General features: G+C 45.8%; 9 protein-coding genes and 4 long non-coding RNA genes across 28 annotated transcripts; 6 read left to right on the plus strand and 7 right to left on the minus strand.

Moving 5' to 3' along the window:
* Nucleotides 1-576: 576 nt before the first annotated feature.
* Nucleotides 577-3,148, minus strand: LOC136992624 (transcription cofactor HES-6-like). Of its 4 annotated transcripts, none has more exons than XM_067301955.1 (4): nucleotides 2,997-3,147; nucleotides 2,839-2,925; nucleotides 2,659-2,734; nucleotides 577-2,541 (listed from the first exon to the last, which is right to left on the minus strand). In XM_067301955.1, the coding sequence occupies exons 1-4, from the start codon at nucleotides 3,075-3,077 to the stop codon at nucleotides 2,096-2,098; spliced, it is 690 nt and encodes a 229-aa protein (XP_067158056.1). In that variant the 5' UTR covers nucleotides 3,078-3,147; the 3' UTR covers nucleotides 577-2,095. The 4 variants fall into 4 exon arrangements, with proteins under 4 accessions (XP_067158056.1, XP_067158057.1, XP_067158055.1 ...); XM_067301956.1 differs by having other exon boundaries at nucleotides 577-2,453; nucleotides 2,659-2,740; XM_067301954.1 differs by having other exon boundaries at nucleotides 2,659-2,740.
* Nucleotides 3,149-3,766: 618 nt separating this feature from the next.
* LOC106496182 (uncharacterized) lies at nucleotides 3,767-52,628 on the plus strand. Of its 7 annotated transcripts, none has more exons than XR_010885043.1 (19): nucleotides 3,767-4,787; nucleotides 5,276-5,486; nucleotides 6,301-6,426; nucleotides 7,102-7,209; nucleotides 14,088-14,250; nucleotides 15,549-15,664; nucleotides 16,187-16,336; nucleotides 17,083-17,304; nucleotides 17,472-17,630; nucleotides 22,220-22,264; nucleotides 22,911-23,217; nucleotides 34,471-34,639; nucleotides 37,580-37,706; nucleotides 38,323-38,403; nucleotides 39,675-39,850; nucleotides 44,111-44,376; nucleotides 49,990-50,118; nucleotides 50,852-51,083; nucleotides 51,961-52,628. It is a non-coding gene; the product is annotated as an uncharacterized lncRNA (long non-coding RNA). The 7 variants fall into 7 exon arrangements; XR_010885041.1 differs by having other exon boundaries at nucleotides 17,083-17,214; XR_010885042.1 differs by having other exon boundaries at nucleotides 17,083-17,214; nucleotides 50,852-51,009.
* LOC106496179 (transcription cofactor HES-6-like) lies at nucleotides 38,018-40,233 on the minus strand. Of its 2 annotated transcripts, none has more exons than XM_067301958.1 (4): nucleotides 40,171-40,233; nucleotides 39,495-39,590; nucleotides 39,289-39,367; nucleotides 38,018-38,491 (listed from the first exon to the last, which is right to left on the minus strand). In XM_067301958.1, exons 1-4 carry the CDS (start codon nucleotides 40,231-40,233, stop codon nucleotides 38,046-38,048), a joined length of 684 nt encoding a protein of 227 aa, XP_067158059.1. In that variant the 3' UTR covers nucleotides 38,018-38,045. The 2 variants fall into 2 exon arrangements, with proteins under 2 accessions (XP_067158059.1, XP_013812231.1); XM_013956777.2 differs by lacking the exon at nucleotides 40,171-40,233 and adding an exon at nucleotides 39,982-40,075.
* Nucleotides 52,629-60,473: 7,845 nt separating the features above from the next.
* On the plus strand, nucleotides 60,474-102,821 carry CAB39 (calcium binding protein 39). Of its 2 annotated transcripts, none has more exons than XM_067301959.1 (9): nucleotides 60,474-60,551; nucleotides 81,372-81,525; nucleotides 89,985-90,149; nucleotides 94,050-94,168; nucleotides 96,463-96,631; nucleotides 97,386-97,445; nucleotides 98,173-98,238; nucleotides 99,222-99,365; nucleotides 100,233-102,821. In XM_067301959.1, exons 2-9 carry the CDS (start codon nucleotides 81,412-81,414, stop codon nucleotides 100,419-100,421), a joined length of 1,026 nt encoding a protein of 341 aa, XP_067158060.1. In that variant the 5' UTR covers nucleotides 60,474-60,551; nucleotides 81,372-81,411; the 3' UTR covers nucleotides 100,422-102,821. The 2 variants fall into 2 exon arrangements, with proteins under 2 accessions (XP_067158060.1, XP_067158061.1); XM_067301960.1 differs by lacking the exon at nucleotides 60,474-60,551 and adding an exon at nucleotides 73,741-73,758.
* A 3,499-nt stretch (nucleotides 102,822-106,320) lies between these two features.
* On the plus strand, nucleotides 106,321-124,810 carry LOC106496153 (uncharacterized). Of its 2 annotated transcripts, none has more exons than XR_010884974.1 (3): nucleotides 106,321-106,614; nucleotides 113,984-114,086; nucleotides 124,388-124,810. It is a non-coding gene; the product is annotated as an uncharacterized lncRNA (long non-coding RNA). The 2 variants fall into 2 exon arrangements; XR_010884975.1 differs by lacking the exon at nucleotides 106,321-106,614 and adding an exon at nucleotides 112,694-112,755.
* Nucleotides 124,811-126,877: 2,067 nt separating this feature from the next.
* Nucleotides 126,878-154,181, plus strand: ITM2C (integral membrane protein 2C). 2 transcript variants are annotated; one of them, XM_013956783.2, is made up of 6 exons: nucleotides 126,878-126,910; nucleotides 143,891-144,028; nucleotides 145,953-146,141; nucleotides 147,225-147,335; nucleotides 149,955-150,105; nucleotides 151,680-154,181. In XM_013956783.2, the coding sequence occupies exons 2-6, from the start codon at nucleotides 143,954-143,956 to the stop codon at nucleotides 151,769-151,771; spliced, it is 618 nt and encodes a 205-aa protein (XP_013812237.1). In that variant the 5' UTR covers nucleotides 126,878-126,910; nucleotides 143,891-143,953; the 3' UTR covers nucleotides 151,772-154,181. The 2 variants fall into 2 exon arrangements, with proteins under 2 accessions (XP_013812237.1, XP_067158062.1); XM_067301961.1 differs by lacking the exon at nucleotides 126,878-126,910 and adding an exon at nucleotides 128,645-128,803.
* A 14,785-nt stretch (nucleotides 154,182-168,966) lies between these two features.
* Nucleotides 168,967-170,277, minus strand: LOC106496173 (G-protein coupled receptor 55-like). Its single transcript, XM_013956772.1, has one exon. The coding sequence runs from the start codon at nucleotides 170,244-170,246 to the stop codon at nucleotides 169,296-169,298; it is 951 nt and encodes a 316-aa protein (XP_013812226.1). The 5' UTR covers nucleotides 170,247-170,277; the 3' UTR covers nucleotides 168,967-169,295.
* A 25,402-nt stretch (nucleotides 170,278-195,679) lies between these two features.
* LOC106496168 (G-protein coupled receptor 55-like) lies at nucleotides 195,680-196,669 on the minus strand. Its single transcript, XM_013956769.1, has one exon. It carries the CDS (start codon nucleotides 196,667-196,669, stop codon nucleotides 195,680-195,682), a length of 990 nt encoding a protein of 329 aa, XP_013812223.1.
* A 7,461-nt stretch (nucleotides 196,670-204,130) lies between these two features.
* LOC106496174 (uncharacterized) lies at nucleotides 204,131-210,033 on the plus strand. Its single transcript, XR_001294548.1, has 3 exons — nucleotides 204,131-204,302; nucleotides 209,375-209,398; nucleotides 210,017-210,033. It is a non-coding gene; the product is annotated as an uncharacterized lncRNA (long non-coding RNA).
* Nucleotides 210,034-226,265: 16,232 nt separating this feature from the next.
* Nucleotides 226,266-246,315, plus strand: LOC106496190 (uncharacterized). Of its 2 annotated transcripts, XR_001294557.2 has the most exons (7): nucleotides 226,266-226,548; nucleotides 234,499-234,730; nucleotides 237,743-237,838; nucleotides 237,961-238,142; nucleotides 240,983-241,055; nucleotides 242,862-243,007; nucleotides 246,146-246,315. It is a non-coding gene; the product is annotated as an uncharacterized lncRNA (long non-coding RNA). The 2 variants fall into 2 exon arrangements; XR_001294558.2 differs by lacking the exons at nucleotides 242,862-243,007; nucleotides 246,146-246,315 and adding an exon at nucleotides 241,592-242,008.
* On the minus strand, nucleotides 231,024-232,983 carry LOC106496172 (G-protein coupled receptor 35-like). The gene has a single exon (XM_013956771.2). It carries the CDS (start codon nucleotides 232,675-232,677, stop codon nucleotides 231,742-231,744), a length of 936 nt encoding a protein of 311 aa, XP_013812225.1. The 5' UTR covers nucleotides 232,678-232,983; the 3' UTR covers nucleotides 231,024-231,741.
* Nucleotides 246,316-246,383: 68 nt separating the features above from the next.
* LOC106496164 (G-protein coupled receptor 35-like) lies at nucleotides 246,384-250,339 on the minus strand. 2 transcript variants are annotated; one of them, XM_013956765.2, is made up of 2 exons: nucleotides 250,193-250,339; nucleotides 246,384-248,038 (listed from the first exon to the last, which is right to left on the minus strand). In XM_013956765.2, exon 2 carries the CDS (start codon nucleotides 248,024-248,026, stop codon nucleotides 247,079-247,081), a length of 948 nt encoding a protein of 315 aa, XP_013812219.1. In that variant the 5' UTR covers nucleotides 248,027-248,038; nucleotides 250,193-250,339; the 3' UTR covers nucleotides 246,384-247,078. The 2 variants fall into 2 exon arrangements, with proteins under 2 accessions (XP_013812219.1, XP_013812220.1); XM_013956766.2 differs by lacking the exon at nucleotides 250,193-250,339 and adding an exon at nucleotides 248,586-248,612.
* Nucleotides 250,340-254,354: 4,015 nt separating this feature from the next.
* Nucleotides 254,355-256,153, minus strand: LOC106496165 (G-protein coupled receptor 35-like). Its single transcript, XM_013956767.2, has one exon. It carries the CDS (start codon nucleotides 256,151-256,153, stop codon nucleotides 255,221-255,223), a length of 933 nt encoding a protein of 310 aa, XP_013812221.2. The 3' UTR covers nucleotides 254,355-255,220.
* Between the last annotated feature and the right edge of the window lie 26,265 nt (nucleotides 256,154-282,418).

Here is a 282,418-nt window from a genome sequence, read left to right on the forward strand (position 1 = left end):
TCCTTGGATGTATTAAGGAAACAGGCTGTGGCTTTACCTCCCTTTCGAGACCACCTTAGAGAGCAAGGGGTGTTTGCTAGACATGAAAGGCCAGGGGCTGTCTTAGTGGTGTCAGCAGGGTAATGCATTGCAATGCATAACGTATGAACTGCCCTTGATTATTGTGGGGTACTGTCATCTGGACTAATGGAGCAAAGAGAGTGAAATATTAAACACTACATGCTACTTGGGGGAAGAGGCTTTATAAAAATAAACCTGGCCTTGCACTAGGACTAGAGACAGACTCACTCAAAAAGGTCATCTTGTGTGTAGGGTGTTACTTTTAGTGCAAGTGTCCCAGGCTGCTCCTTCATTTACACTTCAAAACACTAAACTCCCTCCCTAAAGCAGAAAGGTCATTACAGCAGCTCTCACCTCCCTTTGCTGAGCTGGTTTTTACCCTTCGCCCTAGTTCAAAGAGAATTTAGCACAAAAAGCGGGGAGAGAAGCTACACAAATCTTATGGCCATGTTTGAATAGGAACACCCGCTTCAGGTAGCTTAAATAAAATTATAAAGAAATAGTCTACCACTAACATTAGTTTCCATTTTTATTATTCCATAGGGTTGTTAACAAAGGAAAGTTACATGTCTAGTCCCCTGGTAGTTAAGTTGCTTCCTTCCTTGCTTGTTCTATGTTTGGGAACTTCCATGTATTTAGCAACTTCACAATCCTTTTTTTCTTTCTACAATCACAGCTCTGTGGAAGGTTAATATCACAGTATAAATAGCCTGTATCTTCCAAAAGTAGGAAGGGGGAGGTGTCAAACCTCCTGTAGAGGAATGCTGAAGCCCCACAGGCCCCCAGCAGTATTTTCTTTTGAAGAATACTTTCCAAAGCCATTGCACACCCTAGTCAACTTTGCATTCAGCAGCAGGAAAAAAAAACAGAATTCAAGTGAAGTCATGCCCCAGGAGAGTATTTGCCTAGCACTTCTGAAGTAGGGCTGCAGCTGTATGAACACCACCTTCAGGAGGGAGATGGAGTAGGTTTGAAGCTGGCATCCAGATAAACTACCCAAGAAAGCTGCATCCTGAGCCCAACCCCACCACAGTACTAGGTTGCTCACTGCAATAACCTAAGCATCTTCCAGTACTACACAAAGGCAACATTTGAATTCCAATACTTGAGCTAACAATGCTTAGTACAAGAATTAAGTGCTTAATTACCAGCATTGTTTCCACAACACCTACATACTTTTGTTATTAGCTAACAATAGGGACATGTAAATTTTAAACTGAGAAGTGTATCACACTCCAAAATACATGCAATCATTTGTGAATTCAGTATTTTTTATTAAAGATTAGAAATAAAAACATTTGACACCCAAATATACATAAAGTCACAATAAACTCAGATGTGCTAAAAGCAAAATGTGCATAAAGACACTCATTTCTAAAAGGCACCCTGCCACCAATATTTTAAATGTTCATCTAATTTCAACAGGTTTCTAGTTTTCTCTTCCTTCACTGAAGGTGAGACTCTGGACCACTACTGAATAAAGATGCTAAACACACCAACCCCTTTCAGGGATCTTTGCTATCACTAGAACACTTAAAACTGTGCATGCAGACTTAACTCATATCTCTCATGGAGTTAACTGTCAGGATTTAAAATGCACAAGGGCTTTTTCTTCAGAGAAAAAGGTAGTGATATTTGGGCCATTTATAAGGGCCAAGAGAAAGCGATAGGGTTATGAAATAACTGCTGTGCATCCACCAAAAGAGCTTTGCTACTAAAAAACAACCCTCTCCTCCCCCCACCCCATCCCCAAACTCTCATAAAAATAACGCCCAAAGTTACAAAATGCTGCATACACACACACGCGCGCGCACACACACACACGCAGATGAAATGTTAACACATTTAGCTATTAGCCTGTCAGGGTGTGACAGCGTAGGAGTGCCACTGCTGCAGTCCTGAAGCACAGCGATGCCCGATGCGCGCTCATGCGCCGCCCGCGGTCCCCCGCGCCGCTCGATGGCCACAGGAGAGCGCGGTGCCTGGGCCCTCTCTTGGCTAGGTAGGTCTGTGTCGATCCCCCTCTGCTTCGCCGTTACCAGGGCCTCCACATGGATTTGGAAAAGCTAGAGGAAGGCACGCTGCGCGTCCGGGAAGCGTCCAGCCCATCTGCTGCGGTCTGGCTGGGCTCAGCCTCCGTCTCCTCCGAGTCAGAGCAGGTCTCCTCGCCAGAGGAGGGCGAGAGCACCGAGGCGGGCAGCGCCAGGCCCAGGGTGGCCTCGGCCAGCGGGACCAGCGCCTCGCCGCCGGGCCAGGGCCCCGGCCCCAGCCCCGGCGAGGGCTCGGCCAAAGCGTCCGCGATGAGGTCCTGGAAGGCGCCCTCGTTGAGGGGCATGGACTCCAGCAGGTGGTTGAGCAGCTCGGCGGCCGTGGTGGCGTCGATGCCGGGGCAGCTGGAGACGAAGGTGTGCACCTCGTGCATGCACTGGATGTAGCCGGCGGCGAAGCGCTCGCTGGCCTCACGGTGCAGCCGCCCGCCCTCTGCGGCGCCCGCAGCCCCGGGGGAGACACAGAGGGGAGCGCCGTGAGGGGCGGGCGGCCGCGCCAGCCCCCGCGCCGCCCCGGCCCGGCCCGGCCCGCCCCGCCGCCAGCACTCACCCCGCGAGCGGCTCTCCAGCACGGCCTGCACCCGCCGCACCGTCAGCTCCAGCACCTCCGCGTTCTCCAGCTTGGCCTGGAACTGCCGCCGCGCGGCACCGCCGTCAGCGCGCGCTGCGTCGGGCCGGCTCGAACCGGCCCGAACCGGCGCGGCCCCGCCGCCCACCCGCCCGCGCTCACCTCGCTGTCCGCCAGCAGCAGCCGCAGCTCCTGCAGGCTCTCGTTAATCCGCGCCCGCCGCTTCTTCTCCACCAGCGGCTTCCTGGTCTGAGGGAACCAACAGCCGCGTCAGGGCACCAGCCGCGCCCGCCCGCCCGGCGCGGCGCCGCCCCGCTCACCTTCCTGTCCCCCTTGGCCTCGAAGAAGTCCTCGTCCTCCCGCGGCGAGCGGCCCTTGCCGGGCCGGAAGGACGGAGCCATGGCGCCGAGCCGAGCCGAGCCGAGCCGAGCCGAGCCGAGCCGAGCCGAGCCGAGCCGAGCCGAGCCGAGCCGAGCCGAGGGCTGCGCGGCGCTGCTTGCCCGCCAGCGCCGCTTCCCCGCCCCCGCCCTGCGCGCCCGCCCTACATATAGCTTCTGATTTGCATGTCAATGAGCCCATTGGCCGCGCCGCGCGGGGCGAAGCCGGAGCGTCGGGCGAACGGGCCAATGGGCGGCGGGCGCTTTGTCTGTGCGCGCGGCGGGGGCGGGGCGCAGCGGGCACGGCGAGGCGGCGGTGCCGCCGGCCGCCCGCGGGCATTGTTCGCCCGCGCGGCGACATGGCGGCGGCGGGGCCGGGCCGGGCTGCGCCGCGCCGCTCCGGGGACTGCCGCCCTCGGTCCGTTAGGCGCCGCGGGAGGGGGGTCGAGCGCCGGTTTGGGGCCTGGCTCTGGGCCCGCGCGGGCAGCGCCGGTGGAAGTGCGCCCGAAACGGGTGGCGCGCCCGGGCGGATAAAACAAAAAAATAGGTTTTTTTTTGATTGTTTGAAAATTACTTCGGATGCTTTATTTATGAAAGCAGGAGTGTTTAAGTGCAGCTCGCTTAGAAGTGCCGCAGTGTGACCTACCCGTAAGGGCAGGTGAGCTTTACGGTGGAGCTGCCGTGGGCGATTGGCCCGTTTTCAGGTTTTTTTTGCCGGTTTTGGCAGCAGCGCGGGGAAGGGGGAAGGCAGGTGCCTCGGGGGAGAGGTGTGCCCCGGCTCCCCGGCGGCGCCTGCCCTGTCCGCGGAAGCACTCGCGCAAATCGGTCACCTTCCAAAAAACAAAAAAATTAAATGTTCAGAGCCCTGAAAAATGCGCGTGGGTGTTTCCTGGTCTCTTAGTAGCGTGCAGACATTCCCGCTGGTTTTGTTGGAGAGCGCGGCGCGTCCGAGGTGTCCCTCGCAGCTGTTTAACAGTGTGCCTGCTGCTAAAGGTGCAGGAAGTGGAAGCAGCTATTATAAGCAGCAATCTGGGTGTGAAAAAGGCAATTCGTATGTAAGCAAGAAGCTACTGGCATCGAAGCATTTGAAGCAAAAGATAAGTCCAGTCCTTTGGTCTTTGCTTAATCAAAATTGCTCGAGTTTTTCAAATTGGGCCCTCTCGTGACTAGATGGGGTTTGAGTGTCTGCTTAAGAAGACATGCTAATTTTAGATTTTGTAGCAGCAGTACTTTGAATACCAGAGCAATTCTTTTGTGATCGGCTAAAATAAGCTAATTAACCATGCCCCTGTCCGGGGGAATGTTTCGGAGCTGGACGGGGATTGTGCCCGTTGGAGATGGCGACGGTGCAGGAGCGCCGGGCGCCGAGTGGAAATTTCCCCGGTCGCTCGGTGCTGGGCGGCCCTCCCCGTCCCTCTCCCTCTCCCTCCCGAGCGGAGCGGAGCGGAGGAGAGGCAAGGCGAGGCAGCCTGGCTTTGTGCGTAACTTGATGCTGATGACAGTTGGCAGCTGCAGTTCCCCCAACAGACTGAATCAAATAAAAGCATTAGGGCTCGTCCCCAAAGAGAGCGACAGGTGTTCGCTCTTGCTCCTTTGTTTCCCTCTTTTTATTCTCCTCGGTAATGTATGTCATATTTTCGCTGCCCGAGGAAACGAGAGACTCATCCGCTGCCTGAATCGGCGTCGCAGACAGGCGCGGAGCCGCACAGGCCCTCTGCACACGCTTGTCTCCTCGTACGTGTTCGGCATAACTTTCCTCCCTCCCGCTCGCTTGGGGCTGCTGGTGCTTGCTTCGCCTTGAGCAACCAACGTTTTGTTGGGGGGGTGTTTCCTCCCTCCTCGCCGAGAGGTCCGGCACGAGCTGTGCACGCTGTCCACGCGAGCGTGGCGAGGAAAGCGCCCGGTGCCCGGGCAGCGGCCGGACCCGTAGGGAAAGGCGCCGTTGCAAGCGGAGCTGTTGGGATCCGCCGGCACGTTTCCGAGCTGCGTGCCTGGGTGCTGCTTGCTGCTCTTGGTGGCTGGCGCAAGCTTTCCCCTTTCCCTGGCGTGGTGGTGCGCGTTCCCCATTACAGATGCGTGGTGTATCACCTCTTATTGATCTGCATCTGTGGGTTGGTGTCTGGCTTGTCCCACGTGGTTTGCTGGGTAATTCGCTCTGAGAAAGACCCCGAAAGCTCCTAGTCAGCTCCACCATGACTTAATGCTGCTTTTCATCTTCAAAGTGCTGCATAAACATCCAGGCTCGCAATATGCTGATATTTGTTTGATCCGTGAGGAAACTGGGGTAGAGGTGTTCAGTGCTGCGCTCGCCTGCCCGCGGCGGAGGAGAGCATCAGAGAGAGACCTGGAGCTGGGACGTCCTGGCTGCAGGCCTGAGCTCGGACCAGGCGGCTTTTTGTATTACAGCTGACAACAGATTTGATTTTCAGAAAGGTACTTTTACTTTTTTTTTTTCTTGTATCTTAAAGCAATGATGTTTGGATTTTGGCAAAGAGTTTGCTCTATAGGTGATGCATCTCATTGCATTAGATGATAGAAACAAAATTGGATGGTGCCCGTGAATGCATGATTAAATCTGTCCTTCCAGTTCTGATGAACTCAATGCGCCTTGTAACACGTAGCTGAAACTAGCTGATCTTTTCACTGATATGATTAATGCAGACTAAGCACAAATGTTGTTCGGGTCAGGTACATAACATTTTTATATTTAGACAAGTAGAGACACCTGCGACTGCATTTTGTGCCTTGTCTATTCATAGTTGACCTAATAGGAGAAAAAAAGACAATTGTAGGGATGCAAACTACAGCCAAGCAATAGATGTTACAATTTGGAGGGAGCCATCTTTGTTCTGAGCCAAAATTACCTGTGTAATGTCCGTAGACATCTTTTTATAATATATATATATACACACACACACACATATGTATATACACATATACAAATACATATGCACAACTACACTTTTAAAAAACATATAGTAATATATCAAATGTACATAATCATGTGGTAAACAATGAACCCCAAAAGAGTCTGTAAGCAGGTTTTCCTTCTAAGAAAAAATAGTTTTTCCTAATGTATGTAATCAGAGACACTCAAACACTGTGTTTAATCTAGTGTAAATTCTGCTGATTTACACCAGACGCACTGTACCCTTGTGAGGGCATAAATTCAGTCTGGAAAGAAGGCAGGAGAAATAAAGGAATGTAATACCTGAGAGAGATTTGTCTCACATTTTCTTCATTTTAGGGCCTAATCCACAGTCCATTGAAGCTGGTGGTTCACGAGCAAAGCTTGGCTGAGGATGGCTGGAGAGAGTCGGACATGGCTGGAAAGTTCTGTTTCTTTTCTGACTCGGTTGGAAGTGGTGGCAAGGTAATTTTACACATTGGTAGCTCTTGTGCTGGAGCGTGTCTTTCTGTATTTTCTTTGAAAAGCTGCACGTCAAATGAGTTAACAAATGCTGGAGACATTTGTGCTGTACGTTAAAAATGTACGGGCCATAAATATCAGGGCACTACTTGACCTGAGGAAGAAGTCACTGCAGGCTATCGGCTCTAGCCCACAGCTGTAATGTGACATTTTTGTGCCACTTTAAACAAGTTCTGTCACATCAGGTGGAGCAATTTGTGATAACCTCATGCATTTTAATGTAAATGTCAACTGCGATCTGGTAAAAAATTGTTCCTTGCATACCTTTTCTAATACCTTATTGCTTGCCTGTGCATGGTGGTTCCTGAAGGAGATTTTGGTAAACCCTGTCTACCTATCCATATAGTTCTTTACAGGCTTAAACCTATACTGCTGTCTACTGATGGTGAGGTGTATGTGCACTGCTCTCTCCCCTGTGGAGTGTTAAACCTTCCCTAAGGCAGGGAACTCTGCCCTGCTGGAGACTGCAGCTCCCATACATGATATATTTGTAGTTTAGCGGGGGAGAAGCATAGTTTTAGCTGAGATAATGAGATCAGGGCTTTGCTGCATGTGTTTTCCTGCGAGTCTGCACGTACAGCAATATAATGCAACATAACTGTTCCTGGTTCTCTGTAGATCATATATTGTCACTAATGGTCCTGTGCCAGCCCCAGGGGCTAAGACATCTACTGTGGAAGACAACCCTGCAGCCTCAGCTGCCTGCCACGTATTTTAGAAGCGCAGGTAAGTTGTAACTCCTCATGAGGTGGGGGATTCTGCCACATAACTCCATGTCTCACTTTGCAGTATTGGTTCATTTAAAAGGTCTCTAGCTCCTAGAGGAATATCCACAGAGAAATAATGCACCTCTGAAGTGTTTTAGGACTCCTTGTAATATCGGCAAGTGTGTTCCCATTCATGTTCTTGGGCTTGAGCCTGGCACTATCCAAACTTTCAGCAGGTAATCCGGACTCTCCGTGAATAATACAATTACAGCATGGTGTAAAGACATGGTGTGCGTGGACAGGATCCACTGGGAATGCTTGAGTGGTTTCTTTCATGGATACTATAACATCCTGTTGTCTTTGGAGGCAAAAGTTCCTGTCAGAGATGCATGTCATCCTTATAAATATTAATGGTGCATATAAATGGTGGTGGGTGTAAACTGTTAGGTTAATGGGTGAATTGCTCCTTAGGCATCAGTTTACTATCATCCAGTTTATGTTTACACTAACAAATACAAACTGCTTAGGTGGCAGATCAAGCAAAGAGCTCTCTTCTCCCCCCTCCTCTCCCCGTGGTCCCTTCACAAATGAAAAAGCGTGTTCTAATTAGCCTCCTGCCTTGTCTCCCATGAAAATTAGTCCAGCTCACAGAACCAAGGTACAGAGGAACCAGCCTGGAGCTAGAATAGCTGAGAGCTGCAGGCAATAGGTGAAGTGAATGAGGAAGGCTGTACAGGAAAGTTTGCAGCATTCCTCATCACACTCATCGTGGTTTCCTTTGGTGCTATCGATTTCTCTGCTGTTGCAAGCACAGGTGTTTAACCCTAAGAGGAAAATCTGGTTAAATATCACTCTTCCCCGAGCTGCTCTTGGACTTGCGTCTGTTACTGCAAAGTGCATTTGCTGCCTTGAGCCCTGAGATTCTGTTGCCCCTTTCAAAAGCCATAAGGCTTTTCCTAACTGTTTGTTTATCTGCAGACTGTTGGCAACCACACTTGTGATCATCAGCTGGGGCACGGAAGGACAGTTCATGACAACAACAACATTAACATTCAAAGGGGTCTCGTACACTCACAGAAAATCCCAAAGCTGCATTCACCCCCTATGAGGGCTTGGGTTCCCCTTTGACAGTGAGGATGCGCCCTGGTTTCTGCCATTTCAAAGGTACCTGTGGCAGTACTCAAATACAGCAAGTGTTTGGGGGCTGTGCTCAGCAAGTACTGAGGGCAAGAGAGCCTCTCTCACTCATCTGGTGAGTGCTGGGTGGGAACTGGGCACCGTGAGCCTCTGCTGGGCACAGCCATGTGTGCCAGTGGGCTCTGGTGGGACTGGGAGAAAGAACACCTATTCCCTGGAGTCTGCCTCCTCTGGGGTAGTGGCTTCCCATGCCTACGAGCTATTTTTTGTGGTAGTGCTGTCCTTGGCCCTTTCCTGCCCACAAATAGGCACAACTTTGTTTTCATCAAATAGTAACCATTCCCAAGACCCAAAGTTAATCACTATTTTGCCTTGGCTCTATCCTGATTGTATCTGGAAGTCCACTGGGACTGTAGTCTGTTTCTAAGAAGGAACTTTTCATTTCACTGTTCTCCTTCAGTATTCATCACTAGTGTGCTGGTGGCAGCTCACTTTTATTGGCTCTCTTCAGATATTTGATAGTCTAAATACAGATCAAAGTCTGGCTTTGAAATATTTTAGCAGACACTTATTATATTGACATTCTTTCCCACCAATTTGTTGGGCCTCCATAGAGATATGTCTAAGCTCATACATCATTCAGCTGTACCATTTAGACTGCAACCTATTGTCAGTGACTATGGCAGGGTCCCATAACTTGTGAGGTTAGAGAGACCATTTGTTTGGTCATATTGTATTTGTGAAAGTTATTTCAGGGAAGTGTCTAAAGTAAGTAAAGAGATTTTTCAGTCTGAGTTAAAAAAAAACAAAACAAAACTCTGCTGGTGATATTCCAGGAAGCAGTGTTGTAGTATTGCCAGGGAAGACTCTTGCATTTGATTTATCTAATATTTTGGGGGTTTGAAAGTTATCTTAGTTATGGGGTTCATCTGATCATAGGATTTATCCTATCCTTGTAAACAGTGATGTTTACGTCACTGGTCCTCCTCTTTAAAATTTTTTTATTGGTTCCTAAATGACTTCCAGGTATCTTTATTAATACATGTTTTCTTCAGAGATGGTGTTGAAGCTGTTAAACACAATCCTAACTAAGGCTGAAAGCTTTTTTTAAGTGTGTGCCCTTCAGAACACATTTTTTCTGACATGCAGTGCATGGCCAGGATTACTCCCAGTCTGTACTTCTGGCAGTGACACTACATGTTTGTTGACAGGACACAGGTTTTATTTTTATCAGGTTAACATGTACATAATCAGGCTCTGAACTTTGCTCTGGTGTGTTTTGTGAAATGCTCTAGAAAATGCCTTTATTCGTAGTCCCTTGGAGGTTTGTACTCACTTTGCAAATTACGTATCTGTAAGTGGGAAAAAAATGTACTCTCAAGGGCGTGTTTATTAGGTCCTTTTTAGCAATGACAACATACATTTTACTGTCAGTTTTGGTAAACACTGGCCTTATTTTACAGACTGAGACCAGTACCCTTCACTTGAGAGTATTGACACCAGTTTTGATAATTCATGGGTTGTATAAATACTGGTTTTGATCCTATTGTAAGCGATACCTCATTGTGCCAATATGTTCTTTGCAGGTATCAATGGACAGCCTGGGCAGCCATACATGACCACAGTACTAGGTATTTGTGGGCTTTGGCTTGTAGGGAGCAAATCTGAAACAGAAGAAATACCCTCTCTCATCCTCTGTATCTTGCCTTAAAAGTGCCATGCTCCCACTCTGTGTTGATTGTTTCTCTTAGGAGATACTAGATTATAGTCCAGACTTCCCTGTAAAGATATGACAAAAAACCCTTCCAGGGACTTGGTCTATCATGCATTATGGAACAGGATGTCTTTTTAACTACTCCAAGGCTAGTATGGATTTTAGCCTTGTTGTTTGCAGAGCTCATTTACTTGGCATACTGTTTAGCTGATTTAGCTTGGTGGTTGAGTCCCTGAATCCACTGCAGAAGCTCCTCCTGTCAGTTTTCGGTAAGCAGCCATAACTTAGAGAGATGCTGGAAGGCATTGGAATGAGGTAGCATGAAGGAAGCTTAGAAAACTGATTTGAAAGAGGTGATGAGTGCTGTCATTTCTGTCCTGTCCGTATGTGTTTGCCCTTGTTTCTGAAGAAGCTAGTGTAGTGTAGGAGGAACATAACATTTCTGCGTGCTTGGAAAGAGAATACCTCTGGAACTTCAGCACAGAGAAGCATAAGCTATGTGAGGGCTTGTTCACAGCTTTCTGATAGGGACAATGCACAGCTGAACCCCATCAGCTACAGAGAAAGGAGCTGTTGCTAGCTGGAAGCTGGCTGCCTCTGTTTCAACTGACAAACCAATCTGGAGTTGGCAAGTCGGTCCTTGGACCTGTGGCTGTGCTGTTTGTAATTCTGCATTAAATGTTATTTGGCCTGCTTGTGGGTGTGAGAAATGGGGTGGAAGTACGAGCTTTCAAAGATATTGCAAGCTATGGGTATACATGTTCTCTCCTGAAAGAGCCAGTGAATGTTACCTGTCTGGCTCTACTGTCCTGGAAGGACTGATGGGTTCCTGTGCTACACAGGGTGACTTAAAGTGGAAATCAGTTGCCAATTCGTTTGCTACTATCTTATTTTTCTAACAAATTAAAAAGGCCTTATTTTGGTTTGGGTTTCTTTTTAAGCTCTGAAGTAAGGGCAGCGCTCTCCTTTGCAACATGCCTTGTTTTACGGAGCATGTTAGGAAAGGGTTCATTTACTTGATGAATTCAGGATCCAGCTTAATTGGATTCTGAAATGGCTAGTTTGGGGGGAAGCCTTTTTACTGGCTTGTAGGGATTACTTGATGTTCTCTAAACTCCAGCAGAAACTTCTTAACACAGCCATGGCTTCTGTGTCCTTGCAATTAATGGACTAAGCAAGTGCCAAATTTGCATATACATACAAGCAGGGACTTCAGAATAGAGCAGTAGGACTAGATCCACTAGAGGCAAGTGCATGTTGCTGTGTCAAATAAAAATCCCAATGATATACAACCTAAAGCTGTAATTACAGGGCAGCTCTGAAAATTGAAGCACAGACTGAAAATGCAGCAGCTTGGTACACTGATTTGCTCTTCTCAGTTTCCTTCCCTCCCTCCCGTTTCGGAGGTGTGGTGTGTCTATGAGTGCTGAATGAGAGCAGGGGTGGCTTGTCCCCAGAGCTGCTGAGCTGTCTGGATCCCAGCAAGCTCCTGTGACTACTGTACCACCTAAACTGTTTGCGAATTAAAATAGTGCAATGGATGGTAGAAGATTAGGCACTTGAAGAGCTGCTTGTACCTGGTTAAGTATTTGGTGAGTAACAAGAACTTCAAAAAGCAAGAAGCTGGGAAGTGAGAATTCTGGGATTGCAGCTGATGATTTCCTATGCTCATTTTTGTCACAAGAGGTGCGTGCTGGAGAAGATGCAGAAGCTAGCACTTGCTGCAGGGGGTCTATAAAATGCCACTGGCTTCTAGGAGATGGAGGAGGTGTATACAGAAGGTCTGAAAGGTGGAAACAGGGAATTATGGGAGTATCAGTGATGGGTTTCCTCTCTTTGAAGCAAACAACTTGTGATTGCCAACTATGTAGTCAGGCGAATAGAAGCTGACACAGGTATATACCACAAAGCTTGTCAGGGATATGGGCTCAGGCCATAGCTGGGAAATCACTAAAGCTTGACCTTAGAGACACCTCCAACTCTATTTATGCTGGCCATCTACTCTGATGCCTCCCTTACCTTTGCTCTTGGAGACTTTCTGGCCCAGCTTTGCTAGACTTCAAGATCTGAGAAGAAATCAACTTGTCTGTCCCACACCTTGTTGTGTGCCTGGGATCAGACCATTCACTGCAAGATACAAGCTCAAGCAGTTGTCCAACACCAAACCCACAATTGCCTGGTCTTGACTTACGGTTGCTGTGGAACCCACTTCCTGTCTCTAACACCCGTAATTAGAGACAAGCCCAGGAGAAACAAGACTGATTCCTTCAAGAGCTCATCTGGAGAATCAGGAAGGACGGAGTGGATGGCTTTGGTGCAAGTTCTGAGGTAGGCTTAAGCTGGGTGGAGTCAACCCTCAGGCTTGACCCTAGATGTCAATGTAAACAGTTCCTCTAGGGACTTTCATCATGGAAAGCATGGGCAAAACTGCAAGTCCATACCTGTCAGTGCTTAGAATTCAAACAGCACAGATTGGGCAGGTAGGGCTAAGCTTGCTTTCTGCAGGTGCCTGGAAAGAGCCTTTGGCTTAACCTCCACAAGAAAGGGAGAATTCACTCAGCCCTGGGCACCGCAGGGACCTGCAGCATGGTGGGTGGAGTGCAGGACTCCTGCAGGGCAAAGGCAGCAGTGACTGCAGGTGGCAAACCGGCCAGATCGAACCAAGGCAGCTCAGAGTTGAATGTGCTTCTGCTGGGCAGAGGATCAACAGCTTCAGGATGCAATAGGTCACAGCATCCTGCTGGAGGGAGTCCTCCAAGATGCTGGTCCTTTCCTTATAGAGCGAGAAGGCAGGCCCTTTGGGCTGGCACAGACTCCACAAGATGAGGGCCCTTCTGTCTGAGTGGGAAGTAGGCTTGCTGCTCCACCTGCCTCTCCTGCAGTTTCTCACACTTCTTTCTCCCATCTCTCCTGGACAGCTTGGCACTCTCTGGGGCTGGGTCAGACAGAAGCATGGAGGTGCTGGTCGTGTTCTTCTGCTGCTTGTCATCAGTCATCTTGTTACTTACATATTCCTTAATATTCTCCATACTGCCAGAAGCATGTGGTATTTTTCAGTGAACCTCTTCTGGTGGTAAATATAATCCAATGGACAGGCAGAAGAAACTGTCGTGAATTCCTTTCAGCTGCCATGTGGGTTGTGTTTAGCAGATACTGAGAGAGCCAGAGCAGGCTTTTGCCTTCAGTGTCTCTCCTGCAGCTGTGCTGACACACAGTCACTCTTCAGAAACCCCTCCTGTTTTCTAGGGTTTTGTCTTCTAGGAAAAGTCCCTTTATTATTATGACTATTTTGGTTTTACACATTCCTTTATTTCTTATGGGTTTGTATAGAAGAGACAAGTTGAGGGATAGCTCCAAGAAGACACTTAAACATCTACCTTCTAAATATAGTATCTGAAAGAGAGTTAAATCTCTTGGAAGGCAGATCTAAGAAATCCACATGCTTAGCAAGGAGCTGTCTGGAAGTTGTCACTAGGAGACCTTGTATGGGTGTATCTGAAACCCTCCTATTCCTGGAGCTGATGTAAGGTTTCACCTGGGTCCCTCATCCTGAGTCCAGACTCGTCTCATAAAGGTGGGTGTTTACAGCACTCGTGAGCAGGACTGCTTCTGTCAGGATAGGTGCTGCCTTTGCTATCATAGTCTCCTAGTGAGTGCAGTCCTGTGTCAAGTGGGACGCTTGCTTTCAATTTTCCTTTCAGGCCAAGGAAATCTGCCTCTCCCATCCCTGGAGGAGAGCCAGCTTGCATGTTGCTCTCCAAGCTCCTCCTTTCCTATTCAAACTGCCTCCTGGAGTGGAAAGAAATGGAAGATCCATGGGGCCAGAGGAAAAGCAAGCAAGGGAAAATGGCCTGTTGGCTAGTGTTTAAGAGAGGGGAATAGTGGGCTCAGGTCTCAGCTCCAAGGTCTGCCTATTCATTTTGTGTTGTGCAGTCAAGCATTTTCCCAGGAAAAGGCTTTATGATGTTTGTATTTAGGTCTGAATGGGGAGGGCACTTGATTGATTTACTCTAGTGACGTTTTTCTCTTTGTTGTTATTTGCACAGAATTCATGTGAAGGAGGAAGTGATCTGGAAAAATACTGGATTGAATTAGAGTTACCTGTTCCTTTTCCAAACTGGCCCACTACCTGAGGCTCCCCAAGGCCAGAGGGGCCCCGTCATGATGTGTCACGAGTAGCTGGGGAGAGCAGGAGAAACATCAGTTCCGGTACTTGTAGCAGATTGCTGTCCTGATGTAGCAGTGTGAGCAGGGCTGAAGCCTGGGATCTGACAAGGCTGCATTTGAGCAGCTCATCACTAGTTGGTGGGGCAATTCTCAATTATCATATTATTCATTCTACAAATTATTACAAATTATCTTCTCCATTTAGACTATCCAGTATTTCACTTCAACGCCTTTTCCATATCCTGCCGGACAAAAGTCACCTGCGTAAGCAGCATCAGGCTGCCCCTGAGCTTTGGAAATGCTGAGTGCCAGCTAATGGGCAGGAATCTGGACTTGTGTCAACTGCAAGTGCAATAGTGTCAAGTCTGGAGACCCTGAGTCAAGACAGATCATGAGAACATGGAGGCGGTCTGGTTAGGAGCTACCAGTGGTCAGGACCTGGAGCTATGAGAAGAGGCTGAGGGAGGTGGGCTTGTTTAGTTTGGTCAAGAAGAGGCTGAGGGGGATCTAGTAGCATCCTACAACTGCTAGAAAAACAGTCACAAAGTCAGTGGAGCCAGACTATTCTCATTAGTGGCAGATGATAAAACAAGGGGCAGGGGCCACACATTGCTGCTTGGAAAATTCGGATCAGATATTTTCACTGAGAGTGAAGAGAGTGGTGCAGGCCTGGAACAGGTCGCCCAGAGAGGTGAAGGAATCTCCATCCTTGGTGGATTTTGAGTCTCAGTTTGGCAAAACTGCAGTCAACCTGATATACTCTTGGAAAAGGCCCTACTTCGAGGAGGATTGAACTAGAGAACTCTACATGTTCCTTATGGACAACATTTTGGTGACCCTATTCATTCTGGCAAGGTTGCCACTGTGCTGTCAGAGTTTTCAAGAAGAGGTTCTAGCCCTAAATATATGGAGATTTGTGTTTGATGCAGTAACCCAGGACTGGATGGAAGCTGTTTGTTCCAGCTTACTAGGGCAGTGTGATCTCAATATGAAGAAAATGGGTTTGGGGAGTGGGGAGGAATAGAGGGGTAGATGTGGAAAGAAGTCACTTTTGCCCCCTGACCAGGAGACAGGAGTGAGGGGAGGGAGCTGTTCTTACAGCCAGAGGTGGCTGGAATTTCATTTGAACCTACTCCTGATTTTGCAGCAGAAGCAAAGCAAAGTGAATTGTGGAAGCAGAATGCCTTTCGTTCTGTGTGTGCATCACTGTGCACGGGGTGGGTGGGAGCAGTAATGAGCTGCTTCTTTAGCACTTGTGCAATACAAGTAATCAGTAAAAGAGAAGAGGGGTCATTTGTAGCTGTCTTTAATGTCTGTTGTGATGTACTATATGCTTCCAGGAAAAAGTCTCCTTCCAGACCTGCCATCTGGCAAGCTTTTCAGGGAGCAATGAAGCTTGACTGCTGATCCTCTCTCCTTTACACCCATACACTCTTCCTCTGATGCCCAGGAAAAGGTGAATTCCTGTTGCAGGATCTCTCACCTCAGTCCAGATGTCCATATTCACAAAATTTAGAGGAACTTAATTTCCTTGTTATTTTTTTCTTCCCTAGTCTTTTGTTCAATTTAGCTAGGGATTGGCCAATGGTTCCAAAAGTTACTGGAGGAGGAACAAGAGGCTGAGGAAGAGACTGAGGGTTGCAGTGGGAATATTTCCTTAGGGGAGGAGATGAAAAAAGAGCCCAGGGAAGCTAGCGTTTTGGTCTTAGCTTTGGCCTCTTATCTGGTCCGTAAACACAAGCAGGTCTTAAAGCTAACATCACAAATATGTCACCATTGCTCAGGTCATAACTAAGTTCAGCATTTTCCTGTCAGCTTATTTGCTTTAACCATCTTCCTTTAAATGCCTTGAAATATAGTCTTTGTTTTATAAACTCTTTGCCAAGTTATTCAATTTTAATGTGGTTGGAACTGACCTTTTAAAATGAACCTCGAATACAGTAAATATACTTAGTTCCCAGGCCTGCCTTGTTTTCAGATATGAATGAGATCAACTGAACAAGTCAAGCGTGAAGATTTTGTGCATCTGAGCTATACTGAACAGATGTGTACTCAGCAGCGCAGAGCTGGTGAAATGTCCTCTGGCTCTACTGCAAACGGCTGGTGACACTCCAACTTTTCCAGGAAGGCCTGTAAAATTTTCTCATTTCTCTTAAAATCCAGGTCGCTAGAAGAGGCTCATCTTCTAGTGAATTGTATTCCTCGAGCCTAAATGAGTTTTCATGGTGTAGCCCTATCTTCTGGGAGTAAAAAGAAATGGCATCTCTGCCTGCAGGACTCTGCTGAGGTTGTCCTGGGGAGGCAGTATAATGGGTAACCCCAAGAGAGCCCTCCTGCCCCTCAGCTGCTGATGAACTGTTCTGGGACATGATTCATCTGGACAGACAGACAACTCCCTTTGCCAGGATAAGCAATATCTCAGTAGGGGTTTTTTTCTGGCAAATGCTGTACAGCTCTAATTAGTCTTTGGTTGGCCTCCAGGGTTTGTTTGTTTGTTTGTTTGTTTTACTTGCACTGAGTCATCTCGCTTGTAAGATACCAGAAACATGTTCAGCCAGAGTCCTGAGCTGCCCATTTCCAATATTACCAAAGCCGTTGCCAGCTGAACCTTCCCGCAAAGAGAGGTGGGGTAGTTCTCCTCCTCTCCCATTAATGTCTGTTCAAAATCCTAAAGGAAGAAAGCTGGGTTTGTAATATGACTCTCTTTGCTCCCCCGCTTTACCAAAGTGTGGTGTACAGACAGTTAAATTGGTGTATGAAGCATACTGAGGAGCTGAGGTGTAGGAGAGAGTATGAACTGGTTTATTTTAGTCTTCCCTCCCTGCTTGCTGGGCATGTGAAGAGTAGGCATGTGCTTCTCTCATTTGTTTGCAGGACCTGAGACACCTGAGAAATGATGGTGGCAGAAGAGCCTAAGGAAGTGAGGGTGTCTGGAAGGGAGTCATGCATGCTGCCAAGTCCATGAGGTGCTGGGGAGACAATGAGGAGAGGAGTGATCTCTTCCAGGTTACATGCTCTAGAGTCACTAAGCCCTGTGCATGGTATTTTCAAAAGGACTGCTAGTCTAAACCTGTGCTTGCTGCAGTATGCGGAGAGGTGAGACTTAGAGCAGCGTGCGGTGCTGGCCTGCTGCTGGATGGCCTTGTTTGCTGTAGTCAGTGCTCCAGAATGCTGGCTGGCTTTGTGTGCCCCAAAGGGCCCAGAAATGGGTGGATTTGCATTCTCTGCCCACAAGCTCTCAAAAATTTTATCTGTTGTTGCAGGAGATGACAAGAGGAAAAGAAAAAGATTGCTTGCTTCTTGCAGAGATACAGAACATATTGTAAGGCCAGACTACATCCAGGATGAGAGATGTTAGGCCAGTTTTTGCTTCTAGTAGCCACATCCTGCCTCTTACGGGACCTCTCTGGAGATCACACCAAGTAGGTGAACTGATGCGAATGCCTTGCTACTCTTACGATATGATTGTGTGATCCTTTGCTTGCAAGTGTTCCAATGATGCTTGTGAAACCATATCCTCTCCTGGGCTTCCTTACTGCTGGATTGTTTTGTTAGAGCACTAAAACTGGATGTCTCGTCTTCTGTCTCGGAAAAGCTGTCTCTTTTGTTGGATGATTTGTCAGCTGCTGTCTGACGTCCATCCTGCCATTCCTTTCCTTGTTCCAAGAGAGCCATTGCATTACAATGGCAGTCACACCTCTGTGTATACGATGTCACTGATAAATTCCAGTCTGGCTCAAGCAGGATGCATGGTCATGAGACAGTCCTTCTGAAGATCTGCAGTGATCTCTCCTTGCTGGCTGGCTCGGGGGTATGTTCTGTATTAACGCTCCTTGATCTGTCTGCTGGTTTTGACACTGTCGACCGTGATGTCCTTGTGGAATGCTCTGAGCAGATGGTGCATCCGTCTGGGGCTGCTTCAGGTTGATTCAGATCGTATCTTACAGAGAGCTGCAAAGTTGCCTGTTACACATTCCAGTCCTTCCAGCAGTTTTCTGTCTGCTGCATGGCTCTGTGAGGGGACCTTCCCATTTTACTGCCTATTGATTTATTTTGACTAAGCTGATGAAACATACGCTCACTTCTGTCTGCCTTCAGGCATTCCCCATGTTCCCTGCTCCTTTCCTCAGCCTGTCACTCCTGCAAAACAGGAGGCTATTTGCAGCTGTTCTGAGGATATGTCAGTGCCAGTAGTGTTGGTCTTGGTGGATAGTGTCCTAAGAGATCCAGGGAATTCCTAGCTCCTGCCCCTCCCTCAAGAAGGGAAGGATCTGAGTGTCCTCCCTCTGCACATTGCTCCAGATGTGCACAGCTGGTTATTAACATCTCTGCCACTGGTTATTCAAGCTGCTGACTCTGTGTGCTGTATGTGGAATGACTGATCTGGCTCCGCACAATTACAATAGTAACGTCAAAGATCGCTGAACACAGATCACCATAACAGATATAATAATAATGAAAAGGTTTGAAATATTGCGAGAATTACCAAAATGTGACACAGAGACAGGAAGTGGGCACATGCTGTTGGAAAAATGGCGCTGATAGACTTGCTCGACACAGGGTTGCCACAAACCTTCAATTTGTAAAAAATGCAATATCTGCGAAGCGCAATAAAGTGAAGCGCAATAAATGAGGTATGCCTGTACATTGCTGCTGTACCCCTCCAAGAGAACTCTGTCTTTTCTTCCTAAGACATGGCCCATGCTATTTCTTTATGTATCCTCTTCCCTTGTCCTTTCTTCCTTCCAGCCTGTGGGAAAGAGATGGAGTAGCAGTGTCTTGGGACAGACTGGGTTGGCGGGCTTGATCCAGAAGACAAGGCTCCACAAATCACCGTACTCAGAAACAGCACTCTGGTCAAAGATTTCAATCAACCAGCCAGCCTTTTACAGGAATAAGCATGTTTGTTATGATTCTTACCATCTCTGGTACTAAAACTGGTGCTAAAAATCCACCTTCTCCCCAAGGATGGCAAATGCTGCTGACCCTCATGCTTTGAATCTGTGTTGTGCAAATTCTTGTGACTCAGAGCAGCTGCTTCAGGTTGAAACTCAAGAGATTTGTTCTTATATTGACAACATATTGTACCTGAACTTTATCATTAGCAAGGCAATCCTAGCCTGTCTATCATTACATTCCCTGTCTGGAATTCACCACGCAAGCAATAGCAGTGTAATAAAAGCCAACAGACAATCTGGTTGCTTTACTGAGCTTTGAAGTGGAGCGTTTGGCACTTTGCCACACTCCTGTTGGGGCTCAGCCATTCCAACGTCTAGAATGTAGAGTGAGCAGATGGGTTTGGGTGCTATTCAGTCTCTACTTTCCCTTCTTCAGTCTGGTTGCCTGAGGAAATGAGACCAGTGCAATCACACGCAGCATGTATGTGTGTACGCACCCCCTCTCCAACTCTCTGCTCCCTCCACTCCCAAATAGTTGGAACCTGTTGGAGCACTTTCAGCCACATTTGACAGAAAGGCAGAGGTCTTTAATACATTAAACTCTTAGAGGTTTGTGAAAATAGAGAGCTGGGTGGAAGAAAGAGGTCCTACTTGTGTCCCCATTGCAGGATACACTGCAGTGGCAGCTCAATCTATCTTAGATATCAGAGGATCTACATACCCTCACGGTGCATATTCATAGAGGTTTGCTGGTTTCAGTGGTCATAGACCTACTTTGTTGACTTTTTTTCTCCTCTTTAGTCTATCCCATTGTTTCTTCATGAAATCTGTCTTCTGAAACCACACTTAGGTACACGCTGAAATCAGCTGATCCTCTTGAGATCTTCATGCATCAGCTCCAGGCTGAAATTTGCTGATCCCATGGAAAGCTAGGAGGCATTTGTCACTCCTTCCAGTGGGCCATATTTTGGTAGTTGTACTCATGGATATTCTTTTACCTCATGTTTCACTGAGTTTAGCTTCACTAAATTTAACAGGACTTCATCTTAGGACTAAGTGCTGTGCATTGTAATTTAACCTTCATGGCAGAATCTGGCCTACTCACAGCAGACCTGGTCCCTTTCTTTCTATTTTCATGGCTCCTCATTTTCTTAAGTATAACTGTGCCATGTAAAAGCAAATGTCATGATCGTTTGAAGCCTGGGCAGGGTCTGGAGTTTGGAGCAATTACCTTTTACACTTCAGAGCGTGAAGGAGGAGGAAGAAAGAAACTGACCATTCAGACATGAATTATAAATACTCAGGGGAAAGTCTGTGATCTTTTGTTTGGTGTTGTATGAGATAATCTCTTGCCTGCACTTTCGGGGAGAAAGGGGCAAAGTACTTCCCACCTGATGCGTGTCAGTGTAGGAGTAAGGCTGAGGTGCCATGCCAGCCAGGCTGGGCTGCTGCCCTGAGCTGGACTGCAGTGCTGGAGCGAGCTGAGAGTGCAGCGGGGAGGGAGGTGGGGACGAGAGCTGCCCTTCCTCACCCCTTGTCCCCGTCCTGGCTCGTGGGCTGTACCGTCACATGCAACTCTCCCTTTTTCCTGTTCTGACTGGCTGTGTCTGCTGCTGCTGATTTCCAGCCTAAATCAGACAGATGTAGGAGACAGGCAAAGGGAAAAGGAGTGGCCCAAGCAGTGTCGCAGAGGAAACCAGTGCCAGAGTTGAGGACAGCGCCCAGCTGTCCAGCATGGTGCAGCAGGACTGCACGTTCTCCCTAAAGGCAGTGAGGAGCTGCTCTCTTTTTTGTGAATTACTGTGTTTCTCCTTTCTTTGGATCGTAAAACACAGAATGGCATCTGCACCCAAGTCTTCCCACCCAGCCTATGCCATCGAACTCCTGCTCTTTAAAGAAATACCACCCAGAACCATGCAAGCCTACACTACCCCACAACAGTTCACTTGGGCTAAAATTTGGCTTTGCTCAGCTTTTAGAGGCATGAGTTGCTCTTGCAGTCAGTGTTTCCAGCTAGACTAGCCTTTGGCTTGGAGATTGTTCCTTAGAGTTCATTCAAGTGTGATTTCAGGGTTTCACTAGGCTTTTGCAAGTAACGTACCAACTTGAAGGGAAAAAGGAAGAGAGGCAGCTTTCTGAGAGGAAGGTACATACGAGCATTGATGCTTTGGTAACTCCCTCCCAGGGGATCTTATCAGCACTGGGTACTGGTTAATATCTCTGCTTGTGTGCCCTTCCTTTTCAGAGCATAGCAATTGCATCAAGTGTTTGCCCCAGCTGCCTAGCAATTTCAGATTATCCTATACTTAGTATATTTACCGTCCTAGCTGTCTCTGATGCATGGCATACAGCAGCTGCTGTACTATGGTATACTATAAACAAAAGGCAGGTGTTAACTGGCATCCCATCCCTCGAATGTCACGTATAATTGCAGTAGATTGCCAGAGTTGTGCCAGCTGGGTGAGTGCCTTGTGTATTTTGGGGAATATTGTGTTCCTGTAAATCTAGATTGTCATGCCACACAGAGACGCTTTCTCCCCAGGTTATTTCCCACCAGTTACCACTACAGATAAGCCCCTCACTGCACACTGATTTCAAATGCCATCAGGGAGGAGTCAAAAACCCAGCCCAATGTATACCCCTGCCTGTGCTAAGGATTCCTGGTGGGCCATCAGTATAGGCACGTGGAACTGGCACACAGTAGTTGTACTGTATGGTTTCACAGACAGTTGACCTAACAGATCCCAGTTTGGCTGCCCTTGGTTAAGACCTTGGTGGGCTTTCACTGCATTAGAAATTTCTAAATGCCATATGCCTCTTTGGGATTTTCAGCATGGGGATTTGGGGATACTCGGAGCAGGTTGTTCATAAGTGGAGCACAACCTGTAGAGGGAAATCTGAGTTGATTGCAGACATTTCCATGTTTGTTTTTTCTCCCAGATGTGTTGTATCTACATTAATGAATCAGTCTCCCAAAGCAGATATGGTGGTCAGCTGTGCCAAATTTACATTCTAAAGGAGATTTTTTTTAAAGAGAACAGCATGAAGTTTCTTCTTCCCTAGTCTGCCTATGATACATCTCTCTCCAAGAAACACTTTACTTCTTTTTGCAGATCTGTGTTTGTGTAACACAAATGAAGAAGCTGCTCAGAAAGCAAGTAAGTGTTCCCTATGAGTTGAGTTGTAGGCACCTGGGGAAATCATGGATGTGGTGAAAGGGGTTGTGTAAACCATGGACCAGATCAGAGCACCAAATTCCCCTGGACTGGGGAAAGAGAAGGATAGATGAAGTGTCTAGACTTAATGCCGAAATCAGTCCTATGATCAGCCACTGCTGATTTGATCTGAGAAGATCTTGGAGTCCCCAAACAGACAAGATGAGATATGCTTCTATTTGGGGGCAGGTCTGTGAAGGAGGATAAAATGCTGGGGGCACAAGGTGTGGTGAAATTGCTGGAGAAAATGGTCCCTGGGAGTCAAAATGGGAGTTCCTGCAAGCTGCAGGCATCAAAGCAGAACCCCCAAGGGCAGGTGGGAGTATGAGCTGACTCCCACTCTGCAGCCAGACTCCACATGCCTCTGATTTTCTTACTCATTCCTTAATCTTTTCTCCCTTGGGGAAGCTCATAAAATTAATTGTGAAAACTTTGGCAAGGCAGCAGGAGGAGAAGGGAAGCACGGAGAAAGATTTATCCCCTGGTTGCTCTATCAATGCCAGCAGCTACCCTAGGCAGAGCTCCCCCCTTCCCAGGGGCATTTGGGTAGAGGCCTCATGTCTGTGCTCAACAATCTCCTCTCTCTTAGTTGACCTGATCAGGGAACCTCCCCAGAAAGAACGGTGAACATGGAAACAAAATGCGGGCCCTAACCACATCAGGTCTCCTCACTGATATGCTTCCAGAGGTGGAGGCACACCTCTGGAGGAATACTGCTGCAGAGACCAGCACTACAGCTGCATCGTTCTGAGATGGTTCTTCCCTAGAGGCAGACCTCTTCTGGAGAAGGTTTCCTTTGCTTTGAGGCTACCATTGTTCCTACAGCATTGAGAAACTGCTGAGGCCACCTGGAGATAGAGGCAGCAAGAGCAGAGCCAGTGGACTGCGTCAACATGGTAAGTTCATAAAAATGCTGGACTTCTTTGGGCCTTGCCTCAGATGCTGTGTGGTTTACAAGTCTCAGCTGATATAATCTGCCAGATCTCCAGCACTGGGTTCAGATCTGGGGTAGGCTGAGCTGAAGTTCTGCACTCCCCAGTGCTTTGGTGCCTGAATCCCCATTTCTGTGGGCACTAGTTTTGGTCCAGACCAGGTGTTGCACAGCACACTGGCAGAAGGGGAACAGCCATCCTTCCCTTAGAACCATAGTTCTCTTGCTGAGAGGAGACAGTGTTTTGAGGTGGTGGGCGCTATGGTCATGCTGTACGTTTACAACTGGCTTTTGGTTTGGAAGGAGATCTCAAACCTGGAAGAAGGCCCCAGTTTTCTGGTGACGAAGGAGGCAACGGGTTGGCTTTTCGAGTTGAGCATGCAGCATTCCTGGCTGTATGAGAGAGACAGCTCTGTCCTGTCACGTAGCCTCTCTGAGGGCCAAAATTAAAATAACACTGTCACTTTGAAAATGAGATAAGGGCAAATACTACTTTGTAGCTCCCACACAAGAGCACTGAGCTCCTAGGTATTTGATATATTGAAGTGATTGGGTCTCCCAGCTTCCTCCTCTCAACTCTCAACCAGCCATGGCCATGGGGAGTTAAGCCAGGATGCTTAGCATCAGGAAATTCTGACTAGCACAGTAGTCTTTGGAGGCAAATGTAATCCTTTGATTGACAGCCCTAAGTCTGACTGGATTTAAAGTAAGGACCTAAACATTAGCTCTCTGAAATTCAAGTCTTCATAATTTTAATTGTTTGGCCCTGCTTAATTCTGGTTTTAATATATAGGGATTGTAATTAGGCAGAAAAATCAGTATTGGGTACTCTGATTCTTGAATTCTGGTCATTGCTTGGTAGCAGAGAGGTCTAGATGTGTTGGGAGGGGACAATACAGATCTAGTCCCTTCCAAAAGAGAGCTTTGCCCTCAGAACAGAGTCAGGCAATTCCAGGCGGGCTGTGAGGAATGAATATGCTTGTGGGGCATTTCCTTCTTCCTCTCAGAGGGCTTTGCTGGGAGTGGGGGATTATGCTGTGGAAGGCCCCCCCATACTTCCTCTCTTTTCCTCTTTTCCAGGCCCATCAGAAATGGAATACTGTGTTAGGAGGGCTCTTGACCTCATCTAATTCGATTCTTATGCTCCTGCATCTTAACAGGTATTACAAGCAATGGGGCAAACAGAGGAAATTCCTATCTCTAGCTTGGCTGTTGGATGCATGCATACATCCAATAACTCAGAGTGTATCTGGGCCAGAGGCCAAATATATCGGATCCAGAATAGGGTGACCAAAACCTCATACAAAGAACTCTCCTCTATTCTTCTGTCTTCTTCCTACGTTTCCAGCTGCCTACAGTAGTCTTGATTTTCTTACCTCAGCCAGAGCACCATCTGTGTTAAATCGGTTCTGTATTTCGCTCCAGAGATGGGAGCTTTTCACTGTCAGTTGAAATACTCCTTTATCTGATTTGTAGAGGACACTGGATAAAACAGACTCACACTCTGAAGCTTGGTCAGCACTGATTGGTGGTGGCGAAGGTTTGTTTGTTTGTTCTAGTTTAATTATACAGCTTCACTGCAAAATCTGTACCAGTTGTACCAGCATAAAAGTGCTGTGTAAATGAAGCTGATTTTGCTTGTCTGGTTTGTTGATTCCACTCTTTGATTTTGCTATAGAGGGGAGTTTTGCCAGTACAGCTATACCAGCAAAGCTGGTAGGTGTAGGTGAGAGCCGCTGGATGCATATTATTTGATTGGCAGCCAATATACCATATCTCCCTGTTCAGTGGCTGCTGTCTCCAGTGGTATGAAGACTGAGGGTGTTCACTCTCTAGGCCAATATCCAATGTGTTACCGGGCCAAATTCAGGGAGAATTATGCGCATTTGTTGTAGTCAAACTAAATCCATTATTCCTAAGTGATGGTGATGTTTGGACCCCCATGACACTGTGGAGAGGAAGAAGGTCCCTGATTGAAACACAGTGGGTCCAGTTTGGGTCCTTCTCATGCTTTACCTGTAGCGTTTGGGGAGGTAAGGGATGGCCAATCCCTGTCCATATGTGGAATCAGGAACGAGTGGTGGGCTTTCTATCACTGGAAGAAGAGTATTCTTCAGGGAGCTGACTGTATATTAGTGTGTGGGTGCATGCATACACACACAAACCAGTTTGTACTTTGGGGCTCAGGATTTGTCTTGAGAGTGCCCTGGGGCAAGATTTTTCAGTACTGAAAGCTTGAGCTGAGCTCTTGGTAAAACCCTGCTCCTAAAGCTTGCAGGGAACCCTCGGACACTGCTGTGCCATGGCCCCTCTCCATGTCCTGGAGGCCTAAGCAGTCTGTCTACAGACAAGCATTTTGATCGATCATTTTTCCCACCTTGATTCACATTCAAACACTTTGTGAGAGTCATCTGCTGGGGAGCTGCCGGTTGCATGCTGACTCTGTTTGGGTTTAGGTCATGCACAGACATGCTGGGGAAAGCATTCCTCCCTGTGGCTTGTTATCTCTCCCTGGAGGAATGCAGCGTCTCCTTTATAATGTGTGCACACCATGCTTTTTCCAAGGAATGGCCAGTGCAAAACAACTGTGATTTGAATCAAAATTTTTTGAGCTGGAGATGTGTGGGGGGGGGGGGGAGGGGGGCGGTGGTGAGGGCACTAAATAGGAGCTGATGGTTGTGAGGAGCAGGAGGACAGCATGGAAACATTTTGCATTTTTAATCTTCTTCCTGAATATGGTGGTCCTCCTGCTCTCAGCAGTGTGAAGTGTTATTTAAAAAAAGGCATGCCCCTTTTTCCACAGCAAACATGCTACATATCTTGAAGCTAGTTCCTCCTGCCTTTGAGTCTAGTAAATCTTCAGAAGCCTGAAACAAAATCTGTCCTGTCTTCCCACCTACAGCAGGTTTGCTGTCTTTGTGCTGTGCTTGAGCAATGGTGAAAGAAATTGATATTTTTGATTTCTTCAGATTACCTGGGAAGTCAGGACACACCAAAAATGCCACATTAGGAGTCTGTTAACAGCCTGTTTGGTGTGATTGACTGTTTCCCTTATGCTCCATTTATTTCTCTGTTGGAGTGGTTGTTTCTTTCTGTTTTACTGCCACAGGTTTTACTATTTCTGTTAGTCTTATTCTTTTGGCCTTGCTATTGTTGATTTTGTTGTGGAAAAGCATAGGGAGGCACTTAGAGAAGCAATTATTTTGTGTACTGTTTTTAGTCTACTCATGTTTTGCTGTCAGCTGATTTTTCTATTTCCCGAGTAGTTTGACAAACAGATTTTTCACGTGTATGTATATAGGTAAGTGCAAACATGCATGCAGGCACATACACATCTATACCTATTTGTATATATAGAGAGAGAGGCAGACAGACACATGGATATATACAGTGGGCCAAAGAAGCTGTGTTAAATGTGGAGTTACTGCAACGTCCCTTAAAATGAGTGGGTATTGCCTTAACATTATTGAAAGAGGCTTTTCACATATATTTGAAGGAATTTTACTAGATGGCAGCAATGTACCAGTTGAGAGTGGATAGCCCTGGCATGGTTGACTGTCCCCAGCTAAGCCCTGCCCAAAGCAGCAGTTTGGGCTCCCAGGGGTTTGATGCAGCTGCAGAACAGCCCTGAGTGGAGCAGGTAGCCAGAGTCTGCTCCTCCTTCAGCCTTTGCCATTCTGTGAAGAGGGCACAAGGCTGAAAGTGTATTGCCAAAGCTACGAAAGCTGTGCTAGCAGCTGGGACGCAGACGTCTCCGTCGAGGAGGTAGGTGTTGTCCACCTCATTGTGGTTCACGTCACAGCTTCCAAAGGACTCAGGGCCTCTGGCTGGTGATGGTGGTGAGGCACATGGGTGCTGGAGTGAGCCCATTCCCTGTGTGACAGCAGCTGTAAAAGATTTTCCAGCGCTTGTTCTAAATGTTCAGCTTGTTCACATGGTGGCAAACTACAGTGACAGCTAAAAGGAGCCGGTCCACAGCAGTGAGGGCTTTCTGTCTGGTTGGCTTTCCTGTCAGAAGCAATTCCCTAGCTCTCCTGGTTGTTCATTTTTCTCTCTGTGATCCCCATTGATGAAAACCACTAGAAACTGAATTTTCCATTTCGGGTAAAATCTCACCTAGACAGATTCTGCCCTCTCAAGCCTTTTCCCCTTCTGCCTAGCAGGCACCCGGCTACAGAGACTGTCTTGTGGTTTGCTCCTCTGCCATGGATGCTCTTGTAAGGCTTGCCTTGAGCTCCTGCTGTCCTCTGTCAGCATCCACCCAGGCCATGTGAGTGGCTGCAGTGTGCACGCTACAGAGCAGAAACCTGCACATGGCCCACGCAGCACTTCGTGCAATGGGACCCTGTCCAGCTGAGGACCAGTAGATGCTACCCTAATGTAACTTAAGACTGCTGGCCTGGTGGACCTTCAGGCAGAGGAGTGTGTCCTTGGCAGGCAGATGCTTCCCGCTCAGACTTGCTTCTCGATACCCAGTAGTACTGTGGGCTGACTTTCTAAATGGACCTGTCAGCCAGCTGGAGAAATGCCTACCCCATATTTAGGGAAGGCTGGAGAACCATCTGTGTGCTGGGTGAGGCCTCTCTGATCTGTGTGCCAGGAGCAGGATATAGACACAGACAGCTGGATTGAAGGTGAAAGGTGTGTAAATTCTTCCCTGAGGAGCTGGGATTAAAGCTGTGAAACCAAAAGTTTATGGAAACACTTTAGGCTCAATCTGGAGTAGCCCTACTTCCCTCCAAAACCAATGAGAGATCATAGGCTCCATCTACACTGGTGTTTCATCTTGGAGCAGTTGTGTGGTTTTGAAGCAAATTTCCTAATTCTCCTCACTCTCTATGCACTGGGGGTTCAGTCCACAGCACAGCTTTTGTGCACACACTGGATTCCTTTTGGTAGAAACAAAATCAGAAGTCCTTCTCTGAGTTTGCACCAATGTACTCCGACTGTGGAGGAGGATATGGTGGTGAGAAGCAACAGCTGGTGCTCTGGACAGCTGTGAACCACATGCATGCTCAGGGACTTTGGTCCAGGTGACTAAATCTATCTGGAAGTAAAATCTTGAGCAGCATACACAATAGATGTAGGAGCCTCAAAGTCAACTGCTTTAGCCAACAGGTCTGCTCTATGACATATAATTATTGCTAATGGAGACACAGCCCTTAAGCTTATGTGACCTTGAGCCCTTGGTGTGTAGCGGCCTCAAGTGGGTGTTGAAGGTTAGCTCTTTGGGGGCAGTAGGTCACCGTGCTTCATGTCTCACATCTTGTACTACTGCAGTGTGGCCCTGCACTGAAATGTTTCGATGTTCCACTTTGCTGGTGGCTAACCATTCCCCCTTTGCTTTGGGGTCTGAACAGGCCATCAGGAAGAAGAAAGGCTGCTTTTTTTTAATATAGTAGTTTCAGTCTGCTGAGACCTCCAGCAGGACAGATGCTGGGGTTTCCTTAGGGTTGCTATGAGCTGGAAAGTAATTGCAGCCATCCTGGGATCCCTCCGGGAGGCCCCTGTCACTCTCTCCCATCGTAAAACTGCCTCCCCTTGAGAAGAACAAGGCGCGGGAGGCAATGAGGTTGTTCGTTTCAAGCATTTTGTTGGGAAGTGAGGGTGTACCTGCCTGCCTCGTGGCCTGTAGTACAGTTGGCTGATGTGCTTAGCAGTAAGGCACTGTGCTCTGGTTGTGCCAAAGGCGGGCTGAGCAACCTGGCCAGGATTCGCGGTGTGCCAGGGAATATGCCTGTGAGCACCTCCAGCTTACAGTGCTCGGGGGTCCGTCCTTCAGCCACCACCAACCTGGGGTATGGTACTCTAACCAGCTGGACGCAGGGCAGGAGAGCAGGTTAACACCTGCTGGGAGTTTGGAGGAGTTACTTTGGTAGCCTGGAGCAACCCGAAAGGTCACAGGAAAGGTGTGTGGTGTGTGGCTGATAGCAGGGACGGGCAGATGGGGGTGCTGCTGGCCCACTGCCCCCTGGCAGTGCACTGGGAGGCTGTGCTCAGTAATCATAGAGATGGGGGCTCTGCAGCTGTCAAGACAACAGCTGGAACAGAAAGCAGCTCTTTTGGGTTTTAGTGCCACACTGCAGCCTTCCTGCTTTCCTGCTCCTTCCTGCTCAGTTGCAGTTATCACCCCAAGTCACACACTTCCCTAATGAATCACTAGTGTCCAGAGTGACTGTGTGCCAGTGGGAGAGCAAGACATTGGGGCAGGCTTTCTGAAGGGGAAGAGATGATGATCAGGGCCCACTGCTCTGATACAGGGCATCTCATTTCAGCCTGTTGACACGGGGCCAGGGCTGGAAGGGATTCTTCATGAAAGAGATAGAGGGCCACTCTGCAAAAACAAAACATTTTCCAGCCTATAAACTTATCTTCCCAAACACTGAGCAAGGAGGACACACTTTTCAAAGGTGCTGGGAAATAAAGATTCCTTGGTCAGAGGTATTGGCATATTCCAGTTTGTGGAACTGTTCCTTGAATGCAAGAGCTTTCTAGAGAAGCAGAGCTGCAAGGGTGCCTGGCAGCACCCTTGGCACGCTTACAGTCTGGGTTACACAAAACCAGTCTGGAGCAGCCTCCGTCCTTCACTTGCTGAGTGCTGCGTGGTGGGAGAACTTCCAAGCCATCTCGGGAGAGGTCTCAGGTTTGCAGCTCTCCCAGTGCCCCTCAGGTAATGTGTTTGATCCGGTTTCATCATTTTTTTTCAGGTCAGACAATTCTGGTTATTTTGTGAGATTTGAGTGCCTAGCCTGTTGCTGCCTCAGTAAAAAAGAATTAGTCATCTGTCCGTGATCACTAATATAACGTGTCTGCAATACCAAATCGCCTAGCAGCACAAATCTGAGCTGAACCAGGCCTCAGCACACAGTTACTTCTCTATCAAATTACCTCAAAACAAGTGACATGGTATTCACGCCAGCTTCATGCTTTTATGTTGCCTTTATGTCAGATGCAGGAGGACAAACAATACCTGATCTGGCAGGAGAAATGCATTTCAGCCCGCAGAGTGAGTTCAGGTAGGATTGATGCTATGCATCATGGCACCCTGGCAGTTTTGATGGGTAATAAGACCCTCATAGCTGGATTAACCATACCATTGTCAACACAAGGACAGAAGAGTTGGGGGGGCAGTTGGATGGGGTGGGCATGGGGCTAAAGATGCAGGTCTGGTGGGGAGTGGAAATCAGGTAAGGTTGAGAGCAGTGGGAGGGCTGGGCCAGACGCTAACAGCGCTTCAGGGAAGACTCCGGTGGTAACGAGTACATTTGTATGGAGGGACACTGAAGAGGTGAGTGCTGGAGTTGGAAAGACAGTGGAGATGTGATTCATATGATAGTCAGCTGGAGAGGTGCTTTTTAAGTCCTGTCTCATCTCCTTAATCTGGGCAGTACTTGGCATCTTACTAGTGCTTTTCATCTAGAGATCTCAAAGATGAATAGAATCATCACAGCCAAATAAGAACTGGGAAAAAATCAGGTGCAGAGAAAGTGAAGGTCAGAGTTGGGCCTGGAACAAAATAGACTGTTGTGTGAGCCTGTGCTCTAGCTGCTACTCCTCACTACGCCACCATAACTGCCTCTGCTCTGAAGGCAGTTGGCAACTGACACCAATTCCAAGTCCGTGGATGAGAGAAGCTGTACTAACAGGCTCAGGGTTTCCCTCTCACATTTTGGATCTGTGTTGGAAAGCTCTCCGCTTATGGAACTTTCTGCCCCAAACGCATTCACATCCCTGAATTTTCACAGATAAGGGAGAACAAAGACTTGGACTGCAGCAGTGGTCTTCTAGTGGGTGAGTGTTCATGTGTGCAATGTAAAACTGTTGGGAGGGAAACATTGGGAGGTATTGTTCTCCTTTTCCCCAGAGAATTTTGACAGCAGCATGTCTGGTTTGGAGAACCTGTCTGTCTAGGCATTGCTTTAGTTGTGGTCAATGGTCAGGATGGTTCTTCTATCAGACCTATCAAAATAATATCTTGGCACTTTTCAGGAGTGCATGAGGTGTGTGGTTGTCCCTCCTGGATTGCTTGTTCTCACAGCCTCTGCAGTGGGAAGACTGCATAGCTTGAAGTGTTTGGCTTTGTACTTCAATACTCACGTACACTAAATGTTTATAGGGTAGGGCAGGGCAAGGGACAGAAAAGTTTGAAGTTGTGTGGTTGCTCCTGAGCTGTTACTCCCACAGCCGCAGACTTACCCAAGACGGCTCCTGCTGCCCTTCCTGTGGGAGTTCCTCTGTCCCCAGGGGCTCAGCTAGAGCTCTCCTGGATCACTTAACTGTCCTGTTAAACATCTGCAGTTCTGAATGGTGCGGAAGTGATTCTTCCTCTCTTTCCTCCTCAGTCCATAGGAGGTGGAAAGAAACAGCTTGAGCAGTGTGAGATGGTGTGATCCTGTGGAGAGGTTGCTGAGGGAAAGCGAAGCTCGGTTCTGTGCATGGCTTAGGTGGCAGGCATTCTGGGGAAGGTTACCCACTCCCTGGCATGATCCCTACTCCATCCACTGGCTTCCTGGGACAAAAAGGAGTGGTCTTCCAGAGCCAGTCTCAGGGTTTTCCTCACCTTGTGTTTTTGTGGTCACATAGGGCTTGCTTCTAGTTTTAGTTTTTCAGCTGAAAAACATTTTCATCGTAGCACCCTGGAGCAAGGAGTGAGGGAAGTACAGAGGCAGAAGGGTACTTCCAGCAGGCTTTGCTTCATTCCCCTCAGCAGCCATGAGAAATGATGCTCATGGTGCAAAATGATGTGAATTCCATCTTCCTAAGGGAACGCATCTCTCCTGGCATGCACTAGGATTAAACAGCCACTGGGAAAACAAAGCTAAGATCTTAGCTAAAGCTGGGGGGAGCTGGTAGTATGCTACCTCAGAGGGGTCAGTGATTCTGGGGCTGTGACAGATGGCCTCTTACCGGGTCCCCTGGTTAATCCTGTTAGGGGGTTGTGCAAAGCACATCTGCTGGTGGAGAGGCTGCAAGACAGAGGAGGGTCCCAACAAAGCCTGTAAAGGAGGCCAAAGTGGAAGCCAGGCAAGGACTTTGGAAATGCCTGCGTGGTTTATGTAAAGCCTTATTTCATAGAGCTGATTAAATCCTGTGCTTTTAAAGACAGAGTGTGCTGAGAGCCTGTGAGAGATGCCGTAAAAGTCCGTATTGATAAAGAATAAAAGTGAAAAGGCGAGCACTTTATTAGATTGCTATGAAAGGCAGTAAAACGGCTCTTTATAGCACGGGACAGCATTTATGAAGGGGTAACAAGATCAGCTACTCCATTTCTCCCCTCTGCAAACAATTTTACAACTGTATTCTTATGCCTGTGGAGAAAGTTTCTGGGCTGTAGGTAACGATGCAAGGTGGCATCATTATGACGGTTTGAGTGAGAAGTCGTCCTATGACACTTTTAAACAGCAAAGGCACCTTCTTGCCTGACTTTTGTTGCATGGGCAAACTCAGGGACAAGGGGTGCTGGGCAGGGGGGGAAGGAGGAAGGAATGGATTTTTAGGAAGATACTAGCAAAGGAAGGGATAACTTGGCAGTGGTTTCCCCTTCCTTCTTTTTTACCCCAGATTTTCTCTAGGAGGTGAGTCCCTCGGTGTCTTCCTGCTCCCTCCCTCCAGAAGGAGGGCCTTTGCACAAGGGCAGCTCCTGTGGAGGCATCTGCTCTGCGGGAGGCAGCAGGGCAGGCAGCAGAGCTGTTCCCTGGTGAGCTGCTTTGGCCAGCTGGGGGGCTCCTGCCCTGCCTGTGTTCCCCTGGCTGCCTCAGGGAAGGAGGCACCGTTCCCAGCTATCCCTGGGAGGCGTTTGCTCTTTGGCAATGGGGACAGTTCTCCAGCCCCAAAGATCACTTTGAGCCGTTGTAGGGGTCCAGATCTCTCCATTATAGTGAATGTGGAATGAGTGTAAAAGTCTACTTTTTTTGTTGTATTAGCTATAGAAATCTTGATGAAAACATTTGAATGTGATTTTTAACTCCAAATGTGCAGAAGGATTTGTGACACCTACTGCAAGGACCATAGGAGAGTCTCAGAAATGAACTGAGTTCCCAGGCTCTGGTAAGTCTGTGATCTAGTGCCTTATCAGCAAACCACACTCTTACCATGGCTACAATTTATAAATGAGACATCTTAGCAGTACGGATCCAGGCCTGGCTTCAGTTGCTACTGCGTTATTTGTGAGTGTGTGAAAGCTCTGAAAAACGTGGCAAACTTTGGGTTAGGTTCTCAACGCAACATTACTTCTCATGAGCTGAAATTTGAGCATGTCTCCGTTAAGATAGGAGTGTATACACTGGAAGCTGTGAGATAATGTTATATATAAAGGCAAACTGAAGTCTTTGGTGTTCTGTTGTTATTGGGTTTGTTTTTGCTTTCCTCCCAGCAGGAGCACTTTGCTAGCTAGCTGCAAGCACTCATAACCATGGCTGTATGGTTAAAATCAGGTTGAAAATGTTCTGCCCCAGAGTTGCTTTTGTGTGGGATGTTGCAAGGTCGCTTCCTTGTGAGTGCTGAGGATTAAAAGTCCCTTTGTGGGTCTGGAGAGGTCAGATCAGCAGTCTGGGGTTTAGTCTTTGCCAAAGTGAGTGCACAACGAAGAGGTCAGCTGCGAACTTGGCTCCTGTTCCTTTTTTATGCAGAGCTCTCAACCCCCTTGGGTAACGATCTGCAAGGTCTCAGCACTATGCTTGGTCTGTTAAAGTGGTTTGGCCTGGCTCTTCTGGGTAACTGTGGGACTGTGTGGGCCAGAAGGGGGGTGACTGCAGTGCCTTCAGCATGAGAGAAGTGAGGGAAAACAGGGACGCTCTGCAGCCCACGAGGGTTGTGTGGTTGGGGAGGAGAAGACAGCATGCCAGGAGTTGGACAGAGCCATAAATTCCGTGTTCCACTCATGAACCTCTGTACCTTTCTTAATTGGGAAAGGATTCGGTCCTGCTTCCTGAGAAATAAGTGGGAGTTTTGCTGCTGGTTTCCATGAGAGCTGGACTGGTGTTGCAGCTTATACACACAGAGTTGCTATGCACATGTGTATTTTGTCCACTTGGGCTCACATTGGTGTATAAGGCTGTAATTGTTTTGTGCCAAAGCTGTATGGGGGTCCTGAGCCTCAGTTCTAGCCTTCCTCATATCCCTGTATACATAGCAGCTGGCCTCTGTATTTAATGCTCAGTTCACAAAATACACATCTGGAACAGCACTTTGGCACTTGCTTGATTTTTTTGTCTTTCAGTGAAGCTCAACCTTTTGTGCGTGTCTGTGAGCTGAATCTGAAGCTTGGATGTGAAACCCTCTGGATCCAACCTTGCAGGCAAACCTTGTGGGTGGAACAGGGGCAGGGGACAAACAAAGCACAAGTCTGCAAGAGGCCGTCCCAACCCTGCATGCACTGCGTGTGCCAGGTGAGATTTTGAGACATCTTGTGACAACTAGCAAACAGGTCTGTCTGGCTCTACCCATGTTAAGGAACCTGGTCTGGGTGCTTGTCTTGGCCATTTCCAGTCTGTATAGTAGGTTAAGACCTGGGTGTGCAGCAGACCCGCTGTCTGCGCCTCCAGGTCCCTGCTGCCTTGGTCATGTTGTCCCAGATGGGGACTGTTGTGCAGTCGGGAAGGTGCCTAATCTGGGTGCTTGGGGACTGAGCCCCGGGCTGTGTTGCGGCACACCCAGCAGCAAAGAGATGCAACTCCAGGAGCTTGGTGCAGACGTGTTAACATAGCATCTGTGCAGAGGGCAGGCCCAGCTGCAGCCACCCACTGCTGCTGTATGCAGGCAGTGCGTGCAGCGGTGCAGCTCTGAACGCTCTCTTACTAGGGCAGGGCTATGCTTATTCTGAATTAGCCAGCCGGTTGGGAGGCAGTGATCTTGTTAAAGGATATGTCCAGATTAGAAAAATGAGCACCAGCTCTCTGCAGTTGCCACCAGCAGCGGGGACAGTGGAACTACTAGTGGAAGCAAGAGCCGGTGCTCCCTTCTCCAAGCAGGTTTCCTTGCATGCCGGTGACTAATACCCCAGGCCTGTCCACGCAGGCGGTTGTGCAGCAGCAGTGCCACACTCTCACTCGTGCTACGTTTGCTTGTAAAGTCACGTCCCCTAGCCACTTGCCTCCTCTGCACCTCCCTTCGTCCTGGGGGATAAGAGGGTAGGAGCTGACTGCATTTTGGGGTTGTCAGTGGGGAGATGCCTGTGCTGAAGAGTGAAGTATTATTGCTCTTGTACAGTCCTGGTTGGGTCTGAAGTAAATACAAAATTACTTTGTCAAGTGCAAGTGATAGCTGACTTTACATACATAAAGTGTTATAAATGATGTTCTGTCTTTTTGTAGAAGTGTTTTATTTACTGTAAACAAGTGACTTGTAAAGGATTCATTCAGAATTAGTTCCTGGAGGGATTCTGTCTATCTGAACTAGGTTTTATACTTAGATATGTGACAGAGAGATTATTTAAAAGGATGTCATCAATTTGAAATTAAGATAGTGAAAAGTTAGTGTCTTGCACTAAAACTGTGTCTGGAGATTCTTGGCCAAGTTTTGCAGTCTCACTCTCCTATTTTTAAATCTCTCACCAGCTGCTATGTGACCCATCCCTCCACCCCCCCAAAAGAAAGAGCTTACTGACTAGAAACAGGAAATAATAAAACTCACTAACCACAAAGTATTTTCAAATGCACAGAGTAAACAACCAGAGATGGTGAGAAATACATATTTTCCACTGATCTCTTTTCAACACAGTAACCATAGCTGATAATTATAGTCACTGGGGATTCACAGGTTTTAGGGGGAAAGTATGTTTTTAAGTTGATGCTGTCAAAACACAGTAAAATATTTTCATCACACTAGAACATTTCCTAGCCCCTCTCCCAGCCTCGCTATAAAGTCGCCACAGGGTGCGATTGGACCCATTACTGAAGCAAAATAGAAGTGAAAGGAAGCTGTTAAGCTTCAGACCCCATTTCGGGTAGGGATATGCTGCCCACATCTACCACGCTGGTGTGTACAGTGCCCAAGGCTGGGCGGTGGGGCTTTCTGCAGCCGGTGCAGTAACGGTGGGTGCTCATGTGGTGTCCGTAATCTAAACTCAGCAGTATGTGTGATAATAAGCTGCGAAGATCTGTAATGTCTTTTCAGTTGCAGGATTTTGATGCGCTTTCGTTCCCTTTGCCTGAGTGTTTTCACTGACTGCGAGTATTCTGTATTGCTGCTCTTTGCATGGGCTGTCTCCAGTCCCCCCTGTGATCTGTATTTTTGTGGTAGGAAGATTTGGATGTATTTTCCATATCATTAGTCATTCTGGAGATTCCCTTCAGTAAAACGTTAGCTTCAAGTTGGGGAAGTGATGACAAGTCCTGATTTTTCGGTCAGAGGATGGAGATTGGGATTGCTGTAAGATGTCTACAGTTCTGCGTCCGTAAAAGAGCTGCTTTGCTGCCCCGCAGGCCTGTTAGAGGCTGTGCGGTGCCTCTCTCGGCAGAGCCCCCTCTTTCATGTCAGCCAGCTGTTGCTCCCGCCACCCTTCTGCTACCCCTCTAATGGCTTTTCAAAAGTGCGGGATGAAAGGCAGAGCTTCACAGGAGAAGATGCCAAAACCAGAGGTGACGATTTTCACTCTCTCAGCACATCATCAAATAGATCGCGCTGCATAATTAGTCCCTCTGAACTGGGGGCCCGTTAATTAGTATGCAGAGTGTTTGTTTAAGGGAGCCTTGCTCTTTTCTTTTAACTGTGAAGAACTTTTAACTGCCTTTGAGTTGAAAAACTGTGACCAGATGTTGCCAACAAGTCGAGCAGATTTGTCCCGATCTTGTTGGTACAATTTGCAGGGAATTTTACCTTCTGGTCTTTAGATCTGTCTGCGCTTCCCTTACAACCTAAAGTATTTGGCCAGGTTAAGTCCAGCTCTGACTTCCTTCATAATTTGAAATGTTATCGTGATCCAGGTGATTCTTTATGTGTGTGTGTGTGTGTGTCACTGCTGCTTTTTCTGCAAAGCATCAGGAGCAAAAAATGAAAAATTTCTTTCAACTGCTAAGGAAGAACCATTTGTGAAAGAAGAAAACAAAAGCAGATCCCCAAGTATTGTTTATTCAGAGCAGACAGGACAAGGCTGGAAAAAAATCAATTGTAATCTTCCAAAAGATTATTTGGAATTTTTAGTTAAGTAAACAAATGTAACTATATATATTTACACCTAGCTCACTATTTTAACAGTAATGCCAACATGTTTGGGTGGTTAGGAACAGCATAGCTAGAGTGAGCAGTACAGAGAACACCAAATATATCTGAACAATCTAAAATGTCTAAACAGAGTCTCTCCCTTTCTCTCTTCCTTCTAATCATTGCAGCATTCTTACAGGAATTAGAACTGAAATCTCCTACACTTGAACAATAATAATAATAATAAAAAGAAGATTGGCCTTTTTCTCCTTTATCCAGCAAAGTAATCTCAGCTGCTTACATGAGATCTGAGAGGTAAGCTTGATGCAAGAGAGGGTTGTTTCTCATTGTCTTATATTTTTATTAATAAGAGGCTAATTACTTCAAGAACATAAGACAAGAAAGTTATATAATTAATATACGCTAAAGAGTATGAGAGGATTCTATACAATAATTTAGATGTATTAAATAAATACAAAATAATAGCAGCCTTCTACAATGCAGGCTACACATAGGTTTACTTCGGCATGAAGTACCCTGGTCTTTAATACACCTACAGGAACAGACTTGCTCCTCAAGTGTTTTAAAGAGACATATCTATAAGATACATACATAAGAGTGTCTAAGATTAGGAGAAACGTTTTAAAGCACATTTTACCATGGTCTCCACATATCTAATGACCCCATACTAGGGTTATTATGGGAAAAATTTGGCTGCAGGACCTGTCTGGGAGGCACAGCATCGACCTGGCTGAAAACAGACAGTGGTGGCAGCTGGAATGAATTTTTCAAAGCCTGTTTGTTCTCCACAAGGTAGAAGTGCTCCTGCGATGGGTTTCTGCCAGGAGTGTTCCCCTTAGGGCTCAGTGGGGATTTTGGTGTCAAGACAGGCTGCTGAGATGGGCTCGAAGACCTTAATGCTGTTTTGCAGGTGTCTTCACCAGACCTGGGTAAGGATTTCAGCAGGTGGTTTAATAATCGTGCGCCAAGAGTCTTGTCCATCCACTCGCAGGTGAGGAGAAGGTTGTGAACCTCGTGCATGCACTGAATATATCCAGTGCTGTATCTCTGCTGGGCTTCAAGGCCCACTTTGGAGTCAGCTGTATTGAACAGGAGACAACTGAAGTTGGTGAGTGGGTAAAAGCTGCACAGTGTGTTCTCTCTTAAAAGCATTTAACAGATTCCTGTGTGCATTGGCCCCTATGGTCCCGGGCGATTTAATGGAGAAAGCTACGCTGGCTTATTGTTGAAAGCATTCTGTGGGGTCTGCGGCAGGTCAGTGCCCTATTTCAGGGTGAGACAAAAACTCTACACAATTGATGCAAATGAGAACGGTCTTGGGGCCATGGCCGAAGCGGGGGACAGGGCTCAGATGCCCCAGTGGAGTTTCCCAGCAGAGCAGGAACATCACAGGATAACCGCTGAGCCCCTTTGTAAAATGCTTGGAGACTCTGAAAAAATCACTAGGTAAGGCCCAGTTGCTGGCTCCTGGAGAAGGTAGTTTGATTCCTCCACTGATTTCATCTTTATTTAGTTCAATTGGGCTTTATTATAATGTTAATCACTTGCAAGGTTCAGGAGGAAGGTCATGCTGGAAGGGAGTGAGCTGCCCGGCCAGGCAGCCGATAGGGCTGCTTATGAATGAGCAGTGCAAAACTAGAACAAAAGGAGAAAACGGCACTGGAAGAAAAACTTTTGTGGGTTGAAAAGTGTTCAACTCCATCTCCCCATCTAGTGGTGAAAACAAAGCCCAGGCCAGCAGGCCAGTTAACAGGTTTGAAAGACGCTTTTGCCAAACTGCCACTGGATTAAAAATGCAGCGCGCTCTGCTCTCCTGGCACCCTCCTGCCTTTACCCTGAACTGAACTGTAAGGGGCTGAAGGAAAGACGCACTCACCCATGAGCTTGCTGTTTTGGATGTTCTGAAGATGCTTTACTGTCATTTCGAGGATGTCTGCTTTCTCAAGTTTAGACTGCTAATAAAGGAAGAATTCAGTATTTGAGAGACAATGAAGTGTGTGGTACAGTGCAAAGTTTCTCAAAGGGGGGGGGGAATCCCCCACCAGCAAAAGGACCAAAAGATGTGTAAAAATGAACACTTACATCCAGGTGAAATGCGCCAACGACAGTCTCCTTCAGCTGATCTAAGCAGTTGTTAATCCTTTCCCTTCGCTTCCGCTCAATGAGAGGTTTCCTTAACTGGCAGGGAGATAGTGGATGGGGGGTGGGGGGGAAGGGAGGAAGAAGTGCAGAGATTATTATATTTTTCTTTCTCCACTACAGCACAGTGAGGGCAGAACTGAACTGTGCTAGCTTCACTGAAGCAGGATGAGGCCTTGGGTCTAGTTTGACCCTGAAAAGCCACATCCTCAAGTGAAGGTGGTGCGGGGTGACGGGATGGATACTCAGCAGCAACAAGCTCCTGCAGCAGGATGGAGAACGCCCCATCTCTGACTCCGGTAATACTCTGTTCTTTAGATCATATTAGGTCTTAATTCTTTCACTTCAACTCACGTTAATCAGAGTTTCCCCAACTCAAATCAAAAGAGACATTTCTAAGACAGAGAAAGGAAGCAGAAAAAACACTCACGTGGGTTACACTCGGAGGAAACATCTTTATAATGAAAGGAAAAAATTGCTCCGTTTCTCTTTCCTAGAAGCACTGCCTGTGGTCGTGGCACGGTATCAGTAAGAGTGCCTGGCACCAGCATCCGTGTTAGGGGATTCTGCTCCACGCGCGTGGCCGTGGCTGGGTGAACCCGCACGGAGCGGGACCTACCTTCCTTTCCTCTTTGGTGCTGGAGAGTTTCTGCACGCCGCTGGCCATGGCTGCAGCAGTCATTGTAATCCAGCCTGTCCGCTCCGAAATGCTGGGAGGCAGGGGACGGAGAGGAGGCCCTTGCTTCCTTCCTTCCGCGCGAGGTTGCTCCCTTTCCTGATGGGCACTTTGCTTCTCCTCTGCTCCTCTGCTGTATTTATAACCCCAAATTAGCATGTGAAAGGGGGCTTTCCTTGGCTGGACTCCTTTTCCCACACGAGGGGTCGAGCCCAGAGGTTTGTGGCCATCAATCAAAGCTGACAGGTCACTGCTTCTTTTCAATGACCGCATCAGCCCCCCCAAACGGCGACAGATGTCCAGCCTCCAAAGCTTTGCTTTGTAGGGATCTTTTGTTAAGGAAGAAGGGAAGCAAAATGGGCGCGCTCTGAGCAGCTTGCATGGCTCCTTGCTCAATTTGCACAGATTCCCAGGGAGGAAAACAATAGCCGGGAACCAGTTGAGTTACACCTGGGAAAGTGTCTTCTGTGCATCTTTTTTTTCCTTTATCTCCTTGAGCCAATGCCTCTTTTTACCTGCTAACCTGAGCCCCAGCCATTTTAAATCTTTGAAGCCAAGAGCAGCCTCTTAGTTTAATAGTAGAGTACTGGATCTACTAGTTCCTGCTCCCAGGAATTATTATTACAAGGTAATGATGATCAATTAAAAACTGTTGACAGCAGACACCTATAGAAACATTGTTTTCATCACAGAAATCCCCTAGGGAAAATGCTGTGGAACTTTATTTACCTCTTGAGAGTCTGAGTTCTGTTTTGCACGCCTCTAAATGTAGGAAATAAGTAACTCTTTTAGTTTTTAATTGCTGTGTAGGCTTTAATATTAAAATTACAGACAATTTCAGATGCAAACAAACCTAGAGGTGAACTCAGTCCTGTTAATTCTATTGGATTTTTACATGACTGTTTACTTTTTTTTCCCCCCCTCTGTCATGTTGCAAAGATTCTTGGGTGGTTTTCAGGGGAAAGGGTGTTTTTTATTTTTATTTTCTTGATTAGTTTGTTTTTCATCCTCTGAAATGCTAGTGCAGAAGCACATGAGCCTTTAAACGAGACTTGGCACAGGATGAGAACGTACTTTTATGCTTCCTCACTTCTATTTGGTTTTAAGGGGGAGTATGAAGGCATTTTTCATGACTGTGCTTTTGCTTTCTGACAGTTGCTTTGCTAATGAGCAGGATTTGGCAGTGTCCCGTAGAGTCACACAGGTGAAGCCCTTTACGCTGGTGTCGAATGCGTCACCTTATTTAAATGGACAGGAAGAGGTTGCAGTGGTTCAGAAGAACCGAAAGCTGCCCCAGTCCGCTGTTGGGATTTCCCATCACCCAGCGAAACTCCGCAGCTGCAGAACCCTTACTCCACCCCTTCAGCCGTGGGTGGTGATGTACCCCAGGAATAAAAGCTAGGACATTGCGTCCCTTGCTTAAACACTGTGTGGGTGTATGTTTGTATGTATGTAAATGCAAACATATTTACCGCATGTCTGTATGCACTGCTGCCTGTGCTTATAATGAAAACATGTCCCCAAACGTGATGTCTTACAGGCAGAGGTTGTTTGTCAGTCAAATGCAGAGACTGGGTGCGATTGCCCAGTGTTACGAGCACCCTGCCTGGCTAAGGCCCGTGAGGGAGAGCCTGAGATGGGCTGCTGTGTTTGTTGCTCTGTGAAAGGAGGATTTGAGAGGGGAAGATTAATACTTTGTTCTTAGTGTCCAGTAATGGTGATGCATCAAGGGGGCAGGGGTGGGCACGTCGTATCGGATGCGTCCCCTGAGTAGAAAATGGAAGGGTGTTCTGCTGTCCTGTGTGAGAGCCCTTCAGTACTGCCAACCCCAAGTGCTCAAAATTTAAGAGTCCTTTGTTCTCTCAAGCTTTTTCGAGCCCAATATGGGAATTAGAAGCTTGCCTATCTTTAGAAAATGTGTGGCTGAGGCATCCATATAACCACATGATTGCAGCAGCTGGGACTTGAAGTAGTCAAATGGGTTGAGATAGGGCTCTGACTTGTTAGTTGGTAGCACAGGGCTTGGGCACAGAGGGGAAAGTTCATTCCTAGGTCTGGGGAATTTTCTAGTGTGTTTAAGGCCCGGTGGCTCCTGTTTCTGCCTGTGACCTGACTGCACATCTTCTAGCCAGGTTTAGCTTGGCCAGTGGGGAAGAGGAGAAATGGCCTCCCACAACACCATCACCTTCTGTGGAGAGCAGCGCATTCCCAAGGTGGTCAGAGCAGCAAGGGGAAGCCCAAGGCCACCTGGGCTCCTGTCCCAGCTGAGCATTGCAGGGGTGTCAATGAATGCAGAATTGCCTAAGAGCTCTGAAAAACATATGAGATGGTATCAGAAGGGAGCAGGCACTCTCCCACATGCTCATCTGTCCTCCTTCAAGGGGATCTCTCAGTCTAGTGCTCTTTGGCTGGGCATGGGTCTGGGGTGCTCTGCATGTCCCCTCTATTTGTGGCCCAGGGGCTCACCAGCCCCAGGACCACTGGAAAGGTCTGTCTGGTGGTTGTGGTGGTGGCACCTGGTGCCTTGTCCTCCCTTTCTTCCTTGGCCTGGACTTGCTTCTGCTTTAACCTCCCCCCTAGATGTTGCTGAGCAGAAACACCAGCGTCTTGTACAGATGTTTTTGACCTCCCACTGGGGCTCCTGGGAGGAGAAAGGAGATGCTCTGCAAGAAGGTCACCCAGAGGTTTCCTCTGCAGAGCTGCCCTCCATGTACTGAGGGGAGTCGAGAGTGAAGGTGGCAGCGGAATAAGAAGCTGTAGGTTGTGTCCCCTCGCAGCCCCTTTCTCGACTCCCCCTCCCTCTCTGTGGTGCCTCCTGCCCTCAGCCTTGACCCTGTGTGACCTGCCTTCCTCTGAGGCCCTTGTGCAAAGGGATCCACTGGTTTCATAAAACAAGCACGTAGGGTGTTTTTGGCAGTGAGGAGTTGGGCTGGGCAGGCGGGGGCCGCGGGAGCAGCTCCTGCTGGCCCTTGCTGCCCAGCCGCTCTCCTGGCCCTGCTTGCCCGTGGCAGTGCAGCCCCAAACCTCGGAGGGGTGCGAGAGACTCCGAGGGGCCTGTTGCTTGTACTGGTCTCGCTTCTTCTCCGGCTTTTGCTCTCGGTGAGCACATTTCAAGGTTCATTTGTAAGACAGCATTTCAGTGAAAAAGAAGAGCAGCTTTTGCTGTAAACAGTTATTTTACACCTCTCATTCAGGGCAAACCCCTTTATTTTCAAAGCACAGGGTGGGGGGGGGTGCAGGCTGTAGAGTTGCCCTCCCTTTCAGGGGGAAACATGACATCTGTGCTCGGGATTGTGTGGACCAAACAGGCAAATGCAAATGACCACATAGCATTAAAGGAAGCATTTTGCAAATTCCTGCTTTACTTTCACATTGCACACTGCCAGGTTTTACTGAAAAGGGGATTCTCCTTAGTAAACAAAGCCTCCCTTTTTTTTTCCTGGGCTTTCCAAAAAAAGAAAGAGAAAGGGGTCAGTGCTGCTGGGAGTTTTCTTTTTTGCTATTTGTCTACATTTCACACCCTGTAGAAAGAAAACAACTTTTAACATCTGTTCCTGCACTTTTTAAGATGGAAAGAAAGGGTCTTGAAAATGGGAAAAGTGTGGCAGATGTTGGCAGATTCCTTCCAACGCAGATGTCTTGCTCTGAAAAAAGTTTCTTTAGGAATTTGTGGCCACAGCTCCTCTTTGACTTGGGACACGCGACTGCCTAGCGAATGAAGGGACGTGGGAAAACTCTATAGAACAAAAGAGCTTATTCAAACAAACCTGAGAGCCGTGAACAATCTAATAACCAGCAGAGAAATGGACAGCAACCCTACGAGCCATGCAAGGGAGGGGGCTTAACCCTTTCCCTTTTCCCTTCTTCTTTTTCTGTTTTTCAGAGGGGGCTCTGAGCGGTGGAAATCCACAGTAAGATGCCTCCTGTCTTAAAGGGTCTAATTGCAGAGCAAATTTCCATGCGTGGGACAAGGCGTGAAGCCGGGTGTCACCACTGGAGCGCAGCAGTGCTCAGCGCAGTGCCTGCGGGCCAGGACGTGCAGGTCGCCCGTGGACCCACCACAGATCATCCTGCGCAGTCACCACCCCGCGCTGACACCTCGCTCCCTGTGGAGCTGCTTCTGGAGGTGTTTTTGCAGGCTCCGTTCAGGTACAAGTAAGTTCTTACTGAGAGACAGACATGGTAACGTTAGGCTCAAGCCTCTGGTGCGCTGGAGGAACGGGAGAAAAAGCGAGAGTCTCTCTCTCGCGTCAGGTAGCTGCATATGTTAGAGTCTGGGTGGCTGAAGTTTGTGATAATCTCAGTAATCTCCCTGTTCTGGCTTGTTCTGACATGACCTCTAAGGCGTAGAGTTGAGCAGAGGCTGCAGAGCACCTGTATCCAGTACTTTGCTCTGACTTTTTCCATATCTAGTCCTGTTTTTTCACAGGTGCTGTGTGGGGCTGGTTTCCATTCGAATCCTGCATCTTCTCTCTCCTAAATTGCCCAAGCTGCACCGGGCAGAGGCCCAACAAGAATCAGCGCTGGTGTTATGGGACACCCCTGACACCTGAAAAGGGCCAGAAGCAAAAGATGTCAGTGAATGCTGAAGCCAGGAGCAGGCTCATGGAGTGCTGGTGGTACTTATGCAGCCCGGTTTGGGAACCAGTGGCTTAGGGGAGCATTCGCAGAGTGGAAGGAGCTGAGTTTCTCTGTGGCTGGGCAAGGATGTGTTCCCAGGCCACAGAACAGGCAGGACTGACGCCTAATCCCAGCCTCAGCTGTCTGTGCTGTTGGACACATCACTTCAGCTAAAGACCTTCTTTCTAGAGGTGCTAAGTGTCAACCATGTCTCAGTTGGTCTTCAGTTTAGGCTAATAGTGTAGGGGTCTGGCTTTAGATACCCTTGTTTGAAAGTGTTGTCCTCAACTTCTCTTCCTTGGTCCTCTCAGGTGTGAAACTTGTTAAGTGCTTAACATTACTATAATAACTCCAAAATTGAGTGATTTGGTTTTCTCTCATTTCTCAAACATATTTAGTCCCTAGGAGGTTAGAGAAAGACACAGTGATGCTTGCTGGGCTCCCGTTCTATCTTTTGGGGTCTGTATTTGTGCTGTGTATTTGCTACAGAGGAGGGAGATTGGCATAACCTGAATCTGTGGTGATATAGGTCCTTTATTTCTTGCCCTGCTGTCATGGATGTGAAAAAGATGCTTCTCTGCACCAGCCTCTTATATATTTGAAAATTGTTATCAAGTTTCCCCACTTCCTTTCCAGATTGAACACCCATATTTTCCCCATCTTTCCTTGCAGACCATGTGTTTTACAGACCTTTGATCATTCTTGTTAGTTCCTTCTGTCCTGTTCCCAGATGGCTGCTCTGGAATTCCCTGCCGGATTTACCTTTTAGGAAGGAGAGATCAAATCCAGGCTATTTTAGTAGGTGTTTCAGCCTCGCAGTGTAAATTCACTAATAGGCTAGAAACAGGGCTGCCTTGTGCAAAGCAGTGAAGAGTTAAACTGTGGCAGGCTGACGGGGAGGCGCAGGTGGTGAGTTACATCTGCACTGCACAAGGCTTATTCTGTTTTAGAGCATAAAATCTGCCAAGGCAGTAAACACACCCGTAAATCAGAATTGTTAGATGTGCCTGAGCGCAGCCCGCCAGCGTGGCTTCTTGGTCGTTGGGCTTACACAAGAGTGAAAGGGTTGCTTTGCAGCACCGGGCAGACTTCAGAGTGATTGAATGAGCTGCTGCTGTAGGCCACGAGGTCCGTGGTGGCTAGCAGCTGGGCATGTCCCTTCTTCAAAGGCATGACTGTGCTGTGGGACCCGGCATCCTTAGGATGTTACCTGACTCTGAAGAAAGAATTTTTGGCTTCTTCCTATGTTGCCCTTGGGTGCGTGTCTGTGCTAGGTAAAGTGCACTCTCCCCTCACAAATAAAGATGATAAAAGGATAGAAGAGAGCTCTCCATTGGCATGAGTGAGCGCGAGTTCCTGGCCCATGGGAAGTGCCGATGGGCAGGCTGTCGGGTGGGCTGATGGGGCGCTGGTGGGCAAGGTGTACTACTTCTGTTTGATTTTTACTGGATCTGCTTTCATTAAACTGCCTCTGTTCTTGGAGTATGCAATAATGCAGATCTTGTGAAGTGAGAAGCAAAGTGTGGGTTCAGCCCCAGGAAAGCAGCTTGAGCTGTGGGATTGGGCTGGCAGCTTGGAGGGCATGGCTGGGGTAGCTGCAGTTTGGGGCATGGAGCACAAGTTAGCCCTGACATGCAAGCTCGGAGCACCTTCTGGATCCTGCATTCCCTCCCTGGTGGACAGGCTCCAGTTTTGTGTTGCTGTAAGCAAATGATCATCAAGGAGAGGCTGTTTTTAAAGGGGTTGTCATAATGACTAAAAGGTTTTTAGTCCAAGGATTTTTCAGAAGTTTAGTTCTGGCTCAAACCTGAGGTTTAAAAATGAGGGTTAAATCTCTTTATTAAAAGGTTTAAGCCTGTAGATTTTCCAATGGCTGTGAATCACAAGCAGTCCATGCTGAAGTCCTGTGTTGCCTAAGGGGCGGTTTGCCTTCAAAATGTTGCAGTGAGAGAAGGATGTGAAGGAGAGTGGTAGATGCCAGCGAGATGACTGGACCTGCCGGCTCAGGAGGGGTGCAGTCAGTGTCTGGGCAGGTAGGATGACTCCCAGGGCAGAGGCATGTAAACTAGTGCTGCTTGGTGATGACTCACTGCTAGATTGTCCCAGAGGGGAACAGGGTTACATTTCCCGATTGACCTCTCTTCAGTAAGTTGTATCCACAGTATTCCCTCCCAGACTGGTGCAGCAGGGTCCTCCCGAGGATCATGTGTCCACTACCCCAGCCGGACCAGGGTAGTGTTGGAGATAGGCTGGGCAGAAAAGGATGATTTACCTGTGCTTGAGGTGTGGAGAAGAGCATTTGCAGCCATTTAATATTATAATGACAGCTGCCTGAGAGCACAGCCCGGGTGCAGGAGGCACCATCCAAGACTGGGCAAAGGAGTGCTGGGCAGGGGAACTGACAGCACCATCGGAGTCGCCTTGGGCGAATCCCTGAATGAGGTCAATGGCTGTCGCTGCTGGTTTTGTGGCCTGAGCCCTTTGGGTGGGACTGGGCTGGAGAGGGTTATCTAAATGGAGGGAGACCGACAGGAGAAGGCCTGAGGGGGGAAAGCGATCTGAGGTGCCTGGAGGTCTCTACCTCATGCAGAACAGCAGCTGGGCACTGTGAGGAGGATGTGGGGAAGCGCACAGGAAACCCTGCACCCAGTGGCTTGCATGGCTGGCAGACCTACCTGCACCATGCAAAGTGTGGCAGGGATTTTGTGGCTTCAGTGGCAGGCAGTTCTCCCAAAACAGGGGAAAGGTTCCTTCTCTAGCGAGAGTCTCGGGCCGGGAGCCAGGGCACTGTGTGCAGACCTGAGGCCTGCTGTTGGTCTCTTGCGACTGCCAAGGTGAGCTTGCAAATGCTGCCCACTGCTTACGTGTGCATCTAAGCAACCAGCGGATGAGCTGGGCCCCTGAGCCACCGCCAGGCCCCCAGCACGGCCCCCAAACACCGCAGGGTAGAAGGAGCAGGGCTGGTCCTGGCCGGCGAGGTGTCGGAGCCCCCGCGACGTGTGTGCTGGGGGGAGCAGGAGCCTCACTGCCTGCTGGGGAAAGGCGGGTGGCAGGGGCACCCCTCCGAGTGCTGGCCTTGCAGGGGGACGTGGCGTTGATGCACGCGACTGGATAGCAGAGATGGGCCTTGTTTAGGCAAGCGGAGGGGGGGCCATGCCACAAGAACAAGGGTGCCAGGCCAGCCAGAAGCTTCTCCATGAGATGTTGTGCCAGCAGACTTGTCTCTGCTGGGAAGCCCCATAAGGCCCCCTGCCTTCACCATGCAGTCAAGTGCTGTCTTTCCCTGAAGTGAGGCTTTATGTCCCCTGAAGATAGGCTTAAAGTCCGTTGTAAACTAAATAGATCATGACAGACTGGATCAGAACGTGAGGGGTTAATGGTGTCTGCTGGCTCGTGTCTTCCGGGTGCCTGGCTAGTTCTCTGCATTTTCATGCACATGCATGTTTACTCCAAAAAAAGTTCCTCCACAAGACTCCACCTCCTGCTAAAGTCCTGGGCTTTCTACCAGATGAAAAGACTTGAAATTCGTCTGTAGGCGTAACAGAACAAAAAGGTGTGCTCCAGCACTAGGAGATGCTGTACCTCTGTCACAACCTCTGCAACTAGTATCCTGAGGCTGGCTCTCCAGCCCTGAGGAGAGCTCATGTGGGGGCACGCATGTCTCACAGGACTCTGGAAACCCCTCTCCATTAGAAGGCTTCATTAGTTAAATTCTTGGAGCTGACCTGGACAGATGTGGGGTGACCCTATCTGTACCAGGTCACCGTTTTTGGCATGTGGGTGGGAGGTGACAGGGTTTTGTGAAGGTATGTGGCTAGGAGAGTTGTGTGGACAGAGGGAAAAGAGGAAGAAGGAATCTGGGAACTGAATGCTGCCCCCTCTGTTGTCACGAAACCACTATCTTGCCTTTTCTGGCTGTCCTTCCTTCTGTGCGGTCATATTTTTGGCTGGGGGGAAAGAATTTGGATGAGCTCATGTCTAGCTCAAACAGCAGTGGGCCTTGGGACGGACTGAACACCAGACCATGTGCTATGGGGCTGCTGACATAACAGTGAATTGAAGGAAAGACGGCTGGGAAATACACTGTGAAAAGTAGGGCTCCCAAGCACATTGTCCTTCTTGGTATCCTTGTCATCTTTCTGGCCTCTTTTGGAAGTGACCTTGCTTACACCAGAGAGTCCCTTCTCCTCAGCCTTGCTGTCACATCCAGTGAAGACTGAGAGTCCGTGTCCTCATTACCATCTTTGATGTCCATGCTCGAGGGGTGGGATCTTGGAGCAATGTCTTGCCTGGTTCTTCATGGTATAGATAAGGGCAGGAGCACAGCTGGAAGCTCAACTGCTCAAACAACATTTGTATGTGGAGAAAAAGGACATATGTAGCATAGGATGATGCTACATGTAGCACTTGCATTATAAGTGAAGTCTAGCACTAGATGTGGTATTACACATCTCCTGGAAATGCCATTCCCTGGAGGTAATGGACTAATGACATTTCTCAATCCAGCTCCTTTACCGAGTACTCCAAAACTAGCTAGTGCTTGCTTTAGTTCCTCGGTGTGAGTTGGTTGTCGCATCTTCAGGAGTGGACTCTTGGAGTAGGAAATGACTATGGTACCAGCTGAGTGATTCTCAACTCTTCTTTCACACGCACCCCTCTAGCCTTTGTGTTAAGGATCAGCTGATGTTCCTGCCATTGCTCAATGTGTCACCTGTCTAGCTAGTTAGCAGTGCTCCTGGGCCCTGGAGGAAGTCTTATCTACTACTTCTCAGCCAGAAAGCTGCTGGTTGCAACATGGGATCTTAGGCCAAGAGGGAGTTATAGGAAGAAAAAAATCTGATAAGCTGTGTGGGTGGTGACATGCTGGCAAGGCTTAGCCTCTTGCCTGTGCTGAAGTGATGGTGAAGGAGGAAGTGAGCAAAGCTTGATGAAGAAAATAAAGTGAGCTTTGAGGGAGTACTCTGAGCAGTCCGTGAGCAGTCCGGAGCTTTCCTTGTCGGGCGTCCCAGGATTTGTTTCTTTCAAGAGGGCAGCTCTGGACTTTCTCACACTCTGTGTGTGTAATGTTACCAGGTGTCACCTGATAACGTGCCTCATCCATAATGCAGCAAATAGTTTATTCAGTAAGCTTCACTTTCACAGCAACTTCTGCATCTGTGCCTGCCTCCCCAAACGTTGGTGAAACTGGAGAACAGCATCCCATACGCAGCCTTTGCACATCCCGTACAGCTTATTTCTTCTTGGCTTCTCCATTGCTCAGAAGGAGCTGGGGTAAGTTTCACCTTTGTGAGACAAATATCTCCTCTGTGACTATGAGTAAACTCTGCTTTCATCCTGGCTTGGCCACATGCCAACAGCAGCTTTCTTTTTATAGTACATGTGTATACATGCACTGACACCACATCCTGACCCCTTGACACAAAATACATTGTCAGCATGAATGAAGCAATGAGGCTGGTGGTCATTAACTCTTTGCAGGAAGAGCAACTTGCAACATTCATGCGTTGTCCTCGACCTTGTGCAGATAGGCTCCTCTTGCAGGATGCAAAAGAATGGTCAGGAAGGCAGTGTGCTTATTAACAGTGATTCTTATGTGCTGCTTGTTTTTGGTTCTGCAGAGGCTGAAGTTGCAGCACCCGGAAGAAGTGATGAAACACTTGGTTCTTTTTTTCCACACTTGTCAGTTTGCTCTTGGTGTAGCTCAGCTGGCTCTGGGGACAGCAGAATACACAGGAGATTAAGATGGGAGGGCACGAGCCTCAGAGTCTCTGGACTTTGCAAGCCACATCCAGTCTGGATTGTACATAAAATCATATCCTGCTCTTTAAAGTAATTTCTATATATCCATATTTTTATATCTAATTTTTTTTAGCCAATTAAAGCAAAAAGCAATGACAATTCTTATACTGTTGTTTTATAAACATCTTATTTTATAAACACTGTCTGGTTATAGCCTTATCTCTCCCCTCATTAATTTCTTTTTTTCTTTTCCAAATATATCTAGGAGACTGTCTTTTTATAGGGATGAGGATTTCTTATCACCCTGGAGAAACCAAAGGGTCCAGGGTGCCCTGCCAGCTCTTGCGACACTGTGGAAGAACGCAGACCCTCCTGGGGTGAGGAAGCAGTGAGGAGACAGAGCTGTCGGGCTGCTGTGGAAAGGTGTGTGATGCTTCAGGAGCCAGGCTGAAGGGGAAAAGCAGAGCTTGCACTAGTTTCAGGTTCTCCATAATGAGGTATTTAAAAATAATAATAATAATAATAAAGCCCGCTGTCACATCACTATTTTTCTTTCTTGTTTATTTTTAATGTTAGATGTTCTGCTCTTGGTTTGTTCCTTTAAGAAATGAGAGAAATGCGGGAACTATGCAAGGAGTTGTCCAGGGAAGTAGCTGTGATTGGATGGGTGTTTTTTGTGTTTTGAAGGTAGTGGCCTGTTTCTGTGTCTCCCCCTTTCCTGGTGTGTGTATATATACACATACAGGCAACTACTCTCTTGCGCGCCTGCGTATTTAAGATTTTCAAAGATATAAATTTAGCCTTAGAACTGAGTAAACCACCTACATACATGAACTCATTTTCAAAGGTGCCCAGCTGAATAGTGCTGAGCTGGGGGAACAGGGCTCAACACTCCTAAAAATCAGGCTGCCCGTTCAAGTGCCTGAATTTGAAGGTGGAAAAAGGTAGAAATCCAGTGTGCTCCCCTCCTTTGGCAGTCAGCATTCGTATCAGGAGAGAAAGGAGGAGGAGGAGGAGGAGTGCAGAAAAGCTTGCGAGAGACTCGGGGAAGTTCTCCGCACGCATTTGCTGGAGTGCCACAGCACAGATTTAGGTTTCAAACTGAACTGCAATGGCCTCTCTGTTAGCTCAGCCCCAAAGCAGACCAAATCCAGCTGAACAGCAAACACAACAGCCCTAATCTCGTGCCATTCATTGTAGCAGGCTTTTTGCTGTGAGAGCCAATTAATTAGTTTCTGTAAGTCCTTTGAAGGTGTAAAGTGCTAAGTAAGTTCATAGCAGCATTATCCAGAGGGTGTGGGCTTCAAAGCTTAATGGTATTATTTAAATGTGAACCTTAGTAAACTCCGTTCATATTTTCTTTAAAATGGAAAGGAACTTAAAGCGAGGGAATGAAAAGAACAAAGAAGACAAGAAAGGAGAAGGTTAATACCATCTCTGCCTTCAAATGAAAGCCTGAAGCAGCAGGAAACAAAAACACTGAGGTTGTTACAACTTCACCGGCTGCTGCTGGTCACATCCCCGGTGTTGGGCTTGGTCCCCATGGCTGCCACCGCCATGGCGTGAGCAGAGCCCGGCCTGCAAGGGAGGCCGTCCCGCTCCCGCTCCACTCCGCAGGAGCCGCGCGGGCAGCGGCGTTTGCTCCGAGGCCTGCGGGGAGCAAAGTCCAACGCTGTCTTTCAAAATCGGGCCTCTGTCACAGCAAGCCGAGAAAAGGAGCCAGCGGTGAACTGCAGCGAGCAGCCCGGCCCCTGCGGCGGCCCCAGTGTAATGGCTAAAACCCAGTATAATGAATATACTTTAATCATGTCACCAGTGTTTGCAGCCTTGTTTCTTTCCTGCATGGTTTCAGATGCACAGATATATTTGCTTGCAGTTTTATTGAATTAGTCATCTATTTGACTTTTTTTTTTTGCCTTTTATTACCCAGGAAATGCATTCCTCTAGGGTGCTGTTTTTCGGAGAAGGTTGTGTTATTTCCATTCATGTTTACCAAGCTGATGGAAATCTTTTTTGGTTTTAGTGTAGTAGATTCTCACTGGAAAGGATGCTGCGCTTTATAGATAATTTTCAATTGTTCCACAGTAATAAAATGTTTATTAAAATTACATGGTTCTAGCGAATGACACATTGCTCTTTTTGCTGTCCATGAAATTATTTTGCTCATTGTTTTTCTTTTATTGACAATCTTTATATGCCACCTTTAATTCTTGTGGTTTGCAATAATATTTTTTCAATATGCTTTAATTCTGAAATGACAGCTTGAATTGAGGATAAATCATAGCATCCCTGTGAGAAAATTTTGCCCAATATGGATGACATTAGATTTACTTGTGCTGTTCTACAGGGGTGAGTGTTTTTGAGGGATGAGTCTGGTCATTATGTATTAATTGAGTGAACTGAAAGTCACCAAAACGCTCCCTGACAGGTGTTTCTTTGAGAAAAGCTTCCAGAGTTTGGGCCGAACATGCAAAGCCCAGCAGAGGTGCAGTGCGGTTTCAGGCAAAGTCACAAGCACTCGTGAAACCTGGGTGATTAAATTTAGCCACTTGGGTTTGGCTTGGTCAAAAGCCCACGGAAAGGCTCAGAATTCTTTTTCTTCCGAACGTTAAGTAGAAGATATTTAGCACAGCTTAAGCAGTTCCTAGTGCTAATATTTTCTCCCCCTTCTTTCCTGAAGCTCTTGTCAGGGAGCACTAGCCTGGGTTTCAGTCTCTGAATCATATCAAGGCATGCCCATGCCCAAGCATTCTTGAATTAAAGCATAGCATTGGGGGTTGGTTTGTGTTATTCATCCTTCGTATATTTGTCAAGGCGAGCTGGAAGGAAGGCCTAATTTATTATTTTAAAAGGTTTGCGTCATGTCTGCTCAGCTGACTGTTGAGATGGCCGTGTAGTTAGCAGGAACACCTCCGTACCTGCTGTGTGGAGGATCACGGCATGCCACAGTAAGCACGTTATTTCTGTCTCTGTGCTTCCTTTCCTACCTTCCTGCTACGGTCTGGGCTCCTCGGTGTGAGCAGGGCTCGTGCTGGTGAGTGCTCGCTTACAGCAGCGCCAGTAAAACTCTGCGTGCGGCTTTCTGCGGGGGTGACATTTATCTTTCCTGGGGAGTTTCCAGCCTGCCGGCTTGGGCACACTCTAGCAATAACTTGCAGAGCGTGTGGCAGACTGCAAGGGCGCAGGGTGAAGCAATGGGGGCTGTGATGGGAGGCCACTGCCGCCTCCTCCTCTGCCTGGGTCCGAGTCTCTTGCTTTTTGTCTTTAATCAGAGACAGCCGAAGGAGGTTGGGTGCCATTACATCACTGTGCTAAAATGCACGTGAATAGCGTGTCAGGTCAGCTCCATGCTTGGTGGAAGGGAAATAAAAATACTGCGTGCCTGGCGGTGCTTGGCCCTGCAGGAAACCCCAGTGCAATTGGCGCTGGTGGTGTCACTGGCACCCGCTCTTCCTTTTTTTTTTTCTTTTTTTTTTCATAAATAGAGAAGACTTTGGCTTCTGCTTTATAGGTTGCCTTAGGCCACTTTTGCTGACTGTGTTACTCTAAAATCATATTTTAGAGGCAATTGTGCTGATCTCTTAAAGAAACCAACCCTAGCTGAATAACATCCTGCAAGCGTGATGCTCTTGCAAGGATGTATTGGCCCAATCGGGGTGTTGGCTGAGTCCTACCAGCCCGGGGTGCTTTCCGCAGGGCACGTGCCTTCGTTAGCTGGTGGGAGCAGCGAGCATTGAGGGAGGCTGGTCTGAGGAGTTCACTGGGGCTGCGCAGGGTCAGACACCCTGTGAAGAGCTCAGGGGCTCTACTTAAGGCACAGTCAGAGGAAGAAATGAGGTGAGCAAAGCAGAGGTGCTGGAAAGAGGATTAATTTGCACCATTTCACAAGATGGAGTAATTTCCCCCCCCATTTTTACCCTTTTTTGGTGCAGGATGATAGCCAGAGGAGCTGGAGCTGAATTGCAGGGCTCCCTGGGATCTCGAACCTGCAGCAAAAAGCCTTAAGATTGCATTCAGCTGTCTGTTCCTGCTGAGCAAAGCATCTGCGTGTTTGCCTTTATAATGGCTTTTTTCAGCAAAGTTCCTTAGGTTTTTTTTTAAATCATGTTTATTCACATCCTAATTTGTAAGAATTAAGTAATTCACAATGGATGTCTCAGTCGTGGCTGTGAATCAGTGAATTGCTGTTGTACTAAGAGGTCTCTCACATGTTGAATTTAATTTCTGCTTCTAAGAGCCTGGAAAAATTATGCTCTCTGCTGATGGATTTCCCTGAAGTATACTACATGCTCATGGTAATTATGCAGAACACATTACCTTCATGGTCTCTTGTCCAGTGGTCATTTGTAAAGCAGTTGTATGTGTTTTCCAAGATCTGATGTTGAATCACTGTACTGGTGCTTGTCTCTAATACTTCTCTCTGTTCAGCACCTTGAATATTATCTGTTTAAACTTGAATGCTTTTAGCATAATTACAGGTTAACGATTTGAACTCAGACATACACACCCTTTCGACGTTGGCTTTGAAAACAATGATTTCCAGCTCGCAAGCGGGCTATGCAAACTGCCGGCATTACCTGGCTGCGCACTGTGGCCCCAGACAAGCTTGGCAGATGGCACCCAAAGGCCGTGTCACCTTGCACGGGCAGTGCGTCCCCCCTCCTGCTGCATGTTCAGAACCACAGGGTCTGTCTGTGAGATGAACCATCACCTTAGATAGATTTTTTTTTTTTCTTTTTTCCTGTCCCACCTTTCCGTTTCATTTCCCTCCTTATCCCATCTGCGCCTGCTTGTCCCTGGTGTCCTGGTCGCGAGGCACTGAGCAGCTGCAGGACGCACTGGGGTAACCCTGTGGTGCAAGGCTGGGCCCTGAGTTTGCGATACCCGTGAGTGATGCAGGAGAGCATCCCCAGCGACGACGGCGCTTCAGCAGAGGCCTAACTATTCAGCTGAACGCAAAGCTCATATGCACTTAAATGCTGTCACAGGTAGGGATGGTCGCAAGCGTGGTCAGAAACATTGTTCTGAGTGTGAGCTGTAACGCGCGGCTCACAGGGCAGTGACGCTCGCGCAGGAGGCCTGTTTGCCAGCCGTTTCACAGGTCCCATAATATCTGTCCACATCAGAGACAGCACTGGGAATCTCGTTTTGTCTTCATCAGCCTGTTTGTCCAGAAACACCACGGCTGCTGCTCAGAGAGGGGGCACGGCGTTATCCGATTTCTTCCCCCCCAGTCCACATGAGTATTCTGCTTTTTGTGTGTGCAGTGACAGGCTTATGTGGTGAAGAGGGTTTATGGTTTCTCTCAGCACATAGCGGTAAAGCCCAGGGAGCTATTAGGGCTGAAAGTGGAGGAGAACAAGGAGAGTCTGGCCGGAGGGGAGAGCCGGGAGCTGCCGGCAGCGATGTCGAGGGGTCTGGGAAGGAAAATCTGTCCGACGGGGGCAAGGAGCCAGACTGTGAGATACTGGAGGTTGCGGTCAGGTGGCTGAAAGCTACAGGTAGCGCAGAATGGGCAGCAGGTAGAGCTGAAAATGCAACAGGCGGGCGAACGTGGCGGGTGAGGCACGGCGCTGGGATACGCTGGCCACACTCCGCTGAGCTGCCAGGCTTTGCCGGGCTCCTGGGAGCCCTGCGGCGAGACAGCCAGTGATCGTATTTGTTGTTTGGGTATGGAGAGTGCATTTTTGCTTATGCTTGTATATATTTTTTAATTTGGTAAACTTTCCAACTGGGGGAAGGGCAGGTCTGCCAGGCATCGGGGAAGAGCAGTTTTTGGAGGATGACTCTCCAGTCCTCAGGGGGAGCGTGTAGGCCCAGCAGCATGTGGAAATCCCATTGCACTCATTCAGGTGTCGCTAGGGAAATTCCCTTTTGCATTTCACCTGCCCAGTCATCTCATGGTGTCTAGAGTAAATCCCTACTCCATAGGCAAGAGTTTTCAATGGACCAAACCCTCCCATTTCACCCCTTTCACAAAAGAGCTTTTGGGTTGCCTTGCTCCAGCTGAATGAGGAGCAAAATCAGCCTTCAAACCTCCCTTTCTCCAGTGGGCCCTGCCTCTGCAGGGTGCCTGTGTGAGGTGGGGGGGAAAAAAACCCAAATGTCCCATTTCTTCATAGCTGCTACTTTCCCTTCTCGAGCTCCTGCGGCTCAGCTCTGGTTTAGTGGAGAGGACCTGGCCGGGGAGGAGGGCTGGGGGAATAGCTGCTCCTCCAGGCTGCAGGTCGCCTGGAGCAGCGCTGGTGCCTGCACGCCGCCCTGCTGCGGGCAGCTCAGATGCAGCATGAGCCCGAGCGCCGGTCCTGAGTCCCAGGTGAGCAAAGCACCCGTGGGCATCTGGCGAGCAAACCAGTTGATACTGTCCATTAGTACAGTACCAACGTGAGCTTTCTGCCTGGCAGGCTGAGCGTTAGCCTTTCCATCCACACCCAGCGACGAGCGGAGGGAAAGCACTGGCACGTCCGGCTCAGTGTCCACCTAAGGCACGTGTAGGACACCAAGAGGCAGCGCTGCCTTCCGAGCACGGCTGGCTTCCTTTGTGGCAGAAAAGGCAAACCACAACACGTGAAATCCAGAACAGGAACATCCTGATACTGAAAAAATAAGGGCACTAAGAACCACAACAAAACTTTTCCCTGTGGTGTGACAGGGAAAGCAGAGGGAAGTAATGTGGAGATACGTAACACAGCAGAGGTAATTAAAAAGAAACTGAAGATAGAAACTGTCAGCTGAAGATGTACAGTGCAGCAGAGCGTGAGGAGCTTAAGGACTTCTCTAAAAACCAGGCCAGTAAGTCCCAAATTGCTGTACAGCAGTAATATATCAGACACACAGGTGCAAGTTTTCCTCTCAGATCAAAGCTTGTAAGAAATTAATGACTTGTTCCATAAAAATATATCCTTCTGCTTTAAAATCATGTTGTGTATTATACTGTAGTAATGGACAGTATCAACTTGATATATATATATATTTTCAATTCAGGCTAATCTGCATTTGGCACAGTGAGAATAATATATTAGTTACCTGCCAGGGACATAGAAATAGCCTGAACCTGTTCCACATCATGATCAGAACTAGCAGAAAACCTTAGGGCTGTAATTCATCAGCAGTCCAATGAAGGAATCGTCTAAAGTCCAAGCACAATATACAATACTGCGTCAGAACCCAAAGTCTCAATACAGCCCAAGGTTAGAGGCGCAAAAAAAAAGTTTTCTGGCAGTGTAAAGGATATAAACTCCCTTCAGTGAATTAACTTAAAGAGGATAGCGACCAATAAGTAGTTGGACAGAGGTATTCTGGTAATAAAATCCCAGCCCAGGGGAGTGATACTGCAGAAGTTCTCTTAAAACAGTGCCCACGGGTTGCTCTGGTTGTGCTCCCCGGAGCTGCAGTGGCCAGGGCTTGCAGAGGTCTCTGGAAGGTGCGCGGGCCCTTGGACTGTGGGGTGCTAAGAGGCAGCCCGTGCGGTCCTGCCATCTCCTTTGCAGAGCCCCTCTGCTCCTCTGTGGAGCACCTCCACCATGGTCACCAGTGTGGGAGCACCTTCTCCGTGGGAGAGCCTCCATCGTGGCCTCCATCGCAGGAGCTCCTCCACCGTGGTGCCAAGGCCGTGCTGGAGCGACAGAGCAAGGCAGGTGGGAATGGCCCCAGCCTGAGTTATATCTGCAGGCAGGGTCCCTCATCCTGGACGAGCTTGCCTGCATGCCTCCTTTCTTGCCCACGTGGAGCGGTTGGCAACCTTGGCTCACAGCGTGCTAAAAATAGCTTGTTTTCCAGCAAAGTGGCAGCACCGCTGGAACATGGGCCGTCGTCTTCATGGCGTGGCCCTGTTCCTAATTTAGGCACCTCAGTCAGGTGAGAAAGGACTGCAATGGCTAATCCTGTGTTTTATGATTCAGCAGAGCAAATGAGAAAGGCAGGCTGGGATGGGGGTGTGCATTCAAAGAGCAACTGCAGTCCACGTGCGTACTTCTGCGAAGGTGGTAGGAGTTAGGTGCCTGTTGCTTTCCGAAGACAAGGAGTGTTATTTCTGATAACGTGAGGAGGCATCTCCGTTCGGTTTCCTAGTGTGCTAGGCCACCGGAGTAGAAGTGTCTCTGTCGTGCTCGTGCTCTTCTCCCTGTGCTACCCTGACTAACCAGCTAGCTGTGTTACTGCCCCAGTTACTACGTGTTTTGCCCAGTGGTTTATAGCTTGGCATTTTGAAGTTTTAACCTAATGTTTCCAGACTTTTTCATACCTGAGCCCCTTTCCCAAAACAAGACTGAGAGGGCTTTTCAACCCTTCCAGGAGGTATTACAGCCTCCCCGCCTTAGCATTTGCACTTTCAGCGGAAAAGAAGGTGCCCTCTGGGAAACAGTGCATTATAGTTGGGGCATCTTCAAGGTTAGGGTGGAGTTATTTGCCATGTGGGTCAGAAAGCTAGGGAGTGGTGGGTGATACAGAGGTGTGAATCATGCTTTCGTTTAGATTTAGTATTTGATCACGCAGTGCTTAGGAGCCCAGAGAGTACTTGTTGCTTTGGATGACACAACCTCAAGAAATTAATGGATTTTTTTCCTGCATGAAAAGGGGAGGAATTAGCTCGGCTCTGCTTCCCTGTGACTGCTGAAGGCTTACGATAGGCAGAGTATTTATTTGCCGAGTCGCAGATAAGGGAAATTCTTGGGGCTTTTGCCTCCCTTGATAAAACTGGCGTTTTCCATTGGGGTCACCAACAGCCTTCCTCTACGAGAGTGGAAGGCGTTATGCAGCTGTTGAACAGATTTCGCAGGCTTATCAGAAAGCTTGCGCTTGTGCAGCACATTAATTATGGCGTGAAAGGGAGCTTTTCCTTGTGGCACTCGTACAGCGTGTCCGCGGTCCCCGGGGCCAGGCGGGGGTAACCCGGGGCGGCCGGGCTGCAGCCCCTTACGGCGCTGAGCTGTTCTTCTGAGGCATCCCGCCTCGAGGCCGGCCTGCGCCCCTTGGGGGCTGCCACAGGGGTCCTTGGGGCCCCCTCAGGGACCCCTCGGGGGCACAGCCTCAGGGACCTTTGAGGGCCCCCTCAGGGTCCCCTGGGGCCGCCGCAGGGGTCCTTGGGCCCCCCTCAGGGACCCCTCGGGGGCACAGCCTCAGGGACCTTTGAGGGCCCCCTCAGGGTCCCCTGGGGCCGCCGCAGGGGTCCTTGGGCCCCCCTCAGGGACCCCTCGGGGGCACAGCCTCAGGGACCTTTGAGGGCCCCCTCAGGGTCCCCTGGGGCTGCCGCAGGGGTCCTTGGGCCCCCCTCAGGGACCCCTCGAGGGCACAGCCTCAGGGACCTTTGAGGGCCCCCTCAGGGTCCCCTGGGGCCGCTGCAGGGGTCCTTGGGGCCCCCTCAGGGACCCCTCGGGGGCACAGCCTCAGGGACCTTTGAGGGCCCCCTCAGGGTCCCCTGGGGCCGCCGCAGGGGTCCTTGGGCCCCCCTCGGGGGCACAGCCTCAGGGACCTTTGAGGGCCGCCTCAGGGTCGCTGGGTGCCTCGCTGGGCCGCGCGGCCCAAGCAGGGGCGGTGCCCAGAGCGGGGCGGGGCGCTTGTCCCGGGGGGCGGGGCCCGGGGCGGGGCGGTTGTCCCCGGGGCGGGGCCAGCGGGGGGTGGTGGTGGTGGCGGCGGCGGCGGCGCGCTGAGTCCGCCGCGCCGCCAGGGGGCGGCGTAGGGCGTCGCGGGGCGGAAGCGTGGCCGCGCTGCGCCGCCGCTGCCGGCTGGTCGCCGCGCTCCGCCGCCGGGCGAGGGAAGGGCCGCTGCGCAGCAGCAGCTCCGCGGGGCGGGGGGGGGGAGGGGGCGAGGGCGAGCCGGGCCGCGCCGCGCCGCTCCGCCGCGCCGCTCCCCGCCTGCAGCGCCGCGCCGCGCCGCCGGTCGGTGGGTCGGTGGGTCCGCGGGTGCGCCAGCGGCAGGCCCTGCCGGACGCGCCGCCGCGGAGGCGCCAGGCCGCGCTCCGCACCGAGGTACGAGGCGGCGCCCGCGCGGCGGGTGGGGGGACCCCGGGCGGTGCCCGAGTGGGGCGGGCGCTGGGGTGGGGGGGCCCCGCCGGGCCGCTCTCCCGGGCCGGGCCGTTAGTGAGTTCGCGGTGCCGGTTTGCGGGCGGCGGAGGGCGGCGGGGGCAGCGCGGTACCTGCGCGGGGCGGCGCGGCTCCCCTTTGTTCTCCGCGGTCCCCACGCGAGGCGCGGGGTGCCGCGAACTTTCCCGTCCGCCTAATCCCCGCTTCCAAGGCCTCTTCCTACAATTGTTGTTCACACGCGGAGTCCTCGCAGGCCTCAGCGCAGGAATAACTGTGTGTGCGAGCTGCTGATAACATCTTTTTTTTTTTTTTTCCTCTAATGAACTACCCTTCAGAAATCGGACCCAGCGTGATCTCTGTCTTCCATTAAAAAAAAAAAAAAAAAGCTTTTCCATTTTTTTTTCCCCCTACAGTTCTGGGGAATACTATTAGTACTGAAACTGGGAAGTGTTCCCTGCTCCATTTTCTGATGGGTAACTTTCCTTAAATACTAAAAGTTTTGGTGAGTGGTCACGTAGGTCCATATGATTTGTTTAAAACCTGTATGCTGTATTATGAGACTGGTGTGATCTAATTTGCATGATGAGTCAAAGATTAAATTATGTGACATAGGCTCCTTAGCTTCAGCAGTGCTCTGAAAAACAGTTTAAATGTAGATCAAAAATGAAATTCGATTAGCATAAAATATTTTAAAGTTTTTTTGTATGTGCTTTTTTGACTTACCTGTCAGAAATTCTAATGAGGCCTTGTGTTTTCCTATCAGCAGTTTAGTTTATCATCAGGAAATGTGTTTTCCTTTTTAATGCTAGGAGCTCATGAAATCATATACTGTCAGAGGAAATTTAACATCCTGAGCTGATATCTTGGCATCTAAACCTTCAAATAACAGACTTTTACTATTTACAATGCTGAGTACCTTTCATTAATACATATTGATGTAGCACATTCCTTTAAGTGGAGGGAAAAAAAAAGGCCAGGAGCTGGAGATGTATGGTACCTGTTTTGGTGTCAGAAGAACAGCCTGACATTTTGTTTAGCTGTCCTGTGCAAATTGATAGCTTACCTGACTTTTAGGAGTAGCATGATGCCCCATGGCACTCTGTGTTGGTAGGATTCTGTCTGTCATTGACTCCGTATTATAAGAATATTATGTTTTGCAATTAGCTTCATGGTTGTCTTGGGACACGAGAAACTCTTGAGTCAGCCAGCTAGTATACACTTGGCTTAAGTTTACTTGTATTTAAACTGTAATCTTAATGGTAGTGTGATGCGTGTCATTAAGGGTTTTCAGACAGTAAAGGCCTTAGTATAGGGGGAGGTTGCGTCTGGTGGTGTTGAGAGCAAGCAGAATAAAGGTCTTCGTAATACACATTCGTTTGTGTGGATTAACATGTTGATGTTCTTTTTTTTTTTTTAAATGCTAGTAGTGTTGATTTTTTAAAAATTAATTATATTCTCTTATTTATATTGACTCAGAGTTCTGAAACTTTGACACATTCTATAGGCATTTATCTCATGGTTACAGACAGAGATGCGTTGTAAAACAGAATTATAAAATAGAATTCATATTTATTTGGGATGTATGTATTTAGGTAAATTAAAGGAGACTAAATAAAAATGCTAGTTAAGTAATACTTCATGATACTATGTTTTTGAGAGATAATTGTGCTCTTTGGGTATTATCAAGCACAGACAAATGTGTATTCCCAGTGGGGTGTGATAATATTAAGAAAACGCCACCTCTTGGAATTCCTTGATTGCTTTTATGAAACATTTATTCAGGAGGGAATGGCATCTAGTTTGCATTCTATCATGGAAGCTAATGCTTAAGTTTCTTATTAGTTAACTGATGCTAGTCAAATGAGACTTTACTGCTGTGCTACATACTCTGCACTTTCTACCTTTTTTGGTGTTTTGTGAATGGTAGCATTACTAACCGATTTTTTAATGAGTTATTATTTACACCCTTAATTTTTGTGCAGGATCTTTCTTGAAGCTTTGGTAATCTCTGTGATGCACTTCTAGGCTTCAAGCATTTGGTAAAATGTAGTGTTTTTTTTCTACTGCATGTAGAGTGTATGAATGGCACACTAATAGTTGATGCTGCTTTGGGGCAGGGGGGCAGGAAGAAGCCAAGATGACTTTCTGACTTCCCTTCTAGCCCCGCTTTTCTCTAATTCTGAGACTTTATAATATGGTTTAATTACAAGACTGACTATTAAAGTATGATTACCTTTGTCTAATTGGATGGATCTTGGAGGACTTCTCTGCAGCTTTTCCTAGCAAAAATAAGATTTGACTCATCTGCTCCTCCAAAAATAGTAGTATCACAACAGCCTGCAGCAGCTAGCTTAAGTAGATAATGTACAAAGCAAAAATATAAATTTCCAATATCTTATTTTCTAGGATATACAGTTGAAATCTTGTAAATATAGCAATTTCTGGTAAGGAAATAGTGGGTTATGTGCATTTTTACCACTTGTTAGCTGCAAGTTGAAGCCAGATACTAATTATATTAGATAACTTCTTTAATTGTTTGGTGATCTTAAGTCATAGTGTTCATTGTAACTGTATATTTTTGTAACTACAGATAAATCTCAAGCAAGCTTGAAAAATTCCTGTTTCTATCAATCCTCAGGACTGTGCTATTTTAACAGGAGGAGAACTTTTAAAATGTTACTTCTCTAATTTGTTGTCTGATTCAGGTGTTTAATAGCCTGAAAGTTTTGGCAGTTCAGTTCTCAGTCCCTTCTCTCTGTGCTCTCTCTTCCCATAGTTTCTCTGTGTTATGCTTTTATTGTGCTTGTTGCACTGTGAGATGTAGAGGTGCATGGCTTCATGAAACTTCATGCCTTCAGTTAGAAGGTAAAACTTTAAGCTGATATACCTCCCCCCAACACAAACACAAAGGTTAAATTAGATGATGATGTTGTCTTGGATTATTTTAGCAGTCTTGATCTAGACTTTTCAATACATGCTTCAGTAGTACCTAAGGCTTAAACTGGTATCATGTGAATTTGGTTGGTCTTTAACCTGAACAAATTTGTATGCTTTCCTTATTCTACCTTATGATAAAATGACACATTCACTTGTCCCTACTTAAATACTCTGCATAAAGGATTGAATTCAGGATTGATCCAAACTGGTAACAGCTATAATACGCTGTGTTTACAAGAATAACTGTGGTCATTCCTCAGAAGCCATGATGGCCTGTTTTTTTGAGACAACATTAATTTAGAAAGTAATTTTCTTAGGTTTAAATAAACAGCTGCAATTTGCTTTCTAACTCCCTTGTTTTGAGTATTCTAGCTAATGTCCTGTGTAGTCAATGGGCACTATAAAAAGTTACTGACTGTGGGTTTTAAATATGCCAAAAGGAAGCAAATTTTAATTTCATCCACAAGGGCATAAAATTATGGGGTCAAATTGCTGAATGCTGTAGCTAATCTTTCTGTTTATTGGAAGTTCTGCTACTTCTAAGAAAATACCTGGTTCCTTTTTAAAGATACATTTGCTTTGTAATTCTTTTCTTCCTTCCCCCACGCCTTCAAACACTTAGAGAATTCATCACTGAAAAGTTAAATATATCTTTGTAAAGGCAGTTCAGAAATTGAAAAGTTATAATTAGTACAGAACTGTAGTGATACAGTAATATGTTTTTCTAAGTTGAGAAACATCTTTGGGTGAAGTTATTTAGGAGGGACTACTTTGAGTTATTCTAAAACATTCAGATATGCTTTTGAATGGTCCACATACAAATTGCTACATAAGTGAAAAATTGCTGTGTGCTGCTTTTGATCCTTACCCTATTGTGTACTTTTATCAATTTGAATTCATAACAAAGTCATTTTTGTTACTAAAAGAACGTAAGTAAAAGTTTAACTGACCCCCCCCCCAGATTTGAAACATGACACTTCAAAATAGCTAAGACAGGACTTGACTATTAATGAAATTGGATTAATATGTCACCTTTTTAGGGAGTTGAATCTGCATGATGTGGAGAGAAGTACTTATGTTTAGTCATTCATGTATGTGCAGTGTCTTACCTCCTTTGAAGTTATCTGTATTAAAACAAATGATCAAAAAAATTGAGAGAAGCATTCCTAGAAATGGAGAGCACATAATCTTTTCTGACTGCTAGTGGTGCCCAGGCAGATGTTAGCATCTGAAGAAATACCTTTCTGCAAAGTTTTAATTTTTTTATTTACTTTTAAGTAAAGCATTCTAGTTTATGGAAATATGAAGAAAGTGTATTGAAGAGAAAGTTGTAGAAGGTGATCTTCTCAGTCTGTATGTGGCCAGCTTTAATACTTTCCCAGGCAGAAGTAGACTATGGGATTGATGCCACTTCCACTGATGTTCTTCTCTTTACTCCCCTGGCCAGCAGCTCACCTGGGAAGGCTTACCATGCATGGATAGCTCTTCTCAAATATTGCTTCAGAGCTAATCCAACTTCCAAATGTATGCGCTGAGAAATTTGTTTTAGAAAAATCCGTAGACATTGAACAATTAGTAAAGTTTTTGTATTGTGATGTAGACATGTGTGCTGACAGTGCTTCAGAGCATCCTGCCCCAGTGGGATCTCTGAGCTCTTTCTCTGGGTAAGCAGTTTCAGGTGTTTTTGCTACTGTTGTGCGAGTGAGGTAAAAGTTATTGATATCATTATGTTTTACTTTGGTTATTATGTGTAAAACATGCACTTTTTTGCTTTGGCAGATCATACTTTTTTAAAAATATGTCAAGAAGAAGATTTTTTTTGTTGTTGTTGCCTATTATCTCGAGATGATTTATACAGTTAATCAGCATATAATGTCTTGACTTTATGGAACTTATTCTAGAGAAGAAGAAGTAGTAAAGGAAAAGTTTAAATCACAGAGAATTCAGATTTTAGAAAAGAAAATGTGGGGGGGTTTATTCTACCTAAATGAAACCTTAGTGGTACTGACACACACTGAATGGCACATAGGTGAGCACTGAGAAGTCTCTCCCACACAATTTATGAATGCTTCGTTCTTCTAACCTGTAACACCTGCTATTCAAGTCCTAAGTTTCTTCTGAGCAGAGATTGTCAGTGATGGAGAAACTTCATGGGTGAATTTAGATACCTTGTAGGGGGAAGAGTTGAGACAAACTTCTTGATGGAGGCTTTGTGTATGCTCAGTGTTACATTAGAAAAACGTTGAGAAAGCAAAATTAATCTTTCAGAAGTTAACATGTAGCAGAACTTCAGTTTGCTTTGGTTACACTGCTGTACAAAAGCTCTGATTACATGATTGTTTACGGTTTTGTTTCTGCAGGACCTTTTGTTCAGTCAGCGCACAAGAGGATGCTCAGTGAATGAGCATCCTTTAAATGAGTTTGTTCAATCATGATGTAATATTTGATGGTCTTTATTGCACCTCATTCAGATACTTTTCTGAAGAAAAAGGATTTAGTTCCTTGTGAACTTTAATTGGTTCACAAATGCTAACGGAAGTAATTTTCACAGTGATCTTCTGCAGTCTGGTGGTTCTCCTCCCCCTGTTTTTCAGGTAATGAGCTTAAGCCTAGAGACTTTTCTGTTACATTTGAATGCCTGACTTTATACATATTGTGTAATGGGACACTCAGGAGCTTACATTTTCAAAGCATTTTTTCCAGTAGCTTCCTTTTATGATGTGGGGTGCAGGTGCCTAAACATAGGTATCTAGTATGATTTTTAGATGCTCTTGAGCATCTGCCCAAGACAGGTAGGAGGCTTGTTGGAGGCCAGGTATGCTGTTCTAGGCACCTGAAGTGGCATCAGTCTTTTAGGCACCTGAATCACTGCTGTGGTGTTATTCATTAGTTTCGGAATCTCATTTTGGGCTCCCAGAAGAAGATAAATACTTAGATGGTGGCCACATGTTAGATACTTGGGCTATATCTTGCTTAATGAGAAAGGAAGAATCGGCATAGAGTTCTGCTTTCCTGGGCAGTACTCGAGGTTGTTGACTGAGAGCACTGTTTTTGCTGTCTTCTGCCTTGCTCATTGTATGCTTTCTAATTTCAAAAAAAATAAGGAAAAGTTCATATGGAAAATGCTTCTTTTTAGTAGCTTGGTGTAGATCGTCTGTGAAATGAATGAGGGCTTCTCTTAGAAGAATATGGCGAAGGAAAACTAAAATAGTCAGGATAATTAGAAAACCTTGAATCTGGAAATGCAGGGTGTTTGACTTGAGAGCCTTGCTACTTAAACATGGAAATTACAGCTTGTGTTCAAATATGGTCCAAAAGCAAACAAAAATTCTCTCCTGCAGGACCTTATTGACCCCTGAGAGGTAGGCAGGAAAGTTGGCACCTTTCTGTTCCAGCTCTCTGAGGGAGCGTTCCCCTGGGCTGCCGGCGCCTGCAAGCTGAGTGATGACATGTCATTGCGCTGGGCAGCTGAGTTACGCCAGCCACCAGGGGAAGCATGCTTTTTCCATGGATTTCGCGGATAGTGATTGACCACAAAGGAATCTTCTTGATCCTAAGTTTTCTAAACAAGTGCTTTTCTGGACATGATTATTTAGGTTTGTATCTCTAAGAAAAGCAGTCTATTGACTCATCGTCATCAGTATTGACTAATATATTTCCGTTTTACATCTATAATTGACATTGAGCAATATTTAAACTCTTAACTCTGTAATAGGGTGGAGCTGGAATAAACAGCTCTTTTGATAGAAACTGCATCTGTTCACAGAGCATTCTGTGTAGAGTCCTGGTGTAGCTGTGCAGTCTGACTGGTGTAGGTCTGACACTGTATGTTATGTGAAGGGGTTAATGTCCTTGGGTCCAAGAAAGCCTCTTTATTTCAGGATTATGGAAAAATTTCCCCCCCCAAATCCTCCAAACTTCAGTACATTTGTGCATGATCATGCTGTATCAGTAGAGTGGCAAGCTTAAGAATGTATTGAGGTTTTCAGTTCTGTGAACCAACTGCATGGCAGTTTTCTTCATTTTTTTAACTTAAAAAGCAAAAAAATCCCAACTCCTCTAACTTTCTGACTCGTGGTTGTATTTACTTCTTTTTGCATACATACTCATTTTTATCAAGCTTAAAGAGAAATGAACTCTGTTTAGTGAGCTTTCATTCTTGTTTGGGAACTTACAGGCACATATGTGTGTGTGTGCATATATGGCTACTAGATTTTTTTTTATTTATATATAAGCATGGATCTATAATGTAGCTCCAACAGAAGATGGATTATATTTTTCCTTTGAGACTGACCATGCAAGGCTTTTTGCTTCCCCTAGGAATTGCACTGAATAAGCTATCAGTGTTGTTAGAGTGGAGCTGGTGGAAGGGAGTCTGAGGGCTAGTTCTGCTCTCGCGCCGGCGCTGGCGGTCGCTCCTATGGTATTTATGCAGGTTGAGGACTTGACAGAAGCAAATCTAGGGAGTAACATCAAATCTATATTTCAGAGTTGGCCGTTCTTGAGCTTTTTAGTGAACAAGGGAAAGGATTGTTGGCCAGAAATATAGAATCTTGAATCACTAAGTGGGTTATTTTTAACTTTCTGAAACCCTTACAACCATGCAGAAGTCTTAGTAAGTATAGCAGAAGTTTCTACAGCTTGTTGCTTTTATTTATTATGGTACTTTATTATGGTTACTATGATACTGTGGATTCATGTCTCCAAGAGTTACACTAAAACTCAGAAAATCTGTCCTTTTATCAAGTCCCTAAAAATAGGTAATATAATTAACAATTTTAAAATGATTGTTTTGCGTATTAAATGAGAAAATTAAAAAATATATTTTTAGGAACTAAAAGGGGAATCTGTGTAATTTGAAATGCAATGAGGTATAATGCTTTTCAGATGAAGTTTATTTTAAATCTTGTTCAACTTAGTAGTGAAAAATTTTACTTTAATAAATGCCTGGGTTGTGTGAAGTCACCTCTTTTGCTTCTGTTTCTGTTGAATAGAGGGTCAGATTCTGAAATTGCCATTTCAGATGTTTTATTTTTGTTGCTTTCAGAAATTTTAAAGATACTGTTAGAGATTATCTTGCAGGATTTATAAACAATATTACCTTTTGATTGCAATATTTTAGGGTTATACTCTTACACCAGTGTCTTAAAAGCATAACCCACTCCTTAAATTAGCTAGAGAAAAGCTGTGTAGTTACTTGTTGGGTAAACTTCTAGAGGTAAGTTTTTATGATAGGGTTCAATTTTTTTTTAGTGGCATTATGCAGTAACTGCATTAGAGGACTGAAGTTGGGAGCTCTTATTTTAGTGTTGTGAAACAATTTGTTAGTTCCCTTTTCCAGTCTTAACTCATCTTAGCAAATCAGATAAAGGAACTCTGTCCCTCAAAGATGCTTTAACTTTTTCCACTGTGTTAGTTGGTCTAATATTAGTTACTTCTTGTTACAAGCCTTGCTTTTCACCTACTGCCTTGGACTGGTAGTTCCCAAACATTTTTGATTTGTAGACCTTTAGGTGTTTTTTCAGAAGAGCTGCCGACTCCTATATAGAAAATTTTGACTATTTCCAGTACTCAGCTTCTGTGAACCCTCTGGACTGTTCTGCCTTGGAGAATCACATCTCCAACAGTTATTTACTTGAAAACAGCTAGTAATCAGCTGTGAGGTTTTCCTTTTGCAGAGGTATCTTTCTGCTGAGGTATTTTCTACCCCTGTGCACACCAATTTTTAAATACAAAAATACTTTTTGAAACTAGTAGACAACTTGTCTTAGTTCTAGCAAGTGGGAACTGTAATATGTGTTGACTGGCATAAAGCTGGATTTTTAAACGTTTCTATGAGGGCCTTCTGCCTGCCTGTCTCAAGGCTTTTATTTTGTTTTATTTGTTGTTACTCTGACAGAGGCAGAGAAGTTCACTTCCAGTGATGGGGGGCTACCAAGAAGGATAACCTGGTGTCCTCAAAAGGGAAAGCAATTGTGATAGAGGAAATGTAGCACATAGGTTTGTATACCTTTTGGATCACCACAGACATCTGTAACTTTATTTCTTTTCTATTTCCGTTAATGTACAGTAACTTTTCAGTAACTGAAACATTCAGGCAGTGTCACCAGGGAAAGGGACTTTCAGGTGGTTTTTTGTGGAGTATCTGGCCCTTCAGTATGTGTGTGCTGACATACCCTGGTGTTTCTTAGATGTTTCTGTGGGCACCTTGCGAGTCATCAGAATGACTCTTACTGAGGCTGATATGGCAAGAGCCTGGATGCATTTTTTGGGGGACAGTCTACATCTTTCCACCTTCTTGATTCCTGTGCTGCATAACATTTCATAGCATGAAGTGGAGTCAGGGGTGAAGTTAGAGCTTCCTTCCCTCCACCCCAAAATATTTGCTACAAAAGAAAAATACAATGGCATGGTCTTTAGTTCTGTCTCTCAAGTAATCTCTCCTGAAGGTTTGTTCCATAGGCGGTTCTCCTAACCCCAGTATGCATCATCTCTGCCCTTAAATACATCTTTCTGGACTCTGTGATCTGCCTTGGCCCTAAGGGAACACACCTTTGTTGGCAATTTAGATGCAATGTGGTTTATGTACCAGAAATTGAATCCATTGATGACTTTTAAGATGTAGACCAAACACTTGAACTGGTGGTGGAGAAAAAGAGTATGGGAGATGGTTTGAGGGAACTGGCTAAAGGACACTTCTTACAGCAGTTTTGGATATAAATACTTTCAGGATGACAATATGTGGAATTTCTGTGTCACTGTGGCTAGATCCTTTCCTGGGAGAAAGGAGTGAACTGTCTTTAAAGTTTTTTGTGTATTTTTTTAAATCATGACATGAAGTTTGATCATCAGTTCAGTAATGAGTCTGTGATTTTGTCAAAAAAGGAAAATAATATTATCAATGTGTTTTCCTCTTCCTGAACCCATGACAGTTTTGTTCAGGCTAAATTTCAGCAGGGTACTTTTAAAAAGTTTATTTCTTCTAAACACAGTGACATTTTGGTAGCAATACTCACACCTTTGGAAAAATTAGATGTACATCTGAATATCATAGGTGTGTTTTCATCTTTAAGGTATTTTGATTTCTTGCTGTTGCAAGTGGTGTCACATTCTTGATTTTCAGTATTTAGGGGAAAACAGAGGTTTCTCCTGGCCAGCCTCTGGTTTTGCTGATCTCAGTACTGTTTCCCTATATGTCACATAGCCCTTGGAACCCCTTTTCTTTTGGAGTAGTACAGTGTACTGGGGAAGAAGTAGGGGTTTCCATCTGAGGATAAGCAGAATGAAAGCTCCATATTAAAAAAGGTATCTCCCATAACTAGATTGAGAAAATTAGACACTGGATTTATCATGGTAGCTATGTTGGTTAGAAGTGTGAAGAAAAGAGCATTCTTTATAAGTGTACTTACACCAGGAAGGTCCTAGTGTGGCTGCCGTTAGACTGGCCAGAGGTGTTTTTTACTAATATAAGCTCTATCTGCACTAGTAGGCTTTACCTGCATAGCTGTGTCAGTAAAGCCTTCGTGGTGTAATCAAAACCCTGTGTTTTAAGTGCCAGGAACAATGGCAAAAAATAAAGGTTTGACAGAAAGCAAGTCTGTCAAATGAATAATGATCTTATGGATCAGCTCAAATACTGCCTGTATGACTGCTCTTACTACTGGATGAGAGATAATTTAAGGAAAAAATTAAGTGAACAACTCGTTTTCCTTGACTGAATGAGGCTCTGATGATCTAGAAGGAAAGGATTCAGAATAATGGTGGGGTCATGATTCCTGACTGAGAACAAGAACTTGTTTATTGATCACCCTTTCCTGCTCTCTCCGTGACTCAGGACATAACTCCCATAGGTTTTTGGTCAGGAACTCCCTTTCACAGAGGAGATGTGTAATCACTGAATAACGTGCCAAGTTCTCTTGGGTTTATGTAGCAAGAATCAGCTTGGATTGATGAAAGTTGATCTCGGAATAATTTACATTTTAATCTTTGTGCCGTGTCCATGAGATTTCTCAACAGGGTTGAAAACAGCAGAACTGAGGAGTCGTCCATGGTCTCAGACTCTTTCTCAGGAGCTTGCACCAATTGACTCAACACCTTTTTGTGGCGCAGCCTGCTGTGCGCGTTGTGATTGGGTTTCTGCCCTAGTTTTGTCAAGCTAATGCACCAAAGTAAACCTAGAGACATCTAGCTATGCTAGATTGTGCGTCATCTCAGCTAGTTTCTAAATGGCTCCTAGGAGTCTTAATAGACTTAAAGCTTTAATAGACATAGTGTGTTGAAGCAGAGACACATATAGTTTATTATATTTTGCCTATGACAGTGGCCAGTAGTAATTGTTTAAGGAAAATGTATCTTCCTAGTTCTTAAGTCAGTGGTTTTAAGATGTTTCTGAGCTACATGTGGATTGTTGTTTAATAGCCCATCAGCTTCAGGCTTTGACTTTGTTGTTTCTTAACGTGATCTTGTTCCATTATAGGTTACGTTTATTAAAGATCCCTTTGTTCTTCAGATACATTATGTGAAGAGCTGTGATGTGGTGAGCTTAGATAAACTTAGGTTGAGTGTTAGAAGTTTATAGCAGGCCAAACAATTTGATCTCCAAAGGAAGTAAAGGAAGCATGGGAAAATTGCTGCTGTTTTTTTAATTATTATTAAAAGTAGTACTATCACAAAAGTACAGTTCTTATTTAAACTACATTTGGATAAATATTTTATCCATTTTGGATTTCTTTTTTTTATCTAACTTTGTGTTTTTAATTTGACTATGTCTAAAGAATGACTTTACTGAGTATAGTTTTTTCATTTATTGATGGCATGTTCTCTAAAGAAGATTGCACCTTAGAGGATTGCACCTGCAGCAAGCACAGGACCATTCTTGTAGTTTAATTGATGTCAACTTCAAAATAAAATCTCCAAAAAACGCATGTGCATTTACCTTCCTTATCTTATGATTCTTAACCTCCTTCCTAATGTAATTAATTCATGTTTTAAAAAGTCTACTTTTCTTGTGTCCTTTGCACTGGCTTTCTGTCTTAAAAAGTAAATGCTGATGTGGGGCTGGGGAAGTTTCCTGTGCTTCATCTGTGCAGTGTTGGATATTAAAACTTCATGCGATTGGAACATGTTAACTGTAGACCATATCACAGTTTGCTAAATGAACTCAGGAATTAAACTGCAGTGTACTTTCTGCTGCCCCTTTTGCCACTTCTTCCCTCACAAGATTAACCCTTAGACGTGTATCCTAAAATCTGATACAATGGAAGACCTCTGGAAAGAAATGAGAATAATATATACAATGGAACAGGAATAGTTAAAAAGGAGACTGTTTTGCTGTGTGTTTCTGCTTCCAGAGGTGAGTGGAATGGCATGTACATAGTTGCAGTGTTTTTTATCATGTAACAAATATTCTGGGTTTTGCAATGATGCGGTAAAGGCATCTGAGCCAACAGGGGTTTGCCAATAATGCCAGGTTATGGGAAAATTATTTGATCTTCAGCCTGGCCAGAAGCAGGCAAACTGCCTAATGACATTTCCTAAAGATTGAAGCAAGCTTTTTTTATGCAGTGTGTTAGAGATACTAGTAATTTTTTGTGGTGAAACTTGTGATTTTTTATTTTCTTATGTTTTTACCAAGGATTGGGTGAGGCATTTACATGTTTCTCTGTATACCATATTGCAATATAGCACTAAGATCTGTGAAAATGAAATGAATGGGTGGGGTAACTCTAAACTGCACACCAGGGAAAGAAGCTGAGTCATAGGATTTCCTTCAATATGCAGAAAGAACTAGGATTTCGGATACTAAGGATAAGCATTAAAAAGCTTTTTGTGCTTATGCTGCATCTGTGATGCCCCTTAAATGAAGCACTCTTACTTAAAAACAATTTTTACTTAAGTTTCTGCAAAAGCTCTGTGACTGTGTGTTGAATTGCAGTGAATAAAACAATGTACAAGTCACAAAGTATAATGTATGTACTTTTAGGAAGCTGTAGTGAGCTAGAAGAGCCTAATGACAGTCATTGCTGTCCTCTTCCCCCAGCATGATGCAGATATCTACTGGAAAAGTAGGCTCTCAAAGAGGAAGAAGGATCAGTAAAGTAATTGAATGGCAAGAGAGAAGTCTGGTTAATGGAAGGAATCAGCTGGCGTTTGGTGCTGAAGAAACGAGCAGGGCTGTGAACTGCTGGGGACTTAATTTGTTAGAGCGTTTCAGAAAGTGAGAAGCTATCTTGTATGATGTTATTTCATTTTACATAGAGACTTATTTTTGAATTTTCCATCCTTTCTGAATCCATTAAGTCCATCTTTTCTGTTCTCTTACTATGCTCTATCCATGTTATAATAGAGAAAATTTCCTGACGATTTGCATTTATCTCTGAAGTAACATACCATTCGTAGATGGAAAGGGGATTTTTTTTCCTTTTCCTCTTTAAATAGGTCACACTGCAAATAATTCTGTGACACAGAGCTGTGAAACAGTTTTTGAATCTGATTGAAGCTTCTGTGTGCTACAGACCTCATAGAATAAGTTAATAGTGCATTTTAAGGAAAATGCTAGTATTTAGTGATGGATATGATGTGTCAGGTATGAGGTGAAAGTGCCTGTCTAATAAAAACAACAAAAACCTATATGCATAAATTATATTTCTTACAAATTATTGCAGCAGATCCAGACGGATCTTGTAGTTAGTCAGTCATTGATTGTTTCATACGTTCAGTGTGTCTAAAGTTGTACTTGTCATATGTGCAACAGTGGATGGAGTACTGCATGTGGTTCTGCTTGTGTTGTAAATTCATCTTAAAAAAAGTGCTGAACGGAGATGCAAAAGTATTTTGGAGCTGGCAAAAATGCCTTAGAGCTGTAGTACACTCCTAAATTTTGCCAGCTGGTATTGACAGTAATTATTGTTGTTATTTACTACTGTAGCCATTCTGTTAATGGCATGCTTTTGCAGGTAAAGGCATGGCTATACTATATAGTTTATGCTGGAATAGATTGAGGTGTGGCTTATGCTCTTTGTCAGTCTCATTTCCTGTATGATAGGCAGGTTTTCCATGTGAGGTTATATTAATAAATTCTGCTATTTAGACATGTATTTTGGTGAGACACTTAGATGTTCCAGTCTGTTTAGCTTATCAAAAAGAAAACTGAAAAATTATTTTGTTACAATGTGCTGGTTCTAGCAAATGTTTTCATCTGGTGAAAAACTACATATCTGCAAGCAGGGGACTGGAAGCTGTAGTAGACAGCAGCACAAGAAAAATGTGGCTCAGGGTTTTCCTCACGAATGGGAGTGCCCACTTTAAACAAGCCAGCGAAGGACCTGATGGGGGCTGCCTTCGGTCAGCTCTGTCTGCCGCGAGAGGTGGTACGCCTTTCGAGAAGGCCTGCTCGAACCGGGGGTTTTTGATGATTAGTCAACAGCAGTATTTCTTCTGAATGGTACCTGGTGCTGCCTTGTACGTGCCAGCTGCCACGTGGCTTGTGCAGCAAAGGGCAGCCTCCGCTCTCCGCAGTAATGGTACTTAAAGAAAGCACATTTAGCAACTTCATTATGGCTAAATACTAAGATGACCAATCAAATTCTATAATCTTTTGTACAGGAGGGTGAAATAGCTAATTTGATGTCTGCTTCTGTCTTTGAAATACTATGTTGTGGTTTTTTTTCCAGCAAGTATGGTAGCTTGCATAAAAAATGGTTCTTGGATCAGAGGAATGGCTGTCCGTCTTCCTCCCCGTTATTGTGCATGTTTGAGAGGGAAGCAGTGCTTCTAAAAAAACGTGTAATTTCTTGATCTGTTTCTGTTTTTATCATCCTGACTAGCCCTCATGGTAGGGATTTCTGACTGAACTTAGTCACTTGTGACAGTAACAACTGATGAAAATTGATTTGTGGTGTTATTGTTTTTAATAACGTTTAATGATCCGTGTTAATGTAACATACAGAAACCAAAGGGGTCTGGTAAGTCAGCTTTGCAGGACAGGGATGGTCTTGCTACATTATACTGTCATGTTAATACAAATATATGTCTCTTTAGAAAGATGCAGCCTATTTGGCCAGTAATAGACTGGTAAATTCTCAATATAAAACTCACATACAGAGATGATCTGTCTATTGTGAATCTAGGTGTTTTGCCTTCATAGAATCATTAATTTATTTACCCGTATTTGTTTAAGCCAGCCTCCTGTGCGCTATTAGTGCTGTTGAACGTGGTTGCCTCAGGCCGTGGTTTCACATATGCGTCGGCAGCGTCCCCTGTGCCCCCCTGTGGCGGGGGGCTGTGGCGGTGCCCCCCCGTACCCCCCCAAGATGGGGGGCCGTGGCCGTGCCCCGGGGCGGGGGGCCGTTCCCCCGCTGCCTCCTCCCGCCCTGGCCGCCTTGCCCCCTCCCAAATTCCAGCCTTGTGCTAGCTTGGGCTCACGTCTGGCAGTGCCTTGAGTTGGTTTGTCTTAAGCACCTTTCCGAAACCGTTTTTCTTCCTCGTTGTTTTCACTGGGCTTGTCTTCTGCCATTTTAGTGAGCTGAATCGTCTCCGGGGGTGTCCAGACAGATCCGCCTGCTCACACACCCGGGGGAGAACGACCTTCCCGTGGCAGCCGGGCGGTTGCTTGGGCTCGGCCGGTGACCCTGTGCCCCAGGGTGAGGCCGCGAGGCCGGGGAGCTGCTCGCTGGTAAAAGGGACAGTTTCTCTACCTTCCCCAGCCGTCTGGTCGCTTGCTTTCCTCGTGCGCGAGTCCTCCGATAGCTCAGTGAGGCGCCTGGGCTCCGGGCCGGGGCGGCTGCGCTGCCGCAGAGGCACCTGCGGACGCCCGGCCGGCAGCCGAGGGGAACGGGCCTCCCCTCTCGGCAGCGGCAGCCTCTCAGATTGGCCCATTCGTCTCTGGCAACCTCACCGCTGATTGCTTGAACTTATTAAAATTATGTGGATTTTGTTTGATCTGTGGTAGTTTTCTTCTTAAGTACACTCCAACAGAATGCTTTCTGTGCATTTTTACTGGGCCTGAAGTCTTTTAACATGCGCAATTGTAGCCAGAAAGCGGCTAAAGGGTTTTTTGTCCCCTCTCTTTGCTCATTAGCAGCTTACTAAAAGTGTCCACCTTGAACTCTTCATGTGTAAACAAGTCGACAGGATCTAGCTGAAGACTTAATACAGTGCTGTTTCTTTCAAGTGAAGCCAAAGTAAGACTATCATGTTATATAGTGAGGCCTCCAATAGAGGAAGAAATAGAGTTTATAGTACCTGGTTGTTTCACACAATTGGGAACGTTGAATTTTTTTACAGTATTTAGGTAGCGTTTTGGAGGTGGAAAGAGCAAACATTTGCTCTCCTGAGCAGGAATGATGTGAATAGTCATTTGATGTTTTATTTGTGAATTCTGCCTGTATGGGATAAAATGAAGAGTGTTATCACTCTTTTACCTCACAATAGTTCGTGGTATCTGATAAGCAGAAAGGCTGAGTTTGCTTTGTTTCTTTGCTTGCAGCACTAGTGAGCCTTTCCCTTCCTTACAGCTTCAAAGTATTGCAGCGCTGAGGCTGCAGTGTCTGCAGTTCATTTGTCTGTGGATTACATTTTTACGTAAATGAGCATTACTGACTTATTTCTTGTACCAGTATTTTTCTTGTTAATAGTCATGCAGGAATCTTATTTACAATATGGTTTATTTAAAAAAAAAAAAACCTTCCACTGTTTAGTGATCAGGGTTTTCGCTGTAACACTTTGATTTGTACTATTGTAGAGGTAGCACATTTTCTCACCCTTCAAATAATAAAAAGATTACAATTAAAAGAGAACGTACTTTAGGCTAGTGAATTGATTCTTTAGAGAATTAAAATTGATTAAAAGAGAGGGAATTGTATATCATGCCCCTGCATTTGTTCTTGCAACAGGTTTTTTGGAAGAGGGTTGTCCTCAGAGAAATGCTTTTAAGCATTATCTGATTAGTTAAAAAAAAAGCAGCGTTATATATGAAACACATGTTAGTTTTAAATTGGATGTTAATTGATTTTGTGGTCAATGCAGTCAAAAATAAAAAGCCTTATAAATAAAGCAAACTGTGTGTGAATAAGTGCTGCACTGGCATGGTTGGAAACTATACGCTATCCGAAACAGTGGTACTACTATCTCTTTTTATCACAAAGTCCAAATGTCCCAATGTGACTGTGTGTGTGTCAGTTGTGCTTAAAACTCTGGATATCTGGCTGTGTGCCATGTTTTTGTTTCACAGTCCAATTGGATTTATAAAGCCATTTCAGATTCTAAATTTGGCTATGACACCAGTACTTTGTGGACCTTAAATTTTGTTAGGTTTGGCCTACTTGAGTCTTAGTAAAGTAAAATGCCTGCCTAGGTAAGCCTGAATTTTGGTATAATGTTGTTTATAGCCTCTCTTAACAAATAAATAAAAGTAATGAGATTTCTAGGAATGTAAGATAAAACAAAGCAGCCCAGCAGAGCACAGAGCCATCTGTGTGCTTGTTGTAGTTTAACTCTTGGAAAGTCCTGGGGTCACTTTTTAAAGCTACAGTCAAAATTTTATGCTGAATTTGTGAGGAAACCAGGTGCTGGTGATGTGAAACAACTGTCATTTGACACGATGTAAGGTCTGTTTTTTAATTATCTACAGAAAGTGTCATTTGATGTTGCCCCCCCCCCTTTTTTTTTTAATTTGCAGATGTGCGTTGTTGCCGTTCTTTCCGATTGCGCACAGATGTTGGCATTGTCGATTGTTTACGGCTTGCTTGTTGTAGTTTTAGGAGGCTAGGAAAGGAACAGCGTGTGTATGTTCTCATAGCTGCAGTAAGTACGGCTCCAAGAGACAAAGGATCGTCCCCCTGCTTTGTTCTGGTCTGATGTGACACGGGGTCTTCAGTAATACGATTTTGCTTCAGGGTTGCTAGGATCTTCAGACTTGAGGCCTCAAGTGAGGTTCCTGACAGTGCCACTGCATTCCCTCCAGCAATAAAGTTGAAATAGCGGAAATAATGCGTTTGTTCAGTTTTACATAATGAGTAAAACACCTTGAAGCAAAGTGCCGCCTTCAGTAATCAAGGGTGTGGATTTCCTTCTTTGCTGCAGTGGGCAGTTCTTACCTGATTTTGTAAACTGCTGTTGAGAAATTCATACAGAAGCTTACCTAATTGGTAAAGATGTTCAGTATAGATATACTTAATGAATTTTTATTAACTTATTATTTTCCAATAGATATGCTTAGTATGTGATTTGTGTATACATATGTGTATGTATATCTATGTGACTTAGGTAGAATCTGGAAAACTTCATGAATAAGTCAGAGGTAGGCTGTTTTTAATTTAGAAGAAGAAATTGAGCACTATCTAGAGGAAAACCTAGTTTTGCAAACTTTGACATTGGGCCCACTTTAAGAACAATTGTTTGCCATAGTTCTATATTTATGTACGTTATAGATGTTATCCATGTAGTCTTTTTGTTTAGAAGTATTATAGTTAAGATCCAAAAAATGCATGCAGAGAGATTTTCTTGTTGTTTTTGACATTCCTTTTGTATATTAAGTCCTTAATTCTGTGATTCCATATAATATTTTTACTAAGAACTGTTTTGATTCCAGAGCTGGATTTTATTCTGTTTTAGCGTGCAATCCAAGCAATTAAGACTAGCAGCTTTTTGAGCAAATCTGCTTTGTTACATGTGCTTAGCCATCTTTCAGAATGAATAGCTTGAGTAGTTGTTAAATACTATTATTATCAGTGATGATATGCAAGCCTGAAAGAATTCAGCTTGGTTTTCAGGGCTTATCTTAATTTGGTAGGGATGGTAATCAAAGTGAAAGATAAAGGGAACTCTTCAAATGTTGCTGTGATGCTAAAGGTATGCTCTCTATGTTGTGGGGAAATCGTACTTATTTTCCCTTCTGCCTCTTGCAAGTCAAAACTTCCTGTGTGAAAATACCGTAACTTTCATTAAACATTGTTTTAAATGGCATTAAATTTTCATTAAATAAGATGCCTTTCTTAAAGGCAGGTTTATGTTCCACTCACATGTGACAAAGTTGAGGCGTAAGATTCTTTTAATTGAGGAATGACTTGTGGTCAGTGCTTTTATCTCTTGGGTACCAGTCCTGTCTTTGTAATTTCATCTTAGTGCAGATTATGAAAGAGATACTACTCTAACTAGATAGTTATCATATTACAAAACAGAACCACAGAAGTACCAGTATGATCTGTTAAAGAACGGAACGGAAATAGCTGGTGAAGGGTCTTGTCACTTCCTTCAGGCTGATATTTTTCCTTTTAACTGAAAAGTAATCTGATTAAAAACTACCTGCCTTATGCTTTTCATCAGCTGTGGTAGGTCAGTTATAGGTATGAAAGAATAGCTATGATCTCTGTAATTGGTTACCTGAAATGCATATTTAGGAGAATTTTCTTGGCTAAAGATCTGGTTGCTTCTGCTCTTCATCTTCACGCTCTTGTCCTTGGACCAGCCTGACTTGTTTGTGTTAAAAATCAACACGAAAATCGCATTAAATTGATATTTCTAGTTCTTTTGTAATACGATTGAATAAGATCAGGTTTAACATTTTGAAGCTCACAGTGAATGAGCCAGTATTTTAATCATGGATCACAGTGCTTGGTATTAGATATGAAACTTTGACATATACTTTTTTTTTTTTTGATTGGCTACCAACCTTACTGACACTGCATGAAGGCGGCAAATAACTCACTTTCAGGGTAACATCCCTTCTTTGTAGTGACAGGGTGATCTCTGCTCTGTCAGCTTCAACTGTCTTTTGTGTCTAGCAGAATTAGTGCTGTCAGCATTTTCGATGCAGGATTTCCTGTTCTCTTCTATAGAGACTAGAGTTCTAGAAGTATGTTTTATGGTAGTCATTTATAAGAAGTTTGTGTTACTGTTTAAATGGGGATATATGTATTTAGTAGTGAAAGCTTTTGTATACTCATTCATATTAATAAAATACTTTTTCCTGCATCAAAATAAATGCACATATATATGTAAATGCAAATATATGTGAATATACAAAGGAATTTGTATTTGGTTTGAAGAGCCCGACACTTTAGAAAAGAAAAATTGCTCCCATAAGACTAGATTTATCTTTTTGAAAAAAGGTGTATCTGATGTGATTTTAGTGTTTCTAGATGCCTTATTTACATCCTTATTTTTTCATAACAAAATTTGTTCCCCCATAAAATGGGTGGGAGGACTTTCAGAGGAGATTGTATTTCAGTACTAAGCTACAGTAATACAGACACAAAAAAGCCAGGATGTAACAAGTGTTTTGAGATGGGAATAAGTTACTGTCTGCAGGCTCATCTGCGTCACGCTCTTAGCTCTTGCACTAAGGAGAAGGCTTTACTGTCTGCTTTACACTTGTTATGGAAAGAATATGGGTAAAAGCCTGTATCTGAACGGTCATGGCAGAGCAGCTGAGGTGTGCTGACTTGCATGTCAAAGACCTTGCATAAGAAAGTGTTTTGCTTGCTAGCATAAATTTGAATATTTCGTCCATGTTGGTCTTGCCCACGTGTGTTTGTACAGTACTATGGCTCTGGATATTATTAATATACTCTTTCATTGGTTGCTGTAAAACAAGATAAGGATCTTAATTTGAGTCCTTAAATTCTGTATTTTGTGTTTCATAAGAATCAGTAACACAGATAGCTTTTAAGTTTGTGATGATAATTTCTAGTTTAACTTTCAAGGGTGGCTATTCCTTTTATGAATGCCTTTACTACACTCACTTGGTCTTCATGTATGTTGTTATGCTGGCATTATGCTTCTATTTTTCATGTGCCTTTTTTTTTTTTTTTCCCTCTCCTCTTTTTCTAGGTGAAGCAGGAGCTGTAGAAGACCTGTGTTGCTCGCAATCATGCCATTCCCCTTTGGCAAGTCCCACAAGTCTCCTGCAGACATAGTGAAGAACCTGAAGGAAAGTATGGCAGTTCTAGAAAAGCAAGATATCTCTGACAAAAAGGCAGAAAAGGTACAACTGGGACTTTTCAGTGACTAAACAATAATGAAAATTAAAAAAACAATTTATGAAGTTTACAGCTGTTTAAATGGAACCAATTAGGAATTATTTGTGTTTTCTACACTCTATCATAAAGGATAAGTTGTATGTACCTTTGAACTGGTGTGTTTCACATTGGTTTGTTTTGTGTTTTTATACCATTGGCAGCTGATATGATACTTAAAACAATTTGTTTTGGAACTCCTTGACTTTGAACTCTTTAATGACCAGCTCATAGCCATACGACTTTCCGGTATTTGTGTCCGTTGTAATGATTTTACCATTGTACAGTAGTTCTGTCTTTACTAGTGCATGTGAATGTCACAGAACAAAGTGGCTCTGTTGTTATTGAACCTGAAGAACTTTGTGTCTTCCTGGGTATCAGTAGAGGATATACTCATACCCTCTCTTGCCTGTTGTTCAGCCCTCAGAAGGTGTGGTGAAAAGTTCCTGTGCTACTGCAGTTTCCTTTAGATAAGATGGCTTGCTACTTCAGGTCCTGTCTTTCAGGATCTGCATCTTGTGCCAGTCATTTACTTCTCATTTGATAGCTTCACTGAAAATTACCTTAAGGTTCAGCCTGTGTGCAGATGCATCCCACCTGCTGCCTAGTGTGGCAGAGATATTTACTGTTTAGATTACATCTTTCCTAAGAAACTCAGCACCGGGTGTAGACGGCAATACTGAAAAGAAAAAAAAAAAAAAAGACCCCCCCCAACAAATACCCAGAAAACCTTTCCCGAAAACCAAGAAAACCAGCTTTTGAAGTAGGCTATGATACCCTCCTCGGATCCTCTCCCAGCACTGTTTAACTGTTCTGTGCCATACTTGGCATCTGTATAGGGTCTGATAGTGAACAATGAAGGTGTAGGTGTAGATGCTTTCCAAGGAAGTTAGACATTATATCCTCTTCTTTCTTTAACTTCCTGCTTTGGTTTTACTGTCATGAAACCCCTCTGTCCTTTTCAGGCCATGGTCTTTGCTGCCTTAATACCAAACTCTTCATCTAGAGTTCTCTTTCACTCATCTGAGACAAAAGCCAAGTGTAGGAGTTAGTCATGGTCTTTTCTATGTTCGCTGGTGTTTCTAAGTAGAGTGTTACCAGCCCCTCTACATCCATTTTCATCCAGATTTGGCCCAATTGCTTTAAATGCAGGGAGAGCTGGGTCTTGACTGAATTGCCATCTTTATCTTGATACTCTTTAGGATCAGCATCTTCTACCTGTGTGCCAGGATGTGGTATATTCCAGGTCTCTCACAGCAAACCGTAGTATTTTTCCCTGATGCTTTTTCTGTCTTGCTGGAACAAATGTTGTTCAGGCTTGTACAGAGTGCACACTTTTATCCCATCCTGTTCTTTTTCCTGGTTCATCACAGAGCACTAGCACAAGCTAAGAGTATTTTCATTTGCTGCTGCTTTTCTTCTTTCTCTGTTAAAGGCATCTGTCAGGAGAGGAGGTGTAGTCTGAGATGAGACATGGCACTGTCTCCTTCGCCTCAACCTCATGGTTAATTGCTGGAGATGTGGCTCAGCCTTGGAACCTGTCCCCTTTTGTGCCATCTTCTTTTTTCTTACATCTCTGTACTAGGGAACAGGCCAGCTTCATTCCATTGTGCATAGCTGTGCACAGTATCACATGCCTGTGTCTTGAGGCTGTAGCTGAAAACTATTATGTACAATTTGCTTCTTGCTGGCCTTTAATCCCTTACCTCCATTTATGTGAGGCTGCTTTGATGACGGACTGTATGCATGAAGCATGTAGAGCTGTTTCTCCTGCGTCAGGTAGGAAGCAATACATTCTGCTTGGAAGAGAAAAGAAAGCAACCCATCTTCACCGTAGTAGGTTAAATGTGAGGAGAGTTAAATACTGACTTTCACAAGACTAAGTTGGGTATGGTAGTGCTGGCCACTGCCATCTTGGTTATTCACAAAGGAGCCCAGCTGATGAATCTGGATGCTCCAGACAACTGTCCCCATATCTCAGTAGAGACTTTCTGCAGGAAATACTTATTTCATTGGCAAGCTAAGATCTCCATCAAGGTGACCGTGGTTGTAGCAGTTTATCTCGAGTTCTCTGAGTGTTTGCTGGTTTGATAAAGTTCTTAAATATCTTACAGACCAATCATTGCGTGTTTGAGGGTCCAGCTCTGACTGAACACCTTGAATTCATGGCCTGTTCCTATCCAGTCAATAGAAATCATTGGAGTAACTTGGGACTTTGAGATAGTAAGGGTCTGAGCCATATCCATTATTTAAAAAAAAAAGAAAATCTCTGCATGCCAATATCTTAATACATAGGCATCTCTTTATCTCTCTTTCACCACCCCTTTTATTATTCTGATCCTTTCTACAATGTAACTTTCCAGCTCAATTGGAGAAGAATTCTCTGTTGCCGAAAAGATGAGTTCCATGGCTGACAGTTGTACAGAAGTAGAAGAACTCCCTGCACATAAAGCACAAATACTACCCTTTAAGGAAAGGGAAAAGGAATGCCATTCTCTCTCTCTCTCTCTCTCTTTTTAATAACTCCATCTTATCGGGGGTTAGACTGGTATAAAATAGTTCTGTTTATCTGTCTTTTTTATTTTATTATTATTATTGTTATTTAAATTTCTGCTTCACTGTTGTTGTTTCATCCAAAGGTGTGCTTTTGTCAGATAACAATAGTGAACTTTCAAGGCTGAACAGCATGGTACATATTCAGTGCTGATTAATTTTGTGGTAAGGGCATCTTTCTTTCATGATGGTAGGTATTTGGTGGGGGGGAATAATTACTTTTCCTACATTTCTTTATGATTTTTAAAAAAGAAGTACACACAGTTACAAATTTTCCTTACTCTCAAACATATGGAATTTGAAATATATATGTCAAAGTCTAAAAAAATTTCAGTACAGATTGAACTGAACTTCTCCAAATTTAATCATCATTTTAAATGTTTCTTCCGCAAAATGAAATCCATTGTAAATGCCCTTTTATTTTATATCTTATGGCTGAGGTTCCAAACACAAACTTGTACTTTTCTACTGCAGTACCACAGTAGTTTATGTGTAATATATGGTTTGCGGTATTTCCCGCCATGCAGCAGCAGCCCAATGCTGTCATGAAAATACTTAGTTCGATACTATGTGGAGGATGCTCTCTAACAACTGCCTGACACATCTGGAAATACAGCTTTGTAAGAAAATTATAATTGTCCCTAGAAATTGAATGTGTAATTAGTTATAGTAGAAATGGAATACCTTGTTTATCCAGTACTTAGACTAAAATGTTGCTTTGTGAGAGGGAGAAAAAGCACAGATGTGTAAGAAAGAGAGTTTTAAAGCTCGGACAGGATGTATTCCTGTTTGTGTGTGGTATATACTTCATAATCGAAATGGAAAAGACTCTTAAGTAAAAGATGTAGAACAACCGTAGAGGTCTTGATGCATCTTGTTCAATTATGAAACATTTTGCCCTGCAAAATGTTTTATAAATAAAAATTGGAAGTTTAAAAATGAAAAGTGAATTTGTGCTGCATGGTGATCTAGTTTTTGTTGGACTCTGTGAATACTGGAGGAAAATTAAACGGGTAATTCTCCAGGTGCTTTGGAAATGCTCTTTAGGGTTGCAGTGCGTGCTGCGGGACCGAGAGCAGCAGGCAAGGAGAGCTGAAGGGCACTGGGACCGGGCTGGCTCAGCCCCTCCTGGGCACTGCCGCTTGGGTGCTCCTTGAACGCCGACTTTTGCTTAGGGCTGGGGAGTAGTTTGCTGTCTTTTATTATTACAGAAGGGTTATTTCAGAAACCTGAATTGACAAATGGTTTATAACTGAAAACCTTTTCGTCTCGTATGCTATTAGTTTTCTTTACTCATGTACTTTCGGAAAGGGGGACTAAAGAAAAAGGAAGGGGAAGGAAAACTGCTTTCATATGGATGGGACCTACCCTGAGCTAGCACATTAGTATTTTATTTTCATCTCTTCCTCCTCTTTGGCTTACCTCAGCATTTATTTTTATACTGCTAGTTCATTTGATTTGTGGCACACATGTTTACTGTCGCGAAGGTAAATATTTACTCGTGTAATATACTTGCTCTTCCCTACCCTCTGACCTTGGGATAACCTGCGCGTCACAGCCCCAGTCCGGGCTCTCTGGCAGCTCTTTCAGCCGTATCGTTCGCCTGGGCAGGTAGCTATTTCAGAGCAGCAGTTCAAACTTCTGGCCAAAATGAAAATCTAAAAGTCGTGGTCTCTCTCTTCTTTAAGTTGCCAGCTCTGTGCAGTGGCCAGTATACTCGGTGTATGCACAAGTGCAATATGCTATTTTATTTGATTCAGCTGTCAGAGTGTAATATTAGGTCTTGTTGCCCTAGCCATAGATTAGATTTCAATGAATTAACTCCGTAATTTACAAAGCAGTAAAATTTTAAAGATGTTACGCACATGTATAAAATCAATTCATGGTTGAATGAAAGCTAAAGGTTAGGTAATCTGCCTTGCCTACTGCATGGGGCTGTTACTCAGAGATTAAATTAGGACTCTTTTTTTTTTTTTTTTTTTCCCTAATAGTGAGTGAGGGAACACGCTTCTCTGCTAACTGAACCTAGCTCTTTGATGTCTTTATGACAGATGTCTACTGAAAAATAGCATAATACTTTTTTGCCTGTATAATAAACTAGTAACATCAAGATAGACAGATAATTGTATGTTCCCCAGAATCGTACATTTTAGTAAGGTTCCAAATCCAAGCAATTTAAATACCAATTACCATTTTAATAATCCTATTTATGAGAGATATTGTCCTACACTAGGAAAAAAAAATCACTGCATACAGGCTCAAAATTGTAGATAATTTACCTTTTTGATGGGTCTTTTGCATAGTAGTGCAAATTATGTAATTGCATTACTGGTGTCGCTAGAACCTGTAGCCATAGACCAGGATCCTGTTGAACACAAATAACGTTCTTCTCAACTTAAATACTGTATTCCTATTCTATTGCTTTCTGTAAATAAAAGCAGCATTTACTTCAAAAACCCAAATGCTCCAGCTCCACAAGTCTGAATGAAGTGTTTGGTATTTGCAGTGCTTAGTGTTTGAGGAACCAGTATGTTTTGGGAGTATCTCTGAAATTTCCTAGAGAGTGGAATAAACCATAATGGTTTGTAGCTATCAAGATATACAACCAACTATGGTATGACAGTCATTATGGGTGACTTCATGGTGTCTATTTTTAAATAGTGACTTACTGCCTTTGATAAGAATAGAGAAATAAGTACTTTATTTATTTTCCTTACTTTAGATTTTAGTTAGGTTTTTATAATCTGACTTGTCCTCAAACATCACTGATTGTCTGACACCTTTGAATTTCAGATGTGATTTGTCTCTAAAGCTCTAATTGCTCTGTGGTTACTCTTAATATTGCACTGAAAGAGTATAATATATTGCATAATACATGATTACACATGTCTGGTGTCTGATTGTTAATTCCACTTTGTATTTGATCTTGGTTTTTGGACCAATTTCACTGTGTGTTTGGATTTTCTCTAGGGACTCTTTTGTCAAAAGAGATAAGCAGCACATTTAGTGATCATTTAGACTTTAATACTGTAGGAAATCTTGCAAATGATGCTTTTGTAGCTAGCCTTTTCTTTGTTCTTGAATTTTTTCCTAGTTTTTCGCTTAACTCTTGATTATTGATATTCAACGTAACATTACATTTTTAGTTGTAACAGAGTGCCTAAGTTCCATTCTGTCTGTAGTGCATCCAGAATGGCAAAAGTAGCTCTGCCCATCATGTATTTGGGATATATTGGAGAGTTTGTGGAATATAGTAGAGTAGAGAGAGAATCCAGAATGAGTTTGTAAGCGTTTTTCTAGTCCTTTTGATGCTGAGATGGAGTAGAAGAGGAAATATAGAAATGTAATTTTTTATGTAAGTTTAATGTATCAAAAGACCTTGATTATTGATAAAGTATTTTCAGAAAACTGTATTTGCAGTATATATCCAGAAATAATGTTTTGCCCTGACTTGAAGTGATACAAGCAAGTCTGTATCTTTCACAGTGAAGGTGGTCAGGCTTTGGAACAGGTTGCTCAGAGTGGTTGTGGGGTGTTCATCCGTGGAGCTGTTGAGAGCTCGCCTGGATGTGATCTTGAACAACCTGATCTGACTTTGAGGCTGGCTCTGCCTTCAGCAGAACCTGGACCCTGGTGGCCTCCAGAGGTCCCTTCCAGCCTAAGTTGTTCTGTGATTCTGTGCATCTCTTGCCATTACTTATCATTAAAGCAGAATGTCATTCCATGTTCAAATGAAGCACATTCAGAAGGTCTCGACAGTAGTGGAGAGAGTGAGAAACAAATTCAATTCTTGGTGTCTCTTTTTGAAGTTATTGAATTGTATGTTTGTATTAGACCAGAGGGATTTATTTTTAAAGCATTCAGTGTTTGGAAACACAGCATTTTTCTGTTTGGTTTGGAGGCATTTAAATTACTAGACCTCTTTCTTGGGGTGGTGGTGAGGGAAAGCCTTCAAGTGTGATTACTAAAGTTTGGGAGGGTTGTTCTGTTTTGGGGGTTTTTGGTATGAAAAAATCTCCACTAGCGTTCTTCTTAATTGCAGACGTCTTCAAAATTGCCCCAGTCTTGCTTAAAGTAGATAGTTACTTGAAACTATGGGTTTCTTTCTCTTTCATCTTCTTTCTAAATTACTGTGCAGAGACAAACTACGATAGAATTTTCATTGCTTCTTCCTCTTTTCTTGGTAGCCGTGTTTCAAAGGCATCTCTTTATATCTCTGTGTTTGACAGGTATTTCTGCTCTTTTCCTAGTAAAGATATAATTCTTCCGAATTTTAAAGAAATAAAGCATCTGTGTAGTGTAATACTGTTATAATATGGTGAGCTGGCTTTCTCATTTTAGGTCTTCAGGAGCTGTCTAAACAGTCATATTGAACACCTGCTTCTTGCTATCTTACTAACAGTGCACAGAAAATCCTTTGGAATTTCAATTGAGGAGGAGATGACTGGGAATAGGAACTGGAAATAGAGAGAAAGAGGAGGCAGAAGGGAGTGGAAAGTTGTGGAGGAGCTAAAAATGATACAGAGCCTCCTTAAAGGTCATAGAGTCCTTACTTGCATAACTAGCAAAGCTGGAGTGGCTTCGTCTTTAATAGTACATGGGTCATGCTGATTTTAGGCCTCTCTAGATATACCCTGCAAATGAGAAATGTTTTTACATATTCCTTATAAGATGGATAATATTCAGAAAGTGATCATTCTTTCTCTTCATTGCTTTTCCATGTGCTACCCATCATAAATCATGTACATTAAAGTGTATGTATACATAGCTGGTCAGTTCAAGGAATTACTAAGAATTAGTGCACTATTATAATAATACGATAAATATACAATATCATAAATATCAAATATCAATATAATATGATATGTTATATATATTATATAAATATAAAATACAATAATATACTTACTAATTCACACTTTTTAGAGACACGACAGAGATATAACATGATTAAACCAGTTACTTACGGTGATCATTTTCAACATTTTACCCCCAAGCTGTGCAGACTTATATATTTAAAGGAGTAGATTTTTTTTTCCCCTGAAGATAACTGTGCTTTAAGATACAGAAGTGGGTGTTTAGAAGTGTTTTTGTTGGTTTTGCATTTAGTTTCACTCATGAGATAATTCTGCTTCCACTGCTTAACAGTGCTGGAGCCCAACGTGGGAGCCCAGGGACTCCTTTCACCGGCTTCCCTAAGTGAGCAGTCAGACCTGTCTCTCCTCTGTAGGAGGAACTGCAGATGGGAAGCATCTTGGGCCCTTTTGATTGTGCCCTGTCCTGAGGTGTTCTTTCACTACAACTCTTCCTGGGTCTGTTTGCCAGTTTGTTCTTGTATACTGAGATAACTTGAAAATTAAATGAGGTTCTCTTCAGGCTTTTATCAGTTGGAAAGGAAAAATGCCCTTCCTGCTGACTGGGATGGGAGCCTACTATTTGACAGAAAACCTGATAAGTGCCAAAACTGTAGAGTACGCTTGGTGTCTCCGAGCAGTTTGCTGGAGACAGGCCTCTGTCGCTGTCATGTTTTCCAGTCTCATCCTGCATACCTCTGCGTTACAAAACAGAAATGTTGTTGGTTTCTTGCCATACCGTCACTGTTCTTTAGGGGTTTTTTGAATGGGAAGTTCAGAGGCAGTGAAAAAGAAGAGATTTTTATTTTTGATAACTTGTCTTGCCGCTGCTTTGGGTTTTTAGTAACATAGTCTTATTTGCAGAAAGAGTATCTATTTTTTTTTTTTTAACAGGTTGTCATTTCCTGATTTTTTTTTTTTTTTTTAATGCAAGTTTGCTGATGTAAAGAATGATAGAACGTACAGTTAAAGACAAATGACACTGGCTGCACTCTAACTGTATTTTTTCCCATTTTCTTTAGGCCACTGAGGAGGTTTCAAAAAATCTTGTTGCCATGAAAGAAATCCTGTATGGCACAAATGAAAAAGAACCACAGACAGAAGCTGTGGCCCAGCTTGCTCAAGAGCTATACAACAGTGGTCTTCTAAGTACCCTTGTAGCTGACTTGCAGCTAATTGATTTTGAGGTAAGAAAATAAGTTTGACATTTCATATGCTGTCTGTGCTGAAATAAATTCATCTGAATTCTTGCCACTTCAGTTGCATAGAACAGCTTTTGCTCTACAGGTTTTATTTTCTGGCTGTGACAAAGCCACTGGAAAGTGTACTCCTATTATTGCAAATGATTTAGTAAATTAAGCAAATACAGAATGCAAAATCTGTGAATTTGCACAAAATCGTGTATTGCACAAAATTGAAGTAGCTGAACCTCTAAGCTTGACTATACAGTTCCGTTAAAATTTTGGAATAATCTTTAGTTGTTGCATTCACAAAAGGATTAATCCCTTACTGGTAATACTGTAATGAACACAAGGTCACTTAAACACTTTAAATTATTGCAGCTATAATACTAAAGGCTATATGTCTGTTCTCATCTTGTTAAATTAAATTACTTGAAAAAGTAAGAAAATTATCAGAACATTTTGAAAAAAATTTAAATAGTTAAAGCAGTTACTTTTAAAAATTATCTGTAGTGTTTCTCTCCTTCATTGGTAACAAGTGATTCAACATTTTTTCTACTTTCTTCATCGTTTTTCTGTTTAGACAAAACCCACAAGATTTTACTGAGTACTCCAAAATAGTAATACTTCTTTTACATCTCTATACAAACCTCTGTCTGGAACTTGACACCTCATTGCATTGAATAATTTAGCTTCCCAGTGTCACAGTGAAAAATCACACAATTATTTATAAGAAACTGCAGTACAGTTGAATTTTCTCACTTTCCCTGAGGTCCTGCAAGAAGTCTGTGGTTGTCTAGGAAAAGAGCCAAGAACACTTGTATTTCACTCCACAGCCTTGACCATAAAGACCCTCCTGCTTGTTAAGGTTGTTTGAAAATGGTATTGTTCATAAACCAGTTGGTCGCGTTGCCAATGCAATAGCATAAAGTCCTGTTGTAGTATGACATTCAAAAATAATAGCTTTTTTTCCTGTTCGTTCTTCTCTCCCCTCCGCCCCACCCATAATTCCTTTGACTTGTGTTTTACTACAGTATGGTGGTATTTTTTCCTATCCACACAACTGTTTACCCCCAACACATGAAACATTCTGGTTGTTAAATAAGCATGGAGACTTGAGAAAGTTGAAAGTAAACGCTGAAGCATGATGGCCTTTAACTGCTGAGGAAAGGAAATTGTGCAACGTCATCTGGATTTTGCTGACCTCTAGATTCTTATCAGCATGGTGCTTACGCAGCCTGCTTATTAGTGAAGGAAACCTTCATTATCTTCTGTTAATGAAGAATGATAACAATTTGTACAGGCTTGCTCTCATTAAAAAGAACTATTCATTTTATTCTAAGGGGACTTGAAGGATTGTGAGCAGTTTCCTGCTTTTAGGCCTTGGGCTGCACTGTTGCTGGGGGATGTGGCCTTCCCCCTTGAGAGGGACCAAGTCATCCGCGTTGCTTTCTAGGCTGCACCACGGCAGCTTTTCAAGGATGGGACCTGGCACGCTGTCCAGCTGCTGTTGCTGCCCAGAACTAACGTCAGCACACCCATGCTCCAAGCCTGCTCTAGCTTCCGATTTGTTACAAAGTCAATTAAATGTTGGCTTTGGTATTTCAAATCTCTGCGATTGGGGTTGGTCTCATTTGATATGATTTCTCCATTGCTGATGGAGATATGAACCTGCTTTCCTGTTGGTTCTTAAACTTGAAGAATAGCTTTAGTATTTATTCCTTCTGGTGCCCCTGCAAAGCCTGAGGTCATTCAGGGATCGAGCAAATGTCATCTTTTTTTGTCAAGAAATTTATTCTCGTTCCTGAAGAAGGTTTCTTTATAATATACTGAGATAATAGACAGGGACTGTTTACTCTGACTCTTAAACTATCTCAAATGTATTTGAAGATGAATACCATGGTAAAAAACAGAAAAGTAACAAATGTAATGCTTTTATGTTTTTATTAAGAAACTGTGTCAACTGTCCAAACCTTGAGATACATCAAGGCTTGTTTAAAATGGTATCTGTATCTGGAAGCTTTCTTTCCAAGTAAAGCAGTCAACAAAACCATCTACTTCACTGAATAGTGTTATGAACTTAGCAGTCATCTCCCTGCTGATTTGTGCTAATATATCTGTAGGAGAGATGGTATTCTTTGTGACACTGTTTTTTTGTTCTTGTTTTTTTTAAATGAAGAAAAACAAAAAACAAAAACGCCTTTTGCATAAGGGAGCCTGCATCCTTCGGCTGGGAAGACAATACCAGCACAGTTTCACTCTTACCTCTCGCAGTTGTGACTATTGGCACAAGGTTCAGTGTCTGTTTGCCCTTGTTAGGCCATGACATCACTTAGTAATACATGTTTTTAACAACAACGAGATTTGGTATTACTGTGTGCCACTATCAGTTCAATTATGTGAATAATAAGAAAATGCTGTTCTTGCTGGTGAATTCAAAGCAAACAGTGAGATCCAAGGCAAAACTGGCGATATTAGTGAATGAGAGTTGATGACTATATTATGTGGAGTTGGAGTAAAACAATTTCTGGGAACACTGCTCCACTCATTACGAGAACAAAGAGTTCTGGTGTTGCTTTGGGCTGGCTTTCAATGGATTTGTAATTGAGAAAACAAGCATTTACAAATAAACTCTTATATCCTGAAAACAACACTAACAAACTGCCCATGCTAATTCACCAAACATGCCATTTTTAAAACTACAGTTCTCCTACGTATTCATAAATATTTGATTTTTTTTCTTATGCAATGTTCATTGTTAATTTGATTTAAAAAAACAGTATTAGTTTTGAATAATTGCTGTTATTTTTTAAATGCTTGCTGAAAAAGTACAGCCTGCATTTTACTTGAAGACTTACTGATGTTACCAGGAGTTTTTAACACACGGCTAGAGATTCTCAAGAAAAATGCTCTACTAATGGCTTTTCTGTATAAGGCTCAGGGAGCCTTTAGGTAGAATTGCTTAGCAAACTTTTCTCTGCAAGTCTAGACTTAGCAAAAGTTTGCTTGTTTTCTTCTGAATCACATCTGATAACAAATAGTTTTGAAGATGTCTTTATGGCAATCCCAAATGGAAAGTTAATTTCGGAAATCTGACTTTTAAATGATATATGTGAATGACAGTGAAAAATGTTTATATTTATGGTCAGCTTTTTATTAATGTCCTTACCAATTTGTTAACTTTAGCTATGGGCTGACATGTCCCAAGAGAAATAAATGGTAGGTGTATCTATATTCAGTGAAGAGAACATTCCCAGCTCCTTTTATACTGTCTGGTGCTATCAATGTGCATTTGTGTGTGTGTGTGTGTAATTGGTGCTGAATTACAGCATATTTGTCTTATTTATACTTTTTTGTCTGTTAGAAAATGTGAGACTTGCATTGTAAGTTGATGGATGATTTTCCTTTGGAGTTTTTATTTATTTATTACCTCCATAAGTTAAAATTTTAAGTTGGATGTTAACACTGCAGTCCCAAGTGCTCTGCAGACTCCTGAAGGCGGCGGTATATGTTCCTAGAGAAGGTGAGAGGATAATAGAATATTGAAGAAATCTACTTTCAAGCAAGAGCATTGTTTAAAAACTGGTATGTTATCAACAAAAACAAGTATAAAACAAGTCCCGGAGATAGATGCTACGTAGGAATATTAGATGAGATATGAAGTGGCTTTGTTTCTTAATGTGAGTTAACCATGATCTGATTGAAACATGATAGTGTTTTCAGTGCTTGGACACATTTGAAATGTGTATAAAGAAGCAGAATATTTGATCTAATTAAGGGAGTGTACAGAGACTGACTGAACTGCAAAACTCATTAGGTGTGAAGGCATGAGATGATGATAACATTTAATTCTTACTTGCATAGGGACTTCAATATTATGTACTTAACTGCTTATGTTTTTGACAGGGCAAAAAAGATGTTGCTCAAATTTTCAACAACATTCTCAGAAGGCAAATTGGTACAAGAACTCCTACAGTTGAATACATCTGCACTCAACAAAATATATTGTTCATGCTATTAAAAGGGTAAGTACACTATGAAGCATAAATATACCTTTATATGAAGTAAGAAGTTTGAAATTTCGTGGAGAAGCAGTGAGTTTTGAAATGTTTTTTCTTCCTTTCCAGTACATTTGATTTTTGTCTTAAAGCTTGTAATTTCCCTAAGGAAAGGAAAATTTGTTTGACAGAACATTAAAAATACTCTTTTGCATGAAATGTGACTGAAAAATGAGAACTGATAGTAACCTAAGAAGAGTCTTCCTGGGGTACAGCAGATACTTTCCTTTCAGTATACTATCTGATCCAGTTTAAACTATTTACTTGTGAGCTCACTCATTTATCAAGTACTAAAGGCTAGGTTTTTTTTGCTTTAACCACAATCATTTCCAGTTTGCTGTCCTATCCCCTGTTCTTAGTTTGTGGCTCGGTCTTCATAGTGATTCATATTCTTATAGTCACACCAATGCACCAGCTCAAACTTGTCCAAACAAAGAATGATTCAGGGCATATGTTGCATGCCAGAGTGCCGTTTCCTCCTCTGTTCTTGTATTATCTGTGTCGTTGAATGTTGAAGAGCCATGTCATACTGAATGCATGATTGTACGTGGAGAGCCGTGCATCTTGAACGTGAAATCTGGCTCTGTGGAGAAGGCAGGTGTTTTGCATCTTTTAATTTCTTGCTGACTGCAAAGGGTTAGCCCCAGAAGCAGTACTGAGTGTTTGCTTCAATTCTTGCAAGTTTAAGATATCCAGTCTGCCAGAGGTACTTTCATTTTTCCTGCATTACAGTTGTGATTTTGAGGGGAAGCAGTATTTAAATGTTAGAAGGACAAGAGGATTATTAATTGTGGCATAATAAAAAAGCAAAGATACTGATTCAGTACTTCCTCAAAATAACTTGCAAAGAAGGGCAAAGAAATTGGAGGTACAGAGAAATTTAACTACTTTCTCGGCATGCTCTTGTTTATATATGATGGAGGGATGTAACCCATTCGTCCTAATTTCCTGACAGGATTTGCTGAAACATATCTGTGAGTGAAAATGTTTGAAACGAGCATTTAGTTAGCTTAAATGACTTAAATGTTATGTCTGGTATCTGGCTGAGTCCAATTTCAGTAAATTTAAAATATGGGGTGAGTTGCAAAAAATTCAGTAGAATTCAGATCTCCCTGAAAGGTTAAATGGGAAAGTAATGCAGCATTTAATGTGAAAATTAATGCATGAGAAAACTTTTTGTATGATAATATAGTTAGTGCTGAGCAAACACAATGATGCTTTGCTCCAGAATCCTTCTGGTGAATTTAAATTAGTGCTCGGTGAATTAGGACCAAGATCTTTTGAGGTGGGGAGGTATATAAGAGGCTTTGACTGCTCCAAGTATAGGTAGGTAGCAACAGAGTTAACTTTTCTATAGATCAGGATAGCTTGTATTTCAAAATGTTGAGATTAGTTCTTGCCCCAGAAAGGCAGCCCCCATTCATCCAGTTTCCTGCTATTAAGCATACTTGGGGAAACAAGGAGCTGGTATAGAGCACCAAGGTGTATTTCTGTGAAATCTTAAACACACTGTTGTGAGTTTTTGAAAGCTGCTCTTGGCATACGCTAAAATCAGCTGAGGGAACACCAAAGTACTTGAGCAAACGCAGCAGCAATTCCTAACCGGAGCCCTCGCTGACGGCTTCATCACTTGCATCAAATCAACGTGAGGGACGTGTTCCAGACGGTCTCCTTTTAGAAGCTCCATATACTCTGCTTGAGGCAGTCAAGACCTAGGTGGAAAGAAGGTGTTTAGTGTTGTCCTTACAATCAGAGGACACTGTTGCCAACATTTCAAGCAGGACATGTTGCACAGAGTAGGCAGGGAGGCTGGCGGAAGGTTTAATGAAAGAGGAGACACGAAGACGTGTCCAGTATTGTTAATCCTTTAGCTTCATGTGCCTGTGAAGGATGGTATTATGTAAATTGCTGTTATGTGTAAGCAAACAACTTTCTAGACCGAGTTTGCTTACTGCATATCCAGATATGTGCAGTCCCACAAATAGGAAAAAAAAAGTTGATTTTGAATATAAAGGGAGAGATTTTTTATTTAATCTTATTTCTCATTTTATAGAAGTAATTTGTATTGGCAATGATTTAATCATTTCAGTGATTTTAGTAATATTTCAGAAAAATATTTGAAAGTGAAATTTAATACAGAGTTAAGTACCTCTAATTATTTGAGTTATTGCTGACTTGATAGCACTGAAAATTGTGATTGCGCACTGTAGTGTTGCAATGCTAACTTTTGAAGGTATTTTTAAAGAATCTTTTTTTTATAGGTACGAATCTCCAGAAATTGCTCTAAATTGTGGAATAATGCTTCGAGAATGCATCAGACATGAACCACTGGCTAAAATAATCTTGTGGTCAGAACAATTCTATGATTTCTTCAGATACGTGGAAATGTCGACATTTGACATTGCTTCGGATGCATTTGCCACATTCAAGGTAATTTACGTTCCATATTTAAGTTACTAATATTTCTGTAGTTCTTCATTATGTGAACTGAGATGTTCTGTGTTACTTTCTTGAGCAAAGTAAGCATAGAGAGAGGAAAAAAATTTGGTCAGGTGCATATGGGTAAGCTGAACACTGTTCTTCCTTATTTCTCAGGACGTAAGAGATTTCTTTAAATATACATACTACATTCTCAATAACTTTATCGCAGAAGGCAAGATTTAAACTGCTGTGCATTAATTAAATGCATGTGTGCTTTCATATGCCAGTGACCTTCAAATTTCTCTCTCCAACTGTAAGGCTATTTGAGCAAGTGATCTCCTTTTCATTTTGTTACAAGCTGAGTATATTTGGTGTTAACTTTGGAGAAATTTTGTGTTGGCCCGAAACAGCTGGTCATGGGACTATCAGCATCATAGTAATTGGTATTAACTGCTGAGTCTTAACCTCAGTTGTATGTAGTTCTGTGCATGGCCTTGATCTGTAAATGGAGCTCTTCAGTGATAATACCACAGGCTACTGTAATTTACCTGTGTAAATTAACATAGTGCATAGCAGACCTTTCCTAAGTGATGCCAAGTTCGTTAGCAATGTCCAAATATCAGCATTCACGTCCCAGATTTCTTTGTTTAATAAAATAAGCAAAATGCTCTATTCAATGTCTTAAGTTCTCACTGGCTATTCAGAATGAGCATGTACTGTTTAAATATTTTAGTGTAAATATTGCTTTTGTGCTGTTTTACAGGATTTGCTTACAAGACACAAGTTGCTAAGCGCAGAATTTTTGGAACAGCATTATGATAGGGTGAGCAAATACTTTTCAATATTCAGAATTTTCTAGTACTGTATTTCTTGTTCTTACTTGAAGAGCTCAAGTAAAACTTTTCATTCCTTGTTTAGCTTCCTTTTTGAAAGTTTCTGTACAATATTGAACCAGTTGAGCTGACAGTAGTTAGTGCCAAAGCAGTAAAATTAAGATTAAAACCTTATTGTGACTGTAAAAGATGAGACTTAAGGTGGAAACAAGAGACTAAGGGTGGAAATCTAGTTCTGTGACAATGTATTTTCTTTCCACTAGAGGGAACCCCTTCCCAGCTTTTGTCTTTTGCCTGTCTTAGCCCGTGTCAACAAAAGAATACAAGCTAGCCTTCCTCCACCTGCTGGGCACTCTTAAAATTAATGAGCAAAGAGTGTTCAGTAGCTGGGAACTGTTATGGTTTAAGAAATAACCAGATAACTGCTTCCAACACATATCAATCTAAATATCAAAGGCTCCTAAAAGAATGAATAATGTTTTTTAAAAGTGCATACACTGTTTAACCAGTAGTGTCTTACGAGACTACTGAGATTCTACTGAGAGTTTTAGAATTTTGTTATGCATTCCTCTTCCAGTTTATTATAAGCATAATTATAATCACATATATATACACACATAATTATAAGTCAATTCATAATATTAAAATCATAAATCTTTGGAAGAGGGCTTGTGACACTTGGTAAGGTTCTAACTCTTCTGTTTATTCTCTGTTTAGTTCTTCAGTGAGTACGAGAAATTACTTCATTCAGAAAATTATGTGACAAAAAGACAGTCACTTAAGGTAAAGGAAATTTCATTTTCTCCTTAAATGCAAAATTAGAGAGCTCCTTTAATTTCAGGGTGGGTTGACTTTAATTGAATTGGCTTCAGTAACTGCCTTTTAGTTACTAGCATAATATTTATTTTAATTTTTCATATTTTTTAATTCTTTGGATGAATTAGTTTTCTTTATTCCAGTCCTTTCACCAGTAATGTTGAGCATATACTGGATCATTTCTCTCCCCATGCAGAAATGGCTATATGCAAGTATGTTTTCCACCCCATCCCCAACAAATCTGGACATGTTTAAATAATTTAAAAAAGACTCACATAACGTGACTAGAGCAAACTTGCATTCAAGTTAAAAATATTGAATATAAATATAATAGATAACTAAGCTAACTCATGGCAAGAGTGGTACTTGTGGGAAATACTGGATTGCTCCTGCAACAGAACTCCCGACAGAAATAGGTTTTGTGTACTTTTTAGAGCTTTAGTGTGTTTTATTCATTAGCAAATATTCATAGGAGCTGGGGAAAATGTGTTTATAAAATCTACTGAAGTTTCTATCTTAATTTTGCATCCCTTCTGGACAAAGAAGGTAGCAAAAGAAGTAGAAATATTTATTATTTGAAGTAGAGAGTCCCTATTTTTATCACATTCTTATTGCTAATGCATGATTTTTGTATAAATGGAAAACATAATGAAATCGTGGTTGGGGAGGGGAAGTGAAACAGACTTTTCTTACCAATTCTAGTTCACACTAAGGCGGGGAGCGGAAGGTGATTTTTCAGTTGTGGTATTGAGAAAAAGGAGAAACTGCATCATCAGAATAAGAGAAAAACGTACTTTGCGCTTAGAAATTCAGGAGCTTTGAGTTTAAATCTTACTGCTTTTGCAGACTAGTATCCATTACTAAGCATGTTTAAAAGCACTTATGAAAGAGGTGTTTCTTATTTCAAATGTCAGTAATTTTTTTTCCTCGGTTTTGTTTCCCACTTCTAGCTTCTTGGTGAATTGTTATTGGACAGGCACAACTTCACAATTATGACAAAATACATCAGTAAACCTGAAAATCTCAAACTAATGATGAACCTTCTACGAGACAAGAGTCGTAACATTCAGTTTGAGGCCTTTCATGTGTTTAAGGTATGCTATTAAAAGACACCCAACAACCCCACAACAAAAATTATTTAGTTGAGTAAAATTCTACACTAAGCCTGAATGCAACTCATCTGAACATCTGCTAAATAGTTAAATAAAGAGCTTAAATAGTTAAATAAAGAGCTAATGTTTGTCTTTATTATGGCCCATTTTTACAAATAGTTATCATTCTATCTTTTTGAAAATTATTTATAAATTGTTTATAAAGTGTATGACTGTCAGTGTAATCTTACAAAATTTTGGAATTAAGGAAGATGAAGTGCAGTAAAATATGGAAGAATGCATAATTTTATGTGAAAGCATGAAGCATCTTGAGGTTCAGAAGTGTTTTCATCAAACTACGTGATAGAGGATAACTGTATTTTAATCAAATCACCTAAACTTCAAAGCCTAAATTGTAGTTTGCGTATTAAAATAGATACCTTTGGAATTAGTAATAAACAAGCAAATGACTAATAAGAGTTTGGAGATGTAACTTGAGGTATAGAAGTTTTTGGTGTACTTTAATATATCCATCTGATGCTATATATAATATGATGCCATGCATTTGCTACAGAAATTAACCATGGGATATTTTGAGTGAGTCCTGCAGGGCATTAGGGCTGATCAGCTCCTATGGACATGAATTTACCTTGGAACTGGTGCTTGGTTTCTATTCTAGTAAAAATAAAACTATTTTCATTTTATTCTCACATTTTTTTGCTCCCTTTTTTTTCTGTGGGGATGTTGGAATATAGAGTGATTAAAACATTATTTTAAATTATTGTTATCATTGTCTTATTTGCTAGGTTTGTTTTTAACTGAGCCTTCTGTTTCCTACTCTTATGCCAAATTCCTTTTTATTTCTTGCAGGTGTTTGTAGCCAATCCTAACAAGACACAGCCTATATTAGACATCCTCCTAAAGAACCAGACCAAACTTATTGAGTTCCTCAGCAAGTTTCAGAATGACAGGACCGAGGATGAACAATTTAATGATGAGAAGACCTATTTAGTTAAACAGATCAGGGATTTGAAGAGACCAGCACAGCAAGAAGCTTAATCTCCAATAAACCCCTAAAATATTAAACCCAAATTCAGCATTTGCTGTTAGATATTCAGCATCAGGCACTCTTATCGATTCATGAGGAACATTACTGCTAATCTGCTGTTCAGTGAACGGTTTTTGTTTTTCTCTTTTCTTTTTTAGTCCAAGTTGAAAAACATAGCTGCTGCTTTCTTGCACAATGTGGACTTTATTGATATTTGTGTCATTTCAGAATTCAAAGACACTGCTTGTTTTAGGAGTCCTGAAAAGAAAGATTCTAGGTTCATGAAAGCAAACATATAGATACTAGTTTGGTTTAGGAAAGAAGGTATTAATGTAGTTAAGCAACAGGTTGCATGCTTGCAAATCTGAATAAATCTGTACGTTTGCACTTACCTTGTTTGAGATATGAGCACAATGTGACCTGTGCATACCTGGCACCATAGTATAAGATTATATGCCTTGATTAAAAAAAAAAAAAGTGCAGTGCTTTATTTGTAATCAAAGGGGAAATGTATCTAAGATGTGAGCTTATTGGGATAAACAGTTGTCTTGCAAATAAACTGATATTGAAACTTAGCAAGAGTGAAATCTCAAGGTTCATAAGGAAAATGTATATATGCCTTTCACTGCTTTATAGATTTTTTTTTTTTTTGGACATGATTTGATTTTTCTGAGAATTGACTTGTAAACTTGGAAATATGTTTTAAGGGTTTTTGTTAATTTTACTTTAAAGGTATTTCAGACAGTAGAGCTAGCAGTGACATTTTGCATTTCATTTCAACAATGCTTGCTGGTTTCTTTTGTATATAACTCCTAGGCTGCTCATTTCTTTAAAGTATGATTTAATTTGTACAGCAGAGGAATGTTATTGTATTAGTCTGTAACTATTACCTAATATTGAGTTTTGCAAAATGAATGCTCATATGTAATTGAATACTTCAGAACACATGAAAATGCTGATTTAACAATCTTAAGTACTGCAGCATTAAAAGAAAAAAAAAAACAAATTCTTTGTATTCACTTATCTAATGGGGTGCCATCAATTAGGGTAGGCTGAAATAGAGAACTGGAACCCTTTAAACTATATTCTTACTGGATAATATTGGCCTTATTCAATTAAACTAGTGTTGTGCTCACCAGTTCTGCAAATGGCAAAGATTATACTAAATTAATGTTGATTTCTTTTGCTTCTGGGGAGCCTACAGTGCACCATTTTTTTCTTACAGTAAACTCAGTACAGTAGTTGTGAAAGTGAATAATTTAATTCCCTCTGACTTAAAGAAACGTAATTTTGTAGATGTCCTAGTGGTAAAATGATTTTAATTTTGTTGATTTTCTTCTTTAATGCTGCAAACTATCAGTATTTATAAAAACAAAAACCCAACTGATTTTGCACCATGTTTTTGTTACTGTGACCATACAAAAAGAATCTACTAAATATAGCTAAACAATGTTATTAAAATTGTATCTATCCATCATATAGTAATGCTAAGATCACAACCAACCAAACGTATGGATTGGAGTCTGAAAGTTCAAATTCTGCATGGCTGAATCTGATTGAGAGTGCTATAGAAAATGTTTGTTGTTTCCTGTCCTCCTCCTAATTAAAATATTTCTCAATCAGCAAGATGAAACTCCTTAGTGACATTTAAGCTGATTTTAAAGCCTTCATAAGGGAAGTCAGATAGTAGCTCCAGAAAACTGGGTGTTTTCACTCTATAATTTAAAATCGCTCTTAATATTATAATTGGTCTTTTAAAGGTTCTTAATGTGTACTTTGCATACAGATTCATTTTGCCTACTGGAGACAAAATAGCTTAATCTTACTGAAGGTCACTTATACAGGCAGGCAGAATTGGCCATGATATGGTATTATAGTTCAGTACTAACAGTCTATTATATTTTGGTTTATCATAGCTGAGTGGAGGAAAACATTATTTGCCAAGTTACTCACCATAACATATAAGGCTTCCTCTTTAGAAAAATGTAGAAGTGCTAAAGATTTATATATGTAAAGAAGTGAAAACGTTTGGACTGGGATGTAGGTTACTCTTTATTAGGCCTGGGAAAAAATGTCTATGGTAACTTTTTTAATATGTGAAAACATTTGAATGTTGGCTTTGGAAAAGAAGTTGTATTTAAATTAAAGCTCATTTGACGTGCTCTTCATATTAAAAAAACCTATTGTTCTGGAAGTGGTTTCTTATCTGCTTGAAGGCTTAAAGATATTACTTAGTTATTTAAATGTGAGGGGTTTTTGGTTTTGCGCCTTTTTTTTTTTTTTTAAGAGATGTATACAATTGTAATTCTACTTCCGTAGTAGCATTTCATTTCTCCTGAGGAAAATGCATTTCTTATCAGAAAAATCTGGCTGGCCCCATAATTTAAATTGAAATAAAATTTTGAAGAAAACCGTGTGTGCTTTACTGTGTTTTTGAAGATGGTGAGTTTCTCGTGGATGTGAATTTCTTTTCCCCATTATTGCCTTAGAGCACTTCCGCTTTCTTCCCTTAAAGACAAAGTAATTCTAAAGCATGAAAAACTGTGGATGGCTTAAAAAACATTTCTGAGCAATTAAGACAGTGTTGTATTAGAGACATCAGTTTTAGTAAATAGTTGATAAGCTGTTATTTTGCCTATACATAGCACGTTTTTGCTGATTCTGTTCCTTTTTTGCATGTTCAAAGGCAAAGATAGTAGATGCCATTTCCTGCGTACTACCTAGGGTGTGATGAGGTTAGTGGAAGCGAGTCCTCCATAATCCTAGGTCACTCCCTTCGCCCCTAATTTCAGGAGCAAAAGTTTGTGGAACTGGTAACTCTCTCCTTAAGAAATACTGTAGCCTTTTTGCCTTTGAAGTTATTTGCCCCTATTTTTCATATATAACACCCCAAGTCATGCAAGGGTGGCAATGTCAAGAGAATCAATGCACTAGATTTTAAAAAACAAAAAGAAGTTTTAGTTTTTTTTGATGCAGATTCTTCAACCAGTTTTATTTAGCAAAAATTACTGAAAAATCTGGTTTTCTACCTGGAACGTTTTGCAGACAGAAAAATTTGGTATACTGTAGCTCTCACTAGAGGCTACACCTGTTTGAGCCTTTATGTAAAATTTTATTATTTTTTCCCTTACATAAAGTAAAACCACATATTACAAGGGGAAGGAATAGTTTATATTTGTAGTCAAACAAATTGCAAATTTTAATTAAGAGGAAACAGTCAACTGGGCAATTGAATGGGTATTTGGATGAAACAGGTCAGGGAGGGAGGCATGGGAGATGCGTGGAGATGTTGTATTGACTTTTTAAAATTTATTTTCTCTGCAGTTTATCAGATGGACCTGCCTTATGAGCTGACATCACTAAGGACCAGAATAAAAGTTGCCCTTAGGGCCCATGGAAACAAGTCATGAACAAAGCTGGTTTCAGTAAGTTTGCTTCTCTTTGTGACCTGCCAAGGATTTCCTAGCAGGCAACTTAATCTGGTTTTTCTTTGGCTACTACTCTATTTTTCCCTTTATTTTAGACCTTTGCTGGCTGGTTCGTTGAATGATTTTCCTATCTGTATTGCTTTCCTGTAGATGTCTGTTACTTGGGCTGGAGTCCATCTCGTTGGATGCAGCGGCTTTATTTTTCTGTTGTCATTTAGCTTGTTTCTCGTGATGTATCAGCACTTCTTGCCCCAAAGATTTTGGCTGTTGCAGGGCTATTCAAAGTGCTGTTTCTTTTAGCTCTTCAGCATATTGTAATTTGGGATGATGTTAGTACCACCGATGAGAAAAAAATTACCCAGTTCTTTTGCATGGTATCTCTTTAAATCAGTGTTCAACTTAATCTGAGCACATTTAACTACTGAAGAGTTGTTGCCAGACAGTGTATGAAATCTGTATTTCCAAGTGTACCTGATTGGATCCAGTTGAAATTCCACGTGACTGGAGGCAGGAATCAAAATATGGAAAGAAATTAGAAAGGAGGGGGGAGAGCAACACTTCAGTGTATTGCATTATTTGAAGGAAATTGGTAATTTTGGAGAAAAGACCTGTTCTGCTTCTCACTTAAAACACACATCTTCTGACTCATCTCTATTAAAAAGCCCTGAGATATGCAGGCAACATATAATTAGATTTTGGTAAGCATGTATATTCACAACAAAATATAACGACAAGCCCTTTTTTAGAGGGTTTGCATTGGGGATTCTGGTGTATGCAGCAGACCTAAGCATATCTTGTTTTCTTGCTCAGAAAATGCACTAGTCAGAACTAGTTTTCTGTCACTTTTCATAAATGGAAGTTTTACGCTGAAGGCTTCCTCACCATTTAAAGCAGGAGAGTTTTCCAGCCGTGTGCTCGTGAGGCTGAGTGTAGCTCTGCACTCAGGATACGCAGGACTGCTGGGACTGCTCTGCTCTGGGGACCCATCACAGGTCTGGATGTGATGCTAGCCTAATTGCCTTGTGTGTTCCTAATAACGTTAAAACTAAAGGTTGGATCGGCAGGGCATGTAAAGAGGGAAGGAGGATAAAGAATATGCTGATGAAGATAAATTTTAGATGTTTGGGGGGAGGGGTATCTCTTGGGAAAACCAAAAGTTGTAAACATTTATGATACTTTTTATATCTATGAAAACAGCCTTATGTGCACCATTTCAGATAAATGATTGTGATTGGAGTTGTCTGCTGTCCTTGCCCACCACTAAATCAACGGTATGTGTTTTTCTATTTCTTCCACAGCAAGTGCCTTGTACTAAGTGGTCTTGGACGGTTTCTGCTGTCTTCCCATTGTGGTAGCCTTGAGGAATGTCTTACTTCCTACCTTGAACAAACTCAGGTTGATTAAAAATGTGAGTGTTAACTTAAAGTTATACTCTTAAAGTAAATTTTGAAGTGAATCTATTACAGTTTGGTTCTGTTTGGAGACTTGAAGGAGATGATTCATTTTGCTTTTAAATTGGACAAAAGCCAAGAAAAACTTAATAGGTTTTAGGCCTCTTTCAGCAAGTTTAAGAATTTTGTGTAGTCTATCATTTGATAAATATTTAAGCCTTCATAACTTCATAACTATGTAGTACAGTACTTAAACTGAGATGTGAGCAAGCCAGTTTCTAGCTTCTGCCCTTTAACAGCCTCAAAAGATTGTGAGGAAATAAAGGAAAATGTGGCTCTGAGATAAATCAGAATGTATTACAGGCTTTTAGACATTTAGAGAGTTTGAGAAATACAGTCCAGAGAAACTGGAAGCTACAAAATATTCACCTGGATGTAAGATTTCAGTTGTGACTGCTGAATTTCCTGATTTTTTTTTCCATCTCAGGAATGATAGAGCACTGGGTTGCGTTAGCTAATATACAGATAATTATATAAACACAGAATTTAAGGATTTACAATAATCTTATGTTTTTAGAAAAAACATTATTGCTGTAGAATGTTTCTTACAGAAGTAGGAGAAGAATCTCACTAACTTAAACGGTATATTGGCTGAGCTAGATTTGTTTTTTTTATTGTTTCTTCAGGCTATTAGAACAGTAAGGAAATCCCATAGGCTTAATTCTAATCAGAAGTGTGTGTTGTGCATGCTTAATGTTTGAGGGGCCCTTAGGATATGCAGAAGTACAGATTAGGGTTAAATCTTATCTGTAAATCATATGAGAGCAATGCTCTAGAAAGCAAGCCAGCACAGATACAGCTAACATACCAGGAGGAATGTGCTGCAACAGTTACAGACCTACAGAGAAGCAAAAGATGAATACGTTGCTCAGAAAAAGGAGGTTGTGAATAGCTTGTAAATATATTTGCTATTTAATTCAAAAGATGAAATGGTTTGCCATATAAGGTTGTAGGCCTCTAGGGCGCAATATATATATTATGATACACACTGTACAGACACGATTGGAATTTTGGCTTCGGGTTATCTGATGTAAGAAACAGATATTTTAGGGAGAACACAGAAAGAGTAAAAGAGCCATAATGCACCGTGGCTGAAAGTATTCTTGCCCCTTGAAGTCATTTGGGAAGCTGGAGGCCAGCTCCCAAACTTGTAATGCCAGTCTTCCCTTCTCCTGGATGTTCACCCGGTTTGGGTAAAACCTGCAGGCGGAAGGGGAGAGGGATGGTGATAAAAAGGAAATTATTAAAATATCAAGGAAAAGCACATGCTGAGGGGACCCTCCTCCCAGAGATCAAGAGGACACTGATCCTGGCTGCATCCTGGGGTAAGCTCTGATTATCCCGTTACCCCGAGGTGATTATTCCTCTCTCTTCTAAATTGACGCTCTTTTACATTGTGACTCTCCCTGTTAGGCTTCCCTCATGGTGACTGCTTTCTTTCTCTTTAATTTCTCTCCTCTCTCTCTGTCTTGACTGCTGGTTCCTTCCAATTCTGCTGTTGATTATCTCAACTTCTAAACTATAGGGAATATAAAATTCTGGTTCTTGGCACCCCACTTTTTCCAGGCTTCCCTCAGGCTCAGTGATCAGGTAGGATATGGTCATTGTAAACTTACTTCCCAGTGATCTGGACCCCTACCAAGCCTCTGGAGTAGTCTGTGACTCCCTTTACAATGCTGCAGCAAGTAAAACAAGGTGTAAAAAGAGGTACCCAGAGGAGAGAGGGAGCATTCTGGACATCTGTACTTCCTCACCAAAAAAGCATGCATGTGCAATATAATACTAGGTTTTGATTCTCTTGGATGGCCTTCAACACCATGAGACCAGTTGGTTTTTGAAGCACTACAGAGAGAAATAATTCATATATTTCTTAACAAATATCTACTGTCATAGTAGATATAATCAGGAAGATTTGCTTTTGCATGATGAGATAGAATAGCTGACTTCTCTAGGTAAATCAGATGAGATAGTCTGGCTGCAGCTGCTGTCATTCACCAGTGCTGCAGTAATCAACTGGAACCATTATTTCATTTATTTAGCTCAGGCATTTGGGTCTTGCTTTGCTTTTTACTTTTATTTTCTTACCACTACTTTGAAATCTCAAAATATTTTTCCCTTTGTATCTCTGAAACAAGAGAATAAACTGAAAACTAGCATGGGGTAATTTAAACTTTTGTACAGAAACTTAAAAGAGCAATAAGTTGTGAATTCACTTTTGGCTGAATGTTCCTTCTGAGCTATATTTTTTCTTTTAGCCTTCACTGGTATAAATTAAATTTTTTCCATGACTACCTATTGCACTTTTGGTAATTACTAACACATGGCAGCTGCGCACAAGTGGTTTTATAGTTTGTAGTGCACTCTTTTAGTAGGAAGTTTATATGTGAAGCAACGAGGTAGGCCAGATTCATGATAGCATTGAGTTTTAGAGTTTTTGGCAGTTTTAGAAGTCCCTGTTCCAAAAAGAAAAAATCCTTTTTATTTTGTTAAAAAAAGAGCCTTGCAAAACCTAGGAGTTGCTAATAAATGTATTAGTATTTATTCTAGCTGATTGCTCTTCAGAATGAATGGTAAACCATGATCTAGTTCGGAAAAAATCTGCTAGAGGAGTAACCCCCCAAGGTGCAATACTGTTGTGTGGCTTGTGGTTTCAGCTCACTTCCACCAGCTGGGTAGGCTCTGCTGACAGCTCCTTCCTGGTCAGCAGCGTCAGCTGCTGGTGCAGCTGCCCCTTGCTGTGGGATCAGCTTTCTGCTGTCTCCTGGCTGACCTGCTTGTGCCTCATCCCACAGATGCAACTTCTTCCGCATCAGACAGAAATCTCCAAGGAGCATGGGGCAAGATAGGGCAGTGATGCAAAGGATCTGAAAAGAACCAGTCTTGCAAAAGAGCTGGCAGCATTCTTGTAATGCAGCATTGCAGTATGAACAGCAGTTTTGTGCTACCTATCTTCGACTCAGATAACGGGTGTTAATTCAGCCATGTTAGCTGAACTGTTTCTGTTCTGGGAATATGATGCTTTGTAAATCATCTTTATTTCTTCTGGTGTTCCTGCTCCTTGCTTCTGATCTTCCAAGTCCATTTCAAGGATATTTTCTGCAGCTCTGTTTTCTGTTATGTAGTCCCTTTCTTACTGAGTTTGATTCTTTACTTACAAAATTGCAGTCCTTGTGACAAATCGCTTCTCCTCTTGCCCTTCCCTTCCAACTTCTGCCATTTGTCTTTTCAGTCCTCTTCCAGGGGGCTCTTTGGGGTATTTTGGGAAATGTTTTCTAATTGCTGAATCTTGTATAACAAGTGCAGTTATTCATGTCTAGTCATTTTTTCCAGTTCTAAAGATTTTATCAGTATCATTGTTTCAGGCAATGTATGCTTCCTGTAGACCACTATCTGAATATCAGTAAACAGCAAATAGGCAAAGCAAGAGTAGATGATAGCTACAGCACGTAAGGGCACTGTATCAGGCACACAAGAATCCTGACAGCAATTTGGAGAGGGGTGGGAGTAGCACTAGATTAGGCTGACCAGGATGGACCTTACTAATGGTGGAGATGCCACAGCTTCGGGATGAGGGCTGGTTGGCCAGGTACTGTTATGAAGCCTGATGCTACATTTCCACCCCCCCACCCCCCCAAACTGTGTGAAGCACTAAATCCCTGGAGTTGATTCAGGATTTATAAAGCAGCCAATATTTCACCTCTGCTTTGGGAATGCTGCCTGTATGTATAAATTCTGAGGTGGACCTGTTCCTTTTGTATTTGGGTATCCGGTGTCAGTGATGGTTTCTGGCAGTGAGTTAACTTTTGTAATCTTTCTTGTCATTTCTGTGCAGTAGGTAGCTGGCTGGGACAGTCTCCTCATGATCTAGAGCTAGCTGACAGGGTGTTATCACTGATGAACCTTGCTCCTCAAATAGTCAGATGGTATCTGTATCATCTTGTGACTGGACAGCAGTCTGCACTGAGTCTTCTGAACTCAGCAGAGGAGATCTGATCTTTGATTTCCTGTTCTCTCAGTCCATTAGTCCTAGAAAGACTGTTGTTTCTGCTGCAGCAGTTTGATTTGCTGTGCCACTACCAGAAGTGACAGGTTGTAAGGACTAATCGATGCCCCTGATGCCCAGGTTCAGATTCATCCTTGCTATTTGCATGCAACATAAATATCTCAGCGAGGTCCTGTTTCCTTCCACTGCTGTGTGGCTTATTCATTAGCATGCTCAGGATAAGGAAAGGCAATTGCAAATCAAATGAGCGCTTAAATTGATACACTAAAGGGGCAGATGAATTCAAACATTGTCCAGACAGCTGGCTTTGTGGCCTGACACAAAGGCTATTCTCAGGACTGACCTGCAGTCCCTGCCATGGAGCACTGGGTGATGATATCCATGTCACTATTTTTTATTGCTTGGGTGAAATTGTCTTTTGTGCCAACAGTTTCACATCTTTCCAACCTCATCCTCTAGCACAGTTTAGAGCTGTTTGAAGGCTGCTGGAAATAATGGTCTCTGGAGTAATCTGCTGGAGCAGGGTCCTTCAGCCTTTTGTTGCTGAGCCTCTGGGCATGTATGATCTTCTTCTGAGAGGTCTGTAATATCTACACGTTTATGTTCACTGTACAGGGGTGTGTTGCTTTCTTTGGAAAAAGAAAAAAAAGGTTAAGAGTGCACAAATCGAAGGTCAAAACTCCTGTCAAAGCCAGGGGTTTTAGTCTAATTGTCCTTTCCTTGCAGCGTGGCCTTTTCCTTCAGGATGCAGAAGGTGCATGAAAAAGTATCTCTACCCAGTTAGAGGACTGGCTGTTTCTAATGCTCTTCACCCCTTGAAAAAAATTCCTTCCCAGTTTGGGTAGTTCTTTGTCTCCTTTTTGCCTCCAAAGCAGCAAAAGGCACAGAAGAAGAACTGGACCAAGCGCTGTTTGTTCATGGTGACATCAGCTTCAGGTTTTGAAACTTCCTGACCCTATCCAGGAAGTCTCCGCTGGCTATTTAGGTCCTTGATGTCCTGCTAGGCAGGTGTCTGCTAGAGAAACAAGGTTGTCCTACATCAGTTGCATCTTATGCATTCAGAGGACCCAATTCCACCCCAGTCAGTGAATCTGACAGACAGCAGCTGTCAGCAAAGGACAGTGTGATGAACCTGCTGCAAGGAAGTCTGCAGCTGCCTTTATTCCTTCTGTTCAGGGCCATGTTTGGGGCTTCTGCTAGGGAGGTGAAGGTGGAAGTAATGAAACTTGGATGACAAGCTGCTGCAGAGCTGTGTCAGCTTTGCTGCCTCTGACATTGTTTGGCCATTTCCTTAAAATAGGATGCTTTTACAAAGCTCAAAGCATTAGTCAACCTAGAAGAAAGACATCAGCCAAATCTGATTCTCAGATCATCCGCCTCCTCCTTGAATGGAGTGTAAAAGAGTTAGTCTAAATTGAGTTCATTATCCAAGCAGGGCATCATTTCCTTCTATGATGGAACGACTGGCTGGGTAGATCAGGGGAGAGCAGTGGATGTTGTCTACCTTGACTTCAGCAAGGCTTTCGACACTGTCTCCCATAACATCCTCATAGGTAAACTCAGGAAGTGTGGGCTGGATGAGTGGACAGTGAGGTGGACTGAGAACTGGCTGAATGGCAGAGCTCAGAGAGTTGTGATCAGTGGCACAGAGTCTAGTTGGAGGCCTGTAGCTAGCGGTGTCCCCCAGGGGTCAGTCCTGGGTCCAGTCTTGTTCAACTTCTTCATCAATGACCTGGATGAAGGAACAGAGTGCACCCTCAGCAAGTTGCCAATACCCCAGAGGGCTGTGCTGCCATTCAGAGAGACCTGGACAGGCTGGAGAGGTGGGCAGATAGGAACCTCATGAAGTTCAACAAAGGCAAGTGCAGGGTCCTGCACCTGGGGAGGAATAACCCCATGCACCAGGACAGGTTGGGGGTTGACCTGCTGGAAAGCAGCTCTGCCGAGAAGGACCTGGGAGTGCTGGTGGACACCAAGTTAAGCATGAGGCAGCAATGTGCCCTTGTGGCCAAGAAGGCCAATGGTATCCTGGGCTGCATCAGGAAGAGTGTTGCCAGCAGGTCGAGGGAGGTGATTCTCCCCCTCTGCTCATCCCTGGTGAGGCCACATCTGGAGTACTGTGTCCAGTTCTAGGCTCCCCAGCACAAGAGGGATGTGGCACTACTGGAGCAAGTCCAGCGAAGGGCTACAAAGATGATGAGGGGACTGGAGCATCTCTCTTATGAGGAAAGGCTGAGAGAGCTTGGCCTGTTTAGCCTGGAGAAGAGAAGGCTGAGAGGAGATCTTATCAACGTGTACAAGTATCTGAAGGGAGGGTGTCAAGAGGATGGGGCCAGACTCTTTTCAGTGGTGCCGAGCGACAGGACGCGAGGCAACGGGCACAAACTGAAACACAGACGCTTCCATCTGAACATGAGGAAAAACTTTTTCACTGTGAGGGTGACAGAGCACTGGAACAGGTTGCCCAGAGAGGTGGTAGAGTCTCCTTCTCTGGAGATATTCAAAACGCGCCTGGATGCAATCCTGTGCAATGTGCTCCAGGTGACCCTGCTTGAGCAGGGGGGTTGGACTAGATGATCTCCAGAGGTCCCTTCCAACCTCAGCGATTCTGTGATTCTGTGATTCCACTTTACAGGTGACCGAGTCTCATGATATGTGTTGTGCTTATGGTTGGGAACCTTTGTGAGCTGGCGGAATATCTCTTACAGTCTGAGTATGAAAAGCGGTGACAACATTAGTTCTAATATCCCAGGTAGTCTTCCATTAACTATTGCTCCAGAAACACCTCAGATTGTTGTCTACCTGCCTGTTTAGTATTTTCCAAATTCATAGGTCCTAAAAACTATTGGATCTCTTTGCCTGTTAGATTTTCATGTTCCTCCAGTCTGCTTTTGAATCTGGCTTTCTTGATGTTTCTATGCATATCGTGGTCTGATCCAGAGCCCTTGAAACTCCAGGAAGATTGCTGGTGGCTTGGAAGGCTTTGGAGCTGGCCTCTAGGACAGTCCATGTCTTAAGACCAGTCCCAATCAGTGTTGAGTGGGCAAAGGAGAGCCTCCTTTTAGCCAAGTACAGGAGGTAAGGCATGTTTTTTATTTTATTCATCACACAAAAGGAAACCGACAAAAATAAGCCTTGGAATGTTCATGGCTATAAGAGAAACTTTTGCTCCATGAGCAAAGAAATGAATGAAGCATGCTTTCCAATGGATTTCTCTCTTGTCTGTGTGATTCCCCGTTCGTGATCCCTGTGAGACAGGCTTACGGGCAGAAAGCAGCATTGAGGTGACCATTGCAGCTCTATGCGTGTACGTTTGCAGTCTGCTGTTGCCAAGTGGACTTTTTGCCTCTCTGTGGGGAGCCAACGGATGGGTGAAGGCAGCCAGCAAAAGAAGTGGGATGGGGACAAGGAGATAGCTGCCATCTCCTTGCCAATATAGAAGTGGAGTGGCAGGAGCCAGCAGGTATGTTACTCTGAAGTGGGAGCTGGGCAACAAGCATTGAGGGAGCAGAGGTGGGAGCTGAGGGAGGAAGGGGTTGGGAGAAATGAGAATGCTGTGCTGTAGAGTGGCTGGACTGATGGGGATTGGGGAGGAGGGAGGGACGGGGAGCTGGAAACACTAGCTCAGAAAGCATTTGGAGGTTACCAGGAAATGCCTCCTCCGCCTCTAGAGAACTTGATGCTGGGGCTGTGTCCTGCAGGTAGAGATCTGTGCACGGAGCTGCTGTAACCTTTGTCCTGCTCTGTAAATACGGAGGGTTATGTAGCACCCCCTGCCCTGCACAGCAGGCACCTGTGACTGCCGGGCACTCACTGCTGAGGGTGTCAGAAGCATGGCCATCTTTGTTCACACAGGGCCATGTGGACTTGCAGTCACTGCCCTGGTGTTTGGCTGGGGTTGGGATCTCTGACTGGGCTGTCTCCATCTGAAAGCATCCAGAATTGATGCGTTTCCTCTGGGGCATTATGCAGTTTGGTTAGTCCAAGTCAATTCAAAATGAAATACTGTGTTTTGATCCTCTTGGCGAATCAACAGTTTGAGTGTTTTTTTGTTTTTGGGTTTTTTTTTTCTAGAAAGAATCTTTTTGCCTCATGGAAAATTTCCATTTTGTCAGAAACTGAATTCTCTTCCAGCAAAACTCACCTATGGAAAATTCCCAACCAACTCTGATTCTAAAGCTTGATGCCAGAAAACATCTAGCAGGCTTTAGCAGAGGGTGACTCAGGGTGTAATGTATCATTTAATCCTAACTAGGGCAACATATCCGCATGAATCTGAGAACATGGGTGCCTGCCCATGCATCCCTAACTCAACATGCAGTAGGCAGTCCACCAAAAACACACATGCAGAAAAGAGAAAACCTGTTGTGATCATTTTTCAATTTTGAAAGCTCAGTTCTACTGTGAAAGAGAAACTGGCAAAATGTCATCAGATGGCCCCAAATCTGCTTCCTCTTAGTGACTTCCAAATCCAAAGTGCTCACTTTAAAAATAAAAAGATGCAGCTTTTTTAACAGATAATTTCACCAGCAACCAGTCTGAGAGACAAAAGAGTTCATTCCTTCTCTTATAAAAATTATGTTGTGGAGAAAGTTATTTGGCATTTTTACAGGCCCAACAGACTTGAATGTTGAAGTTGATTCTGTTGATGCACAAGAAATAAGTAATACTCTCTAGCCCTTCTCCCACAGCTCTGCTGCTCCTGAGCTGCTGCTCAGAAAGAGGCCTGCCAGTGGGGAAAGTGCTATTACCTTCAGCAGAAAAAGCAGCTGGGATTCAAACCTGTCTCAAAAGGTACCTTTTAAAGCCTGTTCGTGGAAGCATTGCCCAATTTAGTAGACACCCTGGGAGAAAAATGCAGGCTTCTAGATGGGAAACAGCATGGCTTGGCAACTGTAGAGACAATTTCGTGTTAGGAAGGGAAAATGAGGGAGAAAGGCGGGTAAAGTGCTTCAAGATGTGGTAATGCTCAAGTATCTTTCCACTGTGTTCTGATGGTTGTCTTTGCTTTCCAGCATGGACCGTACAGACTCATCTTTTAGGACTGAGCTCACAGGTTGTGATCAAGCATCTCACACTTGTGTCCCAAACATGGACTTTAGTGTGTATTAAACCTGTCCAGACATTGGAGTGCTTTTCCTTTTCTAGCTTCAGTGTAAACTGCTGGCTTGCCTGCCTGCAAGAGGCGCATACATACATACATACATACATATATAAAAAGAAAAAAGTAGAAAATAATAGAAAATTTAGTCATCTGGGGTGATGTGCAAACTCCAAATGTTCCTTGTTTATCTTGCAGCTTTGCACTGAGTGCAGTATTGCATAATGTCACAAGTGCTGAATATTTTGTCTATCAAAGTGATGCATTTTAATTAAATTTGCTGTTTAAAATTCAGTTATTCATTAAAGGGACTCAATTGTCCAGAAAGACATGCTGACCTTAGATATAAAATCCTCTCACTGAAGAGGGCTGTTAAGGATATGGATTAGAAAGATGTTATTTCACATAAATTCACTTGGCCAGTTAGCTACATTGATGTATATTGATCCTGACTTGGTTAGTTCATCTGAAAATTTCAAAATGACACTGTTCACCATGCCTGGTATCAACAATTCGGGGTGTGTGTGTGTGTCCTTCTGTTACTCCATGGACTCTGGACATCACTGCTGTTGGGTCTCACAACTAGGGCTGAGCATCAGATCCCCAGGTAGCTTCAGCCTCTACTTTGGTCAGGTGGGAACCCTTGTGGGTTCTTGGTTTGCAATTGACCTCTTTAAGGGCCTTTTAATGGTGGAAGCAAACAGAGAAGAAAGCTTTACAAAACTCAAGCTGTTTTTATCTATGACAAAGAATATACAGTGCTCAGCAAACAATAAAACATGTATTCATTTCCGTGCTCATATTTTTTGTTTTCCACTGCTGAAGTATTCTCTGTGTTGAGATTTGAATCTTTCTGTGCCCAGCAGCCCTCTGCCAGCAGACATCTTCTTTTCTGAAGCAGTCTCTCTTTTCTCCTAGGATGTTTTGTCCTTGTCTGGTGTTAGTCTAAAATATTCGTTGCTGTAACAATATGCTCTTTATTCCTCTCATCTGTTCAAGGTTCCTTTGTCTCTGAATTTCATCTCTTCTTTGATCTTCTAAGATCTAGCTCTAGTTTGACCTTGTTTTCCTCTGTCAGTGCTATCCTATCCTCAGAGAGAGAGAGAGAGAGAGAGAGAGAGAGAATGACTATAAAAAGAAAACTGGCTTTATCAAGAACATGGTTAGTCTTTTGTTCTCTAGAATTACATTGGGCTTGGCCTCTAATGGTCTTTGCTCAATCTATGCATGGATAAGCAAGGTAAAGACACTGCTCTTTAACATAAGGAACATGAGGCAAGAGGCAGTGAAAGATGGTCAAAAGATAAGGAAGCAAACACTTAGATTTCAGATGAGTAGATTAGATTTCAGTGGTTGCCCTACCTACTGGAGTCAGTGAAGCCGTAACATTTTACACTGCTTATGGAAAATTTAATCTGTGGCGCAAAATCCAAGTGTGCTTTGGTCAGGGTAAAGGGTTGGTTTGAAAGTTATGGCCCGTTTCCGTGTTTTTTGTCAAGACAGTGTAATCTCTTACTGTCTAGGAAAGCGTGATCAAAGAAACCCTGTCTTTTGGGGTTGCGAGTATCTGTGCAGGGCTAGTGAAGAAGTGATGTTTAAAAGTCAGAGCACTCTGATGAGAGAGGTATTGAAAGGGCAAAGAAAACATATAAGAGGACTAATTTCAGTTCTTGTTTCATTTCATCAGGTGCTGTATGAAGGTGATAGAATAGTCGAACAAAGCAAACTACGATAATGACTGGATATTTAAAGCAAAATGGGAAATAAATGAGTCATCTGCTTTTGTTAAAGTGGAGAAGAATAGCTTTCTGCCTCAGTTAACTTCTCTATGGGGTATAGAGGCAGCCTTTAACAAAAGGTGAAAAATCCCAATTCCTTTTCATTCCTTTTAATTCCCTTTAAAATCCCTTTAGACTATGGAAGTTATCAATAATGTAATGTTATGACCCAAAGAATCATTATCTGTCAGGAGACTCAAGTTTAATCCTTCTTTGTAATTGAAGTGATGGGCTTGGTTGTTAACCAACACATCTGTATTCATGGGTGTATCTCAGGTATCTAAATTTAAATAGGCATTAGCAAAACCATGTAGTACCTGTCACTGAGGGCATGTCCTCAAGCATATGCAATGCTGTGTGAAGACACCCAGACAGACTTTCTCTGAGTTATGTCATGAGTCTGATTACTTAGTGCAGCTCTCCTGCTCCGTTTCCCAGCTAGTGTGGTCAGGGCTAGCTCATACATTGCTCTGCTGTGAAGACTCTTTCATAAGGCCTTAAAATAACATGGACAGATAGCAAAGGTTTACTTGGAGTAGATTATCCCCATATAACAAATGTACAGTATTGATTTGGAAATGTGTTTTATTGGATTTGGTGTTTTCCAGTGAAAGGTTGAGTTTTCAAAAGGAATGCTTATTGGGAGAAGACCTTGCCACTGCATTTTCCAAAAGATTCCTGCTGTTTTGTGCAGGTTTATACTTCGCTCTCCGTATTACGTTGAGTGACCTCTTTGCTCATCAGAAGCATTGCTGAGTGATTTTCTGCAAGTTCTGTTGCTACTTGTTACTCTGGTAGTAAATCAGACTGCACATGTTGGATGCCCAAGGTGCCCAGCTCTCAAACAGGTGATGCTCCTCAAAACATCCTCCTTAACCATGTAGGCTGGTGCTGTCAGGAAAGCTCACTCATAACTGAGATTGTCCATATGGTCTGTTACTATCCATCTGTTGGTATGAAGACAAACATCTTGTGAGAAATGGAAATCTGATAATGTGCACAGCGTGAGTGTGTGTGTGGGGGGGGGGGACAGGAGGGAGGGATAGGCTAATGTTGGTATCATTAGTGCTTGGTCACCTAGGTGATGGATCTCGCTGCTATAGTAACCTGAAGGCTACATTACTCATCAAATATGAATTTTAACAAACAGGAATGCTTTAAGGTGTTTGTATTTTCTGTCTTCCTGTAACTGTCTGCTGCCCTTTTAAAATATTTACAGGAGTTGTAAAACAATACTCTAAGTAAAGGTTTTGTTTATTTATTTATTTACTTGAAACTGTGTCCTGGGAAAGACCTGTCTTTTATGCCCAAGCATTGAACTTAGGATATTTTTGAGACGATCTTTGAAGAAAGGTGACGCTATTGCTTGTTGTAGGTCTTCTGAGCTCTTGCCTTGTAGGATGTGTCCTTCACAAGGGATGCTGCTTTTCTGGCTAGTATCCAGAGGAGCTTGAGCCAACTCAATACATCTTTAGGCATCCACACTTGCACCATCCTGCATACCTGCAGCCATGCTGCTGTGCCAAGGTTGTGTCTGGAATGTGGATATTTGCAGGGGAGAGGGGGAAAAGGAAGACTGATCCAAACTGGCACTGTGGAGAGCAGAGCCTTTCTGTGACTGGTTTGTGGTGGATTGTGGGACACTAACTTCTCATTTGTGACCCAGAAATGAAGTGATGAAGGCAGTCTCCTCTAATCAAGGCACAAGGTGCTTCCAACTCCTTATCATTGTAGCCCAGTATATTCACTCAGGGATGCAACCTTATGTGCTACTGGGTAAGAAGCTTTCTTGGATTCAGACACCAGTGTGTTTTGGTGTACCTCACTTTGAGACCTGTGAGAGATGATTCTGAAGTCACAAGTGCACACAGAGTGCTAAATCAGCTCATAAGAGGATTGATTTATCTTTTTAAGGATTATATATACAAATCAGCTTTGTGTGTCAAAGCTTTTAGCAGTAATACTATATATGCCTTCTATTACCTGCAGTGCCTCATCTTTTTCACTTGTCCACTGTAGATAGTAGGTAACTTTTAAATTCCTGTATGGAGGGACATTGTCTGTGCAAGAGATTTTTAGGTGCCTCTTGACAAAGCAGGATGGGGTAAGGGAAATATGTTCTGATGACTTGTGGTGGGACAGACTGGTGTATCCTGCTCAGACTGACCTGGCTGACTGACCAGACTTTCTGCTCTATGGAGAGTTTTACAGCAGATGAATAAAAATATGGAAGAACACTTGTTAAAATCAAAACCACGCGTGGTTAAAAACTAGACTGCCAATTTCCCATCCCACTTATCTGGAGCCCTCTATACTTACCATGAAAGGACAAGGTTGGGCCAGTATATGCAAGAAGAACTTCACCAAGATAAAAGACAGTATCTTAGCACTAATTCCCCCAGCCCATATCTCTGAAGGATATATTTGGATCAGTCAAGCCAGGTGACCCTTAAGGCTTGGGGAGTATTCACAGCATCTAGTGTAGGCACCAAGAGGGGCCTGGGCTTCCTTTGTAGTCAGTGAGGAGTGAGACACAGCTCCAGGATGAACCAGGGCTCTCACTATCTACTCCTAACTTAGTGACCCTGACTGGCCCTTGGCAGGTACTGTTTCTTCCATTAACTAGCTAAGTTTGGTACTTTGAGTACTACCTCCCTTCCCCTTCCTAATCTGGTAACTGTGACCCTAAGGCTGGCTCTTGCTATCCAGACTGATAAAGCAGATCTTCACAAACAAATCCCCATAGAAATGAGCAGCCATAGAACAGGACGGCTCATTCGTCAGGAGTAAATCTGTGGAAGGATAACTGCATAGAGGGTAACCTGTAGTCATGCTTAAAATGACAAAGAGTGCTCTGATGTCCCATCCTGCAGTTAATGATGTTTTGTCTGCTCCTGACACAGCCAACTGCATGGCTGTTGGTGTAGTTCTGTTAGATGCTTTGAAAAAGTCTGAGAAGCATATATGTTTGTGGCAGTCTAGTTGTAATCATAACCCTGAAAATATTTCCTCTGGACATTAACCAGACCCTTTAAATGCTTGACTGACCAGTTCTGTCTGAACATAAGGAAAAAATTCTTTACTGTGAGGGGTAACAGAGCACTGGAACAGGTTGCCCAGAGAGGTTGTGGAGTCTCCATCCTTGGAGATGCTCAAAACCTGACCGGACATGGTCCTGGACAGTGTGCTCTAGGTGACCCTGCTTGAGCAGGGAGGTTGGACTAGATCATCTCCAGAGGTCCCTTCCAACCTCAACCATTCTGTGATTCTGTGAGCTGTGTCCATATAATCTGCTAGCAGCTGGTTTCTCAGATTTAGGATTAAAGCATTATACTACTTCCTGGGAACAGGGAAAACTGGGGGGCTAGAATTCAATAGGCCTTGAAGATAGAAACACAGGGAAATGTGGGCTACCAGTGGAGGACCCTCTGTACATAAGTTGTCTGGATACACTGCATCCATGCCACCAAGAAAGGGTGGATACAGAAACAGATTGCAGCTTAGTTTGGTCATCTGTTTGTATTCATTTGGGTGGTCTTGCTCCTGGGCAAAAAGGTGTGAAGGAGTGTGGCTGGACAAGAAGAGAGTGTGTACAGAATTGCTCTAGATGCTCTATGGTCCTGTGTAATTAACTGGTGTAGAGCTAATCTAATTATACTTTTCTTTAGTTATCCAGTGGCACTCTTGGCTTCTGGTTGTGGTGGTGTTCCACTTGACCCGATGAGGCAGTCTCTTCTAATCAATGAGCAGCTGCCCTGTATGTCATGTGAGATTAGGTCAGCTTTAGAAAACACAACAACAAACAGTGAAGTGTTTGTGTTTGAGAAAAGTTTCACAGCAGCTTGCTCTTCTGAGTATTTCACCATGAAATGTTATTTCTTCTTCAGTCCTTTAGGAGGGAGACGCTGCTCTGGTAGAAAGAATTTGCCTCCTGCAGGCAAGCTGAGTAAAGATGAGAGTTCTGGAAAAGCATCTTCCGTGACTGAATGCTGCAAGGGGCCCAGCTCTCAGTCCCTGTTCTGTGAGATTGCCAGGCCAAGACACAGATGCCATGTTCATGAAATTGCGGAGCCCTGTCATGTGAGTGTACTAGGCACTGTAAATAGAAGTGAGCTGCTACAACCGTCTTTTTCCCCAAAGGAAATCCACCCACATTTCCTTAATCTCTTGGAAGATAAACACAACTTTCATGCTGTCAGCTGAATTCCAGATTCTACCTCTCATCTTAAAGCTAGCTAGGATAGTGACTAATAAAATAAGGGAAGAGGGAGCAACTATCATGGGTAGAGTCTTTAAGTTGCTTATACTTTTGTGGAACTGAAGCAAAGGAAAGCTGAAGGTTCTTAGGCCAGGTGTTTGCCTTCAGTTTCTTTAAAGCTTGAACAAAAGTGTTTCAGCTGATGAATGCAAGGGAAAGCAGGCAGATCATTCCCATAAATTAAGACCAAAAATAAATTTTGGTGCCCTTCCTCCTCTCAGGAATTTTCTTCTCTCAAGGTTGGGAAGCAGTAGCTCACAAAGCAGTTGTATTTGTTCACCAGAAAAGCTGATTGGTGAGTGGGCCAGCCACACTGGTAGGAGTAGTTGTAGGTGAAGGTGGAGCTAATTAGGCCATGCTCAGTGCTGTGCAAAGGTAGCTGGCCTCGAAGTAAAAGTGGCTTCTGAGTTAGAGAAATTGGCCATCCCAGATCTAGATGTCCATGCTCAGCATTTTAATGAGAATTATTTTGGTGAAGGTCCTTTTAGGTCTCATCTTTGTTCCCTTCTCCTTGAGGCCTTCTGAACAGGAGCATGGCAATTGCTAGATGTGGATGAATTTGCTTGCTTTAGCTTTTATTTCATTTGGGCTGCCAAGCAGAGGACACTTAGGTAGCAAAGGCTAGATTGATTTCTGCCAATTACTGACTCCCAGCTTGCTTGAATTTGTATAATGTGTGCTGACACTATAAATAAAAGCAGCACTGTCTCCTGCACTGAAAGCTCCTTGTCAACCACAAAATACTGAGATTTTGTTTGGTAGTAATTACGTTACTGGTATTTATAGGATGCCATGTGTTGCTAGGAGGACACACTCAGGGACGTCTGGTTCTTCCTGGTTGATCCAATTTGCAGTATTTGGGTACAACAAACAAGGCAAAGGCAATTTCCCAAGTGTCTGAACAAAAGGATTGTTCACTGAGTCATTTCACCAAAAGGAGGGCAAATATGAGGATTTTCAAGCAGTTGTTTGGCTTGGTTTCTCAGTGAGACCTTTTTGTCCACATTTCTAACATGCTGGCCATGGTTTTGTTGTTCTTGTCTTTTTCATCTTTTCTGGGTGCATTTTCAGTCCTGGGTTCAAAGGCAAGAAACCAAAAGAAGGACCAAATCTAAGGAACCAGCATGAGAAGGAGGGCACCTGCTATAAACTTTGCAAAATTTTTTGAGCAATGACTTGACATCAGGCAAAAATTTGAGTAGAGACAGAAGAGATGAAAGGGAAGAGGGGAGATACAGTCTCTGTCTTGCTCAGTCCTACAGCTTATTACCATTGAGGTCTCCATCTCCTAAGCATTGCTAATGCTAAATATGGTGTCTTGTGATACTTCATTCCTATTGGGTTTAGGGTAATGGTAATTTTCTAAGCATGTAACACAAAACCTGGAGATGTTTATCAAGATCTGCTATTTAAAGAGACAGCAGACTGATTTATGAGGATGTGGCTGTCACAAAGCATCACAGCACTTAATCTCTGAACTTTGAAAACCAATTCTTCAACAGCCAAACTCCTGGAGAGAGACCACCTTTTCTTCTCTCCCTCCCTGCCTAAAAATCTGCTGGAGAACTGGTGCTGATACTCAGGTTCATGCCTCTTTCCCTTCATTGTGTTCTGCTCTTTCCAGAAAGCATTTTGTTCAAGCTGAGCGTGGTCACTCACTCATAGCAAGCTCTGTAGGGGGAACAGTCATCTCTTCTGCCTCATTGGTTGCTGGCTTGAAAGAAGAGGAAGATTGGGAAATAAGAAAATGAAAATAGGAATCACTAGGTTGGATCAGACCATTGTGTGTTCAGCTTTGTGTCTAATGCTTACTGAAGCTGAACTTGCTGCTTCACTTGGGTTTAACGCGTCTAATTGGCTGTACAATGCTGTGGAGGATAGGGTACGTTTCTTTTGGCTGTAGTAAGTGATCAACTCATGTTACAAAGGTAGAGACTTGATTGCTGCTGCATTAGCTAGCTGTGGGTGCACAGATAAGAGAACAGCCCCCAGCTTGTGATTTGCCGGCAAACACGCCTGAGACTGTGGCAGTGACTGGTGCTGAGGATGGTGGGTGGGTGGCCCTGGCTCACGGTATGTTATGTGCTTGATTCATGGTCATGAGCTGGTGAAAACTGGGGCTGCTGGTGCAAACTTACACACTCCTCTTGAAACTACCTGGCCCTTCTGTGGCCAACTAAAAAGTGCATTGCACTGAGAATTGTAACTGCAGGCACATTTGCTTGGAGCCAGGCATCTGACACCATAGAAATTGGAGTCAATGGTGCTTTACTCCCCACATTTAAGACTGATGTTATGCTACATCTGCACTAAAAAACTTCATATGATGACTGTGTTGGTTCAACCACTGCTTTGGCTGAGCTCGTTACTAGGGCGACACTTGCCTGCACCTGTCAGAAGACAGATTTTGCCAGGCCTAATCACTTCATGATATTGGTCCTTATGGTGAATTGAGGTACCAGCCAGCCTCCCAAGATCCCTTCCCACTCTGTTAGTTTGCAGGTCCTTGGTAGGGAGGAGAGGGCTTTGCTTCGACTTGTTGCTTGCAGAGAATATGTATGCCCTGGGATTGTCCACCTCTGTTGGCCTCTTTCAACATCAGAAAAATGGAACATTATGAGGCCTGTGCGAGTAAAGCAAAAAGTCCAGTTCTTGAAAACAGAACGGGAAACAAAGTGCCAGAAGGGAAAAGGAAAGTACGAGCTCAGTTTACATCTTCTCTTGTACTTGGGAACCGCTCTTTGGGAACCTTTGGGAGCTGGGGGAGAAGGCAGCTTTTTCTTGGAGCTGAACTCTGGTGTGGGGCTGAGACCCCCATCCGCCTTTTCCCATAGCACTGCTTAAAAGCAGCAGCCCTCTGAGCTGGTCCCATGCCTTTTATCTTCTTAAACCAGTATCTCCCCCACATTCCCTTTCTGCTTGTGTTCGTAATATGCATCTTAATATTTGCGTTCAGACAAAAAGGTAAAAAATAGGGCCTCTCTCTCTCTCTTCCCGGGCCACCTCTGTTTTTATGCTTCTGTGCTGTTCTTTCATTAGTGCTGTTGCTTTAACTTCAACGTTCTCCCTGCTGGTCACAGCCTTTCTAGAGGCGATACAAAATAGTCTGTACAGGGGTTTTCAAAATATTTTGATCTGTGGACTCCTTAACATGTTTTGAGTTAAATTGTGGATAACTCTATAGGAAAACACCCTCTGAATCATAAAGAGTATAAACTATACAGCAGTTCTGTTAATTTTGCTGTCTTTGAGATTCTCCCTGTTTTTCCTATGTCATAAAAGTACAGATTGGGTATTTAGAGTGCTGTCTCCAAGCTACCTTTTTCCTTCCCTTTCTCACCATCCTGCCCCAATTTTTGCATGTTAGAGGAGTTGTGGTGCCGTGGTGGGCAACCAAATAGAGAAGCATCCTGGCCCTGGCATCTGACAGTCCCGCCACCACAATGGTTCACTGAACGGAGTGCTTTCTGACAAATCCGTCGTACATCTGGTCTGTGCAGAGCGGCCACGGCAGCGCCTGGTTGCTTCCTACAGAATGTTGCTGTTTGGACTGAGTTTTGCAGCGTGTGGCCAAGCCTGCCGTGCCAGCAGCACGCGGGGTGTTCCTCCGCTCCGCGGGGGACTGCGTTGGCTGGGGACCTGTGTGTGCCCGTTTTGCCTCTGCAGTCCGTCGCAGGACTGGTACCTGTAGGTTTTGTCAGTATTGTGATCTGGGTACGCCGATGTCTTTGCATGGCCTTGAAATGTATGCTTTTTTTTTTTTTTAGTTGAAAATACTGCCTAAATGAGGGTAAGAGTTAGCTTTTGATAGACTAGAGTTTATAAGAGAGAGAGATGTGGAGCTTGATAGCTTCCAGGAGCGAGGCTGAGCCAGGTTAATTCTTAATATTAAGAGAAAATCACCGACCTGTTATTTTTGAAGTACGTAATGGTAATAGACTTCCATTCACCCTCCTAGGTGGCCCAGGGCTTTCTGCTGCTACCTCACCATCAATTTGATTTGAAGAAGAGAGAAGGAACCAAAGACTCCATCTGCGTTAGATGCAGCAGGGATCGAGGTGCTACCGCGGCCGGCCGGAGCGTGCACGCCCAGGAGCGGCAGCAAATGCAGCTCGGCTGCAGGCGGACGTGGCTACGTCCCAGGGAACCTGCGGGGCTGTTCTCTGCCCTTGGCTGCAGGTAATTGCTTTGCCTCATGCAATTATATGGGGTAATTAAAAGTAGATTGCACAAAGCAGAGCAAAACTATCAGTACAACCTCCCCATTTGAGGTCTGTTCCTTTAAGAGTGATTATGTGTTTTTATTTTTTATTATTATTTTTTGTTAACCCAACCTGCCTCTGTGTTTTCTACCCAGCTAATCTGTAATCAGTATGGTATAGGAAGGGAAAATAAAAGTATACTTTTAAACATTATTTAGTTCTGCTCATTTTTACAGCACAGCAACTAGTACCAGCCACTATTAGGACTGCAGTGGGAAAACAGAATGATTTAAGGGCCCTAAAATTCACATTTTCTTCCAGCCTGATACGGTGATAGACTATTATACACCAGGATGAACTCTGAAATAGATGCAGCTCAATAAAAGACAAATTCTGGTTGGCTCAGCATATATTAAGGCAGTTTGGGGGGGCTATTTTTTTAATCATTTGGGGTTTTTTTTCCTACATTAAGTGGTATCTTTTTGAAAGGTGAGAAATGGTAATGTAGTGGGCAGTTTTTCTGATAAAGGTTGATAAAATTCCTGCTGGTCCATTACTTTAGAAGTGCTATCATGCTGCTGTGCTTAATGAAAGATCAGTCAAGTAAATTGTTCCTGGGATTCAACTTAATTACCTGCAACGAGGTAAACTTCGTTATCGAGGTCTAATAAAATATCAGGTGGTTTTAATAATGTCAGTAAGGTGGCAGTTTGAAACTGAAACCTGCTTGCTTAATAAGAGAAAAGATAGTAGACTTGAGCAAGGTCTTTTATACGCAGCATGTCACTTTTCCACTTCGAGGAAAGAGACACATGTTTTAAGCTGTGCTAGTGAGAAACTGTAAATTTGTGTCAGTGTTTATCCTCTAAGCCTCAAACTAAAGGGCCTCTAGCTGGAGGACATTTCTTATTGAAAAATTATTTTAGCCTGAAACTTGGCATATGATGACCAGGGTGATTTTTCTTAATACTTTTAAAGGAAACCATTCATCCAGATACATAATTGGAATCAGGACATGTTTCAGAATGACATGGCTGTGGCTGATACTACATTTTAAAGCTTTAAATAAGGAACGGAGCTTAAAGTTTTAGATTTGTAACATGACCCATTTTATAATCTTCTGGATGCTTTTCTATAAATTAAAAAAAAAAAATAAAGCATTTTGGTTTCTTTGCCCCCCCCCCCCCTTTTTTTATCTGCTACCCTGAGAATAATTTGCCTTCCCCACCAATACTGTGAATTTTTTTGTGGTACAGTAAAAATGATACAAATATTCTAGTTGTATTCACAAACACTGGTAGATTATTGTGCGCATTTCCATTAACAGAATCGCAGAAGTGTGTTATTTTTGTTTTTTTTTTTGTTTTTTTTTGTGTAAGTGCATGTTAACCTCAGGAGCATGCCGCAGGACTCGTGACCTACCTGGGGAGCAGTGTTTGCCAGCTCCGTGGTGTGTTTGGGGGCTGCTTTATTGGGTGACGTTAAGTTGCGCCTAGGCGCCAGCAGCCGGGCAGGACGGTGGGGCTTCAGAGGGGCCTTCCTGGTGGAGAACAGCAGCACTGAGCTGAACAGGCTACTGTGTCCGAGCCGAAAACAGCGTTCTCCCCTGACACACGCACCCCGATGTCAGTCTCCCACATTTGATCAGTACTGCTTTCCATTTAAAACAGGAAATTAATTGTTTTACTCCGGAAAAGATCCAGATTGATTCAGTATTTGGCCTTGGCCAGCACCTGACTTGCATGAAAAGGAAGAGACGTCATCGCTGCTTCCCGGTGCTCCAGTGCTACCTTGGCCTGGCGTGGTGCTGCCTTTCGTTTGATTCGCCTCTGTGAAAATCGAGAGAGTAGTTCTGCCAGGACCCCTGGTGAACACCGTGCCTATTTCTCTCGATATCTTTCACAAGTACCCAGGTATTACCAGAGCGTCTTTGCTTTCCTGAGCGTGCAGGCTTTTCCCACGAGTCCTGCAGCCTGATGGGAGGGGGCGCGTGGGCAGGGGGTATACTTTCCGCAAATGGAAAGAATGAAACCCAATTTTTGACAACTTCCGCCTTTAAACTAAAGATCTTTGTGTCAAGCACTTTCTACCAGTTATCAGATGTACTGAGAGATTTTGCATCATTTTTTCCCAGCTGGCATCCCCGGGGTTAGATTTCTTTGCTGTGAGGGGAGCTGCGTGCTGGATGCCCTTGGATTGGAGACAAGCCTCACGACATAGTGCTTCTCCTATGGAAAGCTGTATGGCAAGAAAAACGTAGCCAAAGCTGCCTAAAAAAGGTAGGGCCAGAACTATGGCCAAGATTCATGAGTGGGGCAGAAAGCAGGATAACCTGGTGGATTGGGTAGACCTGACCTCGACTCCTCTTCTGGGCACTTCCTTGCTCCAAGGCGCTAAGCAGTGTCATTTAGGATAAACGTTATTACAGCAGTCAGCACTTTACTCGTATCTCTTGTTATGGGAGATGCTGGTGGTGTCTCTTGCTTTGCATATTGAATCGGAGATGTCTGGATCTGGTTGTAAGTGCTCCTGATGGCAGAAAATCAGGGCCATAGCGGCTCAGTTTGCTCTCCTAAAATCGGTGACCGTTTTGGAAAGGCTGCCCCGTATTTGCATGTAAGATAAAACTTGTAATGCTGATGTAACCTTTATCCATACAGTGGGATGCTGGGAGGATTTAGTGGCTCTGAGAAGTGAACAGTGGTAAGTCAGCACTACGAGCCATTGCTGGTGTGACTCAACTTTGAATCCCTGCCAAAGATGCCTTTTGCAAATAAAATTTAGCACTAATTTATCAATGGGCTAGCTCGTAACATGAGGCAAATCACTCAATCACATAATGAATCCTTCTGGATCGAAAGAAAATGTTCCTAACAACTTTATAATAAATAAATAGCATGCTTAAGGGGCCCAAATCAATGTTAGGGTATTGCTGTGTTTCACCACTGACAATTTGCTGCTCTCGCTACTACCTGCTTCTGCCAAAGAGCAGGGAAGGTTTTGCTGATGTTTTTCCTCGTTTTTTTACCTTACCGCAACTGTCAGTGTGTGGTCTTTACTCCTTGCTGTGCCACTGCCTCGGTGAACCCTGCGTACAGGCCTGTAGCGAGCAGCTGCTGCTGCGCTGGGGAGAGGCTCCAGCCCCCCGGCAGCCCCGCGGCAGCTCTGCTCCCTCCTGGTCCCAAAGCTGGAGTCAAATGGCACAAAACCAGGATCGGTGGCCACAAGAGCAGCCCCTCCTCTCCTGCATGCCACGCTCTCTGCTTTTGTCAGAAAAGGCTTTTTCCGGATCACTGTGCCCATCTGCTGTTGTGCCGCCGAGCTGGGCCAGCGGGAGAGGCCCCCTGCGTGCTCCCGCTTCCTCCGTGGCTTCTGGTCTCTGGCCTTGTAAGGAGCTGCAGCTGGGTTTCCCCAGCATCGCCTCTGCTCCGGTGCTCCCTGGGCGTCCCCCCGGCCGAGCCCCCGGGAGGGTGGCCAGGCCTCTCGGGGCGCCCCTCGCTCTCCGGCACGGGAGAAGCGTGCGAGCGCTGGAGAGGCCGGAGGAAGCACCGCTTGCCCTTCTGTGCCCCTCCTCGCCCGGAGGCTCCGGTCGTTCGGGCAAGGCCGGCAGCTCGCGCCGCCTGCCTTTGGCGGTGCGGTGAGAGCCGGGGTTGGGGCTGCCCTGCGGGAACGGTCCCGCGGGGTTGGGGCTGCCCTGCGGGAATGCTCCCGCGGGAATGCTCCCGCGGGAATGGTCCCGCGTGCCGGGGCCGGGGGGCCTGGCGCAGCCTGCAGCTCCGTGCGGGGGCTGTGCCGGCAGGCAGAGTCCTTCGGGCCAGGGGCAGCCGCCAGTCGGGCGGCCTTCAGGCGTGCTTTCCGCTTCCTTTTTTTTTATCTGCTCCCTGGATTTCGGTGCCGCCGCTCGGAAGAGGGGCCGTAACGGAGCGCGGGGGGCGGGGCCCGGGGGGCGGGGGGCGGGGCGGGGGCCGCTCGGCTCCGCCCCACTCCGCCCGCCCCGCCCCGCGGCGCCGGCGTTGGCGTTGGCGTTGGCGGCGCTGGCGCTGGCGCTGGCGTTGGCGGCGTCGCGGGCCATGGTGCAGATCGGCTTCCAGCAGGCGCCGGCCGCGCTCAAGGCGGAGAAGGCGGCGGCGGCGGCGGCGGGCGATGGGGCGGCGCTGCGGGCGGCGGCGGCCGTGAGTCCGGGGGGCCCGCGCTGCCCCCGCGGGGCGCGGGGCGAGTTTGGGAAGCGGGGGGGGGGGAGCGGAAGCCCCCGGGAGCCCTCCCGCCCCCTCCCCCGTTGCAGCGCTGCTCCCCCTTCTGTAAGTGAGCCCTTGCCTGGGCTGCAAAAGCGGTGTGCGCTTGAGGCTTGCTTTATTTCTTACTTATTCTCGCTGAACGCCCCGGAGAGGTAAAAGCGTATGAATTTATCGATGTTAGCTTATGTCCTGGAGAGTAGGTAGACGCTTCCTGAGCGGCAGGCAGCGGACGGGGCAGGATGGTTGCAGCATTACGTGGAGCTGTCGTGGTCCTCGGGCTCAGCAGCAAATGGCTGGTGCGTGCAAGTGGCTTGAGAAGTCGCCTGTCTGGTCGGAGCCCTTGCTTGGGGGACTGTAGTTTGGCTGCGTTTGTCATTCATAGGTGACTTTAAAATTGTAGCAGCTCCTGAGGTCTGTGGTTTACAAGAAGAAGAGAAAAGAGGAACAAAGCTGCCAGGAATGAGATTAGAAGTAAGGGGAAGGAGCTGGTGATAAAGATTAACTAAGAGCACGGCACGGTCCTCCTGGCAGTTTTCAGCATGGGAGTTGACACTGTCAAGTCGAATTTACTCTACTGGCCTCAGGTGACGGGTACCTGGGGAGGAAACGACTGGCCATGCCCGCGGAGGTCGGGACCCTGCCAGGCACGAAGCGCACGAAAGCGGTGGGGCGTCCCTGGCAGGTCTGGCGGAGGGCTCGGGTCCTGGCGCGGCGTTGCAAGTCCCGGCCGGATCCTCCTTGCCCAGGTGCTGGCTGGCTGTGCTTAATGCGTGCCCGCCGCGGTGTGGCTGGCGCCCCTCTCGAGGAGCGAGGAATTGCTCCTAGAAGGAAAAAAACCAGCGCTGTCATGTTTGGCTGGGAGTTGAGGGCTCCCCAAGTCTCACGTGCCAGTGAGCCACAGCTTACACATTCTTCCATAAGGATAGACCTGCTGGAGTAAATAAAGCATCAGGCAGCTGGAGGGCTTTGTCCATGGATGGCCTGACCCACAGAATTGGGCCCGTCTTGTTAAAATGCTTCTATATCAGAGCATGAGATTTAAATGGTGTTTCTGTGTTCCTCACTGCTGAGCACCCCTCCTCTCGTGCCTTACCGAGCGGGTGGGAATTGCCTGCTCCACAGTTACTCTGCAATAGATGCTTCAGTAGACTGCTCAGTTTTACAGAGAGCTCAAGGAGTTGCTTATATCGTAATGATCTCTAACATCATGCACTGATGTGCTTCTAACTCTATTAAATGTGCTGTCAGGGTCTGAATGTGCTCTGTGTATCCTTATTGCATCTATTAATCTAACTCCCTAGAAACTGTACAGGAACCTATAATGGGAACGTGGCCAACTGTGATCCCTCAGTGATTTCCAGACTTTCATCTTTTTTAATTATGGACAAAAGAAGGTGGTTGGTTTCTTCCCACCTTTGATGTCGAACCCTGGAAAGGCAGTCTGAAAGTTAAATATCATGCTGGACTTCTGGCTCACGCCACCATAAAAGCAGCTTTCTGCCACTGGGAAGTCGTTCATTCTGCTGATCACGCACAAGCTCAGGCAGGATCTGGCTCCTTCTCATTAGCTTGGTGAGAACAGGAGTTAAAAAATGTAACAGAAACTTATTTCCATCATTAATTTTGCCAGACTCCAGCAATCAAAATCATCCTGATTCAGGTCCTGCCAGATGAATGAAATTGGCTTGAATAGCAAATACTATTTTTTGGGCTCCTTTCATTGCCTAGGGTGTTTTTCTGACTCTGGGGAGTGCTATGTTATTCTTTGAAGTCCACATAGTCTACAAAGGAGCTTGAAAACGTGAATTTCAAACAAATCCTTCAGCAATCTCTGAAGTACAGCAGGTGGGCATGGAAGCAAATTGGCATAAGATCTGTAACAGAAGGGCAGGAGCAGGTTGCAGTGAGTCAGTGAGACATGCCAGTGTTCAGGGAGCGCATGTGCTGACAAGAAGGTGATCTTTCCAGGGTTATTTGTCGGGATATTTGGGACACTAGATTCTTGGGTAACAGTCTCCTGGGTGTAGTTTGTACTTCAGTGGGCCAAGCGAGCGTGCGTCTTCGTAAAACATCAGGCTTGTGCAGTTGATCTCTCAGCAGCTGGGCTCTCTTGCAGTACGCTCTGGTGCTGCCAATAATTCCTGTCTGCGTGTGTCTTGCTCTAGCTGCCTTGCAGCAAAATGGCACTGGTGGCAGGCAAACAAGATGCTCGGCATTCCTGGCCCTTTTGAGCTCTGAACTTCAATCCCAGTGATAGGAGCCAGAACTGGGAAATGATTCAACGGGGGCTTCCACAGCTTGTGAATTTTGGCAGGTGCTCCCTAAGTGCAGCGATGTGGCAGGCGGGAGGATGTCTGTGATACTAATGCGTCCCAAAAAGTGGTAGATGAGGAGGTCTGACACAAGCTCCCATGTGAGGTACCTTGTGTTTCTCTGCTGTGCAGCTCGGTTTGAGTAAGCAAGAATAAGCAATTTAAACAATCAGAAAATCCATGTAATTTAGAGGCAATTTCAACATTTTAAGGGCTTGTAATAAAAGCAATCTTGTTGTCATTAGAAGAAGGTGGGAGAATGGAGCAGCCTTGAGTAGAAGACAGTTTGAGGTTATGCAGTCAGCAAAATAATTTTTTGTACTTGTTGGAAAATATTTTCAGATGTAAAATAGCATTCAGTGAGTTTTATTTAAACTCCAGGTTTACAGTATGAAATGGAAATAAATATATATGCATATGTCTTTAATGGCGCTGGGAATTACACTACTTGTATTTGTTAAATCTACAGGAACAGATAAAACTCAGATGGCGATAGCTCTCCAGTCCAAATTTGGTTTTGGGTTTTTTTTGGTTATTTTCTCGTAAACCCCTTTAATATTAGTAATTAAATATTCTGTAGAGATAGTACAGGAGCCAGAGGAGAAGGGGTTTCGTTAAAATCTTCTGCTTCCTGAGGGGTAAGTGGTAAGAATAGGGGGGAAAAAGACGTCGCTGATCCTCCTGACTTTGCACGTAATGAAGACCAACTACTTGGTTGTCCTTGTCAAGATCTTGGCTAAACGCTCATCCCTGCTGACCAGAGGTGAAACAAGTCTTATGGCAAATGCTCTGATGCAGCCTGGGTGCCACGCTGAGTGTCTGTGGAGATCCAGGACAGGTTGCTGAGGATGGGAAGACGACTGTGTACATCGGGAAACGCGCTTGCACATAAACCTTTCAGGAGAGAAGTAGGAAGCACAACCTGTCATGACGTGTCTGGAAAGGAGCATTCTGAGAAGAGCATGTGTGACTGTATGTCTTCTGTTTCCGAGAAGGATGAGCATCTGGGAGAAGATGGCGTCTGCTCAGGGCCTTGACTGCTGGGCTAACTGGTGAGGTGGATGTGCTTTGTGCACGGGTGGGGAGCTGGGGAGCACTCGAGCCGTACCTGCAGAGAGCCATACCTGCAGATACCAGCAAGCCCAGTAAAAGCCTTGGCAGTGGGTTAAGGGCTGTGAAGGACTTTCCAGTGTGCACCCAGTGATGTCCTGCACTGTGCCTGGTGTTTTGCTGTTGCTTTCAGTGCCGCTGGGCTTTGCTTGCATGCCTTTCATCTCATCCCACTGCCTCGGGACTCCAGGAGACTCCTTCTTTCAATGGGCTTTGGATCACACCCGTCCTGTTAGTCTGGGATGCAGCAAATGCATCTCGCAATGACGTGTTCGCTGCTCGCGGCTGGAAGCCCGTGACCTTTCTGTCCCTGTGGAGAGGAGCCACAGGATCGCTTGCTTCGTGCCCGGGGTGTGCTCCCACCCTCAGAAAATCCAGCAGCTTTGGTTTTCCCTTCTGCCAGCCCTGCCATTTTGCCGGCCTCCTTCGTTTCCTTGGTGGCGCGGGTTTCCCTTGCAGGTGACAGCAAACATGAGCGCAAGGTTTTGTGCGGCTCCGCTTCTTCTGGCCTTCCCGGCTGTACGGGAGGTGCTGGGACGCCGTGAGCAGCGATGCTCCAGAAGAGCACTGCCCTGGCCAGGGCTCTGAGTGCCTGTGATGTCGACCCTGCGGTAGGCGCAGGAGCAGCAGCTCCGACGGGCCGCTGAGGGTGCTCTGCTGCCCTTTAAAAGCAGGATGGCCCCAGCGTGGTGCTGGCAGTTGTGCCAGCGCAATTCTAATCCCCGGCGCTCATTTTTATGCGCCTGCAGGGTGCTCTGAGCTAAAAGGCAGATGCCTGGGGAAGGGGATATGAGGAAAAATCTTTTAAACAGACCTTTTTTTCAAAGCAAGCTGTAAATGCAGAGAAAGGAGAAAAACTAGCCGTCAGCTAAGTGCATTGAGTATGCCCGTCTTGATTTGTTTACAGGCATCAGAGTCCTGGCTTCATGCTTCTGAGGCGTGGGTGTTTTCACCATGCTGAAGTCTTGATTTAAGGATCTGAACACAGTAGATCTTGACTGCAGGAAGCTGACTCCTGCATCAGAAAACTTTTTCCTGGCCTTTTCTCAACCCTCCCATGTCCACTTGGGCTGAAGTGACTTCTTTTTGTGACCTGCATGGGGCCATCAGCTTAAAAAGAACCATTGTCGCTGGTTCTCTGTGGTTTCAGGGTATCTTGGAAGGGGAGGAAGAGGGCTGAATTGCAGAAGCATTGCTGGTGAGCCTGTCCCTTACAGGACTCATTCCAGTGAAATGCTAGGCTTGAGTATCTGCTTGTATGAAGCACTGGACTCCAGGCATTAATATTTGACATTCCAGCTGAGCATGACAAAGGGTCTGGCTAAAACTAGAGGGGCAGCTTAAGAGAGAATTACTATTTCGAGCAGAAATGTTAAATGCTACTGAATTTGGAAACACAGAGCTCTCTTTCAGCAAAAAGATGCAGATTAAAGAGCTAGAGACAGGAAATCTTGAAGTCTCCATCTAAAGGTGTATATTCTTCAAAAGCTGGAGGGGATCCTAAGCCAATACAGCTTTCAACGAGTTGAGCATGGGCCAGCGATGTGCCCTTGTGGCAAAGGCGGCCAGTGGTATCCTGGGCTGCATTAGGAAGAGCACTGGCAGCAGGTTGAGGGAGGTGATCCTTCCCCGCTACTCAGCCCTGGTGAGGCCGCGTCTGGAGTGCTGGATCCAGTGCTGGCTCCCCAATGCAAGAGAGACATGGACCTGTTCAGCCTGGAGAGGAGAAGTCTCAGGGGGTCTTATTAGTCTGCATAAATATCTGATGGGAGGGTGTAAAGAAGATGGAGCCAGACTCTTCTCAGTGGTGTCTGATGATAGGATGAGAGGCAACGGGCACAAACTGAAACACAGGAAGTTCCACTTGAACATAAGAAAATGCTTCTTCTCTGTGAGGGTGACTGAGCGCTGGAACAGGTTGCCCAGAGAGGTTGTGGAGTCTCCATCCTTGGAGATACTCAAAACCTGACTGGACATGGTCTTTGGCAGCCTGCTTTAGGTGACCTACTTGAGCAGGGAAGCTGGACCAGATGATCTCCAGAGGTCCCTGCCAGCCCCAGCGATTCTGTGGTTTGGTGGTTGATTTGCACGTCGGTGTTGTTTACATGGAAAAGAACGAGTTGCGTGCCTGCCTTGAGTATTGGTGATGCACAGAAACACTGATAACCAAGAAATGTCTTTAAAAGACAGCGGTTTTAAAAGGAACAAATGAACCAGATGTAAGTGAGAGGCAGAAGCTTGGCTGCATATGCTGAATGTCTTAATACTGTAACACTATGGGCCCTCTCCACGGGACAGGAACCCTCCTTTATCTGCTGGAAGGAGTCTGTCCCTGCGATAAGCAGGACACCAGCTTTCTGATCTGTCCTTGTGCCGTGCTATTCCCGTGACTGTTCAGGGGAGAGATGGGCTGGTGGTTACTGTGCATTGCTGCTCTGGCAAGGGAAGCTCCTGTACAGCAGAGAAAACCAATTATGGACCTGGAAAAACTGAGCTTGTAAGGAGGATGAGTTGTCCTTGCATGCATTTCTGCAATCCCTGCTTTTGTGCTACTGAGTCTTTGGACAGCAGTGGGTTAACAGGAGATGGAAAAAGCATCTTCCCTTCTGGACTGGTGTTTGATTCCCAGGTGATGTGTGGGATCCTTGGCATTTTTGTAATGTTGGTGCTTTTAGAGTTTGGGGAAGGACAAGATGGTAGGGTTTGGGGGAGGGGGGTTGTTTTGGTTATTATTATTTCTTTTAATCCATCCCTCTGAATTTGCTTTGCAGAGTTTTCTTCCTTGCTGCTGTGCCCTACCTTCCAAATCAGTTTGAACAATAAAACTGAGAAGAGTTGGCATGGCCTCTCTCTCGCTGTTGTTAAACCAGACGCTGTTTCCTTACGTGGTGGATTTTCAAGCCTAAGGCCGACTCTGTCAGGGTTTTCAGATGCTGCTGCAGGAGGAGTAGAGATAATCACTGTCAACATGTCTGGAAGGGAGCAGTGATTTCATTTTGCAGTTTGACACTGTGTATTCCTGATTTGTAGGGAGCAGCAAATGTCGTAGCTTGAAAATCTGGTTTCTTGTTAAGGTGCCTCAGCTTGAGCTCGGGGAAGCTCTGGACTCTGCCCCCTCTTTGAGCAAACTGCGCTGATTCAAGGCACTAATTCCCCTCTCCCATCAGCAGAGCCGTGAAGGCAGCGTGTGCCTGTACCTCAGCTATTCCTGGTCCTGCACGTCGTGGGCGCAGCCGCCTGCTGTTGCCTGCCCGGGGATCTGTCGCCTCTTTGGAAGAGCGAGGTGGGCACTAGGGACAGCAAGGGCTTAGTTTGTCGCAGCCAGGTCAGCAGAACTTGCCTGGCCCTTGGGGACAGCCAGAATGGCTAATTTGCTCTTGATCATCTCAGAAGATGCCCTCTGCCCTCGTTCCGCCTGCGTTCGCAGCTATGGGTGGATAGCTTGGCATGGCATGGTGTGAACCTTTCCATGTGTGCAGAACTTCTCCCTGCCCTGTCTTCCGCTTTCAGATGTGATGAGGCAGCACATGATCTTTGCTCCTTTTGTAAAATCAGATACTAGCCCTCTTGACTAGTGCCCAGGCCTCCCTGCTCTCTCGCGCGGGTCGGTGGGTGTTGCATATCGGAGTGATTGTCCAGTTTGGGGCTGGGAAAAGGCGAGTGTTTGGCTGTGAGAATGGAGGTGTATCCAGCTCCTTTCCGAGTGCTCGCTCCTGCTCTCCTGCCATGCGACAGCTCGCTGCTTTGGCAGGATGTCCTGTATTTTAGGTTACTTACTGTGCAGCCTTAGGCTTTTTCGTAGCTTGGCACAGACGTGAGCATATGGATGAAACCAGCCCTTCCAAGTCTTTCCCCAGAGCCGTCTCCTGAGCGCGTTGAGCCCCAAAGGACCGTTGCATCCTCCCGTGAGCGCAGGGAGAGGCCGTGCCGGTCCAACGGACACCCGGGCTTGTGGGTGGCTCTCTTAGTGACGCCAGAAAGCGGACTAAAGCAGGGTGGTTTTGCAGTCCCTGCAGTAGCAGTCGCTCTTTACTTCACCGGGGACGAGAAAGAAGGCTCAGCTACGCTGGAAGCAGACCGAAAGCTGCTGGCGTTTCCTCGCCTCAGTTCCTCGGCGTCTTGAACGTTTTTGCTGCAGGTCGAAGAGGTGTTTTAAGGTGTCGGGGATCTTCCCCCGTGCATGTGTCTGAATGAAGTCTCCGTGACTTTGCCAGCCCCTTGGCTGAAGCGCGCTCTCACCCCGGAGCAGCCGCCCTGCTCCTCTCTTGCTCGCGCTGCCCGTTGGCTTTCATTGCTCCGGCTGGTTTCTGAGACCCGGCGCCAGGGCTGAACCTTGCTTGTGCTCCTGAGGAAAACGCCCTTTTAATGCCACCTCCCACATCAGCGTTGCCAAAAAACACCTGCGTTTGCTGCTTCGTTCCCCCGGCGAGGCGCGTGGAGCGCTCGCGGGTCTCGCAGCGGTGGCGGGGGCCGCGGGGCAGAGCGAGCGCCCAGCGAGCCCAGCTGCGGGCGGCTGCTGGAAATCAGGCCGCCTTTATCACGCTCTGTATTTTGGCGTTCAGACTGTGAAACGCCCGGGCTGGGACGTTTTTCGCCCGTTCCTCAGAGCCGTTTGTTTCCCCCGGGCCTGCCTGCGCGGCGCGGCACGGCGCGAGCCTCGGGGCTCCGGCTGCGGGCCCCGTTTTGCAAGGGGCTTTGCGGGGTCTGCCGATGCCCTGCATGGTTTTGCTCCTGGCATACAGGGGAGGGAGGTGGAGAAACTCCAGCTGGAAGTTGTCGTGCCTCTGCCAGAAATAAAATAAAAGCATTATGGAAACAAATTCCTCGCCCCTGGGCAAAGAGGGAGGAGAAACAGCCCCTTAGTCCCAGAATCGGATGGAAAAAGGCGAAAAGAGGAGGTCTGTATCTCTCCTGCTGACCAGGGGGAACGAAAATATGATCACTGAGCACCTGAGAGCTCCCCCATGCCAGGCTGCGTTTTTAACATCCTGCTGTCTTTGTCGTATAGCGACAAAGCCGTGGTTTTTAATTAGTCAGTGGTTGTTTTTTGATATTCTAATTTGCAGCGCTGCGAAGTGGCTCCTGGGGCAGGTGGCTTTGTTGCTAGTCACGTGCGGCAGCATCGTTCAGACATGTGATGAGATTCACTTATTGCAACCTTTTTGCCTTCGGCTGTGATAGTCTCTTAATTACAGCCTTTGGTTTGGGATTCTGGGCGTCTTTGAGTCCAAAAGCCCTTGACTGTGTTCCCGTGGAAATGCTGCTGCGTGGCCCCGCACAGGCGCTGCTCAGGTCCTGTGTGCTGGAAGTTCGGTTGCCTTGGAAACTGTATGCCGTATCGACTGTATGCCATATATGTGTGTGTGTGTGTGTGTACATGCACACACTTTTTTTTTTTTTTCCCCCCTCTTCTAAAGCCTCAGAAATGCTTTGCAGTCTGGGACAGCCGTCCCATTTTGTTGCAGGTATCTGGCTCGCTTATAGACCTTTTATTGCTGACGCTGAGCGTTGGCCCCTATGAGTCTCTCCCAAGGCAATAGCCAGGGCACTGTTCCCTGCTTAGTGTCACCTCATATTTCTCCTGATTTCACTCCCTTTCTTCCTCCAAGCACAACTGCTTTTCGGGCCAGGACTTGTTCTTTCTTGTCTAGCAGAGGAGACTTCTTGGAAGGTGGGAGATGCTTGAGTAGGCTCAGGGGTGAGCTGCCTTCTTGTAATAGTTCCCTTCTTCCCCTGCCTGTCTTCATGCATCTGCCTTTTCCCTGCGCACAGTCTCTCACTCTTGTCTCCAGAGCTAGAGGTTGGCAATTGCTCCGGTCCTGAGCCCTGGCTACCCCAGCTCACTCTGGTGGGTCCCGGGAGCTGGTAGCCACCAAGCACCTCTGCGTTTGAATGCTCGAAAATGAGAGTGGTCACCTCTTAGACCTGGGTTTCCTTACCCTACGTTTATCCCATGAACTCTCTGGTGCTTCCTGCAGTGCAGAGCAGCACTCGTGGGCCAGCAGTGCCCCGCGCCTGCGTGCGGGGTGCAGTTTGCAGGGTGAGCAGGAGGGTTTGCATCATGTGCGGAGAGCAACACGCGTGTCCCTCTCCCAGGAAAGATTATGCTCAAAGATGAGTCTGGGGCATTGGAGGAGGGGTCAGTCCATACCAGGTTACACCAACTGAGGCAGCACTACAGTTTAAGAGTAACCAGTTCTGTCCCCCCCCAGTCGATGGAGGTAGTGTTAATGCAGGTCCTTAAATTCTGTAACTGATTTTGAACCTGAATATGGGACTTCATATCCTGGAGATGGAGACCTTGAAGTTCTTTTTATTTTCCCGTAGTCCATATTGGCCTTTGGTTGCCTGAAATTAGTGAAGAGCAAGATCAGTTGCATTTTCTGATGTGCGTTTCTTAGGCTTAGAGCCTGCTCCCTTTGAGGAAGCTGTGGTTGCCTGTGGTGTGGCTGTAATTACCCGAGTGCACCTTCCTCTTCGCGAGCTCACACTCGTCCCTTGGAACAACGAGCAGCTTCCTAGAGATGGATGACTTTCCATCACCATATTCCTGCCTTTCGGATAGTGTTCTTCTCAAAACTGTGTCCCACTGAGTATTTGCCCTTTATCATATTTCTCTCTTCACTTGTCAGTCATCAGAATCACATCTGCTATATTTAGTTTCCGCAAGCTTCTTGTTGGAGGTGTATATTTAGATACTTGCCAAGCTGTGGCCTCTGTTCGTCAGGCCCTGCTAGATCTAAAGTGAAAGATTGCAAATCTGCATGTTTCATAAATGTAGGAAGAAAATGGTTCACAGAGAACTCGACAAATGCATCCGTTAATCAGCTAGATATGTACAAGCAAATCTGGCTTTAGGCTTATTTGAATATTGTTACTGATATGAATATACGTGCTTATTTTACACTCATTGCAAATTATGCAGAAATGTAAGGAGAATGGCTCGAATCCCAGAGCGAACAGAAAGTGGCAGATTTTGAGGGAAATGATGAATGTGATGTTTCTCTGTCCGTGTAATTAGATGTCATCCTGGTGGAAATGGACTACGGAAAACCGATAAGCTCAGAGAAGCTGAATGCCCTTACCTCTTTTTCTGGAGGAGCGGCTATGTGCCCCATTTGGATCGCCTGGCAGCAGCTGGCACAGCGAAGCGGACAGGGTGGTCTCGAAAGCTGAAGAGAGCACATGAACGGGGACGGAGCTGAGCCCATCTCCGCTGAGGTGGTGTGTGGCTTAGGAGAGAGCAGGGCATGACATAACACCTTGGATTTCCTCACTTGTGTTTGTCATCTTCAGCCCGAGGTTGGTGAGGAAGGAGGGATTGAATCAAAGACCTATTTTTCGTAAGCCTTCCAGCCTTCCTAAGTGATATCAAAGATGCCCGCGGCAGCTGAGGGAACTGGGTGCTGTGCCGGGCTTTGCCGGCAGCTAGTCTGGCACTAAAACTTCCCGTCTGTGTGCTCCTTGGCCAGCTGCCCCCTCACTCGGCCTCGCTTGGCTGCTTCTTGAAGAGGAACCCAGTGCAGACAGATGTCCTCCAGGCGGTGGGGCCGCTGGTGCGAGCCTCCCCGGCTTCTCATCAGCGACACCGGTACCCCGACACCCCCCTCCTCTGCTGCTCCCCTTCCAGCCGGCGGTAAAACCGACCTCGCTCCCCAGGGTAATTCCCCCGCCCCTGATGCGCTGTGCAGCTTTGGGGCTGCTTCGCCCAAGGCCTTGCTTGTGGCATCTGGCAGGTGGCACCAGCGGACGCGGTGCTTCCCCTGCTTGGTGTTCCTCTGGCCGCTGGAGCTGACGCTCGTGCTGGGGACCGGTGGCAGCGCCTGCAGAGCTGTGCCTGCAGCCCAGGTGTCTGTCCCCCACCCTGGAGGGGACAGCACCTGGAGGCGCTATTCAGCCATTCGGTATTAAATACGGATAACGGCACACCAGCTGTTCTCATCATGTCCTCGGAGAGCCCCGAAGTTCTGAAGAAAATCCCCCCGTGCTCAGTGGGGATTTTTTCTTCGCTGGGCTAATTTCCCGGCTCCTCTTCCAAGCGGTCTGCATCACAACTTCCTGCTGTCCCACCGCGTGCCCGCTGCCCGCGCCCCGTTCCCGTGAGCAGGCAGGGCGCTGGAGCGCCTGCAAGAGGCTGCTTGGTCCAGGAAAAGGAGATCCTGGTTTATCCCTGTGCCCTGCCCGCTGCTGCGTGTGGGCTGGGATGCCAGCGGAGCGCTGGCGCCCGCAGACTGCGGCCGAGTCTGTGTGTCTGGCCGGTCAGGACTGCGCACTGCGGCCGCCGCTGCTGCCTCTCGCCGGTGGATTTACGGTGCAGCCAGGAGCCCCAGAAGCGCATGGCAAGGAGGGGAGGAAGGACTTTATTTTCTCTGTTGTTTTTTTGGTTTTTTTTTTTAATATGCCCATCTGTTGATATGTCACGTTTGAGAAGAGTTTCAAACAAGGGGGAAAAAAAAAAAAGGAAAGGAAAACCCATTGCTGCACTGCCATGCCTGTCCCTGCCTCTGTCCGGTGCTGTTTCTGACCCTGCCCTTTCCCGTCTCTCTTGGCTGGAAGTAACATGGGCAGCTGAGGCACAAAGATTAGTAGGGTGACTTGTTGCAAGAAGACCATCTGGTTGATGAATTCTTATGGAATATTGTTAAACATCTGATGAACATTGTTAGACAGCATTTTTTCATGTTAATATTTTGATTTTTATCCTGGAATGGCTGAAAGACATAATTGTCTTTCCAGGAGAACTGGGCTGTTGAATCTCCTTCTTTTCTCCGTGGCAGAAACGGAGGAAGGATGGCGAAGCTGCCAGAGCTGCAAAATCTGCAGGGCAGCCTGCGTGCGGTGGGTTGTTGTGTTTGCCCTTGGCGTCCCGCTTCTTCCTAGCGCGTATGCTTTTCCTGCATCAGACTGCTGCCATGGCCTGCCTCTCTTTATAATAAGCTTAGTTTAAGGGAAAACTGCTTCCCTGTAAGGGAGCCAGGCAAGAACAGATGGAAATCAGCTGTGACTTTTTTTTTTAATGTTCACGTTTCGCCCGCAGGAAGCGGCCGTCCTGTTGGGAAGGACGTATGTTGTGACAGGAGCAAGGTAATAGCCTGTGGAACAAGCTTCATGGATTTTTCCAACCTGATGAAGGTTTCTCAACCTGGGTGAAATGCTGTTAAAGCAAGTTGTTCCTTCCACAGCTTCTCGGCGTCAGAAGCACCTCCAGCCTCAAGCTCAGATGCCTATTGACTTGACATTTAGCTGCTTTTAAGTTGCGGTTCATTCGTAGTGGCAAAGGCTGCTCCTTGCCTGATGGCCTTCGGCTGCGGGGAAGAAAGGCGAATTGCAGTGAAGGTTTTTGCAGGTGATCTTTACACAATACGTGGTGGGACTGTGGTTAGTTGTTCCCCTTAGCCTGGCTGACAGCATTTATAACTTCAGCGCCTTAATGTCTATTCCATCAGAATGGCTGCTGTTGAGTTTTCCGTTCCTCCCTTAGAATTTGAGGAGTTTTTTGTGTTTTTTTCTGGCATTTCCTAGCTTCTCCCAGGACAACGTTCTGCTTAGCTTCCCTCGCCTCTTCCCAAAATGCAAAACTCAGGCATTTCTCCCCAAGTCAGGAATGCTTTGTAGAGAGCCGACCTCATCTGTGTTTGCGGCGAGGGGCAGGATGCCTCGCTGTGTCTTGGGCTGTGCAAAGAGCACAGACCTGCTCTCGCAAACAGCAAACCAGTAAGGGCTTATCAGCCCTCCCCTCCTGTTCTTCAAACCAGGATTTCTTTTTAGTGGGAGTATCTTCTTTGATTGCCGTGTCCTCCTGGGCCCCCTCCCTGAATCTCCCCGTGGAGCTAGCACTTGCCGTCCGCCCAGGAAGCGAGTGGCGCGTTATCTGCCTGGGAATCTGGCGTCTTCTGGGTGTAACTCATTTGGGGAGCGTTAAGCGTTTTCTCAGCCCGGCCTCAGCGTTAGCAGCAGGAGCTTTCCTTTCCCTTTCACCGGTGCCTGCGCTGCTTCTCTGCTGACAACCATCTGGGGAAATCTGGTTTCATGGAGCACTTGACGTACAGCATGACTTTCCCATCCCAGCAGCTCTGGTCAGAGAGCCTTTAAACTTCGTTTATGACTGTGATTTTGTGTGTGTGTGGTCTGTCATAGTTGCTGGCCCTCATCTGTGAAGGGAAGGGAAAGAAAGAGAGAAAGTGGACTTAAAACAGTGGTATTCTTCACCTTTCTCACGCCCTTGTTTGCAGGAGGAGCAGCGAAGCACTGATTAAGCACTGATGCTTTGGTGTAGGGAGCTGGCAGGGGATCGAGGCGCTGCAGGTCTTTTGAAAGCTGGGATGAAGGGGAAAGAAATACAGATTAATTTCTCCCGGAAGAGTGCTGGGACAGAAGCTCTCCCAAAGCTCTTTGGTCTTTGCAGGCGTCAGTCAGCTACGGCGGCGTTTTGTTTGCAGCGTGATTTACGGCGCGTGTGAGCTGCAGCTGTGCCTGGGCAAGGGGGCTTTGGCCGCGTTACTCTGCAGAAACCCCTCTTCCTTTGCTGATGTTGTGGGTGTAAAAAAGTGATAGATCTTAGGAATGAGAAGTGGTTGTTTACTTTCAGATCAGGTCTTCCGGCTTGTAACGTTCGCTAGCCGGCCACCAAGGGACCGTCTGTCTAAGCAAGTGCTGCAGCTCCTGGTGCTGAGCGCGCGGTGGCCTTGCAGGCGCTGTGGCTGGGCCATCGCCCCCATCCGCCGGCGTAGCTGAGGGCAGCTTTGAGCTTTTCTGCCTGAAAACAGGGGCTTCTCTGAACCTGTTTCATCTGCTTCTGAAACGCCTTCCTGTTTCACTTTTGGAGGGCTATTTTGGCTGTAAAAATAAGAGCGTCTTAGGTGGGGATGACTGGTCCCCAGGAGGTAAGCTGTCCTTCCCAGGCTCCTTTTTTGGGGGGGGTGTAATTAGGTGATCTGACTCCCACCCATCAGGCAACACTCTAAAACAGGCAGATTTATTTTCCTGTGACGCTGTGACCATCCTGCATGTTCCTGGAAGGCGTGCAGGAATTTGGAGCTTGAAAATGAAGTTAAGGCAGTCAACTTAGCTGCTTGGGTGGACTCACCCAATCATTCACCATGGCTGATACGTCCCTGTCTGAAACCAGTAATTCCCACCTCAGAAATTTCCCCTGAAAAATGCTGTAACGGTGGCAGCATTTTAACAAAAATCTTGGTCGTAAATAGAAATGCAAAGACATTCACCAGTCAGTTAACTGTTAGTTCTGCAGACCTGGTCCTTCTTCTTGATTTCCTTTTTTTGGTTGATCCCTATCACCCGTGAAAGCAAAGCCTGACTTCATTTTGAGCAGTTGATGGGAAGCAGAGTATGCATATGCATGTGTATGTCACAGACAAGCACATGCACACACACATATAGATACGCACACACACACACAGGAGGTAGTGGGAGGGGGAACTGCATAAAAGTCAGGGGGCTGTCACAGGGGAGGTCACTTTGCAGGACCGTGGCCTGCATTCTCCAGCTGCACACCACAGACTCATGCATTGGCTTTGAATAATATATTGTAATGTATCGTCTATACAGTTAGCTTGACTAATGCTCTGTCCTTGTGTGGCAGGAGGAGCCGCCTCCGGCGGTGCAGGGCCGGAGGTCGTCGCTCAGCGGGGTGTGCTACCTGACCATGGGCCTCCTTGTGCTGCTCCTCGGCTTGGTCTTCGCGTCGATGTACGTGTACAGATACTTCTTCATCGGCCAGGTAGGGGAGCCTCTGGAGGGACTGCTGGCTCTTCGACTGGAGCAGCCAAACTGCTCCAGCCTTTAAAAGAGGAGGTGCTACTTGTTGCTTTACACTGTGGTGATTCGGGACTTCTGGGCCCTGCAATGCTCTGAGAAATGGGGCATGCCTGAAGCAGCAGGCTCCGGCTCGCCTCCGTCCGACTGCCGGGGAGGGCCTCGCAGAAATTCTCCTCTTCCCCCCTTGTTGTTTACAACTCCATGAAAATATCCTGCCATTTCTACCTTGTAAACACAACCTTACTGCTGTTAGCTGTAAACCAGTTTCACAGAGTGGCTTCTTGTGGGGGGAGAGGAAGCCCTGGAGAGAACAGGCAAGTTCAGGCAAGACAGAGCATCTTCCTGCAACCTTTTTTTTTTTTTTTTGAGCCCTAGCACAGCAAAACCCTAGGCATAACAAAAATAGGCATCACTATTAATAAAGCAAGCAGAGAAGATTTAGAAAACTAGGTCAGAGACTACAGAAGTTGGGCCCTCAACCTCAGTTAAATTCAGCATCTCTTCTTCTAAGCAGTCTTTGCAAAGTTTAGCCTAGCCTAAGCACTGCGCGGGCAGCTTTGTGAATTTAAGTAGCAATGGGTCAAAACATTAGGAACGAGACAAGGCAGAGCTTCTTTTTAGGTAGGAAACTGCTGAGCTTTGTGGCTTGCTGAGTGGTTAGCCAAGAAACCCCAGAGCATCACTTTAAGCCCCCGTTCTTCTGCGGAGCAGCTGTTGTGAATGAGCTCGCCCAGTTTGGCAAGGTGGGCTCGGTCTGACCGCCAGGGTTTCCGTAGCCAGCACTTAGCCACTCAGCAGTATAGTCTTGTTTTATGTGCTGCCTTGCTTCATAAGTTTTCTTGACGTGAAATTAATTTGCAATCTTTGTTTTCAGATCGATAAATTCTTCATTACCCATGCTTATTTATAACTGACTTATTTATAACTCTTTAAGACAAACATAGAGCTGTTCATCCCCTCCTGCACACACACACGTTTTCATTTGATGGGCCCTTTTGCTGTGCCTTTGATGGAGATGCTTGTTTATGACGAGGTGGTAGCGCCCTGACATTAAGGGTGGGTTGTTGGCTGGATGGTGGACAGCCCTCAGTGTTGATTGTGGTTGAGCAAATGTGGTGGGCCAGCACGTGGCATGGCGCTGGAAAGCAGCAATTGGTGTGTTCGGGGCCTTCTAGTCTCAGCCTCTCTGTGGCTGCCTGTGATACCAAAGCACAGCTTATATCCAATAACACAGCAAAGCCTGCACGCATGGATGGAGGTGCTTTGGGGACCAGGGCTCTAGGGCCTTTATGTTCCAGGTCTGCAAAGGCTCCCTGTGATCCTAGTGACCAGACTCCATCCCGTGCCCTGTGCTAGCTCTCTGGCCTGTAGCCTGTGCTCCTGGCCCGCTGGCAAGAGTGACTCCTGTGCTGTAGTGAGGCAAAGTTGCTGTTGGTTTTGGAGCCTTTGCAACGTACGTGCAGGTGTACTTAGAAATGGTGCTTTGCTCACCATGAGCTTATATGCCCTATGTAGAAAAATGCTATTGCTGGAAATTATCTATGGAAGGATGTGAGTAACTCAGATATAAAATCTAAGACTGGCAGTTTGCCTTTCTGAATTACCCCTTGTGGAATCCCACAGGGAATTTAATCCATCTGGATCTGGCTAGTGGGAGGGGAGACAGTGCTGCTTGGATAGGATGCAGAGGTCCTGGACGTGTCAGGAGGGGTTTTTGCCCTACCTTCATCACAAACATTTTCTAGTTGATAGAATGATCTTGAAATATTCCCAGGTGTCCATGCCTGACATGGGTATGTTTAGCTTTCTCCCAGTGTTTGCTGTGGTGCTAATGGGACGTGGGGATGTATGTGTGCGGTGTCTGCCCTTCAGTCTTGTCCCCACAGCTTCCCCGCGAGAGCGTGTTCCACTGCGGCGTCCTCTACGAGGACTCCCTGTACTCGCCGTTCAAAGGGCAGATGGAGTTGCACGAAGATGTCAAGATTTACCTTGAGGAGAACTACGAGCAAATCAACGTGCCCGTACCCCAGTTTGGAGGGAGCGACCCTGCAGATATCATCCATGATTTCCAGCGAGTAAGAATATCTCTTGCTGCCTCCGTGGGGTGTGTAGCACGGGGCGGAGGAGGAGGGCAAGAGCTGGGGTGTGCCGGCACGATGGTGCTCATGGTGTGGTGCAGTCGCTAGTATCACGTAGGTCTCCAATGATCTCGTTATTGAGTGTTCTCCTTCCCAAGGCCTGTTGGAGTTTTTCCAACCTGCTTGCCTTGCCTGTTATGCCTTGGTAGTGAGTCCTTTGGATGGACTTGTTGCTTAAAGCAATTTACAGTCTTCCCTGAATTTTTATTTTGGCCATTTAACATTTGAGTATGAGGTTGGTTCCTGTCTGAGCTTAGAAATGCCCAAGGACTGGTGCATCGGCTGCCCATCGTGGAGGCTCTGCTCTCTGAGCAGCTAACGCAGCAGTGGGAGAGGCAATTAATAACCAGCCTTCAGCCCAGTGCACGTGCTTCCTCGCCTGGCAGAGGCGGGGAGGTGGCAGTGTGCTCGACTGCAGGGAAATTTTATTTTTTTAGCACGTTGGTGCTATTTCTGTCCCAAGGAATATGGGCAGATTTTTCCAGTTTGTTTTGGGGTAGTCTGACTTTGTGAACTCTGCAAGGCTAGGAGGGCCAGCTGGAGCCAAAGACCTCGCTGGTGCCAGCCAGCTGCCGTCCTCGGAGCTGTGCTGCTTTACCGTAGCTTGGTGGTCTGGCTGCAGGCTGCTGAGCGTGCCGGTCCTGATGTGGGGGCTGCGTTTCTTTTCCCTGCGCGTCGCCCAGCCCCATCCCTGTGCCGCCGCAGTGCGGGGCCGCACGCACATGCCATCAGTCCTGCAGCCCTGGACATTTCTCTTTCTGCTGCATCTCTTGCTAAAGCTTTTGAGGGTGACTGAGCACGGAGGCAAAGGTGGTTGAAGGGTGTTTTTGACGGCAGGAAGGGTAGTGCTGTTGGTGAGATCTCGGGGAGATCTGAGGCTGCTGTCCTGGGATGCACCCTGCTCCGTGAAGGATACCTCTTCCCTGCCCTGTTCCTCACCTCAGCCTCCTTTCACACATCTGCGTGGAAATGTTTCATTGAGAAGTGCTTAATTCCTCGGTTTCTCTGCTTGGAACGCAGGGCCTGACAGCTTACCATGACATAACGCTGGATAAATGCTACGTCATCGAGCTGAACACCACTATCGTGATGCCTCCGCGCAACCTGTGGGAGCTGCTGGTTAACGTGAAGGTACAGCTGGCATCGTGTTTATTTTGTATGCTTCTCCTGAACGGGCTCCTGGGTGTCGGTTAGAAACTCCTGGGAAACAAAAACCGCTGTGTCTGTAAAATAAGCCTTGGCCCTAATAGAGCTGCGTCCTCATGTTCAGCGATGGCTTCAGGGTTTTTAGCTGAAATACTGATTTTGCAGGCAACACACTAACACTGGGATGAGGGATGTGTCGGGCCAGGGTGACGTGGAGAAGCAGCAGATTCCTTCTCTCTGGTGTTTACTGATAGTAGAAATCAAGGAAAAAAAAATCCCCCCCCAATCTCTCTCTTGCTGTGATTGCAGCTGCATGTTTGCCGCTTGCAGAGCTCTCGATGTCCCACGAGGTGCGAGGCCTCTCGGTGCTGCTCCCTGCGCTGCACCGAGGGCTGAAACGCACTGCCTGGTCTAACAAGGGTTTTGTTCACAGCAGGCCTTAATTGGGTTTAGTTTCTGCATTAATGTTCAGTTCAGAAGCCTGTGCTGGTGTATTGCAGTGGCCTGAAACAGCCTTCTTAAAATAGAGCACTGTTTCATCTTCACAGCAGGAACAAGGCCAGATTTGTGGGAGAGGGGTTTGCAGGATTGCAGAAGGTGCATATCTGCGGTCTTCTGCAGGTAAAGCAGAGCACTGACAGTCAGCGTCTCTTGCTACTCTCCTTGACAGTCTGTTTAAAAGAAAAAAAAATTAACTCATTATCAAATTCCCTAGGTTGCGCTTGCTGCAGCATGCAGTGCGATGCGCTTTGTAGGGTTAAGCTGAGAGGCAAATCGCTGTGCCTCCGAGGGAACTCTGGTAATCCCTCCCTTTGAGAGATGCCTGATCTCCAGTCCCTGTCATGCTCCCACTTCGTTTGCCAGCAGTCCTCCCAGTTTCATCCTCTGTGGCCATCTGGTAAATGGGCTGGGAACCCCGCTGGGGTACAGCACGCATTTATTTACAGTTTGTTCCAAACCAGCCGCAGCTTCTGACAGTGGCAGGTGGCCAGTCCCTGGGGCAGAAGAAAATGGAAGAACCAGGATCACGTAGGCTGACAGCCGAGCGTCCGAAAAATGTGTGAAATTGGGAATGCCGGTCACACCTAGAATAATAAACTTAAGATCACAGTCAACAAAAATAATACTGATCTTTATCAGGGATTAAATTACTAAGGGGATAAAAATATAGTTAAATTGGTCTTATGTTTCTGATTCTTAAGAGTGTAGAAAGTTGATGTGGGTTTAAACGGCTCACTAATTATTTGGATAGGTAGGTGTCCAATCTGTCTATGCAGTTTTTAACATGCACCTTGGAGACAATATTTTTAAGTGTTTAGCTTGGTCTTGAGCTTGGAAAAATTTTTCACCTTGAGGACAGTCAAGCAGTGGAGAAGGCTGCCCAGAGATGTTGTGCAGCCTCCATCCTTGAAGGTTTTCAAGGCCCAACTGGATCGAGCCCTGAATAACCTGTTTAAAGCTCTATTTTTCTTGAAACTCTGCAGAGATTGGAGGGTGTCGTGCTTGTCACCCAGTCCTGCAATGGAAGAACAAACTGACTGCTTCAGCTCCCAGAGCTATTTAAATCTAAAAGGCTGAAGAAATTGAATTGATTGTGTCCTTCTCTCTTAAACCCTGCCACCATGCCAAGGATATGGCAAATCCTGAGCCCCAACCCTGTGATGAACCTTCTAACGCTATAGCTTATGCCGATAACTGCACGTGTCTCATGCCCTCTCCTGCAATTTCCCGCAGAGAATCGATGTTCAAACTCTTACAGAGCTGCTGTGTTAGCGTAGTACCAACTTCCACTGATAGACTAGCCCTGCAGCACGAGGGGAGAGTTTCATTGATCCCTAGGTTATGCCAGCCCAGCATCATGGTGCAAAGCTAAGCCAACGTGTTCCCTGGTGCTTCTGTGTGGAGGTAATCGGTCCTGTGGTGGAAGGCAGAGATGATGTTTGCCATAAATGTGGGACCATAAATGAATCTTCGCTTTTGTGGGGGTGATTGAGAAGTGCAAAATGTCGCCTTTTCCCTGACTGCTCAGCGCTCCCCAGCAGGGTGTCGTTGCTCAGTGTGGTGCCCACAGGCCATTTCTAGTCCCCGTCCCTGCAGGCCAGGGTAGGAAACCGCTGTATTCACGATTGGGCTGAACAGATCAAGGAGTAGGGGGAAATGTGGAAAACTTGTGTGACTGTTGGAGTCTGAGCAGGGTTGGGGGGATTGTCTTTTGAAGCAAATGTAAAATGCACATTTTTGATGGAGTTTCTGGCATGTCGGTTGAGCCTTGATCCCTTTCCAGATGGGTTCATTCTGCTCTCAGCCTAGCTTCCCTCCTGTGGAACGTGGTTTAGTTTATAACAGTGGTGATCCTGCAGTGACTTTGCCCCCTACATGTGAGTATTCGATTTTTGGATCCAGTCTGTTTTGTGTGCCCTTGAGTTGCTCGTGTGCCCTGTCTGGGTGCTAGTTGCGTTGGGCAGTTTAACGTGAGGACAGGGAAGCAGGTTAATCAGCCTCGGCAAGGGGAGTTTGAGCCTTCCAATAGTTTAGCTAATGGGAGATCATGTCACATTGCTGCAATGACTGTACTTTATTTTGATGGAAACGGTGTCATTTCAGAAAGGGACGTACCTGCCTCAAACATACATAATCCAGGAGGAGATGATTGCGACGGAGCACGTCCGGGACATGGAGCAGCTCGGCTCCTTCATCTACCGCCTCTGCAGCGGCAAGGAGACTTACCGGCTGAAGCGGAGGAGCGCGAGGCGACGTAAGAGCCTTGCCGTGTTTGACCGTCCGTAGCCCACCTCCCCGCTGCATCGCAGTCGTTGTCTGCTGTTTACAGCTGTGCTGGCCTCTTCATGGCTGGAGAGGAGGTTTCCTGGGAGTATAAGTCCACAGGAGACCGTTTGAGATGTTTCGCCACTAGTTCAGCTGTGCCCACATCTGTGACGGTGCTACTGCAAGTGGGTGCTGGCTGTTCTAAGTATTTCTGTTGCTGTGTCTATCAGCCTAATAGAAACATTGATAAAAGTGCTTGCAGGAGCCAGCAGTTCATTTACATGTGGGCTTCTGGGGCTGAACTAATGGCAGTGCTGTTGGGAACTGCTTGGAAAATTTCCCTGATGGAGACACCCGCCTCAGTGGCAGCTATTCAGAGTAGATTAGATCTGCAAATTGCCTTTAATTAATTAGGTTCCTAGTAGTATTGAAAAAGCAGTGAAGAGGGAGCCTTAGATTACCTGGTAGCAATTTCATGAAAATCAGCAATATATATCTTATATACAGATGCCAATGTTGCTGCAAAAACTCTTTAATTTCAGTATTTATGCGTATTTGTTTTTAGATCCTGGGGTATTTAAAGCCTCACTGGAGATGTTAACTCTCTGGGGAAGCTGCAGGGTGCTGAGAGCCTGTGGGTACCAAAGTCACCATGGCTGTAGTGCCTGGCTGCTTTTCCAGTGGGAGCCGCAGATTTCCGGGTTTTGCCTCCCTCTGCGCCACCTCCGTGCAAATGCTCAGTGGCAAACGTGCGGTGCGCAAGCTGTGCGTCCGGCTCGGGGGAATCCCGCTGCCTGCCTTCCTCCCCCGACCTGTTTGCACTTCCCTGGGTATCGGGAAGATGCCGTAACTGTGAGGTGCTGATAGATGTCGGTAGGGAGTGGAAGGGTTTCTGCCTGCCAGCTGTGTGTGCCCCCTCGCCCTGCCTCTGACCGGGCCTGCTGCGCTACGCGTAGCCCTGGGGTGCAGACACTGTTAGCTGCTCCCTTGCATCAGACCCCCCGGGTGGTGGATGGACATCCCCTGCCACATCCAGCCGTGCTGGCTGGAGTTGCTGCCCTCTCCCATCTGCTCATCTGAATGTCCTGTAGACCCCTTCGTCAAGACAAGATGGATTGGTACACTGAGTGAAAGACTTCAGTTAGCTACGCTCGTCGTTTTTGACTAAAACTGATGGAAGAACCTGAGTGGCTCTGGGTGCAAATCCGAGAGGCCTTTGGCAGTAGCAAGTGGCGCAGGGGATGATGCGGTTTCTTGCCTCCACAAGTGCAGAGAGGTCTCTGAGATAACACTGAGGTGCTGTCGGCTGACATCAGCCGTTTCCATGTGGCTCCATTAGCTCATGGTGGTTCTCACTGCAGGCCGGTGGCCTAGATAATATGGCTGTTTTTTCAGAGAAGACAAGATTTTGCTGCTTTCTATATGGGCTGTGTTGTTTCTGTATCTCAGTGTTCAGTGGTTGCATCTCATCTGCTTTCCTTCCTCCACTTGACGGGGCTCTTGTAAATTAACACTTGTTGAATTTTTTCCCCCCTCTCACTCTCTTTTTTTAATTTCTTCTAGGTATAAGTCGACGTGAGGCTGGAAGCTGTCATCGCATTCGTCACTTTGAAAACACTTTTGTGGTCGAAACTGTTATCTGCAAGAAGTCATGAAGCCCCTGTCCACATGTACTTTTCCTTGGCTTTGCTTGCACATACATGCACACACATGCTCTCAGCCCTCTCGTTAGACACCATAACCCCTCTTGCTTTTTTTTTTTTTTACTCCCTCTCCTGCTTGTGCAGCTCTAACTTCTTGGGTCCACTGTGGCCTTGCAGTGGATTCTCTTTTTTCTGTACTACCTACTTGAGATGTTTTGCAGGGCTTAAATTTATGCAGTGATCAAAGATGACCTGTGAGTAGAAGCAACCTCCTCAATACCGCAGGGCTGGGGTAGCAGGGGAGGCCGAGGGACAGGAGCGCTGGAAATGGCTGCTCTTTTCCTGGCCGAGCGATTTCACGCTGGCGTAATGCTTTGACGCTGCCGCGGCACAGAGACGCGAGGTGTGCCGCAGAAGGAGGGTTACCGTTTTGATGCTGCTGTAATGACTAGAAATATGTAATCAGATGCGCTGAGGAAACATATAGTTGTGAGGCTACAAACAGGGGGATTTGGAAAGCTCAGCAGATGGGAGGGTTTCTGCCCAAGGCAGGTGATGGTGGTGCCAGCCTGCAGTGTGCTGTCTCCTCAAAGACCAAGTCCCCACCGCGGGACACAGCCTCTGCCTGCTCTTTCTGTGACTGTCTCCTGGACTCCCCCCTTGCCGCCTGGTGGTCTCACCCTGCGTGTGGGTCACCCACCGAGTGTGGTGGGCCCCTCTTGAGCTCCTCACCTGGCCAGCGTCAGGGGAGGCAGGAGGCCAGGGCACCGGGTGAGGAGATGGAGCAGGAATGACATGAATGAACGTCCCTGCACCCTGCCATGAAGCAGAGGACGAGGTGCAAGTCCTTCTCCATGTCCTTGCTGTGAAGGGACCCAAATCCTGGCTGACTGGGGTGGCATTACCTGGAGGATACGATTCCTCAGCCTTTCTTCTAACACACATCACATCTTCCGTGGGCCCCAGGCAGATCTGCCCTCGCTTTGCCCAAGCAAATAGGTGAATCTCCGAGGGATGCGAGTTGCCGAAACTCCACCGATGTCCCTTGTCTCAGCCGGTGGAGCAGCAGTTCCCTCTAGCTGGGGTCTGTCCTGGCCACCTCCGGTTGCCAGGGAAGATCAGAGGGAGGAGGACCACCAGATTCAAACAGATCTTTCTTCCTGGGCTGTTGAGATCCCACCTGCAGGTAGATGGGCACCATACGTATGTACGAAGCGGTGTCAGCAGCAGCACTGGTAGTTAGCGACATGTGCAGAAGCAGATTTTTTTTCGTTGTTAGAGAGAAAAAGTGTATTCTTGTATAACCGCTCTGATGAAAGCTGTTTTGATAGTGCGAACATGGCTACAGTAATTACTATCTGCAGGCACCGTCGTAGTACATATATGTGTACAAGGCCAAGATCCAGCAGATCAATACACTGCAGAGAAATTGTGTGAACAAAACTGCATTTCTATTGATCATCAGAGAGAGGAATTGTAGAGTAATTATATATTCTTCCCTCTGTTCCATAAATATAGTTAAAATTAATTAGGCTCTTGAAATGCAGGCAGTTTTTTGGCTTGAAAGAGCAGGGTGAATTTCAAATTGGCACATTCTTGTTAATTGGTTTCCAGCAAATCCAGACTTGTTCACCATCTGTTGAAATGAGTTTATTGTTTCAGAAAGAGGAAGGAAAAGGAAATGCAAGTACAATCATTAACTCAGCAGAACCAAAAAAATGAATATATTTTAGAATAAAATGTTTAATAACGATGTGAGCTAAATATATGAAAAACAGAATGGGATCTCAAAATGGTCATCTAATACAACAGGATTATGTCCTTAGAGGCTGAGAATTGATTTTTGTATAATGTATAGTCGACCGTAAACATTAAATTTAAACATAGAGGAGGAGGCTTTGGTCTTGTTTTGCCTTAAGCATAATGTAAAATGAAAAATCACAAGTGCTTCATTCAGGTTGGTAAGGAAGGTTTTCCACCGCCAGAGGGGCATTTGCTTTTCTATAGTACGGTTGTGCTTTTCCAAATATAATTTGCTCTTAGCTCTAACCTTTCGTTGCAGAGTGGGTGACAACAAGTGAGATGGAGACTCGGTTCTCGTAGTGGAAGCACAGCAAACTGGTAAATTTAAGCCCTGCATTTGTTTTGTTTCTGGGGGGCTAAGGCTGCGCTCGGGCGAGCGTACGGACCTTCTCCCCTTCCCTCTGGCTCTGCATGAATTCCCTGGCCATTGAGTACGCTAAGTCTGTGCAACCCCCAGCGGTCAGGACGGGCCTTAGCTCTTGACGAGGAGCTAACGTTTCACGGGACGAGAACGCGACTGTCTAGAAAGAGAACGTACAAATGCTCTGTATATTTTGTCTGGTAGGTCTCTCACCTCTTAGGAAACATCGATGGGATAAATAAAATCTTTTACCTCTGATGCGCGCAGTGTGTGCTCGCTGGGGGTGGAAAGCGAGGGCGCTGCGGGGGGCTGCCGCGCGTGCGGGGCGTCAGCGGGACGGCCGCGGAGGAGGCGGGGGAGCCGCGTGGCGAGGCAGCGGGGTCTGCCCCGGGGCCGGCGCGCCCCGAGGTCTGCTCTTCCGGTGTCCCCGCGCTTCCTCGGGAGACCCAGGGGCGGGAGTCGCTGGCCACCCGAGGTTCGTGAAGGGGCACGGTATCCCTGCTCCTGGGGCTGGCTAGGTCTCCAGCCCCTTCGGAGCACATCCCTCCTCTGACCGCTGCGTTCAGGGATGTGGCAGGTTTAAGGGTGTTCCCAGGGCTCTTTCCTGTGCTTTCTCATCCCCTTCCGTCATCCTTTTGGTAGTGTCAAGAATATTCTTCCTAAACTGTAGGTTTTTTCTAAAATTGGATTCTAGTTGATTAGTGAGGAGGTTAACCTGAGAAATTTAGCTTGTTATAGTCATTTTTGTTCCATTTTATTTAGGTTCTAGCACTGCTTTTACCTCTTCAGCATCTGCGTGCTTTTTCCATTATTAGGCTTCTGCAGAAGAGATCTGCATCTTACAATAATTGCATTTGCCAGAGCTGGTTCTCGAGCTGAAGCTAAGTATTCGTACAGACATAAGGGTGGGAATGCTGTAGCTGGCAAAGGCGATTTTTGGAGCTGTATCTGGAAAATGCACTGTTCCTCTGTGTCCATCTCTTGGGAAATTCCTGTGGTTCTTCCAGAAGAAGAGAGGGCAGTGAGTAGAAAGTTGTGATCTGGATTGTGCACTGCCATGAGATTTACTATAAAAATTAAAACATGTTGTCCTAAGAAATAAATATTGAATGCTGAGGAGATGATTTCAGCATGTACCTCTTAGGACCATATATCACAGTATTAGTCAAAACAAGAAATGGGTATATTCTGCCTGTTGACTACCAGCGTCTCAAATGCTCTTCATCACAGCTACTGGTTTCTTATTCTTACATTTAGCTCAACACTGGAAGGGTAAAATAGTTATGCGAGATACTACTCTGAGCTTAAAATTCATTTGTTATCACCACAGGTGGCTAAAAGTTTGCAAGATAACTGTTTTAGACGATAAATTTAGGCAGTCCCACTGTCGAGGGACGTGAGCAGCCCATCCCAGTGCGCTGAACGCCTTCCCTGGAGGTGCGTTTCAGCGCGCGTCTCCCACGGATCAGCCCTAAACGCTCTCGGTACAAACCGATGGGTGAAGCCGGGCAAAGCTGGCTTCGGCGCTGTGACTCAGCCGGGCGCTGGGCTGGTAAGCGGGGCCACTCTCGCTGCAGGGCACGTGCCACAGGGGCTTGCTAGCCGGCCGGAGGGACTCGTGGCAGGTTTTTATGAATTGTCCCCCCCTGGCTGGCCTGTTCACCACCGGGCATATGTCCCTCGCACAAGTTAGGAGGAGGAGGAGGAGATGCTGTTCTCTTTCCTCTGGGATCTACCTGACGAAGTCCATGAGCAGCGGTATGTATAAAAGAATAGCAATAAAGAGTGTTTTAGGAGGACTCAGTGGCAAAGGGATGCAACTGAAACCCTTAAATATGGGTTAATACAATAGCAGCTGGCATCTAATATGATTTACCTTTCATTTATAACACTTGCATTTTGCAGTACAGATTGGGGCTTGTTTAGCTTTGCCAGTTGATGCTGAGTCAGGCAAAATTTTGATTTAAGCTGAGCAGCATCAGCTTCCAGGCTCTGGTAGATGGAAACCTGTTAACTTAGCAATTGAGGGGAATTTTTAAATGTGGTCATGATGTTGGTGTCACTGCTAAAGCGTAGATGAGCTCTTGCTTTTTCACAAGTCTTTCAGGGCCACGTTGGGTGCAGTGTCCCCTGATGAAGAGCAGCCCGTGGGGACTCCTGCAGACCTGGGATGAGGCATGTTTGGGCCAGGAGGGACTGCATGGGCTCCTGTGCAGACGCTGAAGGTCAGTTAGTTCCCCCATGCTGTAGGGAGTCCGTTTTTGGGGGGGAACGCGTGCGCCTTGGCGTGCTGCTGGGCTGGGGGGACCCGTGTGCAGTCCCGGCACGGGCAGCAGGCAGCTGCTCCCAACATCTCACCTTCCAGCTTTGGGGGCGAGAGGGGGCCCACAGCCGCACCAGGCCCTGAGTTGGTGCTGGTTTCTTGGCCGTTTGGAAGGGATGCTGGTGGAAATGCAGTTCAAAGCGGTGGTGTCCATGCCCCAGTGAAGCAAAGGAGATGCTGCAGCTCCACCGGAGGGAAACTTCGCTGGGTGAACGGAGCAGAACGGCGGGGCGCAGGGGAGAGAGTCGCCCCCGAATCTGGGCTGCGCTCCGTGAGTGCTTTCAGCTGACGCAAAAAAAGAAGCATAAAACAGGTGGGAGGAAGCAGCTTAAACTTCCTGATGTTAGGTTGAGATTTTTCTTTCAGTACTTTAGTAACAGAACTTATTGTTTTTTTTGCTTTGAAGCAGTTTTTATCTAAAAAATGCTGAATTAAAATGGTCAAGTACATGGGAATAGAACAAACACCTTTCATTTTGTGTTAAATGAAACATTTTTGTTGACCAAAAATGTTTTCTTTTTTTGTGGCGGAAAAACCTGAGATAACCTAATTTTGGTTTTGATCTGAGTCTTTTTTCTTAATCGTGTTCAGTCACTAACAGGACATGTCTGTGGTTACCTATGTAGTATCCAGCTTTACTCGCAGCAGAGCCCAGCGAGACCGAAGAGGGAGTCTGAGCTTGAAGTGTCATCAGGACCATGCAACTTGTGATGTTGAAGTCAGGAGCCTTTGCTTCCTAGAGAGGAAGGGACATCGCTGGAGGGTGATTTTGAATGCTCAGTTTTGGAGTTTCTGCATAGCTTAGCCTCCTGAATTAGGCAGTGGGAGCACCCCTGCGTGCCATAACGGACTGTCCTTCGTGGCGCAAAGCGGGAATTACTGCTCTTCGGTCTCCCCCAATTGCCCCAGCCTTCTGTGGTAAACATCAGATTAACCCCGCAGTTTGGCTGCCCATGTTTTTAATAAGACGCCCAGTATTTTATAAAACAGGACTGACTTTAGGACAGGGAGCTACTGGCCGCTGCTTTTGCTGGCAGCTGTGTGCACAGGAGATGTGTTTCCCTCTGTGGAGAGTTCGGGCTGCTCGGTCCGACTCGTTTTCCCTGCAGGTAAGTGCTGAGCAGGGATATAAACAGGGTTTCATCGCCTGCTGCCTTGTGGCTGTAGGGTCTGGTGCCGCGGGCTCGGGGATCCCAAGGGGTCTTCCTCCCTCGTGCTCAAATTTTAACAGAAGCGGTGGGTGAAGGATCAAGAATCAGCTGTTTCCTTAGCTTGGCTGAGAGTGTTTCCTCGGGAATAATACCATACTGGATGTGGGACCTGTTTCTGCCAGCTCTAATTAACCGTCCTTGCTAACACAAAGATGTTCTCTAGTGGAAGCCAGTAAGTTACTCTATTCATTTGGATTAATTAATCTGAAATGGCCAAGTATGTAATGTCATATCGAACTTTTAGATCTGTATTTGAACTGAATTGAAGTCATACCATGCAATGCTTGAAACATTGTCTGACTGGGGAAAGAAGTTTCGGAAGAGGAGACAACCGATGGGAGCGTGTTGAAGGAAACCTCTCAAATTAAAGTTCCTCTGCTTTTAAACAGATTCCTCTAGGACGTTGCTCTGTTCCCCCATCTGTTATTCGTGAAGCAAATTGTTTTCATCCTGCCGTTGTGCTGTTTTTCCCCTCCTCTCTTGTAAGGCAGTGACAGCCGACAGCTTTGGAGCAGGCCGCCACTACTTTCCCACTGGTTTCACTGGGTGATATCAGTGTTGCCGCTGCTGCGGCAAAAGCCAGCCAGCACGGAATGTTCTCCCTTCTTCATAAATTGTTGTCCTTTAAAACGTAAAATAAAGAAGACAGGAGCTTGCTCGCTTTGGCACGGTAGATGCATGGCGCCTGTCTGCTGCAGACGCCCTGGTGCCAGGCACGGAGGTGCTGGGCGCAGCCGGCGCCAGCGCGCGGGGAGCGGCGGTGCGGGACTGCGGTCCTGGCCCGCGGTGGCGGCGCCGGCTGCCCCGCTCCACCGACACCCTCTCCTGGGAACGGGGCCGCATCCGATGGCGCGGACGAGGCCTGGCAGGCGTTTGTTGGTGAGGGGTAGGTGACCTAGCAATGCACGTCGCTGAGAAAATTGCAAGCTGGATTTGAGAAATGAAAGAAAAGTACCACTCTGTTTTTGAGCAGTAACGGTAATGCTCTTTATGGCTTTAAATCGCCATCCCTGGTACGACCGAACCCTCCCGTTGTGGGTCCGTCGCCCCCTTCCCGCGGGCGCTCCTGCATGTTCCCGCAGCCGCCGAGCAGCTCCGGCGCGTGCCTGGGATGCGTGTGCCGCGTGGCGCAGGCCCGTGCCCCCGGCACAGCGCACACCACCAGGGCTTGCAATGCTTCGTCTTGCGGGTCACCCCTTGGGATACGAGCTGCGGGCACGACTTCCTCCTCAAAAACATTGAGCGATGCTGGAAAACCGCGGGGTGAGCACGGGGAAGAGATCACCTGTTCCTAGCCTGAGCCATACGTTTGCCTGCGAAAGCACAGGGGTGATTTCCCACCCCAGCCCTGGCAGTAACGCTGCTAAAGGCTGTTGCTTCCTCCGGTGCGCAAGGCCCTTGCGAAACTGCCTCCCGCAGCAGCCCGCTGGGCAGTGGCGAATGCGGCGGTGTGTGCGGCTGCCAGCCGGCCCTGGGAGCCCACTCGGACCCGCAGCACCAGCTGTCCGCCACGTGTCGGCCGCTGGGTTATCCTGGATGCTGACGCGGTGGCGATGAGCACCCAGCTCATCCAGAGCTGCCCGAGACTCTGCTGTCTGCGTCCTTGCGTCCTGGTAAAGCATTGGAAAAAGAATCACCTAATAAAGTGCCTCGAGAAACGTTTTAGAGTATTTGGAAAGGAGTCTTTTAAAATTGATGCTCGTTCGTCTTTTCAAGGAGAATGAGCCCTACGAGAGTGCAACCAGTAGCGATGTAACTCAGAAACGTTCAAAACATGAGGCATGTTTGCAATAAGCCTGTTGGATCATCTCACTCTGAGCTTTATAACAGCTTTAAAAGATTCAATTAAGATGTCAGAGATACAAATGCTTCCCCACGCTACTCTTCCCTCCTCATCCCCCCACAGTATTTTTAGCGTTTGGCCAGGAAAGGTACAAGCAAACACCAGACAAAATCAAACCTAGTTGCCTTTATAATAGCAGGTACCAAATAACAAATCTGCTCTGGTTGAAAAGTTAAAGTGGGGAGAGGAAGGCATGTCAATTCTGTAATGAGGTTTGCAAAGGAAATGCACTTTGCTTTCATTCAGCGCTTCTGATGAAGTTGTTTAATGGCACTAGAAGGTAAATATTTGGTATTAATCTCCTTGGCAATTTGAATGCATTCAGCATTAAGTGCAGCTGTACCTGAAATGCTGCCTCTCTGCAGAAGCAATGCTTTGTGCTTGCCCCCAGGGACTTCAGGGCTCTTTATATTTGCAGTTTATTTTTTGCCACAAATTTTTCATTAAGTGCTCAAGTATTTTAATGTTACGACTACTGGGAAAGTAGTTCCACCTGAGACTGTTTGCAGAAGTTGCAGCTCAGACTTTAAACTCATTAATACATTTTAATATTAGCAACCGCTGAGTGCATTCGGTTTTTATGCAGTAAAAACGTAGGAAAGCTAACAGCCAGGCATCCCTCAGCATTTGCCACAGCTTTTGTGTGTGCTGCAGAGCGGCCTGCTTTTCCTCGGCTCAGGCTATTTCCCCGCAGGCGGGTGGTGAGGGCTGTGCGGGAGGTGCGGCGCAGCCCCAAGCACTGGCGCTGCACGGGCAGCCGAGCCGGGGCTGAGTAGGAAGGTGTGCGAAGGGAAAACGCTGGGCCTAGCGTCTCCGTGTCATTAAAACAGGTTCGCTGATTTTTTTGCCGCCTAAAACCACCCTCTCCCGGAGCTACGTAAATCCTGAGCGAAGCAAGAAACTTGTGCGAGTCTCGGCTGCACAAACAGAGACGGTGCGGGCTGTCCCCAAAAGTTTGGACCTGGCTGTGGCCAGGGACGTCAGCGGTCCCGGCAGGGCCTCGACCCGGGGAGGGTCCCTGGCGCGTGACGGGGCTCGGGGTGCGCGGGCCAGCTGCTGTCTTACCTCACTGGGGCTGACATGAAAAAAACTGCTGAGAGAAAGACATGCAAAATTCATGATGAATCCTAAGAACTGTCATTGCGTATACCTGTTACTGCTGCTCTCCCTCTGCAGCAGTTCAAGGGCTGGAGTTTTCCCCACCTGTTTAAGAGTACTTTGACCAAGGACTTGAGTACTTTCTTTCTGCTGCAGGCTTTGCTGGCTGTTAGCTCGTGGCTCGCAGTTACTGCTTTGGCCCCGAGACATTCCCTAATTCCCGCCTGGTTCCCCACGTCCAGCCTTTGCCAGGCAGTGAGTGGCACTAAGGCAAAGACACTCTTGCCATGAGCTGCCCCAAGGACCTTTTTAGAGCTGGGCATCTGCCTTGGAGAGCTGCTGTTATTTACTACTGCTGTTCTTTTTAGTTCATTTTTCTTTCCTTCTTTCTTTTTTTCTTTCTTTTTAAAAATTCCTTTCTGCTTTAATAGTTTGGTAACAGATGTTAAAAATTGCTCCCACCTCGGGGTGTGAATAGGAGTTAAGTGACAAAAAGAAAGTTAAAGCAAATCTGACGCTTCCTTTTGGTTACATCTATCGACTCCCACCTAGAGATGCAAAAGCACAACTGAAAACACTCTGAAATTTTTGTTTGCTGTTTAAAAAGCAGCTGATGCCTCTTGAAAAACCTTCAGCCGAGAAGCATTCTGCTGCTTTGTCTCTGTCTTCATTTCTCCTTCATTATTCTGCCCAGTGGCATGATATTTGCATGAAAACAAGACCTTTTGTTTCTCAAGAGCTGATCCAGCTCTATTACTTATTCCTCATTTGGACGCTGCGCATTGAAGTCTGAGTCTGTCGGGGGAGTGCAATGTGTGGTGTGCAATCAGACCCTTCACACTCTAATCCGCCGGGACGCTAGGCTCATTTCCACAGCAACTAATTGTGGCAGAGAAAAGGGTTTCCAACTTCAGGTGGATTAAATATGCAGCAGAAGTTGAGGGAACGTGGTTGTAATAAGAGTGGGATGCAGCAATACAGAAGATTAAGTTATATTAGTGAACTGTCTTTCAAACTAGGATGTTTTCCCAGACTCCAGGGGGCAAATGTAGCTGTTAGGAATTAAAATTTGCATGTGCTATTTCCTATCATGCTTGAAACCCTACTTCTTCCCCAAGACTGTGCGTCTGTTGGGCCACTGGTACCTGCTCTGCTGCCCGGGTGCTGCAGCGGTTGGCCCGCACCCGCTGCTGGTCCCTCGCTTGCTCGCGGCCGTCTGTGGGCTCGCGGCACCACTTCTTCAACTCCAAATTCTGGAAACTTGCCTCATGCTACTTTGTGCTGAGTTCATTAATACTCCAGATGGCCCAAGACTTTTCTATGTGCCCTTGAGCTGACCTGCAACGTGCTTCCTTCCTTGCAGCTCCCTGCTGGGGTCACACACAAGCTCTGCTGCTTTGCCTGATGTTTTTTATTTGTCAGAGAAAATATTTGTATCCTAAACAATTTTGCAATACTTCAGTAAGAGAGATGTTGACTTACGGGGGTTCTGTTCACAGCTATGTTTAAAGGACATGGAAATGTTAGCTGAAAGCTGGATTGTAGATGCAATGTGCTTAGTAAGAACATTGAAAATAGGATTCTTAGAAGTATGTAGCCGAGTCCTGGAAAAAAACACCACTTCATCTGATGCAAACAGCTGTCATGTTGTGAAAGTTAGACAACCTGATAGACTCAGCAGGGAAGAAATGTTAGCATGGGTATACTTACCCACTGTATCAGATCTTTGTAGGAAAGAGGGAGAGAGATTTAGGACTTTTTTTAAAGATGGTTGGTAACAGGCGTACGTGGGCAACCCAAGGCAAGTGAGTGACACAGGCTGATTTAAGAGAGAATATTACATAATAGTATGGAGTATAATAATGATGTGAAAGGCATGATCATGTGCAAGGATGACATCTAGGATAAGACTGAGTGAGACTGCTTGATTTCTGCCCTGTTCCAAACAAAGGGAATGTGTTATTCAGGCATCTGTATTTCATGTTGCAAACGTGGGAGGCACTGAAGGTCTCGCTACTGCTAGCAAGAGCCGTAGCTGCGTGTGTCAGGCTGAGTTTTGTCTTGCAGCTATAAATCTGAGCTGGCTCTTCTCATGCAATTTTTGTGTTAATTTTTGTCATTGACCTGGATGATGTCACTGATGATATACGAGACTGTTCAAAGTTTCCCCCCAGGGCAGCCAGGGCAGACCAGCCCCTTTTGCGCGATGACAGGGGACTGGGGCGCAGAGCAGTGGGGACGTGGCGTGGGTGGGAGGGCGCAGCACCTGCTGGCTGTTGCTCCAGGAGGGGGACTGTTTTAGCAATTTTAGTCTGCAGGAAGCCAGCAAATCCATCTGCGGAGTTTTTACAACTGTGTTGACCTTTGCCTGTGGAAGGTCCCAGTCATTACTTTGCCTTCCTTCCACCTGTGATGTTTTCAAGCCACTGCACTTCCCGTTAGCATGAATAAAGTCAAGTTGGACTCTGCTGTCTAACATCTCCTCCTGCTTTTCTAAGTCCTCTTCAAACTGAATAAACGTGTTTCAAATAGTGTCCTTCATTAGCTCAGATACTGCAGCTGACCAAGGGAGATCAGGTCAGATGCTAGTCTATAAGAGATAGTTTTGCTTATAGTCACGAAGTTAAAACTTAACAGTGAACAGTCGGGATAGCTTTGGTGTATGCTGAAGTGTAATCTAAACTGGATTTCCTGGGCTTCTAATGCTTAGTTTTGGATTAACAATTGTCCTGCAGTGTTTATAACTAAATGGCTGGTACTTGCTCTCAGGTATAACCCCAGATTAATGCCTATTTGTCTTGGAATAGAGAGAATTAACAGGAATCCATGGCACACAGCAGACGTGAGGTTTTACATCCTTTGGTACTTGTAAATGGCAGTGATTCAGCTTTCCTTCCCGGGAAACATTTGTGATTCTTTGTAGTTTTTTGGGTTTTTATGATCTCGGAGAAGGGACTGCTGCATCCTGCCCGTCCAGCCCCTTGGCTCCACCTGGTCAGTTCAGGATCGTAGCAGGGACCTTCCCTCAAAGCAGCGAAGGATTTGGCAGACTATTCCTTCTCCTTCCTGCATCTCAAGAGGATGTTATGGGTCAGACCAGACCTTGTTAAAGCCGATGGCCTTTGCAGCCGCTTTACATTCTGTCTGACAATAAATGGAATTAATTGTCTTTCTGGAAAAAAAGTGCTCATTTGGCAATGTCTGAAAGCAGTTGCTTTATGCCACTAAGAGTGATATTTACCACATTTTCAATGGAATGACAGTGCATAAAAATTAAAATAGGAAGAATAAATGAGATAAAAATGAAGCAGCATTAACAGGGAAGTAGTAGGTGTCCTTTGCCTTTGTCACACTAGCTAAGACACTGATTCACTGGCATTTGTTGCCACGGTGGAAATTTATTAGTGAGCAAGAAACCCAATGGAGGGAAAGGTCTTCCCTTTTCCAGAGAATTCAGTGCCTGTAAATAACTGAAGAGAGAGCCATGGGAAGGGGAAGGGAGTGTGAAGTCGGGCCTGTGCCAGGGGGGCTGCAGCTCTCAGAGCTGTGGTTGTGCACTGGCCAGTGACAACAGACGTGTTACAATTATTCTGAGAGGAGCTTCTGCATGTGAAACTTTCTGGACAGGTCTACACAGTTCTCTTGAGACTTGCTTCCCTCTGGGCTGTTTTCCTCATTATTACTGACCATAGATGCAGCATCAGTAATTGTAAATACGTTGTTCTGTTCATTGTATGTGGATGTCTTTCATAAAACATAAAAGGCAATAATAAAATCCGCAGAGGATGCTGCACGCTTGGGACCTGCACTGGTTTTTCTTTTGGGGGCATAAACTCTTTGGTTGGAATGTTCTTGGTTACATGCAAATATTATTAGTGATGTTTTCTTATGACCTTTCTCCTTCCCAATCCCAGTAGGGCCTGAAGCATGAGTTGATAACTGTACTAGAAGAAAACGAATTTGGAAAGCACAGGACAGATGCCCGGAACTGATGGATATGTGAGTCAGAGTCGCACTGCTTTGCCAGCTGAGCAAGGACATTTGGGTTGTTTCATGTGTGAAATGCCGAAGACATGAGCGAGTTTGAAACTGAAACACAACACCCAGCTTTTTGGTGAAGCATGCAAATAAGTGAGTAGGAAAGCTGCTTGTGTGAATGAAGCACTTAAGTGGACAAGTGTCTGCAGAGCTGGGGTCTCAGCAAGCACCGGGCAGCTGCCACGAGCGTTTGTGAAAGGAAAGGCCCCTCGAGCAAAGGGGCTTGGTGAGCCTGGAAAGGTATGGCTGAGAAGAACCATATTGAACGCTGTAGCTACACCTGAAGGGATGACATTAGGGACAGGAAGCATCTATTTCAGCTGCCAGAAGTACTGAAAAAAGAGAAAATGGGTAGGAACTGCGTGAGGGGCTTTGTCGCAATAGCAGGCACCTGGCCCCTGCGCACCAGGAGCTCCCTCTGGGCACGTCCACATCGCCTGAGGTCCTGGGACGCGGGTGAAGCTCCTGGCGGCCCGGCCCAGCCCAGGCGTGGTGACACAGGCTTTGCCGTCTCCCACGACCCACTGCACTTTCAGCACTGGCTTCACTCCCCCTCCCCAGCCCCAGTGAGTGTCCCAATGCAAAAGGAAAGTGAAGGGGTGGTGGTGGGGAGCTCTACAAGAGCTATCCCTCCCATTGCCATTCTTTCAGAATAAACTAACTTGGATTTTGGCTAAGAACTGTGTGTGTTAGGAACGAATCTCCAGTTCTTGGGGAGTGAATCATTCCCAAACAGAGCCTGGGTTTGGCTTTCTCGTTCTTTCGGTGATTTTGTTGCCTGTATTCTGGAAAGCCTGTGAGCTCTTTAGACTGAAGTTTTCAGTTTCTTCTTCTGTTATTTCCAAGCACTGTATGTCTTTAATGTGCTTTTTGTGCAAAGAGAAGTCACTGTAGTCTCATTAGACACCCAGTGTCACACTTTGGATATAAAGCTCTGCCAAGTGAATAAGCTGTTGCAGGACCCCCCTGAGCAGAAAGGATCAGGCCACACCAGACTGCAGCTGCAGAGTGAACGTTCAGAGGCCTGGAAGCAGGAAGATCTGCTAGAAAGTTTTTGAGTGGAAAATGTCTCCTTTGCTAAATTATCATTTCCCCCTGGAACTCTGCAATGAAAGTTATTACCCTACATTGATAATCATGCTTGATCTCTGTTTGATTCCTGATTTGAAACATTTTGGGGAAGGAAGATGTTTCCATTTTGATAGACAGGTTTAATAATGATGATGTCCAGCCATTCTTTTCAGAAGGTCCCTTTGTAATCCTTGGTAAAACTGATAAAAAATGTGTTAGGCAGCTAGATACTGCTTTGGTGGACTGAATTCTAACACCACAGCCCCCACACCACAAAAAACAGTGAAAAGGCTTGAAAAGCAGACCAGATGCTAAGCAAGAGTGGCTCCAGCCATCATTACCTCTCAGATATATCCAGTATTGCCTTGATTCTTCATTTCAATCAGAAATGCTAGAATAAATAGGTGAAGACCTATGTGTGTTGTATAAGAGCTCAATGGAGGAGCTATGTGGACCTGAGGCAGGTGTGTGGGGACCTTGCGTCAGAGCTGCTGCTTGAACCTGGCAAGCGGGCAGCGTTCATTTCCAGAAAAGAGCAATACTGGGGGAATAACTTGAATGGCCAGAAAAGCTAGAGAAACCTGTGGGATGGAGCTTGAGAGAAGAAGAAATGCCTCAAGCAGTTTTAACTTGTCCTTCATACAATTTTAACTATGGCTAATTTGGCCAAAATTCCTGCCTCTTCTAAGCAGTGTGTTATTGGTGAGAGAGGAAGCCAAGAGGCCAAAAATTCCTAAATTTAATATGAGTTTTGCTTTAAGTGAAATTACAGTGCAAATTACTTTTGTGTGATCTGTGAGACAAAGGACAACAGGATAACAAACAAATAAGAGCAGGTGCACTTAAAAATGAAAAAAAGCTGAGCAACAGAGAAAGTATAAAGCTACAGGTCAACTTCTGGTCTCAGTTATAGCAGTGTTAAGCCCAAAATAACTTCAGTAAAACTAATGGAGCTGCCTCAGGTTATAGAAATGCAATGGAGACCAGTTTCCTCATACACTCTGGCATTTTCTGCCTCCTGATGTACTGATAAAATCCCCGTTCCCTATGTGCAGCCACTATCAGCTAAAGCAGAGCTCCCCTTGGCATGGCCCACTGCCTCGAAATGTAAAATAAATCTCCTGCATCAGCACTGTTTTGTTCTATTATTTGTTCACCCTGCTTCCAAAAGGAACCTGAAATCTCAGTAGTTAAAACCTTCATGTCTGTTGAGATGTGGTTAGTTAAGAGAGATGTTATGAGCAACGAAATGATGACAGTTCAGTGTCTGCCGACAGGGGAGCTACACAGATATTGTCAGTTTTTTGAGGGAGCCAATGTAAATGATCTGCAGAGGGGTTTCTTGCAGGAAGCTCCTGATGAGTTTGACCTCCATGCACTGGCGATGTGCAGGACACTGTTAGTGTGAAGGTACAGCCCTTGTACCCTCAGAAGAACAGTTCATCAGCCAAATGCTGAAAGGACACTGCAAACACCAACATGCACTTATGTCTGTGTCGGGTCAGTGTTTCCTTCCTCAGTAAATGGATTTATTTGGTACAATCTCATACATAGATGTAGTGACTTAAAAATCCTCAGTTTTACAGGCTGGAGTCTCCAAGTGCAAAGTCACTAGCTCTGGGAGGAAATCAATACACTGCGCGTTATCCTTCACAAAAATGTACAGCAAAAAGACAGTTCAAAGGCTGGGATTAGTTTCCCTGCCTAGAGGATGTATTGCAGGGATCTAGCTCAACATGAATGTGAAAACTAATTGCTTCAGTCAATGAACCATGGTAAATCTGATAATCTCTTTTTGATGAATACCAGAGGCAGGCACTCAGTGCTCCTTAATGTCACCTTTTCTGGGTAACTCGGCGCTTGCGGATGTAGGGTTGGGCTGCGGGGCTGGACCTACGCCCAGAGCATATGCACTGACTCAACGCCAGAGGCTGCCACAGAGCTGAGGGCTGGTGCCTGTCACAGGGGGAGCACGGCCACGGGGCTCGACTGGAGTCCCCCGCCGTGTCCCATCATGGCCAGAACGCTGGGAAGCTCCAGTCACCCGCGGGGTTGCTCCGGTAGGAGTGAGCCTGTCTCTCTGGGCTGAGCACAGATTGCTGTTTGGGTTATCTGCGTGCCTGGGAGCACTGATAAGAAGTAACTAACTGGCAGATTATTTTTTATTGCCTTGTTTGTTGGTAGTGCTTAGCTTTCTCCGAGGTCCTAACGGTTGTTTTTCCCCTGGGATCCTATGTTGCCGGCTGCTGCTCAGGGGATCAGGGCTGCTTTTGTCCTATTGCCCAGTAAGGTGCGGATTGTTCTTTCACGTTCATGTGTTTGCCACGACACTGGGCTCAGGCTTTTTATTTCATGCTCTTGTTTGGTTCAGCTGTGTTCATGAAACTAGGTTTTGTAGCCAACTGGGAAAGAGCGGATATGTGAAAAGCTGGCGAGTGGGAAAGAGGAACTGATGAGACACGTGCAGGAGTCCAGGCTAGGACTGGGACAGTCAGAATGTAAATCTTAGCTATCTGGGGATGTGAGATAGTGGGAATAGTAGAGAGAAGGGGGATGTGGTAGGGGGAGGACGTTGCACAACAAGGCACACAGTGGAGTCAGGGCAGGACATCTTTGCCATACTCACTTTAACCTCAAGCTGCCCTTGCATTTACAAACCCAGTGTTTTAATCAGCACTTGCAAAGCTAAGCCTGCCAGGTGTGTGTGCCTTTGTGCAAGTGTGTGTGATGGGGGGGGGAGAGACAACAGAATTCAGTCATAAACTCTGAGCCTCTTTTTCTCTGCAGCCCAAGCCTGTAGTGACCGAAGGCCTGTGGAAGTTTGCAGGTGAGGTGTAGACAGGGAGGGTGAAAGAAGCTCCCACATATTGGCCTGGGCAAAATGAGTTTGGTGGCCTAAGTTTCCAAAGGAGTCTGCAGAAAAACGCAGACTGGGTTCAGCCCAGGAGTAAACAGCTTGTTGCCAGCAAAGGTACTTCTGTTTCCTCTGCTGCAAATTGGACAACACAAGACAGCCTTGCTTTTGGTGAGAAATAATCCCATTCTTAATGATTTTAAACAAATCATATACTCCGTTGTTCAGGAAGGAGGAAAGGATGTGGCTGGGGGATGTTGTCCTGCAGGTTTCAGGCATGGGGCTGGATATCTGGGCACAAATCTAGAGCCAAACTTTGCAGCCTTCTGTATGCGAAGAAAAACTGCATTGCCCAAGGACTGCATGTTGGCCAGTGAACCTACTTGCAGAGTAAAGTGCTGCTTGGTGCGAGAAGGGGGGCAGAGCCATGCCCCAATGCTGTCCTCCCTCATGCTCCTGCTTCTAAGCGAACAAAGCTTTTTTCAAAGTAAAAAGGAATCACATCCAAAGAGGTATGTATGACCATTTATAGAAAATAATTCCATTTCTTTTTACCCATAATTACCAACACAAGATATTACGCAAGATAAATAAATTAGGAGCAGATTCTTGGGAATGGTCTTAGTTCTGTTTTTCCTGAGATATTTTCAGACCTGAATATTTAAAGTAAATCACTTATCTAAGTGGTTCAGAACCCTGCAGCATCTACCAAAGCATCTTTGTGCATCAGTGATGTTTCAAGCAGTCGCTTTTTCTTGAGAGCAGTTTTTCGTCTGTACCTAAGGAGCTGTGCCTGTTTGCCATGTGGTATATGTTGGCCCTAGGACGTCGGCAGGTGACGGCCTTCGCTGTGCTTGCAGTGAGCGGCAGGCTGGCCCAGCGCGGTGATGCTTTCCAGGCAGGCATCTCGAGTGACCACCATGCAGCACGTGGCTCAAAGCCTTCGCTTGGCTGTTTTTGGACTGTTTTTCAATGAGCCTTCCAAAGACTCCTTTAAGACAAAATAATAACAGACCCCATCCAGACAACAGTTCAGGTTTGCCCAGCAAAGCGTGACCTGAAGGATGGCTCGTAGGGTTTGCTGAAAACTGTTGTGAATGACATTATTCTTTACCAAAAAATACAAGAGGAATGCCACGTGGTAAGGAGTGAAACAGACCAAAAATGTGAGGAGATTTGCCACCACTATCTTCTCCGCTCTGTTGGTGTGTATTTGGGGGTTGTCGGGTTTTTTGCACTTTCTCAAACATCTGACGGTCTGGATGGTGCAGAAGGTCATCGTTGCCATGCTGCAAAAGAAGGCAGTCTCCAAGGTGCTAAACAATCCTTTGTTTTCCCATGTACTTTTGGAGAAGTTATGGAAGCAGGATGAGAAGTTGTGGTCCTGTCCGTGCAGTTGGAGGGTAGAGACAGTCCCGGCCGAGGTGCCCAGGCAGATGATGGCACAGACCATAGTGGCTTTCTTGGTGGATCTCAGGGCAGGAGCCACAAAAGGGTGCCGGATAGCAATGTACCGGTCTATGCAGATGCAGAGGGAGATGAGGATGCTGCCATACATGTTTACAAAGTAAAGACTTTCCAAGACTGAGCAAAACACGGATCCCAAGTTCCAATTGTTCTGAAGGTTATAGGAAATGATTTTAAAAGGAAGAGTAAACAGCAGCAAAGTATCCAGGAAAATAAGGGCTACCATGTAGACTGTGGATTCCGTGAGCTTTTTAACCTTAAAAAACAGGAACGACAAAGCCATCACATTGAACAGCAATCCCAGAGTAAAGGTGGGAGTATACATGATTAGCTGGAACAGTTCCACCGTAGCGCTGATATTGCTCTGAGCGTGGGTATCATTCATATCTCCACGGGTACTGGAAGAGAAGAAAATCATATTCACCACAAGGAAGGATGAATGTCATATTTAAGACCTGGCACAAAGGCCAGGTCAGTAGGCTTCCACAGACCTAGAGATATTTTTGCTCCTCGGAATGCCATGTGTCCAGTTTGAGCTCTCAGTAATGCAGAGCTACCCTGTGCCAAGGGATCTCACTGCAAAGTTCAGCCCAGAGCACTAGGGCCCCTCAAATTCGTTTGTGTGAAGACCTCAAACAGTCGTTGCTACCCTGTGCGCCTTCCCACCACCCTGGGCTACAGGGCTGTGGTTACCTCTGGCCCTTCTGCAAGGCTTGCTGAAAGGAAGCAGTCCGGAAATCTAAAACAGGCTATTTCTAGCAGAGATTAGGTCTTTAGAACAAAAATGAGACTTAATAACTCAAGCTTCTGCCTAAAACAGCCAAACTTAACGCAGCTGACAAATTGCTGTCTATGGAGACAGAGGTGGCAGCAAATGTGCATCTTGTTTCCCCTCACCAAACAAGCGACTAAAAACGTTGAGGTAGGTGCCCTCTGGGTAAGAGTCTTGAAGAAATTCACTTTTCCTCTTTGGCAAAGGATTCTAGTGTGATCCCACGCTCACAGGCTCTCCTGCTGGGAAACAGAGAGGCTCTCATCTGTTCCTGCAAACCTGCTCTCCAGCAGGATCACTTGCAAATGCAAATGCACAGGAAAACCTTGTCCTTTATTCTGGTCAATTCTTTCACAGCAACCATAACCTTTAAATGAACACTTTTAAAGATCTTTCTTTTGTGGCTTAGAAATTACCTTCATCTGCTGCTCTGAAATTGTTATTGCTTCTACCTAATGCCTTTTCTACTGGAGTTACTGATCTCGATGCTGTTTCATTTCAGATTTGGCAATCTGTTGTCAACCGTGAAGTAAAAGTTCCGGTTCCTCAGATCAAGTCACCCCACAGTACTTCAGAGGTAAGCTCTCCTGCTCTGTGGTTTGAGAGAGGTTAAGATCAGCACAAAGGAGATTTATGGTACCTAAAAACTAGCAATTATTGTTAGAGTGCAAGTGCAGGTTTGCTGTTTGCTCCTGTAAGAAAGCACTGATGCAAGGTAAACGATCCTGTAAGTTGTTAGTTTACATTACAGAAGTGAGCAAACCAGCCCCAGAAACGCAGCACGAGTAGGAAAGGGGGGTGCTGGCATGGATATGGGTGCACAAAGGCAGATTTCTCACCAGGTCAGCTTCAGGGACCCGTAGGTCGTGCCTTGCTGAAGCCAGTGCAGGTTTTATTCGGCTTCCCCAGCCAGATGTGCCTTTACCCCGGGGGCAGGCGGTGCTGCTGGCTGCCCTCCTGCAAAACACCCCCTGCGCCCCTAGGGCACAGCGCGGGACGTGGGGCAGCGCACCCTGCCAACCCGCCGGCGTCGCGTGGAGCCCTCAGTGCCTGCAGCCCTTCGCTGGGCGGCCGGGGGTGAAAAGTTAACTCAGGAATTACTGCAACGTGACAAATATTGACAGTGTCCTCTGCTCAACTGCCTGTGCAGAAGATCTCATTAGTATTTTCTGTCTTTTTTTTTTTTTTTGGTATGATAGTGTATCCAGAAGATTCTGGGTCTAGAGGAATAAAACAAAGAAATAAAATTCCAGCTCTGCAGCAGGACTTCTGCTGGAGATAAATTTTGTTATGACAGAAAGGCATTTTAGACTAGCATCTGTTTTGTAGATTCCTAAACAAAACAAAAAATGTTTTAAAGCACAAATGCCAAAGAGTAGCTCTGTTTCTTCTTGAAAAAATAAAAAGCTAGTTATGCCATAAGCAAAGCGAGTTATGTAAAATATGTCTCGTTTTCAGATCTTGTAGCAAGAAGAAAGCTTTTAAGGCAAGGTTTCCCTATAGTGGAAGTACATAATCTCCGTGTTACCGTCTTACCTTTGGGCTGTCTCTAGTGCTGGCCGTTGACTGAACTCCGCCGCGACCTCCCGAGTCTCGTGTTTTCTTGCAAGGCAGCGTGGTGGGCTGCGCGCGAGGCGTCTGCGGGGCCGGACGTCAGCGAGCTGGAGGTGCCGCTGCTTTTCGTTTCATTACGTACTTCCATCGCAGCGCGGGGCGCACGGGCTGTGTACACAGCGTACCACACGCAGCTGATTTACGGGTGTAAATAGGTTTCTTTGCGGAGCTAGCACCTCTGAGTCACTCCTTAAAAATAGCTGCCAGTAAAAGAGAGGGAAATCCTGGCTGCGCAGTCTGGCCCTCTGTGCAGTTTTATTACGGGGCTGGATTTTATAGACTGTGTTTAACATCTGTGGGTGGAGTGTTAGCTGCCAAAATGTGCTTCAAGCTAAAACCTGAGGTATCGTCATTGTTCCTCTCACTTTTTATGACACCGTTGGGGGGGGGTGAAAGATTTTCGTAGAAGTTTTCAGTGGTGATGTGTTCATTTCACGTTGACGTTTTAAAGAAAGACAAGCATTACTCATAAGCGTGTTCACACTGTGGGGGAACGGGAAGAGCACCCGCGGCGCATGCTGGGGGCTCAGCTCCCCGCGGGAGCCGGCCGGGCCGGGCCGGGCCAGGCCAGGCCAGGATGGGCCGGGATGCGCTTGCCGTGCGGGGGGCACCGCTGCCCAGGCCGGGCCACGCACAGGCTGCTGGGGGGGCAAGAGCGGGGAAGAGGGGTTTTGCCCCGGTGTGTGTTTTTGTGATCTTAGCACAGGGGGGAGAAAGCACCGAAAGGGTAACGTTGCTTGGTCCTCTGCCCACCCCTGGAAAATCCAAACTATGAACCTGTGAAAGAGGTAGAGGATGGGGGAGAGGAAACGCAACAGTACTTGGGCTTTCCCCATGGTGTTTTAGATGAACTGATTTTCGAAACAGAACAGAACAAACCCCCACGGGGAAAAGCACGGCGGAAGGCGGGAGCGACCACCCCGCGGAGCGCGGTGCATGCAGCTCGGCGGCTGTGCCGAGGCCGCTTCGCCCCGCTTCGCCTCGTGTGACTCGGAGCACGTCACGCGGTTCCCTCTTCCTGAGGAAGGGGCTCTTTCACATCCACTTGTGGCCAGCCTCGAGGGCTGGAGACGCGTCCCGTGAGCTGCCCCCAGGGCTCCGGGACCACAGCGAGCACCGGCGCGGTGCGGGGTCCGTCAGGCGCCCTCCACCGCGCCTCCAGCCTCCTTGCCCCGCCCCGCCCCGCGGCCGCTCGCTGTGGGGCGGCGCCATCTTGTGGCCGTGGCGGCAGCGAGCGCAGACGCGCGGCCTCGGCGCTTCCGCAGGTGCTGGTGGAGGCGCCGCTCGGTCGTGCCCGGGCTCTGCCGCCGGGGCTGAGGCCTCCCGGCCGCTCCGGTTCCTCCGGCGAGGTGCAGAGGGGAGCCCGGCGCTCCGCTCCGGGCGGCGGGGTGGGAGGCACAGGGGCACCCGAAATGGCGGCGAGGGCGCCACAACGCTGCCCGCCGCGGCCGGGAGAGGCCCGGGCCGGAGCCGGGGGTCGGGAAGGGCCCGGCCCTGGGGGCTGCCTCTGCGCCCCTGTTTCATTTCCCTGGAGGCGGCCCTAGGGCCGAAGGGGAGCCCCAAGCTTGGCCGTGCGGGGCGCGAAGAGCGTCCCAGCAGAGGTGGGCGGTCTCGGGTGGAGGGGGCGGCTGCGCCGGGGCAGCGGAGAGCTGGTTTCTGCCGCCGACGTGCTCAGCTTGGTGCTGAGGTGGGCTCGTTCTGCTGAGACGTGCCTGCGTTCAGTGCGGGGAACCAGCCAGGGCTGCTCTGGGGGGCTTCAGCGGCTGCTTCGGCGGAAAGGGCATTTTCTGCTTTTTCTGCACTGACCCAAGCTCTTGCTTGGAGGGACAGGCTTTCTGCCCCAGGACACTGTGGAGACTGGTGAAATTCCACTCCCTAAATTTCCACATCGTTTTGATCTAAAACTCCAGCAATTCGGGCATTCCCCTATGAGCCCCTCCTTAGGTCCTCATCCTGCTAAACTCTCAGGCCCCAGATGAGGACCGGTAGCACCAGCTGGCGGCAATTTGGAGGTCTCAGTCTCTCCTGTTGCAGCTTTTGCACTTCAGGTTATTCTCCAAATTGCTGGTCTAAGCTGAGCTCACGCACCCCAGCTGAGGGCCCTAGATACCACGTCACAGAGTCGCTTTCTAGCCGAAAGTCTGTGAGTCACTGCAACACCTCTGAGATATTTTTATAACTTTTTCCTACTCAAACCATTAGTTATGTTTGCCTTCAACTCATAATTACCTTTGAAAGGCCTGAAACAGCATTTTTTCACAAATAAATTATTTCCCAGCAGATCATATAAAACTGCGAAATATACTCCTGTCCTCCCAATGTGACAAACTAGCTGTAATTTTGCAAGCTGGGAAAGAACCAGTAACTGAAGACAAAGACGACCAAGGAGACTTCATGTTATTTTCCACAGAGTTGAAATGCATGTGCAGCTCTAGGGAAGTAGCTGCATAGCTTGAACACCTGTCCAAAAGGTACTTTTACATATTTTGAGGTGGCTGGACTGCTTGTATTGCAGAGTAGCTGCATCCAGCCCTGGGTTTGCCCAGGGCGGCGAGCAGATCCTCAGGCAGATCGCACGCAACTAGCAGGCTGCAGGCCTGAACTGGAAAGGTCATACCCTCAGCCAGGGATGGAAGATGTTTGCATGTCATTATGAAAGATAATTAACTAAACAAGAAGATAAGAACAGATGTTTAAGTGAGAGAAAAAGTGCATCTAATATGGTATCCTGTCTTTGACAGCAGCCAGCAGCGAATGTGCAGGGGAAGAGCATAAGAAAGAGGGATCTTCTTGCTGGCATTGCTTAGGAAAAAAAAAGAAAAGGTTGGTTATAAAGTGTCTCTTAGTTAAATTCCAGTAGTGACTTCCATCTTCCAATTTCCTACATTGTTTTTCTCAAGATGTCTTAGAGAGGTATGACATGCATTTAACATGATATACATGTGTCTATTTAGCAGACAATTCTAATGTTTTTATACTGAAAATACCAGTTTTATTCATGCATATTAGCATTTCTTCAGTATTTTAGGGAACCAGTTGGATATATATGAATTATGTTACCTAATGGTGCTTCAGAAATATGTATTTTTAATTTTTTTAATGATATTACAACTTAAACTTTCCAGCGTTTAGTAGAGAGAGTTTGTTTGTTAGACCTGCTTAACAGAAACAGCAGGTGGGTTGTCAGGTGAATGATGGCTTTTAGTCTTCCTAGAATTGAAGGATAGCAAATCTCTGAGTGGATCTTGTTGGGTAATTAGCATCAAGAGATGTTAGTTAGAAATAAAGTCAGAGTAGTCAGAGTTTGGCAACACTATTTTTTCCTGCGTATATACTGATATCATTTTGTTGTAAAAATATTTCCCTTGGGGAAAATGCTATTGTTTTCAAAATACTTGGAAAAAAAGTAGTAACTGTGTTTTTATTTTTGAAATTCATTTTGCTTTCTTTGTCTTTTACTGTATTACTTCATTGTGTCAGCTGTGTATAAAGGTGTTGTGTCAAATGGCAAGTCATGGTATGGTATGACACTAACAGGCTAGCAGATATGTTTACTATATCATGTCATACTAGTCAGATTTAATGTCTCTGCTATTAGCAGAGGTAGAGTGCACCTCTAGAGGATTTGGGTGTTAATAAAATTTCTTTTCTTGATCTTGTTTAGCAGTCCTGAAGGCTACTGCTTTCTACCTGCCTTCAGCCATGTGTACAGCATGCAGAGTAGCGCTGCCTAGTAAAATGTTGCTGCAGTTGGCTCAGGTCCCAGCAGCAGCCTGGCCATGTGAGTTCAGTGCTTTGCTAACCTTATACCCTGTTTATCAAATATTAGCTGTGCAGAGCGTTGTGCTGAGGTGGCATAGTGCCTGCTGTGCCTAATCAAGACATTTGGAGGTGGCTTGAGTGTTTGCACATGAAGTTGCAATGCCCCATGGCGTTCTTGCATGGTCAGAGTTTCTGTGGCTGGGTGTTCCTCTCCCTTCCTAAATATAAGTATCCTTGTGTCATCCCGGTGACGTAGGTAAGGTCTGTTATCTTCCCCATTTTACCAGTGGGGGAATTGAAGCAGAAAAAAATAAAGGAATTTCCAAAGGTGATGCAAGAAACCTGCAGTGTAGTGGAGTTTCCCAGACTCAGATACCTTCCTCCCAAGGCCAACACATTAATTTTAGGATGGTCCTTCCCTGGGACCAGCTCCCTTTGTGCAGCCCAGGAGGGACAGCATTGCATTGATCATATCTGGACATTTACATGCCTTCCAGAAGTCCCGCATTCTTCAGAAATGACTGGTCTGTCTGCCATTTTATACACAGAATTAACTCTTCTCAGACGGTAAGTGCATTTCTTAACTGTGTTGAAGCTATGTATATGCAAGACAAGAGAAGTAATCAAGAATAAGACAACATGTACTTGATATCATTTTCCATATACCAAGCTATAGAACAATGATCTCTTAATTCATTTGAGACTCGATCTGTTTAACTTAAAGAATACTTCACTTTAGGGTGAGGCTGTTTATATATGATAAAAGCAGTAGAGTCTCTACAGTTGTGTTGTGTGCACATTTCAGTGAGGATTAAGAGAAGAATTTGTTTCTCTCCTTCCTTTTTTTCCGTAGCTGAACTCAGGAAGTGGCCTTCAAGCAGATCTTGCACTGTTGTAAGAGTGTTAATGGTACCGTGTTTGTGCAGAAGCATTTATCGCTTAGTCACCTGACTGTACATCTAAATATTTGGTTTCTTTGGCCAAGAATCCGTCATGCATTTAACAAAAGGCTTTCTTTTCTTTTGTTTGCTTGCCTTGCCTTGCAAACAGAATTTCTCTCATCATAGGCAAAGGTGCTGAAACATCAGTCTGGTTAAACTAAAGCCTATTGTGGTGCTGCTGCTGATAGTATTTAGACTACTGTTAAACAGTGGTGAATACACTTACTCTTGCTCTTTCCCATGTGAAACGTGCGTGTGACATCCCACATGTATCCGGATCAGTGAAAACAGTCTTGCTTTAGCACATTTTTGCTTCCTTTTCACACATTTCTAATTTGCTCACCATTGATACAATTAACAATATTTTAAAGTGTCTTTTTGTTGGAGCTGCCCCTGTAACTGATTTTTGTAGCTGTGGTTGCTAGCAACAAGAAGTTTACAGTGAGGGAAGGCCAGTCCCGCGTTACTTTTGTGCTGATGTGAAACGCCGGGGAAGCAGGTGACGTCCAAAACTTTGTGTCCCTCGTTGGCACTGCTGCTGTGTGCATTAGGGTGCAGATGCTGTCACGAGGGTTGGATTCTGAGCTACTCTCTCCTCTCAGAAGCGCTACTGTGCGGTGACTAAATTTGAGCTCAGAAAGGGAACTGCTAAGCTCCAGTCTTACTTTTGACGTCTCTCCTTTCAAAAGCCTCGTGGGCTTTTGCCTTGTGGGCATCTTCGCATTGCTTGGCGTAGGGGGAGGTGAATGAGGAGAGCTCCCCATGGAGCTGGTGCAGAGGAAGGCTCTTCTGCGGGACACTCAGGGCAGGAGCCTAGCGTGGGCCTTGGTGACGTATGGCTGACAGGACTTTTTTAGCCGGTTTGAGCAGCAGTTGTTTGGTTATTCCTGTCTTGCTGGCTGGCACGAGTGCTCGTGTAGCTGTGTGGTAAACCAAATCAGGGAAGCAAAGTGACTGAAAAAGAAGTTAGTAAGCCGATGGCCCCTAGAGTTTGGTAATGCGAATAATCCCCTTAATGTTGGTTTACCTAAAAATGAGGAACTGATGAGGTGTAATGTTTGTGAGGCTGTACATACAGAATAGTTTTATTGTCACATTGTCCTTAGAAAAACATTTCTTGAACCACATTCAGGACATAACTGACAGACTTAAAAATATGTTTAGAAAAGAATATAGCAGGTGACAGACTTAATCCTCTGTGGCTGCTAGTACCGGAGACTGAGGAGAGAAAGATTTGAGCATAGTCACAAGAAATAGCTTTAAATAACCTGTTTTAAGGAACCAGTTCTTCCTGAAGCCAATTGTTTAGCATCATTGTGTATTATTCCACTGGCTTTGAGACATCGTACCTAGAAGAAATGCAATTTAATAGAGCATTTTCTATTTTTGCATTGTGGAAATGGCAGTTTTCTATCAAGTCTACAAGTAAAAATTTTCCATCCTATTACTCCTGCTGATATTTCCTTTATGCTTTCTTCCACTCCTAATTCAACTGTTTGCTAAGGCCGAATTTATGGCCATTTCTTCTCTCCAAGATGCAAGAGCAGAACGGTGGCGGTCACCCCCGTCCCTTGGGTCCCCAGGCAGCTGACACACCCAGCGTGACGGAGCCTCTGCTCGGCCTGGCTGCTTGTGGGGAGGAACGGGAGATGATGGCTGCGAGAGGAGAGGGGCTACCAGCGGGTTTGATGAGCCTTTCTAGTGTGGCACAAACACCAGACTGGGAGGGTAGGCAGATGTCTGCACTGCTGGGCATCAGCAATGCTGCCCTGCCCAGGCAAGCTGGATGCGTGTCATACCTTCTGCGTGCTGCCGCTCTGGTTCAGTTTTGCCTTTCTGGTTATTTGTGGTTCAGTTACTCATGTCACGAGAGTTGGGGGGAAAAAAAAAGGATGATTTTTTTTTTATCATCAGCAGGGAGCCAGCTCAAATCATGAGAGATTTTTTGCACTTACTACTTTCCCTTCTCTAAGTGTTTCCATCTGTCCTTGCTGTGGGTGCAGGGTGTCCCTGTTCTGCAGACCTAGGGAGGGAGAGGTTAATGCTGACAGAAATGCTTAGGTTGTCTGTACTCTGAGGTAGCCTATATATAACTGTATAGAGAAAAGGCTATATGCTATGGTATATATGCAATTAGATATGTAGTTCCCCTGTCTAGGGGCTTGGCTCTTCCTGTGGCCTGGCAGGTGGGAGCCCTGTGGGGCTGCTTTCTTCTACCAGTGGGACTTGGGTAGGAGTTAGCACCAGGAGCTGAGTTTTTCTTTCTTCACAGCTTTTCTCCCTCTCTTTCTGCCTTCATGGAGGTGCTTGTCGGTGCGCTGGAGGTGGTGGGAAGAGAGCGGTGCAGCAAGAGAGTTGCAGCAGCGCTGCCAGCTACTGCGGCCTGTGCTCTTCCTCCCCCCCTTCCTGTGCCGGCACGGCGAATAGCTGCCGCTGCCTTTTAACACCTTCTGTGGTACATGAGCGCGCACTGGTTTCTGCCGCTAACGGGAGAAGAAAGGAGTCTTGCGAAAACGCAAGCTGTGTTTGGTCATTCCCAAGCTGTGAATGTTTTGATGGATTTTCTTTTTCCTGCACCTTCAGTAAAAGGTTTAAAGGACTTAGTAAGGATCGTTGGCCGTGAATTAAGAAGGTCTGTCTTTCTGCTTGAAAATGGATCATGTTTAACTGCTAATAATGTGCAGTGATACAGGTACACTTTAGACTTCTCGCACTCATTAATTCTTAGCAAAATGAAATTCATATGAATAAATACAATACTGATGAAGTTTTTACAAACTTCATTTATCAGGCCACATCCTTTTCCTGTTGTTTTCCTGGTAAGCAGTTCTAAAGTCAAGTATTTAAACATTTTAGCATAAAATTTCTCTGGTCTTGAGCATTTTTTTGTAAATAACCACAACCACTGAGGCAAAAGTAACTAGAGCTATAGCTTCGACGCTTATTTAGCAGTCAGGCTTGTGATCTGAATTTAGGGGGGAGGTGGGGAAAGTGTTAGAATAGCTGTTTTTCTTACTGTAGGATTTTTTTTTTAATATTCCTACTCTGCTTCACCTTTTGCAGAGTTGATGGTAGATTTCTTCTGAGTAAATTGTTCTGGGATTCAGCAAATTGTTTCTTCCATTCCTTCTCTTCCTGCAGGTTAATTAGCATATACAGAGCATGCCACATCTCAGCCAAGTCTCTTCCTGGACAATTACTGGAGGTTAAAAATCCATTCCCCTCCAGTAGGAAAAAGAATAATGATCCTAAATTAACTATTTGTTGTACTTGCTTTCTTCCCTTAACCTGAGCTTGTTTATCAGACTAAGAAATATTGACCATTTCTTTGCAAGACCATTCTCGCTTATGACTCTGAACTCAGGAAAAGATGCAAGTTTGGAGGAAAAACCACGCATGTGAATTTTAGTGTAATTCCCCTAGAAGCAAATGGCCATGTTATGTAACCACAGATTACTGCTGTTCTGCTCAGTAGCATCTTCCACGCAAATATCCAAGTGTGGAAGGGGAGGGAGGGTAGAGGGAGATGCTACTCAGCATGGCAAAGAAATTTAGGGTCTGGTCCTCACAACACGTAAGCAACAGACTAGAAAAAAGAGGTGTGTGATCCTTTTGTAAAACCACTTGTGTTTGTTAAGTTGGTGCTAATTACACCATACCACTTCTTTTTTTATGTAGTGGCACCGCAGAGCAAATGAGAGAGCTGGGTTTTGTTCTTTCGCATTCAGTTGAATTTAGAAAACCTGAGTGGTGCAGCCAGACACTCTCCCGTTCCACCTGTACAAAACCACCAGAGGAAACCAAGTGGGCCAGGCGCAGCAGAGGGCAGAGGTGCTTCGGCTGCTGAGCATGCAGAGAGCAGAAAATGCACAGCTTGCCTTCATCGCCCAACTACAGCTTGTAAGGGTTTCTCAGGGCTTATCGCCGCACCGCAAGGAAGGGGGGAGAAGAAGACAAAGGCATGAACTTGGGCCTGGCTGTGTTGAGGAATAGCCCATGTGATCCCAAGTACTGCAGCCTTGCGTGCTCCTCGTGGTGGGCTGCAGCTTGGAGGTGGGCACTCTCCTCTTCAGCAGTCTCTCTGCAGTCTGCCAGTAACGAAGGGCTGTGTCCTGAAGTGCTTTCTTGCCAAATAGGTCTGTCTGGTTGCCTGTTTGCTTTGCACTGAGGTGCAAGAGGCAACTGGGTGGCATTTGGCTGCTGAAAGAGCTTCCAGGCATCTTTTGGGCCAGCAATAGGGAATGGGATCTCAGTGCTGCACGGTGAACCTTCCTTGACAAAGGAAACAAAAGCAGTGTTTTCATGTTACAGAGTCATTTCATTACCGTGCTGTTCTTTACTTTTTCCGCGAGCACCATGTTCTCCACCCCCAGGCACGCACAGTACCTTTGGGTCTCCCTGCTTGCATAAATGAGAAAGAAGAAAGGTGACTCAGTCCTGTGCCTTTCAACATACAAGAAAAAGCAGCTTTTTCTCACTGATGTGGGAAATCTGGGGCAGATTCTCTGAAGAGTCCTGGCTTGGCTCTCTAGCAAAGGGGAGACAGCCCTGAGAAGAGGTGACTGCCCAGATCGGGGAAGCTAGGTGAGGAAAGTCCTTGCATGCCAGGGATGGATGGAGGTGGGCAGGAAGCCAGGTGCTGTGCCGAATTTTAGAGACAGGGCTGGGGATTATGGGCAGGAAGGCTGCGGGGCCACGCTGGGGCATGTGTGATGGCCACGGCTGCTCCTGGGGCTGTCGCAGACAGGGTGGCCTGTCCCCCGCCCCGGCCAAGGGCTGAGCTCCTGCCTGGGGTGCAGCCTGCGAGGGCAGATCAGCTGAGAAAGGTGAGTAAGGAACCTTCCTCAATTTATGACAGCTCAGCCACAAACCAGTTTGCAGAACTGAAATGTAAGCTTAAAGTGCCAAGTTTTAGGTGCAAGACTTAAGAAAGAGAGGGCCTGTGTTTCAGCCAAGACTGTGGAAATCTGTTGCCTGAAATATTAAAATTCTGAGCAATGGGCATTACCTCAGAAAGCTGAGGAGAATTGTGATGTGTTGGGTACTCTAGACAGTGTAACCCCTTGAAAAACAAATCTCAGTCTAAGAGCACAGCTGGGCCAGCATATATTTCATAGGAAGCCGTGCATTTGTTGAGAGGCTGAAAGTGGTCCTGGAATCCTCCTGGCCAGGTGTAGTAGTAGCTCAGCCTGTGGTGATGGTGAACAGACAGCGATTTATTTGGATTGTTTCATGATGTACTTTATTTTGACTTACTGCTGTGATTGATTTAACATTTCTCGGTCCCCTGCTAGTCTCTCGCTCCACAAAGTCTTTGAAGAGGATGAGGTTTAAGGATCTGTGTCAGCTTTCGGTCATGCTCCCGAGTGGATTTACGCACTCTGTCCTTTGGGAATGGGCTTCTAAAGTCTGTGCTTGTATTAAAGATGTATGCAAATACACCCCATAAAATTAGTGGGGTTTAAATTATCTAGTGGGGATTAAATTATCTTTAATCATTTTGAAAAATTTCAATACCTGATGCCTCCTAAGAGCCTGCTCTTAGAGATACTTCTGGTTGCAGAGCTCAGTCATGGAAGACTTTGCCAGTATGTAAAACCTTGCTCACTAGCAAGCCTGTCTGAAAGGACCATAGCTTGGCCATGGGTGTCACTGCCAGGCACCGAGCACTCCCAGGGGCTCTGCAACCTCTTCCTCAAATCTCCTCTTCAAACAGGGGTTGGTGGCTGGTGCTCGGGGCCAGCTGTGCTGCTGCCCTGGCTACTGGGGCAGCTGTAATGGAACAAAAAACCCAACCCAACCATGTAAACACCCTCTCTTAAAAAAACCAAAACAAAAATCCCACAATCATTTTTAAAAAACTTTGTTAGGAATGACAATTGTCTGAGATTATGTCGAAGCTTGGGTGACTCCTGCCCATGTATTTCTGATCTTTGGGCAGCTGCAGACTTTGCCAAAGCTCACGGTGTGTTCTTCACTTTCCAGGCAAACTAAACAAGGGAATGGCAGACTGCTCGTTTTTCAGGAAGAACTGGAAAAACGGAGACCTGCAGACTAGGCTAATGATGGTGAGTCCTTTGGCATGGACCAAAATTTCAGATAGCGTCTGCCACACTGGGCTCTAGTTCCTTTGAAAATAAATTCAGGGTTAGATGTTGAGAAGGGTCTCCATCAGTGGGTGAACTGGATGCAGACAGGATGGAAAGATTTATTTGGTCACAGTGCTCAGTTTGTACAGGGGTAGACTAGGAAGCAGAATGCAGCAGAAAGGAGAAAACAGCTTAAAAGCAGGACACAAAAAAGCCACGGCTGCCTGACCAGGTGTAAAGGCAGATGTAAAGGCAAGTGTAAAGGGCAGAAAGCTGGTGGGGAGGTTGAGCTGGGGACCAAGGGTAATGGAGTGGCTCCTTGCTGTTTTCTACCTCCTGGGCTCTGGGAGACATGGTATGTTGTATGTTCTCTTAAAAAATTATGTATTAAATCTTGTCAGCTTATCACAGGGGAGAATTCTTGCTGGTTTGTTTGCTGGAGTTGAGCTGAATGTGACAGTGAAATTCTGTCCTAAAGATCAACCTGAACAGCATTTTTACATAGTAGACCAAGCACTGGGGTGCAGTTAGGGGACACTGGAGTACTTTTACTTCACGGTGAGACTTTTTTGCTGCTTTTCTTGTCCTGTCTGCGCTATTGAGCCAACATGAGGGCAATTCCCACTGAGTTAGACTGAAATCTGCAAGTGATGACACTTGAAGCCTTTGACTGTGCTCTAAATGAATAACGGTGTAAGAGAGAGCGGACTTTTGCTTTCCAGCATGGGTGTGGAAAGGGAGTGCATGCTGCTTTTCACATGCCATCAGCATCACAGCTAGCTGTGCTCTGACTGCAGCACCAGCTTTTGCTCCTGCTTACTTTGCATTTTCCCAGAAAACAGTAGTTAAATGAGGTTTTACAAAGTATAGCCAGCATATAATCTGTTTGACAGGGATGTGTAAATAAGAAATGATCCAACTGAATTCCCCAGGTTGAATTTCCAGCAGTGGAAGTCAAAAAAAGAGAGAGAACAGAAGGTTTTGCTATGTAAATCAGGCGAATGTAATTTAGATTCATCTAGAGAAGCCTGTGATTCAGAATGAATCATGCCATCTACTTTTCAGAAAAGATTTAATTCTCAGGATGTCTGTGTGTTTCCACTACAAAAACCTAAAGAGAAGCTGGTTTAGGAGGAGATACTTTATGTAATACTTTTACTATCTCTAGTGAGGTTAGTGCTTGATGTTCTCTAAAAAACAAAAAAAGACAAAAAAGAAAACATACTTTCCTGAGTTTTGTTTTCGACATTTTAACCAGTTAAGCAATCTCCTGTAGTTTCAATGAAATCATGTCACTGGGGCTCTGCTTTGCAATAATATGGTTTCATTAAGTTAGAAGCAGGGAGCTGGAGATATGAATAGGTCTCTGATTTTACTGGAACTGTATTGCACTAGGCATACTTAAGAAGATATGGTGCAGTGGAAAATGGAAAAAAGGATTTGTAAGAATTCAGTGCAGTTTTATTGAAGGATTTACACAGTTTCAGCATTTTTTTTCTCAGCTGCTCTAAGAACTGGGGGTGAGTCTTGCTCTCACCGGATTAGAATTATTTGCCTTAGGAAAAGGCTTGGTGTAGGACTGCAAAAAAACCCACAGTCTACTGTTAAAGGTTCAAAGTACAGAGATAACCAAAGGTACTAGCATCTTCTAAAAAACATGACTTATTCCTCATCCATTTATGAGAGTCCAGTAAGTATTGAGGAAAGTTTCCCAGCCAACGTAAGCTTGAGCAAAGGGAAGGCTAATCACAGCGCAAAGTTATGTTTACCCACTAAGTAAAAAAATCAAAGGTTTGAGAAACACACCAGAATCTTCACTTCCTCTAATAACACCTGGCAATTAGTAGATTTAATGCAGATATTAAAGACTGGCTGATTGAATTCTTATCAGCCTACAAGGGCTGTCACACACTAGTCTCTTTTCCAGGGTTTGAATGGTTTCTGGCAGAATTATTGGCTGCATCCTCTTTTTCAGTAATGAGTTGACTGGGGTGGCAGGGCTGTTTATTAAGCAGCTGTGGGGTTTTAGTACAAGGATACAGACAAGCAAGTACCTGAGGGATGTGGAGCAGCTCAGAGAGGTGATTTGGGAGCCAAGCTGTCCTGGCAGCCCTCTGTCCCCAGCGCGAGGGGCTGGTGCTTGTCAATGGCAAGCCAGACCTCGCAAAGTTGAATTGCTCTCTGGAGAAAGTTGGAGCGCTTCACTCTCTGTTGAGGGAGGCTTGGTTGTGTCTTTATTTGGCACCTCGGTGCCTCGCTTGGGCTGGGAGCAGTCTCCCTGCTCAGGACAGTGTGGTGTATTCAGCAAAACGCAGTTAGGAAATACTGCTGCCAAGAGGAACGCTGGGAAGCAGGAAAGTGAAGCTGAGCCCTGGTGCTGCTGTGGGAGGCCAAAACTAAATCTTAGTTTCATTTCAGCACATTGTCCAAAAGATGGAAAAATGTTACTCATATGGCTGGACAATATTCTTTGCTCTCTCCATTAGTTTTTCACTGGAATACCTCATGTCCTTATTTCTAGGCTGCATTTTTTAAAACAAGAGCAGTCTCTTTGGTCTGTGATTTTGATGTATGCATCAAAGCTGTTGTTGGCATTTTCCAGAACAACACCCCTCACATATATAAGTTTAGAGTGCCTTATTTCAGGCAGTAGGAAAAAGGATGCAGGGGACTAGGGCCTCAAAACTGAGCAAAAAGAAGCAGTTTTCCCTTCTATTTTTTAAGTGGGAATCTGTCTGTTCTTGAGGCTGTTGCTCCACAGCAAGGGGGAAAAAAAAACACCTGTGTTTTTAAATCTCCTGCAAACCTAATGCCTTGCAGGTAGCAGCCTGTTTTCTGCCGTGCTTCCAGGTGCGACCGTGGGGTCCCAGGATGCAGGCTGCAAATGGTGCTGTGATATAGCTGGTATATCGACACCCGTCAGCGTTTCGGCTGTGTCCCTGTTGCGGAAAGGCTCTGGGCATGTTGAAAAGGACTGTTGCAGAAGCTCATGGAGGCTTTGCAGGACTGCTGAAATTGCTGTTTCATTCCACCAAGAAGCAGCCTTCAAGGCTCTTGCTGTTATTTTCTGCCTAGGGTTGTGGAGCAGCAGATGTGCCTGCCCAGATGATGCAACAGCTGTCAGCTGAGATGGGAGCGCTGCGTAAGCGAGGGCTGCTCCCCACCCCGCGGCAGCTGGCCAATGCCTTTTGTGTGAAGGACTTGGTCCTGAACCGAGGGCTTGCGAAGGACTTGCGGAAGTGGTGAGCTGAAGGGAGGAGGAGGTGAGCACCAGAACTTAGCTACTTTTGAACAACTGCATCTCCTGCATGCTCTGAGCCTTGTCCTGAGGTCTAAAAGTATTTCTTGCCTCCCCCTTTGGCTGTATCTGAAGGTTTACATGAATAAGCCCAGAGGGCTTCAGTATAGGCACTCAGAACGTATAAAAGCAACCTGCATGGTGTGGAGGCGGTGCCAGATGCTGGGTGAGGGTTTTTTTTTTTTGTAGCGAAGGATATCAGACAACCGTCTAAGCCTTAGATGACATCCTGGTGCCTCAGAGCAGACTTTACTGCAGCTCTGTCTGACTTTAAAGTTACACATAAATGCAGTGGTGGCTGAGTTCGCTCCTGAGAAGATGAGTCCTGAATGTAGAGGTGCAGCTGCTGGGGAAAGCAGTGCCTTCCCTAAGTTGTGTCAGCAAAGGGGAAATGACACTGATACCAAAAAAAAAATTAAAAATCAATGGTTCTTGTATGAATTTGGCTTTGGTGATCCCTCTGTCATGTGGTATGCTGCAATGAGAACTGCCAAGTTTCCATGTAATTTTGTAGACATTTTCAAGTGAAACAAATGAGAACAAAATTTCCAGCAGGACCAAAGGCAATGAGTTGTGCCACTCCAGGGACACAGAATCGCCTTGTAAGGCCTCCTGAGTTACAGCGGCTAGTGTGTTACTCCCTGTCTAATTCACCCTTTTGCTCCCCATTTTTATGACTTAGATGAAGAGCAGTCTACACAGCAGAAATAACACTTTTCATCTTCAGTCATTCTAAGTTCCTCAGATGAAAGGCACTGTAGAAATACAACTGTTCTTAGTCTGGTGATGTGTGCTTCACTGCTAATGCTTACTTTAATCTCTGTATTTGCCAGATGTAAAAAGATAAACAGAAGATTGCTTGTGTGAGCTTGAAATGTCCCTGCCGGAGGGGTAAGTTTTGTATCTCTGCAACCTGCCAGCTAGCACGGAGGTAACAGAACTGCAAAAGCTCATTGCACAGTGATATTTTGTGGCAATCGGTTCCTAAGAATTCTATTCAAATGTAACTAACTCTCTTAGCAACAGAAAGTCATTTCAGGTATGCTTTTAGAAGCAGCACAGAATTCCCCGCACACATTTACAGGACAAATATTTTTAGCCATTTTCGAAACCACTAACTGTAGCCAAAGGAGATTGCAAACCTATGCGGACCTTTGTCTCAGTGTCCATCCCCCTGCCTGCTGCTATGTCTGTAGGGTGGCAAGTAAGGGACCGCTGGCAGCCCATTGCAGAGGCATTGCTTGCCCTGTCCCCAGAGGCACTGCATGCTGCGTACCCCATCCTGCCCGGGGAGCGGGGTATGCCTCTTCTGGTGTGGAGCAAGTCTTTCACCCTGTTGCAGGAGGTACCTGGGGGGAGAGCAGCAGGGGCTGTATGTGGGCAGGGGGAAGGCTGCCTGCTCAGGAGCTGGTGTGAGGTTGGGTGGGAGCCATGGGGAGAGATGCGACGGCAAAGGGCAAGGCTTTTAGGGGAGCTGGGCAAGCGCGTGCACTCAGGCTGTGGGTGAGAATCGGCAGCTTGGAGACATCTCTGGGTAGGTACAACATCTCGCCTTGGGCTGGAAGAAGGGGCTTTCTGCGTCTCCCATGTTTTTATTCCAGGAGCAGGTTTGGGTCTTTATTTGCAGGCTTTGGACTGAAGCCACTTCAGGTTGCACAGATGTTCACTTCCCATGTTAAACTGCAGCAGTCTCAGATCACCCTCGGTAACAACCACTTTTCACCACATGCTGCAGCATCCTCTTTTCCTCTTCCTCTGGGCCTTCCTTCCCCTCTACAGAGAGAGCTGGCTAGTGTGTAAGAGAAGAAGATACTACCCCTTTCTTTTGGAAACTGTGAGCCTTTGAGCAATTCTTCTTGTACTCTGTGTGTTGGCAGCAGGGGGGAGCAGCCAGAGCAGAGACCATGTCCGTGTGGCTCGCCTCTGTGTTTCTCTCTGCGCTTAGTAAACACAGAAAATTGAAATCTAACCGTGCCCGTGCGGTGTTCCCATTCTCACTGTTGTGTAAATAACAAAGTCAGATAGATTTCTCTTCGATTGCTCAGCGAGAGCACATTTCTGCTGCTTTTTGCAGTGACAGTTTCCCCTCTCCTCCCCTTGAGAACAACCTCTTGGGAAAACTGAACTCCTGTTTGGTGCGTGGTGGCCAGTGTTCCTTTGTCCTCCAGGCATCTGTCCTCCACCAGAGTAGTGTCCCGGCTGCTGCCGCTCTCCGTTTGGATGTGAGCATGTCCGTGCAAGCTCTTGTGGTAGCATGGCTGTTGGCAGAATCATCTAAGGAGGCAAGAGGTTTGTGCATAGAGCTAATGGGCTCTTCATGGCTGGAAAAAGTGAACAGACTTTCAGGTGCGCAGGCTGTGCTTGTGTGAAAAGGCCTGACAGAGGATTTGTGTACCCAGGAGCTCGCGTGTTTTCTCCCATTATACTCAGGGGGAGTCTCAGAGAACGCTGCCTCTCTCCAGCTCCTCTCCTCTAGTTTGGGTGGAAGGACTGAGAATGTGCCAAAGACCTGTGGGAAGGAATTAGTCTAAGGTGGAAAGCATGCTGAGTGTGGGAAAAAAAACTTCAAAGCCATTTTGATGCGAGACTCAGAAAGCTCTGTGCCTTTGAGAACACCATAGCATCGGTTTCTCTTTCATTCATTTGCGTGCATTTTGGACAGGTTAAGTTGTGGTGTTGGAGAATAACCTTTGAGTGGAGTATCGTTTAGAGCGGCCCACAAAGATGTGAGGTTTAGTAAAGATATCTCTCTGAAGATCAGTTTCAGTGTTTCAGCCTGTTTTAACTTTATTTTGTGATCTGCAGGCTGTCTTAGACAGTGGGGTGGTTGCTCTTCTCACTCTGCAGAGCTCTGTATACTGGCTTGAGATAAGCTGCTAAAGCAACATTTAATTAAGAATATTAGGCTTTATTTGAAGAAAGTTTGAGAGGAATGATTGCTGATCATTCTCTCATGGCAACAGCTCGGTCCATTTTATGTTTTCTAACCTATTTAATCAGAACAAAATGCTGCAGAACTGCCCCAGAAGAGCATGCCCCCAGCTGTGCCCAGCCCAGCCCAGTGCGAGAAGGAAGGTAGAAATCGCCCCTCAGGGGCTCTTTCAGCTCCCAAATCACACAGTATCATAAAGGCAGTTTTGTGAAGGCTGTAAAAAGAAGTTTTCATATTAGATCTTCTGCTTGCTATTAAACTGGTCGAATTTACAGCAAATTTTTTTTGTTAAAAATCATTAAGATAAGTTAGTTCAAAATGGCTTTCAGGGCAATATTACCTTTTTTAATAATCCAGCATTATTAAACTTCTACTTTTATAGCATTTGAAGTTAGTGGAGTTACACTGATCTAAAATTTGGAGAACTTAAGACGATATAACTAATCTGGCAAAGGGATGTGAAAAGAGTTTCTGGAAAATTGTATTTTATTTTGTCCAAACTACTTTCATTCTATATATGCTCTCAATTGCTACCTGGGTCAGCCAAATAAGGCTTGGGGATCACAATTACTATTGAACAAATACTAATGGTAGAAGGTCGATGGATCTGATAAAACGCCCCAGAAAGCAGCGGTGCTCTCCGGCAGTGTGGGGACCTCCAGGGTTTGGTTGCTGGCATAGCTGCTGAGCTGATTGCACGGTTTGGAGGACCGTTGCGGGGCGCGGCTGGAGAAAGCCCTCCTGGTGGCATGCCAGCAGATGCAGGCGCAGAGAGCTTGCTTCCATGGGCCCTGAATTGCAGATGAAAGTCAGTGGGGTGACCTGAGAGCTGCACGTGACAAGAGGGAGAAAGCAAAGCCTTGGGACTGTGGGCTCTTTTATTTCATAGTATTAAGAGGCTGGGTAAAAATATGGCATTTGGGTCAGTAGTACTGGATGGACTGCAGGAGACATGAGAGGATAATTATTTTTGGAAAAAGAAAAGAAAAAAGGATCGTGTTTAGTCAACAGAAGTAAGTGTGTTAACCTAACACACGCAGACTTCCTTACCGTGGTTGGTTTATTCCACTGTGATATTCTGTTTCTAAACAAGTCCTTGCACAGGAGTATTCTAATCCGTATGAAATGGATTAAAAATTGTTATACTTGATTATTGCCAAACAAATATAAATGGGACTCCCTCATCCACGTTGGCCTGTTTTCTTGCTCAGACAGACAATATTCATTTTAGCACAGCCAAATGTCAAACCTTTCTTGCAAGGTGGCACATCCCAAGCTAGACTGGGCATGTGGAATCCCAGAGCCGTGGCAGTGGATCAAGGTGGTACCTCATATAAATAGCTGCTTGCGCATGCTTTCCTCATGCAACACTGGACTTCAGAGAATAAATATGATCCACAGATGTTTAAGGAAGAGGAATCAAAGTCAAAGTAGGGCAGGCACAATGCTTAAGCATTGTGAAAATGTGTAGGAAAATTGGATAGGGTGTAGAATACAGCATGATGGGATCCACTGGCTCACAGCTGAAACCAGAAACTTACTGAGTAAAATGGAGTGAGTTTTTTTTTTTTTTTTTAAGTTTTTAGACTAATGGTGATTACCTGTTTGAGTAGTTTGCTTAGTTTGAGAGGGAGTGCATTCTCTTCAGCAGATAGAAATCTTTAGATCAGGAATGAATTCCAATATCCTGTTCTCTAAGGAGTTCCATCATTTAAACAGGATTTCTGTCAAGATTCAGGTCAGATTACTGGGGGTGCAAGGTCAAAATTTTTTTTACCTGCATTATATGATAAGTAACCATAGGTAATGCCTTGGTCAGTTCTGCCTTAATATCTGTGAATGCCTGTATTGGGCATGTGATTGGATACAAACAAAATAGCTTTGTATGTGTATTTTCACCTGGGTGTTCTGAAACAATCTTGTCCAGAAGAATTCAGATTAAATACAGCTACCCTTTAAAGCCTGTGGTTAATTGCATCAGCTTTTCTTCAACACACAGAAGAGAGCAGAACTGAAAATGTAATTTTTAAAGGCATCCTTATGGGTGTTTTTGGTTAGCACTTGAGTGTTTTTTTTTTTTAAACTAGGCCAGTCCTTCTTTGACATTATAGTAGAATTGATTCCCTGGGAGTAGGAGGGCTGAGGATGCAAGGGGTTCTCAGTCAGTTACCCACCATCTTCATGTGTGTTAGGGCTAACATTGAGAGAAAAGAAACTGCTTCTGTTGTGCAGTCTGAAAATTGAAATTGTGAACTTGTATTGACTCAGGAAGGCTTTTGTTGTTGTTTTTAAAATGTCAAGCGCTTTTCAGTTTTATTCATCATCAAAAGTGTATCCCTTCTCAAGCTGCGTGGAGTTTTTTGCTTGTTTTTGTCGCTGCTATAAAGATAAAACCAGCTGGAGGTTCTCCAGAGTTAACAGTATAAATTTCATTAGAGGAGCCTGCATGGAAAATTCTGTTTTCAAAAGAACTGTAATCTTAGCTGTAAGTCAAGGACAGAATTTAAGCTTATTATTTAAATTTAAGTTCATCTTGAAAAGCAGTGACTTGAAAGTGACACCCTCTTACTCAAAAGATCTGCTTTTTTGTGATAAAAATTTGACTATCATAATAGCCCCATGAAACCAACACAGCTGGACTCCCTTCCTTCTTTCTCTTCCTTCATTATCAGAAATGTAAAGTATGTTTAGGCAGGCTGTTCTCTTTTACATATATAACAGGCAAAATTTGAGACAAATGGGGTTATATGTAAAATCACTTTTGACCAACAAAACAGTGGCGCTGGTAATGATAAATAGAAGGAAAAATAGTCCAATTTAACTTTCGGTGTCTGTTGTCTGAATTTGCTGTGGTGTATGGACTGAGCAGACTGAGTCTGTAGACCGGTGGTACATAGTGGTCCCATCACTCCCCATTCTTACAGCTATATTTCACAGGCAGACCACTGTTTCCTTTGTTGAAAAAAAAAGGTTGATTTCTTTCTGAAAGTAGAAGTCTCATCCAGAGAGACCTGCTCCTCAAAGAGCTCCTGTCTCCCTTCCCATGTGTGCCGGGACTCTGCTGCCGACCAGGCGCTGGTATGAACTTTCTAACCCTGGCAGATCAAACTTCTCCCCATACCCGATTAAGAGAGCCGTAAGCATTTTTTCTCTCTGGCTGCTCAGTTTGTACCCTTACTCATTTTATGATTATGAAATGCTCTTTTCCAAGTACTTAGTGATAAATCAGTTGAAGACAAGGATATTGCTTCATTAGTCCTGACTTCAAATATAGTAGCCTTATGTGATGGCTCATAGATGCTTGCCTGGTGATTTTTAGGCTGCTAGTGCATTTCTTCAGCTTTGGGCTGTGCTTGCAGTGGAGCTATTGACAAACAGTGCTGTAACATCAGCAGCGCTAGGAGGTGGCTTTTTGTCTTGGAAGGAAAAAATAAGTAGGCTTGCTTTTGTTGAGAATCACAGAAAGGTGGGAAGGCACCTCTGGAGTCCAGCTCCTTCTCAGAGCAGGCCTGCCTCCAATGCTACAGCAGCTCAGCTGTGGCTTTGTTTAGTTACGTCTCGAAACCCCCTATGGATGGGTATCACACAGCATCTCTGGGTAACCTGTGCCAGTGCTGCCTTACCTCCTAGTGCAGAAGTTCTTCCTAATCTTGAACCTGAACCAAGGGCCATTACTCCTTGTTATCTTGTCAGGAACTGCTGGGCAGGGTTTGACTCTGCCACTGCCCTTCCGGCACACCAGACAAAAGCAGCCCAGCTCCCTTGATCTCTCCTCACAGGCTGGCTGCCCTATGCCCCAATCATCTTCCTAACCCTCCCTTTCACCCTCTCCAGTTTCTCCACATCCCTCTTAAACTGTGAGGCTCAAAACTGGACATGCTCTTCCAGTGCAGCCTCAGTAATACAAGTAGAGGATAGTAGTAACTTTTCTGTAGGTGCTGGCCACACTTTTAATGTAGCCTGGTGTCCGTTTTGCCTTATTTACATGAAGAGCACAACATTGGCTCGTATTGAGCCTGGTGTCCACCATCACCCTTCCAGGAGGGCAGCTGCATCAGCCTTTGTCTCCCAGCCTGTGCCAATTCATGGGGTTGTACTGCCCTGGGTGCAGAAGTTTGCATTTTTGCTTGTTGAAATTCATGAGATTTCTGCTGGCCCAGTCCTTGAGTTTATCGGGGTCCCTCTGGACTGAGGCTCTGCCAGTTGGCGTCTCAGCCATACCCCAGGCTTAGCGTTATCCACAGACCTGCGGAAGGTGTGTACTGTAGCATCACGCGTCATGTGTGCTTGATAAACTTTAAACTTTGTACCTTAAGAAGTGCCGTGTTTTTGCAGAGTTGCAAATTGCACCAATGGTAATATGAAGTTTCAGCTAATTGGCTAGTCATAAAAGAAGGAGCTCAGAGTATTTTGCAGGAAATATTGTAGGGATTTGACAGGGAATTGTCAAGTATTTACTGAGAGGGTTTCCTCAGAAAATATTTAAAATTGTCCAGATTTCTAGGGGTGGTTATCTTTCCTGCTTTTACTTTTTCTATTTATTTCTGGTAATTCAGTTATTATCTGTTGCCATAGTTATGAACCATAAGTACTTCCTGGAAAGGAAAATCTCCAATTAAGTCTTGGAGCTGTTTAAGGGAAAAATGGTAAAAGTTTGGCATGAAACAATCAGATAAGAATCATACACTGCCATCACATTGAGGAATTAAAATTATATTTTAAAATCACACAGCTCATGTATACAGTTTATTTGGTAGAACATGTTCTTTCTCCTACATATCTTTCATATGCAAATTAATATCAAAGGTGCAAAAAGAAAGGCTCATAATGAAAAGGCTGCAGGTTTCTGAATGATCAAGACAGTAGTAAATAATATTTTGAGAACCTACTGTTTTGGAAAGCTCTTCCTCTTGCTGCTCTGCAGATAATGGCGAAGAAGATCATAAAAACCTTTCTTTTCCTCTGAGCTCCTTCATGCCTCAGCTGTGGTCATGCTTTTAGTACTAACAAGTTTTAAAACATTCACACGTTAGATATGTGCAGCTTCCCACTTGCACAATCAGTAATTTGTACAGAAATCAATTGACTGCAAATTTTATTTTCAAAACTAGCAAACTAGCCCCCTCCTTTCTTTTTTTGCTCCAGACAGAAGCCAATTTCTTTTCACATTTTGAATAAATAGAACGTCTGCTCTGGAACAAAGACGTGGTTCTGAGCAATCTTAAACAATTTTTACAGCTGCTTTTAAAAGGCACAAAGATAGATTTCTTTATGTGAAAATGTTTCTGGCTAAGGCAGCATGAATCATATCAATATCATGGTAGAAGAAATAGTAGGCTTAAATTGCAACAAGAAAGTCTTTAGTTTAAACTCAGCGCCAAACTTACACATGGTATAAGGGTGGTGAAATACCAACAGAGCTGATCAAGAAAGGTTGTGAGACAGCGGTCTCCAGAGGTTTGTAAAGCAGAGTTAGGAAGGCTTCTCTGAGGAACGAGATGGATGGAGCTAATCCTGTCTCATGGCTGGGAGACAGGAGTTTATCAGATGGGTGGTCCCAGCCTATTTTTCTGGGATGCTATGATTGCTTCCATAATTCCTGTCTTCCAAGAAAGCATGAGAAGGCAGACAGAAAACTTTAATGCATGTATCATATTATACCTTTGGCATAAATATTGTGATGATTACCCACAGTTCATCATGTGGGATCATTCACTAAATGCAGTATTTGAAGCAGTTCTTTTGTTTTCCATGTGCAAAGCCAGTTTTAAAATTGCTGGAGAAAAATGTGCTGATTCCTCAGCGTAGATAATCACAAATGTACATTGCTCAGGGTCGTATACTGGGCAAGCCGTCCTCCATTTGGCAGAACAGGAGCTGCTGTCCTCAGTAATGGCCCAGACTGGTGTATAATGCTTGTGGGAGGTATGGTTCAATATTACAACAAGCTGGCCAAGCTGTTCACACCAGAAGAGTTCTGATGGTAACCTTATGTACAGTTTACAGACACAAAGAACAGAGTGAGACTTTTGGTTCTATATTGCCTTTTAACTCTCGGTTACATTCTAAGTTAGAAAGAAGGTTTGAAATATTTATTTCTATTTTTGACTGGCCCTAGCAAGTTTCTGATCACATTGGCGAAAGGAAAACTGGTGCAGTGGTGGTGAAGGCTGATTTTAAGTGGCATTCTGATGATTTGTGTTGTTTTACTCTGGCAAGCTTTTCACATTTTAACAGATACCATGAAGGTTACGGACATAACGCTATGACAATAAAAATTTTTTTTTTCCAGCACTTTTCCCCTTTCACCATTAAAAATATGGAAACATATGAAAAATGTTTGGAACAGGTTCACATTTACCAGAAAAACGCTGTCCTTCCTCCTCCTCCACCTTCCCTGCCGTGGCCAGGGTGACCCTAGTATTGTGTCAGGGATGGCACTCTCAGAGTCCTGCAAGGCAAGTGGGAGCCGAGGAAGAGATGTTCTTCCACTGCAGGCAATCCTGTCTTATAGCACAAGGCTTAAAGACAGGACATAGTTCAATAACCGTCTTCATGTTCGTTTTCTCACGAAATTCTTTTGCAGCAAAGTAATAAAAGATGGCATCCAGGCAGCAGTTCAGATTGGCAAATATCATTGACACCTGAATGAAGAGGCTGATGTTTTGTTTCAAACTGCAGTCTTCTATGACATGCTGTCTTACCAGGCACTGTAGGCAGATCCCAAGATGGACCGGTGTGAAGCACACCAAAAATACCACAAGGTTAATGGTAATGACTCGTAAGGAGCCACTGTCTTCTTCCTTCTTTTTATCTCTGCTTTTTTGATTCAGAAGAATAGAGATGTTTTGAGCAGAGCAGAAAACCATTGCTGAGAGTGGGATCAGAAATCCAAAAATCTCCACAGAAACAATGAGGGGGATGCTCCAGGCCTTTTCTGACATGTTGTGAAAGCACTTTAAATTCTCGTCCTTGTGAAACACATACATTGGGCTGCTGCAAAGCCAGACTATTGCCCAAATGAAGCAGCAAATCAAGATTGCACATTTGGGGGACTGGTTAGCTCGGCCTTCAAAGGGGTGCCTTATGCAGATGTATCTGTCGACAGTAATGCAGACAATAATGAAGATACTGCCATACATATTGACAAAGTACAGAGACTCAATGAATGCACACAGGAGCCCGGGCGCTTCTGTGACAGAGTAGTACAGCTTGAGAGGGAGCGAGAGAAGCAGCAGGACATCTGCAATTGCAAGATTGATCATGTAGACTGAGGTTTTGGTCTGTTTCTTCCAAAAGCAGCAGAACATGGAGAGGGCTAAGGTGTTGAGAACTAAGCCAAGAATGAAGGTGGGGATGGAGATCCCGAACTGGAGAGTCTTTGCTAAGCTGTCGATGCTAGTAAAGTTGCATTCCTCGCTGCGGTTGGTCATTTTTCCCCTAAACCACACAGAGAACAGGTTGGAAACATGCAAGGCCCCAGGTTAGTGTCTGGATGTATCAGAACAGAATACTTTTGGGTACAACTCTTTCTCCCCCCCTGCAAAACTGAGCTGAACACTTGATTAGTCTTTGCCTAATTTTGAAAGCGAGTCCTCATTTTAAGCACAGATCTTTCTGTTTCCGTTCTGAATGGCTTAATCTGTCCTAAAGCAGCCTGATTTTTGCAGGCAGGTAGTCAGCATCCATTGATTATCAGGTCCTTCAGAATAACCCCATTCAGGTATTGAAGGTACTGGTCCCTTCAAACCCATCCTTTCAAGGGCTCTGAAGTGCACTGGTCATAGCAAGTAACTTGTATGTCTATTTAAACTTCCATAATGCTTGTGTTCGGTTCTTTCATTACATAGAAATTTGTGAAATGAGTGTTCTGTCTATTAAGTCAGGTCAAAGTGATAGTTGGGAATTTACTTTGAATACGATACGCATCTGTGATTCCCTATGCATCAGTAGCTTTTGGTGATGTGCTTTTACTATCTCTGCACTCATATGGATAATTTTATTTAATATAGTGCTTGTGTTTGATGCAGTTTTTGAGTAGGTCAGCTTAAGCAGACCTACTGGGCTTTCATCTAGGAATGAATTGAGTAAGCAATGGAGAGGGGTTGAGAAGCTGATTTAAGAAAGGAGTCTCTGCTTTGGAGGTCGGAAAGTGACAGGTAGCTGATAAGCATTACCAACCAGGGTTGGACTTTGCTAAAGAAACCAAAAAACAGTAATTTTTTTTTGTTTACATGATTACAACATCTATATAGAAAGAGAGAGATAGAGAGCAAGAAAGAGAGCACGCGTGAGCCTGAGAGTGAGCGTGTACGTGGGAGCAAGAGAGGGAGAGAAAGTGAGAGCAAGTAGAGCTGCTGAATATTAACTGACGAGATGGACAGGCTTTGGGCTTTGCCAAATCTGCTTTTCATAGGGATGCTGATATTACTGGAAGTCAGAGGTGGGATAACGTACTGGAAAGAATGAGTGATAGTGGAAATAACTGTATCTGAACTGAGAATGAACTCAGAGCTTAATATGCTCAGGTTGGGGAAACCAGATTATTTCTAGCTCAGACTACTGAAACAACTGGCACAAAAAGCTGAAAGTCCAACCCAGGAATTTTTATGGAGTCTGTCAAGTAGGTATGGAATCAGTGCATCTGGAAAACAGTCAGTTTAGTGTATCTATGTAAGGAAAGAGGGGCAAATGTAATTAAAGCAGTTCTGTATCTCTTAACCCAAAGCTTCATACAGATTTTAAATTAGAGAATAAATGAAGGCATGGTAAACTGAATAAAAAGCATAAGGCCTTTGACAGACCTTGCCAGAGCAGTGTTGTCTTTGATGAAATACCTGATTTTTCAGATAAGGGAAAGGCAGAAGGTCTAAGGCACTTGGTTTTCAGGAAAGCACACTAGAAATAACTGAGTAACACTAGAAGAACTGGGGGTTAGAACAAGGGTTGTTAAGTAGGCGAGACCATGGTTACAAGAAAACTGATGAGTACCAAAGAGCCAGGGGAAGGTTACTTGGGGGTTTCACATTCACATGGGACTAGTCCTTCGCAGTGGTTCAGTGGTGACCCTGTGGTGCAAGCGAGGGAGACCTGCCGGCAGGATGGAGTGGGGAGGTGCCCTCAGTTGAGGGGCCTCGCCTGACTTAGCTGTGGGCAATTGGTCTGAGCCACAGGAGTGGGACAGTCAAAGCTTTGTCAGTTTAGGAAATAACAAAAGGAAATCTGATTGTTATCAGTGGGTTTATCTGTCGGAAATGAGAACAAAAGAAAACCTTGGTTTATTAGTCAATCTGGGATTGAGTCAGTCCCTTTGAGCCACCATGGTGAGGCAGCTGCTTCATCATTGCAGGCAGACACTCTTGTCACCTGGATACAGAACAGGTAGGAGGAAATAGGGGTGTCGTGCTGTTGTGTGGGCATGTGTGTCCTTTCCGCAGGAGCATCCTTTAGTTGGGGAAAAATCAGACGACAAGAAATATTTTTGTGTGGAGAGCACATGTTAATCCAACACTTCATGTCCGAGATGAGCACATCAGAAAATTGCTTGTGATAGCTTTTAAAATTAAAAGTGTGAATTTTGATTCTACTTTTATCAAGTTCCTATCTCACTGAATGCATTTTCTTTAGAATTTGTTAGTACAATTACATGTAGCATTACTCCTGAAAATGCTTAGTTTCAAGAAAATGTTAGCCAGTCTCTAAAATGGAAATTTCAAGTATTCAAGTGGAGTGCCTGATTCTTAAGGTCTGATGTTTTCAATCATTTTGCGCCCCTCAAATTTTAATTTCACATTTTGAGTAATCTGAGGGAATTGTTCACAAACAGTCCACAGAGAGTGATGTTTGCCCAAAATTATTTGAAGAATCATTCTTTAACAAATAAGCTGGCAGTAATTTAATAAGCATCTTCTTTATCACATTGTCCAAGTTATTAACAGAAATACTGAAGATACTGAACCCTGAAAGAATGAACCTTTCCTGTATGACGGAGACTGATTAGTATCTCAGTGGGTACTGGTGTGTTGCTCACTCATCATATAGAAGTTTCATATAGATCATGTCTCCTTAGCTTGCTTATGAGAATTTCTTTAGAGATAGCGTTAGAAGTCTACTTCCCCCTCCTACGCCCTGTCCCTAAGTGCTGTCAGTCTGTCCCTGAAGAAAGTTGGATTACTGTGATTCCAGTCATTTTCAGACAAATCTGTGTGGATTGTTACTTACCACTGCGCTGTCTTCTAGGTGCTTGAAAACAGATTTTTGATTGATGATTCCAGTATTTTTCCAAGTATTGAAGCAAGTCTTAGTGCTCACAATTTCCCAGCTCCTCCTTTTCCACTTCGTTTAGAGACAGGCACCATGTTTTTCTTCTCCTGTCTTCTGAAGAAAATTCCTTTATCCTCCACGAGTTTTCTGAAGGAATTGCCAGCAGCTCTAGGACTGTTTCAGACAATTTCTGTAATTCAAAGGATAATGGAAGAGCCAGCTTAAGCACTGCTTAAGAGAGAGTGCCTTAGCCAGTCCAGACCCAGTGTTGTCACTGCTCCATGTGCTCCCAGTTTCTCCTATTGAGTGAGGATTTTCCACTTCTTATGGACTAGTTAAATATTAATTGGGCTTAACGGTGAGCAGGAGCTTGTGGCTAAGCTAGTAGCAAAGTTACTGACCTATGAAATGGAACATCAAGGTTTTACAGTATTACCTTTGCTGATTTTTTTGCAACACAGCAGGCTGTGGGACGGGTTTCTTTTTGGAACTCAGATCTGAGTTCATCTGGTGCTAGTTGGTTTAGACAAGTCTGTACGTTAGCAAAGACTGGGGGGGATGGATTAAGAATATGCTTATCCATGAAAGCTTCATAGTTAGGAACATTCTCATCAGAAAGTCTGTAACTTACTGTAAGTGTAGGTGTAGCTTTAATAGCGAGGAAATGATAAACAAATGACACAGAACACAGCAAACGAATCATTTTAATTTAGCTACAGTACAAAAGAATGAAGCAAATTCAGGTCACTGCTTCAGCAAGGACTTCTACAGCATTTATCACAGATACTCTCCTAATCAATACAAACCAAATAATGTTACTGCTATGAAGCTGATTTTGTTTATATTTGTTTTCTAGATCATTATTCATGTTAGATATAAATTACCATTTTGTGGATACACAAGAGAAGAGTAAGAAGGCTTAGTGCAATAAAGAGCAGTAGGTCCCACATCTGCCATTTGTTTAATTTGTAGTTGGATAGTTTCTTGCCATTTTTTCTAGGTTTTTTCATTTCAAGAGAGTATGTTTATGCATATCGCTAAAGCTGGAAATCTTTCTTTCTGCTCTAAGACAAGCAACACTACGTGTTTCATCTTACCTTTTGATCTTTACAAGAAATAATCATCAGGTTATGTTAAAAATAGTGCTCTACAATCAATGCTTCTATCAAATTACTGAAAAATTAAGAGAAAGATTAAAATATGAATTACTTTACCTGAATCCCAGCAAGCAGATCAGCAGCACTGCTTCAGTCAAGGTTAGTCTATAGAATTTATCTACAGTTGATACCCTACCAGGAACTCTTACTATATGGCATAAACTTTTACCACATCCTTTTTTTCATATTTTTTTTCCTATTTCAAAACACTCTACTTGAGTTTCTTTATATAGACCAGTGAAGGTGAAAGAGTGTAAAGGTTTGAATCCTCAGCTGCTTCCAGTCAGTAGTTGATGTGGGGGGAAAGCAGTTTGTCTCCAAAGCCAGGGTTGGTTTTGGATTGGTCTTTACTTGGTGTGAAGCAGCTGAGAGCTTTTACTGGCTGGTAGGGGCTACTGTCTCATCGTGGATTATTCCATGTGCTGGAGGGGATCTGGGCAGGTGGAAAGTTGTAGGAGTGACTGTCATAGAAATAGGACTTCTTCCCCCCCTTTTTGCCCAATTTGCATACTGGAGTTCAGCATTTTGGTACTCAGATGCTTCTGAAAGATGCAGATACTCACATGAGTGCAGCTGTAAAACTATTTAAAGGACGTGTGCCAGTTTTAGCCAGTTCAGGTGTTGGATTCGTAGCTGCAAGTTGGCAAACAAATGCTGATTGGCAAGAGGTATGAGGTGTATGGAGCACAAAACTGTTGTCTTATATCTTTGTACTGTGAGTCCCATAGTAGCCAGGACACACTTCTTGAAATGAGCAAGCCCTCTAACTCACAAAACGCGCATTGCGTTTTCAACAGTTTGCTGCCAATTGCTTTGTCCTAATGGAGCTTGAAGTTCTTTCTCTGCTCTGGGAGATACCGCCTAATGTACAACATTTTGGAAAGATCATTATGCTTGCAAAGAGTGAACAGGAGGAACGTGGGGGAGTTAATTCACTGCTCTCTGTGGTAGATGGTGGACAAGGGTGGAACATACAAAGGGACCGAAGCTGCTGATCTCTTCAGATCCTGGCTTGCTGTGGCTTGGTGGGGACCAATGTCAAACAGATGCTCAAGATTAAATAGATTGGCATAATTTTACTGGAAAAAAAAAGTTAACTGCAGTTTGATGAGAATATGACATTCTCTTAAATAATAATGCTATCTCCAAGCTACTGAACTGGCAGAAGGAAAAAACTAAGTTCGGGTTCATTTGTGTATGCCACATGGACACTTCCTATGGATGAGAGCAAACAGACTCTCTTCAGACCCTGGCTAGAGTGCGAAACTTGCCTGCTAGTGCTGAAAACCGCTCTTTAATGTGGTGGTAAAAGCTGACTGCTCTTATCTTACACGCTGCAAACCTTCACTGAGGCAGTAAATACAGACACCCCACACACACACACACACACCTCTCAGTGGTATTTTTCAAATTGCCACCTGGCTTTGGAGGTAATTTAGTCTTCAGAGGGAAGTTCTGCTCTTCTCGCAGAAGGCATAGTGCTAATGTTCATACCGCAGGACTTGGAGAAGAGATGAAGAGAATTGTAGTTTCTCAGCACATTTTTTTTCTACCTGTCTCATCTGAAAATGAGATTTTCCAAAAAAAAGAAAAGCGGAACCCAAAGAAAGTTTGGGTGAGCCTTGTAACAAAATCACGTGGCAGAGGAAATGAAGCCACCATGATTCATATAATTTGGGAAACAGGTTATGGAATTGGAAGGTTTCAGGGGCTTTTTGACTTCTGTCTTCTCAGAGCTGTGGGCTAGCTAGAGTCTCAGCAGTGGATTTTAATGGTTCTGCGATCATGAAAGAAATCTGAGAGTATGACTAAATATTAGCAGAAAACAGATACCCTACAACTGTGTGTGACCTTTGAATGAATTATTCCTTATCATAGGACAGCTGAAATCAGGTTGCTTCTTTAGTCCTCTCTCCACAAGCATATTTCAGACTTAGCTTAAAGATGAATTTTGATATTCAGTGCTGCCCTCATTCCTAACACTAGGGTTCATTGAGCCTATGTCATTCCTCATGACTGTGTGAATTTCCCACCTAATGTCGCTTGGTGCAACAGAGCTAAAAATCAGCATTTCTGCACACATCAACCGCATGTTTGCTAAGTTGGCAATTTGCATGTGAGTTGTGTGGGTTCACTGCTTGTAAGTAAGCAACTAATTTGTTGGTGTGCGGATATGTTGCTCTTTTGCAGGCTGGCCCTTCACTGGTTCAAATTAGGACAGCTTTAGTCTAGGGCATAGTTAATGAGGCCAAATTGAAAATGACTCACTCCCCACCTGCAGATAGATTATCAGCTGAGAAATTAGGGCTTGCTTCCCCCTCTTTGGCAGCTGCTTTTGTAATTTCTCCCAACAGGTGCTATGCGTGAATATGTTCAGCAGTAAATATTTCTGAGACCTTTGTGCTTCCAGTCTCTTTATCATCCAACACTCCTGCTTCATAAATGCTGAATTCCAGAGTATCAAACAGCTGCAAGGCTCTGAGGTTTTTGGCAGGAAGGAGAGGGCATGGTTTTGTTTGTTTCAGTTTATTTTTTTAATTAACCGCAGAACTGTGCTTAATGTATATTGTTTGCCCTACCTAGAGACAACAATCTGATTAGTAGATTTGATTATCCTTTCGCCATTATTGTGTGCCAGCTAGCAAATGTATAGAGGGTGGTGGGAAAGGAAGAACCTAACCCAAACTTTGAGTAACTAAAAGGAAGTATATGAGCAAACAACTTAAAATGCTATGGCAAAGATGAGGTATCCTTTGTATATGCCTGGTGAATTTTCTCCATCTTGAATCCTGTATGTGCAATAAATGCTGCTGGTCATTAAGTCAGGCAGCAGCAGTCAGCACTTAACATTTTCAAGGAATCAAAATCTGTTTCAGAGGAAACACTCATACAGTGATAAACCACATTCATTTGCATTACAGCAGCATGAATTCTGCTGTTCTTCTTTTTTACTGGAAAATATATCTAAGCAGCTCAGCAGTTCAGCTTTTACAAATGTCTAGAATATGTGTTTACTTGTATATAATGGCCAGAATGGAATAAGCTGGGTTTCGAATCTAGAATTAGGATACTCTAGTGCAAATGAATCAGATTTCAAAGACAGGGTCTGATGTGATTTTCTGTTGCTGTGAAGGCATGTGTGACTTGTTATTCTCCCACACAGCTATAAAACATAGTCTCAGATAACGAGACTTAATTATCCAGAGCGAGAAGAGTCAGGAAAAGACACTGCTCAGTCAAGAGCTAGGAGGTGAGTGAAAAAAACTGCCGTCTTCATCCTTGTAAAGAGTGCTGGTTGCACTAGGGAAGGAGGGGGCTCATGAGCCCAGACCTGAGTCTGAGCCTACCTCAAAAATACCTTCTGTGTTATGCTGTGACTGGTTTCTTGTTTTTGTGTGTCTTTAAAGGTTTCAAAAACTGGATGGTCAAACTGAACTAAACTAACAAGCCTGTCTGAACAGGCTACTACAGCTTGCTACCACAAAAGGGATGGCTTCCCTTTTTTAAGAGGGGAGACTGCTAAGGACTTCTTGTAACACCAGTTTATCAGCAGTGCGCTTTTGCAAAGGAGACGTACCCAAAGAGACAGGGGTGCTGCCACCTTCCCAGAAGATGTACCTTGATGCTCTTTCTGTCCAAATAACAGGTAAATTAAGGAACGAGTTCAGTTTTCAGTAGTGAGATAGAAATTGTTCTTTGTACTTGGATTGAAACACAACCACCGTTTACTTTACCTGGAGGCTTTTCAGTTCATGCTAGCACTCTGTGGACTGCTCAGCACTGTATTCCTCACTCTCATAAGCTGAATGCTCTTCAGCAAAGACTGGTTTACAGTGAGCTATCTTAACTGTGCAGTTGGAAATTTTGTATGGTTAGGGAGATGTAATTTGGTCATGTAGCTACTCTTCTGCAGTGACTGCAGGAGAATGCAAAACTGGAAATCAGGAAACCTGGCAACTGCTGTATTTTATGGAGAACAGCCCCATGCAGCCTCTCCAAGATGAGACAGAGATCTTTAAAGGCAGCCCAGTTACCCAGGACAGAGAAACAAGTGCAGTTGTTCTTGGAGTTGGCCACCTCTGAGTGTAGATTTGTTCCTGACTTCATCTAACAGACCTTACAAAGAAAATGTTGCATGCTGAGAGACAAGGTAATTGTCAATCTGGTAAGCAGCCATTCTGGCGCCTAGTATGGTTGGGTGAGCAGAACTGTGGGAGTAATATTTTTAGGGTATAGAATATCTTCAGCTGCATCTGCTCCGTAAAATTCACCAATGGGACATGAAGCATGCAGTGTGGCATCTTTCTTGTAACTTCAGAGGCCCACAATCTGTAGCTGAGCTGAAATTATCTAATTCACTGTAGTTCATCTCATCCGAAGGTAAGCATCTAAAATAGGTTCAATGAATTGCACTCCAGAGGTGCTTATTCTTCTTGGTTGCCTATAAAGGGCTCTAGATGACTAGCTTTACCCTTCTGTACTGCCAATGGGAAGACCCTGTCCTAAACTACTGAAAGAGCTCTTGGTAATGATGGAGATTATTAAGGCACTGTACGGGAGGACACTGCTACCTTGTATGTGTTGCTACAGTCAGACATATTCTGTGGGCAGTAGTAGCTGGGATCTTAGCATCTGGATAAAAATTACTTTTCTGGAAATCATTTATTGTGATGGGGGAAGGACTCAGCTGATGGGCCCATTTGATAGTGGATGCTACTTGATTTAGCATGATGGGCTTTTTTCGCCCATGGCATGCTGCTCTTCCTACCCACCCTTCAGACGCCAGCACTGGTCTTCCAGAAGCCAAAGGGCTGGATAGACACTGGTCTGTCTGGTGCCCATGAGGATGTGGGTTGAGGGGCTAGTCTCTCCCTGCTCCGAGGCAATGCTGTGCAAAGCTAGCACAGAAGAGGACCTTGTGCCTGGTCAGGAGCATGTCTGTTCATGGACAGACCATAGGCTATTTCTTTTCTTGTGTGTTCCTATGCAGAGATAGCAAGCCAAGCTGTGAGTTGAGTTTTAATGAAACTGTATAAGAATAGACATAGAGCTTTCTGCATGAATATGTCTAGCAGTCTGCCACAGTCACATTCACCAGTACCCCTCACCTGTTTGAACTGAAGAGGGTGAGTTGAGGGGTTTGTGGTTGCTCTGCGCAGAGGGAGTGGTGCTGGTGAAACACAGCACACTGCAGATGCAGTCTACCAAAACTCATGCAAGTCTTACAGGTGTTTCCATGTGGTGTGTCAGGACTCTATCTCTCAGGAGCCTCCTGGAAAGAGAAAAACATAAGGTTGCAGAGTTGCTCTCTTAAAATAGAGAAAAGATTTTGTTTAATAAAGGAGTCATGCTCACTAAACAGTGTGACTACCAAAGGGAATGGTAGGTGTGTGCAGTGAACTGAAGTTTCAAAGGAAACCACCAGCTTAACTTCACAGCCATCCAGAAAAGAGATTTAATGGTTACTAGCATGAGGATCCAAACCTGGGACCTAAGCAGAGAGATCCCACAGTTCCTTAGCAGGCTTCTGAGCCATTCAGGCTCCTGTTGGTTATACTGTCATACTGCAAAGAAATAGGATATTTCTCTGCTCTGTCATGCCACTCCAGTAGCAATGTATGGTTACTGCATGATATTCTTTTTCCTTACACATGGAGTGGTCAGATCCTGGAATCATGTTATGTTCTCTAGTATGCACCATATACCAAATACTCTGATAAATGGTGCATCTAGAGTATTTTTTTCTTGGAGAACCTTTTTTTCTTATCCTTTGCATTGCATTTGGTAATAAAACACATAATGAAAATTATTTCCTTTGCATTTCCATTATACCAAGTATTACATGAGCACTGTTGACTCAAACATCACCGACAGAAGTCAACAACCATCCATGCAGTCCAATAATTACTGCTAATTATTCCTATCCCTAGTTGAGTGTCAGGCCCAAGCCATCATTCATTTTGTTCTGTTGTTTCTCCAAGCCAAATCTTACTTTTGTTTCCTCTGTGACAGAAGGCTGGCTTTTGTCTTCTAATCTATTCTGTCCGTGAATATAGAAAAATGGTCTTGACAAAATTAAAAAGAATAGAAAAGAATAAAAGAATAGTAAAGAATAAAAGCTCATAAAATGTTCTTTCTCTAGTGTCATGAAGAAATCCACCTCCTCAATCCTGTTCAGCTCTTTCGGGTGTCTAGACAAGGACTTTTAGCAGACTGGTGCATCTATGGGAAGCCTGGAACAAGCATGTTGTGTGGTGCCGTGTGGTGGCAGTTGGTTAGAAATGGGTTCATGGCTAATCCTGGGGCTGCAGCTGGAGTGGCGTGATAGATCCTGTAGCCCCAGGTCACGCGCTGGAAGGCACCATTGTGCCAGTCCGGATGTAGCTTTTGGGGGTCACTGGGGCTTGCTTTGATGCAGCGCTACAGCCTCCCTCCAGCTGTGGGATGCCACACACCCTGTTGGGGCAGGGGAATGCTGTGCAGGAAAGAGGCAGCAGCCGCGTTGTACACTCAGGTCTTGTACAGTCATTCCTGTACCTTCTCGCAGACGGTCCCGCACGAAAGAGTAGGAGCTGCCTTGTCTGCAGGGTTTATGCACCCTTAATGCTACATCTTTCTGAATAGTCCATTTCTGTCAAATGGCATGCACTGAAAAAAAGCTGACTTTTATGGAAAATTGCCTTTTATTCCATTTTCTTTAGCCTTTCCTCATCCTTCTCTCCTCAGTGTAGGGACTGATTAGAGTCAAATGAAAATCACAGGCTGGCCTAAAAATAGCATTTCCAAGAGCTGACATGTGCCCTAGGTGATTGCAGGCAAGGTGAAGGTTCCTATTTTACACTTCTGAAGTTTCTGGCAGTGAGGCCACTTGGGCGTTTTGCTTTTCAGCATTTTAGAAGTATGTTAAAGTTTACTGATAGACAGCTAGAATTCGAGGGCAGAGATAGAATTAACAGAATCACAGAATGTTTGAGGTTGGAAGGGACCTGTGGAAATCATTTAGTCCAACCTCCCTGCTCAAGCAGGATCACCTACAGCAAGTTCCCAGGATTGTGTCCAGAAGGCTTTTGAATATCTCCAAGGAAGGAGAGTCCAGAACCTCTCTGGACAACCTATTCCGGTGCTCTGTCACCTTCACAGTAAAGAAGTTTTTCCTCATGTTCAGATGGAACTTCCTGTGTTTCAGTTTGTGCCTGTTGCCTCTCGTCCTATTGCTGGGCACCTCTGAAAAGAGTCTGGCCCCAAACTCTCGACACCCTCCCTTCAGATACTTATACACACTGATAAGATCCCCCCTTAGTCTTCTCTTCTCCAGGCTGAAGAGTCCCAGCTCTCTCAGCCTTTCCTCATAGGAGAGATGCTCCAGTCCCTTCATCATCTTAGTAGCCCTTCGCTGGACTCATTCCAGTAGCTCTGTGTCTCTCTTGCACTGGGGAGCCCAGAACTGGACGCAGTACTCCAGATGTGGCCTCACCAGGGCTGAGTAGAGGGGGAGGATCACCTCCCTCCACCTGCTGGCAATGTTCCACCTAATGCAGCCCAGGATACCATCAGCCTTCTTGGCCACAAGGGCACATTGCTGGCTCATGGTCAACTTGTTGTCCACCAGGACTACCAGGTCTTTCTCTGCAGAGCTGCTTTCCAGCAGGTTGTCCCCCAGCCTGTCCTGGTGCAGGGGGTTATTCCTCCCTAGGTGCAGCACCCTGCACTTGCCTTTGTTGAACTTCATGAGGTTCCTCTCTGCCCATCTCTCCAGCCTGTCCAGGTCCCTCTGAATGGCAGCACAGCCCTCTGGCGTATCAGCCACTCCTCCCAGTTTTGTATCATCAGCAAACTTGTGTGGTTTGTCCCTTCATCTAGGTGATTGATGAATAAGTTGAACAACACTGGACCCAGTACTGACCCCTGGGGAACACTGCTAGCTACAGGCCTCCAAACAGACTTGGTGCCACTGACCACAACCCTCTGAACTCTGCCTTTCAGCCAGTTCTCAATCCACCTCACTGTCCACTCATTTAGCCCGCACTTCCTGAGCTTGCCTATGAGGATGTTATGGGAGACAGTGTCAAAAGCCTTACTGAAGTCAAGCTAGACAACATTCACTGCTCAGTTTGCGGCATCAGGTTTTGCCATGCTGGAGGGAAACATGCAGGAACATTTTATTTCCAGTCTCTGAAGAAACTATTATTAGAAATGCAAAGATAGTGCTGAACATTCTCCTAAGCCTTTATTCCACAAAAAAAGCTGCCACTGAAACAACCCGCAGTCACTTTGCAGTTGTTATGAAGGTGGTGGGATCCTCCTCCTCCTCCTGTCACTGGCTGTACCTCAAGTCTGGAGGGGCTTAATGGTCAAATACTGCTTTTCAGGTCCTGAGAAAATACAGCTGTCACATTTTCAGAAATACTGACCACTCCATCCTGTGTGGGAGTGGGAACCAAATGAACCTCATGCACTGAATCAATGGCTGATAGCTATTATCTCTTGAAACCTACAGAAGCGCTGTGGCATGTTCTATTGCACTTCTCACGAATTACAACCTAGAGTTGTCCAGAGTGAAAAGGGTGTAAGAGCATGAGAGATCAAGCCCACCTTGTGATTAATAGTACTGCTGTGGGTTTCTCGGTAGAAATCAGATAGCAGATGGGGACAAGTCTGAGGCGTTCTGTAGAGTGAAGATTAAAGATAACCTTGTTCTTTGTTATTGTTTGATTGCAGGATCTCATGGCTTCAAGTTGAATGGTAAGTAGAGGAAATGAAGGAGAAAAATACCTTTCTTCTGACAGCAATGCAGGAAAATTGTAACTAATTTAATGGAAGCCTTTATTTCATCTGTCCTCTTCTGTCATTAATCGTGTGTTTTGGAAGTCTAAAATTCCTTATATCTAGAAAGTGGGTGTTTATCCCTTTCCTTCCAGGACCATTGAGAGGAACTGTTTGGCTAATTTCAGCACAACAGCACTGGGTTTAATAGATGTTTGTGTCCTGTCAAGAATATCACTTAGTCTACCTGCATCACTGCAGAATATGCTGCCCTCTTTACGCTTAAAAAAAAACACACACAAACCCCATGTTATTAACATCCCTTCTTTTCTGTATCCTGTCTGGGGTAATTTTGTCACTGTAGCAGAGCCAAAGAGTAAGGTCTGAAACTTCTGACATGGAGCAGCAAGCCTCAAGGGGAAGCCACAACTTGCCACCTCCGTCCTCTTTGGAGGCAAAACATGCTTTCTGAGGCAGTGCCGCTGCTTGTCATGATGTTGAAGCCCTGTGCAGTGTGGCCCATTGCCTTCAAGTCCATTCGCTTACAGAGTTCCCACCGTCCCTGGCTCTGTCCTTTGGGCATGTTTTATCCCCCAGCTCCAAGGAGAAAGAAGCAACAAGAGCAGGTGGCTCCCCACACAGCAGTGTTCCTGTGCTTTTGAGAGATGAACAAAAAGGCCTGTGGAAGAAGCAAACAATAAATAAGAGGTAAATGGTTTTCTCCAAAGTCTCGGTGGGCCTTAAATGAAAGCTATTGTGGGACTCTTTGGGAAAGAAACAGTAACATAAAATGATGTGAAATGCCTCATGAATGTGTCTGTCATCCTTGTACTCTGAGTCTTTCCCATTTTAGCTTATGTGTTGCCTAAGTTGACACTACATTTTTATGGTTTTCAGACCAGTGTATATTCAGCTGTGCATTCATCAGACTGCTCCAGCATGTCCCAAAGGGTTGCAAAGGGGCAGGACCAGCTCTGTTTTGGCAGTACGGCCAAAATGAATGTTACTAGCCCAGGAACAAGGGCATTTTAGACATGTGAGATGGGGCTTGTTCTTCATACTGGTATTGTCTTACCTGGGCCACTGTTGTTAGCATGCCCATGGCTCAAAGGTTTACTTAGCTCTGTATTTTCTTGAGGTTTCTGAAGCATACAGCATGAAGAGCTCAGGCTATGGCAGAGTGATGAGGGTGCATTTTTTAATGCAAACTTTCCAACCTGTATCCTTTGGTCTGTGGCTGTAGGTTTGAGAGGACTAGGATTGCTCTCAACCTTGCTGTTGCCATTGTGTCTCCTGAGAGGTCCCAGAGTGTGAAAGTCCCAATTTTAATCACTGAGTGACTAACGTGGAAATGCAGTGAGTGTTGCTGAGAAATAGAAAGTGTCCTGGAAAAGCTAGTCAAATGGGGGAAAAAAAAAAGGAAATACTTACAAGGATGCCTGCATTTGCTTCAAAGACAGGTAGTTTTGAGGTGTTGCCTTTGGTAGAGAAAACGCAACCCAGCAGTGCCATCTCGGGGTAGTTTATGTATATGCATTGGACAAGAAGCACCATGCTGAGACTTGACTTTTCCTTTGTGTGGTTGTCCCTCTCTCTATATGTATTTATTTGTGTGTGCCTATCTATGTTGTAATGACTTGTTAACACTAGTCACTCCTGTTCATGCAGGTTGCATGCAAGCTTACTCGCTGAGCTTTATTTTGCTCCTGTCTCCTCTAATTTGACCTTGCCTACCACTCTTAATTTTAATAAGGTAGCCAGACTTTGAGAGAGAAAGCTCTGTTTTATGCTGCTCAAAAGATGACTCTTGGAAAAACATGTGCTGGCCTGAGGCACGGGTGGTGTGAGGGCTGTGCTGGGCAGCCTCCCTTCCTGCTGCTGCTACGAGTGCCTCAGGCAGCGTGGGTCCACATCTCCGCTCAAGCACTAGGCATAGGAGAGAGGCAGGGTCTAACTCCCTCATATACCTATAGCCAGGGTCTATGGGTGAGCCTTTAAAAGCTCTTCTGCAGCTGCCTTTCTGCGGGAGCCAAGTCGCTAGGTAAAGGCGTGGGCCATCTTGAATCTGGATCCAAACTGGCGTGCGAAGAGGAAAATTAAGGAGGTGACTTCAATCAGGCTGTAGCTTGTTTCTTCTTTGCACCTATGCAATTGGTTATCTGTCCTTCCTATCAACCCATCATTAGTATTTAAAAAATAACTGGTGGCTCATGGTCTCAGGCTCTTGGATGCTTTGAGATGTCTAGATAGTCTGGTGTGGCAGAACCTGGGACAACAGGAGCTGCTGCAGTGTCCTGCTGGTCCAGCCGCCTTCCCGGGAGGAAATGCACTCTGGTGTGATTTGTTTGTTTTATTGAGAGTGGAAATTCATCCTCGTTTGTAATGTTAGTTTAGCTGAGTTGATATGGTTGTCTTTGTTCTGGCTGTGTGCCGCAGCTGAGTGTCTTTGCACACCCGTTACAGTGAATGAAAGGCTTCAGAAATAAAACCGGACTTCATCTGAGTATAAACACGCCACTTACAATGATAACCTTCCGGCTTTCAGCTGCAAAACCAAACACTAGAGATTTATTTGAAATGCTGAAAAGGTCTGTTCCCTTTAGCACAGGTGCATTCCTATGAGCAGGCTGATAGAAAAACCTCATACCGTGAAAGGGATCAAGGAGGCAATTTGCAGGAAAGCGAAAAACCCCTAACAAATGAAAAGAACCTTTCAAATTATCTGACACTAGAATGGCAGAAGTATCATAGAATCAGGCATAGACTTTTCTGAAAAAAGCACAAAGCTAAGATTTTCAAAAGAACTTAGAGGACATAAGTTTTGGCAACTAACTTCACCAAGTTGCTGAAATAGCAGCCTGAGATGAGAACTTTTACATTTCCTTGGGCAGGATCTCTTGTGGGTCTGACAGGCAGTCTCTGAAAGACCTGCAGTTATCTAAAGCCCAAGGTAGTCCAGCCTGCTCGCTGGTGTGGGCTGCTTAGTGTGTTTGTGTGTGTGTGTGCATGTGCGTGTGCATGCACCAGCCAGGATGTTCTGCACTCTGAAATGTATTTTTATTGCTTTGTGTCCAGCTGCAAGAGCACTGGTCTGTGTTAGATGCGGGAGTCTGAACACGAGACTGGCTGCTCCTGGGGATGACTTTCGCCATAGGTAAGGCCTTATTATGCTGTACTCCTGGGGATGAAGGCCTCTGAGGAGTCTGATAAAGGCCCTAATTTGTGGTGACAGCTAGTCATCTCCACAAAGGATTGCCTCTGGTTTTGGTCCTGCAAACGAGGTTTGTCCTAAGGGCCTGTCTCATCTGTGAAGGGCTGGTCTGGCTGATTGTGGTAGGAAGGGCATGTGAACTGAATACAAGTGCCATCCTCTGCTTAAAACCTATCATGCTATCATGATAGGCTGCTCCAAATAAACACTTTCTTCCTATGTCAGGTGGGAAAGATGTTGTATAGTGGCTTTACTGAGGTGGCCAAGAAACTTATGAAGGTAGGTCATCAGGTAGGAATTTACTTATATCATTGCCCTGAGTCTTCAAAAGTCTTGGGCTCCGTTGGGCCTCCTCACTGACCCCAGGGACTACCTTGTTTCCATGCGCCATGAGTGAAATCTTCTGGTCTTAGCAAAAAGGGGCTGTAGATTTTTAGAGTGATCCTTGACAGACCTATGCTCATCAGCCATCAGTCTACTCATTAGAAGTCACCCAGCCAAAAACCTGCTCTCCAGCACTTTTGTTGTGATATTGAGCTTCAGTTTTCTAGGCCAGATGGAGAAGTTCCTGAGCAAATCATTTCTCCAAGTCTAAATCTACAATTTGGGTTGTCCTGGGGCACCCAGATGTAGACTGGCAACTGGCCAGATTCACAGCTATTTCTCTGATTCCAGTTGGCAGTCAGCCTGTCGTGTCTCCGGCCTTCGTGGTTTGGGCCAAGGTGACTTGTTACCCAGTTGCTAATTAAACAGAAAAGCATAATCTGTTCATTGTCACATCTAGACACAGGCGTACATGTCATGAGCATGAATGACATACATGCACTTCCACTTGTCTGGCAGCTTCTGACTGGCATGTTTCTTATTTCTGAGTGGTTTTAGCCCTGACAGATTTGGTCCTGTTAGGCATGGGGTGAAATGGCAGCATCTTGCAGGCCTCAGGGTGCCTGGTTAGTGGTGTTACACTGAGCCCATGTGTGGCTCATGGCATTCTGAATTGTTTAACAAAAAATTTCTAAATTGAGGTTAATTTAAAAACAAGCTGGGTCACCTCACAGCTTTGATATTATGAAGTGCGGCAGCAGTTTTGTTTGTGTTTGCCTAATGCACAGCTCCTCGTTGTGCAGCGGTTTTCGTGTCTCGCTGATCTCATCACAGCTTGAGGTTAGAAATGTCTAGATTTTGCAGCCCGTGGGAAGGGGCTTCACCTTTTCACTGCCTTTCAAAGATCTCTGACAATTTACGTGGTCCAGAAACTGGTGCCTAAAATAGAGTTCTTGCAAATGTAACAAATACAGTAGTATTTTTACACTTCCGTGTAGGCTGAATCAAAGACATGTTTACTGTTGACTAGTAGTAGGGAACAGAATAATTCATTGTGCTACAAAACAAACGGATGTAGTAGATGACTGAATGAACATACTGTTTTCTAACAATATTTCCCTATACTTTGGGTGTTATGAAAATTGTTCTTTGTTTGCAGCTTCCTATCCTAAGATTTACCTCTATTTACAATATGTTTAGTTGTGGGAATGAGAGCCTGCAAGACAATGGAAGTCACATGTAGAATTTGAAATGTTGTTGACAAGTTGAAGATATGTCTTGGAAAAGAAAGGATGCAATGAGGCGTAAGAGAACATATGCAAAGTTTTACACATATGTAGGAAGAGTCATTAGCACAAATGTGAGATGTGGGTGAATTTGACAGGCTGCAGACCTGAAAAAAGGCATCTGGGGCCTGTGGTAGATTGCAAATGGAAAGTGACTTAACATTATGCTGTTGTAGAAAAAAGCCAACACGATTATGGGATATGCAAATGTTTAAGGCATTTAAGAACTGTATTCAGTCTGGAGACTGTATTCAATTGTCTCTACAAAAAAAAAAAAAGAAAAGAAAAAAAAGAATCCCAATCTAAGAGAGAGCCTGGAAAACAGGAGCAAATATAGCAAGGGCTTTATAGTGAAAGGCAGAAGTAGTTGGGTTTATTTAGAGTACAGATGTTTAAGTGTGGATGGTGTATAACAGATTTTCAAATACATAGACAGCAGCTATGAAGAGGAAGAGAATAAATAGTTTGCTATGTCCACTGCAGGTGGGAAAAGAAATAATGGACTTGCACTGCGGCTTGAGATACTCTGGTTAGAAATTAGAATAAACCTTTCAAATACTGAGGGTAGTTAACCCTTACACTGTGGAGTATTATTAAAGGCAAGTTAGACAAACTTCTGCTAGGAAAAACATGGGAATACTTGAGCTGGCCTTTCTTTAGATGACTTCTTAATGTCTCTTCCTGCCTTTTATGCAAGTCTGTGCCTTCACATGCAACAGATTGGGCTGAATTGTAAGATTTCCTTGAATAATATAACAGCTGCTTGTTTATTAGCACTGAGGGGTACAGAGATGACCCTAACTGTGTAGACAATTGGAGTGTGAACTAGTGTAATCCCAGAGTGGCGTTAACTCTTACCTCTGTATTACTCTTCCTTACTTTACTGCAAGTTGACAGTGGCCGGTACCAGTTGATATAATCACTAGATTGCTTTAAACTCTATCTTTAAACTTTAAACCTAATCTAGCACAAATGTGCTCCTTCTTCTCAGCAGTGGCTACAGCTGACTGGAAATCAGCAGTACTGTAGACCATTACACTATATAAAAAGAAACCCAGCAGCAGAGATTTTTAAAGGGGGGAAAAAAGAGAAAAGGATGTGGTAAGAATTAAAATCATTTTCTTCAGATGCTCTTTTGCAACCTATCATCTGTAGATAATAGTAAGCTTCAGTGAAGCAGTCCCTTCTGGTGCACTGGCTGGAAATGAAGGTAAAGGAGCTTGTATTTTAAGTTATAATATAGTTTTCAAGAGTTGGCAGCAGAGCACTAGTTCTAACTTTCTCTGCTAATTCTGTCTGATAAAAAAACAAAAGGTAATACCTGCTGCATGGTGCTTTGTCTGGCAAAAGAATGTAGATCATTTTTATATCATTTTGTATCATTTGACTAATGATGTCTAAATGCCTGTAATTCTACAGCCAAAATAACTTGTGCTGTAAAAGAAAAGGGCAAAAATACCATGCTGCTACTGTTAAATAGACAGCAAGCATGGGGCTTACTACGAGCTGTTGACTAAGTCACTCTTCTCTTGTGCATGCACAGATTTTTTTTTTTCCCATCATGGATAGTGATCTACTAAACAAATACAAACAAGGTATCTGCTTAACAGGAAAAGAAATGCCTAATTTCTACTGCTTAGGAGAACAGCTTATGGTAAATTCTGTGAAATTCTGCTCTGCTGTACTGAAATTCAGTGATTTGAACTTGCCCTATTGTTATGCTTGAATTGCAAGTAAATTAATCATGACCATGATTAATTTATTTTTCATTATTTTTAACTGTTGTCACTTATCTAGTATTTTCTTAATACCTGAACTGCATCTGCATACGCTTCACTGTCAGATCTAGCCCATATGACGAAGTTTTGTAGGCACAAGTGTTCATAGGCAAATAGATACTTATTCCATCGCTCCCATTTTCAGTGAGCATTGAGACCTCTCTGAAGCCCTGATGCAGTTGAAGAAACTGGCAGTAGTTTCCTAAAAGAGTCACCTCTGTGGTACAGTGCATTGCCAAGTGCTCAGGGAACTGGGGAATGAACCCACCTTCCATTTTCCAGGGTCATTCTCCAACAGGAGGACTGGTTGGGGCAGTTTTGAGTGGGTTTGGGGAACAGAGGAGTGCCACACAGGGTCACAGTTCCCCTGAGCAACACTGGATAGTGATGAAGCCCTGGGAACTATGGATGAGGGGATGAAATTGCTTAATGAAGGTGCTGGATGCCAGTGTTGGTGGAAAGGAGCTGACACTGCTTTTTGCTTGAACTGTCACTAGGATAAGGAACTGCCTACGATGGTGACTTCTGGTAGTTGAGGGCTCCTACCCTGAAATTGCCTGTAGCCAGACTTCCCCCTGTTCTTCTTGCATCCATTTTAAGATAGCAGGAATGTAGAAGTATTATGATAGCAGGAATATATAACTATAGCTTGGCACAAAAGCCAAGCTCAACATTCAGCAAATCTGCCAGGCTCTATACTAATCCTAGCAGTAAATTTCATAGCATTTGTGGTATGCTTCATAGCAGTCCACCCTGAGATCTGGCTGCAATTCCTGCTAAGGAGGGACAATGGAGTGACCTGTAGCCTGAAACAAGGCATTTATTTCTTTGTTCAGGTGTCAGTGGTTTTAGCCAAACTGAACAGCTGCCTGGATGCCATCTTTTATTACTTTGCTGCAAAATAATTTTGTGAGAAAACTGATTTCTAGGAGAAAGTCATTGTCTCTAAGTCTTATATGGTGGAACTGTCTGTTGTGGAAAAACATAATTTTCTTGGCGATAGTTTGCCTAGTAAGGTTCTGACAAAATCGGTGTTATTGCTTGTAAATAAAGGGAAGCTGAGGCAGTAATACAGTGGTCTGTCATGTGAAGGGAGAGAGAAACAGACTATTGAGGGAAGGTGTGATTTGTGTGCATGTGGACGTATGATTGTGAAAAAAAACCAACAAAACCAAACCCAAAACAAAAAAATACTTCAATGATGCAATAGAAGAAGCGTAGAAAGAAAGACAAAGGAACATGGTACAGAAATTTAAAGAGAATCTCTCTCCTTCAACCTTCAAATCCTCTGTTAAAAATGTGCAGCAGGGACTGGAGCAAACCAACCCACCTTGTCAGAATTCCATTAAAACCATGTTTTCTTCCCAACTGCCCTTTTGCTGACATGATGTGAATGTGATCTGTTATGGACCAGGCAAAGTATAATTAATTGTTTAAAACCTTAGACTGATGAAGCTCAATATGCTGACAATGTGGCTAGAGCAACTGCTCTAATCAGGGCCACAGAGGTTGTACTAATGCTAGTTGTGTTGATGAACGTCCTAGTTTATGTCACTGCATACCAGATCTGGCTCCTTCGGCTCATGTAAGTACTCTGCCTGTCTCATGCTGTTCCCCAGTGCCTGCGTGCTCTCCCTTCATCGGCATGCTACAAGAAAGCAGTTGCATTTGTTTTTGATAAGCTTAAGTACATGTGGACCTCAGTCAACATCTGCAAAGACAGTGCTCATACCAAAGCTCTTCCAATGGGAACAGCTACTGCTCTTAGTGCAAAGGCATAATGAATGGCCTGGCACAGGCTGGCTTTGTATGGTGTGGGGTTCGTTCGGATAAAGAAACAGAAAGCATCATAGGATGCAGAGGATGAAAAATGCCCTCAGCTGAAGTTAGGTGTGACTATCCATCGCTTGCGGATCTGCATTAGGTCTTTGGGAAGGAAATAGAGATGGAGTCTTTTGCGGAAGAAGTAGGTGCCAAAATTAGATGCGGTCTGTCTGCTGCGCCCTTCTCTCTGCCTCTTTAGCTAACAGAGAAGCCAAGGATGTCAGGAAAGGCTCTCCTTGCAGATCACATCAGTCCCAAACTCCCTGGCACACTCAAAGAAATCCTGAATGGACTGGTTAATGGAGAGTGTATCTCCAGAACGGCTTTGGAGCTGGTGAGTATCTTGAGGTAGGCACCCATTTGATGGAGGAAAGAGAGCAAGGGAGAGATGGCATGTGAGCTAGACTTAAGGAAGGTAAGCTAGCCGATATAGCAGGCATCCTGAGGCACATAAGATGTTGATATTGGCAGGACATAGTCCTTGAAGACATGAAGAAACCTGTGAGATGCATCCCATCTCTCGGTCCCGTGCACACAGAAGAGGACTTGCAAGCTCCTCACCGTACAAAGGTGCCACATTTGCAAAGCAGCTGTGGCTTATTGCCACTTGCATGTAGCAACAACTGTTTCACAGCCCCAGCAGCTGCTGTTCAGTCCCAGCAATGGTATCGTGAGTGTGTGAACTCCTGGTCCTGCCCATTTTACAACTCTCCCCACTTGACCTAACTGCAGTAGTGGCACTCCAGAAAGGTGCCGCACAGGGTGAGAGCGTAAGTCTGTAACATACTGTACAGTAGGGTCACAGGTAGCACTTGGAGCTGACACGCAGTCTCTCCTCGCTCCACGGTGTTTCTGGCATGAGACACCAGCCCCTGATGTTCCTCAGCTGATACAAGGCCAGCAGTGGCCAGTGGCAGGGTGTCTGGCCAATGCTGCAGGGAACCAGCTAGAGGAAGAAATTCATGAAGACCAAGCAGGACTTTCTGGGCAGATGAGTGCTGTCACTGACCAGATGGGCAGGAGCCTGCAGGAGCACCTTGACCCCACGAGTTGTCTCCACTATACCTTCCTGAAGACCCAGGAAAGTGAGTGGGATAAACAGCTCTTGGGATGGAGGGGGAAAGGCTGGCAATAATCTGAAGGGTTTATTCCAGGGGAGAAGAGCTAGGAGGTCCTAGAGGCCTAGACTGATCTCCAGTGGTAGGACAGAAGATTGTACTGCTGGACTGGTAAGGCGAGGGTGTGAAAGCCTCATCCCAAGGGACTTCAAAACCTTTCTTTGGTTTTCTGTTCAAATTCCTCCTGGTCATTTATTTGTTTCTTTAGGCCTTTCAGTTTGTTGCTGTTACTGTTTTGTGTCTCTTGGGATTTCAGTGGTAGCATCAATGAATGTTTGTACAACAGGAGAGATCTGTGTCCCCTCTCCTACCCCTGAGGCCTGTGGTGCTTTCTTACTTGCAGCATGCGCCCATCAGCCTGCAGCTGTGTATTGACTCAGGCACGTACCTGGAGAGGCACCAGGTCCAGGAGGGACCTTGCAGCCCTGAGGAGCACCTTTTCCTGGTGTTGCGTAGAGGCTGGCAGGGAAAGGAGGCTTGTGAGAGAAAAGGGAAGAGGCATTTTCTTTGGGTTTTGATAAAGGCCACTCTAGGAAGCCAAGGTCTTATGCTGCAGTTGTGGAACAAGTAGTTACTTGATTAGGGTTAGGAGTTGTGGACTAGCTTGTTGCTGATTTTGCGTGAGTCGGAGACTTGACGCCAAGGCTAGTGTCAACATGAGTGCATGGTTTGTGTTTATTTTCAGTGTAGCTTTTTGCCAGTGTACAGTCCATGTGTACACACATATGTACAAATATTGTATGTTTTTATATATGTATATGTAGTATATTTGCCAACATTTGTAGAGATATGCCTCCTGTAGAGTGAACATAGGAGCATGGAGCTCCTAAGAAGCATAGAGCTCCTATAGGTGCACAGAGTGAACTTATGGGTGTAGGAGTTGGATTTCAGAAGAAAACATACTTCAGTCTTTGGTGGATTCTGACTAACTCAGGGAAATAGGATAACTGCCCTTTGTCAGATATTAGACCTCTGACTAAAAAGTTTTGTGGGGTGTGAATAAAGCTTATAGAAGGCAAGGGATGAAGTGTTGCTTACTGAACCCTGTGCCGTGCCAACTGGTAGGTGGGGAGCAGTATGGTCACAGGTCAAAGACTCAGATTTAGTCAGATTATAGTCATGCAGAAATACTAGTTTTGCAGTTGGGTTCAGAGTTTCAGAAAAGAAGGAGCAAAGAGTTATGCTAGCTGATGACTGGCACATGGCAGTCCAAGTTTTATCTGTTTATTTTTACAGCAAGGATGGAATGGACACATAGACTTACCTGCTCATTGACTGCTGGGCAACAGGAGGCGCGTGGGAACGCTCAGGGCTAGGTGGAAGGTTGGTGTTAGAATAACAGAGTGATCTGGGGGCAAAGGTTCGTGGGATCTTTTCTGGCCCCTTTGCCTAAATGGAGCATGAATGGCAGCAATGCCCATAGCTGATGGTCAGTTTTAGCAAGGTGTGGATCAGCTGGCAGAAAGTATGATATGAGTTAGGTGGGATAAAGTGTACATTTTTGAAAGAAAAGCACAAAAATTTGTTTGTTTTTTTTTTGCTTACTCTCTTCTATTGTACTTTAGTAGAAGACAAGCTCTGATAAAAACAAAGAGTTACAATTTGTTTTCGTTAATCCAGGTGTCAATTTCTGAATGATACTCACTGCTGGTGGGGAAGGGCCAGGGTTAGAGCTAGAATTAGGACTGGTGTTTGGGAAAGGAAAGGTTATGCTCAGCGTTTGAAGCTTTCGATGAGGGCTGGTGCTGGCGCAGGGCTGTTGTCAGCAGGGGTCGCTAGTTTACAAAGCTGAGAGCTGTATAGTCCTGGATAGTAAAAATGCAAAAGGCACTTTTAATAATTCATGTGAATGCTTTCAGCTGAGAACTGTGCCGTGTTAGGCTACAAGCTAGTACAGGCTATAATATCAAAACCTCCTTTTACAGCCCTTGAGAAATGGGCGCGATGGCACCGGATGGGCTGGGATCTGGAAGCATGGTGCCCTCGTGTCAAGCCCAGCAGGGCTGCTGTGGGCAAGCTAACCCTTGTCTTGGCAGCACAGCGACATGCAGCCTGTCTGCTTGTGTCTCTTTTCCCTGCCCAACCGATAGCTGCACCTGCTGCGGCCCAAAGCAAGGTCCAGCAGGTGGGCGGGCAGCAGTGTACCCCCCACCCACGGCGGCCAGGCTGCTGCTGGCCCTGCTCTCTTGCAGCTGCAGCACCCCGGCCTGTGGTCAGGCACATTGCTAGCAGCAGTTCACTTATGAAGGCAAGAAAGAAAACTTTTTTTTTTTTTTGACCTATGGATTGCGAGACGGAATGGGCAATATCAGGCATGAAATTCAGTTTCAGGTGTTAATCCTACAAAAGTCACTTTAGGCGCAGTCAAATTAGCAAGGCAGCTTTGTACCCCGTGTGTGGTTTGTTCTTTGAAGTCTCTTGCCACAAAAAACACCATTGTGGTCTTGTGCTTTAGCGATTCGGGTGTCTCACCTCCAGCTGAACATGCCTCTCTGCCTTTCCACTTCCAGGTGTGCTGGAGATTTTGTTCCAGACAGAGGCTGGGTTTCCCTCTAGTGGTTTGAAATTTTCTATGCAGCCCTGTTGTACAAAAGCATAAACTGGGCCTTTTAGAGTTTCTCATCAATCTTGAGCATTTGGCAGCTGTAAGTGTTGGCCATGTCGCCCACCCAGAGTGGTATCCGAGCTCTGCAGGATGTGCCCTGTGGGCACAGCCCTGGTTTGAAGGTGGCCCCTTCCATTCCCAGTGCCAAGGCTGTACTAAGCTTCGGCAGCTATGGGTACACACTGCCTACCATGTGAAAGCTACCTGGTGTGTTATACCAGTCCCGTCTCTCCTTTCCAGCTAATTTGGATCCAAATGCAATTATAAAGTTGTGAATGACTGACTAGGACAGGAATAGAGAGCAAAGCAGGCAGCCTCGTTCTGCGAAATGCAGAGTGCAGCGGCACTCCCAGCACTGTGTGCGACTCTGCCCTGGCTCAAAAAACCCACAGAAGAACTGGAAAAGGAACAGGAGAATGATGGCAAAGAGGTTCTTCTCTTCCAGCTCTGCAATATAATGCAAGGACCCTGCAAAGATGACCTTACCTGGTCCCAGATGCTGTTCAAATCTCTGCCGTTCCTGGGTGGATGGCATTGCAGCTGCAGCGGTGGCTGGGGCAGCAGAGGACATGCTGGATTTTTCATCCTGCCTAGCCTGATAACCAGAAAAACCTGTGTGGCAAGACGGCCTGTATTGGAAGAGGCTGATTTCAGTGCAAGACCTCCTTTCTTGCGGTGCACAGGAGAGGTGATGAGTTCATACTCTGGCACTTTTTCTCCGGCTGCCCCTGTACCCCTGCTTTTGTGAGCCCAGAGGCTCACGGAAATTGCTAATACTGGCCGGCAGAGTTAAATCTGAGCCAAAGGGAAAAGCACTTGCTACCAGTGACTGAAGCAGATGTTTTTGAAAGACCCAAACAGAAGTGTAGGAACGTAACTCCTCCAGACACTTGAAATGGCAGCCTAAGCACAGAGATTAATCACTGTATTGCAAAAGAAACCTACTTTAAAGGAAGTCCCATCTGGAGAATATTTACTAGACCTCCTGGCTCCTGCTGAACATCTTAGAATCAGGAGTTTAAGAAAATAAAGCAGTTTATATGAAATACGACATATATTAAACTACCCGTGCCCACTTTTCAGATGTATTAGTCATGGGGAATTCCTAACCTCTCTAACGTTACAAGTCTAACGAATCAGGAACTAAATTTACTCAGAAGTTACCATCCACCCACCCCTTAACACAAGAACCACTGCCTTTTCTCCGTCACGAAGTGTCTCTCTCCTAGATGCTTAATTGCTTTCTGTTCCTCCTGTTTATGCTGATACCCTTGTGCTTACGTTCTTCATGTCACACTGCTACTTTTTGTTGCCAGCACTGGGAAAGAAGGAGAAAAAGTATTTTCTCTCTACACTGATTCATGTGTTATTTACTTTTTAGCTGGAGATTGAGGGTTGTGTTCATAATGTTTCTTCTCAAATCTAAAGATTTTAGAAGTGATAGGAGATGACTCGTGCAGACTTTTTCTTAGCTGTCATCTTAAAACGAATCTTTAAATATTTTAGTCTTCCTTCCTTTTTTTTGTTATGGTTTCCTGGTGAATTGGCCATCCCTAAGTTACTTCAGTCTAGTGTTTCTTGCTGTTGTACTGGTCATTTTTTAATTAAAATCCGTTAGAAATTGTTTAATAGTGTCAGCTGCTGTTGATCAGCAATGGTCAGGTCTGGCATAAGATGGAGAAGCAAAGCAAGCCACAGCTATTTCAACACCCAGATTCCTGTCCAGGAAGCAGTGTGCTCTGTGGTTCCCCAGCTGCAGTTTTTCTACCAGAAAATTGCTCCTTTTAGAGAAAGGCACTGGATTTTCATGAAACCAGGGCTCTGTTCCAGTGACAGGTCAGACTGCTTTGAGGGACCATGGCTGTGAGGTTTGGATCTGCAGTTCAGACGCAGGGAAGAAGGAGTTGGCGAGAGCCCGCCTGTAGTCTCCCAGTGATGAAACAGGGGCTGTGATCGGCAGCGCTGGCCTGGTGGATGGAGGACTCCAGACTGATGCCCCCCAGTTGCGCTTGGTGCCACCGCGGCTCTGGCTGGAACCTGGATTGCTATTGCCATCTGGGCTTTGGAGCTCATCCTGGAGGCAGCAAAAATGTGTGTGCTAAGGTAACGGGAGAGGTACAGACAGTGAGGTAGCTACTGCTCTTATCTGTGAATTCATGCTGATGATAAGAGAAAGTACATGTTTCTTATTTGTGTGCATTCCCCCTGAAAATATTGTTGTTTGAAACCCTGCTGCTTGTCCCTCATTACTTCTCTGCCTCACAGCGGTGCTGCAAGCTGGAGTACCTGTGAAGCGCCCTGCTGTTCAGCAGCAAAGGGCCCTGGGAGGTGCAGCGAGTTTTCCGCACAGCCGTGCCAGCAGCGAGAAGTGATTCTGAGCTTAAGAAAGGAGTCTCCCAGGCTTGGGTTTCGGGTGCCCGAGGCTGCCTTTCTCCTGCCACAGAAGTGTGCCGAGGCTGCAGAGGGGAGCACGCTTGCACAACATGTACCTTTGTAAGCTCACAGCTAAAGAAATGACCATACGCAGAGGTTTTTGCTTCTGCCCTGGCTTACGTTAATGGTGATGATTCAGACTTTCAGGGCGCTCACATCTCCAATATGCCCTTGACAACTGTAGTAGATGCACAGGACTGCCAGGCCTTATGGAAAGATCCCTGATTTTTCTTTTTTCCTTTTTTTGTTTTTTAGTAAACATGACCTGTGCACCTTGGCTCTGGAGTTAGGAATCGTTTTCCTTAAAAAAGAAGAAGAAAAGGAATAGAAGTGAGACAGTGCCACAGAGACAGATAAAAGTAGGAGTTTGGTATGTCTTACAGAAAGGAATTTTGTGTTTTTTTTGTCTTTTTTATCAGGTCATTTTTGCTGTAGTTGGTAACATGGCAAAAAATGCCCTGGAAGCAGATGACTGGTCCATGCTGGGGCTGGATGCTCAGCACTGGTTGGAATAACTTGGAGGGGTACCAGTCAGCTCTGGCCGCCAAACATGCCTCCAGGGTTGCTGAAAGGGCTGTGCTCCTTTTGGGCTCATCTACAGAAGTGGAGTCCCCAGGGCTTGGAAAGGATGTGGTCCACGTGGCTGCTCGAAACGCTCATGTGTTGTCTAGGGCATGCATCTTTCTCTTCCGCATTTGGTGTCTGTGCCTCTGCGTGCCCAAGAGCTTGTCACGCATGAATTGTCTTCTCTAAGGCCTGTAAGTTGGTTGGCTTATTCTTTTTTTCACATTTTTTTCCTTGCCCTCTCTTTTCTTCTTATTTATTGAAATTATTGTGGTACCTGTGCTTCCTCACTGTGAGCTAGGGTAGTCCTTAGGGTGGATTCAGGATATCACAAGGCTTCTGGAAAGAGCTCACTCTCCAGGAATGGGACTGCAGCGTCAGCACTCACCTCATCTCCTCCAGCCATGGTAGCTGTTGTTGTCTTTTATATCCTTACCCCTGTTACATCTTGCCTTTCCCACTGGAGGAGTGAATGTGTTGTTTCCATAGCTGTGGGCCAGTGGGTCTGATGGTTCTGCCAACAAGCTGAACTCCTGCGTGGCCACCCATGGAGAGGCAAGCACAGCGCGCGGGCAGTGTGGGGATTCAACAGTGGCCTGCCAGAGACCTCTGGCAACAGTGCCAGCCGCTGGGCTTTGCAGGGTCTCATCAGTTGTGTCACCAGCACCATGGGGGCGGTCCGCGGTTCGCAAAAACACTCTTGTGATTTCTCCCTTTTGCATGTGCTGACCAATGTACTGTGCCTTTGTGTGGCTGGAAATGTCAGGACATGGGCCAAGCACAGTCCGAACCCTGTGACGAGCACTCTGTAGCATCCTGCTCAGGGAGCTGTGGCTGAAAGCAGAGCAATTCCTCTTCCACTTGCTTGCACCCCCCCCCCAAAAAAAAAAAAAAAAGTTAAATAGGGAAATGCTTCAAGGGAAACTACAGTAGGTTGTGAGGGTTTTGTGAGTTTATAAGGGAGAAGAAAGTGTTGTAATAAATCCCTGGAAATAAATAACACTTGGACTTACCGTCAAAAAGAAAAAAACCTGATGTGAATTAATCAAAAAAAGAGAGAATGCATTGGATTTTGTACCTACTGTCAGTACAGTCACCTCAGCTCTTTCCTGTAATGATCATGTAGACAAATTGTCACCAGCTGCACTGTCTGAAACTGGGGAGTGCCTTTAAATAGAAAAACTAGGAAACTACTTCTTAAGACAAAGTGCTTTCCTGGTGTGCATGCTCTCTCTCTCCGTCTCTCTGTCTCATCTTCATCCCTTTTTAGAGAAGCCTGTTCTATTTTTTGGTATTTTTTGGTATTTTCCCCTTCTGATCAGTGCAGGCTTGGGATCTGGGGGGCTGTGGGGTGCCCTGCAAGAGCTCCTGCGTGCCAGGTCTGCTGACACCCTGGCATCGAGCTACAGGGTTAGGAGGTAGGTGCAGGGTGTGGAGGGGAGCATAGCGTCTCCAGGGGAACTTTTCGACAGGCCTTGGTGAGAGCCTGTGCCAGGGCGTCCCGGAGGCAGTGGAGAGAGTCTGCAGACACGGGTCAGACTCGCTTTCTTGGATCGTGCTTTAACTGGCAGGGAGATCTGCCAAGCACTGGCCTCCGCCAGTGACAGAAAGAGCTTGGAGGTCCCTGAGGGGAGAAGTGTTTTAAACATCAGTATTGTGGCTGGCCAGGTGCTGTATCAGGACTTGAGGAGAGGGGGGTTTAATTGTGACCAGTGAGTTCATATATTCTGAAAACAGGCACAGAGATGAACCTTAAAAAAAAAAAAAATACCTGGAGCAGTGTTGTATTTGAGCTCTCCTGTCCCTTCTTCTAGAGCTGGGAACACTGCAGACCACCGTCCCTCCAGAAGGCAGAGGGCAAAGGCAGAGAAGAAAAAGGCAGCGTATTCTCAGACTGCTCTCTACCCACTGAAGATGGTATCTGCTCTCTCCAGAGGCAGCAAATCCCCTGTTCACCTCTGGCCAGCTGGTAAAAGAGACTTAAAGGTATTCTATTAAAGTCCAATACAACTTTTATCATTGCACAGTTTATTGTACCTTTGAAATTTTTCAAATGTCTGTGTCAAAAAAAGAAAAGATGATATGCAAACCATTATAGCTGTGACACCTGAGATGACAATTTCCACCTGCAGTGACTGAGCGCCAGGGTCGAAGGGCCCGTGAAGGGCCTGTCTGCGGTGGCTGATGAAGCACTATCCCCTGGTGCAACGGCTGCTCGATGCCCAGGGCACCTCCATGGACCGTGAGGCTGCGTTTAATGCTGTTCCATCAGAGGTGGCCAGTTCCCAGGACCTGAAAGGGAGCAGCCTTGAGGCAATAGAATAAAGAGATTGATTGGGCTCTGTAGTCCATGGCAGTCATGTTACAGACTGTGTGTGTATATATATATATATATATATATGTATATATATATTTGCATATATGTATATATATATGTGTTGTGTTGGTCTACTGGTGCCCTGGTCTCTCATTTCTGAGGGCAGCGCGGAGTCTGGCCCCTGCAAAATGTCTGCCTCAGGCCCCAGCAGTGACATGGAGAACCAGGAGGTAAATATACCCTTGAAATACAGGGTGCCTTTACTTTTTGTGAGAATGATAGAGAGCAGGGAGGAGAAGCTGCTGTGGTTGCTGTGACCTGAAAGTGGAAGGCAGGAAGCCCGAAGGTGACGCTTTACAGGGCAGCCCCAGAAGCTCTTGGGGGCTCTCGTGTCTTCATACGTGGCTCCCAGCTGCCCAGAAACCAGGGTGCAGGAGGCTTGTGTGTGCTCCTGAGCTGGCTGAAATGAGCAGTGGCATTGTGTGAGATCGGCCAGCTCACACAACTGCTGGGAGTTTGGGTTTTGTTGGGGGGTTTGGTTTTGGCTTTGATGCTACAGAAAATTCTCCCGTCCCCAAAACTGTTGCTCAGGGAATATGGAGGAGGTGAAGGTGCGGCCAGATATGTGTGGGTGCCCTCGAGCACTGCTGGCTCCTGCCTGGGGTTTACCTGTGGATTTTGAAGCTAACAAAGGAGCTGGAAGATCACTGCTGGGGTTTCTCATGGTCAGGGTTAAAGAAGCTGAAGCCTTTTATCACTTTGCTGTGGGAGAGGGGAGCAAGCATGGCCAACCCCTGTGCTGCGCTCGTGCTTGCACTTCCCACACAGACTAGCTCCTCAGGTCAGAGTAACCCAGTGATGTCTGCAAGCTCTGATTCAGAAACTAAAAGACATAGGAACGGTTATGTATCAAGCTGATGATAGGCCACCCTGATTTTCATTTCCCTAGCAGTGCCCTCTTTCTGTCTTCGATGAAAACATCTTTGAAGTATGTCACGCTGGGTGACAGCTTTCACGCTTCCCCCCGCCTGACATTCAGCTGAACTCTCGTTCTTCGGTCAGCTGCCTGGGCTGTGTGCTCGGCACCAGAGTTCAGCCTTGGTGTGACAGCAACAGCAAGCGGAAAGCCCCCAGTGAGAGGATGAGCGTGAGGCATTACCAGACCGCTGTGAGCAATGCCATGAAAGTCTGAGGGAGTTTTGCATGTGCTCCTTCACTGCATGTGTGTGCATCCCCGCTTGTGCAGCCACCTTTGTGCACTGCAAGAGCTCCGCACATGCTTTCAAATGGTTTGTTTTTGTAAAAAGTCCATTCAGTGCTTGTGAGAGGGATTACACTGGCTGTGTCCAGCCTTGTCATTAATTCATAGAATTAGAGTTAGTATACTATAGGAAATGTCAGTGTAAGAAGTTTCTTACTGCCTGTGTCCCACGGCTGCTAGGGAGGGCAGACTTGGCTAGCGCTGTGGCCTGAGGGGGTTAGGACTCAAGTCTGGTGCAATGTAAACTATTAGATACCTGGGTTGGCCAGTCTGTGGGATGCAGGCTTCAGCCTTCCTCCCCTCCTCCTAGCAGCACTGCCAGGACTTGGCAAGTGTGAGGGTTAGCATTATCCAGACTTGGGTCCAGAGAAATCTGGAAAGTCTGCAAGGCAGAGCACATCTTAGGCTAAGAAAGTTAAGTTGCAAATATTCAAAAGCTTGGTGAATGTGGTGAGATTGCTGTGTTTTTGCAGCGAGATCGAAGCAAGCCAGGCAAGACTCCACCTTGATGGTTATCATCTGCTGTTGCACAGAGTGCTGGCTCGCTTTCAGATAGTAGTGATGTCCTCACTGTGTGGAAGGGAGGAGATGGAGGAATCAGTGCCTTGTTAGCAAACGCTCAGATCATCCTCATCTCCTGGATGTTGTGAAGCCTACCAGAAATGTCAGGAGATAGTAGTTTGCTGCTGCCTCCTCACTGCTTAATGCAGTATTTAGCTCTTCTCTGTATGGTGTGGGAGAGCTTGGCCATCTGAGTTAGTAAGCCAAAGGACAGTTCTATTAAATCAACCCAAAAGCTCCAGGTGGAAAAAAAAAAACAAAAGAAACCCGCAAACAAGTAGAACTGCCTAGTAGGGTTTCCTCATCATGCCCTTGGTCCCTGTGCCATATATTTCAGCACTTATGCAGCCAAATCCCTCATTATTCACAGCTGCACCTTGGTAGACCCCACTCCCTGGCTCAAATGGTCGGAACATAGGTTTTGGTCCTACGTCAAAAGGATGGTTCATTATACCTCTTTTTGTGAGTGAAACATGCTCCCCTGCCTCTTTACCCTCGCTCCCCTCATTGCACAGCTGCTCTTGGGTTGCTGATAGGTGCATTTGTGCTCGCCGAGCAGTGTCCCCTCGCCCTGCGTGCCTGCCCAGAGCCGGTCCACGGTGGCAGGGGCTCCCCCTGGCCTCAGTTGCAGCCCTGCCCAGTGCTGGCCGGCACTGAAGAAGCACGGCCCTCTGCACTGCAACACCTCTGAGGCTCTCTAAAGGCTGCAGTAAGGGCCCAAAGACTGCCTGCCGTACAGAGGGTTTGGTGTGAGGTTTGTATGGTCAGGAAGTTGGGCCATTTTTGGCCGAGTGGTAGTGGTATTTATTTCTAGGTGTGTGTGTTGCTATGGGAAGGCACTACCTCAGTGTGAGCAAAGTTAGCAGAATCTGCTCAAAAAAGGTTTGCTGTAGGAAGCTTTGTGCCCCCTCCGCCCCATTTGATTAGTGCTTACTGAAGGAGAAACAGTGTTTTCCTGCTCTAAAATAGCTCTTTGTTTTGTGCAGTGCTTTCACCTCTGAAGAACTTGCTCTGATGCCAGCGAGGCTGGAGGTGTGAAAGAGATGTGCTGGCAATCAGGCTGATCTTCTCACGAATCACTGCTCCTTCAGGGCACAAATCCCACATAGGGCAGGAAATTTTAAAGGGATCCTAATCTTATTTGGGAGCAGTCATCAAATTAATATGCCAAAGGTATCTTATGCATATGTTACTATAGAAATGGAGATGTATCAGCAGATGTGGCTAGGGAAGGTGACTGTGGGCTTCACTGTGCCAAGCTGAGCTGTATGAAATCACTGCCAAGACCCATGCCGAACCTCAGGCTGAAAGATAGAGATACCCATCTCTGCATGCAAAGTGCTGTTTGTTACTTCTTTGATCATTTCAAAGAAAATGTAAGGGTAGAGGAGGGAAGAAACCAGCCTCCTTTAGAAACCTTTTTTTTGTTATTTCTGTAATCAGAGTCTCTTCTTTTCCCGCTCCTCATTGTGCTGTGAGCAAAGAGCAGATGCTACTCTCAGATTTTGATTATGACAGAGCATAGTTCCCATTTCTTTCTGAGTCTTTGGCAGGCAAGAAGCCTGCATCTCACTTCCCCAGAGATGCCATCAGGCCTTCGCTCCCACCTCGGCTGCGTGTGGCGTTCGCCGTGGGACAGTGTGCCCTATGGCCATCCAGTCTCTGCCCCCATGGGGGCATAAAGCGTCTCTGCTCTTTCGCTGTTTGTACCATCATGTCTTCTTGAGTGACTTCCTCGTTTCTGCATGGGCCTTCTTATGCCTTCAATGAGAGAATTTGCTCATAGCAAGCCAGGCTCGCACCCGTGAAGCTATCTCGATCCCTCCTTCTGTGCCCAGCCAGTGTTGCAATGGGGGCTGGCATTGGCACCTGTGGCTTGCTCACTGGCCCTCTGCGTGGGGCTGGGAAGCCCAGCTTTGGGTAGGAAAATGTGGGTGGAGGTGCATGTCTAATTTGTGATTCCCATCTCCGCTAGACGTGAGTGCTATTTGAACGTAGTTACAGAGGTGACTAGTTAGCTGTTTTGCTTATTTAGCTGTTTGTGGGTAAGTACACTGTGGGATAGCGTGCGCTGCTCTGCCTTTGAAAATCCCAGTCTCAGTAGCAGCTTGTACCCACTACCCATGGCTTGGACAGCATGGGAGATGAGCTGTCCCACTCGGGGACAGACAGCAAACCGGGCCCGATAATGACCCCCAGCCTTTTCCGTTTAACTCATTAAGAGACTACTCTGTGCCAGTAAAAGGGCTTTATTTATATTGAATGCTTTGTAATAACTTGTTGCTGCTTTCTTTAGGCAAATCTTTACCTTATAACATTGAAGAGACCCCTAATACATAGTTCTCATCATCCCCCCCAACTTTTTGGATAGTAATGGTAATGCTATTCAACTCAAATGATTTCAGTGTAAAGTTTTTCTACAGTACAATTACAAATTCTTCAGACCTTGTATTGCAGTTAATGACAATATTCCAGTTATTACATGGTATGAATGGTGCTGTAAACTTGGCTAAAGCAGGATAAATGTGCCTCCACTATTGTGATTGAGCACTTATTACCTGCCAAAACCCCAAGAAATTTGCAGCTTACAGATACATCCCTCTTTTTTTGTACAACGGTTTCACTTTGAAGATTTTTTTCTTGTTTGATACTTGGAAGAAAGAATCTCTGTTCCTCTGTCAGCTGCATAAAAACTGGGCAAAGGGGAACAAAAAAGCTGTGCCACTGGATGTACTTGCTTTGGGTTTTTGGTGAAAATGAGAGACAGTTTTTACAGTAGAAAACTATTGTTTTACTCAAATTTGCATAAGGCAGAGAATTATCTGTGGCAACCTAGATCATTGCATCAAGATCTGGACTGGTGTGGTTAATAGAATCAGTGCCAATTTTCATGTGTCTGAATTGTTCCCATTAGCAGAAAGTCCCTCCATCACACTCTTTATGTGGTGTATGCAGAGAAAGAAAGTGTGAAAGCCTGCTGTTGAGTCCCAGTTGAACCTGGAAATAGAAAGTATAAAACATGTATTGCATGTATTTTGCACTAATGTGTTATGCATGGGAGCTGAATTTCAGCTACTTCACTGGCTTCAGATCTGGACTTTGCTAGCTTGGGAGATGCTTCTTTAAATTCCTTGTTTACAAAGTAATAACAAATGGCATCCAGGCAGCAGTTCATGTTTGCAAGGACTGAGGCGAGGTGAACAAAATTGTTAACCGTTTGTATTGCAGAGCAGCTGGAACTGATGGAGTCCATTATAAAGCGAAGGAGATGCCCAAGGTAAAGAGGCAAAAAGCATAGGATGAACACAGCCATATTTGCAGAAACAATGTAGACAGCCTTCCTGATTAACTTTTCTTTGTGACGGTTTTCATTTTTCTTTCTCATGAGTTCTGCAATGACTTGTATGGAGCAAAAACTCAAGATAATCAGTGGTATGAAAAACCCTCCAATAATAGCACATAGTGTGATCACTGAGGGCTCAATGGAAGACTTCTCAAAGCAAAGTTCACCTTGCTCTCGGGCCTCAAATTTTTTAATGAGGGAAATCATGCAGATGATGACTATCCAAAGAAATCCAGAGGCAAGAGCTGCCTTCAGTGGAGACCTCAGCATCTTGGCTTTCAAAGGATACTTGATTGTGAGATATCTGTCAGCTGCTACGACAGTGATTATACTGATGCTCATTAAGCGGTTGATGAAATAGGCACCTTCCAGAAACAGACACCATCTATCCACTTTCAGTCTATAGAACTGGGAGAGTATTTTAAAAGGCAAAGTAAAGAGCAGTAAGCAGTCAGCCAAAGCTAAGTTGGCCATGTACACTCTAGTTTCTGTCCACTTGCCGAGTTTGCAGCAGAACACCCACAGCGCCAATGCGTTCAGCACACTGCCCGAAAGGAAAACTGGGATGTAAACACAGAGCTGGACAAGCGGAAAGCTTTCGTAGGCTGTGATATTACAGCTGGTGTGGTTCATTTTGGGAGTATTAAGAGGCACAGTTCCTGGAAAAGCACATTAAACCTATTAGAATCTAGTTTCTTGATTGTACTGGTAAGTATTTCAGATAGTGCCTCATGGGCCTCAGTGCTTCATGGGTGGTGAAAACCGTTGGCAGAGGCCTTCTCTGCAGGGCAGTACTGTTTGCAGGGTTATCCAGTGGGAAGGGAAAGGAGAGGGACATGACCTGAGTCAGTCATGGAGGAGAGAAAAGTGCAGACTATTGCTGGGTCACTTCCAGAGGCATAGGCTCCTGATGGCCGGCTGCAGAGAAAAAAGCCTGGGTCTTTGTTTTGAATCAGAGTCAGATCATCAAGAAGCAGGTATTCTGCAGCCAAGAGCTACGTGAGCTGTTTTAGCCCATTCAGTAGTGGAAAGGGGGTGTCTGAACCCAGCTCTCATCCCTCCCTTTCTAGTGGTGCTCAGGAGAAGCCAGCCAGGATCCTAACAACTCAAAGTGCTCCAGATGTGCTGCAAAGGAATAGCTGTCCTCCCCTTCAGTCCTGAGCTCTGTCAAAGCATTTCTTCTTACTAGAATAAGGGCAATTATTAGTAGATCTCTTATTATTAGTATTTTTAGCTATCATTTAATCCTATTCTTAGTGGTAGCATTTAGTGCAGCAAGACTTAGAGTGCTGTGGGCAGCATCTGGCCATTCAAGGATCGTGAAAGTCAGTCTCTGTCTCAGAACTATTAGAGCAATCTGCCAAATTCCAAGAAAAAAACAACTGCATGGCGAGAAATGTGATCAGCAGGCATGTGAAATAAAACGGTGAGCTGTATCTGATCCAGTGGGATCAATACAACTAAGGGCAATATTGCTGTTTACTGTGCTGCTTCTGTGTGTTCCTGCGGGAATATGTTCTAGGTGCAATTTTTCAAGGACAGAAAAGCTCTGTGAGGACCGTGAGATGTCTGTGGAGTTTTCCTGCAAGGGGGAAGTGGCTCTATGTGTGCAGCTTCCCCAGGCTCTAAAGCATCCTGAGCAAGCAATCCCTAGGGCAGTGCAAAGAAGTCTACCCATGGCTGCAGCTTTTGGGCAGCCTTGAAAATCATGTTACCAGAGAATCGTACCATGACACCCCCTCTCAAGAGGCAAAAAAATGTGCTTCAGCCTATGTCTGCGGCAACTCTGTGCTTTTGTCCCCACATGTTTTGGATAGGAGGAACAAATTATGAGCCTGGAAGAAACCAGTATAGAGCATAACCAGACAACAGGGAGACTTAGCAAAAGCTGAGACAGCTCTTAAGCAGTGTAAACCATCTCCAGAACATGTCTACTGTGGCCAGGATCAAAATGGCTTTTGAAAATAAGTTGGAGTCAGCCTTCTATCTGTTCCTCCACAGCCATTTTGGTGTCCCACTGTGGACAGGGAAAGGGAGTGCCTCGTAGAGCTAGAATAACCCGATCAACAAATCGCCACGAGGAATTACCTGCTTACTTGTTGTCCTCTGAGAGACTAAATGTTCCTCCAGACCAGCTTCAGTTTGTCACGCAGGCATGGATGAATCCTCCAAGTGATGCTCCTTGGCACGTGACCAGGAAATTGTTTAGCGATGACCATTTCTTCGTAGTTGCAGCAGCAGCGAAGCTAGCTGAAAAAGAGCTCTCGCCCCTCCTCAGTTCATTTCCCCAGGGCTGAGCTTCCTCCGTAACCAGTGCCATGGTTTGTACCACCCCCTATTGATTGGGGAGCCTTAAGTAGCCTTGCTGGAGGGCTGAAATGCTTGTCTGCCATGCATATTTGCAGCGGTTTATCTGGTGATTGAACAGCTTTGATCTTTTGATTTATTTTCCAGTGCCTTATACCTCTCTGGGTAATCACCTGTTGACCTTTACTACCAACGAAACTGTGCATGTTGTTTGGCACCAAATCGTTGCCTCAAAGAGCTCCCTGAGATCCTCTGCTGTCTTGGCTGCCCCACGCGCTGGGTCCGGAGCTAAGTGTGTTGCCTGCTATCAGCACACTGAGCCCCAGGGCAGAGCCAGCCCCGCTGAGCCCCAGGTCCTCTTCGCAGAGCTGTTGGAGAGGTGAGGACTGTGGTCTGCAGGCAGTTTTGTGTCTTTCGTAACTGGGTTTCAATCTGAATCACAGTAGTTCTCTCATCTTCCATAGTTCCCATAAGCCAGCAATTCTGAGAAAATGTGGGACCTGTGACCCTATGACCTTGTGAATTTTTGACTTTAGTCACTCTCCGTGCCACCTCATGTGTTTGTCATCACTTAGCAAATGCCCTCTGGGCTTCAAATGCCTGCTGGTCAGAGGCTTCTCCAGAATCTCTGGGTAAGGAACTGTCTTCACATTTTTCTGCCTCCTTCATTGACAGATTATTTAGGCTTTTGCCAACGTTGTTACTCACATTAAATACCTCTCTCTAAAAAGTTCTTCCAGACTATGCCACCATCTGATCTCACTTTCCCACAACTTTTTTTTTGGCTATCCTCCCCTGCCTAAGGTCTCAAAGGTACTTGCTCTGTGTGAGTTTGATCTTGGGCACAGTGGACCAGGGCTCCAGAGGAGACCTTGCCAGTGGCTTGTACAAGGGCACTTCCCATTGCCGTGGTGAGTCCCTTAAAGTGAAGCATGGTGGCATCAGCTCAGGAGCTCAGCTGATGCTCCTGCAGGTCTAAGTGCAAAAAAACATCTTTTGTGACAGAACCGTCAGCACCACTCAAAGTGTGGGCTGGGTTTGTGCTTTTCTTTGCTCTTCACCTTTTGTCTACCTTTTTCTGTTCAAAAAGGCTGATGTCTTCCCTCCCCTTGGCCTTCCATTGCAACCCATTTGCAAAGAAGAGCTCAAAAGAGTTGGCCAACATGCTCCATGGATCCTACTTTTAGTACCTGCAATGCTGTCTTGGGCAAATACATGTCCCCTTTCCATTTTCCAGTTCATCTTAGAGCAGCTTTAAGAGTATCTGTGTGTTGTCTGTCTGTGCATCACAGCCAGGCCTTTGATATTACCTCCTGGCCAGTATATAGTCAGTACAATGCTGAACTTAAATACCTCTCCTGATTTTTTCAGAGACTGCTTTCACCATCCTTGTGGCTTCATCTTGGCTTATAGGTAGTTACTGATCTGTTAGCACACTCAGATGTTTGATACCTAATCACCATTATTTCCATGTCACGATTCTTGTTAGTACTTAAGTTTTCAAAGTCATCCAGTTCCTGTATTTTGATAGAATCACCATTGTGCAGAAAGAACTTCTCCGCTTTCCATCATCTTCAAGTGCTCCCTGTGCACTTCTAATGTCTATGCCAAGGCCATCGCTACCAACATTAACCACGATCTGAGTCAAAATCGAGCCTGGAGGTTGCTCAGCTCATAGCATCTGTCCAGTGTGATGGTTCCTGTTCACAGCCAGGCACTGTGGTTTCTGTACACCAGCCCAGGGGTGCTATGTCTCCCTGTCAGCCCAGCAAGACTTCAACAGAGGGACAAACGCAGTGTCCCCAGTCACAAAGCATGGAGCTGTTATCAGCAGGTTTACCAGGATCCGTGAGAATAACTCAACATCTGCTACCAGTAGGCAAAGCTATGATTAATTGGTATTTGATGAGAACTTACATGTCTCCGTTGGGGAGTCCAGGCTCTGGTGTTGTTTTTTGGGTTCCTGTCTGGTTCCTTGACACTGCTATGTCAGGATCCTCTTTCTTTTGTTTTCTCCGCCCCGACTCCTCGCCAGTCACCTTCTATAGGCTCTGGTGGCTGCTCGCAGCCCATTTCCTCCATCCAATCACAGGTTTTATCATATCTGCCACGAACTTTGATACTTATTTGGCATTTCCTCCTGCTGTCGCAGTTTTCAGCCCGCCTTAGCCTTGTGAACATTGTGGCAGGTGACACTTTCACTGTTGCAAAGTTAGCTTTTTCTCACTCGCTTGCCTGGCAGCAATCTGGAGGGGTTGTTTTGTGGCCTCCAGGACTGTCTGTGTAGCAGTGACAGTACAAAGTGCATTACAGCTCGTGAGGTGCTGCAAAGGACCTTTTGGGAGTCTGTGTGCACTTTTAGCCCCTCTGTAACTGCTCTCCCATCCCCAACAGCTCCCTCCTCACATGGACGTCACCTGTAGAGCAGTAATTCAGAGGCCTTGCTGACACCAATACCTACCACCCTTCTCCTGGAAAAGCAGTTTTCTTAGTGAAAGAAGCCAGTGAGGCAAAATAGTCCTGCAAACTAAAGCACTAGTTACTTTTGCCTTTTTATTCATTCCCACCTGTTTAATTTACTTCAGACCTGTAAAATTTTGCAATTTCCAGATCTGACTGTAGCAGAGTTGTGATTGACCAGACCATTCCTTTTCTGCCCCTTCCGAGAAAAGGTACCACATTTGCTGGTCTCTGCTCTCCACCCCCATCCTGGCCAACTTATTTAAAAGCCTTGTTTCCTGGCATGAACTTTTGTGTGCCTGTTTCTTTAAGATTCTGGGCTTTTCAAGTTCCTCATCCTTACTGAAAGCCATGACAAAGTAGTCGGATAGTTCTTAGGGCATACCTGCACAGTCTCATATGCATCAGCAGCAGTATGGGGTAGTCTCAATTCTTTGCTTGTGATTTGTGTGTATTTGTAAGTTTTTAGATTTAAGGGAGGAATGTCTGCTAACGGTTTCAGTATCCATCAGCCTGATTTTTGCTTAGAGCCACTTGGTCTTTGCACGTCTTGATCTTGAAGACTTATTTTTGTACTGCACAATCATTCTTTCCTTTCCATGTAAGTTCTATCTGATGCCCTGCTCAAGGTTTTCTCAGCCAAAGAGAGCCCTTCCCACAAGTCTTTCCCATGCTCCTGGTGCAGACCCACAGACAGCTGTAACACCTCGGGTTGGATGGGCTCCCAGCCTCCCTCCCCTCCTAGGGAAGCTCTCCGTAAGCAGCCCAGAGACCACATCCCACTGGCGCTGGATGCTGCAGAGCAGGGGGCTGAGCCAGACTGCTGGCACTGCTCGTTTTGGTCTGGTTTCTGATGAGCATCACCCAACGAGCTTTGCACTGTGAGCAAATCCTAGCAGCTGAGACTGTTTCCCCTTTTCCTCTCTTCCAGCTTGATCCTCTTTCACAACGCCTCAGTGCTGCTGGGGGAACTGAACTGTGGTGGAGAAAACACAGGCAGATTTGTCTGTGCTTAGGTGACACCAAGGTAAGGGCCTGCAGCAGCAGCCCCAAAGTAATCACCCTGGGCATTTCTGTGCAAGCGTGCTGGGGACGGAGTGGCGAAGCTTGCCCTCCCCATTTAACTATCACTCCCTTCTGTTCTTGCAGAGACCCTCGGAAATGGTCGGGCAATGCTTGTGTTTGGAGCGATTGTGCCGCACTGAGAAAACAAGAACTCAGAGATGCTTCCAAAATCTGAAGGCAGCACCTGACTTGCTAAAATGCAGGATTGTACAATATCTGTCCTTCAGTCCGTGGGGAGAGGAATGGTGGTGGACCCAAATCCTATGGTGAGAATTCAGATTTCAGGCCTGCTGGAATGCCAGCAAATGCCAAGATACTATTTAATGCCAGTCTCTGCCCTCCTTGCTTGGAGGGAACATAAATGCTGAAACAGATGGCCAGTTCCTTCGAAAGAGATTCTAGATTACTGTGTAGGCTTTTGGTCATTTTTTTTCCTCAAGCCTGAATGTTGACTGCAGCAACAATTTGCTCATGTAAAGATTAGGTCATTGTTATCACCTCTTTCTTCTAAGGGACAGGGAGATTATATCTGGCTTAAATGCTAGCAGAGAATGCAGTGGTTTTGTGGCTTTTGGCTTGAAATAGCTAAGTTTATGCATCTCAGTTTATGCACCTGTAGAAGATACAGGTGTTTAGGTATAGCCGGTTCAAAATGTTTTGTGGAAAGATTCACGGGTGCAGTACCCTGAAAAACCACTGGATCCTAAGCGAGTGGGGCTCAGAATCCTAAATGTTGCTGTGAATTTAGGTGTCAGAATTAGTGGCCATGAATAGGAGGGTCTAGGTAAACTGAGAATCCTTAACTGTGCAGACAGGGTGCAAAGCCAGCTGTTGGGGCCAGATCAACCCGCACACATTAGGGCAGGGTCAGAGCCGGTCAAGAATTTGCGACTGCAGCCAGCCCAAAGGCCCCTTCTTCCCCCACCTTGCCTCCGTTTGGGTGCTTCTGGCTCTTCATTTCCTATTTTGACCCTTTTTCTAGGTTTTGCCAGGAGTGGTAGCCTCTTAGGAATGAGAGAGCAAGGCAGAAGCCCAGAAGCACAGTGGAGGACAATGTGGACCCCTGCATTTTTCAGAGAGGTTTTTAAATTTAATTAAAGGGTGTGTGGTCTCACTGGGCCAAACCTGTGTACAAAAGCTACATGTGACACTGTGATAAGGAGTAGAATATCCACAAACGAAATCAAGAGCTCTTCCCCGGCAAGTCTTGGTGCAAAGGGCTTTCGCTGACTTCAGTGAACATCTCTTTACAGGATAAGAGCAGCTTGCATGCTTTTTCCACTGCTTCTATTGTGTTTTTCTTCAGGCAAAAGAACATTTGCTGTTTGCACAAAAAATATAGTGTCAAATTATAAGCTTCTGTTCACTTTGGGTTTTACAAGAAGTTTAACAAAGTGCCAGCTCTGCCTGCTGGGGATTTGGACGGACTGGGGCTACTGCTTACCACTGTCCTTAGCCAGAATCAAGGGCTGGGGAATGGGAAAGATTTGTGTATGACCGTGTGGTTATCCTTATGGATTGCTATTCCAGTGTGATATGGTGGCTGATAGTTTACTATAGTCCAGATGCCCTCACAGTTACTGGGAGCACTCAGGGAGATGAGGTATTGTTCAGACTGAAGAAGGATGTCAGAAATGAGTCCTAAATGTGATTGTAACTTGGCACGGAAACTAGATCATAATTTTTGTCCAAGGCAGTACATATATCATCATGATAGTTCTTCAGTTAATCAGGGAATTTCTTGCTCAACTTTTGGTTGCAGTATAAATATCCTATTATGAGGCAGATCTTATATCACAGTAGCTAAGCTTCAGCTCTCAAAATCTCCAGTATATCTTAAGCATTGATGATAGTGGACTCTGATGTACAATGGTAATAAATGAATATTTTCTTAAAGATGTATTACCATGAGATAGCTTTATTTTTACTTCTGAAAGAATGTTTGTTTTTTTGGCTTCTGTAGCATTTAGTACAACTGTCAAAAAATATTTCTTAATGATGGCAGAGACTGTGAAGTGACCAACTTTCCCCTTTACAACTAGCAGAAGGAACACTTAATTTTTTAAACTTGGAACATGAATGGTGGAAGACTTCAGTATACTTTCTACAAGCAAAACCCATTAATTTCATACAACTCTGTATGCTGGAAGCTTGGTTATATGTAATAACATTAGCTATGGATTTTTCAGCACAGCTGTTTAATACAGTACCTAGCCTGTGATCCTTCCTTGATTGAAAAAAGTACAGACTTGGGTAACAAGAAAGGGCTCTGAAATTCTTTGGTTACAAAACAGCAGCAAATGGCATCCCAACAGCAGTTAGTATTTACCATAAATGAGGCCATATGCACAAAAGCATTAATGATGCGTATTTCAGAGCAACTAATCTTGTTGGAGTCTCTTGTGAATTGGACAAGGTGCCCCACGTTAGCATGGAGAAAACATTATAAACACAACCAGGTTTTGAAAACAATGTTGTTAGCTTTCTGAGTTAACTGTACATCATGTGAACACACCTTCGTCTTTTTAACAACCTTCATAATAATCTATATGGTGCAAGCACTCATTATAACCACTGGGATAAAAAATTTCAGAAGGGGATCCCAGGACCGGAAGTGTTTTTGATGGCCCTTTGGACTGTTTTCAGAAATAGAAGTCTTTTTTCTTATTGAACACCATTTGCCTAAACACATAAGTGATCAACGGCATGGTAAAAACGAGAACAGAGGCTAACGGGGACATTAAGCCTTTTGCTCTCAGAGGCTAGTTAATTGCAAAGTATTTGTTAACAGCCATGAGGGTGACAACACAGATACTTGTGACTTTGCTTAAATAATAGATATTTTTTAAGATCAAGCAATATTTGTCTTGCATCTTTTCCTGTCTTTGAAAATAGACTTTGAAGGGCAAAACGAAGAGCAAACAGTCTGTAATGGTTAAGCTGGTCATGTACACCCTTGTCTCTGTCCATTTGCTCTGCTTGCAGTGAAATACCCGTAAAGCCAGAACATTAAATAATAGTCCAAAGAAGAAAACTGGGACATAAATGATTTACTTAATGACCTGAGTAGTTTCATCCATTTTTGTGCTGCTGTTGCTCCCTGTAGCTTCCACCATGATGGGACTTCTGCAAAAGGAAAGTGACATGAAGCAGATCAGATCTAATCGTTCTTTTGGATGGTGAGTAGTTTCTGTGATGGAGAATTGTCTTTTCTTACGTTGTTGGCCAATGTCTAGACAGTGGTTTTTAGCATGTGCAGGTAGCAAATGAGTAGAAAGACATACTTTTAAGCACAGGCCACAGTTAGGCAGCAGTGATCCCTTGCCCCAGGATATTGTAGATAATAAGGTTTACAGGCATTCAGAACGCAACTGAAAGAAATGAAAGGAAAAAATCACAGAAAAATGTTAAAGAGAAAAAAAAACCCGCTCCCTGACTCAAGAGGTCTCTGAGCTACAAGGCTCTGGAGGCCAGGAGCATATTCAAAGGAAGTATCGCTGCATGACTGCCGCTTTGTACACCTTTCCTGGAGAAGCAATTGCTGGAGGTTTATTACTGGAGGCAAGGTACAGACCTTTGTGTTGGCCCCTGTGGCTAGTCTAACGGTCTCTCTCCAGAGAGCTTGATTTCAGCATTTACATGGAGTTGAATAATAGGTTGGCTCTGATTGTATCTGATATTGGTTTGACTGTCTTTATCCTGCTTGGATTTGCAGGGCTAAAACTCTAACCATCCTGAGATATTGCCTCAAATCTGTGATCTGCTACTGACAGAGGAGAAGGATATTTTATAACCTCTGAGTCACTTATGCTACCTAGATGCCCTGTGAAGCTAGTGATTTCATGGAAAGATTAACAGTAGCACCTGGAGATCCCATCTAAATCTGACACATTATTTGTACTTGATGTTGCCCTGCCCATTAGAGCTGAAAATCCTGTTTTCTAGTTCATTCTAAGCTATTCTCATCACCATTGCGCAAAACCACAAGATCATTTCCTACTTCATTATTTAGAGCTTTGCTGTCTGTACATCTGGAATAAACCATACTTGTCCTGAGTGTGTTCTCTGATAGTCATCTTAAAGGGCCAATATGTGCTACTAGAAGGATATTTTATATATTAAAAAACCCTAAATCACAGAGTAAATCTGGTGATTGTCCCATGTTATTTTTTTCAGTGTTTGACTGTTAATGATAGACTCTTGGTTTTGGCCCATGGGCTACCTGAGGCTGTGGTATTGCTCATGAATACCATGTCCTCAAGCATGTCATCTGCTGCTGAACTGTGAAATAAAGCACTGACCTGCCCAATCTCCATAGGTAAAGGTATAGAGCTTGCATAAAATGACCCCAGCATTTGTGTCCTTGCTCCCTGGCAATGCTGGGTCAGCTCATGACTGGGTCTCGCACTCCAGCGAACACCATGGGACTATACCAAGTGCCCTGCACATGAGACCTGGCAGGGAAGTCCTCCTCAGCGATTGTGTTTGGACAAAAGTCACACCTAGGCAGTTTGTAAATGACCTTCTCTGCTGACTTCCAACCTGGCTGCACTTGGCCTTTGGAAGAATTCAGGTTTGGTTTCTCATGGGGGAAATCCAGGGGTTTCCCTTGAGCTCTGCAGGGTGAATTTGCTTTGCTGGTGCTGCTGACAAGGTACCTCTGCTGGGCTCCTGGCCTGGAAAAGGGTCCAGCCTCAGGGCTGGGGGTGATGGTGGGAGCAGAAGGTTCACAGTTCAGTGCTCAAAACAAAATCATAGGGGAAAGCTGGAGCTGGTAGGCTTATTATTTTTTTGTTTTTTATTATTTTGGTAGAGCTGCTCCTTGCCCTCCCCCTCAAATCTGGGTCTGTCGTGTATTAGTTTTATGCAGTTTTGGAGCACACTGAGTAATGCAGCCATCTGTTTCACAGGCCATGTGGGTAGGCCAAGGCTTTGTGTTGCTTTTTAAAGCCAGTCTGCAGTTTCTTATTACTTTCTGTGAACAGTAACTAGAAAGGCGCCCTGGCAGGGGAGGAAGAGTAAACCCCTGGGGCCAGAAGAGTGATGCTAGCCCCAAACCCTGCTGATGCGTGCTTGGGCAGAGGATGGCAGGGCAGCAGGACCTGGGGCTTTTGGAAAAGCAGCCACAGAGGTAAGCCATGCCGCTGCCGCCACCACTGCCACCATGGTGGCTAGTTTTAGTAGTCCTCTTTGAATGCCCACAATCTTTTCACAGGGCAAGAGAGGCAATGAGGGTGGTAAGAAAGGGATGACTGAAAGCTGGAGGAGGCACTGAGCATGCCAGGGTGGTGGGATTCTCCCCAAGGCAGTCTGCATGCAGGGCATCACCCTGAGCAGCGCTGAGGCGATGCAGGAGCCACCATGGAGGGTGCTGGGGCCTGGGATGTACCTTCACCCACACCTGCAGCACCACAGGGTGGGCAAAGGATGGCTCCCACCTGGGAGAGCATGCTTCAGGGCTGGGGAAGGGCAGACATCCATGCCCCCTCTCTGCCCCAGGCACTTGGCGTCTCCCGCCTGAGCGGCAGTATATATGCAATGTGGATGGAGATGCTCGTGGGCCCGCAAACACAGTGATGGCTGCAGACACCTTGCTCTAATAGCCTCCACCCTACTGGGGTTTCCCATCATGGAGGCAGGGGAACCACAATGAAACATGGCATAGGAGACCCAGAAAATCAATGTAAATGGTGGTGTATGTGTGAAACAAATATGCCTGTGGCCATCATCTCTTGACTTTATCAAATCAGAATCCTATAACTGACTTTTTCCCTTATTCTCACAGAATCACAGAATCACAGAATCACTGAGGTTGGAAGGGACCTCTGGAGATCATCTAGTCCAACCCCCCTGCTCAAGCAGCGTCACCTAGAGCACATTGCACAGGATTGCATCCAGGCGGCTTTTGAATATCTCCAGAGAAGGAGACTCCACCACCTCTCGGGGCAACCTGTTCCAGTGCTCTGTCACCCTCACAGTGAAAAAGTTTTTCCTCATGTTAAGATGGAAGTGTCTGTGTTTCAGTTTGTGCCCATTGCCTCGCGTCCTGTCGCTTGACACCACTGAAAAGAGTCTGGCCCCATCCTCTCGACACCCTCCCTTCAGATACTTGTACACATTGATAAGATCTCCTCTCAGCCTTCTCTTCTCCAAGCTAAACAGGCCCAGCTCTCTCAGCCTTTCCTCATAAGAGAGATGCTCCAGTCCCCTAATCATCTTTGTGGCCCTTTGCTGGACTTGCTCCAGTAGTGCCACATCCCTCTTGTACTGGGGAGCCCAGAACTGGACGCAGTACTCCAGATGTGGCCTCACCAGGGCTGAGTAGAGGGGGAGAATCACCTCCCTCGACCTGCTGGCAACACTCTTTCTGATGCAGCCCAGGATACCATTGGCCTTCTTGGCCACAAGGGCACATTGCTGCCTCATGCTTAACTTGGTGTCCACCAGCACTCCCAGGTCCTTCTCCGCAGAGCTGCTTTCCAGCAGGTCAACCCCCAACCTGTACTGGTGCTTGGGGTTATTCCTCCCCAGGTGCAGGACCCTGCACTTGCCTTTGTTGAACTTCATGAGGTTCCTCTCCGCCCACCTCTCCAGCCTGTCCAAGTCTCTTTGAATGGCAGCACAGCCCTCTGGCGTATCGGCCACTCCTCCCAGTTTTGTATCGTCAGCAAACTTGCTGAGGGTGCACTCTGTGCCTTCATCCAGGTCATTGATGAAGAAGTTGAACAAGACTGGACCCAGGACTGACCCCTGGGGGACACCGCTAGCTACAGGCCTCCAACTAGACTCTGTGCCACTGAGCACAACTCTCTGAGCTCTGCCATTCAGCCAGTTCTCAATCCACCTCACTGTCCACTCATCTAACCCACACTTCCTGAGCTTGTCTATGAGGATGCTATGGGAGACAGTGTCAAAAGCCTTGCTGAAGTCTAGGTAGACAACATCCACTGCTCTCCCCTCATCTACCCAGCCAGTCATTCCATCATAGAAGGCTATCAGATTGGTTAGGCATGATTTCCCCTTGGTGAAGCCATGCTGACTACTCCTGATCACCTTCTTTTCCTCCACATGCGTGGAGATGGCTTCCAGGATGAGCTGCTCCATCACCTTTCCAGGGATGGAGGTGAGGCTGACTGGCCTGTAGTTCCCTGGGTCCTCCTTCTTGCCCTTTTTAAAGACTGGGGTGACATTGGCTTTCTTCCAGTCCTCGGGCACCTCTCCTGTTCTCCATGACCAGCGTAGCTTAATAGTAGCTTAAAAAATCAGCAAAAGTGTGTGCATATGTCTGTCTCTCTATATGCACTATTTGAAGTATATGTTAATAAATACTAGCTAAGAGGGGAGAAAATGACATTGCAGAAACATAACAGTTGGTGAAACTAAAGCATAAACGGATGCAAGTATTACCTGCTAGTCTGCTGTCACCAAATATAGAAATGACTTTAAGATGAGCCCTTCCTCCAGGTGAGGCTACCTACAAGGGATTCACAGCAACTACCAGTGCCTGGTTACCCTTCAGTTTCAGAGATTAGATGCTAACCCTTTCCTCAGTCCAGGTTTATATGTAGTTCACTTTTTTCAGCTGCTTCGGGAGCTCACTTTGTGTTATGCTGTGACTTAACTGTTTTGAGCTGCTCTGCTGTCACTTCCCAGGAGGGAGGGAAGTGATTTCTGGTGCACAGAGCCAGCAAGCACAGATATTATAAAGGATTTAGGTACTCAGAAAACCAGGCATTAAAATAGGTGCCTGGTCTGGGGTCCACGTAGGATAGATCAAGGCTCCCCATGTAATGCATAAAAAAAGTTAAATGCCTCAAAATGAGCTCCGTGACAGGGTCCTTGCCCCTACCATGAACCCAGCATGCTCAGTTGGGCGGCGAGCCGGCAGGGATGCGTGGAACACAGCCTCCTGCCAGGGCAGGGAGCTTGGTAGTCCCGCTCATGGAGGTGTCTTGCGGGAAGCCGCTCTGGGCCGAGGTAAGCAATCGTGACGACAGACCAACCTCAGGGTCAAAGCTGGGGGCCTCACTCCTTCCGCTGACCTCCCGGGCATCCAAAAGGCGCTGCCACAAGCCCCAAATCTAAAGCAATGCTTCGTCACACAGGGCGGCTCCAAGAAACCCTCAGCCATGGGTCTGCCCAGTCTCTGCCTTACAGACCCCCCGCAGCAAATACCCCCGAGCACTCTTCGTAGATAGCGAGGGTGGGATCAGGGATGCATCTGCTTGTGTCACTCACTGATGTCTTCTGCCCCCCCTTCCTCTAACAGCAGTGATGCTGGGTGACCCAGGCAGAAACGACCGCCTCTCACTGGACAGGACACAAGATTTGACCCCGTTCAAGAGCAGCCACAATCTTGTCTCCAGGGTTTACAGTGACCAGCTGAGTGAGAGCAGATCTTCACAGCCTTGTACTTGCTAGGTACAATGCTATGTAGTACTACTAAATGTTTGTTGTATGGTCAATAACACTGGGCATAGCTTGTTTTTTTCCATGCAGTAATGCCTTTATTTATACTCACAACGATTTTAGTCTTACAAAAGTCAGAGCATTTCCCCAGGCTAATACAAATGTTATATGGCAGGAATGGGCAATATTCTCATGCCATTTTCTGACTCTTGCAGTTTATTCAGCACACAGAAATAGCTAAATTCTGATGGCATCAAAAATGTATTGGTTGGCAGGAAGTTACCACTACACAGGCAAATCTTTTACTGTGAGCAGTACAGATATATTAGACTCTGCATTGTAGTACAGTGGCATTCTTTTTTTTTTTTTAAAGGACCATATATATTAAAATACTAGAAGTGGATTTGTGCATTGCTAAAAGGGAGCATAGTTCCTCTTGTTTAGCTGCATGCATATGTTATACGTATAAATGTGTGCATGACCAAAACAACAACCTTATCTACTCTCCATACCATGTGAATCTCCCTCTTGAAGAGGAAATACTTGAACCTGATCTGAGATACATTATCTGAGACAATAGCCAGAGCTGTATTCAAGTCACTGAGGTCAGAAGGACAAAAGTCAAGTCAGCATTGGCCCCTTTGAGGGGATTGATCCTTTCTGCAGTTATGCCCATACCCACAAAGATTACAGATTTTGTAGGTGGTCCCATTCCCTCTGCCTTGAAACTTCAGCAACACAGTGCCTCTTAAGAATGGGATGGGATTGACGTCGATGGTGCACTACAGCTTTCTTATGTCATGACTTGATCTGTGGGTTGCTGTGACTCTTCGCTTTGATTCATCCTAGACCTCATGAAAATACAAGGGGGGAGCAGAGAGGAAGTTTCCTGAAATTCCTTGGCTGCAAAGTAGTAGCAAAAAGCATCCAAACAGCAGTTAGCATTTGCTAAACATGCAAAGATCTGAATAGAGACTCTAACATTTGGGATCAGAGAACAGGCTCCAGCAACATCCACTGCAAACCGCAAGAGCAGTACAATGTATAAAGGTAAAAAGCATATAATGAACACACACAGATTCACAGAAACAATGTGGAGGGCTTTCTGGATTAACTTTGTCTCATGAGAGCTTGTGGACATCTTCTTTTTGAGACATTTGATGACTTCCACTGAACAAAAAGTCACAATCCCCAAGGGAATAAAATACCCAAAGAAAATGGAGAGTAATATTGAATATTCAGGCTCAACAGTTCTTTTCTGAAAGCAAAATTGTTCCTGTCCTTCTTCAAACTTTGGATAGAAGTAGGCATATGTTAGGAGTGTTATCCATAGAAGTCCACAGATAGAAGCTGATTTCAGTGGGGATCTAAGAGTTTTTGCTTTTAGAGGGAACTTTATTGCAATGTATCGATCAATTGCAATTATCGTGATGATGAGGATGCTCATAGGCCTGTTTGTAAAATATATACACTGTATGGTGAAGCAAAGCTTGCCGGTGGGGTGGTCTTGCTGGTGAAAATATATCAGGAAAGGCAGAGCGAAGAGCAGGAAACAGTCAGCAACCATCAGGTTGATCATGTACACTCTAGTCTCGGTCCACCTCTTCAGTTTGCAGCAGAAGACCCAGAAAGCAATCGCATTCAGCAGGACCCCGAAGATGAGAACGGGGATGTAGATAATCAGCTGAAAAAGCAGGACGCCATCCTGCACTGTGTCATTGCTTTGGGAGCAGTTCACCATGCTGAGCTGCCACTGCAAGAGGAGGACACAGAGGTGTAATATGGAGTGAGCGGGCAGTTCGTCCAGCACTGAGTCCTGCTGGAGTGCTCCCCTGTCTCCCTTAGACCTCATACCTGCTGTGTGCTGGTTTTCTTTTTTTCTTTTTTTTTTTTAAACTCTAGATGCCTCAAACTGTCAAGAGACACATGTATCCTCCTGTATAACCTTTTCTAGTTTGTGGCCTCATGCCCAGACCTCTCCATCAGCTACTGTCTCAGGCAGCAGGTTTGGCAGTGACCAACCCCCTCTTTTCCATAACAAGGTAGGAGCCCTGGCAAGCCCTCTTGGTCGCTTGCCATTGCAGTCCATCGCTCACCCATTTAAGTAGCATGTTTGCATCATGAGCAGTTTATCATAAAAACTGAGGGGCTGGGGAGCAAACTCCTCATGCCGATATTACTTGGGTAATAGGGTGTCTCAAATCATGGGCCTGGCTTTCCTTTACTGCAGCCTCAGTTTGCAAAACTGTGGTTATAGGAAAGAGTCGTGAAAGGAGAATGTTTATTCTGTGGTCCCTTACCTTTGCCACTGTTGAGGTAATCGTAGATCCACTAGTTCTTTCGTTTTAACGTCAGCCCAATGAGTTCACACCTCATTTTTATCCTTAGCCAGCATGCATTTCTCCCCTGCTTTGCCCTCAAAAGACCTTTGCCATGCCGCCAAAGCTGCCCCTTGGCACTTTGCTGGGTTTCTTCCTTACAGTTATGCAGTGCTGGGGCCGGCGAGGGGTGGGACATCCGCACCTGTGTTGGGACAGGCAGAGTGCACGCCCTGGCATCGCCCAGGGAAATAGCCCCCAACCTAATGCTGTTGCTGCAGCCTACCCAACATTGAGGGAGGCTTAACAGGGGCCAGGGACAGCTTGTCCTGGCCACAGACAGGCCTCTGTCCTGGCTGGTCACAGGGTAAATCAGATGGCCTTACTCATAGGAGGGCTGTGGAAATGCTTCGGCAGGGTTTAGGAAATGCGAGCTAGCAGATGCGTGCCTGATGTGGGCTTGCTGGCCCAGCGGCTGGTGGCACAGCAGCGGAGCATGGGTCCTTGCTGCCAAGGGCTTGCTCGGGGCAGCAAAGCTCAGCAAGAGCACAGAGCACCCTGTCAGGAAAAAGGCCTTAAAAGGGAAAATGAAAACAGGTGCTTGGTCTCCACCTGCAAATATGGGAAGCCAAAATGTTGCTAGAGCAAAAAAAAAATCACCGAATCCAAGAATTTAGATGGCCTCCTGGTATTTCTTTAAATATCTGAGGGCATTAGCCTACAGCAATGAGGCAGAGATGAATCAGACTGTTTGCAGCTCATTAGGAAGTGTTTACAGTAAGGCAGGGAAAGAAAGCTCCCGGATTCCTACAATCCCTTATAAATACATTACCTTATAAGTCAGTGGCTTCTAAGCATCCATATCTAAACTGCAGAAAAACTATCTGTGTGAACGAGGTGACGTGTTTTTAGTGCCTGAGATAGGGAGCCAGATCCAGCAGCTGTGGAGAAAAGCTCAGCACCTGCCCTGGAATCAGTTCTCTTGGGGTATTCCTGGCATTCAGGGATAAGGTAATTTTTAGGGTGGAATTTAGAGGAACTAATAGGAAGTCAGTGCCCTGACTCTTCTGAGTTTTTAGCCTTACCAGTACTTAGCTTTACTGTAGCATCATGTAAACCTACAACCTTTCTCTGCCAGCCTACCACTGTCAATGCTCAGTGCAAAAGTCAGTCTCTATATTTATGTCACACTCCCTGCACTTGTCAGAGAGGAGCAGCTGAGCCCCATGGGCATTGCTGGGCGTCCTGGCGCTCGGGTCCCACAGACCTCAGCAGTCGCCCTTTGGGAATACTGCACGCGCAGAGGATGCCACGAGTGCTGAGGCCCCAGCCGACAGTGTGCCCAGGAGCAGAAGCAGGGGTGCGTAACCCAAAGGAGGAGGATGGAAACTCCTCCAGGGAGTGGTGCAGTTCCAAAGCAGCACGGCATGACATGCGAGAGTGGCAGGAAAGCAAAGCATCTATGTGCAGCTGAGGCTTGACTCGTGCTAAAAGATAGACAGGCTTCAGCTAACAAGTGAGCAAACGCACTGGGATGGGGTGAGCAGAGCACACTGCCATGCACAGGTGTAGAAAGAAATGAAAGTTACCTGCTTCTGGCTGGCCGCTGTCTGAGGGATGTAACCTGCTGGAGAAGCTGCAAGGCTGACTGGAGAGTCTGAGGGAAAGCCCGTGGGAGCTGGAGCCGCGTGGTGCAGAGCACGACTGCCGAGTGAGCCTGTTGCTGGCAGCTCTGGTAGCGCTGATATAAAGCAATGAACTGCTGTTCCCCAAAAGTGCTTCATTTATTGTCTCCTTTTGGGGACTGACGAATCTCTGGTGCCCTCTGTTGTTTCTTTCACATTAGATCAATGCTTTCCCATAAGTTTTTCCACCCAGCCTGTGCTTCTCCCTGCCTCACATGAACACAATTAATATTTTCAGTTGTGGGAAAACAAATAATTTCTAAAATAAAACCCATAATGGTTGCAAATTGCTGTTCTGGCAGTGAAAGGTTCTCCCACAAGCACACCAGACTGCACAGCCTTGGGTGCCGCTGCAGGGTGCAAAGGCGGTGCGCAACCCACCAGCCTTTCTGGGCAGGCACGCTGTGTCGTGTGCCCCCGAGCAGAACAGACCAGCCCGGGGATGGAAAAAAAGTAGCGTGTTTCTCTTTGGCCTCATTGCAAGATGGATAGTAAGGGTGGCAAGCGTGATGGGACCGCTTGTCTTCCACGAAACAGCCGGGTACGTCTAATGCCTCTTGCTGATGTCATCATGGAGAAGCTGTGTCAAAGGACAGTCATTGCTAACCAGGGATGCGCGAGAGATAACGGTGCGGGGGGGGGGGGGGGGGCGCTGTAGCCTTAGCTGAGGTGGTCAGTGCCTGTAAAAAGCTGCTTAATAACAAGTCAGTGTGCTCATGGTATTTTGCTTTGATGGCTTTTGTTGTTGATTTCTCTGTCTCTGAAGGCTTCCACATGCAGCAACTGCAGTCCTTTTAATGCCAGTTAATTTAAGGAGGTTAGCACCAGTTTGCATGGATGTGCAGAGACAGGCTCGGGGAGAGCCTGCTAACAGCACAGCTCGACCCAGCCGGCACCCTGCCCTGTGCACATTCACAGCAGGGCTCCAGCCTCAGCGACTCAGGCTGCCTGGCCATGGGGCAGCCTGTCAGAGGCATTGCTTTCTCTTTTGGGGTTGTTTGGAGGAGAACCATTTAACCCGATTTCTTAGTTTTAAATGAGCATATAAAATACTTCTGTAGCTAGCAAGAAGATGCAGAGCCTCCAGTATGGTTGTCTGCTCTGTCTCTAGTGGTCGTCAGTGTCTATCAGTCCTGCAGAGGAGAAATGTCATGGGGGTCTGACTTGCTAAAATCCATTTGTCTATGGCACAGCAAAGGACAGAGCCAGAAGTGATAGTCCCAGTTAATTCCTGTTGTCTGTAGCCATGTCTTCATGCCTGTAGCCCACCTCCCTTCTGCCTATAAGGGCAGCATTGATCATTAGGAGAATCTTTCCCTAAAATGCTGAGGGCCTAAGGCAGTGCATAAGAGTGCCTGGCCCTGGCACAGGCTTGGTGTTTTAAAGGCCAGCAGTAGGAGAGTGGAAGCTCAGCGTGCACAGCCCAGTCCCCCCTAGACAGCTGGCAAGGACTGGAATATCCGTGGCCATGAGCTGCCATGGAGTGCAGCTGGGGACGCCTTAGCCCCTGCCGGAGCAGGACCAGCTCCTCCGGGCTGGCACAGCCATAGCGAGCATGTGACACTTCCTGGGGGCTGTGGCCTGGAGGAAGATGGGCCCGATGAAGCACCCAGCAACCTCCATGATTTCACACCATCGAACCATAGTGTGACCAGAGGACCGGAAAGATGGCCCACACTACTGCCATCAGCCCTGCAGCTTTCGTACCGGTTATTCTATTATAAGACTATGAGATGTTCAGGTTAGGGACTCTGTGACTGCCTGTATGATTAGCAGAAGCTCCCAAACTGGTTCTGCCACCCTCCCAGAGACTCAGCCCTCCTCCAGAGGAGTAGGTAATGGTCAGCAGAATGATGATGTTCCAGCTGATATTTGGAGATTTGAGCTGTCAGATTGAATTTCTAGGGCAAGAACTTACACAGTCACTTTCTTACCCATCCCAGTTGTGCTCTTTTTGAGCCCTGTCCTCACTCAGCACTTCCAGACCTTCCATGATCAGCTGTGTGAGCAGTGGCAGACACAGCCGAGCTTCTGTAAAGGATATTTATTGTTGCTCCATGTGGCGCTAGCAAGTGCGCATGGCCTTGTTGGGCACCTAAGGAGCCCTTATGGGAATGCAAGGTTGAAGAATGTGTCTCTGACTCCCTCAGGATCTTTCCAGATAGATAGGTAATGTCTTCTGAGCTTGTGGCTCCAAAGGCAATGGCTGCAGGTTTAGCAGCAGGTGGTTGGCTCTGTGATGATAGATCTAAGTTGCAAATGTACAAAAGGGCAAGGAAGGCTCTGGACATAATCTGACTCCTTCATTTCGTCTCCTGGAACTCCATAAGCAGGCTTAAAGCATTGCCTGGGAAGAGCTTAGAGGCTATTTTGTAGATTTTTCAATATTTAGAAGGAAAAATAGCCCAACCTAGGCAGGGCCTACAGAACAGAACTTGAATAACATGGCGGGGGGGGGAGCAGCTTTTATAGGTTGCTGGCTCATGAAACAAATGCATTTCACCTATGAAAATGTTTGGTGCATTAATGTGGGCAGGCTATGGAAATAGATACCCTGACCCTGAGCTGCCACTGGGAAAGGGAAATTGGGGACCCAGGCTTGTGCCACAGCATAAACCCAGGGAACAGCAATGGCCCAGCTAGCAGGAGTCCAGAAAGGGTTAACAAAGGCCCTCCTCAGTACCCACAGGTGGGAGTAAGCAGCTTTTAAGGGCAGCTACTATAAGAAGGTGGGCTAGGGGCTGAGTAGTTCAGTAGGGCATCAGGTGAAGGACTAGGAGGAACTGCTAGCCCTGCAAGGGGGCTGTTGGTGTGGGGCAGTAGGTGACACCCCAGGCTGGGTCAGTGGGGCTGCTGGGTGTGTGACCTGGGGTGCTTTGCCTGGGGCTGGCGGGTGAAGGTGGCCTCTAGCCTGCAGTTAGGTGGGCCAGGGATAAGGAGCTGGAAGACTGTGTTTGGCCTGTCAGGTAAGCTGATGGGAAATATGGTGCTTCTGGATCTGCTGAGAAGAGAGGCCCATGGTGTGGGCAATGTGGCCCACTCCTGTGTGTGGTGTTGGCAGATGAGGCAGCCTCCGAAGAGGGTGTTTCTTAGTCTGCATCCTGTGGTGTTCTGGTTCAAGATGAGGGTGTAAACAACTGATGATGGGAGATTAAGTCCCCAGAGCTGCTGCTGCTGTTTCTGAGACTTTCTCAGAAAGTGTTGAACTGCTGAGGGCTTCTCCTGCATAGTTTCCCTCACAAAGGAGGGCAGTGGCAGCACAAGGGCTTTTCGGCCTCGGACCTCTCTGAGCTCTGGTGTTGGCACCCTCAGCCTCCAAATGTGAGATCTGGATAAGTAAGCCACAAGCTACTTCCACAAACTTTGTGGAGTCACCTGGGCTCTGTAAATGCTTTCTTGGGTGCTGTTTCAGACCTAGGCTTGCTCTTCCTGCACTGCCTTAAAAACCTTTTTTGCCCTTGGGGCTGTTGTGGTGATGTGTGCTTGAATGGGTCTATTAGTGAGCTCTCTGAGTGAAGAAGGCTCTACTTCCCTTTCCTTGAGGCAGCCCTCCCTACGTAGGCATCTGAGCTATCATCACAGAATCAATGCAGCGGGTAGACCTTGCCCAAAAACTGTGGGGAATCCACAGGGTCTATCCAAACTCTCCTGAGGTCAGAAAACAGGTTTTTACCTTGAGCTAATCCTTTTGTTCCAAAGAGGTTTTGGGATATGGTGCTCTTGTCTCCTGGGTGCTCCACGGCAGGAGAAGGGTCATGGGGTAGGATGCTCTGCTGGGAGAGCTCTCTGCTTTCCTGAGTCTGTCAGGTAACAGCTCTGGGGCAGACCCAGTGGTCCAAACCCGGAGCCAATTGTTTGGGGTGAACCAAGGAGCGGGGCATGGTCTACCCAGTTACTGGAAATGCTGGTGAAGAAGCCTGTACCTCAACAGGAACAGAACTTGCCTCCAACAGTATACTAAAGACTAGAGGCAATACTCTGCATATGCAGGTATACCTGATCGAAGTTTTCCTTCACACAGTTGTTCTTGAAATATTTTTAAATATTGTTTCATTCTCACAGGCTTCTAATGTTTGAAACAAGTGTTTTCTGTTGGATCACTGTATCATCTTGTTGGCTAGCACCTAGCTAGTAACTGGGCCTCTCAGATGCTTCCTCTCCTGACGGTAAGGTATCTTTGTTTGCTTGCTGTCCTCCAAAGTAACAAAAATATTCTAAAAGTTATGACCTATTCCTTTCTGTTTCCTGTCACTAAGGTTTCTTACAGGAAAGGTAGCCCAACATCTTCATATTCTGCCTTCTAAGGAGCCAATATTTAATGAAGGCTCTAAAAATCTCCTTGAGTCTTCTCCTCTGTGGCACTAGAGAAGCCTTGCTTTCATCACAAAGGTGTTGCTTCACATCTGTCTGTCCAACTGACTTGAAGGACAAGAGCAGTCAGAAGAATCTAGGCTGTTTTCTAGGCTGGTGTACTTGGTAATATGCTGGTACCATGTGAAACCCTCCCCCCACCCCAAGGAAGATGATTAAAAGGAAGCTGAGTTAGTTTAATAATGCAAACAATCTGAAATAATACACAATGAGGTGAAACATGGTATGTTCTCATATATGTGTTGACAATAAGGATCAGTTGGTTGGTTACAAAATGAAATAAAACAGGGAGATATGTGCAAGTTGCCTGTCTTCCTATAGGAGTAAAAAGTATGTGGAGGGGGAAGGGAGACATGTTAATGAACAGAGATTACATGCCAGCTTTTACACATCTGTATGTAACAACTCACTTTAATAGAAATATAGAATATAGCGTAGAACTCGGTAATGATAAACCCACCAAAGATCTCCCTGGAGAGAGAGAGTAATAATTATCCCAGTGACATTAGAGCTGTATCTTGTCTTGACATTGCATGGTGGGTGTTTTTTCCTTATCTTCCTTTAGCAGGTCTGTATCTGAGAAGTGCGTATTTGATTTGTTTTGTCAATGCTGGCTTTGGACAGAAAAAGGGCCTCTTGGAATTCCTTGGTCACAAAATAATAGCAAATGCTATCCAGGCAGCAATTGGATGTGGCAATGCACCTCGTCACAGAAGAAAAGTTTCTCATGACCTGAATCATGGAACAGGTAACTCCAATGCTTTCCATTATGAACCTGGTAAGTACCCCAAGGTAGGCTGGGAGAAAACATATTAAAAATACAGTCATATTTGTATAAATAACGTAAATGGCTTTGTGGATTAATTTCTCCTCCAGTGAACTTGTGTTCAGCCTTCTCTTCAAGTTCCTGATGATTTCAACGGAACAAAAGGTCAAGGTTGCTAATGGAAGAGTAAAAACAAAAAAAAGTGAAAGCAGGGTCAGAATAGCTGGTGTGGCTGTATCCTTCTGAAAGCAGAAAGTGGCCTGCCTCTGCTGAAGCTGTAAGGTTGTGCTGATTATCACAGAGACCCAAAGAAGTCCACAGAGAAGTGCAGCTTTCAATGGAGACCTGAAGGCCTTAGCTTTCAGGGGGTGCTTTATAGCAATGTATCGATCAAGAGAGATAAATAAAATGGTGTAGATGCTCGCTACCATGTTGATAATATACATTGCCTCTATAAACTGGCAGAGTTCATCTCGGACTGATTTATTCCAGAGTAAATAAGCCATGAATGGCAAGATGCAGATAACGGAGCAATCTGCAAAGACTAAATTGATTACATACACCCTAGTTTCTGTCCACTTCTTTACTTTGTAGAAGAACACCCACAGGGCAAGGGCATTAAATATTGCTCCAAAAAAGAAAATGAGGATATAAAGAGTAAATTCAAGGAGATAAACGTGGTGGTGGAGTTCTAAATTTGTGAAATTGCAGTTGTTAGATGCATTCATTATCATGATGTGTGGATGCCGTGTGATGTTCTGAGACCTGAAATGGGAAAAGACATGGTAAGACTTTCCTCCTACCTCTCAATAGATGCAGGACTCATTATAAAAAGGTATCTAAATGAAACTTTTTACTCTGTTATAAATGTGAACTTGACTCTACAGAGATGGCTTTCTCAGTCAGCCTGTAATTGGGATGCATCAAACTCTAAACTGAGTTTGTTATTGTAAATATTTTAGGGTGTACTAGCAATAGTACATAGCAGGCACCCTCTATTAAATAGAGGAGCCTTGAATGGAGCATGGGGCAATAGCACTCATAGAAAGGATTCCTGTGCTACAGTCCCCAAAGATAGTCAAGGTATCTTCTGGCAATGTGAACACTAATTTCTTAAGTCAATCTCTGCCAGTTAGGTAAAATGAGCTCAGTTTTGAGCCAGGCAAGAATTTTGATGACACAGCACAATCAATAAGTAAAAGCTCTGATGCTAGTGATGGCTTGGGAGATATGGGAGTAGGTCCATGAAGGGCTGTGAGGGCATAGTAGATGTTACTTGGCGGACATCCTGATGCTGAGTCTAGCCAGGTGTGTTGGAGTCTCTGGGATGCCTTGGGGACCTGCTCCAAGCTGAGGAAAATGGATCTGAGCCTGAGTTCCTGTAGCCTGTTGGCATGCTCAAAATCCAAAGTAAGGGTGTGAATGAGATGTGTACTGCTCTCCAACCCCTCTGGGTGTGTGTGTATTAAACTGATTTTTAGGCCCACTATTCCAGGGCAGAGTAAGAGCTTGCAGACGTAAAGCAGAAAGACATGCCTGATAAGGGAGAACCTGTGCAAAACTAGAGCAGCCCTTAGACAGCTTCAGCTCTTGGTGATTCTTGCTCAAGAAACCATCCTACGAAACCTGTGAAATGTAAGAAGTAGGTACTGAGCCTCTGTGGTACTGGCACTAGGTGTTTCACAAGAGTTTTGGTTGTGCAAAGGGTAAAAACTTCGGGCTAGTTAAAACCAGCCTTTAAAAGGCTACGTCCTGTGGAAAGTAGCTTTATGTAACATGCATGTGGGAGAGGATTCTCTGAAGTGATGATTCTGTGCATGTATCACACTTTTTTTTTTTTTTTTGGAAAGGATTTTCTAACTTTTTAATTTAGAACAGGTTATTTACTACTCTAACGCAGTGAAGTGGTGAAGGATCTAGTAAAATCCTACAGCTTTCAGAAATGTAGAGGGGGCACCACACCAGAACAAATTAGTAAAGCACTTATCTGCCTCTACAAGCATGCAGATCTTGTAGTCAGAAGATGAGTAAACTACATACATAAGAAATAATACTTTTGTTCTGAAGTAACTGATAAACATACAAATAACTTGATTTATGGGGGAGGAGGTGGGGGAATGCAAGTGTCATGTTAATGATCTGTTCATGCTCAAAGCTCCTGTGTAGAGCCCTTGTCTGAATCCTGTGTCCATAGGACTAGACTTTCTCAGCAGAGGTCTGCTGCTTGCCTCCTTTGAGGAGGCTGATATCACCTGGATCTCTGGTACAAGAAAACCTCTGAATGACAGTAAGTAGCAGCAGGGAAATACCTTCAGCAACAGGTGGGACTGCCATGTTGTGTTATACTCCCTAATTGCGTGTAGGGCAGATGTCTCTGCTGGTGAGGTGGCTCTGTCAGCTCCTGCTTGGCAATGCTGGCAGCATCCCCAGTGTGCAAGTGTGAGGCAGGCAAAGTGTGCCAGCGTACTCAGTAGTGCAAAACAGCTCTTGGCTCTGGCTGATGCCAGCTTTGGGGCCGGAGGCATGGCCCAAATCCAGTTTCCCAGCGTCAGTGATCTGCCTAGTAGTGGGGCTCTACCTGCAGCTCAGGGGTTGCAAGTGCTTCAGGACACCAGGCAGATCAAAGATCAGGGGAGGAGAAAGGAGTGGAGGGTTTTAAAGCAGGCCACACTGCAAATAGGGCATGGCTGAGCCCTAAATGTCTTCAAAGAGATGCTGTTTGATAAGCTAGCATATCCTGTGGCTGCTGTAAATGCTGAAGGTGGGGCAGATGAGATGGCTGCAGAGGGGCTAGGCAGCAAAGTTAAAAGTATGAGAAAAGGATGGGAGATGGCTATGAAACAGCATCCCACTGCTTCTGGAGGAATGGGAGCAGGCAGGAGCTTGAAGGGCAAGGTCCCCAGTACTGTGGAACATGTCCTTGCCCCTGCCATAGACTGAGAAAAGCTGAGCAGCTGTCCCTCACCATGGGAAGCTGGAGCCTGCCAGCTGGATAGGAAGGTCAGGGCTATGCTTATTTTTCCTCCAGCAACTCAAGATGTGGCAAGCTCCTTCCAGACCTTTAAAAGGGAGCTTAGAGTAACAGAAGTGAGACGGAGACTGAAGAGACAGCTTGGTGCTATGGCACTGTGGTGACAAATATCCAATGTGTTTCCCAGCAGGATGGTCATGGGGGAATCTGACAATCTGCATCTGCACCCATGTAGAGGGATGTGTGTGCAGCCCTGTGCCAACAGGCGAGCCTTGCCTGTAAAATCCTCCTCCTGCCTTGGAGGGAGTTCCTCAGAGGTGAGCAGGTACCAGAGGAGTGAAGGGGGAATGAGATGCATGAAACAGCCAAGGACAGCTCAGGAGCCAAGGTGGTTTGCCGGGGTGAGTCAGAAGGGACCTGGAGCTGAGTAAAGGGAGAGAAAGACTAAACACGGGAAGGAAAGAGTGCAGCATGTTATCTTCTGTGCCACTGCCCTTGTGGGAGAAGGGGATATAAACACAACTGCCTCCAGGGCAGCATTGTGCATTTGACCAACTTTCCTTATCAGCTGGATGGGTAGCTGTCAGCAGAGACTTAAAATTTCTACACAGGAGTGAGTAGACATGGACAGGGCAGTAATTCTTGGGTGTGTGTGGGGGGTGTTCCTTGCTCTGGCTAGGAGTACAGTAGCCTTACAGCTGACAGTCTAGACTTTAAGCTAACATCTCTCCTCTTCGGTTAGGCTCCAGGTGGCAAGTAGAACTGAGAGAAGCATGTCTGGACAGAGTGGGTGGATAAGCTACTTCCCTAGAGGGAGAGCACCTAGGTGAGAGCTTAGCCACAGCACTGAAATCGGGGTCTTCTCTCTCCTTCCAGGTAGCATAAAGAAATCTGTCTGGAAACTGCCTGATCTAACCTTCTGGCTGTTCACAGCCTCTAATGGCAAGTAGCAACTCTTTCAAACACAATGTCGTAAAACACAGCACTCTTTTGTTCTAACTCTTATTCTTTCAGGCTTATTTACCACTGCATCTGTTAGTATTCAAGGGTTGGGTATGTGACTTCTACTAGTGATGGAAGAACATGCTGAAATCCATAGTTCGCTCTCCAAGAATAACCCTGCAAATAAACCTTAACTATCAGAGTATATGCATGGAGCAGCTAGCAAAAAATGCTTGCAGTAGGCAAGAAAGGCTTTATTGTCCTCTGGAAGCTTCTGTTTAATTTAGAATATTATTTCTGCTGCCTCCTCCGAAGGCAGAAAAATTGGTCCCCTCTTCTCCCACCCCCTTCTCTCAGTGACTGACCAGCTGGCTGTGAAAAGCCCCAATAGTCCAAAAAAAGGAAGAAGCAGAGCTGAAAGGTAAGTCAAACTAAGGAAAATGGTAATGTAGTCACCCCAAACACAGAATTTCTTTGAAAGACAGTAAAAGGGAACAGTAAGGGTTAACTTGGACAAATACAGAACCTTTTGGAATTGCTCACTTCTCACCTTGGGGTTGGCTTGGTTTCCAACTCCCAGTTTCTGTTAGAAAGTAATATGCTGTATTATTCCAAATAAGGTGTCTGGAGAATGCCTTGGAGTAAGAGTAGAAGCCGAACGCTTCGGAGCTAACAATCTAATGAATGGATATCTGTATCACTGATCCTGCTGACTTAAAGAAACAAGATGCCTAAGCCTCATCTATTTTGTTCCAGGAGTCAAAGACAGATGAGATCCGTCTAAGCAGCAATCTGTGGTTAGCAAGTGAGAATGAAACAAAGTGAAGAAGTTACCTGTTTGTTTAATGCCACAAAATCAGTAGTGGATCCCACTGAAGGCAGGGCATCCAGGGAATGTGTGGCCTCGCATCCCAGTCAGGAGGCGCAGGGGAATTCGGTGACAGAGCTTGTGCAGCTGGAGAAAGGGAGTGGGGTGCAGGAGCTGTGCCCCTTGTTGACAGCTCACCAGTATTTGAAACTCCTTCTATAGCACCTCCTCCTGTGCAGATGTTAAGTCAGCTTGGTCTTGGTCAGCAGATTCTGACGTGCCCAAATACTTTCCAATGAGATGTAGCGCCTCGTCAATTGGCAGTATCAAAAATAGAGTGCTCCCCTGGCTAGCAGTAAAATCAGATTTGAAATGCTGTGCTGGGAACCTAAGGTAGGAAAGGCTAGGAAAATCTAATATCTGATTAGATTACCCTGTGCAGATGGAAAGAGAAAATGGCTAAGGGTCTAGGTGCAGGGGCCCTTCAGCTGGAGGCTGACTGAAACATGAAATGACTCATGTTTGCACATAGCTGGGCTGAGAGCAGCAGACAGGAGCAAAACAGGAAAGGTAGGCTCTCTGCAACCAGGCTAGCTTTCTGGGTGGGAGATGAGGTAGAAAAACCAGCCATCCCTTCTCCGATGGAAACAGCAGCACCCAAATGGCCTGTTAGTACAGACCAAGGCCCATCCAAACCCTGGTATTAGGTTTGGTGCCTTGGGCAGGGGGTGAAGCAAGAGAAGGCCACCACAGGGACAACCACAGGCCAGTGCTTGACTGTGGGACCCGCTCTCCTGCTGTTTGAGCACAGGTATAGCCAAAGCACCTGAGAGCGTCAGGCTGGCAACTGAACTGGAGACTGTGGATTTTAACCTAGGCCTTTGAGTGTTACGAGGGCAGCAGAAAGGGGGTTGTGGGGAGCTGTAAGCCCAAAGGAGGTATCAGTAGTGGGGTGTTTGATTGGTGTTCACTACTGGTGTGACGTATCTAGTGGTGAATTGTCTAGCTGTCCATTTATCCTCAGTACCTGACTGGATGTAACATTTCTTTATTCCAGTAATGCTAGTGTTGGTTTATATGCTTATAAAACATGTACCTGCCCTGGCTCTCAAAGTGAAAAGATGTGACGAGAAGCCTACTCTCTCCAAAGCTTTGGAGCAGATGCTTGAAGACATCTGTGTGCTCAATGAAAGAGCAGAGGCAAGATGCTAATGTGGACCAGATGGCCTTGGGTTGGGAGGCACCAGGGCAGCATCATACAGATGAAGCCCTGGAGTGCAGCTGTGTAGCAGAGCTGTGCTGTATATAGGTCTGAGAGGCTCTGACAGAAGATCCAGAAGAGGGAGGAAAAAAAAAAATGCTTATTGAAGCCTTGTTGCAGAGCAAAATGCCTCAGAGCTGTCCTTTAACCACAAAGAGGTGCATGCTGCTCACAGCCCTTAGAGGCATCCAGGAACCCAGAGCCTGCAAGTCTGTCATGAAGAAAGACACATCAGTGCCATGAGGTAGGAGCCACTTTGGATATCTGTACCTACACACTGATAACAGCTTCAGATAATATCTGTGCTTGTGAAGTGCTGCAGGGGAGGAGGGCAGGGAAGGCCTGTGATATGAAACACAGCAGTGGCTTTAGACCCAACATGAAAGAGGGAGTGGAGAAAGAAGAATGTAGTTAAGGCCAGAAAAGATGTGTGTGGGATGACCTGTAAATGGAAAGGCTGTGGGAGCTTTCTTATGGTGATAATTGCACCTGCATTCCCCAAACCAAGACTGATGCTCAAAATCTTTTTAGACTGGGAGCCCAGGACAGTGGCCTTTTTTAACAAAATCATAAGAGTTGAAGTTGGAAGGCAGCTGAGGTTGGAGGTCACCTAGTTCAACCCCACAGCTCAGAGCAGGGTCAGCTAGAGCATGTTGCTTAGGGCTGTGTCCAGTCAGGTTTTGAATGTCTCTGCGGATGGAGACTTCACAGCCTCTGGGCAAGCTGTTCCAGTGTTTGAGCATCCTCACTGTGAAGTATGTGTAACTCTTTTTTTTTTTCCTTATGTTTATGTGGAACTTTCTGTATTTCAGCTTGTGCCCATTGCCTCTTGTTCTTCCACCGGGCACCACTGAAGTATCTGGTTCTCTTCTTTACACCTTTCCACCAGCTATTTATACACATGGATAAGGTCCCCCTGAGACTTCTCTGTTCCAGGCTGAACAGTCCCAGTTCTCACAGCCTCTCCTTGTCTGTAAGGTGCTCTAAGCCCTTAATTACCTTCATGGCCCTTGATGGAACCTGCTTCAGTAAATCAATGTCTGTCTTGTACTGAGGAGCTCAGCACTGGGCAAAGCACTCCAGATGGGTCTCACCAATGCTAAGTAGGGGGTGAGGATCACCTCCACTGACTTGCTGGCAACACTCTTCCTAATGCAGCCTAAGATGCTGTTGGCCTTGTCTACAAGGACACACTGATGGCTCATGTTCAACTTGTTGTCCACCAGGACCCCCAGGTCCTTCTCTGCAAGATGCTCTGCAGCTCATAACCCCTGCCTGTACTGGGGCATTCCTCTCCAGGGGCAGGACTCTTGCACTTCCCCTTGTTGAACTTTAGGAGGTTCCTCTTGGCCCATTTCTCCAGCCTGTCAGGGTCCCTCTGAATGGCACAAGCTTGCTGAGGGTACACTCTGTCCCATTGACCAGGTCTTTAATGATGTTCAACAATGTTGGCCTCAGCATTGACCCCTGGGGGAGCACCACTAGTGATGGGCCTCCAGTGGGACTCCATGCTGCTGATCACAATCCTTCATGCCCAGCAGGTGAGCCAGTTTTCCATCCATTTAACTGTCCATTTATCTAGCCCTTACTTCCTCAGTTTGTGTATGAGGATGTAGCAAGACAGTGTTGAAAGCCTTGCTAAAGAAAGACCAGCCACTGTTCTCTCCTCATCCATGGAGTCAGTTGTCTCCTTGTAGAAGGCTATCAAGTTGGTTAAGCACAATCTCCTCTTTGTAAATCCATGCTGACTACTTCTGAGCACCTTGTCCTTCACATATCACTTCCAGGAATCTTTGCTTCATTACCTTCCCAGGGATCAAGCTGATGCTAACCTGTCTGTTTCCTGGATCTTTCTTCTTGAAGATAGCAGGTTACATTGGCTTTCTTGCAGTCCTTGGGAACCTCCCCTGACCACCATGGCCTTTCAAAGATAATCGAGCACATCCTCACAATGAAATCTGCTAGCTCCCTCAGCCTCTAAGGGTGAATCCCATCAGGGCCCAGGGACTTGTACATGTCCAGTCTGTTTAAATGTTCCTTTTAACCTGATCCTTCACCACCACAGGTAAGTCTTCATTGCTCTGGACTTTGCCACTGGTCATAGTCATAGGGACTGGCGATTGCTGAAGGCTGGTCTTACCAGTAAAAACCAAGGCAAAGAAGGCATTAAGCACCTGAGCCTTTGCTATATGTATGTCCTTTGTCACCAGGTCTCTATTCCCATTCAGCAGTAGGCCCACACTTTGCCTAGTCTACTTTCTGCTGCTGATGCATTTGCACAAACCTTTCTTGTGCTTTGTGTCTCTTGCCATATTTGGCTCCAAATGGCTTTGGCTTTCCTAACACCATGCTTTGCATGGTCATAGTTTCTCTATACTCCTCCTGGGTCACTTGACTCTGCTTCCTTTTCTTGTACGCTTCCTTTTTATGTCTGAGTCTTACCATGAACTCCTTGTTCATCCATGCAGGCCTCCTACCACCTTTGCTTGATTTCCTGTTCATTGGGATGGACCATTCTTGAGCTTGGAGATGATCCCTGAAAATCAACCAGCTCTCTGGGACCCCCCCCCCCCCTTTTCTCTCCAGGGCCTTATGCTGTGGGATTCTTCCAAGCAGTTGCCTGAAGAGGCTGGCTGACAGCTGCTCCCCTCAAGCTCAGGGCTGTGACTTTATTTTATTTTTTTTATTTTTTTGGCAGGCAGGGGTGGGCCTGCTCCCTCCTTGCAGGATCATGAATGCCCCTATTTCATGGTTCACATCCCAAACCTTTCCTGTATGTAAATGAGGTCACTTCTCATCAGCCTTTTGATCATCTTTGTTAGGAAGTGGTCATCAATACACTCAAACTTCTTACATAGCTTGTGCCCAGCTGTCCCTCCAGCAGATGCCAGGGTAGCTGAAGTCCACCACGAGGACCAGAGCTTGTAAATGCGAGACTTTTTTCAGTTGTTGTTTGAAGATAGCTTGTCTGCTTCTTCCTGATCAGGCTCATCAGAAAGGACACCCACCATAGTGTCACCAGTGTTGGTGTGCTATCTAATCCTGACCCATAAGTGCTCAGCTGGCTCATTGCATCCCCAGGCAGAGCTTCATGCATTCCTACTGCTCTTTCATATAAAGAACAAGTCCCCTTCTTGCTTTCCCAGCTGGTCCTTCCCAAACAGCCTGTAGCCATCCATGACAACACTCTAGTTGTGTGAGCTGTCCCACCATGTCTCTGATCACAATAAGACTGTACTCCTGCACCTGCACACAAACCTCTGTCTTCCTGTTTGGTCCTTGTGCTGTGTGTGTGTTAGTGAACAGGCACTTCAGAGGGGCACCCAAGCATGCCAGTACTCCAGAAAAAGGAAGAAGAGCTGTCCCTGTGTTGTCCTGGTCTATGAATACACTTGATGTGGTTCCTGTTTAGCCCAGTAACACTGATTATGAGGCTTCTCTTGATAACATCACCCTGCTCATGTTGCTCACCAGATAGGTCCACTACTTCCTTATTTGACAGTTGGTCTGAATTCCCACCTTCTGCAGGATTTCTAGTTGGAAGATCTCCTCAACAACTTGGCCAACCTGTTAATAAGATGCTTTTGCTCCCTGCTTAGGTGGAATCCATCCTTCCAAGCAGTCTGCAGCCCCTAAAGAGGGGCTCAGGTTCCCACGTTGCCCTTTTACACAAACTGCCAGATGAGCAAGTCAGTAGTCTTGCAGGGAAGAAGGGCGCTTAGATTAGATCAGATCTTTGGCTATGTGCTGCTGCCCCAAACTCTGGGTATAGTACAGTACTTTTGTACCTGGGAGCAGGAGTAGTTTTGGATAGCAATACATTCAGACTGCTACAGCAACTTGAACTATCTGCAAAGTAAGCATACTGGCAAACTCGGAAAGCAGAAAGATAGAGTATCCAAGGGGGAGAAAAATCTTTGAAGTCTGAAATAAGTGTGGAGGGGAAAGATACAGGCTAGTGCTGAAGGGAACAAATACTTCTGTGGAGTTCTGTGAGGTGGTGCTTCAGGCTAGTATATAGATAACTGTCTGGAAATATGTCATGATTGGAGGAAAAAGGAGAGGAAAAAAAAAAGGTGGTGGGAAGCAGCACAGTATGGTCATTTTCCTTCTCGAGGGAGACTTACTGATGAGTGTGTTGGTGTCCACAGAGTGTGAGAAGAAAGCATTGAGATGAGTCACCTGAGCACCAGCTCTGCAGAAACTTGGCTGCCAGCCATGGGAGCCAGACTGCGCATTCCTGAGAGCCAGACGGTGTGGGTGCTGTGCCAGCATGCAGCTGCACTGCAGGTGTGGGGGGGTGCTAAACCCCTGGGGGGGAGGGTGCTGGACACACTGCAGCAGGGAGAGGCTGCAAAGAGCAGTTTGCCCCACTGTGTATTTATACTGTGCTAGCTACTGAGGCAACCATGCTTGCTTCTGGTCATGGCCTAAGAGGTGCCCTCAATGTGAAGGTGGGCATGATCACTTTGGTTTCTTCTTTCCTTTGTGTTCCAGGGAAAGCAGAGCGGTCACCCTCCTTGTTCACAGTGCAGGTGGTACCCATGCATATCCTAATGTGTGAGCTGGGCTAGGAGCCCTGTCATGTGTGGGAGGCCTGGCATATATGGTGACCCCCCCATGCTGCTCTCCCAGGGGGGCTGAGGAGTGCAGCAATCAGGAGGAAGCATGCCTGTGACCACCTACAGTGGCCATACCAAGCAGTGCCTTGGATGCCCCAGTGCAGGGCTGGGACCAAAGGTGCTCCTGCAGGACACTGTGGCCCATGTCATGGGCCTCTGTCCCTGCTGCCAGTAGGGGACAGGTCTCCCTGTAGGGCCCAAGACAGTTTGGGATAGGGGTGGGGGGGTGGAAGAAACCTCATACATACCCCAAGGAATCATTTGGCAAGTGCTGATTGCAAGGCATCATCTACAAGCATGTCTTAGGAGAAGAGCTGAGTATGTGTCCATTCCTGTTCCTGTGAGGGCATGAGATGGGGATGAGGCCACAGCCCAACATCAAGCGCTGAAGGGACAGTTGCTTAGGAAAGGCCAGAACCTAGCATGCTTAAATTTCTCGTGGAACAAAAACAATCTCAGCAGATGACCACTACCACCATCTGCACTGTCCCTGAACAGCAGGCATGCCCTGCAGCATGATGAAAACAGTGGCAAGGCAATGTGACCAACACAGTTGTAGCCTGCCCTCCATTAGCTTGAGAGATGGTGGACTGCCTCACTAATGGGCCTGCTTGGGAAAATAGTGCTAAAGTAAAGACAGACCAGCCATGCCTGCAGTTAGGCATAAAAATGTGTGATTAAAACTAACCAGCTTTTTTTCCTTTTCTGTGACTGTAGAAGCACAGGTAGCACCCCCCCCCCCCCCCCAGGTAAGCTGGAGACTAGAGTTGGAGGTGGGGATTATAAAAGGCACCTTAGCAGAATAAGGCTGAACTCCTCTGGTGGAGAAAGGGAAGCAGCAGAACAAGAGTTTCTGGGCTGGAGGACCGGGCGGGTGCAGGTAAGAAGCTCCCAATTCTTAGCAGGTAGCCTAGTGATACGCACCAAAGCAGGATCCCCCCCCGACATGGACAGCATTGCTTCCAGAGTCTGCCATAGGGGTGAGGGGCTGAAGGGATGGAGGCAGTGGGGGGGAGGCTGTGCTGTACATCTCGGGATGATGTATGCCAAACTGTAGCAAGGCAAAAGAGGGGAAGAGGAGCAGACAATTGCACAAGCACCTTGCAGGGGAGGACCTTGCAGATAGTGACAGCTAAGAAGCCTTGCCAAACAGCTGCATGGGGGGAAAGGAAGAGTTTGGGTCAGTAAAAGTAGAGCAATCCTTCTGCAAGTGTGGTATTTGGAATAGTACAGCTAGCTGTTTTATCTCGGTGTCCAGCCCTCTGCCCCAACTGGCTGCACTTGGACAGGGACGGATGCCTTTCCAGGAGAGAGCCATGCCTGCATGTGTTGGTTCACAAGGTGCTCTGAGACTCCTTCTTGACTGAATGTGAGGAAGGTGAAGGTTCTCACTGGGACTATTTGACAGGGCTATAATGAATAGAAGATGAAGGATTAGGGAGAAAAAGGTCACTTAGTAAACATGACAACTTTTGCCTGGATATAGGTATTGATAGCTGAAAGGAAGCGAGAAGAACACTGACCACTTCTTGAAGTCAAGAAGCATGGGCTGCTAAGGTAAGACTGCAAATGCAAATGTATCAGGAAGAGTGCAAAATACATTGAACAGCACCAGAGACAAAGGCTTACACTCTGGGGGTAGAAGAAGGGAAAGAGTCAAGCAGGAGTAAGAAGAGGTAAAGCAACAGTGGGAGGCAACAATGGAAGGAAAAAAAAAAGTGCAATTGCCTCCATCTGCATGGGGAATGAGAAACAACTTGTACAAAAAGTAATGAAGGATATTAGAAAACAGAAATCAAAAAAATAAAGCAAAAATTATGAGAACATAGAATAAAAGAGATGCTAAAAGTGTCTTTTTTCATAGAGAAAGACAAGGCTGGAATGAAGGTATGTCAAAAAGCCCCGATGCTGCCCTGACGCCACCCCAACGAAGCCCCAACGCCCCAGTTTCAATGTTAAGATGTGTCCCATTTTTTAGTGATGTATATTTGCGCAGTTCCACACTGTCTCACAGGTGTTTGTTGTTAGCATGTGATTGACTGATGGAAGCACAACACCAGTGATGGAAACTATCTCCTTCCTGTCTCACTTATCTGTGTTGACTTGATCTCCATTTCCTGAGATTTCCTTCTTGCTGTCTGCCATTTCTGTTTTTCTGTCCATTTATTATGCCTATGGCCTTTTTTTTCTGTGAGAAGGGAGGTGGGGAGTGTAGAGGACACCTCTGAAGTGTGTCTTGCCCACTGACAGTCTCTATCATGCTGCTCAGGCACCTGCTCCAGAGATGCCCTATCCCCAGGTACAGTCCCACTTTGGGGAGTAGGCCAGTACAGTGGCCAAGTGTAGCAGGCTCCCTCCTTTCTTCTGAAGCCTGCTTGAGGGGGGCACGCAGGTCCCAAACAGGGTGAGCGCTGGACTTGGCCCTCCACAGGCTGTGTGGCTGTCCATCCCCAGGCCTGTGCCCCTGTGAGAAGCAGTCGGCTTCTTCCTGCATTTTTTCCCATGGTGTGCTTGTCTCCCACAGCTTGCACAGCAGCAAGTTACTCAGGCTGCCCAGTGAAGGGGACTAACCCCCACTTCAGTCACTGCTGTAGGAGGTCAGGCAGGAGAAAGGTGCTTCCTGGAGAAAACAACCACTACTTATACTTTTTTCTTGCTTAGCCTGCATGCATCTTCTTTCATCCCAGCCATGTGCACATGTACCACCTGCCCCAGGCAGTGGCAGAGGAGCAGGGCAGGGCTCCCCCAGCTGACCTTTGCAGCACATGCCAGCAGATATGGGCTCTTTTTTCTTGCCAGCCATCATCGTGGAGAACGTCTCCCAGAGCACTCCCTTCAGCAGCTGCATTCCCGGGCCAGGGCATCGTGACTCCCCCACATCCAGCTGCCATGTCACACAGTGCCCCAGCAGCCCCCGGGCTGAGCTCAGAGGCAAACTAAGCTCTAGATGCTGCTGGGCCTCCACATCGCCTGTTCTGGTTCACCTGAAAGAAAGGCTGTCACTAGGAAAAAACACACGCACATATCCCCTGCAACCCCTGACCCTCTTGTGCATTTCTCTAAGTAGCAGTACTACCTGGCAGGCATGCTGCCTGGCCCTCGGCAGTCCTGCCCAGAGCAGAACCGCAGAAGCAATTGCTGAGTTTGGAAGACACCTCTGGAGAATGCTGTGTCCAAACCCTTGCTCACAGTAGGGTCAGCTAGAGCAGGTTGCTCAGGATCATATCCCATCAGATTTTGAGTACCTCCGATATCTTCTCCAGACTGAATGGCCCAGCTCTCTCAGCCTCTCCTCGTATGAGAGATGCTCCAAGCCCTTATCATCTTTGTGGCCCTTTGCTGGAGTCACTCCAGTATGTCCCTGTACTGGGAAGCCCAGCACTGGACCCAGCACTCCAGATGGGTGTCACTGGTGCTGAGTAGAGCACCTGCTGGCAGTGCTCCTCCTAATGCAGCGCAGGATACCATTGGCTTTTTTGACCATGAGGGTGCCTTGCTGGCTTATGGTCAACTTGTCCACCAGGACCTCCTCTGTAAAGCTGCTCTGTAGCTAGTCAGCCCCCAGCCTGTACTGGTGCACCGGCTTGTTCCTCCCCAGGGGCAGGACTTGGCACTTCTCTTGGACATCATGAGATTACTGTCAGCTAATTTCTGCAGCCTGTCAAGGTCCCACTGAATGATAGTGCAACTATCTATTTTATCAACCAATCCTCCCAGTTTTGTATCATCAGCAAAACTGCTGATTGTTCATTCTGCCCCATTGTCCAGGTCATTAACTTAGATACTTAAAGTATGCTTATGGGGGAACCCCCTCCCCACAAACCCTAACCCCTAGCCTATCAGCTACCAGCCATTTGGGGAAAGGGAAGTAGTTTCACACCTTTCAGTACCACAAGCATTTCCCTACTTCCACACCAGCGCTTGACATGAGTTGCTGGTGCAGTCGGTACCTGAGCGCTTGAGCAGGCCATCAGGTCAAGGCACTGCCCCAGGAGGGAGTGTGGGAACAAGAGAGAATTCAGGGAGAAAGATAAGGGGGCACACGGGAAAAACAGTACGTGGCAGCCAAAGCACACCACCCTTTTGCAACATGAGTAACGAACTAGCTGGTGAAGGCCAGACAGTTTGTTCCAGCTGCACGGCGGAGGAGGGAGCGATACGGAGGTATCACGGTCCGCCCCTGACCACAAAGGGTTGCATCCCAAAAAATAATTGCTGCTCACAGACTAACTGTTGACCTACAGTACCCCCAGCCTCATTATCCCTGCTTACCGTATTAAAAATCACGCCCTTTGCTGCATAACGATATGTAAATAAGGGGGGCATACCCCCAACAACCGCGCAAATGGCAATCTGGCCAATGAAGTATGTCTGCCGCGCTTCCACATCCCACCTTCAGCAACTATAAAATAGAGGATAGCTCACTAAAGTTTTTGGAAGGGAAGAAAATTGAACCGCCGACCTGTTCACTGGAGATTGCTGACGAGCGAGCCTCTTTCTCCCTCCCCCAAACAGGGACGCCTCTTTGGTAAGACTTGCGCCTCCGACAAACGTCGGACGTTACCCGGGAAAATATATTATTATTGAAAGCGCTTAATTGTTAGTTTGAGCTCATAGAAAGAACATTTGTAGCAGCAAGTGCATTTATCAACGGCAATTCCGAACCTGTTGTATCTGTCGCTTTAATAAAATCTTATTCTTTTTACTTTGCGAAACTGACCCAGGGAAAGTCCTCAAACAGGGGGGCTCTGGCAGGCAAACGTAAATTATAAAGATAAGGAAGGGCCTTCCGTCCCTCCCTTTCACGCGACAGTAAATTGGCGTAGTCGGCAGGATTGCCATGGATAAACTGCTGCATAAATATAAGTGTGCACCATCCCAAGCAGGGAAAGAATGGGCCCATAAATTTTGGAAAGATGAAGATAAAGTGGTAGAGCGAATAGAGCAATGTAGAAGCCAGCAAAAGATCAGGAAAGGTAAAGGAAAAGGAATTGTTTGTGCGGTATTGGGGGCTTGCTTATCTTGCGCGCAGAAAGAATATAAAGAGTCCCCTCCCCCCAAAATAGTTGCAGACGCAGAATATGCTGCTTTAAAATCAGCTAACGAGGTGCTGGAAACCTCACTAGCCTTTGAAAAGGAGAATCGAGAAAAGTTGGGGACACAAGTAAATGGTCTCACAGTTGAAAACCAGAACTTAAAGACAGAAGTTAGGGAGATGAAAATGCTGCTAGCTGCAGCAGAAAGGCGAGAGAAGCAGCTGCAGGCAAAATTAGACTTACTCCTAAACCAAATGCCATCCACAGTCTCAGCCCAGCAAATTCGTAAACTAGTACGCTGCGCTGACCCTGAGACCTGGGATGGGGATATCTGGTATGACAATGACGATAATGACGATTTTCTGGAAAGCTCCGATTGCTGTACTCCCACCCCAGAGCCTGTGCCAGTACGACCACTGATTAAAACTGAGGTTGCAGCTGAGGGAGAGGATAACATTCGTACTACTGTACGCTCAATCCCTTGGTCCCCGGCAGAATTGGCCAAGCTGCAAGAAAAGTACTCTAGACGGCCGGAAGAATCTGAGACCGAATATGTATGGCGAGTCTCCCTCACGGGGGGAGATCGCATCTTGCTGAGTGAAGGAGAGGCAGAGGGCTACTGGGGCCCAGGAGTATTTCTAACCACCCCTCTGGACGACCAGAATTATTCATTAACCGCCCGAGCTGTCTATTGGGCCGGTGGCATAGACCCACAGGAGCAAGGGGACCCCCTCGTTATCAAGACTTCTGGCTTCTCAGACCTTGCTGCGTCTGTGCAGAAGGCAGCCTGCATACAAGCAATGCATGAGAGGGAGGCGTTAAGGAGATCTCCCATGCTAGCTCCAATTGATCCAGCAAGGTTAACCCCCCTTATTCGCGGTCTCCCTGATAGCCTGAAAACTTATGTGGCCAATGCTCAGGATCGCATACAAACCGCTCGCACAATGAACGCTGGCGCAGCTGCTGCGCAGCCCCCGCGAGATCAGGCTCATGTGACCACCTGGAATGAATTTGTGCAAGAAATAATAAGTTACGGACGCCGTATGGGCTGGATTGGAACTAAGCCCGGAGGATCGACTGAACCTCACAGGCGGGTCCGTCAGGTACAAGCTCGCAACTTGCGGCCTGAACCCCACCAGAAATTCGACAAGGAGCGTAATGACCTCTGGCGCAGAGCACTGGCACTGGGAGTACCGCGGCAGTTACTGCACAGCACCCCCACGTCTGACCTTCGGGCTCTGGTACAATCTCTGAGCCGAAGGATTGATGCGAACGGGGGGGGGCCCTGCCCATAAGGCACGACCCGGCCCCTGGCAGATCCGAGCCCTCAGCCCCGCAACAGGACCTGATTGACTTACCAGATACCCCATCAAAAAACTTGCAACCCCGGGGAGGGCAGTGAGCCACCCTGCCCGGCGGGTGCTAGCTATACAGTGGCTCCCTGATAAACACCGTGACCCTGTCATTGCCATTCCCCTAGGGCCTAGGAAAATTTTTGTGAACTTCCTCATTGATACAGGGGCACAGATGTCTGTAATCACCAAAGAGACAGCAAAACACCTGGATCTTAAATGTGGCCGCCGTAGAATGAAATTTACTGGTATTGACGGGAATATAAGCGAGTGCCCTACAGCAAAGATTACGTTGTGGCTCCCGGGTGAGCGGAGATTAACCCATGCCGAGGTACTGGTTGGTGCTGCTAATATTAACATTCTAGGGTATGATTTGTTGTACGGCAGGACTTGGAAACTCCCTGACGGGTCAGTCTGGAGTTTTGCTGTGCGGGGAGGAGATGAAGCAGCACAGCTGGATAATGACAACCAGCCTAAGGCCATAAATCTATTGGACACATCCATGTCCTTACCTCCCTCGGGAATTACCAATGTAAGACAATACCCCCTACCTGCAGCAGCACAGGCAGGAATTGACGGGGTGGTAATGGATTTAGAAAGCAGGGGTATTATCACTCGTACGCACTCCCCTTATAATTCCCCTGTCTGGCCGGTAAGGAAGCCGAATGGGCAGTGGCGACTCACAATTGACTATAGGCGATTAAATGCTAACACTGCACCTTTAACTGCTGCTGTACCAAATATCGCGGAACTGGTAACCCAGATCCAAGGAGCCTCCCATTCATGGATGGCGACCCTAGACGTAAAGGATATGTTTTTCATGATCCCACTTCAGGACCAGGACAAGGCCCAGTTCGCCTTCACCTGGAAGGGAGTGCAGTATACATTTAACCGACTACCCCAGGGGTATAAGCACTCTCCCACTATTGCCCACAACGCCCTGGCAAAGGCCCTAACTGACATTCCCATCCCCAAAGGAATCACCATATACCAATACATTGATGATATACTGATAGGGGGGGAAGACCCCGCCAAGGTGGAACAGACAGTGACGAATGTGAAAGATAGGTTGGAGGCTTTAGGACTGGACATTCCCCCATCCAAGTGCCAGGGGCCTGCACAGGAGGTTAAATTCTTAGGAGTTTGGTGGATTAAGGGAGCTGCCTCTGTTCCCCCAGATACCTTGGAGAAGATAGAACAGGGACAGAACCCATCTAATGTAAAAGAACTACAACAGGTTTTGGGAACTATTGGCTACTGGCGCAAGCATATCCCAGGTTTCTCTATTGTTGCCCGTCCTTTGTATAACCTAATTAAAAAAAGGAAACTGTGGGAATGGACAGAACAACACACAAACGCCCTAAACTTACTGACAAGGGAGTTGAGGCTATTCCAACAGCTAGGTCCTATACACCCAACTGACCCTATCCATGTGGAATGGGGGTTCAGCGAACACGGTTCCCACTGTAACTTATGGCAAAGGGGACCTGAAGGTCCAGAGAGACCACTGGAGTTTAGTTCCCACTCTTTCAATGACACCAAAACGAGATACTCGGACCTCGAGAAAGGCTTATTGTCACTGGTACGAGCAATAAGACAAGCAGAACAAATAAGGAGAGAACAAAGTGTGATCATCCGGGGACCTTTCCGTCTCCTAGATGTAGTTCACAAGGGTATGGCACCCCCTGCGGGCATTGCTCAAAAGCCCACAGTCCGTAAGTGGTATGCCTACCTAGAAGGTATCAGTGAAATTATGCCCATCACAGAAGGCAATATCAAGGTATCTAAATTGCAAAAAGATATAGACAGCACCCTATTATTCCAAATCCCACCAACCACATGCTCCCCAATTCAGGAGGCACCGCTCCTGCAAGAGAACAGTAGTCTGAAGGGAGTGTGGTTCACCGACGCATCATCCTATAGACAAAATAATGAATGGAGGTATAAGGCTGTGGCACTGGAAGTGGCCACAGGGGAAAGGTTAAGTGAAATAGGCAAGGGAAGCGCACAGGTAGGAGAGCTTAGAGCTGTCCTACTAGCCGCACAGCAGGGTGCCAGCTATATCTACACCGACTCGTATGCTGTTTTTAAGGGAGCCACAGAGTGGATAGGCCACTGGGAGGCCAATGACTGGCAGGTAAATGGAACCCCGGTGTGGCAAACTGACAGCTGGAAGCAATTATTAGAGATAGGGAAGCAAAGGCCGTTGTACCTTGGCTGGGTAAAAGGACATGACAAATCAACTTCTATCGCTGCCCAGTTCAATCAGCAAGTAGACAGCCTTACCCGATTACGACAAATCGACGTCACAAACGATGGCCAGGAGTGGGAACGCTTGCTGGAGTGGTTGCATGTAAAACGCGGCCACACTGGACGAGCTGATCTATATAGGGAAGGAATCGCCCGTGGATGGCCTGTATCAGTAAAACTGTGTGAACAGATTGTAACTGCCTGTTCACAATGCCGTTTTCGACTCAACAAAGACCACCCGAGCAAAGCACCTCCCCTGCATATTCGAGACAGGAAAACATTGTGGCAAACCTGGCAAATTGACTATATAGGCCCACTACGACCCTCAGGGGGCAAGAGGTATGTACTGGTGGGGGTGGAGGTCATTTCAGGAATTACCATGGCTACGGCCGTTGCAACAGCCACGGGGGAAAATACAGTCCGTAGCTTAAAGGAATGGTTTAGTGTACTCCCCCTGCCGGAGGAGATTCAAAGTGACAATGGGTCACATTTTTCGGCTATAATAGTACAAAACTGGGCCAAAGATGAAGGAATCCAGTGGGTATTTCACACTCCATACTACCCCCAAGCCAACGGTATTGTTGAGCGTACCAATGGACTGGTCAAACGATTTGCTAAAACCCATGAGTCTGGGTGGCCCCTGCGACTGTCCAAAGCCATCTACCAATTGAATAATAGATGGAGCAGGGATGGTTGCCCGAAAATGAAGGCCTTTTGTGTTTCTGCCACAACCTCAGTGCCAAAAGCAGATGCCAAGCCGGGGCAGCACCCGACTGGCTTCTATGCAGGACAGCCTGTGCTGGTCAGAATGCCCCAAATTGGAACTGTAGCAATGGTACTAACAACCCCCCAAAACCTTTATGCCTGGGAAGCAAAAGACAGTTCCGGGAAAAGACATCGGATCAGTACTAGATGGATAGTACCCACCTTCTAACATAAATTTCGCCGGTTGGACGACAACCGAGCATCTTTTCTTTGTTTCCACAGGTATTCCACATGCCGGGAAATTGCACCTGGGATCAAGGACTCCCTTACACTGACTGGGAGTGCCCCCAAGGATTACTAATTGTTTGTTGCTGGGTAATTGTATCTCTAACGCTTATAATTGTCTGTAGGCCAAAATTGTAATCAAAGCCTAGCTTGCACTGTCGCTTGTAACCCACTGTCAACATGAACCTAATGTTATATATAGGCCGCGCCGAGAAAATATTCTTGAGTTTAACATGTATATGCTTAATAGGTATAATGATAATCACATGTGTAAACCGAGAGAATAATTGGCAGAACAGTACGAGAACTTGTCGCGATCAGTTCCCTCATGATTTGAATGGTAATCTGATTTTAGCCTTGATAAGGGGCTTTGCAGCAATGCTTAACGAGTCCAGCATCACTGCTTGCCTGCCCCTACCCAAATCAGTTGAGGATCCCCTGCCTATGGGAATAATTCCAACGGATATAGAAACCAATCTATTACATCTCTGGAATCAAAGTGGACCCATACCATTTGTAAATCCGCATGCGCCACATCAGGCACCACTAACTGTAACACCAACTGGAGCTTTCAATTTCTCAACAATTTCCAAAACTGACTGCACACTTAGTTGGAACTACACAGAGGAGCCTAATGGCTCAATGATCTGGAACCCAGGCGGATGGACTACACGCTGTAGTGCATTGCCTTGGGGTGCTTTAAATTCATGGTCTTGGGGACGTGCAGCCAACATCCTGCAATATACCCAGCCTGTAAACACGTCCTGGTGCATACAATGGGACGATGGAATGGGCCAGGGATGTCCAAAACAATGCCACGATGCTACACTGGCTGCAAATTGTCCTTATAGTTGCTCTTGGGCCGATCCTGATAGGGGCTTCATACCCTTTGATCATGGGTCCCCTTTTATTCCCACATCAAATGGATCAACACTGTGGTCTTGCCGAACGGTGATAAATTGCTCCAACTGGGAACAATACAAGTGGGTACAGTATTACTGGTCAGTTTACACGACCCTAAAAATGGGCTGCCTGTGCCGAAACCACAGCGTGCCCTATGCATACGTAGGATCAGAATTCGCACCCCGCAATGACTGCCGCATCACCTCCGGCGATGCACCAGCAGGCCTAATTTGGGCCTGTAGTGATGGTCACATGTATACTACCTTATCTGCTAGACTGCCTAACCCCCAATGTACACTAGGCATCCCCACTTTGTGCCCTGTCTGGAAGAGGACCCCAGTCCAGCCCCACTGGTTTGCTCGCACAAGAAGGGAGCTGGGAGGTAAGGTTGAGGGGTGGCAGGACCCAGGAGCAGCCGTCCGAATAGCATGGGGAATGGAAGGATTTTGGGGATTTGGGTCCGCTACAGTACGAACGCGGTTGTGGATAAGTAAATTAGCCTACCAGGTAGAACTTTTAGCCAACGCCACGCGAGACAGCTTGTCCTTGATCAACACACAATTGCAAGCTACGACTAAGATGGCTCTCCAGAATCGCATGGCACTGGACCTGATGTTACTGCACCAAAATGGACTGTGTGGCTACCTCAATCTCTCAAGCACGGACTGCTGTGTTTACATTCCAAACGTCACACAGGACCTCAACACCAAACTAGAAACCATACGACAGGTGGCCAAAGATACTCGCGAGCTCCGAGAGTCGATGAACAACAGCTGGCTGTCGAAATTGTTCGGCTGGTTTGGACTCAGTGTCACCGGATGGATCCAAAGCTTGTTACAGACTGGGGTTATCATTATCATTGTGGTAATATTACTATGCATTACTGTTAGCTGCCTAAAAACCTTCATAAGCTGTGCCCTAGAGTTGCGTCCACTCACCACTTCCTATACCCCATTAGTGGAGGTCAGTCCAGACACATACGCATCACCCCTCCAACAAGTTATCGATACACCTGTGACTGAGAGTGGGATGTGAAAGTGGCAGCAGCCACGGGGTGGATGATGTGGGAACAAGAGAGAATTCAGGGAGAAAGATAAGGGGGCACACGGGAAAAACAGTGCGTGGCAGCCAAAGCACACCACCCTTTTGCAACATGAGTAACGAACTAGCTGGTGAAGGCCAGACAGTTTGTTCCAGCTGCACGGCGGAGGAGGGAGCGATACGGAGGTATCACGGTCCGCCCCTGACCACAAAGGGTTGCATCCCAAAAAATAATTGCTGCTCACAGACTAACTGTTGACCTACAGTACCCCCAGCCTCATTATCCCTGCTTACCGTATTAAAAATCACGCCCTTTGCTGCATAACGATATGTAAATAAGGGGGGCATACCCCCAACAACCGCGCAAATGGCAACCTGGCCAATGAAGTATGTCTGCCGCGCTTCCACATCCCACCTTCAGCAACTATAAAACAGAGGATAGCTCACTAAAGTTTTTGGAAGGGAAGAAAATTGAACCGCCGACCTGTTCACTGGAGATTGCTGACGAGCGAGCCTCTTTCTCCCTCCCCCAAACAGGGACGCCTCTTTGGTAAGACTTGCGCCTCCAACAAACGTTGGACGTTACCCGGGAAAATATATTATTATTGAAAGCGCTTAATTGTTAGTTTGAGCTCATAGAAAGAACATTTGTAGCAGCAAGTGCATTTATCAACGGCAATTCCGAACCTGTTGTATCTGTCGCTTTAATAAAATCTTATTCTTTTTACTTTGTGAAACTGACCCAGGGAAAGTCCTCAAACAGGGGGGCTCTGGCAGGCAAACGTAAATTATAAAGATAAGGAAGGGCCTTCCGTCCCTCCCTTTCACGCGACAGGGAGTCGAGTGGGGATGAGAAGGAGCTGCTCCCCAGCCATCTGTGACGCTGTCACACAGCCACTCACAGATAGCACAATGCAACTAGCTAGTTAGTTACTGTGTTCAGTCTATGCCACAAGACCTGCAAAGTGCACCTTCCGTCAGACAGGATGGTGCCTCAACTAATGGAATAACACTGACCTAACTAACTGCTCTAGCTAGCTCATGATATCCTCACAGACGACAAAACCTGTGAAGTCTTGTGGTAAACAAAACTTCACTCAGATGGGGAACTTCTCCTGGAAATGGGGGAACTGCACACTGTAAGATAAGAACTGTGTCCTGGCTTGAGTTCCTGCCCTGGCCCTGAGACATTCATGGTGTGCCAGCTTGGCAATCCGGCCCATCAATGCCACTCCCGGCGAGGAACCCTTCAACGGATTAAAGTTAGTGTCTCTGCTGTCCACAGATAGCTTTCCACCCTCAACTTCTTAGCCATTTCCAAATTAAAGTGTTCCTATTGACATTGCTTTGGGGGGATTTTTGCCTGAAGAGCAGGGCCTTTGATTCTGCCTCTATTTCTGGAGGATAATAGGCAAGATGTGCTACTGCCAGCAATAGCCTCCTTCCTCATACAGAGAGGAACCTCTCTACAAAGCCCAGTATTTTCTGCTATTGGAAAGCTCTCTAAAAAGGAAGATGCCAACCATGAAGAGTTAATTTACTGCAAAACCCTTTAACTGGAGTGATGTTTCCCTTGCCAGCAGCAATGGCCCTTCTTGACTGATGTCTGCATGCACAAATTAGGCTGGAGGCATTATGGGCTCGGTTCAACCAAGACCCTCCAGCTGCCCTGTTGTAAAGTAAGTGTGCAGATGTTCCACAGCTAGTAGTTTTTTGTAGCAAGAAAAGCACTGTATCTGCGTCTTCTAGTACTACATTGTTTTTGTAGGGCAAGACATCGGTCATCCAGCAAAAGGACGTATGTGCAACTAGGCTGTGCTCTCAAAACATCAGTTCCCGTGCCAGGAAGCTGCCCCTTGAAGGCTGTTGAAGATGAACAGGGGGTTGTAATAAGGTCCCCAAAAGCACATGTGGTACCAGAGGCCCCAAGGCCAGAAGCAGCTCTCCAACAGTCCATCACTGCTGACTAAAGAACTACAAACTTGGGAGCAGGTGAAACCATTTGGAGGGACAATAGAGATGACAAAGAACAAGTATTCAATATCTGCAAAACACATGGTATAGTAACACTTGGACATGATGTGCAACTGCAAAACAGCTGGGAAAGGGTAATTTAGCAGACAGCATAACATAAAAATGACCCCAAGCAGACCCAAGAGCAAAGTGGAAGAAACCATCAACATCGCGCTCCTCCAGACGAAGAAGTCATCACGAGGCTGACTCGCCATAACCTCCGCCCTCAGCCGTTTCTTTTTGAGGAAACCAGTACCATCGACAATGGGGCCAGAGGAGCACAAGCGGGGTGAGGGTAACGACAGAGAGAATACGGCCGGCCATGGCTCCAGTTTCCTACCACACACAGGTCATCAGTGAGACCAAAGCACACAGGAGCAGCCACCGCTCTCTGGAAGAGGCAGGCTGAGGACCAGGCTCCTTCCTGCCTCCCCTTGCAGGAGCAAGCCTTTCCGGCAGGCCATGCCCAGCTTGCTGCAGCTTTCCGAGTGCTGAGCTGACCAACCCCAAGCCCGAGCCAGTCTGCCGGCCAGGCTGGCCAAGGCACATGCTGGTGCTCGGCTGCCAGTGGGCAGGCTCCTAGGGGAGCAGCCTGCCTGCTACCAAAGACAAGTGACTTTGATTCATTTCTTTATATTTCCCTGGCATTCTTTACCAGTTTCCTACAAAATCCCTGTGATGGAGGAAGCTAAGATACACAAATTACATCTGTTTTTTTGTTGCTAAAAGCTGTAGTATGCTGAGCAGGACTAGACAGTGTGGTTTTGGTTGTGATATGAAACAGGGGGAACGCCTACGTGGGCAGCTGCAAGCCTCTGCATGACAGTCACAGTGATCTTTGAGGGTACCACCTTCAGCATGGCAGCAAGGCAAAAGCCTCTTAACCTTGTTTTCTTTCCCTCCCACCATTCAACTATGAATGTTTCACACCTACATTTACAATTTGAAAGGTCACTTTGCTGTGTAACCATTTGGGAATGGAAGGACTTCATGTTATTCTTTTAAATTCCAAATTCAAAGCTTAATTTATTTACAATTTGAGTTCACATGTCCAAGGAGGAGGAAAACAAAAAAGGTTTCATCTTATTTACCTTACTTTTTCCTACCTGACAAGGCCAAATTCTTTCTCAGCATCAGATGCTAATCACCGACACTGCTAGCAGAGGACTTGGTCGAGGGCAAGGTGTTCTCCAGCTGCCCAAGTTTATTAACTGCTTCCAGACCCACCATGTGCCTGGACTGACCTTTGTTAGATAAAATTTGGAGTTAAAAATTTGCTTCTTTTAGAAACTTCTCAGGCCCAATAATTAGGCAGCTGCTGTTGGAATATTGACCTGGAAAGAAGAAAATTATCTCCTCATTTAAGAATTAGTAATGAATCTGCAGAAGAGAAGTGATGAATTAGATTCAAATCTGTCTCCCATCATTCTCAAAAGGTGATGACACATCTATACTAAAAAGGCACTGTTCCATCACAAATCTCATAAAGATTTGTGAGCAAACGTTTCCTCTGACAACAGCTATTATCCTAAAATGCAACAGAAATTTAGGAATACAGTTTAATAAAAAGTTTAGTAAAGGAAAGTTTAGGAATGACTTATTCACCCTTGGATTCAATATTCTCAGAAGACCCAATGAGCTAATTGATTCTAGAGAGGGAGATTCAACAGAGCTGCTGTAACTCACTAGAGCTTTATTTTGGTCTCCATTACTGTGTACCAGAAAACATATGTTTCCATTGGAGAGGTGGATGATGCACAGGAAGGTAAGAGAAAAGCAAAAAATTGCAGGCGCAGCAAGAAAAAGTGCAGTGCAGCTGGGGAGGCTTGCTAGGGCTACAGGTGGTGACAGCAGCCAAAGTGGCTGTTGTTGCTGTCACGCAGGTCCTGCCCACACGCGTGGACTGAACGCCCACACGAGCAAAGGTGCTGCCAGCTGACCATCCCTGCCTCCAGCGAGCCCTGTTCACAAGGGCCAGAAGTCAACATCTGAGCCAGTTTCCACAAAAGAAAAGCTGGCCTGCTCCCCACACAACACCACGGCCGTCCCTTGTAACAATTTCCTTTAGCCATCTTCATAAGTCAACAGCCACAGTCATGTCACAACTATGGGAGAGCACATCTGCTATCAGACGGCTCCATAAATCACTCTCTCTCTGACCTCTGCCAGACCTACCTACCAGGGTCACTGCAAGAGTGAACTCATGAAACCCTGTTTGGGGCTGGCATGGTCCAGCACACCATCGATTTCAAAGCAGCACTTGGGCATAAACTCTGCCTGTCCAACCAAGGTTGGTGTTACATGAAACTGGACGTTGCAGGATGGTGCTGAAGGATTTTGAGATGTTGTTAATCTTTCTTCCATTGATGGGGGGGGGTAATGTTATAACGCACAAGTGCTGGGAGCAGCTATCCCTGCTCAAATAAAGATCAATGTCTCATCGAGGATTAAGTGGCTGAATACTCTTCCTACAAGAGATGCATCAGATATGTCAATAACATTATCTAGTTCCAAAGTACAGGTGCCTGAGGGCACACAAGCTAATGAGTACAAATGTTTTCTCCCTTCCTTTGTATGCTATCAAGTGTTCAACGTAATTGAACTGTGCAATAGGAGTAACGTAATTTACAGGGAATGATGCTACCTGGAGCCTGCTGGGTCAGCTGCCTGTGAGCTACACATCTGTGTGGGTGCATATTTACATGAAATGTAATACGTCATTCATCAGCTTGACTAGTAACCTTTGCAGGATTGCCTTTTATATTCAAAGATTAAGTTGTTTGTGTTTACTTTGCTTTTCAGGA

The sequence above is a fragment of the Apteryx mantelli genome, chromosome 9 (assembly GCF_036417845.1).
Source record: "Apteryx mantelli isolate bAptMan1 chromosome 9, bAptMan1.hap1, whole genome shotgun sequence".
NCBI classification, from domain to species: Eukaryota; Metazoa; Chordata; class Aves; order Apterygiformes; family Apterygidae; genus Apteryx; species Apteryx mantelli.

Excerpts from the sequence above, each read along its gene's own strand:
- LOC106496172 (XM_013956771.2), bottom strand. The coding sequence starts at position 232,677 with ATGAACCACACCAGCTGTAATATCACAGCCTACGAAAGCTTTCCGCTT.
- ITM2C (XM_067301961.1), top strand. The coding sequence starts at position 128,702 with ATGGTGCAGATCGGCTTCCAGCAGGCGCCGGCCGCGCTCAAGGCGGAG. Across the intron at positions 144,029-145,952 it reads GATACTTCTTCATCGGCCAG|CTTCCCCGCGAGAGCGTGTT; the intron begins GTAGGGGAGCCT and ends TTGTCCCCACAG. Across the intron at positions 150,106-151,679 it reads GCGGAGGAGCGCGAGGCGAC|GTATAAGTCGACGTGAGGCT; the intron begins GTAAGAGCCTTG and ends AATTTCTTCTAG.
- LOC106496165 (XM_013956767.2), bottom strand. The coding sequence starts at position 256,153 with ATGAATGCATCTAACAACTGCAATTTCACAAATTTAGAACTCCACCAC.
- LOC136992624 (XM_067301953.1), bottom strand. The coding sequence starts at position 3,077 with ATGGCTCCGTCCTTCCGGCCCGGCAAGGGCCGCTCGCCGCGGGAGGAC. Across the intron at positions 2,926-2,996 it reads AGGCCAAGGGGGACAGGAAG|ACCAGGAAGCCGCTGGTGGA; the intron begins GTGAGCGGGGCG and ends TGGTTCCCTCAG. Across the intron at positions 2,741-2,838 it reads TGCTGCTGGCGGACAGCGAG|TTCCAGGCCAAGCTGGAGAA; the intron begins GTGAGCGCGGGC and ends GCGCGGCGGCAG.
- LOC106496168 (XM_013956769.1), bottom strand. The coding sequence starts at position 196,669 with ATGACCAACCGCAGCGAGGAATGCAACTTTACTAGCATCGACAGCTTA.
- LOC106496173 (XM_013956772.1), bottom strand. The coding sequence starts at position 170,246 with ATGATTTTCTTCTCTTCCAGTACCCGTGGAGATATGAATGATACCCAC.
- LOC106496179 (XM_067301958.1), bottom strand. The coding sequence starts at position 40,233 with ATGACTGCTGCAGCCATGGCCAGCGGCGTGCAGAAACTCTCCAGCACC. Across the intron at positions 39,591-40,170 it reads GCACCAAAGAGGAAAGGAAG|TTAAGGAAACCTCTCATTGA; the intron begins GTAGGTCCCGCT and ends TCTCCCTGCCAG. Across the intron at positions 38,492-39,288 it reads CCAAAACAGCAAGCTCATGG|CTGACTCCAAAGTGGGCCTT; the intron begins GTGAGTGCGTCT and ends TGTTCAATACAG.
- LOC106496164 (XM_013956765.2), bottom strand. The coding sequence starts at position 248,026 with ATGGTGAACTGCTCCCAAAGCAATGACACAGTGCAGGATGGCGTCCTG.
- CAB39 (XM_067301959.1), top strand. The coding sequence starts at position 81,412 with ATGCCATTCCCCTTTGGCAAGTCCCACAAGTCTCCTGCAGACATAGTG. Across the intron at positions 90,150-94,049 it reads TGCAGCTAATTGATTTTGAG|GGCAAAAAAGATGTTGCTCA; the intron begins GTAAGAAAATAA and ends TGTTTTTGACAG. Across the intron at positions 98,239-99,221 it reads CAAAAAGACAGTCACTTAAG|CTTCTTGGTGAATTGTTATT; the intron begins GTAAAGGAAATT and ends TCCCACTTCTAG.